Raw genomic sequence first — 217,162 nt, forward strand, 5'->3', positions numbered from 1 at the left:
ATGAAAAAAGTAAAATACATAAAGATTTTTTGAACCACTATGTGAGAAGGAGTTTAATGAGGGTGTGGTTAAAATACAAAAATTGGTTTGAACCTAAAACTCCGTTATGGGTATCTCTGATTGAAGCCTTATCACGTAAAGAAGTAAATATGCAAATGTGCTGGGGTACCTATAGGGATTTGTTACATTTTCAGGAAAAGGATTGTAAGTTAAAAAGCTTAACTGAAATACAAGATTTGGTTAGAGATTGGTTTCAGTATCATCAGTTAAATGAGATGTATAAGAAGGACCTTAATGTCGGATTTGAGGACCAGACTTCAAATTTAAAGAAGGAATTATGTCAAAACGATGAAAAATTAGTATCTAAAATGTATAAACTGTTGCTTTTGGAGGAGACAAGAGAGGAAGTGGTTAAAACGACTATGATAAAATGGGCTCAAGATGCAGGGCGTAATATAGAAATAGCAGCCTGGGAAAAGTTATGGAAAAATGACTTAAAATTTACTGCATGTTATGCTATCAAAGAAAATTATTATAAAATGATGTATAGATGGTATCTGACACCAAAAAAACTGGCATTAATGTATAAAAATATTTCAAACAAATGTTGGAAGTGTGGACATTTTGAAGGCACATTTTTTCATATGTGGTGGACCTGTGGGAAGGCTAAAGCCTATTGGGATATGATATATAATGAATTAAAGAAAATATTTAAAATGACATTTCCTAAGAAGCCAGAATCCTTCCTGCTGGGAATAACACAAGGTGCAATCTCTACAACCAATTTAACATTTTTTATGTATGCCTCCACGGCGGCTAGAATTATATATGCACAGAAATGGAAGTCTAGTGAACTGCCTTCAAAAGAAGACTGGCTGATAAAAATTTTGGAGTATGGCAAAATTTACAGCACTATTGAGAGATCAAAACTTGGAATGTTTTAAAGAAGATTGGAAACCATTTTTGTTGTATCTAAAGAATTACTTTCCTACTATGGACTTGACAGCAGGGTTTGAAATTTAGTATAAATTGCAGGTTGGTTAGATTAATTATGTTTGTAAGGGTTTGAATTTATGTTTTGATTTATTATCATAGCAAGGGTAAATTTTATAGTTGTTGATTCACGAAGAAATGTGAGCGGGAAGTCCTCCCTTTTTGTGTGTATTTTTAATGAATGATAATATTGTTATTCTTAAAATCAATAAAAATTGAATTTGCAAAAAAAAAAAAATGTTGCAAGTCTGTTGCAGAAAAATTTCTGCATTTTCCTATTATAGGAGTTTGAGATTCTAGGGATTGTTTTCAATATGATCCTGCCCAAGCCGAAGCATTTCCCCTGAAGTCTTTGGACAATACTTGTCCATTTAAACATTCAGCAAAATCAACGAGTAACCTTTTCCTGGACTGTATCACTTCAAGCTACAGATGTGTGATTTGTGCATACCTCCCCACAAAGGATCCCTGCACATAGGAAAATAGCTATGAAGGGAAAGGGTTCGACTGAACCAAGAGTACACATCTCCCTTAACCAACCAAGCAGTTTCCCCTGCGTTTTATCACACCCCTTCTCAACCTAATAGCCCATAAAGCTGTGCCACAAGTAGGTGTCGACTCCTGGCAGCCACAGAGCCATGTGGTTGTCTTTGGTAGAATAGGGAAGGGGTTTACCATTGCCATCTCCAGCGCAGAATGAGATCATACCTTTCAGCATCTTCCTATATTGCTGCTGCCTGATATAGGTGTTTCCCATAGTCTGCAAAATATACCAGCGGGAATTCGAACCAGCAACCTTTTGCTCCTTAGGCAAGTTACTTCCCCGCTGTGCCTTTAATAGCCCATACCTGCTCACAAAATAAAATTAAGGAGGTGTTCCTTAAGCTTTCCCTCTGTCTGCACCCCCGAGCTGGACACTTCTCCCCAACATGCTACATATATTTTTGGTTATTATGAGGGAGCATTAAAAAACCCTACCTTCCAATTGCAGCCTGAAGTGATATAGTCTATGCAGCGCTTTGCCACTTGATTGTGTGAGTATGAACCAGCCCCCTCCCCTGCCGCCCCACCCCCATTTTGCGGCGTTGGAGAAGCAGAAGACCTGGCTAGGGCAGAAGGAGCAACTCATGCTTGTTCTTAATTTTGGATTCTGCCTCTTGCCTTTGTGGATCTATAGATCACACTCAATGTTACTTGAGAACATCTTGCAAGAGTTCTGCCATGAAGTCCCTTTGCACCCACACCCCAAAACAAACGACAGCACACAGGAAATGGGTTGAAACTAGGGCCATCACTTTATTGACTGATTTTAACAGCGAACTGCAGTGAAGCTAGGGCACATCGCACCTGCCACCAATGGGGTGTGACACTGCATCCCCTCCTCGGACCTGCCATGGTGACCAAGGGGCTACACTATTTAGCGGCACCACTCCTAACACCTGCCAGATCAAAAATCCCTTCCAGTGCAACAGTGCAGAGTAGGCAAAAAACCAGCCACCTCCAGGCCAATCCGGGTGGATGGAGAAAATTCCTACTCGGCCCCAAATGGCGACCGGCTAATCCCACACTGTCACCTGAGGGGGATGAGTGGATGCCGAGGTGTCCCTGCAGAAGGCCAAGAGAGGGCGGGGATAGCTTTTATTAGCTCACCCTCTGCCCCGCTGCTTGGCCCTACAGACTGAGGAGGCAGCCACAGCATGGTTCACTGTGTGGTCCAGCCATGTTCCTGCCTGGCCCATCTTGATACTAGAACTGCACCCAGCCAGTGCCTAAATGCTGTGAACAGATAACCCCACTCAGGGGCGGAGCCATCATTGGGCCAACGGGTTCAAAGAACCCGGGCCGTGCCCAATCAGGGGCCGCATCTCGCGGTCTCGACACGCCCCCCCCGCCCACGTCTGACGTCAGACACGGGGGTGCTAGTTTAGCTCCCGAGCGGGGGGCCGCGCAGCCCCTTCAGGAGCTAAACTAAGGGTGGTGCTGTGTTTGCAGTGCCAGCCAGGAGCGGCTCTTCCCTGCTAAGGCAGGAAAGAGCCATTCCTGGTTGCGCTGCAAAAGTAGGACCAGCCTTAGTTTAACTCCCAAAGGGGCCGCGCGGCCCTTTCGAGAGTTCAACTCCCACTCCCGAACGGAACCTCAAGACTCCATTCGGGAGCCAGACCACGCCCCCCGCATCTGATGCCAGATGCGGGGGGCGCGTCTAGCTCCACGTCTGATGTCAGACACAGGGGGCGGGGTCAGCGGGGCAGCCACTTCGGCCCCACACAGGCTGCCGGCGGTCCCACTCCGCTCCCGACCCCACTCCCTGCCCAACCCGAACCCCGAAAACACACCCCAGGGTTTCAAGGGGCAGCTATAGTGAACAAGCAGCAGAAACATGAAGTGTACGACGGTCTGTAGAAACAAACAACTTTGGAAATATCTGTTGGGCTTGTCTGAGAGAACTCAAGTGGCAGCAAAAGGATCCAATGTGCTGTACAATCCCGGGGGTGCTGGAACAAACTTTGAATATGAAATCTAGCAATAAAAGAAATATACAAAAATGCCACATGCAAATCTTCTTGGGGACATGCCCCTAATATAGTTCCAGGGCCTCAGATTTTAAAAAGAATCTGGAAACAAGGGAAGCAAGGACAGACACAAGAATTCAAATGCAATACTACAGAACGAAGAAGAAAATAATACTTGGTACAACCTTGATTCATTAGATGTTCCACTCCTGAGTGAACGACTGGAAACACTCCTTGCTAACGCTGCAACCATCCGCCTGGATCCCTGCCTTGCTCATCTTATGATTCTCTGAAAAAAGCTTATTCAAGAGTTTCCCATCCTGCCTGACCATGGTTGTAACACCTACTAAGAGCGGCCGGTCCTCCAGGAACGCGCGGCCGGTCCTCCAGGAACGCGCGGCCGGTCCTCCAGGAACGCGCGGCCGGTCCTCCAGGAACGCGCGGCCGGTCCTCCAGGAACGCGCGGCCGGTCCTCCAGGAACGCGCGGCCGGTCCTCCAGGAACGCGCGGCCGGTCCTCCAGGAACGCGCGGCCGGTCCTCCAGGAACGCGCGGCCGGTCCTCCAGGAACGCGCGGCCGGTCCTCCAGGAACGCGCGGCCGGTCCTCCAGGAACGCGCGGCCGGTCCTCCAGGAACGCGCGGCCGGTCCTCCAGGAACGCGCGGCCGGTCCTCCAGGAACGCGCGGCCGGTCCTCCAGGAACGCGCGGCCGGTCCTCCAGGAACGCGCGGCCGGTCCTCCAGGAACGCGCGGCCGGTCCTCCAGGAACGCGCGGCCGGTCCTCCAGGAACGCGCGGCCGGTCCTCCAGGAACGCGCGGCCGGTCCTCCAGGAACGCGCGGCCGGTCCTCCAGGAACGCGCGGCCGGTCCTCCAGGAACGCGCGGCCGGTCCTCCAGGAACGCGCGGCCGGTCCTCCAGGAACGCGCGGCCGGTCCTCCAGGAACGCGCGGCCGGTCCTCCAGGAACGCGCGGCCGGTCCTCCAGGAACGCGCGGCCGGTCCTCCAGGAACGCGCGGCCGGTCCTCCAGGAACGCGCGGCCGGTCCTCCAGGAACGCGCGGCCGGTCCTCCAGGAACGCGCGGCCGGTCCTCCAGGAACGCGCGGCCGGTCCTCCAGGAACGCGCGGCCGGTCCTCCAGGAACGCGCGGCCGGTCCTCCAGGAACGCGCGGCCGGTCCTCCAGGAACGCGCGGCCGGTCCTCCAGGAACGCGCGGCCGGTCCTCGGCGTATCTAGGGTAGATGGCACCTATGGCAAGCACTGAAATTACACCCCCGTTCAAAGATCTGATACCCATGCTCTGGGTATCAGATATTGATACCAATATCAGCTCTGGGGTTAGGGTTGAAATGTGATATCAACTTTTTATCAAGTTATATTATGATATTTACCATAATATCATATCTGGGGTTTGCTCCACTTTCCCTTTTCTTTGTGGAGGAAGGTTGCATCATGGTCTTCTAATTTATAGAAGGGCATTTGTCTATTATTACATCAACATCCCGCTCTTCCTCCCAGAAACCCAGAGCAGTGTCCATGATTATGTTTATCCTCACCACAACCCTGTAGGGTAGGGTAGGCTAAGAGGGAAGTGACTGGCTCAGAGTCACACAGTGAGTTTCGTGGCTGAATGGGGATTTGAACTTGGCTCTCCCCGGTCCTCGTCCAACACTCAAACTGCTACACTATGCTCAGAAAAGAGGGAAAGGGTGTTACTTGTTTTGCAGGACCTTCAGTGAAGTATGACGTGAACTGATAGTTGCTGTCATTCATTCTTATTTATTTCATTTATTTATTGTTAGATTTGTATACCACCTTTCATTAAAACAATCCCAAGGCGGTTTACACAAAAATTAAAAACAAAACATTGGTAATCTAGGACATTGGTACCTTTGGCACTTAAAAAGGTGTAGAAGCCACACAGGTTTTTGCAGTTAGTAACGTGAAGGCTGATGAGACCAAATCTAAAGGCCAGATTCAGGAGGAAAACCCCATGCTTATTCAACACTTCATCTAAGGAAATCCAGAGAAGATACCACAAATCCTCTTACAAGAATTGCTTGGGTTGAAAACAACTGTATCAAGGATTGAATCGAGGGATCAGATCTTCCCACCCTAACTCTGGTCTGGACTTCCAGATTTTGCAAGACCCTTTACAGGCCTTCCCACAATCACCATCCCTAAGGTACATTCTACGCATGCTTAGAAAGCTAGGACATTCTTTTCCCCCCTTGTTGCACAAAAATGTATTTCCAGTGCACTGGACTTCCTGAGATCCGGCACCTCCACACCTGTTTCTGCATTGCACACCCCTTAATATATCTTTAATATATTTCAATATTTTTTAATGCTCATAAATAATACATTTCTTCCAAGCTCTGAAAGCCAGACCTTGTAGCAGTGATTTCCACAAATTAATGAAGGCTTGCATGGGAGAAGCCCTTTCTTTGGTATTTCTGAATCAGTTTATTCCAAGTTCCAATACGAGCAGGATAGAAATGAAAAAAAACCACCACAAACCAACATGGTTGAACTGTGGGGGCCAGAAAGGCGTGCTTATCAATAGCAACTCCCTTAGAAATCTCCCATTAGATCCCAGTTTGCCTGCCTCTCCTCACTACACTGTATTTATTAATTTACAAAAGACAGTCTTGCAATGGTTTCAGAATCAGAAATTAACTGACCACAACATTTGTTGTTAAGGATGTTTAGTGACATGCTTGCAGGATTAGTGATCTGATGCAATTCTACTTGGGAGAAAATACACAGCCTGGGGGGTGGGGTGGGGGACGTGCCATGCCTTGCCATACCCTAAATACGCCGGAACGCGCGGCCGGTCCTCCTGGAACGCGCGGCCGGTCCTCCTGGAACGCGCGGCCGGTCCTCCTGGAACGCGCGGCCGGTCCTCCTGGAACGCGCGGCCGGTCCTCCTGGAACGCGCGGCCGGTCCTCCTGGAACGCGCGGCCGGTCCTCCTGGAACGCGCGGCCGGTCCTCCTGGAACGCGCGGCCGGTCCTCCTGGAACGCGCGGCCGGTCCTCCTGGAACGCGCGGCCGGTCCTCCTGGAACGCGCGGCCGGTCCTCCTGGAACGCGCGGCCGGTCCTCCTGGAACGCGCGGCCGGTCCTCCTGGAACGCGCGGCCGGTCCTCCTGGAACGCGCGGCCGGTCCTCCTGGAACGCGCGGCCGGTCCTCCTGGAACGCGCGGCCGGTCCTCCTGGAACGCGCGGCCGGTCCTCCTGGAACGCGCGGCCGGTCCTCCTGGAACGCGCGGCCGGTCCTCCTGGAACGCGCGGCCGGTCCTCCTGGAACGCGCGGCCGGTCCTCCTGGAACGCGCGGCCGGTCCTCCTGGAACGCGCGGCCGGTCCTCCTGGAACGCGCGGCCGGTCCTCCTGGAACGCGCGGCCGGTCCTCCTGGAACGCGCGGCCGGTCCTCCTGGAACGCGCGGCCGGTCCTCCTGGAACGCGCGGCCGGTCCTCCTGGAACGCGCGGCCGGTCCTCCTGGAACGCGCGGCCGGTCCTCCTGGAACGCGCGGCCGGTCCTCCTGGAACGCGCGGCCGGTCCTCCTGGAACGCGCGGCCGGTCCTCCTGGAACGCGCGGCCGGTCCTCCTGGAACGCGCGGCCGGTCCTCCTGGAACGCGCGGCCGGTCCTCCTGGAACGCGCGGCCGGTCCTCCTGGAACGCGCGGCCGGTCCTCCTGGAACGCGCGGCCGGTCCTCCTGGAACGCGCGGCCGGTCCTCCTGGAACGCGCGGCCGGTCCTCCTGGAACGCGCGGCCGGTCCTCCTGGAACGCGCGGCCGGTCCTCCTGGAACGCGCGGCCGCCGTTTTTTGATGGTGGTGATGGGAGCCCCACACATCAGCTGGGGATGATGCTCTTCTAGTCCAACAGTAGCTGCTGAGCTTCAGGTGGGCCATCCTTATCTTCTTGGCTAATTGCTGTGAATAGCTATCCCTTCCCAGCCCCATTTTTAAAAGGCAGCTACAGCAAGGAAGCAGTAGCAACATGCAAACGTGAGCTCTGTGGAAACAGATCACTATGGAAAGTACTCTTGAGCTCATTGTGGGAGAAAGCAAGTTAGCAGAGGGATCTGATGGGCTGTACACAACCCTGCAGTTTGTTGGTTTTTAACCAAGAGTGCTTTCAATATAAAATATAGAAATCATTTTTAAATAAATCATAAACATCAACTTTAAAATATTTGTGTTATTCATCAATATAAGCTGAGCACCAATGCACCATGGAATCCAGTAGGATTCCCCACCTCCACTCCTACACTTTCCTCCCAAGTTCCCCATCCATCCAGGCGTGGCCCAGCTCTCCTCCTGCTCCAGCCCTGCACACAACTCCTCAGAGCTGCAATCCCAGCTTCCCAGTCTCTGCTCCCTTTTCTTGGAACTAGGATGTGGCCAATCTCTTCGGCCTTGCCTCTCTGTTCCCCTGACATGCCTACAATGAAGACCTCTGGAGGACATTCCCAAATCCATTGCCAGGGTCTCCTGGAAAACCATCTTCTCCCACACACCATCTTCTCCCACACACCATCTTCTCCCACACACCATCTTCTCCCACACACCATCTTCTTCCTGTACAGCAGATTAGAATTGTTAAAAGAATGAATCTAGCTTGAGGACATTCTCACCCAAAGACTAACTCAATGACTACTAACATTTGAATTGTATCGCTTCAGGGCAAAAAGCAACATCTGGGAGGAAGCTTCATTTGTATATGAAAGGATATATATTAGCATAAACCCATGCAAACCAACACAGTGATTGCCCAGCAATAATCACTGGGAAGTCTCAGCACATCTGACTTTTCTGGGCTCTTACAAGGACGCTTCCAATCCAAACATGCCATGATTCCCCTTTTATCAACAGGACATGCAATACCCCTGCAAGGCTTTGTAGCCGAGGACAATGGGAATTCTAGTCCCAAAACGTCTGGGGACCCAATTTGAAGAAACCTGGGCTTCTGGAATTTATATCTGCCCTTCCTGCCCGGACATCCGAGTATACAATTCCTTTATCCTCACAATAGACCTGTAAAGTAGGTCAGGCTAAAGAGAATGACTGGAAATAGAGGTTGGACGACAACTCCCATCATACCTGACTGTGAAGAACCTAACAGCCCTGCTGGATCAGGCCCAAGGCCTATCTAATCCAGCATGCTGTTCCCCCATAGTGGCTCAATGGATGCCTCTGGGAAGCCAACAGATTCTCAAAGTTGGTCCCAGATGTTGGACTCTCACTCCCATCATTCCCAGCTAACTGAAGGACAAGGGAAGGGAGCCAACCAGAAAAACAATCCATTCCTCACTGGTCCCTCTTTACTAATTATTGGCACAACCAAGTGTTCACAGGTGTGTGCGTGCGCGCATGTGGCTCTATACTACGTATATGGGGTGGTTGTGTGTGCCTAGGGCTGTGTGCCTCTGCAAGACATCTCTCCCGTGGGAAATTATTCTCCATGCTTAGCCTAAATTTGCTTCCTCATAACTGCAGTCAACTTGGGGAGCAAATAGAAGCAGTCTGGGTGTCAGGGGGGCACTTGCAGATCCCTTACAGGCTCAATGTGAGGATCACAGCAGAATCATGGCATTTTAGAGCAGGAAGGTTCCGTGGAGATCATCGTTATCTGGCTTCTGTCTGAAAACCATCAGCAAAGGGGAGCCCAGGACTCCCTGAGGTGATCTTGGCAACCCTTCTCCCATTTGGGAAAGCATTCCTACTGCCTAGCCGAAAACTGCGTCCTCGTATTGGCAGCCCTTCAGTGCTGCCCTCAGCAGCAGCAACAGAGGGGAAATATGCTCCTTTTTCAACACCTTTGATATCTGTGGAATGCTGCCTTTTCCTATGTAGCTCTGAGAGTCCGGCCTCTGGATGTGGCAGGAGTCAGACTTACCTCTCCATCTTCTGCAAAGACACATTCAAGAGGTTCAACACTGAAATAAAGAAAGGTTTTGTATGCTTTGCTAATCTCTTAGGATTTGCTACAATCTCCATATTATACACAGATGAGTGCTAGACAAGGCAGGGGAGTTTTATGAAAGCAAGTAGCTTTAAGGAAATAAAATTAGTTAGCAGTTAGCTCACTTGACTCAATTAGCAGCTACCCCTGCTAACGGAGCAAAGAGACACCCTTTAAAGTTCTGGTTCTCTTATATTTAGCAGGGTGAGAGTGGCTGGCCCTATCCAGACCCAGCACAGCATCCCTCCAGTGGCTGTTGCTGGCATCTTCTGTTTCTTTTTCAGTGGTGAGCCCTTTGGGAACAGGGATCCATCTATGTAAATTGCTCTGGGAACTTCTGTTGAAAAGCAGTATATGAATAGCCATCGTCATATTTTTACATGATCATTTTTATCCTCACAACCACCAGAGAGGTAGGTTAGGCTGAGAGACAAGCATGTGGGCCCACAGTCACACACAGTGGCTTTCATGGCTGAGTGGGGGATTTGAACTCAGGCCTCCCTGAGTCATATACTCCAGCTGTCTTGTGGTAAACAGACACAACACAATCAGCACATCAAATGTGGGGTTTTACATTTCACAATCTTGTGTTTAATTCTGCTTTTCCAAGGCCAGTTTGCAGAAAAGAGGACATAAGTGTGTGTCTCGATGGGCTGCTCCTGTTCCTCAATGCAAACATTCATGCCATGACGATTCTGAACAGGCTGAGATTAATTTTAAAAATCAAACTAACAAAAAAAGGTTTTCAATCTTAATGAATCAGGCACAGCTGATTCAGGAATCAGTTTTACAGTGAATTTTATAAATTAAATATGTGAATCATGGCAATAATGGGCAATAACTCCTGGGTAGTTAACCTTAACTGCATTTCTTAAATGCAGGTTAAAAGTTAATCTATCATTTGCCAATGAGGATGCAGGGAGAATTATTTGGAGAATATTTTCCAAATATTTTAATGCTCAGTAGGAATTACTCAGAATTTCCCATTTCATATTCTCCCCCCCCCCCCAAGAATATACTGAGAAAACAGAATATTTTAGGGAATATTCACCCCAAGCCGACCTTGGCACACAAATTGGGAAGCAGGCAAAGGGAACCAAGGAGACATACAGGAATTCAAGAATGAAAACACAAAGCCAGGCTGTAAGTAATACTGAGTCCTTCTACCTTGGTACAGCAGTTAGGCAAGTCCTTCCTTTTCTGCTCCCAGGACACCGACTGGAGATGCTCCCCTCTGCCCCTGTCCTCCTGGGGTTCTTGGGGGAATAGCCCCCCTGCTCTTACTGACCAGCCCCACTTGCTCACGGGGTCCGTTCACGGTTACTGAACATTGCGATCTGGCCCTTGTCTTCCACACAGCTGCAGTGACCAGGCCTTCCTGCAACCCCCTCCACAGATAGGCGGAACGGGGGGGGGGCAGGTGCCACTGAGGAGGGGGCGCCACACCAGATCCTGCCACCCCCACCCCATTGCCCACCTGCCCAGCCGCAGGGCCCCTCAGCCACTTGCCATCCTGCTTGCCTTGCCTGCGGCTCCGGCCTAGGATCTGAGAGGCCTGCAAACTGCAGAGCTCTTCGCTCCCTGCCTCTCAGCTGATTGGTGGGTGGGCGGGGCTTCCAGAGAGGCCTCCCTGGAGCCTGAACTGGGCAGGCCCCAAGCAAGCCAGGAAGGAGGTAGGCAGAGTTCCCTGCAGCAGACCCTCTGCCCAGAGCATCCAACACAACTTTTGGCAGGTAGACTGTGAATGCCTTTTTGTGGTTACCCCCACCCCAGGTATATAGGGATCTGCTTGCCATAGGGCTTTAATATGGGGGCAGGAGGAAGACTGAGAAGTCTCTGAATATTTAATTTAACACAGATTGAAAATTTTGCTGGCTTTAAAAGAAAAAACTATCTCAAAGGGCCTATAAGTGGCTTGTTTCATGGCAGAAAATTACAAAAACTTCTGGAACAAATATTCATTCATTCATTCATTCATTCATGCACTCATGTTCAAGTTGTTTTGCAACCCAGAAGGTCTGAGTGAGAACTGTGAAGCATGTGTGGTGCTTTTATTTTTCTTGTGTGTAAACTGTTCTCCAATAACTTGCAGGGACTTCAGGGTCAATCTGGCCAACATGTGAATGCAGCACCTCCATTCCAGAGGAGATGTGTGTTAAAGGGCTTTAAAAGCCTCGTGTGAAAAACCTCCTGGAATCAAACTTGACTGAATTTGTTCAGAATTCTGAGAAAACAAACATAGGCTCACCCTGCATGGTTGAAAGTCTCCTTTGCTAATCTGCAGCGAGGGGCCCATTTTAATAATTAGCGTTGCTAGTGTGTTCTAGGCATTAAAAGTAGCACAAATATATAATACTCAATATATATCACTATATACTGTGAAGTGTGCATGTGTGTATTCAATGAAATGTATTTCTAGGCAGCATACTTATTTTGAAATATCAGACTTCAATCCTTGGGGGCCTGGGATGTGTGGAGGCCCTGGACTTTGAGGGGCTGGGGGCCCATTTTAAAATCTCATCTTGGCCCATTCCATCCTTGCTATGCCCCTGGCGGTCACTGCACATGGATTTCTGCACAACACCTGCACAGAAGAAACTTCCATGTAGAAAATGTGTCTCTTGTAAATTGACCCTGAATTTTCCATCCTTGACTGGGATATTTGAGCATTAGAGTCAATAATAAAAGAACAGCACACTGCTTGTGACAGGAAGGGGCAAATTACAATGATTTCTTAGTCTGGCAGGGGCTGGTTTGGGCCCTGGCAGAACTTGGCTGTCTGCTCCTGTTGCAAATGCCTCTGTCTAGTGTGGCAAACTAATGTATTCTCCTCCCTCTTGGTGTCAAAGTAAGCACTAGTGTGGTGAATGCACTTACATCCCATCATGAGCCAACAGTCATCATAAGAGAAAGGCTGGCAGGAATCATTCACTGGTTTATAGACTCCCCCACCCCCGACCACCACCTTCTTCCCCTATTTTGCTAGTGGCTATTTGGGCAGGTGACCCTCTCGGACAAAGTCAAGTTTTTTAAAAAGAATGAGATGAGACCGAGAAAATGACACTTGGAATCCTCACATAACTCCTGAGTTCGAAGTCTTTTACAGAGATGGCTCATGTTTTCAGGTTTTGATCAACAACCATGTCTAGATGGTACAGTGTTCCTTTTAACAGGGATTTCCAGATATTGTTGACTACAAGTCCCATCATTCCTGTTTGGACAGGGGCGCAATTTCAGTGCTTGCCCTAGGTGCTATTCTCCCTAGATACGCTTCTGCACACACTTGACTTCTGTAGCACTTCTCTCAAATCCAGTCCCAGGGCCTCCCACTAGCTGCCACCTCCTTCCAGTTTGCTGCATTTCAGTAAACTCTGTGCAAGATTTTTAAAATGTATTTTACATTGATTGCAGAGAGAGATTAAGAGAGGCTAAAAAAAAAACCCCAATTTCTTCTCACCGACGCCCTCTTCATAACTTGGTGACTGGAGTAGCACAAGGCCAAGAGGCTGCACTAGCAGTCTGACAGCCCCCACTGGATCCTGCCTCTGTCAGGAAAACCCCATCTGCCAGAGGGACTTGCCTACCCTACAGGGGTGATTTGCAGATTGAAACAAGAGACACTCCACATGATTCTCCTTCCCTCCCTGCAACTCCCCATGGGCCTCCAGAGCATCTCTTCCCCACACTGGGCAACTCCTTCCTGCTCATTTTGGTCCCAGACTGGGATTGCACAGCCTGGCTCAGATGAGCCCCACACCACCTACCCCAGTGACAGCTGGCTTAACTTTTGGGCCTACCTCCCCTGAGCCTTAGGGGCCATCTTGGAGCACTTGCTGGGGGAAAGAGCCCCAAATGCTCTCAGCATAGAACAGAGCCATGGGGAGAAGGTAAGCATCCTTTCCCCCAATCTTTGGAGAGATTCCTTGGAAGAGATCAGGAATGCAGTACCAGAGCCCAGCAGTGCTTGCCCCACAACCCAAACACAGCAGAGTTTTCCAGGTTTGCCCCACCGATTTCAGAGAGACAAAGAGCACCTACTTTCTGCAAGAGAGACCCACCTTCTTAACAAAGCCCTCTCTGTAACTAGGAGAGTCACTATGGCATGCTGACCAGGAGTCTGTATGACCCATCTGGAAGACTCTGCTTTGGATCTTGCCTCAGAAGACCTCAGACAAACCCCAATGTCTCAGTCATCCCATCTGTGACACGGAGCAAACAAGACTCACCTACCTTATAGGACTGTAGTATGAATTAGAAGACGCCACTCTCAGGATTCGCCATTGCTTTCCTTGCCTTCATTCTTTTCCGATTGCCACTCTTCCTCCTCAGCACTTTTACTTCTTGTTAACAGTCCCAGTGTCCTGCCTTCACTAGGTTACGCAATGTTCAGTCAGCAACTCACAGCACAGGCCCAGCTCAGGGAAGGCTGCTAGGCCAAGTGGAGATCAGGTCTAAGAAGAGAACAGGAATACAGTTTGGACAAGGAGCAGAGAACTCCTGCAGAAAGGAATAAGAGGAGGGTACAAAGGCCCCAGGAAAGAGACCAGCAAAGCCTAGATACTAAATAGACAGAGATACAGGCATTAGAAAACAGCTAAACATGCCATTGTACCAAGGGCCATATTGTGATTCAGCAGGGCTTAAATAGGGGCCTGCAGGTCTCCACCCTGGAGCTGGTCTCTTCAGCCCTTATTGGGTGCAGCTGGTTCAGGCTCTAATGTTCCTCTGGAGGAGATCCCTTTCTCACAAGTAAGTCTCTCCTGAGCTCTCAGTTGAGTGCTTATTCTCTGTTGTTGCAGATTGGCCTGGGCCCAGCAGAGTTGTCACTCTTGGGGATCTGACAGGGATGGTGGTGCCTCTCTGCTGGCCATATGGGGATCTGTCCTTGCCCCACAAGCTGAACCCTCCGGGGGGGAGGGGCAGGTCTGTCACAAGGTGCAGAGATGTGGGGAGATCCCAGGAGGTTGATGGCTTGGGTTCCTACATGATGTGATTCAAGGGTGTCTTATCCAAAGGCCTTTTGGGGATTGCATCGGGGTTCTCCTCATCAGCGAATCCCTCAGAGTCTATGTCAAGTTCTCCTTTAGGACGTCTAGTTTTGGAATCCTATCTGGCACTCCTCTGAGTTTATTCAAGTCAGCTTGCCTGAAATCCAAGGTGCACGTCTGGTTCCTTGAAGTGTCTCCTCCCCTTGATTTTGTGAATTCTAAGATGGCACAGCCACTTTCCCCCAGGGTTATCTCCACTTCTGATGCATCAACCAATGCCCTTGCCAAGCCCATTTCCCCCAGTCTTCATGAAGTGCACCCCCTCCAGGAGTCCTCCATGCAGGTCGCCTGGGCCATAGTTCAAGAATCCAGACCTTTCTTGATTGACCTTCCTCCGGGTAGACAGAAGACAAGACCACTTATGTCCCCAAATCTTTCACGGTCCTGCTTTGGTATCTCTTTTTCTTTTGACATAAAGAAAAATCAGATACATCCAGATGTTTGAGCACTCAACTTAACCCACAGTTCCCAGGTCTGGATGACGTGCAGAGGTGTGTCTGAACAAAACCAGACTCCTCCCTCTCAGCCTGGCACACAAGCAGGGATGAGGGACCATGTGATCTCGTCACTCGTTCCAGTCACACTCACGATCCACAATTATTACAAATGTTGATATGCCATTTTTAACTAAAAAGAGTTAACATTGCAAAAGGAATGAGAAGAGAGTTCCCTGTCGCAGAGGGGCTCACCATCTAAGCAGCAGCTCAAGAGAGACACCAGCAATCGCCTCAGAAGGATGCAATGCTGAGTTGATTGGGGGCCAGTTGCTCCCTGCCCCTCACCCAGAAATGTAAGCGAGACAACACTTTAAAAAGTCTTTTGCTCAGTTAACAGGGATGGAACCTAAGCTGTGTGACACAAGAAGGCCCAAAGATGTTTCCTTTTCTCAAAAGGACTCACAGGATGACAGAATAGAGGATACACAGACCAAAGGAACAAAACATATACTAGGTAGTATATATACTATTTTCAGGATCTGTCTAATGATGGTAGTATAGTTATAAAATCTGCGGACAAAGGTGGGGCTTTGGTTATTCAGGATCGGGAAAAGTATGATCTAGAAATTAATACTCAGCTGGCTGATGGGACTACATATGTCCCCATTGATCACAATCCCACTTTGAAAGTTCAGAAACTCATTAAAATTGTGGTCAATGAAGCTTTAATGATGGGTGTAATCTCTGACAGGTTAGCTGATTTTTTGGTCAATAAATACCCTAGGGTTCTGATTTTTTATACCCTCTCCAAGATACATAAGAACTTATTTCATCCACCAGGCCGACCCATAGTATCTGGCTCCAATTCTGTTTTTGAACTGATATCATCTTACATAGAACAATGTTTGAAATCTTCAGTTCTTCAAGTGCAAACGTACATTAAGGACACTCAGGACTTTATTATTAAGGCAGAAGGGATGTTAGTTCCTAAGAACTCTGTTTTGGTTACCCTGGATGTGAATTCATTATATACCAATATACCTCTAGAGGAGGCACGTTTGGTCATCCAAGAGGCTTTTGACAATAGACCAGATTGGGATCCTCCCTCTTATTTTCTATAATAGGATAAAAGGTCCACGGCTTCTTTTGAAGTTTAGCATTGCTGTTTCTTCACACGCATGTAAATATAATTGGTCATTTAGACATGAGATTGGATAATGAAGTACATCCCTTGTGATCAAAGGGGAGTGAAAACATCTGGCATACGCTGTAGGATATATGAAGCATTATCTGTTTCATTTGAAGCCAGTACAACTTGGTATCCAGTAGGATTTCTAATTTAGAAACCACTGGTAAGTGCAGAGTCACTTTGGAAGAAATAAATGTGAGTAATAACTAAAAATTTCTAACCCTTTGAGTTAACATAATTTGTTGAAGGTACTTTTTTGTTAAAATGATACATGTGTTATTGTGTATTTTGCTCACTTCTCCTGATGAAGTCCTGCTCAAGCAGGAAGAAACAGGTAAAAATTACCTAGGATACTTGTTGGGTAATATTTGGACAAGGAGCAACAACTAGAAGGAGCAATATTTGTACAAGGAGCTACTACTAGAACAAGAACTTGCAAGAAAAAAGATCTGGAAAAGTAATATTTGGCTAAGGAGCAACAACCTGAACAAAAACTAGTAAGAGAAAAGATCTGGAAGGATTTTATATATCTGCATGTACAAGGACTAAGGGCTTATTTGACCTTCAGCCACACTTTTTGGGCTCTAGAACACAGACATTTTCTTCAATAATTGTGTGTTTCATCATATATGTTTCATGAAAGTTGTGTGTGTGAATAGACTCTTATACACGGTATATATACTACCTAGTATATGTTTTGTTCAAAAGGACTCACAAGCATATGCACATTGGCGATTCCCAAACTGGGGGCCGCAAGAGGGCCTGAAGATGGTTCCCTGTCCTGAAGGGATGTGCTCTCTAAGCAGCAGCAGCAGCACAAGGGAGGCTACAGCCACAGCCACTGGGAGGGGCTCTCTGCTGCTCTGAACAGGGACCAGGGCTCTCTGCCTGCTCAGACTCAAAGAACCATGACTTCTTCCAAAGGTCCCTCTCGGGCCAGGGAGCAGGGCTGTCTCCCAAACTGTGTTGCACAAGAGGAGGAACACCCCCCCACACACACACACACATACCACAATGGTTCCCTGTTCCAAAGGGGAAAAGACACAAGGGAGGCCCTGGAAAGGGCGCTGTGCAGTGCTGAAGAGGGACAACTGCTCTCCCCCTGATCAAAGGAAGAGTCTACTTTTAAAATTGTCTCTTTTGGCCCAGTGAACCAAGGTCTAGCTAACAGACAGATAAAGGAAATTCTATAGAAACCCTCTACATCTCCTCCAAAGGGAACAGAGGGAAGGCAGGGCTGCCCTTGAAACTCCTCACCACTTGATGAAATGGTTCACAGCACAGAAGAGAAGCCCCTTTGCCTTCCATCATGATCTTTATCCTGCAGCTGGCTCGATGCTGACGGCGCCCAGGAGAGAAAGGCCTGCTGGTGTCCTTGAAGCCTTTAACTGCATCATCTGGAGATCAACCTTTCTGCTAACCCCGGCAGAGGAAAACAGAGACGAGAAGGAAGCAGCTCCTCTCCCAGTTCCTCTCTCTCATTCAGGGATAGAAACGGCTCCAGGAATGGCAGAAATCAACCCCTTTTGCTCCCACCAGAAACTTCTGAGCAGTTGAGTCAGTTGAGAGGGCAGTTGGTAATGTCACAGAGAGCGATGTCACAGAGAGCGATGTCACAGAGAGCAAAGAGGGTTTTAAAAAAATCAGTGAGGCACAGTTATAGACCGCTTTTCAAAAGAACTGAAAACCCACAGGTTTAAAATAGAAATAAACATGTATTTTATTGAATTCAAAAGAGAGGCTTGACTTGTATCTAATGAAACACACATGACATTTCCACGTGACACAGATCACGCAAGATGTTTCACGTGTCTGACCACTAATACTTCACCACAGCATTACTGTCTCTAAACCCCAGTTCAGATATTATGCTGTTCACCTGTTTGTGTGAATGATTGTGCCTGTGTTCATTTTAAAAGTGAACCTGGATATAGGCCAGGATATAAGCCAGAGAACAATTTGTTATGGGGCAGCTAACAAATAAAGTTGTTGTTGTTGTTGTTGTTATTATTATTATTCCTTTCAAATCTGTTCCCTATTATGGTACAGATAGGAAGTGTGTTTCTGTACTTGCACTCAGCATAACATGTGAATGACTGTCCTATGTAAGATCTGTACCTGTGTACACTGTACACTCATCGTATGAGTGTTGAACATAACATGTGAATGGGCCTTAAGCATATGTGCTCATTGACTAGATGCTTATTTCTACAGGAGATGGGGAAAGAAAGCAAGGGATGTTTTGGTTAAACGGAGGTGGGGGGGCGTTAAAGTAAGAAGAGCTGGTGAGGACCACTCAGTGGGAAAGGAAGGTGCATAGGAAAGATCACGTCAATAGCTCAACTACTTTCCATGTCTCATATGGATGAAAGTGGGGGGGACGGGGACAAAGGAGATGGGGATTTTCTTCCTTCAGGGGAAGGGAGCAAATATTCACCCAAATTGCTTGTGGAACACCAAGGCGGAATTGGGCTGGATGTCAGTATCTGCCCTAACTTACACCCTGAAGCATCCTTGGATAAGGACACTGACATAACCACTGAGGGGCCCTCAGTTGTGGAGAATCCCTACACAATCCCCAACAGGGCTTCAGATGAAATATCCTTGGGTCATGTCATGCAGGAATCCAAACCATCAGCCTTCTGGGATCTCCCCACATTCTGTGAGTCCCCTGAGAGACCCCACCCCACCCCCGCTCAGGGGGCAAGGGCACATCCTGGCATGGCCAACAGAGAGGTGCCACCATCTCAACTTGAGCCCCAAGAGCAACAATGCCACCAGACCCAGGCCGATCTGCAGCAATGGAAAATAAGCACTCAACTGGCAGCATAGGATCTCCCTCAGGAGAGACCTACTGGTGAGGAAGGGGTCTTCTCAAGAGCAACAGTAGAGCCTGAACCAGCTGCTCCCAATAAGGGCTGAAGAAACCAGCTCCAGGGTGGAGACCTACAGGCCTCTGTTTAAGCCCTGCTGAGGCTCAGAATGGCTGTTGGTACAATAGCATGTTTAACTGTGTTTTCGAATGTCTGAGTCTCTGTCTGTCCATCCACCATCCAGGCTCTGCTGGCTTATCTCCTGGGGCCTTTGTCTTTTCCTGTTATTCCTTTCTGCAGGAGTTCTCTGGTTCTTGTCCAAACTGTATTCCTTCCTGTTCTCTTCTTAGGCCTGATTTCCACTTGGCCTAGTAGCCTTCCCTGAGCTGGGCCTGTGCTGTGAGTTGCTGACTGAACATTGCATAACCTAGTGAAGGTAGGACTCTAGGTCTGTTGGGAGGAAACTAAAAAAGCTTGGGAAATATTTAAGGAGCTGGATGTAAAAGTGCCCAGAAGGAAGAGCGAGAAGAGGAAAAGAATGAAGGTGAAGAGAATACTGGGTCCCTGGGAAATTGTTGAGAGGCAATGGAGAATCCTGAACATTGTGTCTTGTTGCAACTCATACAACAGCCCTGTAGGATAGGTGAGCCTCATTGGGCACCATATCACAGATGGCAAGACTGAGGCATTGGGGTTTGCCTAAGCTCTCCTTGTGAGTTTGTGGCAGGAACACAAAATGTTTGGATAGGCAAGATCCAAAGCACGAGCTTCCAAATGGGAAATGCAGACTCTTGGCCAACATGCCACAGTGACTCTCCCAGTTACAGAGGGAGCTTTGATGATAAAGTGAGTCTTAAGTGCTATTTTTCTTTTTGAATTCTGTGAGGAAAACATGGAAAGCTTTGCTTGTTTTGATTGTGGGGCAAGCACTTCTGGGCTGTGGTGCTGCATTCCTGATCTTTTTCAAGGGATCTCCCCCAAGATGCCCATGATGGCTGGCCACATAGGAGCATTCATAGCATACCTGGAGCTCTGCGGTGGGCCAAACCTGGGTGGGTGGAGGGAGCTCACCTGACTGTTCTGTGCTGAGTGCATTTTGGGCTCTTTTCCCCTGGAGGTGCTCAAAGATGGCTCCTGAGGCCCAGGTGAGGCAGGCCCCCAAAGTTAAACCAGTTGTCATCGGGTTAGATGGTTTGAGGTTCAACTGGGCCAGGCTGTGCAACCCCAGTCTGGGACAAAAATGAACAGGGAGGAGTTTCCCAATGTGGGAGAGAAGATGCTCCCGAGGTAGCTCCTTCCTGAGTATCCTGCTCCAGGCTCAGCCACAGTATTCTCCGAGGTCCATATCAGAAATGCACCAACCTTGGATGGCTCCAGTGAGGACAAGTCAGGACCTCAACTACATCTAATAGGCAATACAGGAGCTGGGTTACAATGACAGAGACAGAATGTTGTTTCAGCAGACTGCTGGATTTTATAGATAGGGTGACTTGGTTCTGCCCCTTCCATAAGGAAGCTTTGGTTCTTAACGGGGCCTTGCCTAGTTTTCCGAGTGCTTGTTCTGATTGTGCTGGGGTGGGGAGGCTCCGTTATGGCCAGTAGGTCCCCAGAAGACTCCTCTGAGTCGATGGATGATGGCAGAGTTGTTCCCTCAGGTCTTGGTGGGGGCACTGGTTCTCTCAATATGGCACTCTTCACACACATTCCTTTGTGAGATGCTGCCATGAACAGCTATAGCTGGGAGGAATGGCCTCTCTTCTTGGCCTCTCTTCTTGGTCTCCAACCCTGAGAGGATGGTTGAGCCTCCATGGTGATTCACACAAAACAAGTAATGAATCCTGGGACCTGCCTCCCCCTCCAATCTAGCTTTCCTCCCCATTATGACCATCCCATTGCACACAAATGAGGAAAAAATAAAATTCTACAACCCATTATTATGAATCTGCACACAGTGCTGATAGGGTTTTTTAAAAAAATCAATGTATTCTATTTTGGTATCACTTTTTCTTAACATTGTAAACACTCCAAAGGAACTTCACATACTGATTGTTCCATCTTTAATCAAAACATAAGCTCTTTGGAGACTGCCCGTGCTAATATAGTCCTTAGCTGAGATGCCTTACGTTGCATCTTTTACACTGCAATATTAGTAAAAGAGAATTCTCCCTTCTGCAATTCTTTTTGTAAGGTTGGATTGAGATTCTGTATGGTTTGTTTTTCATTTCTTCTTTTTTTTTTTTAAGGCATGCTATCATAATCTCTGGAATAATAACAATTGAAATATTACAGAATAAGGACCTATGCAAAGTGTCCAGTGTCCCAGGAATATCGGAAGCTGTCTGATACTGAGTCAGGCCATTGGTCCATCTAGTTCAGTATTGTCTACACAGACTGGCAGTGACTCTCCAAGGTTTGAGGCAGAAGTCTCCCTCAGTCCTACCTGGAGATAGGCGTGTGCAGAACCAGTTCGGTTCCAACCGATTCAAATCGAGCTAGTTTGAACCAGTTCAACTGTTCTAATGTCATGGTGCTGCCATTTTGAGTGATCAGTTTACAGTTTTTCTCCCTTCCTGGTTGGTTTTCTGCAAGTGCCTTCCAATTGGCTAGTGGTCTTTTTCCTGGCTGGCAAGTTTTCATTCAAATCTTAGTTTTGTCAGGGCAGCTCTGTCCCCATTGGCAGTGAGAGTGACAAGGGAGGTGGAGCAAAAAAGAGGGAGTTTAAAATTCCCTCTGTCTCTGCTGCTTGCCCCCAAATACCAGATCCCCTCACACACCACTTCCAGTTGGTGGGTGGTGCCCTCCCTGTACTGGGCATTCTGGGAGATTGTGTTGGGGATGCTGGAGTCAGCAGGGCCCAACACCAGTCTTCACTTCACTACAGATGTGTGGGCCAGCTGTGGTGGGGTGCAGGCTGCTTTCCTGCCCCTCACTGTGCACTGGTGGGGGCAGGAGAGAGAGGGGATGACATCTGCTGCTGGTCGTGTGGCCAGCACATCCCATGCAATGAAGCCCAGCTGGGCTATGCTGCATGTGGAGCTGCTGAACACAGACCACATGGTGGATGAGCTGTTGGCAGTCATTGGGTGCCACGTAGAGGAATGGCTGTCTGGGTGGCCAAACCTTTGCTGAGGCTTCATGATCACCGACAATGGTGCCTGTGTGCTGAGGACAGCCCGCCAGCTGCACTTTGTGTCCATATACTGCATGGCACACACTCTGCACCTGGTTGTGATGGATGCACTTGGCATCAAGTAGGCTAGGGCCAGGGAATGTAGAGGTCTCCCCCATGGAGGGCCTGCTGCTGCCACGGCTGCTCTTGTGGAGAAGTACCACAAGATAGCAGTCTACTTCCATTGCAGCGAGAAGGGTAGGCAGATGCTTAGGGAGAGGCAGGGTGAGCTTGGCCTGTCTGGACAAATCATCCCTAGGGCTGTTGATGGCCCTAGGAACTCCACCTTTCTCTTGCTCCAGTGTGTGCAAGATCAAGAGGCAGCCAGCCACGCCCTGGCGAGGAACTGTAACTTGGGGGAGTGTGACCTGTCCAATGGAGACTGAAAGTTCATTTGGCTGGTCTTGGCAATGGTTCCTGGACGGCTCTTCTCTTGCCTCCCATCCAGCGTCCAGAGTGAGAGGGTGTTCTCCATGGCCAGGGACATGGTGACACCCCATCACTCATGCCTGGATGCTGGCTTGGTGAAGCAGCTGCTCTGCCTCAAGGCCAGCCTCCTCCTGCTGGACTATCCTGAGCTGGATGTGGAGGGTGAGTGACTCATGGTCACCCCACCTGTAGCATCACCTCTGTCAGCTCACCCTGGCCAAAGAAAAACAGAATGTGTCAAAGTCTGCCCATTAGTGCTGCTGACACATGCAGGCATGCATGCACAAAACTTTCAGAACCGGAATGATGGACTGGTGCCCTGGGCCAGCATCAGTCAGAGGCTGTGGTGGAGCATATGTTGATTTTGGTATGTGTTTGTTACCAATAACCTTTCTTCAGAGCTGTACGTATACATACACACACACACACACACGGCCCATGATGAGTGTGGACTCCCAGTTTCTCAACCACCAGTCCCTGGACCACTGCCGGTCCGCGAAGGGTTGAGTGCTGGTCCCTGACTGGGAGTCAACTCCCCACCACCACAACTGCAATCAAGGCAGTCACTTCCTCAATTTTGCACATGGCATGTAAGAGGAAGAGGAGTATCACAGAGGTATGGGACTCTGCTTCCGCCTTGCCTCCATGTGCTGCTGAGATCTTCCTACAGCTATCTTATTCCTTATCTTTACAGCTTCAAACTGTATGCGGTGCGGGGGCATGGAGGAAAAGGTATGGCAGTGGGCGCCACTTGAAGGGCGCTGGTTCTTGCATGCTAATTGTTTGCAGCCAAAGGTTGATTGATTGAAACCCAGCTGCCTAGTGCGGCTGAGGCGCCTTGAGAAGGAATGCTGTTCCCCTCTTGTATCGGTGGGGCATTGTGGTCCCTCGGCCCCCTGTAACCTCTTGGTCTGCACCGCCGGTGGAAGACGGCAGTCCCTTTTGTGACCTCGCCAAGGGGTGGAACCTCAGGCCGGGATCATGCTGTGGTGAGGGCTAAGTGGCGGAGGGAGAGAGGAGGGCTGCCTTGGCTCGGGCTTTGTAGAAAGGGAGTGCAGGTAGACCTTCCTCGGGAGAGGGGGAGCAAGAACACGTACCAAGGAGGGCTAAGTTGCAGAGGGTGGTGGCGTGGTGCAGGGGAGAGGCAAGATACCATTTTGTGCATTCATGCAAAAGGTTCATTGGATGAATGGCACTGGAATGAAGTGATCCTGGGGATTTGATGCCCAGCACGGTTTGTGTCCGATCCCAACCGATTTAAAACCAGCTGCCTGTTGCGGCCAAGGCACCTTGAGAGGAAACGCTGTTTCCCTCTTGCATTGGTGTGGCGTGGTGGTCCATCGGCCTCCTATAACCCCCTGGTCTGCACCGCTGGTGGAAGACAGCGGTCCCCTTTATGACCTCGCCGGGTGGGGTGGGGAGACAGCCTCTGGCCAGGATCATGAAGGCAGTGAAGTCTAAGCAGTGGAGAGAGGGAGGAGGGCTGCCTTGGCTCGCCTCACAGCTACACACGGTCAGCATGTGGGACCATGTGAACTGCGTGGCCCCAAAGGCAGGCTAGTATGATTGGCACACGTGGGGGAGTTGGGAGGGGGCACAGAAGCGTGTGTTGTGAGAGAGGATGGGGGAACACCTGCTACACTCTGCTGTGCAAGCACGGCGGCGGCAGCTCTTGTACCCAGGCGACCTTCCAAGTGCGGTCCGGTGCACCATTGCCTCGCCCACCCTGAACAGTGCCTTGTCTCCCCAGCGAGGAAGTCGAGGCATCCACCACTACAACACCCCGCGCCCCTGCCATCTCAGAATCGCCTCCTTCCCTTTCATGCCAGGTCCCCACCGCTCTTCTTCACATTTTCTTTCACCATTTAAAATAACCCATTCCCAGCACTTGCCACGTAACCGTTTTTAAGGAGTTTTGGAGGAGCTGTGCAGGTTTCATTAGGTCCGCCTCACAAAGTGCACATCTAAGAGCAGGATCCAGATCAAGTCAGGTGATCATGACCAAGCAGCATTGACACAAATGAGAGATGACTAAATTAACTTCAGTGGGTGTGGTCCTAATGTCCTCTTGATCCGGCCCTGCGACTACACAACTCCTGCTAAAACTCCACCTCCATCATGAGAGGGTTAAACTGTAGACTTCAGGCTCTACTGACAACTTGCCCAGCTCTCCTCTCCTCATTTTCCTTTTGCTTTGCTTGACATCCAGCCTGATAAAGAGTTTGGGGAAATTCAAAAGCTTGCTTGTGTGTTGTTTTCATTGGCCCCATGTAGCTTTTGAATTTTTTTAATGGCCCAACATCCCCTCTCCATTGAGTAATCACAAGCACCCCCACCCCGCACATACTGAAGACATACTGGAGACATATTTGTTCACCCAGGCTTTTTGATTCAGGGATTCTCAACCTTGGGTACCCAGATGTTGGTGGACTTCAACTCCCATAATCCCCAGCCATAATGGCCAAATGCCATTGTGGTTGTGGGTTGTGAGAATTTAAGTCCACCAACATCTGGGTACCCAAGGTTGAGAACCCCTAATATTCTGTTTGCAAAAGATTCCCAATTTAATTATTTTAATGCTTATATTATTTTAATTATAAATTGCCCAAAGATGCAAGTTTTGGGCAGTATAGAAGTCTGATAGATAGATAGAAAAACTTAAACTTGAAACCCCTTTACTAACTGCTGGTCTGGGAAACTGCGCATGAAGAATGTAGCGGTCGTTGAAATTCTGCACGAAGAATGTAGTAGTCCTTGACTCCAAAAAGGTTGAGAGACACTAGATAGCCTGGCAGGTTATCAGCCAGCGCCCAGTCAACCTAAGGCCCTGCATAATGAAAGTGAGTCACAGCTGGTAGGTTGCAGTGCACAGTGCTCATTTTATTCTGTAATAATTAACTTACTTGAAATGTGGAAAACTTGCCTTAGCCTGACAAAAAGACTAGTGATTGTAGCAGTTCAAAATGCCCCACCTAGGTTGTTTTCAATCCAAGTTTGTGCCCCCAGGGTGCACTACTTTAAGTATTTGTGCTCTTGCACAAGACTTCCAGCATTTCCTTAGGAACTCAAGCAGCGCAGGCAGCTCAGAGCAGTCTGGGTAATGCTGCAGAGCATATTGGCCACTGGCAATTGTAATGAACCTCTGTGTGTGTGTGTGTGTGTGTGTGTATACACGTACATGAATGCACCTGAGTGTGGCTAGATGATATTAAGAGGGCTGAGCAAAGTGTAAAGCACTTTGTGACATCTAAGGTTTAGGCAGTTACCTGGGTGAGGCTATTGGTCCATGTGCTAGCCACACTGTTGTAGCCCACATGTTATAATCAGTGCACATACAGTCTGTGTATGATTGCTGACAATGACATTAGACTGGTCACAGTGCAAGGCTGTTGTGCTAACTAGTTGCACTAAATCTGGAGTTTGCGTTCCAGACTAGTGCTGCACTAGTTTGCACAGCAAAATGTGCCACCTATGACATGCCTCATATTTTGCAGGGAATTTCTGGGTAATACTGCAAGAGCACAATTCTGAAATTCCCAGTTTAGCTATGCTATCTTCTTGCACTAGTGCAAGTTTGTTCATTGAATATGCAGAGCATTAGTCAGGATGTTGGCCATTGTATTCATGTACAGATCTGTACACAAGCACAATTATTCAAATGTTATGTTCAACACACTACAGCAGTGTACTTCCTATCTTTACCCTGCATTTGAGGGGGCCTGTATCAGTGTTCTCTCTATTTTTTCCCATCTGTGTGTGGAATGAGTTTTGTTCTGGGTGGCAGTATCAAGGTAGTGTGTGCACATGTGCATTCAGAGCAGGATCTTCCTGATTAAACCTGAGCGGGATCTAACATTAACTGAACAGACATTTTAAAAATGTGAGCGCATGCACATGTGCACGGCTTAGAGGGAACACATGTTTCAAAATAACTCATGTACAGTTATTAACGCGTAAGTAAAACCTAGTGTCTGAATAGGGTTTCATGCATGTGGATTCAGGTCATTTTTCTCTAAGAGACAAGCCAGAGATTGAAGCTCGGACCTCATATTTGCTAACCTTATTCTACTCCACATAGGGACTCTTCAGGGTGGACTATGTAGTTGTGGTACATGGGGTAGGGTGGGAAATGAAAGGAGCATGTAATGGGTTTGGCTGCTGAGGGAACTTATAAAAGCCTAGTTATTTAGTTAGCATGATATTCTGTAAAGGAGGAAGATTGGGCTTTTTGCAACTTTCCTTTTTCCATCTAGAATAGTTGTTTATTAGGATCTCCTTCAGATAATCTTCAGTTTGTTTCCTCTTACATTGCTCTTTCCTACTGAGCAAAAGGCAACACACAATGCTGCTGGCTCTTGTACCTTGTTTTATCTTGTAACAATCCTGAGCACCTCTCCTGTACAAACCAGTAATACTCCTCACAGACCACAACAATTCAAACATGTCTTCTACCGTAAGTATTGTGGGACATATCAGTAGACACAATGGGCTGCTTGGATAAAGAAAGCAAGGGGGAAATGGCTGTACTGTACTCCCGTGTATTTTTGGAAATATAAAATCTAGAAGTTACTCAGTCCCACAATTTGAAACTCACAGGTTGCTTCCTTGAGATTCAAGGAAGGAAAGGGATGGAGCAGGAAAAAACAGAGAAACAAGGTAGGCTTTATATTGTCAGAAGATAAGGCATTCCAGTAGATTTTCAATAGAAGTCAAATTTGGTGTTTTAGCTAAAGTTGGAGAGCATTTCACACCCTCAAAAGTTATGTCTAATTGGTTGGGGGTAAAAGATCTAGGTATGTTAGTATTTCCAAAATATGAGAACACTTACAGCCATTTTTCCTTCCTTTAAGCAGCTCTCTGAGGGTACTGAAACTCTCACATTTTTTGAGGCTGATCCTAGTCTGTGTAAAACTCCCTAAGCTCCATCTTTAGAGTCTAGTACAAATTGCAGATTGTGAGGCACCTCCTACAATGCCCCTCTTTCCCTCCCCCCATCTTTTTACTTACTTTCTAGTCTGATGAAGAGTTCTGTAGAACTCAAAAACGTGTTGTTTGATGCTTTGACTGTTTGACCCTAATAAATGTTTTACCTAACTTCAGATTGTGATTCCCCCCCCCCCATCCACTCATGGACTCACACTGCCACCTATGATTTTAGTGCTTTAAACAATGTTTTTAAAATGTGACTCCGGTTTAATTAATATGATTAATAGTAAAATTGTGTTGAAATAAAAATTGGTGTGGGGGGGGGGGGAGTACTGTCCAAAGGAGACATAGCTGCTGTCAAAATCCATGTGCTTTTGTTTACAAACAGAAGAAATGGCTGAGGAATGATGTCATGATGACCACATGGATGTGGAGCTGTCAGAAGGTCCTTATGTCACAGGAATAGGGATGTGCATGGAACCAGATGGGGATGGTTCAACAGTGGGGGCTTCATCTTTAAGGGCGGGGGAGGGTGCACTTACCACTCCCACCACATTTGCTCCTTTTTGTTAAAGCCCCTCAGGGCAGCAGCATACCTCCCTGCTGCCTCATCTCCCAGAAGCAACTGGAAGTAACAGACACGCCTGCACGCACTGGGCATGTGCGCACGCATGCCATGTTCGTGCTGGCTTGCAACGTGCATGTGCTCGTGACCGGCACGTGCAGGCGTGTCTGTTACTTCTGGTTACTTCTGGGAGATGCGACAATGGGGCAGCAGGGAGGTATGCTGCTGCCCCGGGGGCTTTAACAAAAAGGAGCACCGGTGGGGGAAATGCGGCAGGAGGGGTAAGTGCACCCTCCCCCATCCTTAAAGATGCAACCCCCCACCATCGAACCGACGGAACCGCCCATCGATTGAACCAGTTTCATGCACATCCCTACACAGGAACTGGTCAAAGGAGGGGCTTACATCACAGGAAATGGTCAGAGAGGGGGCTTACATGACTGGAAATGGTCAGAACCAGGGTATGCCCTTGCCCCAGATGTTCAACCCCCAACCTCCTACCCCACCCTAGAATATGCCTGGGCATGTCCTGAAGATGGGTGTGAGACCCCTCTATGAACACGCCATGCCATCCCCGACCAATAGGAACAGGTTTCAGAGCCCGGAAATGTCCTACTGTGCATGCATGATAATGGGCCACCAGCCATTTTGTGCAACATTATTGGCCAAAGCTGGGGTCAAGTGACCCCTCTAAGTACAGAACCAGGGGTTGCCATTCTGCTGTTGTACAAAGACCATGGCTGATGCTAGGACTCCACTGCATTCTGTGGACCTATCTTTTCCGCAGACACCCCTGGACATTAGGCCTATGACACCAAAGAGTCTGTTTTACCCTCCTACAGGCCTGAAAACCTGCCAGGTGGCTGGCCTTATTGCTGGTGAGGTTCCAGTTCCAGAAACTACCTTCATAGCAAACCAGGATGATGCTGATAAACTAGAATGTGATTGTGGGCACTGTAGCACCAACCCTGCATCTGCCATGGAAACTGAAGATAGAGAGCCTCCAGCTACAGCCTTCCAAAAAGGGAAGCCTGAATTCATCAGGTTCTGAAACTGTGAAAGCTCCTGTGAAACAAAAGCTGGGGGGGGATGGGTGCAGCAGAGGCCTCAGCTTTATTGGTGTGATTTTGACTGTTGCCAGAATTAGGAACATAGGAAACTGCCATATACTGAGTCAGACCATTGGTCTATCAAGCTCAGTATTGTTTTCACAGACTGGCAGTGGCTTCTCCAAGGTTGCAGGCAGGAATCTCTCTCAGCCCTATCTTGGAGAAGCCAGGGAGGGAACTTGAAACCTTCTACTCTTCCCAGAGTGGCTCCATCCCCTGAGGGGAATATCTTGCAGTGCTCACACATCAAGTCTCCCATTCATATGCAACCAGGACAGACCCTGCTTAGCTATGGGGACAAGTCATGCTTGCTACCACAAGACCAGCTGAGTGTGTGGCTGCAAATCCTTTTTGTCTAGCAGGCCCCGACGCCTACAGTGTTAGAATAAGTGCTGCGTGTCTAGTGAAGATTGATCATCTTGTGATTGCCCGATGCCAATTTCAGGCATCCCAAGATCCTCTTACTGCAGGGCTGTAGGCTTCACTTCATCACCTGAAAGTGGGGAGGAGGAGGAAGGCATGGATGGTATCGTGCTTACAAAACCTGAAGAGCAAACTCCCACTGAGGAGCCTGACAAGCTGGTAAGTTGTATGTGTTTTAATTTGTTTAATGAGTTTGTTTTTACCCTGCAGTATTAAAATATTGTCCTCATTTGTGCAGGTCCATGCCTTTTGAGAACATGCACAGCAGGGATGTCAGCATATCCTGCATCTCATGTGTTTGCACTGATGGTAACCAAGAAAAGAATTTTGTTTTAAATATGTGTGTTCATACCTTTTAAGCAGAACCATAGCAAGGCACAAGGAAATCCTAAAGAAAATATATTATACCCCTGGGAGAGTGGGGAGTTTCGAGGCTGTAAATCCGCTATTTCAAGAGGCCAGACAGCACAGTAAAGTGCTGAGTAAAAGGCAAGTTGAGGCCTGGTTTTCAGAGCAGGATGCTTACTCTACACAAACCTGCAAGCAGGGGTGTATCTAGGGTGGGGCAGGCAGGGCACATGCCCGGGCGCCACTTGAAGGGGGCACCATTTTTAAAATTTAAAAAATGGCCACTGAAAACAAAATGGCCACTGCGCATGCTCAAATGGCCTCTGTGAGGCCCTAGGTCACGCCAGGCCTCACAGAGGCCATTTGAAAATGCACAGTGGCCATTTTGTTTTTAGCGGCCATTTTAAAAAAACTATTTTAAAAATGGCCACTGCACATGCTCAAATGGTCCCTGCGAGGCCAGCAGAGGGAGGGGAACTTTTGCAGACCCCCCCCCGACAGCCTTTAGGAAGCCCCCCGAAGGGGCTACAGGTTAAAATATATATAAGTCACTGTACATATATTCAGATTGGCACTATGTACAGAGAATCAGGGCTTGTGAATACTGAGCTGAAGCTTATGAGTTAGGATTGTATTCATTTGCTCTTACTTTACTTCTTGTGATAAGTGAGTTAAATGTGATGTCTTAATAATATGGCTATTAATGGCGAGTTTGTCTTTGAATCAGTGTGAAATCCTTAGTATTAAGGCCCACTGGGAGTTTCGTTCTCTCTTTCTCTCATTTTAACTGTCTTTCTGAAAGACTAGAGTATATTCCAAGCAGTGACACAGTTTACTCTGCATATCCTTTCATTATTTTCAGAGTATCTGGGAAAAGTCAAATTCTCCATTTATTTTTAAAACTTATGTAATAATGATGCTACAATGCATAGTAGAGAATTAGACAGGCACTTCTGTTCAGTTTTCCATGTACATCTCTACAGAGTATTTGGGTATTTCATGAGCCCCAGCATACTGAAATTTGTAGTTTTCCAGCATTTTTTGGTCTTGCTACATCCACTGCTAAATAGTTTTTGAAAGATTAAAAGATTAACGAGCTTGACTTGTATTTTTGAGCTGATATTATGGTAAAGTTATCTGAAAGATGGGTGTCAGATGTTTGAACAGGGGGCGCAATTTCAGTGCTTGCCCTGGGCGCTATTTTCCCTAGATACGCCTCTGCCTGCAAGGATTCCTTTTAAAAGAAACAAAAGTGTTGTTTCAGGGGTGGATGCACAATGGCAGGCAGATTTAGTGGACATGCAGAAGTATTATAAACACAACAAAGGCTACAAGTACATTTTGACAGTGGTGGATATTCTATCTAAATATGCTTGGGCTGTACCTCTAAAAGACAAAAGAGGCAGGGAAGAGGCTGCTTCTTTTAAAGCTAATTTCAGAGAAGGCTGAGAGCCTGGCAAGCTCCAGATTGATAGAGGGCAGGAGTTTTTAAATAAACCTGTAGGTGCACTGCTAAAGGAGCATGGGATTCACCACTTTGTCACCAACAATGATGTCAAAGCTGGCCTTGTGGAGAGGCTGAACTGGACATTAAAAACCCAGATGTGGAGATATTTTACCACTCACAACACATTCCAGTATATTGATGTCTTGCCTGAATGCCTAAAAAGCTATAACCACAGCTTTCACAGAACCATACAAGCCAGGTCAGTGGATGTTCGCTCCAGCAATGATCTGACTGTTTGGGAAACAGTCTATGGTAGCATTACCCATAAAGAAGTCAAGGCTCCTATGTTAAGAAAAGGAGATCCCAGGGGTGTAACTATAATAGGGCAAGGGGAGACAGTTGTCTGGGGGCCCACTGCCTTGGGGGCGGGCAGAGGCAAGTCACATGACTGACTCCCCTAGCCGCGCACCCACCCAGGCTTCCTTCCATTGTATTCATCCTCTGAAATTGATGTGAGTGTTAAGACCTGGAGCTACCAGAACAGCATGTCTTTCTCTAGTACCATTAAGATTTCTTTACTTCATGAGCTGAGCTTCGGGGGGGGGGGTAAAATCTTGTCTCTGGGCACACTCCAACCTTGCTACGCCCCTGGAGATCATGTAGAATTTCTAAAATTAAAGGAGTTTTTGAGAAAGGATATGAACAGAACTATACCACAGAGCTGTTTATAGCGGACCAAGTCATCAGAAGAGCTGAAAGGCTGGTCTACCTGCTAAAAGATTACACGGGTGAGCCAGTTCTTAGCAGCTTCTATCCTGAAGAATTACAGAAGGTTAAAGCAGAAGAGGACAAGTTGTACAGGGCTGAAAAAAATTCAATCTGCAAAAGGCTGTGGTAAAGTAAAAGAACATTTAGTGAAGTGGCTAGGTTAACCGGATAAGTTAGGTGCCTGCTTCAGACCTCTGCAGTGGGTGACAGAAGATTTTACATGACCCTCCCCAGTAATGCTAGCAAGAAGGCTTTCCCACGTAACACTAGTTCAGCCTTCACCATCCAATTAGTCAGGCTGCTGGATCTTCCCAGGGAGTGGGAAAGGGGACTAGCTGAGTTACAGTACTCGCACACCTGGGACACAGTCACATTGGATAGCCCCTTTCAATACGCCAAGAAATGGACCTTTTACTTATGAAAGGGCTATTACTCTACCATTACAGATTTACTGCATGATATTAATGAAATCACAAGCACCCAGAGTGGTCTACAGCGGACATCCTTGCTTTAAGACCTGGTTACTAGAAATATTCAGTTTATGAGTCTTAACAACACTTTCACCTTTTCCGTGGCAGTTGAACTAGCCTACACATTATTTACTTATCATGTTTTTATACCGCCTGATATGTAAATCTCTAGGTGGTGTACAAATCTCAACATTAAAATCACAGATTAAAATACATAAAACACAATAAAAACAATATAAAACAAATTATTAAAATTCTAATTAAAAGCTTGTGAGGACAGGAAAATCTTGAGGGTCTTCCTGAAAACAGAGAAGGAGAAGCTCTTATTTCAGCAGGGAGCATATTCCAAAGCCCTGGGGCAGCCACAGAGAAAGCCCGGTCCTGAGTCGCTACCAAACGAGCTGGTGTCAACTGTAACCAGACCTCTCCTGTAAAAGGCGGGAGGGTTCATGACAAAGGAGGCACTCTCTTAAATAGCCTGGTCCCAAGCCATTAAGGGCTTTATAGGTAAGAACCAGCACTTTGCATTTCACCCAGAAACATATTGGCAAACAGTGCAGTTCTTTCAAAACAGGTGTACTGTTAATTTTTCTCTTCGTGTTGTCCTAGAGACCAATCTGGCTGCTGCATTCTGTACCAACTGTAGTTTCTGGACTATGTTCCAGACTATGTTAGAAGCCCAGCAGAGAGGGAAGGAAGAGTCCATCCACGTCTCACCTGGTGCTGCCTGGAGTGAGAGACTAGGTGGTTGCTGGGGTTCCTTCTGCAGGCTGCCTGCCTGCCTGCTTTTGCTTCCCCTGTGGGGCTGCAGCCTCAGGGTTGTTGGAAGTTAAGGACTTTGCGCTGTCTCATCTCAGACAGTGGAGGACAGACTAGTGAGTCAGAGGGCTAGAGGGTCAAGACATTGGTCATCCCTTCTCCACTGCTCTGACACTATCCCTTTGAAATGTAGATTGGTACTCTTAGGGATTAACTTCCTTCCTCTCTTTCTTCCCTACCTGCCCTTCTACCTTGCAACATGGCAAGCGCCTCTCCCTGCACCATGTGTGCAGAGAAGATGCAGAATCCATCTGCATCTAGCTAGATAGATAGATTAGAGATCCTAACTCCTCACTTTCCTATCTAGAATGGAGTTCCTTAATAAATGCCTTTTATATTGATTTGAAACTATGAATTGGCTCCAAGTTACTTTACTCTCAGCATATACACATGCCTAAGTAAATTCCACTGTGTTGTGCCTCTGTGCACTCTCCTATAATGAAAAAAGGGATTCTCTTACCACAGAGAATTTCCAACAAGGGTAACATCTGTGGGAAGCGTGGGCAGGATTGGGATCAGCCCCCGAGTGACTCAGTTGTTCCTCGGGTCACCTGCTCAGTTTTGGGCTTTATAGGAAGGCTCCTTGTGACTTCAGGGTGTTAGAAGCCCAGCAGAGAGGGAGAGTCCATCCACTTCCCACCTGGTGCTGCCTGGAGTGAGAGACCAGGTGGTTGCTGGGGTTCCTTCTGTAGGCAGTTGCCTGCCTGCTTCTGCTTCCCCTGTGGGGCTGCAGCCTCAGGGTAATATCTGTGGGAAATGTGGGCAGGATTGGGACCAGTCCCTGAGTGACTCAGCTGTTCCTCGGTCACTTGCTCAGTTTGGGGCTTTATAGGAAGGCTCCTTGTGGCAGTGAGTCCACCACCAGCAGGGGCAGCACCGAAGGGGGTCACCCCTTTGGGGGAGGGCGTGGGCTAGAGGGCTTCTGTTGAATCAGTTTTAAGCTGTTATGGACATGGGTTGAAGTTGTAATGTGTTTGGGTTCGTCTGGAGATGAGGGGACAGGAAGTGCCTTTGTTGATAGCTGCCTTTGCAGCTATCCCGGTGGTGGTGGTGGGGGGGAATAGAAGAAGTAACATTGGCAGGTCAGCAGGCCGTTCCAGGGGAAGCGTAGTCAGAAATTTAATAGCTGTCTCCCCTTCCGGCTGTCCTGCCAGCTCTTTGACCTCGGGGAGCACTACCATCAATGCACATAGCCTTACCCTGCTCCTCTGTAATGCCAGGTCGGTCCAAAATAAACCTGAACTCATCTCTGATTTGATCATGGATGAAGAGGCCAACCTGGTATGTATTACCGAGACTTGGTTGGGGGAGGCTAGTGGTCCAGTTTGGTCCTAGCTTCTCCCTCCAGGATATTCTGTAGAGGAGCAGGTGAGGGGGCGTGGGCGTGGAGTAGCTGTGGTCTATAAGGATGACATTTCCCTTACCAGGGTCCCTGTTAGGGTATCAGAACATATTGAATGTGTGTACTTGAGTTTGGGGACCAGGGATAGATTGGGACTTCTGTTCGTGTACTGATTGCCCCACTGCCCAGCAGAATCTCTTGCGGAACTCGCGTTAGAGTCTCCCAGATTCTTGGTGCTGGGGGACTTCAATGTTCATTTTGAGACCAATCTGTCCGGGGTAGCTCAGGAGTTCATAACGGCCATGACAACTATGGGCCTATCACAAGTGGTATCTGGACCAACACATATTGCAAGTCACACGCTTGATTTGGTCTTTTACTCTGATCAAGGTGGTGTTCCGTGGGTGGGGAATCCTGTGATTTCCCCATTGTCATGTACGGACCACCATCTGATTAAGGTTGAACTTACAACCACTTCCCACCTCTGCAGGGGTGAGGGGCCTATTAGAATGTTTCGCCCGAAGAGAAACATTCTAGAAGAAGCCTTGGAGGGATTCAATGTTGGCTTTGCCAGTGATCCTGTTGATGCCCTGGTTGAGAATTGGAACAATTTGCTCATCAGGGCAGTAGACACGATTGCTCCCAAGTGTCCCCTCCGACCCGCTTCAACATTGGCCCCTTGGTATACAGAAGATCTACGGGGGCTGAAGCGGCAAGGTAGGTGACTGGAGCGCAAGTGGAGAAAGACTCGAATCTGACCGATTGCGACATAGAGCACATCTAAAGATCTATGTTCAGGCAATACATGCGGCAAAGAGGCAGTTCTTTTCTGCCCATATTGCCTCTGTGAGTTCACGTCCCGCGGAGTTGTTCAGGGTTGTGAGGGGGCTAGTATCTGCCCCCCACTCCCTTGAACCAGAATTTGGAGTCATCAGTTACCCTTTTTGCAGATAAAATCTCTTGGATTCGGGCTGATCTAGATGGAGACTCCACAATTAATTCAATGTCTGAACTGGAGGTACCCAAACTCTTATGTGATTCGACTGGATTGGTTTCAGTTTGTGACTCCTGAGGATGTGGACAAGCTGCTTGGACCGATCAGGCCTACCACTTGTTCTCTTGACCCTTGTCCAACATGGCTTGTTCTATCTAGCAGGGAGGCTGTTGTCGACAGCCTGGTGGAAATCATAGAGGGCAGGATGCTTCCTTGTCTTAAGGAGGCAATCATTAGACCTCTTCTAAAGAAGCCTGCATTAGATCCCTCAGAGTTGAGCAATTATAGGCCTGTTTCCAACCTCCCATGGCTGGGCAAGGTAATTGAGAGGGTGGTGGCCTCTCAGTTCCAGGCAGTCTTGGAGGAAACTGATTATCTAGACCCATTTCAAACTGGTTTTTGGGTGGGCTATGAAGACTGCCTTAGTTGCCATGATGGATGATCTCCAATTGGGAATCAACAGAGGAAGTGTGACTCTGTTGGTCCTTTTGTATCTCTTGGCGGCTTTCGATACTATCAACCATAGTATCCTTATGGAACATCTGAGGGTGTTGAGAGTGGGAGGCACTGTTTTACAGTTGTTCCGCTTCTACCTCTTGGACAGATTCCAGATGGTGCCGATTGGAGCTTGTTGGTCTTCGAAATCTGAGCTTAAGTGTGGTGTCCCTCAAGGCTCTATACTTTCTCCAATGCTTTTTAACATCTACACGAAACCACTGGGAGAGATCATCGGGATTTGCAGCTGGGTGTTACCAGTATGCTGATGACACCCAGATCTACTTCTCCATGTCAACAGGAGATGGCATATCCTCCCTAAATGCCTACCTGGAAGCAGTAATGGGCTGGATGAGGGAGAATAAACTGAAGCTGAATCCAGATAAGACGGAAGTACTTATTGTGCAGGGTCAGAACTCTAGAGACAATTTTGTTCTACCTGTTCTAGATGAGGTCACACTTCCTCAAAAGGAACAGGTTCGCAGTCTAGGAGTACTTCTGGATTCACACCTCTCCCTGGTTTCTCAGGTTGAGGCAATGGCCAGGGGTGCCTTCTATCAGCTTCGGCTGATACGCCAGCTGCGCCTGTTTCTTGAAATAGACTACCTCAAAACAGTGGTACACCTGCTGGTAACCTCCAGACTGGATTACTGCAATGTGCTCTATGTGGGGCTTCCCTTGCACGTAGTCTGGAAACTACAGTTGGTCCAGAATGCGGCAGCCAGGTTGGTTTCTGGGTCATCTTGGAGAGACCATGTTACATTGGCTGCCAATAGGTTTCCGGACAAAATAGTGCTAGTTATAACTTATAAAGCCCTAAATGGCTTAGGCCCACCCTGGGTATCCAAGAGAGCGTCTTCTTCGCTATGAGATCATCCGAGGAGGTCCGTCTCCATTTACCGCCAACTCGTTTGGTGGCCTTCTTGGTCGCTGCCCCAAGATTGTGGAATGCACTCCCTGCTGAGATACAATCCTCTCCATCTCTGGCAATTTTTAAAAAACACCTGAAAACCCATCTTTTCGCCCAAGCCTTCTCAGCTTTTTGAAATTTTTTATGTTTTAATCTCTGGTTGATTTTAAATTGTTAAGTTTTTGTATGTGTTTTTAAGTTGTTTTATGCTATTGCTAACTGCCCAGAGAAGAAAGTTTGGGGCAGTCTACAAATTTGATAGATAGATAGATAGGATTGAGTGTGATTCATTCCTGGAAACAGCCATCCCTGCAAGCAGCCAGCTCTGTAGAGAACTGCCTTTGCATCTTCAAGTAGAGGGTATGTGAGTCCAGCATGCTGACTGGGGGAGACCCACAGGCAAAAACAAGCCATGGGGGTATCTGAGCCACTACCTATGGGACACCCTATTTATTACATTTTGATACCTCCCCATACATGAGTCTCTGGGCAGTGTACTTGCAATTAAAACAATAAATGAAATTAAAACAAAACAATTATATAAAGCCAAATGCCTCTGTAAGAAATGTGTTTTTTAAGACCTTCTGAAAGGCTGACAAAAGTCATGGCCTGCATCATGTTGGAAGGAGCCTTTCGGAGTTCAGGAGCAGCTATAGAGAATCCTAACTCTAAGGCATTGCCAGCAAAACTGGTGGCAACTGTGGAAGGAGCTCTCCAGGTGACCTCAGTCATCAATGGAGTTCACATAGAAGAAGGCACTTTTTTAGATATCTAGGGCCTCAGTTGCTTTATAGGTAATTAATAGCACTCTGGCCCACAGTGCATGGCCGGTGAGACTGAGAGGTGCTACTGCCATGGAGCTGCCCCCACTGCCACCAGGGAGCTGCTGCCACTAGAGCTGGTAAGGTACCCTCTCGCCCATCAACCCAAACCCATTTTTAGAGATGCAATTCCCTTTCACAAGCAGGGCAATCAAGCCGGTCGAATCGGGCCAATTGGTTCGATCCTAACAGGTTCTGCACACCCCTACTTCACTTGTGTTTCTTATGCAGGAATGCCCTCTTGTGGCCAAATCTCATTACTACAGGCTTTATCACCACCTATATTTCAGTGCTTCCTGCTTTCTTTTTCTGGCTGCATGAAGGACCAATCAAGTTAGACCAAAACTGCACTTTGTAGTTTCGTCTAACCCAGGCACACACAACTCAAATGCCCCGGTGGTCCAGAAGCAACCACAACTTGATGTGTGGGGACTAAGGCCAATTTCCAGCACATTAATTATTGCATTAAAATTTATTATTTAAAGTATTATTGAAAATGAGGGGGCAGAGAGTTGGAGGGGAGAAAGCAAGAGGAAAGAGGGATAAGAGATGGTGTCAGTGGGTTCTGACCCAGGGCAAGAGGTGTCTGGTCTCCTCCAACTGCATTAAGTCACTTCTGCTCATCAGCAGAACAGCAGTTCCTCATGGCTTTTGCTGTTGCTGCAGGATATTCTTACCTGTGGGCCAGCAAAAAAGTCCCCAAGGGTCCCCAGGCCTTATGTTGGCCTTATGTTTGTGTTTTCTTTCTTTCTTTTATTGAATAGAAGTTGCTGGGGCAGATGATCAGAATTAGGACTGTATCATGTGAGGAGACGAACATAAGAATCTTTCCCCAAACATGATCCCAATTAAAAATCACATCTCCAAAGCTGCTATAAACTTTGGGAGAGAGAATATTAATGATTCCTGTCTGGGACAGAAATGTACTATAGTACAAAATGATCATTTAGTAGGAAAATCTGTAAAACATAAAATATCATAGGCTTAAATAAAAGAAAATTTCTAACTTTTTAATCTGTTATAACTGGGAGTTCTATTTAACAAATAGGTTCATAATCACATAACTTAATGGTTATATTACAAGAAGGTATATACATCCATACTCTAGATCTCAAGAATAGCGATACCAGTTCACCAGATAAATAATGGGTTTGCTGAATTTTGCAACACACCCATGCAAATGCAAGCAGATTATATCTGAAATTCTCCCCACTCCAGCCACTTGGAAAAAGTTTTTCTATTAATTTTTCTATCTACAGATGACACCATAAATCATAAATAAATGAGGATGTCATCATGGATAAATAAGAATGATTTTTAGCCTCTAGCCCAGGGTTTCTCAACGTGTGGGTCCCCAGATGTTATTGGACTTCAACTCCCATCTTCCCCAGCCCCATTGGCCTTTGGTTGGGAATTATGGGAGTTGAAGTCCAATTACATCTGGGGACCCACACGTTGAGAAACCCTGCTCTAGCCCATTCTGGGCTGCTTAATTCCAGGCTAGCCTTAAACAGAGGGCAGGTTCAGACAACCACTGACAAGTCCTGGAGCGTTCTGGGAGGGTTTCACTGCCAAATAAATAATTTGAAGGACATAAACTCTAAACACAGATCTCAAATATTAACAAGGATGGCTTTGGGGATAGCAAAGGTAGCAAGTAGGCACTCTGACCAAATATTTTATTACATTTTCTGCTATGCTTTTTGCTCCCCTGGGTTTCAGTCACAATATCCTATAGCATGGATTAAAATTTTAGAAACTCTGCAGGAGTTCCCCCCACTACACCAGAAACAAGTTTTATTTGGAAAAGATCAGCAGGAGGTTTTTCACATATGGCTTTATGCCTCGGGGTATCTGAGGAGGAATCTACTTCGCAGCTGCTTCAAGGCAGTTTAATTTGGGGAATTAGATTGACAGTTCACATAGCCATCAGCTCCCCCTGCTCTTCACGCCCTGCAATCTTTCTCCTTTGTGCATTCTCACTGATTGCTCTGGGTTTTTTCACCATTTCCCACATGACTGGGTTGGGGGTGAGGGATGTTTGGAGGCGCTCCTGGAATCTCTCTGGCCAGGAAGGTGAGGCAGGGGTGTTGGTGGGGCTTATGGCATGGACGGGGAGGGGGTTACCTGTCAGGGAGGGCACGCCCAGGACTCCCAGCAGCAAGGGAGGACAGCTGCAGAAACTTCTCTGCTTCAACTTGGCAACCCACCCACCTACCCCACCCCCGTTGCGACTGCACCCCTGTGCTTCTTGCTCGGAACGGAGAGTTGATCCCCAGCATCCTCCTGGTTGGTGTGCCCCAGTGGTGATTTCTGTCACTGCTGCCGCCACCACTCCCCAACCCATGATCTGACACAGCAGGCAGCCGGGGGGGGGGGGCAGATGGCACACACTATGGGCGAGAGCAAGGAAGGGAAGGAAGGCAGGTGGGTAGGATGCAGAAAGGTCTTCACAGCCCAGAGGCGCTTTGCTTCAAAGGCATCACTCCCCCTCCCCACAAGGGCGAGCAGGGAAAGGTCGCATGGCAGCGATGGGGGTGGCTCTGCTCCCCACAGCAGATCAGAGATGCGGGCAGGCAACCCGCTGACCCTCCAAGGCTGGGGGAGGCTGTGAGGCATATCAACAGATACACCAATCACTTCAGAGACAGAGGAGGAGGAGAGAGAGCTTGACAGCTGGTTACGGAAGAACAGTTTCACCAATCTGCCACAACCCCTCCCTGCCAGCACTTGCGATTGCAAATCACTCAGAGCAGACCATAATGTGAATTACTGCCAATGGCCAATCTACACATCAAAGGAGAAGTCCCGCGGCATTCAAGAAAACTGGGGTGTTCAAAGAAAAGCTGCTGCAAAGAGAGGATTTTTTTTTTTACCCCGGACATAATTTGGGCCAAGCCAAGCACAGTAGTTTTTAACAGTAATTGGGGGGAAAGCAGAGTCAGTTGTATACTGGTCCCTGATAGCTCGCAGGAACTTCGGGGTTAATCCAACTGATATGTGGGCTTGCAGCCTCCATTCAGGAGGGGATGTGGGCTAAACGCCATGTGTGAAAAACCTCCAGGAGGCTTTACAGACCAGTCTTCTGCCCTGAATCTCCTTCGGGAGAGAGTGTGTGCGTTCACATACCAGCAAAACATACCCCAAAGTCCCTTCAAGATCCTTGGACCCACTCCACACACAAATCAGGCTTTGTCTTGCGAATTCTAGCTTATCTCGAGGTATTTCCGGGTTTTTTAAATGCTTTGTGCATTTGAAAAACGTATTGGTCTTTAAGATGCTACAAAGCTCTTTCTTGTTTTAAATATATCAAAGTGGGATAGTTTTCTTCTGCGTTTGAGGCCTTTTGACATGATCAGATAAATGCACCAATGCAGGCAAGGGAAAAGGCAACACCTCCAAATGATTAAAACAAAAATCTAAATTTAACCAAAGGTTTCTATGGCAACACATGCTGGAGATGCCAGAGTTAGCAAACGGGGAAAAAATTATGATCAGATGACATGAAGAGCCTACAATCTTCAAAACAATATTTTCCAGGTATGGAATGAGAGTTCTGTTGCTCATTACAAAGATAAGGGGTCCAGACATTTTCATAACCTCATTTCACACAGTGAATTTGATTCTCCTATGGGAGTGGTATGGCGAATACTGCATTACTTTTCCCAGCTACAAATAACTTATTTCTGGGGAAATGGAATATTCTTCTTAAAGTGTAAGCTTGAGAGAAGACATTTGGACTGTGTTGAGTAGCATGAACCAGTTCATTCCTTGCATAAAACTGTGCGGAAAGGGCTTCATGATTTCATTCTTATAAATGTGTATGTAGCTACCGTACTGTGTACAAAATGCAAGGTAAAGTAGCTTCTTCCACCAGACGACAACACAGCTTGAATAGGGTGGCACAACTTTCCATAATAATAGTTCACCTGGAAACAACAATGGAAGAAGTCAAAACCTCAAGAAAAATCAATGTTGGCTTTGTTGAATAACATAAAACTGATCAACAAAAACCAAAAGAAAGCAAACCAAAAACCAAATTCAGTTTTGAAAGCAAATGTGGAAAGTACTAAATGGCAGGGGCAGTCCTATCCTTCCAGTTGGACCTGATTATTCTGTTTCACTTTCAGATTTGGCCTTGCTTCTAGGAAAGGTTTGCTTCCCCCCACCCCCCGCCCCAACCTCTACCATTTACAGCGGTGAGGGAAGAGGGCAAATTCATCAAGTCCCTTTCTGTGATGATTTGAACTATTGTTGAGCCAGCCTGCCCCTTCCAGAGATACATCAAGTAAAAGATGGGAATCTATTGACTTGTCCTAGGATGGAAGATCTATATGTGGAAGTCTGCTCCTCCTGAAACTAAAAATATTGTTCATATATGTTTGGAAGGTGCCTTGAAGACCTTAGTAGTGGAAAGGTGGGATAGATATATGTTAGATTAATTATTTAATAATAATAATAATAATAATAATAATAATAATAATAATAATAATAATAAAGTTATTCCATATTCCCACCCCCATCCCTGCCTCCATTTGGAAACAGGGTCATTATTCAATCAATTTAGCTAAACTTTGTATTGAAACAGACTTGAATGAACACCTTTTTGAATGAAAACCTAGGAAACATTTCAGATTTCCTTCCAAACTGAAGAATTCATCTCTCCCTACCCCTTTTTGGATAAATTGTTGGTTTTGAATGGACTTTCAACCAAATTTACACTGTTTGACATCTTTCTCCCCAAAACTACTGATTGAATCAGCAAAAAGATTTTGGATCTTCTCAAAGTGTACAGTACTTCATCTTCATATCCGATAATACAACAAATATTATTTATATACCGGTTCTCAACAGAAGTTCCCAAAGCGGTTTACATAGAAATAAATAAATAAAATGGTTCCTGTCCCCAAAGGGCTCACAGTCTAAAAACAAAAAAAAAAAGATAAGAAACATGTTTCCAGATGAAATACAAAGTGTTCAGGAGCAGAGCCAGCCGTGAGGTGGCCTGGGTCCAGCCCCGCCCGGCGGCCCCTCCAACGACGTCCTGTCTTCATAATGTCACATGCACGGCACATGGCTGAGTCCCAATAGAAACCCTTCCCCGTCCTTTTCAGGCAACGTTTGCTGCCTGAAAGCCTCTATTTCTCTCTCTCTCCCTCCAGAGAGGGAGGGAAAGGAAGAAGAAGTGCTTTCAGGCAGCAAGTGCTGCCTGAAATGACAAAGAAGTGCTACTCTGACTCTTTGGAGGTTGAGGCCATGCGCCCTTTGGGGGCATGGCCTTGGGCTCCAAAGAGACCGAGCGAGCTCTTCTGTGTCATTTCAGACAGTGCTTTCTGGCTGGCAGACCGGCTTTCTTCCCGCCTGCCAACTCCCGGAAGCAGCCACCTCCTCCTTGCGCCAAGACCACTGCCGCCTCCTGTTCCCGGCGGCTAGCCCGACCCACCGCCTCCTGCTCCCGGTGGCCAGCCCAGCCCGCCGCCACCGCCTGCTCCCGGTGGCCGGTCCAGCCCACTACCACTTCCTCCGGCCAGCATCGGTATTTTCTCCCTGTCGCTATCCTATCTGGCAGCTGCTCGCAAACTCTCACGAGAGCTGGCACACATGGGATTTGCGATGGGTATGCCTAGGAGCATTAAATATATAGATGGTCCCCTGTCCCCAAAGGGCTCACAATCTAAAATGAAACATAAGGCAGGAACAGCCATTGGAGGAATGCTGTGCTGGGGTTTGATAGGGCCATTTGCTCTCCCCCTGCTAAATTTAAGAGAATTGCCTCATTAAAAGGTGTCTCTTTGCTCTGTTAGCAGGAGCCAGCTTGGGCCCAGGGTTTTTAAGAGAGTGCCTTCTTTGTCATGAACTCTTCCACCTCTTATGATCTTCTGGAGAGGTCAGGTTATGGTTGCCACCAGCTTGTCTGGTGGGGACCCAAGACTGGGCTTTTTCTCTGGCTGCCCCCAGGCTTTGGAATATGCTCCTTGCTGATATAAGAGCATCTTCTTCTCTGTTTGTTTCCTGGAAGACCATCAAAACTCACCTGTTTTCTCAGGCTTTTAGCTATAATTAATTTTAATAATTTGTTTTAATAACTTTTATGCTGTTTTTATAGTGTTTTGTGGATTTTAATCTGTGGCTTTTATTATATATTTTCTAAATGTTGTACACCACCTAGAGATGTATATATCAGGCAGTATAAAAATATGATAAATAAATAAATAAATAATAAATAAGAGACACCAGCAACAGCCACTGGAGGGATGCTATGCTGGGGTCTCTCCCCCTACTAAATAAAGAGAGTCACAACTTTGAAAAGGTGTCTCTCAGTTAGCGGGGGGGGGGGGTAATTGAGTAAAACAAATTAACTCCATTGTTTTGAGTAAAACAAAATCATTTTAATAACTAATAATAATCTAATAACTACCAAATTGCACATAGGCTTGTTTGACACAAATCTATTCAGCCACACTCTGAATAATCAGTTATGGTGTCCTTCCAAAGGCAAAAAGATGAAGGATGTGAGAAACTGTTGCGGAAATTCTAAGCATTAGCTTACCCTCTACACTTTCCCACAGTCTTCTGTCTTACTTTCCAGCAGGATTTCATAATCTGGTGACACTGAGCTCATTCAAATGATCACCTGACACTTCATACAATAAATCTCAAGAAGAAATAGCAATAGCAATAGCACTTACATTTATATACCACTCTATAGCCGGAGCTCTCTAAGTGGTTTACAATGATTTAGCATATTGCCCCCAACATTCTGGGTACTCATTTTACCGACCTCGGAAGGATGAGTCAACCTTGAGCCCCTGGTCAGGATCGAACTTGTAACCTTCTGGTTACAGGGCAGCAGTTTTACCACTGCGCCACCAGGGGCTCTTCTCATCTCTACAACATGTATTGGACAAAGGTGAAGCCGTTCAGCTCATATTGTGTACAAGTCACACAGATAATATGGTTGGTGTTGCCAGGAAAATACATACAACTTGATTCAATCACTGTCTGTGATGTTTTTTCCTCCCTTTCTAATGTAGACATGTCTGCATTGTTGTAGCAAATACAGAATTTGCTCTTGTGTGCTATGCTATATAGGAGCCCATATTTTGCTCTGCCACAAGCTTGCAGCCAGCGGCAAGAGCACTGAAGGCAATCTGTACTTGCCACTCTGTAAATTTATTTATTGTTAAATTTATTGTATTGTTAAATTTGTATACCGCCTTTCATTAAAACAATCCCAAGGTGGTTACACAATCCCAAGGTGGGATTAGATCTAATTAAATAAGATCTATTTAATTAAACCACCAATATTCCTGATTCTACTCCACTGCCTTGTCCTTGCGTGCTTCAACCCTTTCCTCTGGATTCTACAAGGACAAGACTCCACACTTGACATTTTTACAGGCAAGAAAGCAAGGTGGTCAGGCAAAGCAATCCCTTTTACTGGAGCAGCAGTAGCCAGAGACAAAATGCTTCCCTCTCAGAGAAATTCTGAAGTGCTCTGTGAAGCTGAAGAACTTAGATATCCACCAGACATCCCAACCTAACTTTGTCTCTCTTAAATACCTAAATGACAACATTTAGCTCAGAACACAGGAATGCTTCAGCTTCAGGGGAGGCTCTTCTGCAGGAATATGGCGCAGGTAAACACCCACTACCTGTGCACCACGGGCCCAAACCAGACAGGGCTTACCTACTTGTAAATAAAAATAAGCTCTGAAATAGACATACAGATTACATCTTGTCTAGTTTGCCTCTCATGCACTACAAGAAGCTGGCCATTTCAGCAGGCACCATACACCACTTCAGAATGGGATGGAAAAACAGGTAGAATTTGCTCATCACAAACAAAGAATATGGGCCTGTGTTTTTTAAGGCATCTGCCTATGACAGTGTTCTTCATTGCAATGAAGACAGGGATCTTCATTACCAGTGGCAGCCACCACCAACCTGAAGTGCAGCTGATTGTTTATTGGGCTTGTGTGAAGCTGCAGCCAAAGCTGAATACTCTGCACCATGTGGAGCCCCCCGCTCCCCATGTGGAGGTGACCATTCTTGCCATGCAGTGTTGTTCTGTGTCCTTTAAGGAAACCAGAGCCTTCTCGAGCCCCTGCACCATCTTGGAAAGCATGCACGAGATGCTGGGAAGTGTTGCCCTTCTCCGTGCTTTCCCCCTAGAGCTCTTAAGAGAGAGCTCTGACTCTCTTAAAGGGCCCTCCCAGCACTGAGAAAAGCACAGTGTTGTGCAGAAGTCAGCACAGTGGGAAAAGACGCTCACATAGAAAATCTTTTGCTAACATGGCCCCCACCTGAAAAATAGTGAAGATCACTAGCCCAGGATTTCTTAACCTTGGACCCCCAGATGTTATTGGAACACAACTCCCAGAATCCTCAGCTGCAATGGCTTTTGCTTGGGGATTATGGGAGTTGTAGTCCAACAACATCTGGAGGCCCAAGGTTAAGAAACCCTGCACTAGCCTATGAGCTTTGAGGTTGTGCGAATTAAAACTGACTAACTTGAGTTCAATTGGTCTGAAGAAAAACAAAAGAGAACAGCTAGTTCTACTATTTCATTCTTAACCTCAAAGACACATGTCGGTTCATTGACTCCCTTACCTTCATGCAATATCTGTTTCTAGAACGTCCTCAGTTTTAAAAGGCAGTCTCTTATCAAATGTGCCCATTTCTTCCTCTTCCATTTTCCTATGTCTCTTTCGACAGTAACTGGAAGGAAAACCAAGTTGCAAAATTAGTCTGTCATTAATGCAGTTTTAACACATATGGTCAGACAGAGGTGGATCTGACCAGCATGTCAAAACTGGTCATTTCTAGCAAACCTCTTTCAAAGAGCATCTCTGGTGTTTTCTCCAGCTGAACTCAGTGAAGATCCTACTAAGAGGGGTTGTGTGTTTTTCTATGAACTAGAAAATTTTGAGCTCAGATCAAAGCTCCACTCCACTGAAGTAAAATGAACATTGTGTGTTTTCATGTGCTCACTCTTCAAATCAGATTAACCAAATGGACAATATCCATCCTGTGGGTTCTCATCCACAGCTGAGAACCCAAACAATAGTCTCAGAGTGAACCATTTGTTGCAGTGTGTTCTAACAACGATAGATGCCCTAAGTTCAGGCAGTTTGTAACAATACGAACATAATTCCCCCACCTCGCCAACTTCTCCCCTTCCCAACTTCTAAAGGATCATTCTGTTCATGACACTTGAGAAGAAAGATTTTCAACAAGGCAAGGTACAAATGTTACTGCCAGCTAACTTAAGACCAAAGTCAACATGCCTCCTTTATAAAAGAAATAATGCATAGGACCAGTTCACATGGCATCTCCAATGTCAACTGGACAAAAAAAATGGAGATTCTCACTGCCTGTGCACTTCCACACAGCGTGTAATCTGAACCCCAGGTTTTTGGGGGCAATCTCAGTTAGTTATGCACTAACCCGACATGAAACCAAGATCTGTAATCTGAGATCTGAAGTCAGCTTGTTCATGGAGTCGTCGCGTGAACGAGTTCATAGCTACATTCGGAGCACTAGAATCGGTTTGCTAATCAGCCTCGCAAGTATTCACATGGATGCCAAGAGGGGGGGTTGCATTGAAAAACCCTGTGGTTTTACACAGGCATACTTACTGAGCGCCAGTGCATATACATGCAACCAGGATGATAAGTATCACCATAACAGCTATCAAAGAAATCACCACAACTTGACCTCGGTCTCCTCTTAGATAAACCAGGTCCAACCTCTCACATCTTTCGCCAGTGTAACCTTTCTCACAGCTGTAAAGGAAAGACAGCAAAAGTGAAGGGAGATATTGAAAGTGCATTGAGGGGAAATAGTTCCTTCCTTGCAAGGTTAATGCTTGTGGCTGCCTCTCTCCCAGGCAGACACTTGCCAAGAGGCAGATCAGATAGAGTCTCATTTACAATCCTGTTGCCCACCTCGTTTGGGGAGAGGCATAAGCTAATATCATACTCCCTTCTCTGCTTGAAGTTCTGTCACTGTGGACAGTTAAGCTGCGGTTGTGAGGAGCTAGGACTTTTCCATGGCGAAAGCACAGCTTTGGAACTCATCACGGAAGGAGGCTTGCCAAACAAGTCTTTGAGCCTTTAGACAGCAGGCTGAGCAATATTTATTTCATTAATTCTTTAAGATTGTTCCATGGGATGGACCAAATCTGGCTCTTCTTAGCTTTTAGTGGAGTTACCGGTTGGTTTGTGTTTTCAAATATTTGTGAGTTAAAAATGTTTTTAACTGCAAAACAAACAAACAAAAGTGTAGATTATTTAGAACAGGGATGGGCAAACAAAATAATTTGTGACTGGGTATGGTAATTCAACAGCAGCTGAAAAGCCAAGGATACCTACTGTTGACTTAGAGCAGGGATTCTCAACGTGTGGGTCCCCAGATGTAATTGAACTTCAACTCCCATAATACCCAACCAAAGGCCACTGGGGCTGGGGATTATGGGAGCTGAAGTCAAATAACATCTGGGGACCCACACGTTGAGAAACCCTGACTTAGAGCATATTAGTGGTGGCTTCCTTAAAAAAGCAACACACACACACACACACTTTTTAAATCACTTTCCTGTGACTGAATTTTGAAGGGGAAGGTCAGAAACAGCAGAGAAACTGTTCTTTGAGGAAACCTCGTCTACCATTACTAATCTTCTAACTGAACACCCCGGTTTTTATTAATCTAAACCATTGATATTTTGCCTCTCTGTCCATTAAGATCACTAATAATATAAACAAAAGCAAGGAAACCAAGTATAACAACTAGAAAGCAACAGGCACCAGAACATAAAAATTCAAGACACACAACCATAGGCATGAGAGTGGATTCAATGTTTGTCACTGAATCCGCTCTCATTTCCTACTAGAGAATCTACTCTCAGACGAACACCTCAGAAACAAGAAAACATAGTGCCCTATGGGCTTGTTGTTCTGTGGGTGGTGCACTCTATGTGCACCACACCACACCCTGCTCTGGGCCACCCTGGTGCCCCCCCCCAGTGGAGTTCTGGGGCTGCTGAAATTCCCTATTATTCCCTATGGGGGGGGAAGCTTAAATATACTCAAACTTCAGAAATTCTTTAAAAATCACCCCTTTCACCAATTTCTTTGAAATCTGAGTGGTAGAAGGCACCCATTGGGGCACTACCACCTGACCCACTCTTCTGCCCCTGAAACCCCTTTTCTTCCCCGAATCTGCCCCAAAGACATGTCAACTTCAAAAATCTTTTAAAAACCACCCCTTTGCCCAATTCCTTTGAAATCTGGGTCCATCTGCCTGGGGACTTATAACTAAGACTGCTGAAATCCCCATTATTTTCTATGGAGAAAAACTTAAAGATGCGTACACTTCAAAAATCATTTAAAAATCACCCCTTTGCCCAATTCCTTTGAAATATAGGTAGAGGCTTCCTTGCACCCATTGGGCACTACCATCCACCCACTCTTTTGCCCCTGGTACCCCTTTCTTTGCCCCAAATCAATTCAGAAATTTCAGGTACAAATCTAATCTGGGGTGATTTGGGGGGCAGATTTGGACCCAAAACAAATCGGGGGTGATTCGATTTGGGTACAAATTGAAATGAAAAAATCGATTCGTGCACATCCCTAGTACATTGCAAAAAAGAAGCATCAATTGTACAAGCCTGAGGTCTGCTCCAGATCTCACCTCAGGGACAATCTTGGGAAGCAGACAACATATGATCCTCCCCATCTCTTACAACTTTTAAAAAGGCAGTCAAGACACATTTGTTAACCCAGGCTTTTAATCAAATACTGTTTTAATTGTTTGGTTTTTAATAGTTTTCATCTTTTAAATTTTAAATTGTTGTAATGTTTTAACCTTTTTAATTTTTTTGTTTTTATTGTTTTGTTGTAAACCACCCAGAGACTTGCATTTTGGGCAGCATGCAAATACATTAAACAAATAAACAAACTAACATATGAACAGGCCCAGCGTGCATCAGTTCCAAATCCAATACATCCTCTTTCCCTCTAAAAAAAATTAAAATTGGAAGAAAACTTCCTTTTCCAGATACCCGTGCTTCTCTCTTATTGGAAATAGTAATAATATTCTGATGTAGAAGGTTGTTCTCACTCATTGACATTAAAGTAGAGAACGAAGTGAGGTGGAAAACTTATACTTTTTTTCTTGTGGAAAAATTTCAATTTCAATTTCTAAAATTTCTATTTAGCGGCTTTAAAAAACATTTAGAGATACAGTGAGTGGAAACTACTGTATTTACCTGAATCCAAGACTAGTTTCCCCCCAACAAATTGTTCATATTAAAAATTGGGAGGTCATCTTAAATTTAGAGTCCTGTTCCTTTTGAGTAAATGCAGGTATAATTGAAGGTTGTTTACCTGTAATTGAAGTTCTTCTAGTGGTCATCTGTGCCTTCACACTCCTGAGTTTTGTGCCTGTACAGAAGCCATGTTGGGAACCTTCTAGAGCAGAGTTTCTTAACCTTGGGCCCCCAGATGTTGTTGGACTACAACTCCCATCATTCCCAGACATGGCCTTTGTGGCTGAGGATGATGGGAGTTGTAGTCCAGCAACAACTGGGGACTCGAGGATAAGAAACCCTGTTCTAGAGCTATCTCTCCACTTCATTTTGGTGGGGACCCCTCTCCCTCTACTAGCATACTAGCACACTCATGGGTTCCCTCAGTCCGTCATCAGAAACAGCATCTTAGTGGGGAGGGCCGGGTGCACATATGAAAGCACAGATGGCCACTAGAACCTCAGTTACAGTAAGCTACCTGTTGTTCTTTGACGTGGTCTCTGTGCTTCACACTACTGGGCGCATCACAAGCTGACTTACCTGGTGGTGGGAGACTCAAAAGAATAGTGACTGGAGCACTGCTCTGCTGAAGGATGCATCCTGCATGGCCCTTGTGTCCAAGGCATAGTGTCTCACAAAGGTCGCAGGGGTGGCCTAAGTTGTGGCCTTGCAGATGTCATCTAATGGGACTGCCCTCTTAAAAGCTGCTGATAAAGCTAGTTAGGGATGTGTGAGCCAGCTCAGGGTTGAACCCGCTTACACTCATCCCAGGGTCGAAACAGACTTTCCTGGCTCTTCCAAAGTGGCTGAGGTCTGCGTCTCGCTTCCCTTTGAGGTCTCCAAGAAGACCTTTTTCTTCTTTGGAATGGGAGCAGCAGGCTGATTCATATGAATCTGCATTGAGGGAGACCTAGTCATGTTTGGCAAATATGCATTCGACAACTGCAGAGGCTTTGCCCCAGGGGCATAACTATAGTAGGGCAAGGGGAGATAGTTGTCTGGGGGCCCACTGCCTTGAGGGGGGCCCAGAGGCAAGTCACATGACTGACTCCCCCAGCCACGCACCCGCCGGGCTTCCTTCCATTTAGTAATCCTCTGAAATTGGTGTGTGTTAAGACCTGGATATACCAGAACAGCATGTCTTTCTCTAGTACCATTAAATGACTTGCATTGTCCACAATTTACAAAATCTTTTAAAAAATAATTCAGGATGATGTTCTATTGTGACACATAGGAGATAGATAGATAGATATACCCACACCCACACCCACTGCTTTTTGTTACCACTATTCAGCCTCATTTAAGATTCCTTTACTTCATGAGCTGAGCTTCAGTGAAGAGGGGGCATTTTAAAATCTTTTCTCTGGGCCCACTCCAACCTTACTACACCCCTGCTCTGTCCCAGTCAGGGTCAGATTGGACATGCTAGTGACTTCTGAAGAGAGTCCTATTCATAACGCACTGATCGTAGTGCTTGTTCCCAAAGAGCCAAAAACAATCTCGATGATCTGTTCTTCCGGCTTGTCTAGCAAACTTTCTACAGTAGGGGCAGGCATCCACTACATGACCTGTCTCCAAGCAGAGGAGATGGTGATTATGTCCATCACTTGTGGCCAACTTATCCCCACAGCCAATACACTTCTTGAAGAAAGGTTTGCTTGCCATACGCTGGTGGAGTGAACAACCAACTACTGTTGACGCCAGGACACAGATCACACAGGGGTTGGGGGGGGGGTTTACGATGAAAATAAAAATGCTAACGAGGAGGAAAATACTCATAAATGAACCAGAAGTAGAAGGAAAGGTAAAGAAAAAAATGTAGAAGAGTTGCTTTTTCTTTGTTTTTTTGCAGTGAAGAGTTGACAGAAGGAAACCCAACCTGACTCTCACAGCAGATGATAAAAGACTGAGGGAAGCCACGAGGACACATTGCAATACTAGTAGAGGGAGAGAGGTTCCTACCAAAATGCAGTGGAGAGATAGCTCTAGAACAGGCCTGCTCAACTTAGGCCCCCCAGCTGTTTTTGGACTACAGCTCCCATAATCCCCAGCCACAGTGGCCAATAGCCAGAGATAATGGGAATTGTAGGCCAACATCTGCAGGAGGGCTGAAGTTGAGTAGCCCTGCTCTAGAAGGTTCCTGACATGGCCTCTGCACAGGTGCAAAGGCCAGGAGTGTGAAACACAGAGATCATATCAAAGAACCTATATTTAACCTCTAGCTTTTAAGGAGGCTGTCAAATTCAGTGGTCTTTGAACTGGGTAAATACGGTAATCTAATGGAGGATGTGTGTGTGTGTGTGTGTGTGTGTGTGTGTGTGTGTGTGTGTGTGTGTGTGTACACACACGCACACATATACACACACAGTAGGTCAAATAAGCCAAATCAGATCACAGTCTATTTAGGGCATTAAGAAAATTTGTATTGTATTGGGGGGGGGGGGTTGTTAATGCAAATGAGAGGGAAATTTGCATGGGATTTTTTCCAGAAAATTTTTGAATTCTGAATTTTCCAGAAAACCCATCTCTCTACACTAAAGAGAATTATGCATTTCAAAACAATTTTGATGCTCTGAAATAAGCCTGAGGTGTTGTGTGTGTGTGTGTGTTTTAAGAGTAATTGGGGAAGTGCAGGGTCAATTAGTAAATTTGCCATTAACCAAATATTTCCGGAGAGCCTTCCATGCTAGAATTTAGCCCTGGGCCAAATATATCTTTCCCACCGCTCCAGAACTTCCACGTACACGCATGCTGCTATCCGTTCTACCGTAACGTAACGACATCTTCCCTTGACACAGAAGTGCTTGTACTCCTCAGGGCACTTTGAAAAATGCCCCCTCCTCCTCAATCCTGTGATGCCATCTAGAAATTTGAAAAGAAAAGAAAACACATGCCTAATTTAAAGAGAAAAGAAAAAAACACAATGCCTAATTATGCAAACCATGTGATTTTTGTTGTGTCTATGCTGCTCTGCTGTTTTGAGTAATTCTTCATGTTGTGAAGAACTACTCTTGTGCAATGAGAGAAATCATCCTTAAAGGCCTGCTATCTCACATGAAGGTTTTTCAGCCAGCATTGTCAACAAATCTGTCAAGGTAGGTGGGAGACACTGAGAAACTAGCTCACTATCTAGAGAATTGACCTTCTATGTTCCCTCTGAGGTGCGCGCCTGTGTGCGCTCTCAGTAAAAATCCGCCCTCCGCTCTGTGTGGATTCCAGCAGCTGCGCAGTCTCGTGCTGTGCTCCAATCGATGGCTGCTTAAAGTTATAGTGCCATCTTCCCCCCTGCCCTTTTCCCCACCGCCGCCTCCACCACGATGTTAGCTCTTAATGCGGCTAGACTCGCCACTATGACAGAAAGAGGCACCGCTGCTGCCGGACACACCTCATGTGCTGCAAGCACCAGTTCTGCTGCAGCTGAGGGTGTCTTTAGGATGTGCTACTATGCATATGTACAGCCACAGTTGTATGTCCATGAGTGTTGAAAATAATGTGCCCTGCCTGCTAGATTGAGTCCCGACCCCATTGCTGGTTCTAGCGCCATCCTGCTGCATATTTGACTGTTTGACCCCTGCTAACTGGGCAAAGAGGCACCTTTTTAACATGGTTTATTTTATTTTCTTTATTTATCAGGGGGAGAGTAACTGGCCCTATTCACTCCCAGCACAGGACTTCCAGTGACTGTTGCTGGTGTCTGTCTTATGTTTCTTTTTAGATTGTGAGCCCTTCGGGGACAGGGAACCATCTTATCTTCTATCTATCTATCTAATTCTCTAAGGCATACCCATGGCTAATCTCATGTGTGGCAGCTCTCATGAGAGTTCACGAGCAAAAGCACCTGATTGGGGAGTGGGGATTCCATATGCAGATAGGGAGGAGGAGCCTGTGATGGTTAAGGTCAGTTGGAATGCAACTGTTACTGGTCAGAAAATGTTCTTGATTGTGGAGGAGAGGAATCTATATATAAAAGGATATTGGGCAGGGGTCTGTAAAGAGAGGGGTTGTGAGGAAGGAAAGAGCCCCTTCAGGAGAAGGAGGCTGCCGTTGTGTGAACTAGATGAGGAAACAAGATGAACAAGAACTGTTAACTCAGGGGGAGACAGAGAGAGAGAAAGGGAGAAAGAAAGACAGACAGACAGAGGGGAAGAGTGAGTGGAGAAGAGAGAAAGAGAAAAAGAGAGGGGAAGAGAGAAAGAAGGAAGGAAGAGGAACAGGCCCAAGCCTGTCAGCGGCCTGAGGGGAATGAGCAGTCATGGCAGTGGCAGCAGTGAGGAAGGGCCCGGTCAACTGCTGCTGCTCCTGTGGGGAGGAGCAGGAGCGGGGCTTGGGTGAGGAGGTCTCTGGGGATAGGGGGCAGCAGCTTGGCCAATAGGCACCAGCAATGCTGCAGGCATTACCAAGAGGGGGTGAGGGGATGGATGGAGGGGTGACCGGATGGATGGAGGGGTGACCAAGAAGGGTGAGGGGATGGAAGCAACCAGATGGAGGAGGAGGAGGAGGAGCAGGAGTATGGCTCAGGTGAGGGTGGAGAGATCTCTGAAGTGAGGGAGGCTGTGGCAGGGGGTGAGGGGAGCAATCAAGTACTAGCGCGCAGATGATCTGCGCGGGTTAAGCTAGTTTATTATTTCTCTATGTAAACTGCTTTGGAAACTTTTGTTGAAAAGCAGTATATAATTTGTTGTTGTTGTTTTGGCTAATATTTTTAATTGCTGTATTTGGTTTTAAAGTTGTGCCTTGAAGCGATTTTTATGCAAAGTATAGGTTTTAAATATTTTCATAAAACAATAAAATAAATAAATAATGCTTAATTAAGCTGTGCATATTGTGAAATGACTATCTTGTAGCAGTAACATACTTACTGTCCAATACAAAGTTGGTTGCTCAAATGAGGATGCAGAAATTGCAGGATGAGGAGTTTGACATACAGCTTATTTTTATTTATTTATTCGATTTCTATACCGCCCTTCCAAAAATGGCTCAAGGTGGTTTACACAGAGAAATAATAAATAAATAAGATGGAACCCTGTCCCCAAAGGGCTCACATTCTAAAAAGAAACATAAGACACACACCAGCAACAGTCACTGGAAGTACTGGGCTGGGGGTGGATAGGACCAGTTACTCTCCCCCTGCTAAATAAAGAGAATCACCACAGTAAAAGGTGACTCTTTGCCAAGTTAGCAGGGGTTGCTAATTAATTAGGAGTTGCTGATTTTTTACTGTTAATTAAAAAGGCATTTCAGACTAATCATTTTAAGAACAACAAATGCACGCTGTTTGAGAGAAATTGTGCTTGTAAAGAAAATTGGCACACGCAAAGTGAATGAAAATAAAAGTAAGGTACTGAATTGTCTAACAGTGTAGTTATCAGTGCTTTTGGTGAAAGTAAACAATTTCATATGTTTATTTGAAATTTATTTATGTTTATTCATATATTATGGGGGTTCTCTATAGTTGCACATAATGCACATGTGTGCACACTACCTTGATACTGCCACCCAGAACAAAACTCATTCTGCTCACTGATGAAAAAAATTAGAAGAAACACTGCTGACTTTCTACCCATCTGGAGGTTGAAAGCTCCAATAATTGCCTGACAATATTTTGAGACCTACTAGCTGACAACAAAGCTATAAATAGGTACAGGAGAAACAATGAAACCACAGCTCAGTAACTGTATGCAGTGCCAAGCAGTTGCCGGAAAATCGTATCAGCCATTTCTCAGTTTTCCCAGTTCCCAGCCAATTGTTAAAGTATATTTTCTTGAACATTGTATAAGCTAGACCCCAGTGCTTGTGTTCCTCCTTTGCAAAAACTAGGTTCTGTTCCTATTAGCTATTGCCAGGGGTGTTGCTATAATTGAGCGGGTGGGTTCCAAGAACCCAGGGCCCCCAGCTCCTGAGAACCCCCCAGCTCCAGCCCTCCCTATTTTCTTCATTATCTTCCTCATTCTGAGAGGTCGCCAGAGAGAGGGGTCAACATGGGTCCCTTCCCCCTAGCTACGCCCCTTGCTATGGCATATGTAAATGATGCAGTTAAGAATCTTGAGAGGTCAGAACATGCCCTATTTATTTATTTATACCCCACTCCTTCAGTGCCACCCCTTCAGTGCACTACTGCTCAGGGTGACTCACAAAATTAGTAAAACAGATAACAATATATAATTAGAGAATTTTAAAAGTAGCACTTACATTACATTAGCAGTTAAAAAGTTGTAACCCACTAGATACAAGCTACAGATAAAACATTTAAAAGCCTCTCTAAGAAGATGGGTCTAGCTGAGGAAGGGAGCATGGTGAAGGGCTTCTGAGGGAGTGCTCCAAAGTTGAGGGGCTATAACCAAAAAGGCCCTGCTCTAGTCCCTGCTACCTGGATGATGCATAGAAAATGCTTAACCTACTTTTTATATTAATTTAGTGATTAAGGCAGTGGCCACAACTGGAGTTCGAGCCAAACAGTCAAAAATGATGTTATATGGATTATGAGATGCCTGGATAGAATGACTCACTTACCAGCTTTGAACTTGGCAAGGCTGATAAAAGAAAAATGCACGTTTTGAAATTTGGTTACCCCTCTTGACCTCCATTGAAAATTCTCCAGACAGTAAGAGTTTTCTTCAACATGAAAAGTTAATTCTGTCATTTGAAGTTATTTACTTGTTCATTTTGTATTCAAATTCATTGACTTATCCAAGGGCTATGTGGTTATGCTGCTTATTTGATTCAATGTTTCTGCAATACTTGTTAAAAAATTGGAATATTTTGAAGATTTAGTCCTACTCAAAATCGTGCACAGTATTGTTCATTTTGGTGGTTTTTTTAAACTGCCCTTGCTTCTTTTACTCTTTCAGATCTATTTAGTATAGGAAGTAAGCTAACCCCTATCTTTTTCCTGTCCCCCTCCATAATTTTGCAACTACTCTTTATTTAAAATTTATGATTTCAAAAAAGTTTTTAAAAATATAATTGTTTATGATTTGCAAAAGATGCTTAATATATACTAGGCATTGTACCCACACTGAAATAAATAAAAGACAGACAAGAAAAGAAAGACACAGATCTCTGCCTACAGACTCAGGATTTCAAGGAAAATATGGAGGATTGACATTATATGATGGACTTGATGGTACATTATGTAAATGAAGAGACTAAAAACAGCTTGTGGAATGGAAGCCTATATAAAGGAACTGGGAGAGGAAAACCAAAGAATTTGTTTTTTAAGCTCAGAATGCACATAGGTCAGTTGGGAAGAGAGTGTGTACCTGAGAACGTTTTATGGCACTGCATCCTAAGTAGGGATGTGCACTAATCATTTTTTGCCATTTGATTCACTAGTGAATCGAAATAGCAAAAGACCGAATTGATTCAACGAACCAGCCGGCTGCAGCTGGCCAGTTCAACAAATCAGAAATTTGTGGAAAAAATCGTTAATTGCCACCATAGTGAACAATGAGGAACTTGAATCACCCCTTTGTTCCCCATGGGCAGGCCCTAGGGACACCAAAGTGGGTTGACTCAACCTACCAACCACCCAAGTAGGTTGGATCCCTAGGGCCAACCCATGGGGAACAATAATTTCATTAATTCTTATATTGTAAAAAGTCCTCAGACATATGCTGGTAGAATGGTATACTCTTGTGGTTTCTGTTTGAATTCAAGTCCTTATAATTATTTGTTCAGTTCAGATGCGTTTCAGCCTTCAGTCTTCCTCAGTGTCTTTTTTCATACAAAATTCTCACAAGGACAATGTGCCTCCAACCTCCTTCTAGTACCAGGAAGTTTTCCCCATTTCCCCCAAATCTCCTTCTTAATAATCATCTTGCACATCTTTCTTCTACAGGATATTAAGCCCTTATAGTAAGTTAGCATAGCATAGTCTTTATTTTGGTCTTTGACCAGCATAACAACAAAATAAACAAAAAACAGTTAAGACAATCTACTCCTACCTTAGAGTAAGTTAAGAACTTATAGAGCCACTTGTCCATATATAGTAAACTTATCCATCAGAAGTTTAGAGTGCAAATTCTTGCAAAGGGTCTGTAGCCCTACAGTAAGATTATTAAGACCGAGATTTGGGGGAAATTGTGAAAACTTCCAGGTGCTAGGAGGAGGTTGGAGACACATTGTCCTCGTGAGAATATTGTATGAAAAACTACACCTACAGTCCTGCCACCTAATCCCTTTCTTTCGCGAACAAATAAACCAAGGCGGGTGGGGTGGCTCACCTATTCATATCTTCAGCTGGAGGCTTCCAAACCTTCCAGCACCATCTTTGGCTGGAGTCTGCCAGGTGTCGCTCTCAAAGGCACTCTTGGGCCAAGCAGAAACCGGGGGGAGGGGATGTGGGCAGACAACCACCCACCCAATCAAAAACAAAAAACAAAACAAAAACAGTACAGAGGGAGCCTGGCAGGCTGGGCACCACACACTAGCCCCCCCACCCAAAAACCCCAAAATTAATCCACTAGGCACAGACAGAAAGCACACAGACAGCAGCAGGAAAGGTGGCAGCAGGGCTGCAAAACACATCACCACCACACATTTACACCCTAGTTATTAAGGAAAAACAAATAAACAAGGAATAAAATTCCAAGCAGTTCCTGTTAAAAGCACTGGTGCTGTTTGTAAAAGTTTAAATAAAATTAGAAAAAACATCACAGCATCCCAGTTATTAAAGGGGGCTAGCTATAAGCAATGAAAATCAAAAACCAAACAAGGAAATATAAATGTCAAACAGCACCCAGTTAAGCTACTGTGCTGCTGTTAATAATGGTGTGTGTGTGTGTGTGTGTGTGTGTGTGTGTGTGTGTGTGTGTGTGTGCGTGTGTGTGCTACAGCACCCCAGTTATTAAAGCCATGGTGTGGGGCTGGCAGTGGCTAAAAGCAAGAATAATAAAATAAAAAGCAGCACTCGCTTAAAGGCTGCTGGAAACAAATGGTGGGAGGGGTAAAGCAGTTGGCAGGCACTGCAATTAAAAGGTGAAAAATTTTAAAAGGGAGACAGAGCAGGCACTCGGTCTCTCCACTCACTGCTGGGCCAGGCAAGGCAGGCCCAGCCCAGACCGCAGTCTCTCTGCTTTCCTCAGTGCTGCTGTGCTGTGCTGCTGCAGTCTCTGTCTGTCTTGGAGTTCTTCAGGTCTCTCCTCACGTGAGATACAAAAGCAATGCCTTTCTCTGCCTCCAAGTAGCCTCTTGTATACATTTTGAAACTCCTGCTTTTGCCCTCCCTGCTCCCTCCACCAGCCAATGGGGGCACAGTTGCCCCATCAGCACTTGATTTGAAAGACAACTAGCCAGCCAAAAAGATTTCAAGCCAATCGGAAGCCAGTGCCAGCAGCCCAATCAGCGATTTAAAAAAACAGAGACAAAATGGTGTCCACTAAACCAATCGCTAGCTAATCGATCTGCATAATCAATTCATGATCGAATCAGCCCCTTTATTCAAGTGGCAATTCAATTCACAAATGAATCAGTAAATCACCCCCAATTTGCAACAGATTGATTCGCTAGTGAATCAGTCTGCACACCCCTAGTCCTAAGCAGCATTTTTTGCTTAGGAGTGAAGAGGGAACAGCTTACATTTTGCTTGAAGGGCAGTTTCCCTTCCAGTTATTTAACTTTTCACTAGGGATGTGCCCAAACCGGTTTGGCACCTCTTTAGGGAAATTCCAAACCGGCTTGAGCAGCCACATCCGAACCAGTTCGGTGGGGCAGGAACCAATTCCTTTAGAAACCAAGTAAGCAGGTCTTTACCTGTTCCTCCGCTGCCCTACCACTTTTCTGGGTATGGGACTCACTTCCAAAAAGCCGCACACAGCCACTCCCAGCAGCTGGCACACACATGGCCATGACCACGTGCATACCGATGCCACATGCAGGCTGCGGGGAGTAGCGGTGCAGCCACACGTGGCCTTTTGGAAAGCAAGCACCACCCTCAGAAAAGTGGTGGAGCAGTGGAGGAGCAGGTACGGACTTGCTTACTTGGTTTTTAAAGGAACCGATCCCCACCCTGCCAAACTGGTTCAGATGTGGCCACCCAAGCTAGTTCAGCACTTCCCAAAGGAGGTGCCAAACCGATTCAGGCACATTCCTAGTGAAAAGGGGTGCCTATTGAAGTAGGTAGCTGGTAAGTAACAGAAAAAAGCTCACCTCACAGTTCAGACAAACACTTTGCTGGATACAGCTCCTTGAATCTATTTATGTTGGGGGTAATTACTTATACAGCAGAGTATTTCAGGAGCTAACCCATTACAGCAGAAGTTAACAGGGTCCCAGGGGCAACAGCTTGTAAATGATAAGCATAGAGATTCATGTGAAGTTAAACTAATTTACTTTATTTAGAAGTCCATGATAGCAATAGCACTTACATTTATATACCGCTCTATAGCCGGAGCTCTCTAAGCGGTTTACAATGATTTAGCATATTGCCCCCAACATTCTGGGTACTCATTTTACCGACCTCGGAAGGATGGAAGGCTGAGTCAACCTTGAGCCCCTGGTCAGGATCGAACTTATAACCTTCTGGTTACAGGGCGGCAGTTTTACCACTGCGCCACCAGGGGCTCCATGATGATAGGAAAAGACCTATATCTAACCACTGGCTAGAGAGAGACCTATAGAAACATCATGCTCAGAGAGAGCGCTAGAAGCATTCTGGGAAGAAGAAAAAGGAAGTCACTCTCAGGAAGTTCCTGAGTACATTATTATATCAATAGAGGGGTCATAGAGGCAGAGATAAAAAGGGAAGAGAAGGAGACCCTAACTATCTATCTCTACTCCCAATGCCCCTAGTGGTCATTAGGGTTACTGGTGCAAAAGGTCAATGCCATCTGGAGCTGGATCTCCAACAATTTATTTGTTTCATTTTCTTATATCCTGCTCTTCAATCTGAGAAAATTTCAGAATGGAAATTTCAAAATTGTTTTTAAAACAACAGTTACTAATCCAATAAGAATCATTAAACCTGCAGTACAACAGCACACATAAAATACTAGAAAACTAAAAGGGTTGCACAACTTCAGTCCTCCTGCAGATGTTGGACTACAACCTACGCCTTGGGATTGTTTTTAATGAAAGGTGGTATATAAGTTTAACAATAAATAAATAAATAAATAAAACTTCCATAATTCTTGACTACTGATAACTTTGACTGCAGATGATGGGAGTTGTAGTCCCAAAACATCTGGAGAACCAAAGTTGTGCAGCCTTGGCCTAGAGCAGGCATCCCCAAACTGCGGCCCTCCAGATGTTGCTGAACTACAACTTCCAGCATACCCAGCCACAAAAAATTGTGTCTAGGCATGCTGGGAGTTGTAGTTCAGCAACATCTGGAGGGCTGCAGTTTGAGGATGCCTGGCCTAGAGCCTAGACCTATGAAAATATTTTCACCTAGTGCCAAGAAGACTTCAGGCTCAATACCAGTAAGTTTTTCACACTGAGCTTTTAAAGCCCTTTAACTCACATCTCCTCTGGAATGGAGGGGGTGCATTCACATATTGACCAGATTTACCCCAAAGTCCCTGCACGTTATCGGGGAGCAGTTTTACACACAATTCAGGTTTTTCACAGCACATTATAGTGTACACGATTTATAAACGGGGTAAAAAAAATCCACTATTTGTGTCAGTTTTTGGGGACAACTTCGAGTTCACAGTAAAGCCTCCCAGTAAACATTCAACATGCAGGTTATCACAACAAAAAGGCTCTATCCCTGATCAGCACCTGCCTCACTTCAAAAAGGTGAGGGAAGTCAGAGAAGACCCTCTAAACCTATGCCTTAATACTTAGACTGGTTCATGTGAGAGAAGGTAGTCTTTCAGGTACTCTGTCCTAAGCCATTTTAGGACTTTACAAGGTAAGCACCAGCACTTGGAATTGTGCTCAGAGGCAGCAAAGATGGTGGTTCGACTGTGAGTCAGGGATTTGAACGTCCCTGCACACTTCCTTCACATTCTTGTAAATATCGCAGCTGGATAAAGCTGCTTTCAGTGGGAAGAGCAGATTCTTATCTTGGAGGTTGCCGAGAAGCTGTGGAGGGTCCCATCAAGAGCCTCTGAAGTTTGGCAAATCCAGATAGAATTATTCTTCAGAAACCCGGGTCTGTGAGTGTCCTGCATGTCACCAGCAGTTAAGAACCGACCGCTTAATTAAGATCCACAGACTGCCATTTCGGAATTTCCATTTTGCTAAGTATTATATACCTTTTGTCTTGACCTCTCATTATCACATTCCTCTCCCCCCCTCTTCTTCATTTACTGCTATGACTTGGAGTTTTCAGCTTAGCACGGCTATTTGAAGTACTTTCCTGGTCCTGTATGGAGTTTTACTTTTTTTCATTGCAGCTTTAATAAAAACACAACAAGACTTTAAAGCTGCCTTAGGCTCAGCGGGAAGCATGATTTACAATTCAAGACTTTGGCTGCCTCTTATAATTGGAGGACTTGATCTGAGTTGTAATATCTTTGGATTTCTGTTTGCGCTTGAGGACTTTTTATGGTTGCATTCGGTTTCTTCTATAACTGCTGTTTGTTATTCATTATCTTCCTTTCTTAACATGATATGACTCAATTACATTAATAGCTTTACGGTGATTGTGGTAATTATTTGTAATTTTGGAATTTTGCTGGAGTGTTTATCTATAATTACGGATATTTCTGATTGCCTGTGGAAGGATCTTGCAACTTTCACTTGGAAAAGTTTCATTCTCTAAGAGATAACGGAGTTCTTAGGAGAGATCTGAAGGACAATAACTTAGGAAGACGGTAATCTTTTTTCCCCTTCTGTTGAAAAAAGGTCTTTTATTTTTAAAAATCCAGATGGACTTATTTTTTACTTTGGACTCTTTGTGTGTAGGGATAAATTTTCCCAAGGCTTATTGTTTTGGTAATGAACGTAAATTTAATAAAGTAAAGTAAAGTAACATCACTATCTACTCGGTTCCCTCTTTTTCTTTTTATTGGTATTCTGTAGTTCTAACTGACTGCCACACGAGGGACTCATTTCATTTTGTATCTTTTAATGGTTAATTTTTAATTTAGCGTAATCGTGATATCATTTTAATAAGAAGAAATTTGAGTTTTCTTTTGTGTGTACTCTACTCCTTTGTATCAGATTGATGTATGAGCAGGCTGAAGTTTACTGAATAAGGTTCTGATCTTATTGTTTCTTAAAATATCTATTAATAGCATAATTAAGCTCAGGATAGAGAGTCAAACTTTTAATTCGAGTGAATAATGGCTATTTTATTTACTCTATAAACAGGGAGACTATTTTTAGTTTAATAGCAAGTATAACGTATTCACAGTACAGGGTTTTAACTTTAATTCCCAAAGAAATAAATAGCTTGTTTTCATCACACATTTAAATTAGGGATTCAATTATGGTTTAATTTTTCTTTCTTTCTTTTTATTACCCAAGTAATTAAAAAGCAAGCAAAATAACCAATATGATGCAATTTCATTTTCAAGCAGAAATGCTCTCTTTTTCTGGATTGCAACAATCAATAATTACAGTTGCAAATTTTTTGTACTCAAATTGAGATGAAATTGGACCATTTGTGGGTTTTTTAAAATCCCAAATTCAGGCTTGGCTGAAGAGAAACTGGGATCTGATCTGTCTGGAGAGAAATTGGCCTGTCCGGAAGAACAAGAATCTCCTTCTTTGTCTATTTTTGGACTAGAAGAATCTCCCGAAAAGCAGCTGCGGAACAAAGAGACAGAGCTTTTCTTTCCACAGGCTTTAAAAAAAAAAAAAAAAACTTTATGAGACTTACAACCTTATCTCCAGACAAGACGGAGAGAGAAATCTTTCTGGAAACATCAAGATATTACTTGTGTATGAAATGACTGGAAGAGTAGATCTTTTGGAGAACGAAGAAGAAATCTTTTGGAGAACGACCTGACCAATTTCTTTCCAAAAGGAAGATTCAAATATAGATGGTCAGTGCTTTTTTGGCTTGAGGTCATTCTGGAAGACTGAGGATACAGACTTTCTCTGAAGTAAAATGGTTTACACTATACTGGACAATGACTGAGTTTTTCGTTACAGGAGGGATGAACTAAACACAGAGGATGTTTTCTTTGAGTTGCGGTGCAGGTAGACTGTCATATTTCTTTTGTTGAATAACGCTGTATTGCATTTTGGAGTTCAAGACACTTCGTTATAATCAGACAGACGACCTCTGCATTAGATTTTCATTGAGATTTTAACCATTTTCAGCACTGATATAGTTAGTAAACATAATATTCAGATACCAAAGCTTTCACATATATTTTAATTAGGAATAGTAAAATATATCCTTAATCAGGGTAGAGATAGCTTAGGAAATGTTACTTTTTGATTATTTTGGTTATACATTATAAATTCAATTAATTTGAAATCTGGCTTTAGATATTTTAATATTATCCGTGAATCTTTTATAATATCTATAACATTTTCTTTGGGGCTGTTACTTATATCTAGAGACTGTTTTTTATTATGGAATTGTAATGCTTAGATACAAGGGAAGTACCTATCTTCTCTTTCCTGTTTGTTAATTTAGAAAAATTTTCCTAGCAACCGCTTGTTTTTGAGAGTACATATACTCCTGAATTGTACTAAAACTTTTTACATTTGTGCTACTTGGGAGGATTGGCGATAAGATGGAAGTGGTCTTTTTCCTCCCCGGGCCCTTTTTTCAGATTATTTGTAATACTACATATAATTTCTGCTATTTGGAAATTCTTGATGTAATCATGTTTTTATCTCTTTTTCTCATAAAATAAAAGAAAAATTCTTATTGAAGGAATTGTGCTCAGAAACAGACTGGAAGCCAGTGCAGTTGTTTCTAAGGCTGGTGAGAGGTCTCACATATGCCTGGTCCCCGTCAGTAACTTAGGTGCTGTTCTATGGCTTTCCACAAGCAACTAAAGTTAACAGCATACATTTATTTATTTAATATATTTAATGTATTTATTTATTTATTTGAAATATTTATACTGCCAGTGTACTACTGCTCAGGGCAGCTCACAACATTAAAACACAATATAAAATTAATAAAAAATAAAACAAGATCCAAATTAAAACCGAATTTTAAAAAGGTACAAATTAGAAAATTATGCTAACTTAAAACCAACCAGATCTGAGCTGCTTTTGTATTGCCAATTTTACAGTGACATTAGGAAGAAATATATTTCACCTCAACTTATCCTGTTTCCAGGATTAACTGAAATGGATTATTTAAATTTAATTTTAAAGGATTGTAAAGAGGAGTACTTACTCAATGTTGCTAAATTCTGTTATATTTGTAGTGTTATTCAGAATGAAGTTGTTAATTCTAAATGATTTTATTTTTGTAATTCTGGCCATTGGCTGTATTAATAAAGACTGAGACTGAGCTGCAGATAAATGTTAAAAGCCTCTCTTAAAAGATGAGGGTTTAGCTGTTTTTTTAAAAGCCCTGAGACAGGTTATTTAAGTGAAGTTCTTCCAGGAGAGCATTCCAAAGCTGAGGGGCCACAACCAAAATGGCATTGACTCTAGTTGCTGCCAATCAGATCTCCATTAGCAGTGGGGCTATGAACAGGACCCAAGATGCTGAATGGAGGGCCCTGGCAAATTTGTAAGGGTGAATACAGTCTGACAGATACCCCCATCCCAGGTCATGGAGGGCTTTAAAGGTCAAAATGAGCACTTTGAATCTAATCCAGAAGCAAATACAGTGGTCCCTCGACTTACGAAGTTAATCCGTTCCGAATGCACGTTCGGAGGTCGAAAATTTCGTAAGTCGAAAAGCGCACCCACGGAGGTTTAAAAAAATTCGTAAGTCGAGTAAGCCGCATCTAAAAATTTGTAAATCGAGGAAACCGCATCTAAACCGCCAACGGTTTCCGTTCGTAGCTCGAAAAATTCGTAAGCGTGCGGCCATTTTTGTCGTTCGTAAGTCGAAAACATCGGATGTCGAGTAGTTCGTAAGTCGAGGGTCCACTGTAATACTCAAGAGGCAACTAGTGATCATGAGCATCTTTGCGGCAACATTTTGGACTCGCTGCAGCTTCTGAACTGTCCAATGTGGATGTCCCCAAAGCATGAGTGACTGAAGTCTGGCTTTTCCAACCAGAGTCACAGCTTGCGTACCAGCCCTAGCTTGGAAAAGGCATCTCTGCACACCACTGCTGCTACCTGTGCCTCCAAGGACAGCATTGGGTCCAGAATTACCCCCAAGCAGCGCACTTTGTCTTTCAGGGGGAGTGTGACCCCGTCCAAGACCAGATTTACTTCACCATCCAGATAATCGGTTTTACTGCCCCAGGGCACTTCCATCTTATCAGGATAAATTTTCATCTTGTTTGCCCCCATTCAGTCCAGCACAGTTTCCAAGCACCAATTAAGAATGTCACTGCCTTTCTGGTATCTGTTTACTTGTTTTAAATTATAGATAGAGCAGGGCAGGGGTCAGCAGCCTTTTCAAACCAGAGTCTAACTTAGCCTAGCGACTCCTTTGCATTGCATTTCACTTGCTAATTACAGCTTGCTTCACTTGCTAATTACATTTCAAGTCCCACAGGTGCGGTTTGGCCTTTTAATGGAAGGAGAGCTGGTCTTGTGGTAGCAAGCATGAATGGTTCTCTTTGCTAAGCAGGATCTGCCCTGGTTTGCATTTGAATGGGATATTAAATGTGAGCACTGCAAGATACTCCCCTTAGGGAATGGGGCCACTCTGGGAAGAACATCTGCATGCAGAATGTCCTGGGTTCCCTCCCTGGCATCTCCAGATAGGGGTAGGTGCTGGAGGAGTAGCATACACCTCCACCATATATAATATGCAGCATATGAAGTAGATTTGTCCCTTCCCAATTGTTCTATTTTGTTTTTAACTGTAAAAATAAAAGATTACTAACATTTTTTAAAAACGCCAAATAAAGGTGCAGAGTCACCCCTGCTAACTGAGCAAAGAGCAACATTTTAAAGTGGTGATTCTCTTATATTTAACAGAGGGAGAACAACTGGCCTTATCCAGCCCCAGCACAACATCCCTCCAGTGGTTGTTGCTGGTATCTACTTTACGTTTCTTTTTAGACTGTAAGCCTTTGGGGACAGGGGACCATCTTATTTATGTATTGTTTATTTTTCTATGCAAGCAACTTTGAGAACTTTGGTTGAAGAGTGGTATATAAATATTCATACTAGTAGTAGTAGTAGCAAAGTGCTCCTATCTACACATGTCCAAGGCAACCCATTTGTGCTAAACGCACATAAAATGCCAGCTACATCTATTATTCATGAAAGCTACAATGTCTGAAAACTGAACTAGTAAGTGTTGAATGCTCTTCACCATACCCTTTGGAAATCCAGCAACACCACACAACAGAAAGCTAAGCTCTCTCCTATTCCAGGAACTATCATCTCAGGGGTTAAAAGTTAATGCTGTTACAAAAGAATAATTAGCTGTGCAGATAGGGTTACTAGACTAGTACTAAATGACACCTTGTTAAGAATGCATGACCAGAACCATGGCCGATTCCATTCTCAACAGAGGGAATCTCTTAAACTGAAGATTTCCAAAGAGGTGTAACAAGGACATACTATACTTTCACAAGGGAAATAGGCCCTCAGCTATTCACATCTCAGGACCTCAACTGACCATCCAGGAAAGCTTCGGACAGTAATTTAAGCTGGTAGTGTGTAGTACGAAAAATAGTTTGCTCTCTTACTAGCAGCCACTGTTTGAAGCTGTTAGAGGAATAACACTAAGCCCTGTTCTGAGGAATTTCACACACACACACACACACACACACACACACACACACGTATAATCACTGCCTCCGCCCTCAACATCAATGTACTTCTCACACCTCTGCCCTCCTGACATCCATACATTAAGTGCAATAGCGGAAGGAATGCCCACTACGCATGCACAGTTAGAAGGACATAGAACTCCCCATGCAATATTGCAGGGTTCCCAAAACCATGAGGAACCCTGCAGCCCTCCTCTTACAATGCTCTTCTGAATGTGTGGACGTCAGGGGATGGGGGCGTGTACATAGAGGATGGGGATGACCAAATGTCAACGGGAACAGCTCTACTTCATGGGCTGAAGACACACAAGAGAGTTACTATGAACACCCCAATCAACACTAAAATGGACTTTTCCTCTAGATCTTCTGGAAGGAAAAGGGCGACGGCAGAAGTCTGGGTGTATTATTCATGTATGGCTATCCTACCTTGAAACCCCAGATTTGCCTAGCTTCAGCAAGGTTACTGCTCAGCCTTTGGACCATGCCTTGTGACTTTTATCCAAGGGCAGAACTAAGTGTTATGAGAAACATGGAGCTGTCACCGGAAATAGCAGTCCCCTACCGCTTCCAGAAAACCACAGGGCTCTGTGGGCGCCGGGAGTCGAAATCGACTTGACAGCACACTTTACCTTTTTACTGCTTCCCATTTCTCCTTACAATGCGCTGTCAAACTTACCCGTATCCTGACATCATGCTGTGCTTTTTCCTGCCCCCGTGGCAAAGGTGGAGAAACACACAGTATAATGAACAGCAGGACACAGTTAAGTTTTACTAGAGGTAAAGAGGCCAAGTTTAACAGGGGACTACAGTTTCCAATTTGTTTTTATGCCAATTTATCTCTTTTAAAGGAACATGAGGCTGTGAAGAACTCAATATTTTGCTATTGGCTAAAACAGATCTGCTAAGAGATTTGGGAGCTGCAGAGTGCATCTGCACTATTTTCCCTGGACGCATTCCAAGAGCACCAGAAACAGGTAGTGGGGCCTGTGCACCTTGTGCCAGATGGGATCACTGATCAGGGTTAAACACAAGTTGAAAGGAAACACAGGTTTAAATACTTTAATCAATCTGAGAATCCCCAATATAGAACATTCTTTATTATAGGCCTAAATGGCTTCAAAATTACTGATAGGTCCTGACCTTGTTATTGTGAAAGATTCAAATTTTCAAAAAGTGCATTGATTTTGAAATTTTGAGGACTCTTCAGTTAACCAGGATTCTTGTTTTTAGAGGGGGGAAATCATAGCGACATTTCAGATCTCACATCAATGCATTTCCATCTGCAGTATTAGAGGACAGGTACAAAAAAGTCCTTTATTCAGAATTACTTATATTTTATTATATTGTGAATTTTATGATGACTTTCAGGTTGTTCTTATTTATACATATCTAAGAAATTGTTATGGCCGCTCAGATCAATCCTGTACTAGCTATTTGCTTTCGGATCCAGATGCTGAGGTCACATATAATGTGGCCAAATTTCTTCTGTAGGGATGTGCAAATTGATTTGGGCACAAATAAATTTGTACCCAAATCTAGGTGATTCGGGTGATTCGGAGACAAAACAAATCACCCCTGTGGTCCATTGGCTAGATTCGAGTACAAATCGAATCACACCTGATTCTATTCAAATCGATTTGAGATTCAGATCCCTCCTAATAATTCCCCAAGATTCCCAGCTTTCAATTTTTTAAAAAAGCTAAGCTCTAGCCCTTGTAGAAATGAACTTATGGAGATTCTCTGGTAGCATGAGAGTGGATTCATGGTTTGTGTTGAAAATCTCATTTGCTATCAGAGACTCTACACTCAGAACACCTCAGAAACAACAGAACCCTGTACCCCATGGGTTAGCAACCCATGGGGGTGGCTGGCACCCTATGTGCACTACACAACCACTCACTCTGGGCCACCCCAGCGCCCCCCAAGTACAGTTATGGGGCTCTGAAACCTCCATTACACCTTATGAGGAAAAACCTTAAAGACGTGTAAACTTCAACAAATCACCAAAAATCAGCCCTCTGCTCAAATCCTTTGAAAAAATTCTGGTAGCTTCCTTGCCCCCCTTGGGCACTACCACCAACCCCACACTGCTCTAGGCCACCCCTTCCCCCCCGATGTGAAGCGATACATCTCCATTATACCTTATGGGGGGAAACCTTAAAGATGCATAAACTTCAATAATTCACCAAAAACCAGCCCTTTGCCCAATTCCTCTGCAATTTGGGTGGTAGCCTCCACCCATTAGGCACTACCACCCCACCCTTTTGGCCCTGGGACCCGGTTTTTTGATCCGAATATATTCTAATTTGGATTAATTCGGATTCGAATCAAATCTGGGGTGATTCAGATGGGTCAGATTCAGACCCAAAAACAAATTGGGGGTATTTTGATTTGGGTCAGAATCAAAACACCGAAAACCCGAATTGCACACTCCTATTCTTCTGATTGCTAACAGGATTAGACAAGTTATGACAACTTCTACAGCCCTTTAACCTCTCTGTATTATTGTTATGCTTTGATGTTTCATTTTTTCTTTGATATTTTGATGCATTTTTTCTTTTTCCTTTTCTAGTCACTGACGGAATAAAAAAAATTGAGCTAATTATTGACATTTCAGCCAAAAATGCAAAATACCTACTAGTTTTGAATACATTATGGAAGAAAAGCAGTCTAATCTCCTCAAACTTGAGAGAGGAAGGGCAGCATGAGCGCACAGACTCCATAAAAGTGTGTTCAATATTAGCCCCACCAAATCTTTGGAGTCATATTTTAATCCATTATTATCATTTAGTTGCATAATTTCAAGTAAATCATTTTGGCATACACCTTTGTAGAAAGCAGTATATAAATGTAGAGAAGGTGGAGGCGGAGGAGGAAGAGGAGGAGGAGGAGGAGGAGGAGGAGAAGAAATAAATGTCATGATGTGCAGTGCTACTCTTGAACTTTGATGACCGTCTCAGACAGCCTCAGTCAGCACCTGCAGTGATTGCGAGCATCCTGCTCCCCACTACCCATGAGCACTGCCTCACCTGCCTGCCACTGCACATTTCTTCCAATTTCTGCCCCCTCCCACCTACCAGCCTGGCCTAGCCCCCTGACTGCGATGCCAGCATCAAAAGTCAGGGCAAGCCTGCCTCCCTAACATGTGCCGCCCTTCCCCATCTATCAGCAACCATACTTGCCACTGCTTTGCTAGTTGCCTGGATGGCTGTTTCTTTCTGTCACCTGCTCCATGTACAAGCAAGGTATGTAGGAAAGCGAGGAACTTTGAAGGATGGAGCAACTTTAAAGGATGGAGCAACTGAAAGCACCTATACAATATTTAAGCTCAACTCAGCAAGCTGCTAATTATTAGCTGGAAATAGTTCATACAAGGATCTGATTTATTTATGAATGTAAGTGGATTGAACTCCAAGCAAGCTGCTGCATAGGTGGCAATATTTCTAAATATTGCTGGCAATTAATCAGTCTCATTATTTAAGAACTTTATGGCACAATCCTATGCTACTTGCTAACTGAACAAAAGAGGCACCTTTTTGAAGTAAGGATTCTCTTTATTTAGCAGGGGGAGAGCAACTGGCCCTATCCATCCCCAACACAGCATCTCTCCAGTTGCTGGCTGTTGCTGGTGTCTATCTTATGTTGCTTTTTTAGATTGTGAGCCCTTTGGGGACAAGGAGACACTTTAATTTCTATGTACATCACTCTGGGAACTTTTGTTGAAAAATGGTATATAAATATTTGTAATATTTGTATGCTAAAAATGATAGATGGAAAGTCAAGGATCCAGTAGAACTTCCTTATACCAGTGAATAGTTAGATATAACAGTGTAGGGGTCCCACTAATAGCAAAATATTGCAGGCATGCCAGATATACACGCAACAGTGTAACTATTACACCAGCATATCTGCTTGGCTGGAGGAGCTACTCTGCCAGCAAGGTCCCAGCATGGGTGGCATGCTGGGGAGTGGATTTATGACAAATCCTATATGCCCTCAGATTCTGCTCCTGGCCCTTCAAGTGCCAACATAACATTAAACCAACTACAGAGGCAGTGCAAGTCAAAACCAAACTCCACCAAACTACAGAGAACCAAAATATACTGCCCTCCCATGGCATACTGTTTAATTTGCATGCTTACAGGGTGGCTCAAATGAACCTTACCCCATGTGGTTAGAAAGGTGTGGGATGGCACACTAAGTAAGGGGTGGGGGAGACATACATGCCCATGTTCCTCCCTCGTGCATTTAGAATGGGCCTGTATGCATATTATCCAAAATGGTCTTCCAATAGCCTTCTGCCGCATGATGAAGACATGTTGGTTTTGCCAAGCCTTTAATCCATCGGTAGTTTAAGACTGCATCTGTTGCATCAGTGTTGGAGATGTGGGAGCACAAGAGCAGATTTTAGTCACATGTTTTGGAACTGCATAACCACATTATGAATTCAGATAATTAACAGCATTAATGATATTGCCAGATATCTATTTCCCCTGGACCCCTGACTATTATTGTCAGCAATACCACCAAAAGATTGAGAACTAATTATATATTTACTGAGATCTGCAATAGTAACAGTAAAACCCAACCCACCATCTTGGCATGATTGGGTATATGAAGTTTGGCATAGAGTTGGTTTAATCAAACTAACAATAGGATGCAAGAAAGACTACAATTGGATTACAAATTTGTTTCTGAATGAAGTCTTTTTATTTCTCATTGGATCAACAAAATACATGACAATACACAGCCATTTGTATTATGTCAGTACAAATTAATCTTAACTTGGATTAAGAAGCCTTTAATGGAAGAGGGTATGATCTGCACTTGCTTTAATTAATGGCGTGATCTGTATAGTATGAGCTGTAATTCCTTTTATTATATTTACCATAAAAAAGAGATAACAATGTAGTATTTTAAAAAACATTTATATGATCTATACTTTGAACTACTCATAACTAGAAAATAGTGGGAGGGGGAGGGAGATTGTGACTGTTGTGATTTCTCTTTGGAGCTACTCTGTTTGTATATGCTGCTATTTATTCTTTTTAGTTTTTTACCGATTGTTGATCAGGTCAAAAATTATTTTTATATTTTTATGGTTATTTTTGTGGATTTTTATGTTGTGAGCCATCTTGAGTAGAAAAAGAAAGATGGGCTATAAATACTTAAATAAGCAAATAAAGTGATGCAATTATAAGACAATGCACTGAGAAGATCAACTACAGAACACATTCTTAAAGAAAATGCAAAATGCTAAAAACCCTGATTGGTTATTATAAAACAGAAAGCTTTTTGATTTGTTTTTAAAATGATTTAAATATGTATCTTACACAACTATAATAGGGCAAGGGGAGACAGTTGTCTGGGGGCCCACTGCCTTGCCCCCCCCGAGGCAAGTCACATGACTGACTCCCCCAGCCACGCACCCACCCAGGCTTCCTTCCATTGTCTTCATCCTCCAGAATTGATGTGAGTGTTAAGACCTGGAGCTACCAGAACAGCATGTCTTTCTCTAGTACCATTAAATGACTTGCATCGTCCACAATTTACAAAACCTTTAAAAAATAATTTGATGATGTTCTATTGTGGCACATAGGTGTTTTATATCTATCTGACTATAGGTTATATATAGGGATGTGCAAAAAATTTCGGGCACAGAACGATCTGTGCCCGAAACGAACAATTTCGGGTGATTCGGGGCCGAACCGAATCACCCCGATGTCCCCCGATATTTTTCGGGCACGAGCCAAATCACCCGAATTTCGGGCATGAAAAATTCGGGTGATTCGGTTCACGGTTGATTTTTGGTGAATTTTTAAAGTTTTAGTGACTTCGGGGCAGTTCGGGGGCATAGCATGGGATCTAGGCAAAAGTAGTGGGGTGGGGTGGTAGTGCCTAATGGGTGCAGGCTACCACCCCAATTTCAGGGGGATTGGGCAAAGGGCTGATTTTTGGTAAATTTCTGAAAATTTCATGTCTTTGGGGCAGATTGGGGCATATTGGGGCAGAAAGTGGGGCCTGGGGCAGAATAGTGGGGTGGGGTGGTAGTGCCTAATGGGTGGAGGCTACCACCCCAATTTCAGGGGGTTTGGACAAAGGGCTGATTTTTTGAGAATTTTTGAAGTTTTAGTGACTTTGGGGCAGTTTGGGGGCAGAAAGTGGATCTGCCCCAAAATAGTGGGGTGGGGTGGTAGTGCCTAATGGGTGGAGGCTACCACCCCAATTTCAGGGGGATTGGGCAGAGGGCTGATTTTTTGAGAATTTTTGAAGTTTGGGTGTCTTTGGGGCAGATTGGGGGCAGAAAGTGGATCTGCCCCAAAGGAGTGGGGTGGGCTGGTAGATAGTGCCTAATGGGTGGAGGCTACCACCCATCCCCAATTTAAGAGTGATTGGGCAGAGGGGTGAATTATGGTGAATGTATTTGTATGAGGTTTGTCTTCATAAGGTGAAGTGTGCTAAATTGATTACTTCCTCATATTATTCATAGTAAAGGAAAGTGTGAAAAAGTGAAAGTGGGGTCATGAGAGTTGTTTAATTGAAAAATATCTCATTTGCTATGATAGAATGAGAATTCACACCTGTGTGAAATCTCATTCTATCATAGCAAATGAGATATTTTTCAATTAAACAACTCTCATGACCCCACTTTCACTTTTTCACACTTTCCTTTACTATGAATAATATGAGGAAGTAATCAATTTAGCACACTTCACCTTATGAAGACAAACCTCATACAAATAAATTCACCATAATTCACCCCTCTGCCCAATCACTCTTAAATTGGGGATGGGTGGTAGCCTCCACCCATTAGGCACTATCTACCAGCCCACCCCACTCCTTTGGGGCAGATCCACTTTCTGCCCCCAATCTGCCCCAAAGACACCCAAACTTCAAAAATTCTCAAAAAATCAGCCCTCTGCCCAATCCCCCTGAAATTGGGGTGGTAGCCTCCACCCATTAGGCACTACCACCCCACCCCACTATTCTGCCCCAGGCCCCACTTTCTGCCCCAATATGCCCCAATCTGCCCCAAAGACATGAAATTTTCAGAAATTTACCAAAAATCAGCCCTTTGCCCAATCCCCCTGAAATTGGGGTGGTAGCCTGCACCCATTAGGCACTACCACCCACCCCACTACTTTTGCCCAGATCCCATGCTATGCCCCCGAACTGCCCCAAAGTCACTAAAACTTTAAAAATTCACCAAAAATCAGGATTTTGCCCAATCCCCCTGAAATTGGGGTGGTAGACTCTACCCATTGGGAACTACCACCCCACCCCAAAATTTTGCCCCTGGGCCCCTTTTTACCCCCCCCGAATTGATTCAGATTCGGATTAAATCCGAATCCGAACCAAATCAAGGGTGATTCGGGTGACCCAGATTCGGGCACAAAACAGAACAGGGGTGATTCGGTTTGGGTCCGAGCCGAATCACCCAAAATCCCGAATTGCACACCCCTAGTTATATATAAATTTTACTATGCTTTTTGTTACCACCATTCGGCCTCATTTAAGATCTCATTACTTCATGAGCTGAGCTTCAGTGAGGGGGAGGGCATTTTAAAATCTTGTCTCTGGGCCCACTCCAACCTTGTTACGCCCCTGATATTACAGTTATAGAAAATATAAAGAGAAAGACGTAAAGACCTTTAAATTTCGGAATTAACTGAGAGTTCTGCATACGATGTGTTAGTCACTTGGGAGTTGACAGAGTGACCAGGAGATATGGAAAGAACAACCATGATAGAGTGTGGTTTATTATCTTTCAATAAAACCTTCATTTTTCAGGATGCTGTCCATAAAAAGCTTTTCATGGACAGTAACACATCATAACTTTTATCCATTTTTTCTTCAAGGACTGATTAAAGTAGGACATATTTAATAAAAGTAAAAAAAGTTTTAAAGGTCTGCAAAATAGTCTGCATTTGCACCTATCAGTTCCATAAGCTACCCATGTTTTTAGTAATTATCATAAATTACCTGTACAATTTCCATTTGGGTAGCTGCACAACTGCCTCTTAGATTCAGATTCAGTTGTTGAATTTTCATTACCAGCCACACAGTGGAAAACTGCAAGACCTTCAGTTGCAGCCAGAGTAGCAGAGCAAGGAGGAAAAAGAAAAGCACAAATGTTAGACAAATATATCTGTAAGGACTTCTTTCTCAATACCACAGAAATGTTTGTTCTGCCAAGCATTGCAGTCTGAACATAAAGGGAGTCTTATTTATTTAATAGAGTCTTCTCTACGAGACAGTGCTGGTGCCAGTTTGCTGGGGCAAAGCCTCAGCAGCCCCACAGTACGTTGGACCCCAACCAACCTCCAGTTGTGTACTGGGCCCCTTTACCACCCCAATCTTATCAGTGGTGACAGGCAATGGACGGCAACTCCTCCCATTCTCCCCACCAGCAAAGGGTGAGGTTGGGGAATCTTCGGCAATGGCAGCAGTTCCTTACCTGCCCACCTTGAAGGATAGGAGGAGGAAGAGCCACCACACTGTGTCCCTCACTTATTTAGAAATGTATATCCCTTTTTTCAGTTAAATTCAAAATAGCCAATGACATAAAGATACAATCAAAACACACACAGCAGCAGACAACAGCTAGAAAAATATCATTATTATTATTATTTATTTTTTTTAAAGAGGTAAAACCCAGCAAAACTACCAAACAGCAGAAGCAGCTCAGAAATCACTGGGGAAGTCCTGCTGCAATAGAAACATATTTGGGCCTCATCTGAAAGTTGCCGGGGAAGGTGCCACCTAAAGATCAGGAAGTAGGAAGCAGTGTTCTCTCTAATTTTTTTCATCTGTGTGCAGAATGAGTTTTGTCCTGGACGACAGTATCAAGGCAGTGTGTGTACACAAGTATTCAGAGTGGGACCTTTTTGATTAAACCCGAGCAGGATTGAAAATTAACGGAACAGACATCAAACATGTGAGCACGTGAATACGCGCATGCCTTAGAGGGAACACTGGCAGGGAGTTTCAGAGAGTGGAAGCTATCACCGAGAGGGCTCACTAACAAAAAATATTAATCTAATTTATATCCTATCCTATCCAATGGGTTCAGTGTGGCTTATAACTGGCTTATACCAGTTTCATCACTATCCGAAATCAAATAAATAAATAAATAAATAAATAAATAAATAAATAAATAAATATCCACCTCCATCCCCAAAGGGGTTATAGTATTATGGGCCAGTTTGGATGATACACTCCCTGCCCACAGGGCGTGGATGTGAGAAGAGAACTTGTAACTTGTTCAAACAAGTATTTGGAATGCTTGTAGAGGTGGCATTCAGATCAACAGCCCCTCCCATGCAACACAGGAACATGCCAGGAGGACATCACAATGGGCTCTTGGCACATCCCCATCTAACTGTGTGGGCAGAGACAGTATGTCTGTGTGGTACAGAGACGTATTGACCCATAATTGGGATGGCTTGAAGCAACAAAGACAGGCAAATTAAAACATAATAAAGGCTTTTAATTCACTTACATTTTCATGTTGCTGTTACTTCTTGTATATATCCCAAACTAAAGCTCTCCCACAAACCAAACTTTATCTTTTCCACCTCCCTCTCCCAATTCTGAAGATACAAAACACAACTAAAAATAAACAAAGTCAGAACAATGATGGTACATGACTCCCCTGACAATTAATAAGATGGATAATTCATTCTCAAAAAGCTGTTGGAAATGTAATTGCCAACCAGGGTCATTTTTCCATATGTGGTGGACCTGTAATAAGGCTCAACTGTATTGGAAACAAATTCATGAGAAAATGGAAAAAATTCTAGAAATTAAATTTCCTTTTTTACCAGAAATCTTTCTTTTAAGTATGACAAAAATTTATATTCCTTCGAAATGTAATGAGCTGTCTTTATATACGATTACTGCAGCCAGGATTTTATATGCTCATAATTGGCGTGTTTCTGAAGCCCCCTCTTTAAATGACTAGTTTTTGAAATTATGGGATTATGCCTCAATTTCTAAAGTTTTAGCTTATATGAATGAAGTCTCAACTGAGTCATTTATGTCAATTTGGGATCCCTTTATAAACTTTAATATCCGACAAGGACATCATTTGTTCCCATTGTCTGGATTTGATTTGTGAAGCTTTATGTACCCAGCTTTATGCAACCAAGTGTTGATCAGATGTAATCAAATGTTGATCATTGCTGCCAAATTTTCTTAGAACTGTCAGAATACTCAGAATGTTTTCTTACCAGTACTTGCTTAAAGAAATATCATGACACTGTTTTTCTTTTATTTTGTTTATGTTTCAAAAACAAACAAACAGAACAATGCTGCCATAATGTTGATACCATCTGCTCAGAACAGCACCAGGAACACCTGATGTACTGGGGAGAGGGCTGTGAAGAAAATCTAAACCCCACTTTATCACCACTACCATCACCCCATAGCGAAGCTGTGCAGGAGCCACATAAACTGAGTATCAGCCTAGGTGAGGAAACCCACCCCACAGAGACTGAAAACCTCTGGCTGCTGAGCATAAGCAGCCCATGGTGGGGGGAGCACTAGTTGGTGGTGCCCATGGTGGGGGGAGCACTAGTTCCTTGTGGCCACCTCTGCAAACCTGGTGAGGTAGGTGGTCTGAGGTGAGAACCCTATACATCACTGCCCCACCTGCAGTATCTCCAACAGTTACAGTCTGAGCATTTTAAGGGCTGGAAGCCAGAGATCCCATCTGCCCAGAGAAACACAGCAGTAGTGGCAGCAGAAACATCTGGCAGACTGGGTAGCGACTGGGGGGTAGCGATAATCATTCCTATTTACAAGAAGGGGGACAGCAAGCTCCCGGAGAACTATCACCCTATTAGCTTGCTTAGTGTCATAGGCAAGCTGTATGCTAGGCATCTGCATGGTAAACTGTTGGAATGGTGAGGAGATAACTTCTTGTCAGAGGAAAAGTTTGGATTTCGTGCAGATTGTTCTGTATTGGACCCAGCTCTGATTCTGCAACATGTGGTGGACAAATATTCTTTAAGTTCGGGCTCCTCCCTGTTTGCAGCATTTGTGGACTTCAGGGCAGCTTGATACCTAAAGAGCAACTATGGAATAGGCTTTCCAGTTCTACAATTGATCACCGGCTACTGTTTATAAAACTTCCTAAGAAGAGCCTTGCATTCGTTAGATACTTACTGCAAGGAAAACTCCCTAGAAATTAACTGCAGTAAAACTAAGATTATGGTATTTTCGAAATGTCCTAAATGTTACAACTGGTCATTAAATGGTTTTAAGCTAGAACAAGTCAGGCAATTTAAATACCTTGGGATAATTTTCCAGGCCTCTGGTTCTAGATCTGCCCATAGAGATTATATCATTCAGAATGGGAAGAAAAGTGCATACATGATCCAGTCTTACTACTGCACCAGAGGTGCTTATTTTATCCCTGTGGTTATCAAACTGTTTGAGGCTAAAGTTCGAGAAAACAGTCTGGAAGCTCTCTCTCGCTCTCTCTCTGACTTTTTTTTTTTTTTAAAGAGAAGGAGAAAACTATTGCAGATGGAGAAGAAAATGTGAAAACAGAGCACCAGAGAAGGAAGGAATGAGATAACCCTCATTCCTTTCATGTGTAAAGCAAAAAATTAAAGGTGCTTGAGGTTGGGGTTAGAAGACAGATCTTGGGGTTAGAATACAGATTCCTAAGCTAAGAAACAGATGTCACCATCAACTAACTAAAACCCCTCCCCTCATCTATTCCAGAGGTTCCCTGCAGAGCTAAAACTTGGATGTACACCAGCATTTTAGTGGGTTTATTTGCCAACTAACCTGTAATGTGCATAAGAGGGTAATTGTTACTGAACAAGAGAGGGAAGGAGGCAGTGGTTCTTTGTGCTCTTGGGTCTCCAAGGAAACATCATCTCCAAGCATTCCTCTCATGAATGAATGCAGCTAAGATCTGGAATTGGTTCAAGCTCAAAGACAGAGGGGCAGCATGACAGACACAGAAATATGAGCCCTGACAACAAGGCAAGTAACCATTACGTGGACAAAAGGCATCATATTTGCAGCTGCAGCCAGAACATAGAGAACGCCTGCTCGTAAACATATGCCACACTTTTTAATCTGCCTGCCCCTTTATAACAACTTTTTACTCTAATACAGATGCCTCCAGATGTATGTCATAGATAATGACAAACACACCCCTCAACAATTATAAAAATTTTGAAGTTTATAATACCATCTGCCCTTTGCCTTTAGGGCTGCTAAGGCACTGTTCTTCTGCAATTAGCTAGAAGTGGAATGAAAGGTTCTACCTGGCATTTTATAGTGTTTATTAGCTAGCAATGCTCTTCCCTAAGGCTAAGATACTTCTATAATGTCTACTCAGATTTTAGAGTTTTTATTTGTAGTTTAAATTGTTTTAATTGTGTTGAAGTTTTAATGGTTGTTTTTAGATTGTGAACTACCCAGGTAATTTTGTATGGGGTGGTATAGAAATATACTAAATAATAAAATAATAATAAATACTCACTAGTAAGTTCCATTCAGTAAAGGTCCTTTTTGATGCTCATGGAAAGCTTCCCATTCTATTACTTCCTGAGTCAAGACAGATGGGGGATTCATTCTGAATTGCCCCTTATTTAGTCAGCTTTTGTCTGTACACATGTACCTGTTTTTATGCACATGCATTCACTTTACAAGTGGACCCGAGTACAAATGCCTGAAAGGCATGGTACAAATAGGATGCATACTACTGTATGCATGGGTTGAACATAATATGTGAAATAACTATAGGGCAGAATTCATATGTATGAATAAATATATTGCCTAGATGGCAGCTGGGGTTTGTTTGTTTTAAAGTGAGCCAGTAAAAAGATAATAAAGCTGCAAACAAGGAATCAATCACTGCTGCCTATTTCTAGTACAGCATCTGAGTCTGAACAGGAAACAATAGATGACTAGATATTCTACAGCAATTCAGATGACTGGGGGCTTACTGCCTTTGTAGAACAAAATGTTCCAGAAAAACCATGTGTGCAGGAAGCAAACATGGATGTGACACAGAAAAGTAAAGTAACCCTACTGCTAACATCTTCCCACAGTCTGGAGGGCTTGGCATGCGGTGGACCAGGGCATCATTTCAGATGAAGTGTCACCCATTTTAGTTTAAGAAACTGAGATCAAAACAAAACCCTTGGTGGGCCTCGAATATGACTGGCCTGGTAATTTAGCTGATAGACCCATACATATTGCGCATAAAGCCATACATGGTTTATGTTTGGGCCAAGGGGCTAGACTGGAGCACCTTTCTTATGCAGAAAGGCTACACTGTTTGGGACTTTCTAGAAAAAGGTGACCAAGTGGGGAGAGTATAACATGGAGAAAGTGGATAGAGGCATTTTTCTCCCAAAGAAACAGATCAGCAGGAGATTTAGGGCAAAAGAAAACATTTAATTAATCTGTGGAATTTGCTGTGACAAGTTGTGGTGATGGCCACTAGACTAGATGGCTTTAAAGAGAGGTGAGGACAGATCATTTGTGGAGGACAAGCTACTCATCATGGTGGCTACATGCTTCTGTCAGGTTCAGTGGCAGTATGCCCCTGAATATCAGTTGCAGAGGAGCAATGGCAGGTGAGGGATATGCCTTAATCTCCTCTTTGTGGGCTTCCTCAAAGCATCGGGTTGGCCATAGTAAGAAACAGGTTTCTGGGCAAGATGGGCCTTTGGTCTGAGCCAGCATAGCTCTTATATTCTTATTAAATATTCATCAGGTTGCATCCAAAGGTTATTTTCCTTAAGTTGTATGTCTGTGGCTGTATGTTGTTATTCTGAGACAGCTGAAGGAGAAAGAAGTAAAACTGTTAAGTTGTTTTAATAGTCTAAATATTAATAAGGTGTTATTAGCATGTGATTTGGCTTACTGATTAATGACCTTTAGCCCCACTCAGATGGTTAATATGATGCCACTGTAAATGTGTACAGTGGCAAAAATGGGTCAGAAGTCCCACCCCTGACCTGTCAATCACTGCTGCTCCCCACCACTCACACTTAGAGCCGGGTTTATATGAACAGGGAAGTGTCCTATCTGTGATGGTGGATGCTTCTGTAATTGTGAGGCTCGCAATCACACTTCCCTTTTCACACAAACCTCATTCTAAGTATGAGCAGCGGTAAGCAGCATTGACAGACAGTACAGGATGAGAATTCAGATCTGTACACAATTTTAGCAGCACAATTTTAACCGTCTGAATGGGGTTAAAGTCTCTTCTCCATTCATTTTGACTTGTAATTATTCACAAGTTTGTCCATTTATTCATTTATTAATAAGAACTGAGACTGCCTCTTTTATACTTCTTGGGATTTAATTACTACATGAAGCTCCTTTGGGTCTTGTAGCTGAAGCTGAGAGACAATTAAGACCCCTGGCAGCTGACTCCCACCAGAAAGGAACAGCTGGTAAGGGTTCCTAGGAAAGTATTTCCCTTTCAGATGTGTTATTAGAGTACTTATGGAGCTAGATGATGGGTGGTGTTCACTCAGTATTCATAAAATCTCCTCATTTCAGTCCCAGAATGAGATAAACAGGAGGAAATATACATATTTAACTAGTTTTAGGGAAATCATTTAGCTTCAGTATTTTTGATTTGGTGATTTATAATAAGACTACTTTTACACACTTTAAATGTATGAATAATAAATTTAAGTGTGTTGCAACAGAACTATAAACTCCATCCCATTCATGAGATAGTAAACACATGGGTAGAAAGAAACAAACCACCTATCAATCTTTTGCACTTAAAAAAATGTTTTATGAACAGAACCTTAACAAAATATTTTGGCTGCAGCCTGCATACAAAATCATCACACTGAAGTATATGGGAATTATAGTCGGCTCCTCGGTATGTTTACTTGCCTCACTGAGTTTAATGCGGCTTACTCACAAGTGAATGGGACAGTACAGTCTTAAGCAGTCTGTGCACAGGATTTCAGCAATGGCCAATTTTCACCCAATTGCTCAGTAACCTGATGATCTGTGAAAATTTATTGTACTAATTTTGAATCATGGTATATAGTCTGATGGTATATTCCATGGGTTCTAGATCATAAATGATCTAGAAGTAGGGGTAAGAAGCGAGGTGGCCAAATTTGCAGATTATACCAAACTCTTTCGGGTAGTGAAATCCAAAACAGATTGTGAGGAGCTCCAAAAGGATCTCTCCAAACTGGGTGAGTGGGCATCAAAGTGGCAAATGTGGTTCAGTGTTGGCAAGTATAAAGTGATGCACATTGGGACAAAAAACTCCAACTTCAAGTATACGCTGATGGGATCTGAGCTGTCAGTGACTGACCAGGAGAGGGATCTTGGGGTCATGGTGGACAGTTCGTTGAAAGTGTCGACCAAATGTGCGGCAGCTGTGAAAAAGGCCAATTCCATGCTAGGGATCATTAAGAAGGGGATTGAAAATAAAACAGCTAATATTATAATGCCCTTATACAAAACTATGGTGTGGCCACACCTGGAGTACTGCCCACAATTCTGGTCACCATATCTAAAAAAGGACATTGTAGAACTGGGAAAGGTGCAGAAGAGGGCAACCAAGTTGACCAGGGGCCTAGAGCACCTGTCTTATGAGGTAAGGCTACAACACCTGGGGCTTTTTAGTTTAGAAAAAAGACAACTGCGGGGAGACATGATAGAGGTCTATAAAATCATGCATGGTGTAGAGAAAGTAGATAGAGAGAAATTCTTCTCGCTCTAACATAACACTAGAACCAGGGGTCATCCCATGAAATTGATTGCCAGGAAATTTAGGACCAACAAACGGAAGTCCTTTTTCACATAACACATAATCAACTTGTGGAATTCTCTGCCACAATATGTGGTGACAGCCAATAACCTGGATGGTTTTAAGAGAGGTCTATCATGGAGGAGATAGACCTGGAGGAGAGGTCTTAATGAAGGAGAGGTCTATCAATGGCTACTAGTCAGAGGGCTATAGGCCACCTCCAGCCTCAAAGGCAGGATGCCTCTGAGTACCATTTGCAGGGGAGTAGCAGCAGGAGAGAGAGCATGCCCTCAACTCCTGCCTGTAGGCTTCCAGCGGCATCTGGTGGGCCACTGTGTGAAACAAGATGCTGGACAAGATGGACCTTGGGCCTGATCTAGCAGGGCTGTTCTTCTGTTCTTATGGGCTCCCAAGCTGTGGTACTCCAGATGTTGCTGAACTACAACTCCCATAACCCCCAGCTACAATTTATTGTGGCTGCAGGTGATGGGAATTGTGAATCAGCAACATCTGCAGTACCACAGGTTTGGAACCCCTGGTATACTGAATTAAATAATACCCAGTGGGCGCACGTGCACGCACACACACACACATACAGAGCAAACAATCAGACAGATTTTTAAATACGACATATAGGCAACAAGCTAGATAGTTGCGAAATGATGCCCAAAGTCTAGAATGTAGTTTGCTGACTTGATAGTAGCATTATTTCAGAAGTGAACATTATAAACATGGGACTGATTAATCATTTGTCTTTTAATAGAGTAATCCATTCAAATAATTTTCCACAAACATAAGAATACCTAAACAAAAACAGTGAAGGAGTAAGGAGTACCTAGAGTCCTACTTTTAATATGTGTTCTTGAAGCATCAAAACCTTTTAGTTAGGGACTACAGTTTTTTCTCTGTTTGGTATGTACACACCAAAACAGACATATCTTGTACAATATCAGGCCTGATTAGTAGGTTAATAAAGAGAGCATCAACTGCATCACCAATTTATGCAGCTCATAATCCTTTTCTTTACAATATTACAACTACAAATATTTATAAATCACTTCTCAACAAAGTTCTCAAAGCGCTTTACATAGAAAAATATTAAGTACAATTAAATCAATACCTATGATTAACACTTCAAAGATAGATATGACAAAGGTCTCGGGACCGACGCACATTGCACGTCGCACGCTTGATCTGGTCTTTCACTCTGATCAGGGTGGTGTTCCGTGGGTGGAGACTCCTGTAATTTCCCCATTGTCATGGACAGACCACCGTCTGGTTAAGGTTGGACTCATAGTCATACACCACCTTCGCAGGGGCGAGGGCCCCATCAGAATGGTCCACTCAAGAAGGTTATTGGATCCAACAGGATTCCAAGAAGCCTTGGAGGGATTTGGTGTTGACTCTGCTGGTGGAGAACTGGAACAGCAAGCTCACCAGGGCAGTAGACATGATAGCTCCTAAGCGTCCTCTCCAACCCACTTCAAAATTGGCCCCTTGGTATACGGAAGGACTATGGGGGCTGAAGTGGTGAGGTAGATGACTGGAGCGCAAGTAGAGGAAGACTCAACTAAATTCCAACAACATAGAGCACATATTAAGATCTATGCTCTGGCAATACAGGCGGCAAAGAAGCTATTCTTTTCAGCCTGTATTGCATCTGCAAGTTCACGTCCAGTAGAGTTGTTCAGGGTTGTGAGAGGGCTAGTGAGTGCCCCTCCTCCCTCAAATCAGAATTTGGAACCATCTATTGCCCACTGTGATGTGTTTAATGAGCCAGCGTGGTGTAGTGGTTAGAGTGCTGGACTAGGACCGGGGAGACCCGAGTTCAAATCCCCATTCAGCCATTATTATTATTACTACATTTATATCCCACTCTTCCTCCAAGGAGCCCAGAGCAGTTTACTACACATACTTGAGTTTCTCTTTCACAACAACCCTGTGAAGTAGGTTAGGCTGAGAGAGAAGTGACTGGCCCAGAGTCACCCAGCTAGTTTTTTTAATGGCTGAATGGGGATTTGAACCCGGTCCTAGTCCAGCACTCTAACCACTACACCACGCTGGCTACTAGCTGGGTGACTCTGGGTCAGTCACTTGTCTCTCAGCCTAACCTACTTCACAGGGTTGTTGTGAGGAGGAGAATCCCAAGTATGTACTATACTGCTCTGGGCTCCTTGGAGGAAGAGCGGGATATAAATGTAATAATAATAATGATGATTTTTTTTGGTAGATAAAATCTCTCATATTCAGGCTGACTTGGACTCAAACTCCACAATTACTGCAGTGTCTGAACTGGAGGTGTCCAGCCCTCTTATGTGGTTAGGCTGGATCAGTTTCAGTTTGTGACTCGTGAGGATATGGACAAGCTGCTTAGAGCGATGTGGCCTACCACCTGTTCTCTTGACCCTTGCCCAACATGGCTAATACTATCTGGCAGGGAGGTTGTTGTAGAAGGCCTAGTAGAGATCATAAATGCTTCTCTGAGGGAGGGCAGGATGCCTCCTTGTCTTAAGGAGGCAATTATTAGACCACTTCTGAAGAAGCCTGTCTTGGATTCCTCAGACCTGAGCAACTATAGGCCTGTCTCCAACTTTCTGTGGTTGGGCAAGGTAATTTAGACGGTTGTGGCCTCCAAACTCCAGGCAGTCTTGGATCAAACTGATTATCTAGACCCATTTCAGACCAACTTTCGGGTGGGCTATGGGGTGGAGACTGCCTTAGTCAGCTTGATGGATGATTTCCAATTGGGAATTGACAGAGGAAGTGTAACTCTGTTGGTCCTTTTGGATCCCTCGATGGCTTCGATACTATTGACCATAGTATCTTTCTGGAGCATCTGGTAGATTGGGGGTGGGAGGCACTGCTTTGCGGTGGTTCCACCCTTACCTCTCGGGCAGATTCCAGATGGAATGGAATTGGTATGGTGTTCCTCAGGACTCTGTATTGTCTCCGATGTTGTTTAACATCTACATGAAACCGCTGGGAGAGATCATCAGGAGATATGGTGCAGGGTGCTATCAGTATGCTAATGACACCCAAATCTTTTTCTCCATGTCAACATAATCAGGAGAAGGCATAACTTCCCTAAATGCCTGCCTGGAGGCAGTGATGGGCTGGATGAGAGGTAAGAAGCTAAGGCTGAATCCAGATAAGATGGAGGTACTTAATGTGCAGGGTCAGAACTCGGGAGATGATTTTGATTTGCCAGTTCTGGATGGGGTCACACTTCCCCAGAAGGAACAGGTACGCAGTCTGGGGGTGCTTCTGGATACAAAATTCTCCCTGGTGTCCCAGGCTGAGGCAGTGGCCAGAGGTGCCTTTTATCAGCTTCGACTGATATGCCAGCTGTGTCCACTTCTTGAGATAAATGACTTCAGAACAGTAGCACATCTGCTGGTCACCTCCAGACTTGACTACTGCAATGCGCTCTATGTGGGGCTACCTTTGTACGTAGTCTGGAAACTGCAGTTAGTTCAGAATGCAACAGCCAGGTTGGTCTCTGGGTCATCTCAAAGAGACCATATCACTCCTATCTTAAAAGATCTACACTGGTTGCCGATACGTTTCCGGGCAAAATACAAGGTTTGGGTTCAAACCTATAAAGCCCTGAACAGCTTGGGCCTTGAGTATTTAAGAGAACATCTTCTTTGCTATGAACCATACCACCCACTGAGATCTTCTGGAGAGGTTTGTCTGTAGTTGCCACCAGCTCGTCCGGTGGCTACTCAGAAACAGGCCTTCTCCATTGCTGCCCCGAGGCTTCGGAACACGCTTCCTGCTGAAATAAGAACCTCCCCATCTCTTACAACTTTTTTTAAAGGCAGTCATGGCACATTTGTTCACCCAGGCTTTTAATTAGATATTGTTTTAATTGTGTTTTTAATAGTTTTAGCGTTTAAAATTTTAATCGTTATGTTTTAATCTTTTCATCTGTTGTTTTTATTGTTTTGTTGTAAACCGCCCAGAGACTTGCATTTTGGGCAGTATACAAATGTGATAAATAAACCAACCAACCAACCAACCAACCAGAGACTAAATGATGTTTTATTATTGGACTCTGATGTGGTTAAAAAAAAAAATGTCAATGTGAATTAAAAGCTTTTTTTCCCTAAGAAAAAATACTCGAGGCACTTCATTGGCACTGATTTTGGAACACAAGTATTAATCAGAGGACAACTGACTGAAATAGCTACCTATCATAAAACAAAAAAATAAAATAAAGATCCGCTATTAGAAAAAGAGCACAAAATAACATCTTTCCCAGTTATTTGACAATAGAAAGCAGTTAGATCCACTTGAGACGTATATAACTTAAACTAACTTCACAAATAGTTTGAAATGAATAACAATCAGACAGGTTGTCAGGTTATGTCAACTGAAGAAAGGGCGGGGTGCAGATCCACCAGCTGCAAAGTACTGATATAACAAACTCTTCAGAATTCCACAAGCATCCCAAAACTAAATTATGTTAATGGATTAATATGGTCATTTTTCATTCTTACTAAAGGCACTACAGCTGACAATCTTATTGACACATGGATTAGAGCCTTTAGGAATAAAAGTAAGGGGCAAATGATAAAATTAAAGTTAAAGTGTATAGGTATATAAATAAGATAAATTTATATGCTAATGATATGCTAGGATCACCTGGTCCTAGGGAGGCAGTGATGTCCTGAGTAGAGGGCTGGAGGCAGTGATGGGTTGGATGTGGGCTAATAAACTGAGACGGAATCCGGGCAAGGCAGAGGTGCTGTTGGTCAGTAGGAGGGCCAATCGGGATGAAAGGATCCAACCGGCTCTGGATGGCATTGCACTCCCCTTGAAAGAGCAGGTGCACAGCTTGGGGTTATTGCTGGATCCGGCTCCACTTTTGGAAGCTCAGATGAAGGCGGTAGCCAGGGGTGCCTTTGCACAGCTTCAGCTAGTGCACCAGCTGCACCCCTTTCTTGAGAAGGCAGGTCTGGCCACAATTACCCACATCTTAGTCATTACTGTAATGCACTCTACGTGGCGCTGACTTTGAAGAATATTTGGAAACTGACAGCTAGTGCAAAATGTGGCAGCTATGATTTTGTCCAGAGCTGCCAGCTGAGATCCATTTTGAAGGATTGACATTGGCTGTCAATTTGTTTCCAGGTCCAATTGAAGGTGCTGGTTTTGACCTTTAAACCCTTAATGGTTTGGGCCCTGGATAACCGAGGGACTTCCTGCTCCCAAAAGTTTCTGCCCATTTGACAAGGTCATCAGAGCAGGCTCTGCTCCTCATGCCAACCATGAGGGAAGCTCGGCTGTCAACAGGGCCTTCTCATTTATTGCCCTCAGACTTTGGAATGCTCCCCTGGTGGGCCTCCGCTCCTCAGTCTCCATCACAGTTTTTAGAAAGCAAGTGAAATCTTGGCTTGTTACCCAGGCTTTTATATTGATTGATTGATTTGATTTTACATGTTTTTATATGAATGTTGTTGTTGTTTGTTGCTGCCGCCCTGTATTTTATGGTCTTATTCAGTGTTACCTCTAACAGGAATTTCCAGATGTTGTTGATTAGAACTCCCATAATGCCCAGCCAAAGGCCAATGCAGCTGGGGATCCTGGGAGTGGCAGGTGCTTTCTATCAGCTTCAGCTGATACACCAGCTACATCCGTTTCTTGAGATGAATGACCTTGGAACATATGCTGGTAACCTCTAGGCTGGATTACTGCAATGTAGGCTGCATTACTGCAAAAAAGCTCTATGTGGGGCTGCCTTTGTATGTAGCCCGGAAACTACAGTTGGTATAGTATGCGGCAGCCAGGTTGGTCTCTGGGATATCTAGGAGAGACCATATTACTCCTGTGTTGAAATAACTACACTGGCTGCCGATAAGTTTCCGGGCAAAATACAAGGTGCTGGTTATTACCTATGAAGCCTTAAACAGTTTAGGCCCTGGGTATTTAAGAGAACGTCTTCTTCACCTTAAGCCCCATTGCCTATTAAAATAGTGAAGAGAGGTTTGTCTGCAGTTGCCTTCAGCTTGTCTGGCGGCTACTTGGGGATGGGCTTTGTCCATTGCTGCCCCTGGGCTTTGGAATGTGCTCCCTTTTGAAATAAGAGCCTCTGCATTTCTGGCAACTTATAAAAAGGCACTGATCACATATTTATTCACCAAGGCAGAAATCTGTAATTTGCTCTGTATGGACTGAACTTCAGCAGTACACAAGTGACCTACTGCTGGCCAACCCTGAATCGCTGGTGGTGATGGGAGGTGACTTCAATGCTAGGATGGAACCAGATGCCCACACCCTATTTACTCGACATCAGCTACCCACGCCTCACCCAGGATCTGAGCTCCTACCCCGTCCTGCTTGTCAAAAGATCAGAGAGCAAATTTTGCAGGAATATGCTTAGCACAAATGACTGCCAGACTTAACCTTCAAATCCTAAATGTCTCACTGGAAAGTGATCACCCAGGAGAATTTACATATCTATTTGGAACAAAAACAAGCACCATCGACTATATTGCTGTTTCTGGGAACCTGCTCCCTTCTGTTGCGAACTTTAAAGTCATGCCTCACGTAGATAGTGACCACTTCCCACTCCTCCTCCTCCAGCTGGCCCTTGGCCCAACAGCTATGCCTGGAGACCCGCGACACTCCCAATATTTTACCAGAGGGCCAGGGAGATGCTGTGCCAAATGGACACCTCAGCTTGATCAAACAATAAAAGAGTTGCTTACAGCAAAACCCTTCCTGACTTACCAGCAAGACCTCACATCAAAGGATTCATCTTTTGCCTCTTTGGAGAGAGATGACGTTTTAGTACCTGAACTCCAAAAACATTTAATTAGGGAAGTGGACTACGTTCCAAAGCCACCCAGGTGTCCATCCAAACCCTGGTTTGATAATAGAATATCAATAGAATAGATAATAGATAGAAGCAAAGAAAGCCCTTACATCCTCCTACCTTGCCTACAGAGCTAGCACTGGGGCAGACGCCTTAGAGGGCCTCTCACATCTTTTACAACTCAAGAAACAATATAAACATCTACTGACAACCAAGAAGAGAGGACATGAAGGCCACCTGGTCACGACTTATCAAGGCAGCCAAAGATAAGGACTCCTCCACATTTTGGCGCATCACGGCCAACTCTTCCTACAATGGCATAACCCCAATAGATTCCCACATCCCTCCAGCAACCTGGGAATTTCACTTCCAGAGCCTATACGAGGATGTCAAAGCAAACTTTGGTCCCCCACCAAAGGATATAAAAGACTTGCCTAGCTGGCCACCAGTCACTGCAGTGGAGGTTGAGTCTTTTGTCTCACAATCTAAAGCAGGAAAGGCCCCAGGAGAAGACCTCATCCCTACAGATCTTATAAAAAGTAACCTGGAGTGGTGGGCCCAGCCCTGGCTTCATTATTTACCCGTATTGACTGCCAGGGCCGCATCCCCAGGGACAGGGGGCGGGTAGGGATGTGCATGGAACTGGCTGGCCCGGTTTAGTTTGAGGCCAGACTGGCCTCAAACCCAACCAGGCCAGTTCGGTCTGGCACCCCCTCGAACCCCTCCCCCCTGTTTGGTTTGGGGGGTTCACGATCCTTATTTTTTTTTAAACCTGTTACTCCCCTCGGGGAAATTCCTGGAGGCGGCGGGGGGGTCCACGGAGGTTCCCCTCCCCCCACTGGCCTTCAAAAGCACCCCCTCACCTGGTTCAGGTGCTCTTCAGCTGCCTTTCGGCCTTCGCCCAGTGGCCATGTTGGGGGCTGGGCTCCTGTGCACATGGCCTAGGGATGTGCACAAACCAATTCGAACCCTGGTCGGCTTGAGGCTTTGATGGTGGGAGATGGCTTTAAGGGTGGGGGAGGTTGCACTCCCCCCCCCCGCGTTTCCCGGGTTTTGCTGCGTTTCTGCGCACATTGGGTGCATGAGCGTGCGCGACGCATGCAGTCGCAGCTACTACTTCTGGTTACTTCCGGACAACATTGGAACAGGGCAGCAGGGAGGTACACTGCCGCCCCGGTGGGCTTTTAGGGAATTATGCACTGGTGGGGGAAACGCGGGGGGGAGTGCATCCTCCCTCACCCTTAAAGTCACCCACCACCCGCCGTTGAACCAGCCCCTGCTGGTTCCGTACACATCCCTACTGCCTACACATTCCTGACTCGGTTGAGGTGGTTTGTCTTTGCAGCCCCAGACCTTCTGAAGACAAGCCTGCTTGCAGGTTGATTGCTCTCCTGTTCCACTTGTGCCTTCTCCCTGAGTGCTTGATTGTTTCCACCTCTCCCTGAGGACCAAAGATCTCTCATGAGGGGGAGATTTATGGAGCCCTTGGGAGCATAAGTTGGAAGAAGTCACACTGAAGGCGTAGCTGGCGGACCATCTGCAGGCAGCCGCCAAAGCCAGCTGCCAAAGGGATTGGGGATTCTGTTGGTGTGCCGTCCACATTGCTGCCCAACTGAACTCCAAAAACTGAGCTGATGGAGCTGGTCTCCAGGTTGTTTTGGAGTCACCCAGACTTTTAGTGCTGAGGGACTTCAATATCCATTGTGAGGCTGACTTGTCTGGTGCGGCTCAGGAGTTCATAGCGTCCATAACAACTATGGGCCTATCCCAACTAGTTTCAGGACCAACTTATGTTGCCAGTCACAAACTTGATTTGGTCTTTTGTTTGGATCAGCAGGGTGTTCCGTGGGTGAGGGATCCGGTAGTTTCCCCATTGTCATGGACAGACCACTACCTGCTTAAGGTTGGTTTCACAGCCACAACCCAGCCCTGCAGGGGTGGAGGACCTTTTAAGATGGTCCACCTGAGATCACTGCTGGACCCAGTAGGATACCAAAATGCTTTGGAGGGGTTTAATGTTGGTCCTGCCAGTGATTTTGTCGATACCCTGGTGGGAACCTGGAATAGGGAACTCACCAGGGCAGTAGACATGATTGCTCCTAAGTGTCCCTTCCAGTCTACTTTAAGAGTGGTCCCTTGCTATACAGAGGAGTTGCGGGGTCTGAAGCAGCAAGGAAGGCGACTGTAGTGCAAGTGGAGGAGAACTCAACTTGAAATTGACAGGATGCAGCATAGAGCCCATTTGAAGGTTTATGCAGAAGCAATGCGTGTGGCAAAAAACCAATTCTGGTTTACATGCATTGCGTCTGCAAGTTCGCATTCAGCAGAGCTGTCCCGGGTTGCGAGGAGTTTGATTCAGGCTCCTTCCATTTCAAATCAGTCCCCAGAGACTTTGTTCTGCTGCAATGCTTTTAATGAGTTCTTTGCAGACAAAGTCTCCTGTATTTGGGCCAACTTGGACTCCACTATTTCTGCAGAGCCTATTAAGGTGGTGTCCAGCAATCTCTCTTGCAGTATTAGGTTGGATCAGTTTCAATCTGTGATGCCTGATGATGCGGACAAGCTGCTTGGGGTGGTACAGCCTACCACTTGTTCTCTGGATCCTTGTCCAACTTGGCTACTTCTATCTAGCAGGGAAATTGTTGGAGATGGCCTAGTTAATATCATAGCTGAGGAAGGGTAGCATGCCACATTGTTTGAAGGAGGCAATTATTAGGCTGCTTCTTAAGAAGTCTTCCCTAGATCCCTCAGTGATGGACAGTTATCCAATCTCCCATGGTTGGGCAAGGTGATTGAGAGAGTGGTAGCTAACCAGTTCCAGGCAGTTTTGGAGGAAACTGATTATCTAGACCCATTTCAAACTGGCTTTAGAGCGGGCTATGGGGTTGAGCCTGCCTTGGTCGGCCTGACAGATGACCTTTACCAGGGAATCAACAAAGGGAATATGACTCTGTTGGTTCTTTTGGATCTCTCGGCGGTGTTCGATACCATCAACCATGGTATCCTTCTGGATTGCCTGAGAGAACTGGGGATAGGAGGTACTGCTTTGCAGTGGTTCCACTCCTCTCTAAGGCAGATTCCAGATGGTGGATCTTGGTGATGGTTCCTCTTCAAAACAGGAGCTATTATATGGAGCCCCTCAGGGCTCCATTCTGTCACCAGTGCTTTTTAACATTTACATGAAACTACTGGCCGAGGTCATCAGGAGATTTGGTGCAGGGTGTTATCAGCATACTGATTACACCCAAATCTATTTCTCCTTATCATCATCATCATCAGGAAATGGCATTGACTCCCTAAATGCCTGCCTATGGGCAGTAATGGGCTGGATGAGGGATAACAAATTGAAACTGAATCCAAGCAAGACAGAGGTGCTCATTGTGGAGGATCGGAATTTTAGGAATGAGTTACATCTTCCTATGCTGGATGGGGTTATACTCCCCCAGAAGGAACAGGTAAGCAGCTTGGGAGTGCTTTTGGATCCAGGCCTCACCCTGGTATCTCAGGTGGAGGCTATGGCCAGGAGTGCTTTCTATCAACTTCGGCTGATTCAACAGCTGCGTCCATTCCTTGAAGAGAATAATCTCAACAGAGGTGCATCAGCTGGTAACCTCCAGGCTCGACTATTGCAATGCGCTCTACGTGGGGCTGCCTTTTTATGTAGTTCGGAAACTTCAGTTAGTTCAAAATGCAGCAGCCAGACTGGTCTCCTCTTTGCCTCCATCCTCCCAAATCCTCTATTCATTCATTGGCCTTATTTGTCTTTGCACTTTTGTGGGGAGGCAAGGACTTGACTGTGGGTGTGCTGCTTGTACACCACCTGCAGGTCTGTTGATAATATCTCCCAAGTGTTGCTGCCCACTTGACGATGTCATCTGAGGGGGCTCTGCTCCGGGTGCCGACAATGAGGGAGGCTCAGTTGAGGACAGGGCCTTCTCTGTTGCTGGGACAGGGCCTTCTCTGTTGCTGCCCCCAGACTCTGGAATGCTCTCCCAGTGGCTAGTCGCTCCTCGGTCTCCATCACAGCTTTTAGAAAGCAAGTTAAATCATGGCTTTTTACCCAGGCTTTTATTTGATTGTCTCTGCTGCTGCTCTTTGTACTCTGTATTGCTTTTATGCTTTTGTTTTAAATTTTGAATCAGATTTGTTTTATATTTTTAGCTTAATATTTTAATTGTGTCTTTTTTACAATCTTGTTTTTAAATTTTGCTATAAACCGCCTTGGGATTGTTTTAATGAAAGGCAGTATATTAAATAAATAAATAAATAAATAAATAAATAAATAAATAAATAAATAAATAAATAAATATTGATCGGGTCTGTTATCTCCCATCCCCATATACAGTACTACCGTTAACATGTTCATAGAATATAATTAGAAGTTATGATTGATATTCATGATTGTATCTTTGACCTAGGTTTTCTTTTTATGATTTTTTTAAATTACAAAATCTGATCTAAATTTTTAAAACCCTATTTTTTAAAAATCATCTTTTTAAATCAACCCTAGATCCCATTATCTCATGTTACAGCCCTTTAGCAGGTTAAAAACTAATAAAGGGATGAACAAAAGTGAGAAAGATTATCCTCCCTGAACGTAAGTAGTTGGTTAAAAAACACAAAACAGAACTAATTTTTCCTATAAGTCTATTTGAAGAAACTCTTCTACAAGCTCCATTTCATAGCACTCTGCGGATAACACTGCACGGAGGACACCATACTCAAAACAAAGTTCTATTATAACAAACCTATTTAAGTGCATGTGATAAGTATAAATTTTGTTTAAGTCCATTGACACCATCACGTATAGCTGTTCAGACAATATAAATTTAGGCTTAAAACTCCAGATACAGAGGCAGAAGAATTTATATTGTTATACGGACATTTTAGCAAAGGTGCACCGAGGTAATTTTGGAGCCTGGACCTAAAGGCCTTTGGAGATCTCCCCACTACAAGTTAAGCATCATTTTTTAACACGTAGGTTCTTGAGGGCACAACCACACCACCCAGGACAGACTAAGGACGATTTGGGGGCCCCCAGGGGTGTGGTGTCTCTGGACTTCAGCCCCGAAGTCCAGGGATAAGAGCGCCTCTGCATTTTAGTAAACTGAATATTACTTAGTCTCTTTCTTTACAGAAGGGAAAAAATAGACTATTTGAATGTAAACCACTCACTTTAGACCACCACCACATCACTCTGAATATTATCAAATCAGGTCCTTTTTAATCATTTAAGAACCAATGTCCAGTTAAGGGGGAAAGCAACTTTTGAAATTACTAAAATATCTATAAATTGCTGTTAGAATATGAATCAGAGATGAAACAAATAAAAGGTTATACTGTATGGTAAAATAGATTGAAGACATAGGAAATGCTATACCTATGCACGACATTTTCTCCTACTGTATATATTTTAAAGTACCGTGAACATGATATACAACACCAAATGTTATAAACAACACACACACACCCCTACACCTTGTTGGGAGTGCCAGAAAAGTCTCAGAGGTATTTGGGTCGCCCCCCCACCAGATAGATGTTTCCAATGACAAAAAGAAATTGGAAGAAAATTAAACTATTGTTAGAGGAGAAGTATTCTAGTCTGCTAGATCCACTACTCTTTTTGATGAAGTAAGACACCAGAATTAGAGAGACTTCACTTCATAAATGGTCGCAATGAACAGAATTCTTTAAGAAAATGTTGGAGACCTGACATTTCTGTCTGTGAGAAAGAATGGCTAGAAAAGATGTAGGGCTTTGCCCTGGGGACTAAAGTGACCATTTATGTTAGCATAAAGTGGGGCAGGGAGGAGACAAAAGTGAAATGAATGTGATGGATTCAATGCCTTTTATTGTGGGCAAGGTGAATAATTTACTCTCAAATATTCAGTCATGTTTTCTGATGCTGTGATTGTTATTTGGTGTGCTGCTGAAGAAACTCTCAGTTGTCTTGTATCTTTTTATCTATATGTATATCACCTTTCCTCCCTGTTTTTGTTTCTCTTGGCCTCACATGCTTTGAGCCAATTTCTCTCCACATACTTCTTGTCAACATTTCCCAACTTTTTACATTGCAAAGATTAAAGGAATTTCTACTTATAACTAAATGCCCACATCATCTAAAAATTCAAAATATGTGCCTTAAGGACATTTTGAAGGAAGCATGAGACACCATGCAATTTAATAAAAATTACCACTCAAGGTAAGATGCAGAAAGACCACTCTTCATATTTTCTTTTTCATTTCCTTTTAACTAATTCAGTAGTGCCAAAACAGCCACCCATCCCCACAATGAACACATGCACTGAACTCTCAGTCCAGCTGATTAAAATCAGAATGCACCAATTAACTAGCTGCAGTTTTAGCCAATTAATCTGCTAATTAAATTCATTAAAGCTTTCATTCCTATCATGTTTTCATGCTGGATTACTATAAGCAATGATAAGCTAGACTTAGTTTACCAAAACAGGAAGAAATAATCAACCAAAAAAGAACAGTGCTTTGTTTCTAGCAAAAAGTTAGCTGCATCTAGCAAGGGAATTGAACAGAAAGAGAAAATATGGGATTGTAGCAGCACAACATTTCATCACTGAGCTCAGAGTATGGCATTATCACATTCCAGTACTTCCAGAAAAACATGTAATCCAGTCTCATCACTGGCAACATCCCAAAGTAAATGTAATAGAACTAGAACAGGCTTCAGATTTATTTTTTATATGCCAGTGTAATAATGCCATATGTAGGTAAAGTAGTTTGTGGTATTTCTAGATTGGTAACTGTCATATTACCATATTACACCAGCGTGGTGTAGTGGTTAGAGTGCTGGACTAGGACCAGCGAGACCCGAGTTCAAATCCCCATTCAGCCATGAGACTAGCTGGGTGACTCTGGGCCAGTCACTTCTCTCTCAGCCTAACCTACTTCACAGGGTTGTTGTGAAAGAGAAACTTAAGTATGTAGTACACTGCTCTGGGCTCCTTGGAGGAAGAGCAGGATATAAATGTAAAATAATAATAATAATAATAATAATTAATAATAATAATAATACAAACTACCTGTAGCCAAAAATTGGTGGAACCATAAAATTGAAAAAGTTGAAGAAAATGAAGATGTAAAAATATTATGGGACTTCCGACTACAAACAGACAAACATCTGCCACACAATACACCAGATATAACAGTAGTCGAGAAGAAAGAAAAACAAGTTAAAATAATCGACATAGCAATACCAGGGGATAGCAGAATAGAAGAAAAAGAAATAGAAAAAAATCACAAAATACAAAGATCTACAAATTGAAATTGAAAGGCTGTGGCAGAAAAAGACCAAAATAATCCCAGTGGTAATTGGTGCCCTGGGTGCAGTTCCAAAAGACCTTGAAGAGCACCTCAACACCATAGAGGCCACAGAAATCACCACCAGCCAATTACAAAAAGCAGCTTTACTGGGAACAGCCTATATTTTGCGACGATATCTATAATAACCAACAGTATTGATGATAAAATTCAGCCATCCCAGGTCCTTGGGAAGGACTCGATGTCTGGATAAAACAAACCAGTCAATAACACCTGTCTGACTGTGTAAACAAGAAATAATAATATAAGTGAGGATTCTAGCCAAGGCAAAATGAGCAGGTGCACACAGATGTTTGCTAATTTTTAATCACTATTGATCTTAAACCCCTAAACAGAGTGCTAAAGCGCAACCATTACCTACTATCACTGATATTGTCATATGGGGTCTACCCTGAGTGGAAGTGTTCTCAGTATTTGATGTAAAACACAGATTCTGGCATATAGAACTGGACACAGATTCCATTCCTTTTGGCCGATATTGTTGGCTCCGTATGCCAATGGGCATAAGCCCTGCTCCAGAAGTGTTCCAGCATAGGCTGAATCAAGAGCTAGAGAATATCCTGGGCCTAAAAATAAATTGCAGACAGCATCCTAATTGCGAGAGGAGATACTGAAATAGGTGCAGCAAGAGATCATGACAAAAAAATGAGTCTTCTTTTTCAGAGTGATGCAGGGAAACAAATATAAAACTGAACCTAAACACGGTCAGTTTAAAACTAAAGGAAGTGCCTTACATTAGGCATCTGTTGACCACAGAGGGTCTAAAATACTGACCCAGGAAAAGTTGAAGCAATTTAGAAGATTGTGAGACCTGTGGATGTGAAAGGAGTCCAAAGATTCTTAGGAATGGCAAGCTACCTAGCTAAGTTTTGCAATGGCTAGCTGATCACTGTGAACCACTCTGGCAGCTGACACATGAAGAAGTGGAATGGGAACAGTCAGCAGCAAGCTGAGGTGATTAAAGATACAATAACCAGTACAAAACCCCTGTATTGAAGTACTACAGTCCAAATGAACAGCTAGTGTTGCAATGTAATGCATCAAAGTCAGGGCTAGGAGCTGCCCTATTACAGAATCAACAACACTGTTCCCTCTATCAAATTCCCAGATGTTGTTCACTACAACTACCAGCATCCCAGCTGCAATGGCCTTTGGCTGGGGATTGTGGAAGCTACAGTATAGTCAACAACATCTGGGAATCCCTGTTAGAGCCAACACTGATCAGCAAATAGTTGCATTTGCCAGTAGCACACTGTCAGAAATGGAAAGAGGTTGTGCACTGATTGAAAAAGAACTTTTGGCTGTACTATTTGGAATGTAATGATTCCATCAGCTCACACTTGGGCAGACTGTGCATGTGCAATCAGAGCATAAACCACTGGGAACCATTATGCGGAAGCCATTACTGAGTGCCCCAAAAGAGTCTTCAGATAATGCTAATGCAACTTCAGGACTATGATGTGCATATCCAGTACCACCCAGGCAAAGATCTTGTACTGGTGGTAGGCACATAAGCAGAGCTTACCTCACAAAGCCCAGCGCAGGCAGTTCAGCAGAGAAGGACACAGAATCAATAAATATGTTCCAGTACCTATCAATTTATTGTCCCCATTTGTAGGCAATACAGGAAGGCACTGCTCAGGACAAGAGCCTACAGATAATCAAGCGTGTGTTATCCTTGAGGGTTGACTGGAGTCAAAGAATGAGCTACCATGAGAGGCAACACCCTACTTTGCAGTGAGGGAGGAGCTCAGTGTTCAAGATGGGATTCTTTTTCAGGCTAACAAAGCTGTCATCCCTGCTGTCCCTATTCAGCTCAGCATAGTTGCCCCTTTCAGTGGCTTTTGCTGGAGTCTCCTTTGAGTTTCTTTTAAAATGTGAACTCTTTGGGGACAGGAAACCATTTTCTTATTCCTTTTACTAGGCAAACTGCTTTGAGAACTTCTTTGTTCGAAAGCAGCATATACATATTTTAAAACAGCAACAGCATCTGATAATGCTCTCATGCTAGAAATTTTGTAAACCATTTTGTAAAACATGTCGTACTACATAAAGTACTATGGGACCCAGTCTGTCCATAAGTTCTAATTTGCAATGGACTATTTTAAGATGCTTGAGAACCCAGTATAAACACACAGAGCTAAATATAGACAACTTGCCCTGTTCAGTGCCATAGCACAAGCAGAAAACTCTGATGAATTAGCATAGTTTGACAGCAGTAATTCCTGCTGATGCTTATATCCACCCCCCACCTCACCATCCAAAAGAATTATTTTCCAGCCATAAGAAAGACTTACTCTATTTTGAGTACCAGAACTGAGCGTCAGAATGACATAATTAAAATGCATTTAATATGATCAATGTCCCTTTTCCCTTTACCATAAGTAGACATGACTTGATTTCATGCACATAGGATTAAGCCATTATGCTTGCTAGCAGACAGAATGGGTTCTAACTCAGATTTTTTTTAGGAATAAAGCACTAAGCAGGCACTGAGGGACAGGGAAAATGAACTCTGGCCAACAGTACTTTTCCATTCTGTCCAGCTTTAGCAGTCCCTCTATACTGAGGGTGAGCAGAAGGGATCAACTAGTAACCTCTGCTAACTTGGCAAAGAAGCACCTTTTAAAGTGGTGATTCTCTTTATTTAGCAGGGGGCGAATAACTGGTCCTATCCACCCCCAGCATAGTACCTCCAGTGACTGTTGCTGGTGTCTTATGTTTATTTTTAGATTGTGAGCCCTTTGGGGACAGGGATCCATCTTGTTTATTTATTTATTTATTATTTCTCTGTGTAAATCACCCTGAGCCATTTTTGGAGGGGCAGTATAGAAATCGAATGAATGAATGAAGGTCAGGGAGCTTTGCAGTAGATAAAGGGTTTTGAAACCAAAACTGCTTAATAAAAATCACAACCAAAAAGAGCCCAGTCAGGTACACTTATTTGTCTGATAGATGAGCAAGCTGTATATCTCTTGAGCCTCAGTGTTCCCCAGCTGTAAAATGGGACTTTATGCTTAAGTGGTCTTACACAACTTGCTGTTCCTTTAAATTGCAAAATCCGCCATACCAGACCAAGTCATTCCAGTATATGGCTCATGGGGTGCAGTGCAGTAGTTAACTGGCTCAACCGCAGAGTCATTATTTTGCACTTACCTTCAGCCCCCCCCACCCCATTTTCCACCTATTTTGGGGTGGTGGGCCTTGAGGTTCTAGTAAAAAAAGTAAATTCTACAAGCCTAGTGTCTACCCATCCCTATTCTACAAAACTCTACAACTGCTGTGTGCTTGCCAGCGATGTAGTTGCAAATTCAGAAGCACAGGCACTCTCCATGACAGCCCGGGGCCCCCATGGCCATGCCCACCCCAACAGCCAGCCGAGAAGTACCAGAGCTCTGTCCCTGAACGTCCCCTCTCCACTGGTGCCTGCCTAACCTTGCTCCTGCTGTAGAAGATGCTGTAGAATCAACCAGCTCTTCGGGTTTTTTAATCAGCAAGTGAGGCTTTTTAACATACTACACAGGCATAATAAGAGGAAGTATTTTTCCCAGCAGCTCTTAAAGGCTCAGCTCCTACCAGGGGGAAAAAAGCTGGCAAATTTATGATTTTTTTTAAAAAGGGACAATCACAACGAAGTCCAGGAATTACTGGGTTGCCGTTGCCACTTTATTTTCTGGCCAAGTCCCCTGTGCCTTTAAAAGTTTCAAGTCACGCAGAAACTCCACAAGAACAGCTTATTCCCTCCCCACATCTCTGTACGGTCATACCTGTTTCACCTCTGCCTGTAATGAAATCATTAATGCCACAGAGGGGTGTGCGGCTCGGGGGGGAGGGGGCAGTTGTTCCCACCCGCCGCGACCAGCCAACATTGCCACGCTAGTGCACGTGTTTTGATTTCTATTTATTTACCTACTTTGCAGGAGCATATTTTGCCCCTTCCCTGCGAAGTAGTCCTGCAGAGGAAAAAGAAGTAGCAAGTAGTCTAGAAGAAAATATTTCTTTGCGCCTTTGCTTCCCGCTGACACCCGGGTAGGTGGCTTTTGCGCGAAGGACAGGAGCAGCAGAAGGCAGCCGAAATAACTAGCCAGTAGCCACCAGCCCACCACAATCCTCGAGGAGTAGCCCCCACTCTCAGGCTCCTCTCGCCCCCACCTCAGTCCTCACCCAAGAGCAACAGCAGAGGTCCGCTGCCCAGGCGCGCCACCGGGTCCATCCAAGCTCAGCCAGCGAGCGGCCGCGCCGCGCGCACAACCTCCAAGAGAGCAGCAGGCTGCAAAAATGGGGAGGAGCCAGCAGGACAAGCCGCCTCGCTCGCCGCCCGAAGGAAAGCGCCTCCTCCTCGCTGTGGTAGGTGCGAGGCTGCTCATCATGATCAGCGCGGAAAAAGGCAGGTACCGCAGCCTCCTGTTCATATCCCCAGCGGCAGCCGGCCCCGAAGGTGCCTGGGCAGCTCCTGCTCCTCTGGCAGAGGGTGGTGGGTGGAGAGATCCTCCTCTTACCTCAGAGATGGAGGGAACGGATATTCCTCCTTCAGCCGAGGCGGAAAAGGGGGGATTTCCTCTACTAAAAGGGAGTTTAGCACGCTTATAAACGGTTGGTTGCTACTGGAGATAGTTGGGACACCACTTCCTCAGATGCATGAAGTGCTATCTTCGGTTAGCAGATGTACACACATGCTTGGGTGCTCTTTGCATGTTATGGCGTTTTGGCCCCACTGCGTGAAGAACAAGGAAACCCATGCAAGGGATGTCTGCAGAGCCACCGTGGTGTAGTGGTTAGAGTGCTGGACTAGGACTGGGGAGACGCGAGTTCAAATCCCCATTCAGCCATGATACTTGCTGGGTGACTCTGGGCCAGTCACTTCTCTCTAGTCTCAGCCTAACCAGGGGCAGAGCCACCATTGGACCAACCTGGGGGGTGCAGGTTTAGCTCCCGAGGAGGGACCACACGGCCCCTTCAGGAGCTAAACTAAGGCTGGAACTGCATTCACAGCACAGCCAGGAGCGGTTCTTTCCATGCGGCGCGAACACAGCGCCAGCCTTAGTTTAGCTCCCGAAGGGGCCGCTTGGCCCCTTTGGGAGTTAAACTCCAACTCCAAATGGAGCCCAGACCACGCCTCCCATGTCTGATGTCAGATGCGGGGGGCAGGGTCAGTGAGGCCGCTGCCGTGGCTGCACACAAGCCACTGGCGGTCAGGCTCCTCCGTTGAGCCTAACCTACTTCACGGGGATGTTGTGAGGAGAAACCTAAGTGTGTAGGCTCTGGGCTCCTTGGAGGAAGAGTGGGATATAAAATGTGAAATTGGCTTCCACACAGGCTAGATGTAGATGCCTTCCCTCTGCTGTTCTTGAAGGTCACTACAGTGGGACTCCTTATGCAGAGCGTCTATGCCCTTGTGGTGATGGGGAAGTTGAATCAATCGAACATGTTCTGCTTCATTGCTCCTTTTATAGGGACTTACGTCTAGAATTAATATTTCCTTCCATTGCTGGCTCGTTCCCCAGGAAATTCACCTAGCCAACAAGTGGCCTTCCTGCTTGAGGATAGTATTCCTGCCATTACTTGGAAAGTGGTGGGCTTCTGTGTGGCAGCTTGAAGACTGCGTCGGCTTCTAATTAATAAATCCAGTGCTGCCCTATAGCTTTTTAGTTATAGTATAGTTGGTGGGTTTTGAGACTGTTATTTTGGTTTTGTTGACCTAACAATCTTTTAAACTGTTATTTATGCTTTTATTTCAATTTATTTCAATAATAATAATAATAATAATAATAATATGGCCACGAGCTTGGATGGTTTTAAAAGTTGGGGTAGGGTGGGGGGGCTTAGACAAATTCACGGAGGACAGGTCGTCTATCTGGTGGCTCCAGACTCAGAGGCAAGATGCCTCTGAATGCCAGTTGCAGGAAAGAGGGCATGCCCTCACCGGTGGGCCAATGTATGAAACAGGATGCTGGACTGGATGGGCCTTGGGCACAGAGCCGGACCAGGGCACTGAGAGGGCAGTGGAATGTATGTGGGGAGGACTCCATCCCCTGAGGGGAATATCTTACAGTGCTCACATGTGGTCCTATTCAAATGAAACCAGGGTGGGCCCTGCTTAGCTAGGGGGACAAGCCATGCTTCCTACCACAAGACCAGCTCTCCTCTCCAAGGAGAGACTTTTGATGTCAGCTCAGTTAATTTTAGATCTCACTCAGGTTGAATCAGGGAGGCCCCGTTCTGAATGCATGTGTGCACACACTGCCTTGATACTTCAGCTCAGGACAAAACTCATTCTGCACACAGATGAAAAAAATTAGAGAGAACACTGCTTGGGCCTGACCCAGCAGGACTTTTCTTATGTTCTTAAGTTAAGAACAGAATTCAGTTCAAATTATAAAGGGGGAAAGATAGGAGGTCCCTTAATAAAATCCACAGGCGTTATCCCTTGACTTTCCTCAGTTTTGCCAAATCATTCTCCCCTGTAGCCACAATAGCTAGAGGGCCATCCCAAAAAGTTAGAGAATGCGGACTGACTCCCACCACCCATAATTCAAGATCGGGAAGAATATGAACATATGCAACTGACTTGTTTAGTCAAGTACTGTCTACTCTAACTGGCAACAGCCCTAACGCTGTTTAAGGTCCTTTTATTGGAAATGCCACCAGGGAACAAACTTGTGGCATTCGGTACACAAAAGGTACAGAATCTATGTTGCAGCAAGGCAGAATGTGGGACGTGATCCTTCCTCTCCGTGACCTATTGCAGGCAAAAGCACTAAATCCATGGAATCCCAGCAAGTATGTTGGGAGGAGTGGTGGTTTTTGTTTTAAATGCATGAGTTTTCAAACTGCCTTCTGGAGGACCCTGGGTTTCTTATCTTATTAGGGGTTCCTTATGAACTGTGTGCATTGGCTGGGGCATATCCTAAAATCCTTTGCAGTGTACAGAGATTCTGCAGCAGATTTTAAGGGGTTCTTCAACAGAACAGTTGATGTACCAGGGCTCCTTTGAAAGTAGAAAATTAGAAAAATTGTTTTAATGGATAAAGATAAGCTGTTTTGTGGAAATATGCATTCATGCAGTGTTTTTTATGATGCCAAAAACTCCACTCTGAAACCTGAAATTGCTCTGTGGGATAACAAAGGGACTTTAAGGGTCATTTGGTATTCATGATTTCTTTTCTGAAATTGTATTTAATCATCAAAACGGTAGTGTTACTAGATACCATGGTTATATTTTATAACAAAACAGCTCTTTATATGATGATTCTGACCAACTTAGCATTATGTTATTTAGTGCCTTGTACTAGCCTCTAGCCTCTGCATTGAAATTGACTTTCTGTGTTACTAGATACCATCGTTATATTTTATAACAAAACAGCTCTTTATATGATGATTCTGACCAACTTAGCATTATGTTATTTAGTGCCTTGTACTCTAGCCTCTGCATTGAAATTGACTTTCTTTTCCTTCTCTGAAAATGCTAACAACTTATTAGGCCTTTCAGTTTATCACGCTATGAATGCTTGCACATACAGTAATCCCTCGACCTACGAACTACTCAACTTACGTTTTTTTCGAGTTACGAGCAACAAAAAAGACCGGAAGTAGTTGCCGGTTTAGAATCAGCTTACTCGACCTACGAATGTTTAGATGCGGCTTCCTTGAATTACGAGTGTTTTGAGACTTCCGTGGTGCGCTCCTCGACTTACGAAAATTTCGACCTCCGAACGTGCGTTCGGAATGGATTATTTACGTAAGTCGAGGGACCACTGTAAGTAGAATCTCTGTCTTTGCTTTGGTTAGGCTTCAATGGAAGTAGGAAATCTTTCCTTTGGAAGTACATTCCACTATCAAGAATTGCAGCCTGGAAGGCTTGGCCTTGAATTGTCTTTTATCACATCCCCTGGGCCCTGCCGTCCTCCCTCATTCAGTCCTGTTCAGTCTTGCAATTGCCCTAGCTATTATATACTTGATTCTGTGCTTGTACCAGTGAAGTGCAACAGGTTCTGCTTTATTATTACAGAGATACAACAAGGGGGAAGACAGCACTTATATTTTTGCCTGTCTAGCTGCTACTGAAGACACCAAATCCTTCTCAGGAAAAAGGTATCAGCCTCACAGCCAAGGCCAAAGCCAATTTTAGAATGCAATTTCTTTTCTCCAGTAGGAACTACTTGCCTTTGGAACATAGCAGGCATAGAGGCTAATAGTGAAGCAGTTATAATGAAGGAGTTTCTAATGAAAGAATGCCCAAAGAGGACAGGCATTCCATGAGTGGTCACTAGTGGTGTGCATGGATCCGGGGCCTGCTGGTTCGATGGTGCGGGGGATCTCTTTAAGGATGGGGGAGGGTGCTCTTACCCCTCCCACCACATTCCCCCCGCTGCCACTGCCTTTTAAAATGATCCAGCGGGGCAGCAGTGTACCTCCTTGCCACCCCGGTGCCTCCTTGGCCTGGAAGTTACCGCTGCACATGTTGTGACATGCAAGCGGGCGCAACATGCACATGTGCAGTGGCAACTTCTGGTCACTTCCAGTCTGAGGAGGCACCAGGGCAGCAAGAAGGTATGCTGCCACCCTGCCAGACCATTTTAAAAGGCGGTGCCAGTGGGGGAAATGCGGCGGGAGGGGTAAGAGCACCCTCCCCCATCCTTAAAGAGATCCCCTTAGCTTAGAACCAGGCAAACCGCCAGTCTTTCGAACTGGTTTAGAGGCCCATAAAGGAACTCCGAACTGGTTTTGTGCACATCCCTAGTGGTCACACAGTATCAAATATCCCAAGCCCTTTTGAGGTGTTATGTAACTGTGTATCCTGAACGCAGTTCCAGTGTCAACAGAGCATGACGAGGAGCCCCATCCTTTGCACTAACACACTCCATAGCCCTGCCCCCTGCTCTCCACAGATACAGTGTTTGTCTGTAGAGACAAACACTACAGTTGAAGAGAGAGCCTCCCCATGATTGATTTCTCTCCGGGTACAGTGTTTGTCTCCTCAAACAAATGCTGGGAGACATAGCGCAGGGGCAGGAGTTGCCCACACATTTCTATTGGCATATGCAGTGCACATGGTTATAATATATATTATACGAATACAACAAATATTTATATACCGCTTTTCAACCAAAGTACCCAAAGTGGTTTATATAGATATTTATAAATAAATAAAGTGACTCCCTGTCCCCAAAGGGCTCACAATCTAAGAAACAAACATGAGATATACACCAGCAACAGCCACTGGAGGGATGCTGTGCTGAGGGATGTATAGGGCCAGTTCTTCTCCCCCTGCTCAATAAAGAGCTACTGGGTAAGTTTGGGTAAAGCTACTGGGTAAGTTTGTGGCTGATCATTTCCTAGATCACAATCTTAGCCACTACACTACACCAGGAAGTCTCTCATGTCACTTGCCAGAATGACTCAGTGTCTTTAAAAATGAAACCAATGTGGAAATAAAGGAGATTACAAAGAAATTGCATAGATATGACTCTGACATAATAGCTGTGAAACCTGTTCTTAGCAATTAACATTTCCTAAGAACAGGAACATTTCCTAAGAAGAGGAGCAACTGGAATGCCACAATAACACAGTTGTCTTCCTTGAAGAAGTAGGGTAGGTTTTTCAGCATTAGCCTCCTCCCACTAAAATCAGCAAATTTTATACCAGATTGCTACAATGGGAGTAAGGTAAAGTATGCCGTCAAGTCAATTTTGATTCCTGGCGCCCACAGAGCCCTGTGGTTTTCTTTGGTAGAATACAGGAGGGGTTTACCACTGCCATCCCCTGCGCAGTATTTTATTTATTTATTTATTATTATTATTTTATTTACATGTATATCCCGCTCTTCCTCCAAGGAGCCCAGAGCGGTGTACATACTTGAGTTTCTCTTTCACAACAACCCTGTGAAGTAGGTTAGGCTGAGAGAGAAGTGACTGGCCCAGAGTCACCCAGCTAGTCTGTATGAGATGATGCCTTCCAGCATCTTCCTATATTGCTGCTGCACGATGTAGTACCAGCAGCGGGGATTCGAACCGGCAACTTTCTGCTTGTTAGTCAAGCATTTCCCCACTGCGCCACTTAAGGTGACACAATGAGAGTAGACTGAGCAAAAAATATTTTAATCCCCTATACCTAGAATTGCTAAGGACTCTGAAGAAACCTTCTGGGCAAACAACTTCCAGTGCCTAATTTGTTTTCCTCACTCTAAGACTTTTTCACATATTACACAGTGGCAATACCTTGGTTTCCTACTGAAGGTATATGCATGCAACAGGAACTATTCTGACTTCCTAATTAGTATATGCGTGTGGGCCCTCCCTGTAGTTGCTCCTGGGCTGTGGAAAGCGCTTTGTATAGACATTTGTGATTTAACATCTTTACCAGCCTTTAAAAGAGCCCTTCCGACATTTTTTTTTAGCCTGGCTTTTAGTAATGTTTGAATCTTTTAAGTTGTTTTAAATTGTTGTTTTAATGGCTGTTTTGTTTTGTTTTTGTTGTATTTATTTTTGTGAACTGCACAGAGCTTTTAGTCAGGTGGTATATAAATTAAATAAATAATATACATGTTGAAAAATTCAAGTTTATACTGACTCCATAATTTGAAATGCACACCTGAGACTTACTGGGCATACAGCTAAAAAAATGGTAGTGTGTGGATTGCTACCAATCTTGCAAATTCCTCAGCATCAGTAGAATTGGTTTTATATGAACCCCGACTACTGCTGACATAATATATAATATTAGGTTATAAGATGTGTACTTCATCTGCCTCTAAACAGCACAGCAGTCCATACAGAAACAATATGACAGTTGTAGTGATGGAAAGAGTTATTCTGTGGGACTAAATCTTCATGGAAGAAAAAGAGGGATAAATGAGCAAAAATGCTGTTTCATATTGTTATTATTAACTGAAATATTCATATACTGCTTTTCAACAGCAGCAAATTCTCAAAGCTGCTCACACAGCAAAAGGAATGAGATGGCTCCAAGTCCCCAAAAGGCTCACAATGAAAATTATTATTATCTTATTATTATCTTATTATCTACCTGCTCTTCCTCCAAGGAACCCAGAGTGGTGTACTACATACTTAAGTTTCTCCTCACAACAAAGGATACACCAGCCATTGAGGAAGGATGCTATACTGGGATAAAAAGGGACAGTCACTCTCTCCCTGCTAAATATAAGAGAGCCAACTCTTTGCCCAATTAGCAGGGATTAGGCAGTGTCTTCTCCAACCAATGATTCCTTTCCATAAATAGTGGGGAAAGCTCTTTACTTGTCACTTGTGTTTTTCACACCTCTTGGATGGCCAAAAGAACCCTGTTTTTCCAGGCTTCAGCTTTGATGTGAATGCAGGGGTGTGCATAAGATGTTTGAAACAACACCATTAGAACTTGAAGTGTGAGAAAGTTCCATCCCAGACACTCGCTGCCATTTTTCCACTGCACTTGCAATCATGTAATGAGGTGTGGCACTCTAAAGTAAATGCAGCTGACTCTGTGAAAATACGCAGCCCTCAAAATGTGCCAGAGCTGTCAAAAGTATTGCACTCAGTGTATGCAGAATGAAACCTATACTAATAATTAGAGGGGCAGGGCCTCAGCTGGCATGAAAAAGACAGTGCAAACTAGTTGTTAATAGCAATAACAGAGTCCTTGAGAAAGCAGCATTCGGCAGCTATGCACATGCTCTGTTCTTCATATATAATATTTCAAAGTGATGTCCAATTGTTGACATTATCACTACCTATTCTGCAAAAGTATAATGAAGATTTAGTCTACTGAACACTTGATTACTCCTCTCAACTGATCTTCATAAAGCAACCCTCGGATTAGAGCAATACGGTTCCCCTCACCAGACACTTCAGAGCAGTTTTACAGGGTCAATTTTCTTATGAGAAGAATATGCCGGGGATTCATGATGTTTTTGTAATATCTTTTTATTTATAAATATGTAGGTAGTGCAGGTGGGAAACAGTTAGAGCAGCCTTAGTCTCCTCGAAGCAAAAGCACAACCTACCCAAGGTTATTTCATACCAACTTGTTCATACCAGCTTGCTCTGGAATTCAAACTTTCTCTGTCCATGTAACTACCATGTGCACATGCATACAGAACACTAGTCACAGATCCTATCTTAGCAGGTAGATATGATCCAAATTTTTTGGAAGAGCTGGTGCTTATCTTAGTGAGCCATAAATGGCACACAAAAGCTATTCTGTACAAACCACCTAATGGTGCAGTGGGGAAATAACTTGCCTAGGGAGCAAGAGGTTGCTGGTTCGAATCCCTGCTGGTATGTTTCTCAGACTATGGGGAACACCTATTTCAGGCAGCAGCGATATAGGAAGATGCTGAGCATCATCTCATACTGCGTGGAAGATGGCATTGGTAAACACCTCCTATATTCTACCAAAGAAAATCACAGGGCTCTGTGGTCACCAGGAGTCAACACCAACTCGAAGGTACAACTTTACTTTACGTTAAAAGACAGCAGGTCTGTTACAGTATCCAGCTTGCAGATAGTGTATTAACAATCATTTTTATTAACAGCATCTACTGTAAATTCAAGGCCTTAACAGTGTGAAAGCAAGAGTGAGAGCGGGGAAAATCAAAGTCAGTAGATCTCTTCCATCACCTCTCCCCACTAGCTTGGATTATTTATGTATATAGATTATTGCAGTAGACCCAGGGCTTTTCAGACAATGTTTGCTTTAAACACATCTATAATATAAAGCTGCCTGGGTCTCACTAACCAACCGACTAGGATTGCCATATTCTGGCTTTCCAAATCTGGGTGCCTCATTTGCATATTATGTAAATTGGCTTGAAAATAATTTTTTAGCAGAATAGTGACTGCACATTTTGCTCCATAACTCCACTTCTACAAATGCTAGACCTTAGTTTTGTTGTTGTTGTTTTAAGTGAAAGTTTAAATCTGGGTGGGCTACGCAATCTGGGTGAGATGTTTAAAATCCAGGTGAAACCCGGAATTTGACATTAAACTCCCAGACCAAACCACAAAAGGTAGAAACCATAAAAAGTAGAAACATTTTCGCAGGTAGGTTCCACATTTTGCACAGACTGCCTAAAAAGTCCAGAACCCTGGAAAAAATAATTACTTCCCCAGAAAATCCAGAAAAATCCTTCCATTGGAAAGCATGGGGAATGAGACCTCATAGAGCTAGGAAAATACCAGAGTCATAGTGAGATAAGACATTAATATGCTTGCAAACTGTAAGCCATTTTACTAGTACAAAATATATAAACATACACAAACTGACTATTAAGTAAGTAGAAGTAAACACCAACAGAAGCATCTAGGGCAAAAAAAATCCATTTACACTCAGACTTCCTAAGACCCTCTGAAGAAACACTGTGTTCACCCAGTATCTAAAAACTATCAAAGAGAGTTTTATCCAATTATTATATATTTTATTACATTTGTATGCTGTCATTCATTGACTCTCAAGATGAATTGGGTTGGAGCTTCCCTTCCCAAAAAATGCATTTTAATGTTCTTGGTGCCATATGTCATAAACTCCATGCCACATATTGTCTTCACAGTCTTTTAAAATATCTGGTTTGGGATTATTTTTCTGACTCTAAATGCAAATTTAGCACCAATCTGTCCAGTGCAGACTGGAAAAACACTAGTGAGGCTTCTCCCAAGTTATCAGACATTTAATTGGTTATTTCCTGTTCACTCTGGACATAGCACTACAGAACTGTCCTTTTAATTAGCAGTTCCCCACTGGTACGTCTTTTAATTATCTTCAACCTTTTTGCAGTCAGAGCACCTGTCATAATTACTACAACAAAACATAAATAACAAAATTAACAAGCAATTGCTCTGGCTGCAAAGAGGAAACAAGTCATTATAAAGGTTGCTGAGAAGCAGCTAATGGCTAATTAGAGCCAGTAGGCAGAAGAATCAGGATCTTTGCTGAACAGGACTTACTTCTGAGTAAACCTATTTTCACATACCCAATCTTCTCTTGCTCCCCAAATTTCACTAAAATAATATAACCTGCCTTTCTGTGTGCATAGCCCTGCACTTTTGGGATAGGGTAGACTATTAACAGCCATGACTAAGGTATGGAGAAATAGCTGAGACATTAATAGCCACCTCCAACATACAAACAACATGTGGCTAAATTCACACCCATAAATTATATCAGTGACACCTGCACATATTAATAAACCTACTGAAGACTTAAAAGGCAGCTGTAGCTGGCATGTTCACGCTTGCCCCCTTGCTGTACTTGACAATGATGTTCCACCACTTCTACTGCCATCAAATTGACAGCAAAGAGCATTTTTGCTAGGGTTACTTCCAGTCAGTAAATCACTCCATTTATTTGGTTAGCTCAGATACTGCTGCCAACTATTCAGTGGGCCTTAGCTGTGCCTTTAACAATGGCTTGAACTGCAGACATTAGCTGGTGACAATTTTTACCTCCATGCAATGAAAAACTTCTATTGCTGGTTTCTACAGATAAAGCTGTTATTAAAGGAATAAGAGTGCAAGGGAGAGGGAGCATTCTGATCAGTTTACAAACTCAGCTGAAACTACAGTAGCAGCTGCTCTACTATTCAAGCTTAATCTGTACCTAGAAACTAGGCCCTCCTTATCCTTGTGCAGTTTCTTCTCTCTCCACCTCCCATTCTTTCTATTAAAAATCCAGCTGCTATTAGTTTACATTCAGCTTTGTAATATATGCAGTTATTTATGTAATACCTCAAGCCAAGTCACCCACTTTGCTGGCAAGTTGCCAACGCAGATTAGCAAGAGCAAATTCAAATCACGATTCCCATCTCACCCTCTTTGCTTAAGAAATTATCCCTTTTAATTTTAAATTGCCTTGAGAGTGTATGAAACTCTCATGTAATTTCCCTGTTTAAAGAACAGTAGTGAAAGTTTTCCACTGATGGCAACAATGGTGGTTGAAATAATAGAAGCAGTTTTGGAGTTGGAATGGACCTTGGAGGACTACTCTGTTCCCCTACTTAGTGCAGAAATCTACTATACCAGGGGTTCCCAACAGGGTACTAGTATCCCCAGGGGTAATTAAAGGACTCCCAGGAGGCACCCGGAGCCTTCCTGCCTCCCCACACTGCAGCCACACTATTTGTACCCCATTGGAGGATTGCTGACTTGAAGCTGCATCTTCAGCAATGTGTCCACTGCAGAAGGGGGAGGGAGGAGGGTGAAGACCCTCCTCCTCCTTTGCTCCAATTGGCTGGCTGTGTGTTGAAGCTCAGTGTACTCTCCCCCTCAGCCTGACTGACATTAATTTCAATGGAAGTACTTAGTTCTGATGTGAGCAGTGACTGGAGTAACCTGTCCCATAACTGTAATGTTTAAATTTGTGTGTGTATCTGCTCACTCTCCCCAAGTTCCTATGGGGTACCTAAGATGAAGGCTTATGACAGAAGGGGTACGCTTGCTATAATTTAAAAAAAAAAGGCTGAGAACCCCTGTACTACAACATTCTTGGGAGACAGCCATCTAGCCTGTTCAAAAACCTCCAGCGAAGGAGAGCCCACCATTGTGTAAGGCAGGCTGTTCCACACCCAGCTAGGAAATTCTTCCTAATGTCTTGCCTCAATCTTTTTCCTTGTAATTTTAACCCATTGATTTTAGTCTTGCCCTCAGGAGCAACAGAGCACAAGTTCACTTTATCTTCTATGCAACAGCCATCCCAATATTTGAGGCTTATGAAGCTTCACATCATAAAAGGGTCTCACTGTGGAGTAGGGATGAGAGGATTTCCCCTGTTCTGTTACTTTCTTGTTCCAGGGTTTGCTCTGTGCTGCTTCATACTCCTAATGGAATTTGGTTTAACTAGAACTTCTAAAATTAACTGTGAAATTGAAGCATACACACCCTGTCACACTCACACAGCTTTCAGTTTCTTCAAGTCATTTGCACCCCACCCCCTGCTCTGTGTCACTGATTGCAATGTGCAGATCGATAATATGCTGCAAACAAGTAATCTTGATGGAATTATATATATTGTTCTATCAGTCTTTTTATGTGAACTGAAAGAACGAAAAGTTATAGCAAACAGAACACACAGTTTTGTACAAAATTGGTGTGGGGGGGGGAATTAAACAATGGAGAATTCCTAGATGAGATTAATTTTTGAATATCCCTACTGTGGGAGGCTTTGCCAAACCATGGGCATTGCCCAGACCAAACCTGAGTTATCTCAAAGCAAATACAGCAGCTCCCCCATTGTTTCAGGTCTGAGCACTCAGTGGACACAGTTAAGAAGTGTTAGCACATTAAAAGCTGATATCTCCCTCCCTCTTACTAATAGCATGCCTGCCAACTTGTCCCTGTTTTCCCATTCAGTGGAATGGGAAAATAGAGACATGTTGGCAGGTATGTAATAACTGTGTGCTTAACTCCAGGAGTGAAAGAGGATGAATCTTGCAGGCCCAGTGTCAGGGGTCAGCCAAATTAGGCACCTGACAGGAACCCAAAGCCATCAGAAGGCTCACAGTCCTGGTCAGCTCCTGAAGCCCTGCCCAATGAGGTGCACCTACCATCATGAAGTGACAACGCAATTCTTTGGGTTGGAAGAGTTGCTTCATCGCTGCCTTCTCTGGACATCGTAAATGAGAGCACTCCCTGGGAGTTATTTGCTCATGGCTTCAGGCTTTGGGGTAAATGTTGAGCAAAGCCACTTCGAACTACACTCATGGCATTGAGCGAAGCAGCCCCTCCCCTCTTGGGTTTTGTTTTGAAACAAGTTCACATGGCATGCGTCCATGTTTTCCTTCTAGCCAATGTGGGTGGGAAGCTTCCTAAAGAGCAATATCTGCATTTCTAAAGAGAATATCCCTCTTATCATGCTAATGATTCTACATCAGTGCCTCTCCCTATTTTCTCAGGCGTTTTCAGAAAAAGTAGCTTAAAACCAGCATTTTTAAAATCCGGAAATACTTCGAGATAAGCTAGAATTTGCATCACAAAACGCGGTTTGTGTGTTGAGTGGGTCCAAGAATCTTGAAGGGACTTCGGGATATATTTGGCTGGTGTGTGAACGCACACACACACACTCACTTTCTCTTCTGAAGGAAATTCACGGTAGAAGCCCTGAGTGTAAAGCCTCCTGAAGGTCCCTCCCTGTGTCATCACAGTGGTTTCTGAGGAGCATTCCTATTTGCAGGCAGAAGTGAACCTAGGTAATTTTGGAGCCTGGAGCTCCCCACTCCTGCTGCGAGTCAAGCATCATCCCCCTACATACACACATACTGTGACACACAAAGTATTTTTAACATGTGGGTTCTTGAGGACACAAACAGCAACTGAACTCACAAGAATGTAAGAATATAAAACAGGCATATTGATGCAAATATGCATTCACAGAAACATTTCAACACACAACTTAACATATTCTCATCCCACACATTTCTTTCCCCACTCTCCTCTCTGTCTCTAAAGCAGAGGTCATGCTCAGCCACCCAGTGCAGTGCAGGCCAGCAGCACAGTACCCACACCACCCGGGACAGATTAAATAGGATTTGGGGGGCCCCAGGGGGTGTGGAAGCCCTGAAGTCCAGCACTAAGAGCACCTCTGATTACAGATGGGGGCTGCTGGGAATAAACAGCCATAGAATGACTCTCAGCTTGAGACGCCCTCCATTGCTGCCTTCTCCCACCCTCCCCATCTGCAAATGTGCTTCCTCCAGAGTCCTCTTCTATGATGATGCAGGAGCCTCTGAGGGAAGACCATTTGCAGCTAGGGAGCTCAGGAGAATGAACTGCTGCTGCCGTGAAGGTTCCCACACACCCCGCCACAAGGCCCATTTGCTGAGGTCCCCCTGAGATCAGGAGCCGGTCCTGGATCATTGTATGGAAGAATACAGGGAAAGCAACTGACAATGCAACAAGATGGTGCCGTCTCTTAATTCAGCTGCTGATGGAGCCTTAAGCTTGCAATTTGGCTTCTGGCCAAAAACCTGCGGACTCCACCACCCTAAATGATTCACATTAAAGAAAATATTGCCAGCTCTGAGCAGGAAATTGAGTGGCCAGTCAGAGCATAGTGCCAAGAAAAGCAGTGTGATCACATTATAAAACTATGTGTCTGCTACACTAATGGAGCATCAGATCAAGGCATTGGAACTAGTGCACGGCTTGATGAAAGATGGCATTTAACTGCCAGTCTCAAACGTCAAAACACATGTGCCAAAGTGCACAAACATACACACACACGTGCAAAGCCAGTGTCAACAAGAATCATCCATAGAATTATATATAGTTCTGACAACTGCTTCATAGGTTTTCAGTATCCAAAACACTGAAAGCAGGTGTATGTGTATATTCTTTCAATGAGATGGGAAACCCTGTGCAATCAGGCTTCCTGATCTCATGAAGAGTCTATGCGTGTACACATAGATTGCCCTTGGAAACCTTCTCCCAAAGGCAAGGCGATAATGAAGCAGAAGTAACAGATGCAATCTTTTTCCCCTACCACATGATCATGGGGAAGGTGTGAACAGGACTCATGTGTTGACAGGACTCGTATGTTACCTATGGTCCCAATAAAAATTACATGTAACACAGAGTGCGCGCACACACAACACACACAAGTAATTGTTTGCAAAATCATGTGGATGAAAATCTGTAGCCTAAAACATGAACACAATTTTTAAAAAGTTATCTAGTCTATTTCACCGTATATTTTCCAGATGGCAGGCTGCACACTGTATGGTTCCTTAACACTCCAAATATAAGATGTTTCCACTGGCCCACTTGGACTGTCAAGAGCTGTAGAGCAACTTGCACTAAATGTTTTTTTTAACAAAATGTCGCCAAAGGACAAAAATAGAAACAGCATTTTAACTGGGGAAAGTATCAGAAAAATGCTAATCCAGCAATAGGACTTAATGTTGGAAAGGGGTTTTCACAAGCTGCAAAATGCAGAGCATCTTCAAGTATTTGGTCCAAACTAGGAGACTGCTAATTATATTACTACTGCAGCATGATGGCAATGCACACAGCTTCTGACTCCGCCTTCTCCCACTTGGCTCACATTCCTGAAATAAACTGATGAATGTTTGAAAACACACACACCATCAAAGAACAAATGAAGAAGTGGAGGGGCAGAGAAAGTTCAGTTCATGAAAACCTTCCATGTTATAATACTCTCCAGTGGTAAACTGCAGTACTCCAATGGTAAACACTGTTAACCCAAGGTGTGTACACTATATACCTGTGTTATAGGACAAAGCAGAAACTAAACATGCATAGCTCAAACAAGTAAGACCAGCAACAGAACAGCTAGTATCAAAATCCATGCAAAGCAAATCACTCAAGGAAGTGAGCCAAGCCCCAGAACAAGTGCACAAAATTCAAAGCAGATCACACAAAAGAATTCCCTTTCTCTCGTGTATACAGAGACTCACCCTTTTTCTTTCTCTTTCACACACACACACACACACACACACACACACACACTTTTGTCTTGCTCATTCATTCATACACAAAATCCCACCCCACTCTCTGTAGATGAGATATTAGAAATCGATGAGATCCCCCATCTCTTTGTTTCTTCAAAAAGATAGTGAGGGAGGAACCTGGTTAGGATTGGGGCCTCCAATTTTGATTGGGACCAGGGTGCTAGGAAAGAGGTTTAACCCTGCTCTATTTCACTATTTTCCTGGTGTAAATTGCACCCCCAGCTGCTGTTTGATTTATATCAGGAAGATGGCAAAGGGAAAGGGTTAAACCTTCCCCTCCCCCAGCATAAGAGTCTCCCTCCAAAATCATGGGTACTTTTTACAGAAATGTAAAGAAACAGATTTACTCTCCAGCATACACACCCACACTCACACAGACACATTCCAACCTACACTCTTCGCTCTCCAACTAAGCTGCTGCTAGTCTCAGCCTGCTTCCTCACAACCCAGATCGCAATGTTTGGCTTGGGAGGTATGGTGGTGCGTATGCTACCATTGCACCTCCATGTTTGATCTTCTTGCACATGCATTTTCTGAGGCTACCTTCTCAGGCTAGGGAATGTATTGATCTGGGCCAAAAATCCCTGTTTGGCTCTTGTCCAATTTGCTTCATTTAGAAGTTTGTCCCAGTGTGGATCCTGTAGAGAATGTGGTGTAGTGGAGTCAAGACAAGAAAAGGAAAGGAGGAAGAAAGGAGAGGAATGAACTTGTTTCTTAATGAACAGTTACACCTACATATGATGCCTGGTAAGGGAAGCAGAAACAAAACAGGCCTGTGTGACTATTATTGCTACAGATGCTAAAAGGCAATGTTGATTTAATATACTTATGTATGATTTTTGCCATAGAATGATAGTGTAATAAAGACCTACGTATATCTGAAGTTCATGAGATACAGCCTCTTCTCCAGCATTCTTGCTGAACAGCATTTATCTTTTGGCATAGGGACCATCAGGTGGCTTAGTACTCTTTTTTAGCCTACTTTCCAGGAGGCTTATGAGATCTCCCAGCATTTTGTGTGTGTGTCCGTGAGTCCCACCCCCCGCCATCAACTTCACAACGCCTGGACCAATATGAACTAAACCAGGTACTGTTGTAGGAACACCTCAACAGAATAGTTTGTGATAATGTCATCCACCCCGATCCAAGATGGCAGATGCATAAACTTTTGAGGCGCAAGTGGGCTGTGAACCACCTGATTTGAACCAAATTTGCTACCGCTGTAGGGACACATAGGGATACCCATATGTGATGATGTCATCCACTCCAATTCAAGATAGCGGCCACGTGAACATCTGAGGCGCAAGCGGGCTAATTTGTGGACTGTCTAATCTGTTTAAACCAAATTAGGTACAGTTGCAGTGAATGACACACAGGGACACCTCACCTGTAGGGACACATAGAGATGCCCATGTGTGATGATGTCATCCACCCCAATTCAAGATGGCGGACACATAAACCTTTGAGGTGCAAGTGGTTAACTTGTGAACTGCTTAACCAATTTAAACCAAATTTGCTGCAACTGCAGGGACACATAGGGACACTTCAATAGCATAGTTTGTGATGATGTCATCTACCCCAATCCAAGATGACGGATGTGTGAGCATTTGAGGCACAAGTGGGCTAACCTGTCGACTGTCTAACTGATTTGAACCAAATTAGGTACAGTTGTAGTGAGTAACACACAGGGACACCTCAGAGGTATAGTTTGTGATGATGTTATCACCCTGATTCAAGATGGCGGAACCATAAACCTTTGAGACACAAGTGGGCTAAGTTGTGAAACACTTAACCGATTTGAACAAAATTTGCTGCAGCTGTAGGGACACATAGGGACACCTCAATGGCAAAGATTGTGATGATGTCATCCACCCCAATTCAAGATGGCACACATGTGCACTAACTTGTAGACAGTCTAACTGATTTGAACCAAATTGTTATATTGTTTTTATCCCTGTTTTATATGTTTTTAGTTTGATGTTTTTCTTGCTTGATGTTTTTATTGCTTGATGTTTTTATTGCTTTTTATTGTATGTTTTAATTTTTGTAAACCACCTTGGGATTTTCTTTTAACGAAAGGCAGTATAGAAATGTAAAAATAAATAAATAAATAAATTTGCTGCAGCTGAATGCACACATAGGGATGCCCTAATGGTGTACTTTGTGATGACATCACCCACCCCGATCCAAGATGGCGGATGCATAAACCTTTGAGGCACAAGTGCACTAACAATGACAGTCTAACCAATTTGAACCAAATTTGGAGCGGTGTACTACATATTTGAGGTTCTCCTCACAACAACCCTGTGAAGTAGGTTAGGCTGAGAAAGAAGTGACTGGCCCAGAGTCACTCAGCTAGTATAATGGCTGAATGGGGATTTGAACTTGGGTCTTCCCGGTCCTAGTCCAGCACTCTAACCACTACACCACGCTGGCTGTAACTTGTGGACCTCATAAGATGTAAGATGTAACTTGTGGACCTCGATTTGCACCAAATTTCGTCCAGATGTAGAGATAGTGAAAGGAAAGTAGGCTGATCTGTTCTTACTAGAACAACTGGAAATCTTTTTGCTTCGTGGGCATCTTCAGTTTGGGGAGAAAGATATAAAATGCTGGGACATTAGATACCAGGTAGGGCAGATTCCAGAGCACATCTCCTCTTGTGACTTTGTTTCCTATGTATTAAATTTCCAACTACTTATAATAATTATTATTATTTTTTCTTTCTCTTTCAAGCAGTAATTCCTAAATGAATTAGGTTTGTGGATGGTGTTCAGCATATGTTTGTTTTAAATAGTTGAATGAGTAGAAGTGAACAGTAGATGGCAGTCTCAACTTATTATGAGGCTTTAGATGCCAATTAGACAATTTGATTTGCATATTCCACAATCCCCAAAGTTGCTCGGCACAAGGTCAATTTGAACAGAAACCATTAATTGGTATATAATGATTTTGAAATCTGAAAAAAATATTGATGTTAATTACAGATCTTAAAATTTCATTTACAACAAACATATAAGACATTACAATTAAAAAGAAGAAGAAAATTCCAGCTGACTAAAAACAAACAAACCATAAATACCATATATCTAGGGCAGGCTATGCACCAAGTCTTTATTTCTCCCTTTTCTGTCTGACCCCTTAGAGCATGTATTCAGCACAGATATGGGCATTGTTTTGATTCTAGATACTTGTATAGATAGTGAGCCTTCGGGATAGAGACCTTGCTTCTCATTCTATGTGAAGTTATGATACTATATAAATAATAAATAAAATTAATGATTACAAGAGTACAAAATTGTGTTTTAGTTTAAAAATATGTATACAATAACCTCCACAGGGGCAGCCCCTAGCAACAAAAATAGTCTTCTTATGGCACTTTAAAGGCTAACAAATTTATTTTAGGATAAGCTTCCATGGACTACATTTATTGTATAACCTACAGAAGTTCAAAACAAACCATTTTAGGAAACCAAAAGTCTCAGTGGATGTTCTATGTTGGCAAAAGAAGATTTTTTGACCCTCAAATGTTTAGGCAACAAAAACCCCTTCCTGTTACTTCTGCATGAGAAAATGTATTAAAATTACTATTTGGTAGTGATCCTCTTGCATCTTTAACGAAGCAAATCCTCAAATCTGGGGAAGGTCATAATGTATTTTCCACCTTTCTACGTCATCAGAAATGTATAGACCAGCAAAATAGAAATACAAACAGGCATATAAAAACATAATTCAGAATGTACATGATTCAAGTATCTTTTGATGGGTACAAATTGCAACTGAGATCAATTTTACTACTTTTTCAATAATTAACTGATTTGATAAGAGCAAGGAAATTAAAAAACCTCATCAGATCTACCTGGAACTTTTGCAATAGAAACAATAAAATTATTGCACATATCACAATATGAACGATATAAAAGTACATGAGATACTGATTATGAGTCCCAGAGTCACAAGGACATCTTTCATTATAAGGAAAATTACAAATCTTCCCTTTAGGAAAGCCAAAGGCAAAACATTGTGCTTGTGTTATGCCAGCAAAAATGCTCTTCTATATTTCAAAACTGTAATGTTCTGATAGTATGTAGTTGGGCAAATATCTTACTCTTAAGGATAGTCTATGTAGTTTTATATTACTATATAGTTTTATATTCCTAATATAGTTATATTCCTATCATAGTCCTATATGAACTCAAATCTCTTTGCAACTTAGTGTCACAAATAAAAAACCATAAAAGACAAAACTTATAATAGTACCAGCAGAAAAGAAAGAGCAGTGCTCCTTCTCCTCTGGTTCAGACATCAGCATGGTTCGGTGGTCCACCCACCGCCCAAAAGCAGAGGTAATTTAAAAAGTAACTTGAAATTGAATCTTGGCGCCCATTTAAGACCGGCAACCTCGGACAGGCAGGACGAAAATGATTGGCGTAAGTTACAGAGTGGGCGGGAATAAAAGGACATTGTCCAATGTGGCCTTCGGAGTTTTATCACGTGATGGGGAATTGCGGGTCCCCCCCCTTCTTTACCTGAGATGGCCCCACCCTTTCCGTCTAAGTTCTTGCCTGGCTTGGTCAGCAACGTTGAGAAGTCTGCGCTCACCGTCCAGCAGAGGCCGCCCTGAGGCAGAGCCAGGAGGGAGCGACGAGGGTAGGCTGCGGCGGCAGGCGAGAGCCAGTGGACGGAGCCCCATGGGAAGGACGGCGGGAGGCGTTTCACTGCAGCAGTCCCGAGCGCGCGAGAGAGACGCACTTCAGGAACAGGAGGAAGACGCAGGAGCTGCTGGTGTTCTTGGCTGCAGACGCTGCCTGCCGGCCCTCCGCAAGAAAAAGGCGCTTGACCGAGCGCAGCTGCCCTGCCCGGGCCAGCATCTCCTTCCAGCCGCTCTCGTCGCGGTGGTCTTTGCGGACAGGCGCCGGTGGGCACAATGGCTCATCGGGGTGGCCAGACTCTTTCTGCCCTCTTCCTCGTCATCCTAGCAGCAGGTAAGGAAGCGGGAAGTGCGACGACTGTAAATTCTAGGTCGGCTATAAACTAGCCTTCCCCATCTACTTGCTCGAAATAAGTGCTACGATTTCGATGCAGTTTCCTCCCAAGTAGATGGATGCGTAGACTGCCGCCCCTTATCTGTCCAGGATGGCATGACTGGGTGCTTCTTTGAAATTGCCAGTCAGCATAAGTTGCCCAAAGATCCTCCGTGACTTCTTAAAAGACGACGCGGCCCCATTTTTTGATCTTCAAAGAGCGTGGCTGCAGATTTCCAGGTGGGGGTGTTGTCCTCGATTACAAATCTGGGGCTGCATTTTTTTCTTGGAAGTACTTTGCATTAAAATCAATGACACTTACTTTCAAGTAAGAAGGGATTCGATCGAATTAGATCTAGAAGCCAATGATCTTTCCTTTTCCTCATGGCGAGAATAGGGTCATGTTCAAACGCTAATATGTGAAGGAATAGTTTAAAGTGAATCTTCCCAGGCTCATCCTCTTAACTTTGTTTCCTGAAGTAGGGTACCTGATTCCTGCCTGTGAGTGGGTAGTCTAGTATTTGCAGTATCAAGGTAGTCTAGCATTTGCAGGAGGAGGAAGAGAGAAGGCTGGGGAAATTGAAACTTAAGCATTTGCAAATATGGTTTCTGTTTACTTAATTCACACACTTACAGTACATGTCACCTTTAAAAGTGGCTAACAAACTAAACATAATACGATTCAATCAAAGCAAAACCAGTAAGAACTAACTGATCAGCTTAAAATTAAAGAGCTTGCACTAATAAAATTTAAGAGCCTGGACTTAAAATCATAAACTGCCTTATGGAATAAAATAAAAAGGCTTTCAAGGCTCATCTAAAAGCAAGGGAAGAAAGGGGCTTGATAGCTTCCCTGGGGAGGAATTATACAATGATAGTGCCACTGCTGAGCAGGCCCCGGCTCTGGAATCCTGCCAATCAGACCTGAGTTGATGTCAGACCAACAAGCTGAGCTTAGGAAGCAACTCTTAGGGCTTGGGTAGGTTATATGGATGCAGGCAGTCCTTAATATAACCTGGTCCTAGACCATTTATTTATGACTTAAAGGTTAGCACCAGCACTTAAATCAAGACCAAAAACTTAGTGGCAACTATTGTAAGATTGGTGTAATATCTGTTGTCTTGTTCTTACTAGCAAACTGGCCAGCTGCATTTTGAACTAATTGTGGCTTACAAACTGTCATTAAGGACTGAGATTATTTCAGTGCATGGACAACAACGTGCATGCGTAACTGAGCCCAGGTCTGTTTTCCCCAGGTAGGATTGGCAAAGTAATCAAATCTGGTAGAAGGCACTCCTGGCTACTGACATTGCACCAACCTCCAAGGATGATTCCTAATTCAGGATGAGCCCCAAGCAACATACTTGATGTTACAAAAGGAGTTCAATGGCGTTCAAAACAGGTTGCATGCCTCTACCCAGGCAACAGAACTCATACCAACAGCATCTCTGTGTTCTGTCAGGAGTAGGTTTCAGTTTGTTTGCTTTGATCCAGAACAGAACTGCCTCCAGACCCTGGTTTGGAGTTTTCATCATCTCTCTGACTCACAAGGGTAGAAGAGCTGAGTGTTGTCAACATTTTGGTAACACTTCAGCCCAAACCTCCAGATAAGTTCTCCCAGCAGTTTTATGTAGCTGTTGAAAAAGCAGGAGGGGCAAGATAACACCTGATAACCATAGGCCATGGCATGCAACAGTAATTTCCAGTGCCACCTTCTGATAATGACCTTACAGGAAGAACTCGAGCGATCATTCCATATTTACCCAAATAAAAGATGACTCTGAATCTAAGACAACCCTCTTAAAAATAGACTCTGAATTAGAGATGACCCCCTTATTTCCAACATCAAAGAATTTAGAAAAAAACCATGTCTTGGATTCAGGTAAATACAGTAACACCATATCTCCAAGCTCTTCTCTCTGGCAAGGCAACTCAGAAGGACACCATAGTCAACAGTATTGAAAGCCAATGAGAATAATTGGGGGGGGGGGGGAGAAACAACATTCAATTTAGAATACAAAAGGCAAGATAGCTGACAGATGTTACAGCAAATTGGCATCAGTTATGTTGGTTACCAGTTTGTTTTCTGGTTTACTTTAAAGGGTTGGTGCTAATATTTAAAGCCCTAAACAGTTTGGGACTGGGTTGTCTGTATGAATCTATCTGAACCCTAAGATTTGCTTTACGGGTTATATTTGCTTGCCTGCCATTAACTCTGATTTGATTGTCAGATACCAGGGAACAGGGCCTCTTCAATAATGGCATTGTAATTGTAGAAATCTTCTCCCCCTAGAAATCCACCAATCACAGTTTTTGGATGAGCTTTGAAAACGAATCAAAAGTCACTCTACCTATTATATCAGTCTTGTCATTAACCATTCACCAGGCATTTATGTCTGGGTGATTGGCAGTGCTGGGGCTTCTCTTCCCCCCCCTTTTTAAAACATCGTCTTATCGCTCCAGGTCATGGTGAATTAAACAGCATTTGAAATGGGAATAGCATCCTTGGCAATCAACAGCATCCCTGACAGCTGTTGGTTGCCATCTTTTTCTTTTTCTACCGTACAGTGAGGCAGGAAATTGCCCTGGGTCATCAAGAACACTGTTTGTGCTTCAAATGCTGCTGAATCCACTGCTGCCCACAGAGGTGTAACAAACAGACTAACAAAAGAGTCCTGCCACTAAGACCCACTCACAGCACAACTAAAAAGTTAAATTTTGTGTGGCTGAATTACTTTTGTTTAAAGGCTTAAAAGCAGAGCTGTATTATGGGGCAGTTGCACTGGTTCACCATGGGATGTGGTGATGGCCACCAGCTTGGATGGCTTTAAAAGGGGCTTAGACAGATTCATGGTGGACAGGTCTATCAATGGCTACTAGTCTGGTGGCTGTGGGCCATCTCCAGCCTCAGAGGCAGGATGCCTCTCAGAACCAGTTGCAGGGGAGCAACCACAGGAGATAGGGCATGCACATAGCTCTTGCCTGTGGGCTCCCCAGAGGCATCTGGTGGGCCACTGTGTGAAACAGGACGCTGGGCTAGATGGGCCTTGGGCCTGATGCAGCAGGGCTGTTCTTATGTGCACCTCTCTCCGTGTGTAGTGGGCATATACTAGGAGCTGTGCCCATCTGAGTATTGGAGGGCGGTGAAAAGCTAAAAACCCACCATCCTATATACAGTTGTTAGAGGCAGAGGAATTCTAGCCTATGTTGTATCAAGCAAGCATGACCAGCATAGTCAGGTGTGGCTGAGGAAATCATTGTCCCTTGTTAATATAGAGAAATAATTGTCTAGCCTCTGCTAGGAAGAGCCCTTCGTTGCCTATCCTCTCTGCTACTGCTGACATACCAAAGAAGTCTATCAAATAACTATTTGCCTCTGAAAGTTCTGATTAATGAAAGTAGTAGGTGTGAGCACTTTGGGGGGAAATGGCATGAGGAAGGGTTATACACACGCACACATAAACATGTGCACCCCTGTTATAGTCTTGCTTGGGGCCCCCTATGATTGCACTTGGTTGTAAACAAATCCTGGAGAAACCCAAGCACGGAACTCAAGGACATGCTAATTTGATCCTGAGAGCAAGGGGAATGGCTCCTGAGATGGTGCCATCCTGCTATGACACATGTCGCCTAAAAATGGTGTTCTCTTTAGAACTACTTTACTCAAATGCAAATTTAAGCAGACTTAATTAAATCGGCTAAAACTCTTGCAGTACAGTTAGTAAGATTTCCTTAATTTGGTGACAGCTCTGCTAGTAATTATATCGAGTAGTGATTTTGCTGCTCTTCTCTTTTGTTTGCAATATGTTTTAATGATGCTGTTGTAAGCTGCTTTGAGTTCCATGGGGGGCAGGGAGAAGTTGGGGTATCAGCTTCTACATAAATATCCTATGGATATAGTGGCCAAAGAGTTCAGCACTTGATCAGTGCCCCGGTAGCATAAACAAAACTCTGTCTCCTCCACTCCATGTGTTAACAACTGACAGTTCTGCACCCAAGCAATCCTGCCGTGTGGTTTTTGTTTTTACAGCATACGGTTGTTGGTTTACTGTTCTTGTGGCTTTCCTGTTCCTCCTTCCACCATCACCACCACCAAGCTGAATTCTGTGACCTTTAAAAATTATGCCTGTTAAACAAATTCGGGTTTTTGTTTTGGGATTTTTAGTAGAAACTTCTTTTTAAAAAGTAGGTAGTTCTGGTTTTGCTCTTCCTGGGGAATGCAAGAAGAACCTGCTGCATCAGGCTAAAGCCCATCTAGCTGAGCATGCTACTTTGACAGTGGCCAATGATATGCCTCTGGGACATCCCCAGGCAGGACATGAAGACACAAGCCCCGCTCCTGCCATTTCTTCCCTGCAGCTGGTATTCAGAGGCTTCTGAACCTGAAGGTAGCATGTAGCAACTGAGGCTAGTAACCACTGATAGACATGTCCTCCATGGGAAGGGCAAGGCACTATTATAGATAGTGCCTTGCCCCCCTCCCACTTAACTCAGACTTATTTAGCAAGTGCTCTGGCTTTTAAGATTTCAGCAGATTGTAAACTACATACAAGCAAGCGCACTTTCTTCACCGTTAAGAGCTAGAAACTTAGCTCTCATTCATAAAGCTAAGACTGCAATCCATTGAATTTTTTCCTGAGAGCAATCCCCATTGATCACAATGGGATACTTCTAAGTAAAGATGTATAGGATTGGGCTGTCTCTCAAAGGTGGCTTGTGCTCTCATTTCTTTGTATTTTCAGTGAATCACAATAAATCCCTGTCTATAGGTGCCTGGGACCCAGGATTTTCTTTCAAAACGTGGTGGGATGTTAAGAGCAACTGGCTGGCACAAGTGGAAGCAGGTGTGTAGGACTGGGGTTCCTCAAGTCACAGGGCAAGGCAGTGAGGAGAGGGACTGCAAGGCCTGGAAGCTCAAGGATCCAAGTAGGAGCAAACTGTATTTGGTCTAGGGTGCCAGAATTGTTCAGACCAGCCTTGGCAGTGTATCTTCATTCAAATGTGCTAGGGCTATGCTAGAAACACTTTGTACTTGATACTAAAAGTACCATACAACTAAATCGGTAGTCACCACCCAAGTTAAGTGTTTTGTGTCCCAAAATAGCTCACTCAAGATGACTGTCACAGTGTAAGCTATGTAGCTGCAAGTATTTTTTTCCTTAAGCGGCTAATGGACATATTGACCCAAAGGGAGGAGAGCTGGTCTTGTGGTAGCAAGAATGAATTGTCCCCTTTGCTATGCAGGGTGCACCCTGGTTTGCATTTAAATGGGAGACTACATGTGAGCACTGTAAGAGATTCCCTTCAGGGGATGGGGCTGCCTGCTTGCATGTAGCAAGTTCCAAGTTCCCTCCCTGGTATCTCCAAGATAGGGCTGAGAGAGACTCCTGCCTGCAACCTTGGAGAAGCCGCCGCCAGTCTGTGTGGACAATACTGAGCTAGATGGACCAACGGTCTGAATTGGTATTTGGGAGCTTCCTATCTTCCTATGTATCTAAAACATTCAGTAAATAATTGAGAACAGCCAGCATTACAGTAGAGGTAATGTCACCCATTCAACCTTAGTATTGGGAGAATTAGTATTACAGAGTTTTGGTGGGCATAGATGGAAAGCAAGGGAAGAAAATGGTTTTGGCTGCCTCCCTCTTGACTCATGACACACGTTCATATTTATTTAGAATATTTGTATACCGCCCAAAATGCATACAAGGTAGGTATCGGCAATTCCTTAAATCGATTATTTTTTGGCTCCTCCAATGTTTCAGGGAGCTCAGAGTGACCTACTTAGAAGTGTTCATTTTATCTTCTCAGCCCCAGCTGAGAAATAATGACTTTAGAACTGAACTAAGACACATTTAGTGGTAGTCTAGAGGAGAGCCTCAGGATGGCCATCCCTGAACAAGTGAAATCATGGTAGAGAGAACTCTTATCCATAACTCAGGCTTGATTAGCATGCTAATCTAACCTGGCACAGGTCTGTAGTAAACTACTAGTACAGTTGAGCCATAAAGCACGTTAAGAGCAACCAGTTTAATAAAACTGCATTCGTTCTAAAACAGGAATAAAAGTTTCATGGGGAAATAGTTGCTTCTCACCTATTTCTGCTCAGTTGAAATTGAGCAGAAATGAGCCTTCGATTTGATTGCCCTTCAGTTGCTTATTTGTAATATTCCCCTCTCCCTCTTTAATACTGAAATAAAAGGAAGAAATTTTAAACTTTTTAGCCATTATCCCCTGCTAACTGAGCAAAGAGGCACCTTTTAAAAGTGGTTATTCTCTTTAATGGGGGGAGAGCAACTGGCCCTGTCCATTCATAGGAATACCAGAAGCTGCCTTATACCAAATCAGACTATTGGTACATCTAGCTCAGTATTGTCTACACAGGCTGGCAGCGGCTTCTCCAAGGTTGCAGGCAGAAGACTCTCTCAGCCCTATCTTGATGATGTCAGGGAGGGAACTTGGAACCTTCTGCATGCAAACATGCAGGTGCTCTTCCCAGATAGGCCCTATCCCTAAGGGGAATATCATACAGTGCTCAAATGTTGTCTCCCATTCACATGTAAACCAGGGTGGGCCCTGCTTAGCAAAGGAGACAATTCATGCTTGCTACCACAAGACCAGATCTCCTCCCCAGCACAGGATCCCTCGAGTGGCTGTTGCTGGTGTTTATGATTCCTTTTTATATTGTGAGCCCTTTGGGGACAGAGAGCTGTTTTATTTTCTTATATATGTATATCTGTTAAACTGCTTTGGGAACTTAAGCAGTATATAAATATCTGTGGTATTGGTAGAAATTCTGATATACCTGTTCAGAATACAATTCTGTACCAACACAGCTTCCATATCCATTTTTAAGGGGTAAGGGTCTCTTAAGTATATACTGATCTCTTAAGTATTGAGGTATCTCAATAAACAGGCATCCACCTCAAGAGCAAGTGCTCCTGGTCCTCTGGTGAAGAGGGCTCTCAGCAGCCTCCCAACAGATTCTAAGTTGTAATTTGAAGAAGGGAGGTATCAGCAAGAGACTCTGCTGCTGTTTCACGTCTCCCTCAAGCTTCCTGGCAAGTACAGAAGGCTTGAGGGAGATGTGGGGATTTTTCTCACTTGCATGGAGGTTTGAATAAGATATGGATTAGCAGAAATCTCTCCTGCTGTTCACTATCTTATCCAAATCTCTATGCAAGTGAGGCAAAACAGCATATCTCTTCTGAGCCTCACTGTGTACTGTATCACTGTGGGGTGTTCTTCTCACTTGCATGAAGATTTGGGGAAGGAATTAAGCAGGACTGTCTCTTGCTGTTTATTTCCTTATCCATATTGCAGTAATAAGAAAAATCCCTATTCTTCCTCAAACACATGCTGTAGGATTTGGAGACCAGAATGTTAGCTAGAGCCAATGGAAGCTTGGTTAATGAGCCAATATTTATAAACTCCTCAATGAAATGTGGTATGTATGTATTTGACACAGGTTCCTTGCCTGAAGTAGAAAAATTAGCTTGACCTCCTGCATCTATTCTGGACCATAAGTGACCTAGAGAGCAGTGTTCCCTCTAAGGCATGCATGTGTGCGCGCACTCACATGTTTTTTAATGTCCGCTCAGTTAGTTTTAGACCCCGCTCAGGCTGAATCAGGGAGGTCCCACTCTGAATGCACGTGCGCATATACTGCCTTCATACTGCCACCCAGAACAAAACTTATTTGGCACATAGATGAGAAAAATTAGAGAGAACACTGCTAGAGAGCTGGTACAATAGGAAGCTGGAGGTACTACTCCTCAAAACCAGTACAGCCCCTTGTTATCCACAGTTTCGCATGTCCATTGATGAGTCTTGGTGACCCAGTTTCTTTATCTACAGTCTTAAAAATTCACTTATTTGTGGTTTTGAGTGGCCGCAAACAACTTCCAATGTCATTTCCAGCCACTATTTACGGTGCAGAGCTATTTTGTGGCTCTCAAAAAAAGAAGAAAATTCCCATTACTTTTCATGAAAAATAAGAAGAATTGGGACGGGGGGGGGGGGGATTGCTGGAGAGCAAGGTACAGTACTTTATTTCTCTTATTTCTGCCACCTCCCAGCTATTTTAGCCGTGTTTGTGTGGGAACCTAACCCCTGGATTCCCATAGGGCTAAGGTTTTGCTGTTTGTGGTTTCCATATTCATGCCTGTAAGTGAGAATAGAACCCCCGCGAATGACAAGGGCCACCTGTATTTGAGCAATCCAACAAGTAAACAGGCAGTAGAGTAAGCTCATACACATACATCTACAATCCTGAAGGACTACCTCCTCCCATATGAAACTATCTGTCCAATAAGATTCTCCAAGGAGGCCCTCTTGCGCATCTCACCCTTGTCTGAAATTCAGGTGGTGATGTGTGAGCGGGTCTTCTTTGTGGTGACTCCCATCCTTTAAAACTTGTTACCTCCAGTGCTGCAACTGGTTCCCCTCCTTTTAGGTTTTTTTATGGCCTGTAAAAGCTTGGCTGTGTCAGAAGGTGGTGCCACTGTTCCTGAGGCTTTTGCTGATCATACCTTCCGTGGCTGGGCAAGGTAATTGAGAGGGTGGTGGCCTCCCAGCTCCAGACAGTCTTGAGGGAAACTGATTATCTTTACCCATTTCAAACTGGCTTTCGGGTGGGCTATGGGGTGGAGTCTGCTTTGGTTGGCCTGATGGATGATCTTCAATGGGGAATTGACAGAGGGAGTGTGACTTAGATAGTCATTTTGGCTCTCCCAGTGGTGTTTGATGCTATAGACCATAGTATCCTTCTAGACCATCTGAGAGGCTTGAGAGTAGGACACACCACTGCTTTGCTGTGGCTCTGCTACTACCTCTCGGACAGATTCTCGATGGTGTCACTTGGAGACTGTTCTTCAAAATGTGAACTTTGATATGGCTTCACCCAGGGCACCATACTCTCTCCAATGCTTTTAAACATCTGCATGAAACCGCTGGGAGAAATCATCAGAAGATTTGGTGCAAGGTGTTATCAATATGCTGATGACACCCAAATCGCTTTCTACATGTCAACATCATCAGGAGAAGGCATAACCTCCCTAAATGCCATCCTGGAGGCAGTGATCGGCTGCATGAAGGATAGTTTAAGTCCAGGGTATTTATGAGAACATTGTCTTCACTATGAGCCCTGTTGCCCATTGAGATCATCCAGAGATGTTCATCTGGTGGCTACACATGGACAGGCCTTCTCTGTTGCTGCCCCAAGATTTAAAAGTCTTTAAAGGCACATTTATTCACCCAAGCTTTTTAACTAGACTTGTGGTTTTAAATTGTGTTAAGGTTTAAATTTCTGTTTTAATTTGTTTTGTTGTAAACTGCCCAGAGATTAAACTTTGGGGCAGTATACAAATAAAATAAATGATCACCACAGCTTGTGTGCTTCCTGCATTTCATCCTGATAGTGCTACTGTCATGAGGTATGTGGCTTTTTCTCTCATCAGCTAAGCTGTGAGTATAGATAGCTGCTTGTTTTCTCTTTCATGGTTTGCACAAGATCTCTGCTTGTAAGTAGTATAGCACATTAATTTAGCACTCATGGAACTAGCAGGAGTTGCTGTGGCTGAACTGTTTGTTCCCACCTGATGCTGAGCACGTGAATACACTGCACATGGAAGGGGGACATCCATCCATCTACTTAATGTGGAATACATGACTCTGCCTAGGGATGTGCCCAAACTAGCTCAGGCTGTGGGCAGGGCAGGGATCAGCTCCTTTAGAAACCAAATACGCAGGTCTTCATCTGCGCCACACACACCCCAACTGTTTTTCTGTCGTGGCACTCACTTTCCAAAAGGTGGTGCATGTGGTGGCCATGTGCATGCTGACACCATGCACAGGCTGCTGGGAGCAGTGCTGCAGCCATGCAGAGCCTTCTGGAAAGCGAGTACTGCACCCAGAAAAGTGGTCGGGCGGTGGAGGAGCAGGTAAGGACCTACTTACCTGGTTTTTAAAGGAACTGATCCCTGCCAAACTGGTTTGGATGCAGGCGGCCAAGCACTTCTCTAAGGAGGCACTGAACTTTTTCTGGCACATCCCTGATTCTGCCTTTGTTTATATAAGAATGGATTATATAATTGAATATGGAGACTGCCGTATCCCAGCTGGTCTCTATATACTCTATATGCCATATCCCAGCTGGTCACTATTAAGATTAATAATATCTTATTAATATTATTATTAATATTAATAATTAATATTATTAATAATAATATTAATAATTATTAATTATTGGGGTTAAGAGACATTTGACACATTGCAGAGAGTAGCAAACCCGGGATTATCATTCAACAATGAGCTTTAGTCAATCATTGCCCCCAGTGAACAAACCTGTGTAATGGGTCTTTGCAAAACTATGTTTGTCACTCTTAACTGTAATATTTTTAGATGTACACTCAAAACACCTTAAAGTGTAATGGGTGAGTTGACATTAGAAGTTACATCGTTATTTCAAGTGTCACATCTGCTCTGTTTTTGTTTTTCAGTTCTGTAGAATTTTCTCTGTGCTTTCTCTGCAACAATTGCTGGGCAAATCCAGCAGCATAGCAAAACTTCTACAGCTGGCCACCTGCTAGGAACTTCAGGCATCTCCAAATAGGAGTACAAGCAGTCATTGATGGCAGTGGTCACAATCTAGGACCACACATGGCTCCATCGTGCTCACTACAAGAAGCAGGGGTTACCCCTTTCATGTAATCTGACTTTCTGCTCTGCAATGCTCTTGTACGTTAATAGGACTCAGGCCTAGAAAAAATATTTACTTAAATATTTATATCCCACCCCTCCAATACAATACTGCTTGGAACAGCTCACAAAGATGATAAAGCTTAACAATAAAAACCCTAACTTAAAATGACCCAATTAAAATCAAATGTACAAAAGTTTAAGAACCCACTGGATACAAATAACAAAATCTAAACAGCCTCTCTGAAATGATAAATCTTGGAGCTTTTTCTTAAACCTTGAGAGAGAGAGCATAGTGGAACTCTTCCAGGAGGGCATTCCAGAATCAAGGGCCACAACTGAAAAGGCCCTGTCTCTAGTCCCTGCCAACCAAATCTCGGTCAATGATGGGTCACAAGCAAGGTCTGAAAGGAAGAGTCCTGGCAGATGCATACCGCCAGATGTGGTTCTACGGATAATCTGGCCCCAAGCTGTGTAAGGCTTTGAAAATCATAACCGGCATTTTGAATCTAGCCCGGAAGCCAACTGGAAACCGGTGCGGATGCCGTAGGTTAGGTGTAATACTTAAATGGCTAGCACCCACAGACACCCATGTGGTGGCATTCTGGACCAGCTGAAGCTCTGGACTACCTTCAGTGGTATACTAACTGCAGCTGGTAAAAGGCACTCTTGGACATGGCTGTCACCTGGCCTCCAGTGGGACAGCATTGAGTCCAGGAGGGCCACCAGTCTGCAAATTTGGTCTTTCAGGGGGAGTGAGATGCCATGGAAGAACAGGCTTACCTCACTACTCAGATTACTGGTCCTCCTGACCCAGAGCGACTCTGTCTTACCTGGATTAAGTTTCAGTTTGCTCCCATCCAGCAGATTGACCTTGTCACCTGTTCTCGTAATCTGGCTGTCTGTTCTGCTGTGCTGCTGTAGATCAGCTACCTGCCTGGTATCAACAGCTCTAAATGATAGGTTGGTCTGAGTGTCATCGGTAGTACTCTTTGAAGTAGAAAAATAATCTGCATTTAAAGTGAGGCATTTAATTATGGAAAACCAAAATCATTTATGAAAGACTCTTTTTAACCCTTTGTGTAATTAAATAAATGTCATGCTTTTAAAAAATACTTGAGATACTTGAGCATTATTTTTTAACCATTCAGTTGGCCAGATCTCTTTTGACTGGTCAGTTGTTCAACCCTTTTCTGGCATTTCAGAACAGTTATAGCATCCTGCTAGTTCAGATAGTTGCTGTTGCATCCAGATTTTGTGGTTGCTTGGGAACAGAAAGACTTTCCTGCTTGTTGCCATAATTTGAGGTATTTGTCCTTTCTTTTGTTATGGCAGCAGCTACTGTTCTTGTATATAGTAGCCTTGGCACCTAGGACCGACTTTCATCTAGACTTGAGAGAAGGCCTATTTGAGTCAAATTATCCAGCAGCTACCTCAGTTGTCACAAAATACTCCACAAGCTCATTTTAACTTTGTACTTTGCTACATAGTGCTGTGGATGGCAACAGGCTAGCATCTATGGCAATTTATCAGCTCTTTCCCTCAGAAAATATGTTGTGAATGTGCTGTTCTGATCTTGTCTTGCATTTGGTCTTTACACAGAAATGTTACAGATCCATAGCTATTTCATGTCAGTCTCTCAGCCTCTAGGAACATAGGAAACTGCCATATACTGAGTCAGACCATTGGTCTATCTAGCTCAGTATTGTCTTCACAGATTGGCAGCAGCTTCTCCAAGGCTGCAGGCAGGAATCTCTCTCAGCCCTATCTTGGAGAAGCCAGGGAGGGAACTTGAAACCTTCTGCTCTTCCTAGAGCGGCTTCATCCCCTGAGGGGAATATCTTGCAGTGCTCACACATCAAGTCTCGCATTCAGGTGCAACCAGGGCAGACCCTGCTTAGCTATGGGGACAAGTCATGCTTGCTTCCACAAGACTAGCTGTCCTCCTTCTACTTAGTATTTATTTATACCTGTGTGTGTATGTACAACTGAGGGGAGTACTACTTGTATCCTAAAGTGAGTTCCAGACAAGTTTAAATCGCAATAAAAATTGTGAGTGTTTAAGGTGCCACAAAACCTCTTTTGTGTTTCCCCCCCCCCTAGATAATCTAGTTATTTTGCAGAGTCCTATCTCTTTGCAATCCAAATGGGAGAAGAAGTCCCCTAAAATTTACAGTCACTACAGCAAGTGAAGTAACTGCAAATGCAACTCTAAACAAAGAGCATCTCCAAAAGTAAAATAGTACCAGTACAAGAACACAAGTTCTAGGGTGTCTTTCTTGCACTCTAATGCGTCAGGAAAACAAGGATGGAGCTATGCAGATAGGAGGTGACTTTTATTTTTAATGGACCCAGTTAAGGTCTACATAGGAAGTTGCTATATACTGAGTCAGACCATTGGTCTATCTAGCTCAGTATTGTCTTCACAGATTGGCAGCGGCTTCTCCAAGGCTGCAGGCAGGAATCTTTCTCAGCCCTATCTTGGAGAAGCCAGGCAGGGAACTTGAAACCTTCTGTTCTTCCCAAAGCAGCTCCATACCCTGAGGAGAAAATCTTGCAGTACTTCTAGTCTCCCATTGATATGCAACCAGTACAGACCCTGCTTAGCTAAGGGGAAAAGTCATGCTTGCTACCACAAGACCAGGTCTCCTCTCCTGTAGCAGATAGGCTACAGTTGGTAAGGTGGTTAGATGAACAACATAATCTCAATTTCCTCCAGGGGAAAAAAAACCTAGGATCATCCAGTTGCTGGTAGAGTGTGCGTACATGCATGCATGCACACACACACGATACAACCTCTCTTTTACTTCAAAATTTTGTGAGCTGCCCTGAGCAGTACCATATTGAAAGGGTGGGATACAAATATTTTAATTAAATAAAATCCACTTTTTTAATGATGGCATTCACTTATTCTCATAGGTCTTATTTCAGCAGGGCATGTAAACTAAGTTTGTGAAACTGAACTTGCATTCTTCCCTTGTCACCCTCTCCTCTCTCTCTTGCCTCCTGTCTCAAACATTAAATTATAAGCCTTCTGGGTAAAAGAGTCTTTTTACTCATGTTTTACTCTGTAATGGGCCATGCACACTGGTTTTGCCATCTAATGAGTAAAAAAAAAAACCCCTTGAACTGCTGAAATGAAAGCTTTGGTTTATTAATGCAACAGCAAAGAACAGAGAATGAGAATTACAAAAACTACCATCTTTAAAAACACTCTAAAGCACCATTTGAGATCATGTGGGAGGGATGCTGAATTTGTGCCCTATGTAGGGTTACCATCCTCTTTTTACAAGAATTGTGCCATGTAGGGCTGCATGCTGCTGAGCATTTTGAAAGAGGGATCTCAGAGCAAAGTACCCCTGGATGGGTGCGGAGTGACTTTGCTTATGAGGGTAATGCTTCTTTGCTTGGATGGACTGTTCAGTCTGGTGTTCCTATGACTCACTCTCATTCCTGCTCACTTAGAATGGCAATTTAGCTCCAAATAAGTGCCCTACAGAGAGACAGTAGGCAATCATTCAACTGAAGGGTTGAAGTTCAGACTTGGTCATGTTGGGCATCTGACTGATGAGCATGCACACACTCTCACCAGGTCAACACTATACAATGGTACCAGCCATCTGGTTATTAAGAGGTGGAGCTGACGGAACAACATAGGGTGTGTGTGTTTTCCATTCACAAGACAAAGCCCTCACAGCACATGTACGAGCACTACATAGCAAGTGCAGCCAGCTTCCCCATAAAACATTCTGGCTAGCTTCCACCTAGATTTGTGCCATGGGGCTAATGGTTTTTGTGTCCTTCATGCTTCTTCCTAAGCCTCGGTGTCCTTGTAAGATGCAAGTAATTACACTACATGGCCAGTAGGAGAAGTTTAATTGGAAAGGGAGTAGGCACTTGCTTTCTGGCAAGAGTTGCAGAGCAAGCGATAAAGTAAAGTGTGCCATCAAGTCGATGTCGATTCCTGGCGCCCACAGAGCCGAATGGTTTTCTTTGGTAGAATACAGGAGGGATTTACCATTGCCTCCTCCCATGCAGTATGAGGTGATGCCTTTCAGCATCTTCTTATATCGCTACTGCCCGATCTAGTACCAGAGGGGATTCAAACCAGCAACCTTCTGCTTGTTAGTCAAGCATTTCCCCGCTGTGCCATGGGGGTGTTCATGTGTGATTCTGACTACTTTAGACTTGGGAGCAAGGGGCCCTTGCTCTCAGTTGTTGCTGGGATCCCTAGAGGACATTAAAAAGAGAGAGAGAGATGGGTTGGAATATTTTACAGTATTTGACCACTGTCCCAATCCTTCCCTAAATTCATCTCGGATAAGACACTTTTTACACAGATAAGTGAATTCTACTATTTGTTCCTCTAGATCAGAGCAAACAGTGACAGTGTTATATTAGGACCAAAACCTGCCCCTGACATAAAATGAACCAGTCATCCTTGCAGGGTGGACAAAAACTTATTTTTTCTCCTCCCTTAAGTTCACTGCGGTATATTTGCTCCCGCTACCCGTCCACCACAATGGCAAGACAATAGCTGCTCAGATGTATGGACACACACATGCCCCATACATAAATGAGGTGCTGGTATTGTATACTATAAACACACAGCATTTAATTATTCTGAACTAATTCCTGTAAGAAATCCATTATTTTCAAAGCTTCGATTGCTACAGTTTACACCCTCCCCCCTTTTCTGGATAATGAAGTTGCTCAAATTACTGTGGGCTGCAATCGATGTTTAACTATTGAGACTTGTTTTGTTTATTTATTGCTTTTTCACTCAAGGGAATCTTGTTAAACTTCCAGGGTCTTGAGAGTGGAACATTTCTTTCAGAAAAGGGCAGGGGAATTCATCTGAGAAGAATCCAGTGCTGTAAACAATCTGTCTTAATGAGATCAGAGTTCATGCTGACATAAAAAGTTACAAAACAAGCCAGCAGCCTCATTATTTTCTTTTTTAAACCTAACTAGTGCCTTGTTGCTGTAGTGCACAGACATGTGACAGCAAGTCACAGGAACCAGAACCCTGATTGCTGGAAACATTTTTTTTAATTATTATTACAGTTCAACATCTAATAGAATTGCTTTTGAACCCAATTGTTGACCAGAAATGTCTGGCAGTGAAGGAAGTAGGAAGGCATTCAGCCAAATCTTTAATTTTTGAAGTCATCTTAAGTTCTTGCAGCCTTTCATGTGACAATACTCATTTCTTGAGTTGAGTTTAGATCAGCAGAGGCACAATTCCATCTCGAGTCCTTTATTTGGAATTCAGTTGCACTGGGAAGTTCTCCAGGCAAAGCCACAGTGAAAGGTGTGAGAGCTGTGCAAGAGTACTACTGTCGTCTGGCTCAATACTGTCCGGGGGGGGGGGAGGGATTTGGTTGAGAATGCCAAGATGGTAAAAAGTGTTCAGAAGCTTAATAAAATTAAACTCGATACAAATAGTCCAAGCACCTAGAGGATACTGCCACATGAGAGGATCTTGTGACACATTAAAGGTAAAGTGTGCTGTCGAGTCGGTGTCGACTCCTGGCGACCACAGAGCCATGTTGTTGTCTTTGGTAGAATACAGGAGGGGTTCACAATTGCCATCTCCCGCGCAGTATCCAATGATGCCTTTCAGCATCTTCCTCTATCGCTGCTGCCTGTTATCGGTGTTTCCCATAGTCTGGGAAACATACCAGCGGGGATTTGAACTGGCAACTTCTGGCTTGCTAGTCAAGTCATTTCCCTGCTGCACCATTAGGAGGCTGCTTGTCACACATTACACTGCAGTAAATCTGGGTTTGCTGCCACATAGAGGCTATTCTCATGACCCACAGAAACTGGGCTAAGAGAGCCCAGCCCCGTTTCTGTGGCTGCAGTGGGAGCCACACGGATCCTGGCAGCAAGCCCATGTGATTTCCCCCCTTCCCAAACGAGGTCCGTGGAGTGTGCACTCTCCTAACCACATTTACCTGATCATGTGTCACTGTGACAACTCACAAGGAGATCCACAGCAGAGAGGCAACAAGCAGCCTCCCGGCATTGGGGGGCTCCTCAGAATGCCCCGTGCACTTGCACAGGCATTCTGGGACTTCCAGGAGGCCCTCGAATCCCCACCACCCCAACCGGGTCCATGACAGAGCTGGTAATCATGTGGGCAGCTGATCTGGCTGCCCAGGACTAGCTGCCTGATCGTCTGTGGGGAGAGTGGGTCAAGCCCACTCTCCCCACGAAACCCCTTACAGCTCTCCGCACTGCTTGTGTGGAGAGCCTCATTGTGTATTTGACCATAAGCTCTATCAGTCCTGTGTCTCTGACACATTGTATATGTTTCCAGACACATGGACACCTAAAAATGTAACGTGTAAATTGGCTCTTAGTGATGCCATCAGTACTAAGGAAGGTCTCCAATACTTGAAACTACAGTTCAGTACATCCCCTGCTACCTGAGCAAGGGGGCACCTTTTTAAAGTGGTGATTCTCTTTATTTAGCAGGGGGAGAGCAACTGGCCCTATCCTTCCCCAGCACAGAATTCCTCCAGCAGCTGTTCCTGGTGTCTATGTCATGTTTCTTTTTTCCCCTTATCTTTTCAGATAGTGAGCCCTTTGGGGACAGGGAGCCATATCTATCTATTTATCTATCTATCGTGTGTGTGTGTGTGTGTGTGTGTGTGTGTGTGTGAACTGCTTTGGAAACTTTAGTTGAAAACTGGTATATAAATATTTGTTGTATTGTACATTCCGCATGACAGTCTTAATAGCAATAAATGTCCTTTCTTGAGGAAGAAAATCTATTTTCCCAGTGATAAAATATTGCTCTCTGAATAGTGGGAAATTGTGATCTCCTACAAGAAAACACTATCTTGAAGGGAAATGTCTAAATTCTGTGTAGCAAATACTTTAAAACAAAACAAAACACAGCTCTGTAGAAGCATCCTATATTAGAACTACCAACCCTCATGTTTACCTGAACTTCCAGTTTACATTATGTTACTGGAAGTAATGTAAGAATTTTATTTGGAAATACCCATCTATTCCTAGCTCAAGCTGTTTGCTTGGTTTTTTCCTCAGCTCATACTTGCCTCTTAAATCATCTGCTTTTGAGCTGGTTTCACTGCTCACCCTTTCTTGATTTTTTTTTTTTTAACCAAGACGTTTCTGACAAAGAGTTACTAAACTGTTGCCAAGCTCCTGTCTGAATCTTGCCACCATGCCGGAGAAAATCTGCTTTCAAAATTTCAGCAATTTTAAAAGGAATACAATGATTTCAGCCAGAGTGTGTGATGGCGCATTATATATATATATATATATATATATATATATATATATATATATATATATATATATATACATACACACACACACCCGTAACTCACCTTTTTAAAAAGGCAGACCTCTGTTAAAAAAAACACACAGAAGAAAACAGCTTTGCACAGTACCACATAGAAAAGCAGCATAAGTGAGTCATGCATCCTTTTTTGTGCTTAACTTTAGTATCTTGCCACATCAAACTAAAAGCTGAATTCTCCAACCTGTATAAATTATGCAAAATGAGCAATTTTGTGTTGCTTCTCTTGCTTTGCATAATTTATTCTGCAGTGTTTGCTGTTTTGCACAATTCATTCTTTTCCTACTGGAGGGTAGGAAGTAAAGAGCTCACTTCCTGACTGTTGGAGGTTCTATACAGCAATTCTTCTGATGTCTGAAATGTATCAGGTGTTGTCCATACATTTTTCAAGCACATGTCTGTGGCCACATAAGGGCTAGAAACTTGCTTTTGTTAAATAAAAGTGCAAGGAAGATGAATTGTCTGGCCAATACCAGATTCTGCAACTCTTCTGAACTCCCACACAAATGTGGCATTCATGCAACTGTGACGGGGAGGTCATGGTCCTAGTCATACAGTTAAACTGTGGTTATGCCAGAAAACAGTCTGCCATTTAAATTTAATAATTGTGATGGAAACATGGTACTAAACAGGTCATATCCTATTGCACCCAAAGCCAGGCTTGCATGTGGATTTATCAGTTGCCCTGTCACAGTTCTTAGTGACAGAAAGCAGAGACGACTAAACTCAATAAAGCAGGCCTGGCAATGAAGCTTATTAATATGACGATGGGATGTCGTCTCTCAAACAGCTGCCCAGACCTGTGGAACTGAAGGCAGTGATTTACGCCAGACTGACAGAAACGCGTGACTCCAAGTACAGGCAATCCAATTACTTCAGGAGAATACAAGCTCCTCTGTCACAAACAAATACTTCTTGAACCCCTCCTTTCTTTCTTTCCCTCCCTGTAGAATAGTGTGTGCTCTGAAGACTTTATAATTCAGTATAACAGCTCTTGGGCAAAGTCCTCAAGCTGCAGTCTAGAATGTTCCAGCATCCTTTGCCTTACAGCCCGGGGCACAAGAGAGTTTGGATTTTAGCCTCTTCCTTACTGAAGTGATAAACCTGTGTCTGGGCTGTACCATTTCAGACTGTAGGTGTGGGTTTATGTAAGGGAATGTTCCTCAATACCAAAGAAGAATTCCTTGCAAATAGAAATCAAGCATGTCAAGGAGAAGGCTAGCCTAGAATACTTCTATGTGATTGCTGGTTTCCCATGTATAAAGAATATTGTTGTTTTGCATGAAGTAGAATGGGTCGAATTAGGCATGGGAGAGCCTGATCTGAACTCTACTTATACTCTTTTCTCATGTAAATCAACCCCTCAAGCTGCCACTCCACAGGAAAAAAGATACAACAGCAGACACAAAGATAATAGTGGGGGGAGGGGGAATCTGACTTTTATCAGGTTTAGAGCCTCTATTGCAAACACTATCTGGTTGTAGTGTATGAAGAATAGCATGCCTGCTCAAACTGGATCATCATCTCAAACAAGAAACCAAATGCAATAAACAAGGTTTTGCTACAAGCTTGAATAACTAAAACCACTGGGGCTGTCACCATATTTCTGTGAAATGCTGATAAGCAGAGCTCAGATTAATTAGGCCTTAGCGAAATAAACTACTTTTATCTGTACATTTTCACTCTGGGGGAGAGTCTCTTTTTAGGAAATGCCAGCTTTTATCTAACCGTAACCATTTAACTAAAGCAGCTTTAACACCCTTTTCCTGATCAAGTGAAGGACTACACCCAGATGGGCTTCTCGGTCAAATGAATTTGCATATGGGAAGAGAATGGCAAACTCACCAGTTTGCCTTTTTCTTTCCCTCCGCCTTTACAATAGGGATTGGCAGATGGAGGCTCCTGGGACACATGTGACACCCTGAAGAGGCCCAGCTCTCCCCCTGCCCCTACCTACAGACCCACCTGTTGCCAACCCAGATGCAAGAGAGATGCAGCAACAGGACTTGCTGCCGGTCTTTAGAGGATGGGTAGAACCGAACCATTCTCACCTGCAGAACTAGTTGCTGACCTTGGTCTTTATAAGGAACAGGTTATTACAGCTATTTGTAATATAGTTAAATTCTGCTTCCTGGCATGCTGTTGCACAGTGCTGTGTGATGCAAGTTGTATCGTGTAAGCCCAGTTTTTTATTAACTCTGTGCATCACTTTGACCTGTGTTGAAAAGAGCATGTTAAGCATAGTCTTAAGTAAATGTCCCCACAAAGAGGGGAGAAACTGTCATAATAAACTCCCTTACAGCAAGAACCCTGAAAGTCAGAGGAAAACCAGAGGCCCTTAAAACAGCTAGTAAAACTGGAACCCTAGAATTCTAAAATATGCAATTGTAAAGCATGTATTGTGTTTGTCATCTTACTTTTCAGCCCACCAGAGTTTTAGCACAGCTCACTATAGAACTATAACAACATACATGATATGTTGCCCTAAAACTCCTGTCAGTAAAACTGACAACAGAGATCCAAATGAGCACTACCTTTTCTCCCTTAACAGAGCTTCAGAATACTGCATGCAGGTTTGATTTAGGAATAACTTGACGTGGAGATTACCGTAGATGTTCAAGCCACAAGGCAAAACATTAAACTTTGTGGTTCTCGAGGCAGATGCATGTTGCTGCAGAGTTTGTGTCAAGCCATTTATCTGCTGGAAACAAGTTTGAAGCACATGCTATTTCTACCTGCTATCCTGCATGCTTTAAAAAAAATTAAAATGTAAAGGTAGTTTTTTTTCCAAGCTGCTGTCCATTTAATTGTTAGTCTGCTCTAGGTCTATCAGTAACCAAACAATATGCAGAATTGGGGCTGGGTGATTAATTATTAATGATTTTAATGCAAAAATAATAAGTCAGGGTCAAGAAATCACTCCAACTATATACAACAAACAAACATTTTCTCTATCAAAAAATTAGATCATCTTCAAATCAATCAATCAGAATGGAGGTGGGGGACTCCAACTAATTCCCCATCTCTATTCATTCATTCATTCATTCATTCATTCATTCATTCGATTCATATACCGCCCTTCCAATGTGGCTCAGGGCGGTTTACCACAAGGTAAATCACAAGCAAAGTAGACCTCCCTTGTTTATACAATTAAGATGACACATGAACATCACTATCTGGATTTGTCTATCTCTTCACTATCTTGAGCTGTTCCCAAAAATACTTTCTTTTCTTCATGAGTACAGAATCCATTGTGTTTCCCTTTACAGAAAATATTCAGTTAGGGATGAAGACAGGCGTAACGTTTTAAGATCACTGGAGCCTGCCTGAATGTACCCTCACTGTATTGAATGAAAACATACATTCCTCTGTTGTAGGGTGAGTTCTGAGAAACTAGTTCTACAAGAAACTCTCTCAAGAATTCTGAGAAATTAGTTCTGCAGTGGCAGGTGTTTCTGTGATCTGAAGCCTGGATCACCCCAGGTTGCCAGTCATGGAAGAGCCTGCTATCACAGTTATGGAACTTCCTTCTTCACACAAACCCTGCCATTGCTGTGTGCAGTGCTAGGAGGGAGGTATGTGATGTGCTGTGGCAGGAGGTTCCGTACCAGCAAGTCAGATGCTAGTTCAGCTGACCTCCCCACATCGTGCTTCAGATAGGCTGACCTCTTCTAAAAATATTTTATTTATGGCATATTCTACACAATGTTTAGCTGTAGATACAGTCATACTTAAAATCCACAGAAACAGTTGTAAAACTACTCCAGCAATTGGAGAAGGGATATATGTTGGTGATGTCAAGGATGTGCCAATATGTTGGCAGTGTACCAGAAAGCGGGGGGGGGGGTGTGGACTCAGGTTTGTGGCTGGGTCCGAATGCAGACCAAACCGCAGCTGCATGGACTGGTCCGACTCAGACCAACCGTGAACTGGTCCAGTGATTTGAGGGGGGCGGCGAGCGGTACCTTTAGAAGTAAAGGTGCTGTTACCATAGCTCCAGGCAGCTTCCTGCTGCAGCGGTGCTCCCCCCAGCAGCCCACAGCAGGTTCGCAATTCAATCCGCGTTCAGACCCAACCACGAACTTTGGTCCGCGCACACCCCTAATTCTGACTACTTTGGGCACTTGTAAGCATGATGAGTGGCGTTCTTCTGAACACCTGAAGAGGACTAAGTTTTCCGTGTGGTTCCATTTGACCTGGAAAAAGCCAACTGTGGTGGATGCCTATTGGCACATCCTTTACATCACCAACATATAACCCTTCTCCAATTGCTGGTATAGTTTTGCAGCTGTCTCTGTGGATGTTAAGTGTGAATGTATGTACAGCTAAATATACTACAGAATATGCCACAAATGTTTTTAAAAGTGGTCAACCTATTTGAAGCATGATGTGGGGAGGTCAACTGAACTAGCATTTGACTTGCTGGTACAGAAGTTTAGATGTTGCCATAGGTGACATGCTATGACTACTATTAAAATATTATATCCATCTTCACTTTTAAATGTAACACCTCACCTGTTGCTAATATACTTGATGCTTAGATATAATTAACTTTAAACATTTGATTTCTCAAAGTATTTCTGATTATACCTGCATTGGATAATAGTTCTTAATTTATCAATTTCCCCATACAATCCACTAGCATGAATTTCTTCAATTCATCTTCAGCTAGAGATATTTACAGTAGGAGAGTATCTTACAGAAAGTTGCCACTGTGAAGTCACCTGGTCCATTTATTCTGAGCCTTATTTGGTTATGTTAAAATGTTAATGCAGTTTAACATAATGCAACAATGGAGCAAATTGTCGTGATAAATATATCCTACCAAGTCCCTCAGTACTTGCTATTCGGAAGCATTCGCCGTTGTCATTAAGGAGAACAACAAAAGGTTAGAACTTCTTCATCTGGTGTTCATGAGCATGTAGTCCTAGCACAAAATCAACAATAACCTTAAAGGTGTGTAACAATAACTTTATAGGTGTGCTTTCACAGGGACAAAAGAAGTTGTCCTTACCTGTGTATATTATTAACTCCACTCGCCAGCCCTGCAAACTCAGACTACAGTTCATACTGGAATTCACTGTCATTTCTATCAATTATCAGGCTTCGAAACAAAGTACTTAATGTCAGAATCTGTTGTTCTGTACAAAAGCAGCAGCTGTCTGTGCATATGTGATACACTTGATGCCATCCAGGTCCAATGAGAATTTTATTAAAATATTTGTATGAGTAGCTTGCCTAATATAGTTTGCTATATTTGATTTCTATGTCCATGGCTGAAAATTGGTGTAAAAATGGATGAGGAGAAATGCTTACTAGGGAAGTAAATATTTGGATCAGACAGACACAACATTTATAGAGCAGTGCAGAGAGGTGGTTGGAAGTACTCACAAAATTCTATCCAAACATCCTTTTGTTCTCTCCCAGGGCAAACTCTGAACAAAAAAAGGCTCTTCAGCTTTTGGGGGTATTTCAGTTTGAGGAAAAGCCAGCTATGGGTGACACCAACTGACTAGCACAACTTCCCTTCCAATCCCCCGGGGTAGTTTTGCTCCTGTTTTTACATTGTTTGCTGATTTTATTAATAGGGTGAAGGATGAACATATCAACAGATAAGCACATGTGCTGCTTTTACTAATATTATTTGTTAAGGCAGATAGTCTGCCTAAAGCGTGAGGGCAAGACTGACAGTGAAGCTAGCATTCAACTCACTGGTATGTAGTTGCATGGGACAAGTTGCAAAGTTAGGCTGAAGTCAGGCTCACATCCTGGGTGAAAAGCCTGCGGTGCCCATTACATCTGCCTTCACCCTTTGAAAAGAAAAGCTTATTGGGCTTGGTTGCACTGCATGTACAGCTACTCGGACTGCTGACACCAAATGACAGAACTGTGAAACAGCTTTATGTAATTTTGATAGGTAGATTTTAAGTAGGATTCTGGGTACTTTGCTGAAAAGAAGAAAAAGGAAATTCTTCAAGAAAAGTTGAATTCTGCAATCTGCAGAAATTATTAATATTTGCAGTTTTTTTCATGGTGTACTCTGTTTCTGCTAGAAGTTGAATTCTGTGGGCTTTTGGCAAAATGCACACAGCCTTGATATTAAGTAATCCCTTATTGATGTCCCCTCTAGGGTTTCATGGGGCAAGTTTTCATCACATTTAAGAAGGTGGTTCTCTGATTGTTGGGTTGTCACTTTGCCTCTGAAGAAACAGATACTTGAAGGGGGCAGGAAGTTCTGGATGGGAAGAGGATTTTCTTTTAATACTAGTACAGGAGAACCTTGCCATTCCTGGATCCAATATCCATGGTATCATGTTTCCGTGGCTGGGTAATTGATACCTGACCTCGCCATTCATGAAAAATGGTCCAAAAAAGGATTAATTCCCCAGGTTCAGGATGGCCAGAAATGACCTCCAAGGTCATTCCCAGCTGCCATTTTGAGCATAGGAGCCATTTTGTGGCTCATTTGTCTCACATATACACCATGGTTTTTCCATGGGGAAAAGCCAGATTGGGGACTTTTGAAGGGCATTGCTAGACACCTGGAGACCCACAGAGCACAGTAGAGCACTGGAGTTTTCACTATTTAAGGCCCGTTTTCACCATTTTCCACAGTTTCCAGAGCCTCCAGGAACCCAACACCCCCCCCAAGTCGCATTGATTCAATGCCTCAGTATGCACGGTTCTGTTATCTGTAGTTGTAGCAGAGAATGGAACCCCCATGGATACTGGGGTCCACCTGTATCCTTGTATACACAGCAGCAGCCTGTATACAGGATTCTGTACTCGCCTGACAAAGAGATTGCTACCCATGAGTTGGGGGATTGTAAGGTAGAATAAGTCTTAAAAGCCATTTTTGGAAGGGTGGTATATAAATCAAATAAATAAATAAGAGAGCGCCTGAATTCCAGAAGTTTGAGAAACATTGTGGTCAAGGTGGAAATTGAACGTGCTAAACCTTTTACGGTAAAAAGGTAGAAGCACACCATAATATGAAGGAAGTCAATGTGATAAACTGAAAACCATTGAGACTGTTGTTTTCACTGACTCTGTTGCATTATTTGCAGATCTTTGCTGATCGAGAATCAGAAATGAACCACACACACACACACAAAAACCCATCACCAGTTCAGAATAAGGATCCAGCTGATTTCCACTTGACTACACTTATGTTGATCACCAGTATAAATATGAATATTTGCCCAGTATTCAGCTATTTGTGCATTCCAGCTAATCACAATACCTGTTCTTCAGTATAGTACCTTCTTTTGGGGGAGATCTAGATGTATTTTGAAAGCATTTGTTAGTGGGCACAAAGACAGATTATTCAAAGTAGTGAGATGACGCAAACATTGCAGAATCCATGGTAGATACATTGCATTTCTCTAAGATCCCTTTTATGGAGGATCAGTGTCAGGAGTGGAAAGTCAGCTGCACTTTCACCACAGCAGTGCCCCCAAATGCAGCACTTTAATTTTCCATGGGAGTGAAAGGCAACTGTGCTTCTGTTTGTTTGTTTGTTTGTTTGTTTGTTTGTTTGTTTAAAAGCTTTTTATTCTGTTTTCCCTCTAGAATAGCCTTCAAGATAACTTACAACTTTAGTTATAATATTGTAAAGTAATAATAACTAGTTAAGAGACTAAAAACTGCAAATAAACAGCAGTATAAGATACTAATAAAAACAATCTCAAGCAATTTATATTAATTGGTGTTAAAAACTCGGGCAAAGAACAGACTTGGCCTGTTATCCAGAAGACAGTAGTGATGGTGCAAAATTAATTTGCTTGGAGACGCAATTCCACAACCAAGGCTCTATCACAGAAAAGCTCCTCTATTTGGTAGCCACCTGCCTAACCTCCAAGGGCAGGGCCACCCAGGGAAAGGCCTCAGTTCTTCACTTATATAGGAAAAAGGGGAGCACTCGAGTATACCACTGGGACAGGAAACTAAACCTGCTTCCTTCCTGTTTCAGTCATGGGTTTGAAGAACCCATGCACAGCTGCTAGCGGGGCCATCCAAATTCTTTCTGGGGCAACCATGTGGCACCCTTTCTCCCCTGCTACCGCTACAGACACCCGGCAGCACCTCTCCTTCCCTGATGGAGCAGCCACCACACATGTGCGAAAGCCTGCTGAGTGGTCCATATGACTGTACAGAACCACTCAAATGGCCACCACACATAATGGCAGCCAGCTGAGTGGCGGGGGCAGGGCAGCGTGGCCCAGGCTGTCAGGGAGGCCACTGGGGGAACACGGGCCACCTATGCGCGCCATGCCACACCGTGGATAGCTAAAGTGGTCTTGGTCATGCTAAAGTGTGGCAGAATTTTGGCAACAGGCTTCGATGGACAGTAACCTAATAATATATGTATATTTGCCTGTGCAGGATTGAATTTCTACTCTGCCTCTTCAACTAGTACATTTGCTCCATCAAAGATAGTTACCTCAGGAAGAACAGGACCTGATAATCAAACTACTGCACCAAATGACAGCACTTCGGTGAGCTCTATACCAATATCTACAGCAACAGTCACTTTTTCCACACCTACAGAACAGAGTTATAATACCACAAATTCTACAGCAACCACCCCCATGGTGGAGACTTTGATTCCAACCACCCTATCAAGAACATTACACATAAGTATTTCAACAGTCAACCCATCACCACAGTCAAGCACTGGATTACAAAGCACAGAGCACACCACATCTGTGACATCAGTCACCAGTCTGACAGCAAGTACCATTCACCATTCAGAAACCCCAACAATCACCTCTACACCTAATACAATAGCATCATCCACCATTAGTCCTAATATTACTTCACCTAATACTACTAACCTTAGCCCTGCTAGCACCACCCAGTTACTAAGTGCAGAAACATCAACGGTCATTTTAACCACAACCAAAGAAGTCCCTACTGAAAAGACAACTGGAGAAACTATTCCAGCATCTACCGTCCCGGACCAGACATCTTCACAAGTGATTTCAGCAAATAAAGCCACCACCGACAGCACCGCATCCTCTTCAGGGGTGACCATGCAAGAGGTTCGGCGTGCTTTGAGTTCAGGTGAGCAAGCTGGCTTAATGTTTTGAAAAGCAATTACTCTGTTGGCATGGGACAGCATTACAAATTATATTTTGCTTTTAAAATAATCACAGTGAGACAAGCCAGACTCTCTCTCTCTCTCTCTCTCTCTCTCTCTCTCTCTCACACACACACACACACACACACACACACACACACACACACACACACACACACGGCACACCTAAGAACAATTTGAGCTATTTCCCTATGTTAGGAGCATGGGAAGCTGCCTTATACCAAATCAGAACAGTGATCCCACTAGCTCAGTATTGTCTACACTGACTGGCAGCAGCTCTCCAAGGTTTCAGGGAGGAGTCTTTCCAAGCCCTGCCTGGAGAAGCGACACCTTCTGCATGCAAAGGAGGTGCTCTACTACTGAGCTACAGCCCCATCCCCTAAGGCAGGGGTTTCCAACCTTGGGTCCCTGGATGTTGAACTACAACTCCCATCATTCCCAGCCACAATGGCCACTACAAGGAATTCCAAGATGGCTGTACCTGTCGAGAGGCTTTCATTATGCCTTTACATCACAGTATTGGTTCCATTACAGACCAATGGAATAAGAATATGAGCTAAATAGCTACTTCACTTCTGATATTTTCACACATGCCACTGAAAGTTCTCTTTGCATTTTCAGCATGGACTACATATTATTATTTAATATGGTTATGTAATAAAATACTTAGTATGCCCACAGCTTGTTTCAGGTGTACAAAGCTCTTCATGTAACCGGTTCCCATGATTCACACTGACCCTCCACTCTGAGGCCAGGTTGGGGGGCCCTTTAGGAGATAGTTTTGGGACACTCTGGCAGCTGCAGAAGGAGAGGTTGATCACTGAATATTGGCCTTTCTCCCCATCTTGTGCAGTGGAAGATCCTAGTAATCGCCACCCCTCCTCCCACCACTCAATGGAAAATCCTGGTGTGGCAGTGGAGAGTTAATTTGGATGTCAGCCTTTGAGGTGATTCAAACGACCAAAAACGTTGGGGCTGGGGGAAAGGCACGATCATTCCTACCTTCCCCTACACGACCACAGTGGTCCTCCAGCCTTGTCACTCGCCCGCCCACACGATTGCCACTGTGGTGAGCGGCGTAGTGATCTGAAGGCTGGGGAAATGTAGCCCAGCCTCCAGGAATCCCACAATCCTGCAAGAATCCTGCTCGCACATTGCATTGGGGGAATGCTGGCAGCCAGGACGCTCCGTTGTCCCAGTTCTGTGGTTGAGCTGGCTGCTGGCAGCCCACTCACCCACACGGCTGGGTTGTGGGGTAGAAGCACTTGCATGTCCACGTACCTCACTTTTGGCCCGGGTTAAGAACCCGGGCTACCTAGCAAGGCAGTGCCAGGATCAGTTCTGATCCCAGCACTCCACATGACCAGCTCTACCTAGGTAGGGCTGGTCATGTGAATGGCCCCATTGTCTAGCAATAAGTTATTAAGAGCATTTGCTCTGCAAGTATATAAAGTGAAGTGGGTGTGTTATAATTTATTCTTTATACAGAAAGGAGTGTGCAGGAGAGAACAAAGCCACCTTACTTTGCATACATTCCATAACTTTAATCAATTTTCTCCTTGCCTGACTCACTTCCAGTTTGTATTTATTTATTTATTTTTATTTAACATATTTTTATACCGCCCAAAATGGTATAATGGGAAAAGATGCTAAGAAACCGTGGAATGCAGTGAGCAGAGGTAGGAGAGAGGCAGCTATTGCTGTCCTTTCTGTATAAAGAGTGTAGTCCTCACCACTGTTTCCTCTAAGGTGTGTGCACTCATGTTTTCTGATGTCCGCTCAGTTCATTTTAGATCCCGCTCAAGTTGAATCAGGAAGGCCCCACTCTGAATGCAGGTGCACACACAGTGCCTTGATACTGCCACCCAGAACAAAACTCATTCCACACAGAGATGGAAAAAATTAGAGGGACCACTGGTCCTCACCCCTATTTTATGTGCGCATGGTGTAAACATGTGTTTAACATATGCATTTGCCCCACACACCAACCTTGACCCTCAGTGAGATACTGTCAGCTCCCACTTACAAGCTGATATCTGGATTTTCAGAAAATATTTATTTATTCATTCAATTTGTACACTGTCCTTCCTAAAATGGCTCAGGAAACAAGGAACCATCTTGCTTCTTCTAATCTACTTTTGGTGCCTTCTTGAAAGCAGCTCTCTTGCAAATAGTCTTGGTTATATTCAATTCCTACACCTTTACTGCTGGAATGAATGTTATTTGATGCAGGTTTAGCAGTACAAGAATCATAGTGGCTGACATTCTGCTCAGAGTGATGTGGTAGGAGCTTGCACAACGCTGCACAAGAGCACTCTTGTGCTAATACATAAAATTGCACTTGTGTGATGATGCTTCCATTTTTTTCCAATTGTAAGTATTAGTGCAAGATTGCTCTGCCTAACAGTGCAGAAACACTCGCAGCAATGTGGACAGTTCAGAACTGCCTTCAGTACTCTGCACAGAATGTCAGTATTATTATTTTTTCAACTCTCTATGCACAGTATTTGGGAAATAGTATTTCTCTCTTTGCTGGTTTTAGCATCTCACAATTTTTAATGGGGTCTTATGTGTATTTCATATAGCAAGAACCCCTGTGTGTCCCTGCAAAATGGGTCAGTTTGGATTCTCAAGAATCAATGGTCCACAAGTTACGTGGGTTTAGAAGGGCAGATCAAGAGCCAAGCCCTTACAAAGAGCCAGTAAACAAGTTGTGCTCGTGGCTTGCCTCTTGGTGCATTGTGCAGGGAGGGGGATAAAGATGTGATTTTTGCTTCTCTCCCCTCCCTGCAAGAGCCCCCTGAGGGCTATGTAGTAGTATTTTGTGGCAATGTTTGTTTCAACTTTGTTTTCTTAATCTGGTATTTCTGAAGAATTGTGACCAAAATAAAGTATTAAAGGGAACATTTATGTAGATTTTCCTATATAAGAATTGTAGGACTTGTGTTTCCTGGTTGCATTATTTGGAGGGATTAATTCATAACTCTGGTTTGCATAAATTTAGCACTTGATTTAAGACCTTTAATTGCTCTTTGGGGGAAGTGCTGGCTACTTCCCAGTGTTCCGTTATCACTGGGCTTCGACAGGGCTCCCTTTCCCTTAAAGGAGCTCCAACAGTGCTGGGGAAAACACAGCATTGACAGGGGGATGTGCAGAGTATTAAGCTTTGGCCAAAGTGTCGCAAAGGCCTAGTAAAACACAACTGGAAAGTTGAAGATGAAGTTGCTACTATCTAAGTGTTCAATCTGTGTTTGTATCCTCTTTCCTTTGCAGGAAGCATTGCAGCTATTACTATCACAGTGATTGCTGTGGTTCTGTTGGTGTTTGGCATAGCCGCATTCCTGAAGATTAGGTAAGAACTGGTGCTCTTTCATTTAAAGGCGACCCTGTCGTTCCTTGGGATGAGGTGAACTTCTCAGCTCCTACAGTTACAATTACTTGGTCACCTCATTCCCTGGGTAGCCTATACACTTTATTTTACTCAGTCCAGCCACAATCTCATGCCAGGAGACTTGCACTCTCCCATCAATTCAAACCTGTGAAAGTTTCTCAGATGCAAATGGGCCATGCAACAGCAGTGCTGGCTGGCTGCAAGAGGCTGGAAAAATGGGTAACACCGCATGCCTCTGAATCCAGGAAAACGGAGGGCAGTGTAGACATAAGGACTTTTCAGGGGTCACCCCTCCTACATTTGGTGTATAAAAGTAAAGTGTGCCATTGAGTCAGTGTCGACTCCTGGCAACCACAGAGCCATGTGGTTGTCTTTGGTAGAATAGGGAAGGGGTTTACCATCGCCATCACCTGTGCAGTATGAGATGATGCCTTTCAGCATCTTCCTCTATCACTACTGTTCAATATAGTGTTTCCCATAGTCTGAGAAACATACCAGCGGGGATTTGAACTGGCAACCTCTGGCTTGCTAGACAAGCATTTCCCTGCTGCGCCACTTACATGAGGAGTAATTGGGGCTGTACCCACTGGCCATGAACCATAGTGGCTGCACATTTGGCAGCTGAAGAACCTTTTATTTCTTTGGTACATTTATAAACCGCCCCATACAGCGGGAAAGTAACTTGCCTAGGGAGCAAGAGGTTTCTGGTTCGAATCCCCACTGGTATGTTTCCCAGACTATGGGAAACACTTATTTTTACTAAAATTTAAGCATTTTATTTTAAATCCTTCTCTCTTTGTCTCCTTTTTCCCTCTGGACCCTATGCACTCTTCTTTTTCAGCACCATTCCAGGTCTCTCTGAACTGCTCGTTAATTCTCCTTCCTCCATGATATAGTGTTCTCTCCCTCTCCCTACACCACCACTGGGCTGCATTCCTGTCTTTTATCACTCCCTTTTCTGTTTTTCCACCCCTGGGTCTCTACATAGCATCTCTGTTACATCTTCTCTTTCTTCCTGTGCCCATAGTGCGTTGTTCTATTTCTGCACCCCCATAATCCTCGCTCTCCTCTATCTGCACTCCCTTCTCTCCATTTCCCCTCTTTTTCCTTTAGTTAGGAAGATGCTGAAAGGCATCATCTCATTCTGCATGGGAGATGGCAATGGTAAACCCCTCCTGTATTCTACCAAAGACAACCACGGGGCTCTGTGGTCACCAGGAGTCGACACTGACTCGATGGCACAACTTTATCTTTACCATACAAAAAAGTCCCTGGGCACTTCACAATATAAATACCATTAAAACATTAACATAATTAAAACAATTTAAAATACAATAAAAACCTGTAAAACCAAAGCTTTAAAACTATAAACTGAAAGCCTGAACAAACAGATATGTTTTTAGATCCTTCTCTAAAACATTCAGGGAAGGGGAAACTCTAATTTTGTTAGGAAGCATGTTCCAGAGTCCTAGGGCAACTTTTGTGATGCAGGCATTCTCTCCCCCACTCCCACTCCCAACTTCTGATGAGCTTGGGAAAGCCTTAGATCTTCCCACAAAGAGATAGGTCCCATAAACAGTGGAGTGTTTGGAATTTCCCCAGGGCCACAAATAGCTATCAGGGGGCTGCAGTTGGCCTGAGGGCCTTAAGTTGTGTAGGCCTGCTTTTGACTCCATATTTCATTTCATATCATTTCATTTATTTATTTAAATACTCATCTCTATCTGCTCTTTCAACATCTGTAGGACTCAGTGGGACTTGTGCAGGGGAACTTTGCAGTAGATTTTGCCTTGTGACAGTTCTTGCCACTAAAAACTGAAATGTCTTAAATGTCACCTGGATTGATTTGGTGAAAGAAAGTACTTGCAAAGTGCTTAATCCACTTTAGTTTTTTAATTTTGATATGTTAATTGTGTGTCACTTTGGATGCTTAATCTTTTTTTATCTACCACTTTAATTATTTTTTCTAGAGTGCCTACAGTAACTAGGCAATGTGCATAAAGCTAAATAAAAACACAGGCCCTGCCCTTGGGCTTATAATCCAAAGTACACAGATAATTTAGACACACAAGGAAAGGGGAGTGGTGGGGGGAAGGTAGAGAAGGAAAATGAACTTTGACAGTACTAAAATGAAGAGATGCATTTTTAATGGGAATTTAAATCCAGCTGGGGCCAGACTAATGCTCTTGCTGGGGAGAGTGCAACTCTCGGTCCTCTGGCCATTGGCCGAAGCCAGATCACTTCACCTCTGTAGCCAGAGGGCAATTTACGAGTTCTTTTGTGCAGGGAAGGGGAAGTGAGCTCCCTCCACCTTTTGGTGTAATGGCTGGGCTGGGCTGGGCTGGCCCTCTTCCTGTAAATCAGGGATTATCAAACTTGGGTCCTCAGGTGTTATTGGACTTCAACTCCCATAATCCCCAGCCTCAGTGGCCTTTGGTTGGGGATTATGGGAGTTGAAGTCCAATAACACCTGAGGACCCAAGTTTGAGAATCCCTGCTGTAAATCATTCCCAAAACTAAGATGAACATAGTGCAAGAACTGTGGTTAAGGAGTTACTTGTTGGTTATGTGTTGATTTCACAAGGTAACATGTCATTTTCCAAGCACTGTTGGATGTTAGATCAGCCTGGAAATGTGTTTAATAGAAGTGCAGGCCTGCAGGGACAGAGAGAGGCAACAGGTACCAAAGGCATTTCCTCCAGCATTATGCTACTTCAGTGGTGTGGTGGCCATGTTCTAGGGCTCTCGCACCATTCTGTGCACAGTAAATAGCAGGGCCTAATGAACCTGGCCAGCCCATCTGACAACATGCCCCAGAATCCTCTGGGATGTGCTGAAGCTTCTCAGCACTCAAGTCACTCTGGAAGGGATTCCCTGAAAGCCCATTTTGAAAACTACTAGAATAAGTGCAAAAGGCTGGGTAATAAGCCATCCAAAATAAGCTTCCATTTGTTTTTTGTCCTCAGACATTCTTCATACGGAAGACTCTTAGATGATCACGACTATGGATCCTGGGGAAACTACAACAACCCTCTATACGATGACTCTTAATGGAAAAACCTTATTTGAGCCAAAAACTATTGTATTTATGAAGCACTTCTTTCAGTAAAAGTGCCATTGTCTAATATCCATCTACGTACAACTCCCGTGTTGTTGCTGCTCCTGCCATTTATTTTGATCAACAATTCTGGTTTCAATACAGGCCAAAACCCACCAAGTGAAACAGACCAAAGTGAAGCTTACAGCAACAAGAGCAGGCAAGAGTTGGTATTTGTAGCCACAGGCATATTAACTTCGAATCTTACTTTATATACACTCAGATTTCTGCAGGAGGAGGAAAATCCGTGGAAAGATTTATATCAGTACTGCTAGCCATTCAGTTCCCAGCATGTCTGTTTATAGGGGAAGCTAAATGCCTCTAAATACCAGTGGCAGGAGATAGATAGATACTTTATTTACGACCAGTGGCAGGGGAGCAACAGCAGGAGAGCAGGCATGCTCTCAGCTCTTGCATGGTGGGCTCCCCAAAAGCATCTGGTGGGCCACTGTGGGAAACAGGATGCTGGACTAGATAGGCCTTGAGCCTGATCCAGCTGGGCTGTTCTTATGTTCATATACTATAACTGGAGATCTGTCATGAATAATGTGACTTCCTCTCATCAGTTAACAAACATTGCTGGTAGAAATTGCTCAGGAGGGCTCAGCAGATTAATGCCCGATCTTGGCTCATGCTCAGTTTGCCTTTCCCAGGTTGTCTCCTTGGGAGAGTGTTCTAATTAAAGTTCAACAGAAAGTTGGAACAACCTGCTTCCTGCACTGCAGTTCTTGTTACGTGTATTTTATTAAGCATCTTCTTTTAACTTATTAGAGTGGAATTACACTTGTCACAGATGCCACAAGGACAATCCTGTACCAGTCCCCCCCCCCGCCCTTCTGCAGCATCTAATCTCTGTCTTGCTGCCATTATTCTTGGGAGATTTCTCCCTCCCAGTAACAGCCAAAGATCTGAAGCCAGGACAGGAAAGTGTGCACTATAATAGTGGAAGGACATGTGGTAAAGAAGCTGACTGAATGTGGAAGAGGAGCGCAGCTCAGCCCAGTGCTGCTATTTGTGGCTGCAGCATAGCCCTATCTTTTATGTAACATATATTTCTCTCCTAAGATGCAAGAAGAGATTGACAAAGCCTTGTTATATTGGAGTCCCTGCACCAAAAAGGGGAGGAGAGCTGGTCTTGGGGTAGCAAGCATGAATTGTCTCCTTTGCTAAGCAGGGTCTTCCCTGGTTTGCATTTGTATGGAGGACTTACATGTGTGAGCACTGCAAGATTTCTCCTAAGAGAATGGGCCCACTTCTGCTTGCACACAGAAGGTTCCAAGTTCCCTCGCTGGCATCTCCAAGAAAGGGCTGACAGAGACTCCTGCCTGCAACCTTGGAGAAGCCGCTGCCAGTCCGTAGACAATACTGAGCTTGATGGACCTATGGTATGACTCAGAATATGGCAGTTTCTTAGCTCATTTTTAGAAGCTATGGAAGTACATAATTAACCATGTGCCTTTGCATTCAGAATACTCACTCTGATGCATCTTTGGCAGGGTAAAGTTACTGCCTCCCCAAATACAGAGGAACCAGTACTGCAGCCTTTAATATGGTTTGTTTTGTTGGGACCACTTGGAAAAGTGAACTCTTAAAGACATATTTACACTTGAGGTTTATATAGCACTCAGCATGGTTTAGGCATTTTTAGAAGTTAGACAAGCACTTAGCACCATTTGAGTCTTGCACATATAAATGTATGGTCATGTGATCAGAAGGCAGGCAAGGAGACATTTGTAACCCAAATGTGCATTCTGACCAGTGGATGATGATGTTTGCATTACAAACTAATTTAAGCACCCTGAGTCTGCGTGACTGAAGTTGAATTATTTGTAGCATTTCATTAAAGGCTGCCAACATTAAGCCTGCTTTTAGAAACACTGATTTTTATTATTATTATTATTTTTAAATCCATCTTCCATTAGAGAAAATAGGGGAAAGAATATTTTAGAGAAAAAAATTGTTCTGAAATTTCAGCACTACAGTTTTGCTTACTGCCTTCTCAGCTGCAAAGCCTAATAATGCTTTTCTGGCTCCTTCTCTTTCATTTCTAAGTGCACAGTCACATTTGATGTGTTCTGTTGATTTTGCAGGCAAGTTTGCCATCACATTGGGGCTCAAACTATATAATATTCAGAGTTCTGTAATTTTTCTCCCTTTTTAAAAAAACTTACCCAAAGCAGCCAGGACCAGTTATAGGTGAGCAAAAGAAACATCATTGGGGAGGAGCTGTTTAACAGATTCCTGCTGCTCTTTTTTAGCGCAGAAAATCAACCTTTCCCGCTACCTATTCCGCTACAGAGGGAAAGCTATAAGGACCCTATATCCTTTCCCTCAATAGGTGAAAAAATAGCTTGGAGACATCAGTTTTGAACTAAATTAGAACATCCAGGGAACGCATTAAGCAGCTTCTCTTCACTTGTCATTCTCACACTCATCCAACCAAAACTGCTTTGGGTTTAAATTAACAATCAAAATGGGGAGCGGGGGTGTCCATAAAACTCCTAACATGTTGTTTGAGCCTTCTGCTCATTTTTGTTTGGTGTCTGCAAGCATTTGCAGGTGCCCTGCAGCTGGAAAGCTATAATTGACCAATAAAAGATACTGGCCAACATGATGCACAGCCTACCATCGCAGGATGTTCCGCCCGGCTGTTGCAGACTAATATGATGATGATGATGTTGATAACCAGCAGTTGCAATGGAAGAAAGCAGCAGTAGCTTTGCTTGTGCAACCACCGAGTCTCAACAGTGCTGGGGCTGCTTAGAAGTCTGCAGCAGCCCCAGGACAGAGCATTCTGGCAGTGGTAGGCTGTGAACCCATGGGTGGCTAGCCTGCAGCATTAGTGCTGCATGTGGGACCAGCAGAGGCATGTGACATTGGTGCTGCATTGCCAGGAGCCAGAGGGCTTCTGGACTTGCCTGTGGCACAGATTTAGGCCTACACCCCTCAGAGCTGCTGCTTAGTCGACTAAAGGCGAATCCACCTCTAAGCACTAGGGGCCATTATACATACTGCAGCATACCCTACAGTGGCTCTGTCTTATACTTTGGACTTGGTTTCTGGCACGTATGCCACAAAAGTTGACCACCATTAATTAAATTAATTTCCATGGGACTATTTTAAGTAATTTCCTCATAATGTAGGCCCCGCCAATCAAAGGAGGGTTTGATTTTTGTTTGTGGCCTTGATCTTTGTGTTTGTGACAAATTCAGGAGAAGGCGCCATGTTAGTCTGTTGCAGCAAAAAGCGAGCCTTGGAGTAGTATCCAGATGTGAGCCTTTGCAGACAGAAATTCTGCTCATGCGGGGGGGGGCAATTTCCACCAGTTCCCCTTCTCTCTCCTGCCCCTGCTCCTGAGGGTCACGTGACATATTTTCAGGGGAAACAGAGGCTGTAGTAGGTAAGGTGAGTTGGTGGAAATTCTCCCCCTTGCCTTGTGCGGATAGAAATTCGTCCATCCACAGAAGTACTAGTATGGTACTAGCACTAATCTTGGCAACCTTGAAGACTTCTGTTGACAAAAGCATACTTCATCAGATATAGCTTGTTTCACAAGATTCCGTATCTTTATGGTTCAAATCTGTGCCTGTTCTTTTCCTGTATTTCCATGGTGCACAGAATCTCATCAACTTCTCTCATAACTGTCTAAGAAAGAAAGCAATTGAAGTTGGGCTTTCCCTGGGAGTAAACTGTGCCATCAAGCCCACAGAGCCCTGTGGTTTTCTTTGGTAAAATACATGAGGGGTTTACCATTGCCTCCTCCCACACAGTATGAGATTATTGCCTTTTAGCATCTTCCTATATCGTTGCTGCCCAATATAGTACCAGCGGGGATTCGAACAGGTCACCTGCTTGTTAATCAAGCATTTTCCCCGCTGCACCATTTAAGGTGACTTTCCCTGGGAGTAGAGAGTGCAAAAGGCCACCTATGACATACACTGGCAGACATCCCCCACAGGCTTAAGAGGGCAGTGCAAGAAATCCAACCTTGCAAGAATCTTAACTGCATGTGAGACTTTCCATCTGCCACAATGGGAAGGCATGAGGTTTCTCTTGCAGCTGCAGTGTGTGGAGAGGGAGGAACGATTTTAGTTTCCCTCCAGCAGAAGTCCTTTTAGCATCCAGAAATATGTCCACAAGGGCTGCGCAAATGACTTTTGTGGGGAGGGGAGAGATTCTAAAATCACCTTTCCGCGCATTGCCTGAGACTCTTTCTCCACCCACATAAGCCTATGGGGCATGTCAGCCAGTGTTACCATCAGATCAACCACACATTGAATGTGGCTTTTCTAGGTGAATCCCAGCACCTTACAAACTATGCTAGTTATTTGCTACACACATTGGATTAAATAGCAGAAATTACAGGGTGAAATAGCAGAAATCTATACATCTACCCAAATCTTTTCCATCACTGGGACATTATAGCTTTAAGAACTGCGGCAAGAGAAAAACTTTAAATTTGGGAAGTGGGGTCTCACAGCTTTGAGAAGTTAGATGCAATTTTCAAAGTGACTCAACAGTTTAGAAACCACTATTCTGGATTATACAGTAGCAAACAAACCTAAGCCCTTGCAGGGATAAAATAAAAATCCACATGATGCAGCCAGCCATATGGACCATTTCCTTTGATGTGAAGCTGTTTATGTAGAAATTATTTTATGGGATCCCAGGAGGAGTAGCATGCGAGCATAGCCCAAGGCTATTAGACAAATCGAAATGGGAACTGCCTGGGTATTAAAAAGTTTCATGCAAACAAAAATCTGCTCTTATCTACTAAAGTCCTACATGAATCTCCCATAAAGATTTCAAAATACCAGTGCAGCAAAACCCACAGTCATACACTAAGAAAAAGTATTGATATTGAGGTGTTGCTCATTTATATTACAAAAAAAGCTTATAGGACACCCTGATGAAGGTCAGAACCCAGGTCTTGCATGATAAATCCAAATCCAAGTATATTTCACAGCCAAGTCACACTTTGTCTAAGTTTAAAAGCTGAAATATAGATGGGAGGCCATCAGTTGTGAACAGCACTCATTTGTTAAGGCCAGGTATTCATGCAATAAACACAAGCAGAGGCTCAATCCTTTTCTGACTGCTGCATTGCTTGTTGAAGAGGAATCCAAATACTCAAGTATTTGCTATTCAGAATGTATCACTATGAGAACATAGTTGTTGCCATTTCATCTTGTATAACTGCAAACAAGCTGGCAATCCAATGTTTTTTAAAAAACCACAACAGGCCTACTAGGTCAATCAGGGGCATAGCAATGTTGGAGTGGACCCAGAGACAAGATTTTAAAATGCTCCCTCACCCACTGAAGCTCAGCTCATGAAGTAATGAAATATTAAATGAGGCTGAATAGTGGTAACAAAAAGCATAGTAAAATTTATATATAACCTATGTGCCACAATAGATTATCCTAACTTTTTAAAAAGGTTTTGTAAATTGTGGACGATACAAGTCATTTAATGGTACTAGAGAAAGACATGCTGTTCTGGTAGCTCCAGGTCTTAACATTCACATCAATTCTGGAGGATGAATACAATGGAAGGAAGCCCGGGCAGGTGCGCAGTTGGGGAAGTCAGTCATGTGACTTGTCTCTGGGGAGGCAAAGCAGTGGGCCCCCAGACAACTGTCTCCTTTTGCCATGTTATAGTTACGCCCCTGAGGTCAATGAAGACCGTTGGAACTATAACAGGATTAACTGAATTCTGGTTAGTTTTGCATCCATAAAAACAGCCCTGATGGATCAGGTCCACGGCCCATCTAGAACAGCATCCTGTTTCACACAGTGGCCCACAAGATGACTGGGAAGGCTACAGGCAAGAGATGAATACCAGTCAGTGTTGCCCTGCGACTGGTATTCAGAGCCATCCATTCTGATGCAGACCTGCCATGGGTGAGATACCAAAGCGGTATTGACTTCCTTGCAATGTTTCTGGATAACATCAAAAGGAAAATTGTTTGCCACTTGAAACTGCAGAGGCAGTGGTGTAGAGCTGTCAGATATGGTTACATCTTAGCTAAGGAGAATGCACCAGCAGGAGTGTTGTTATCAACTACACCTAGCTCACGCAACTCAGGCTCCATTATATCCATGAAGTGTCAGTGTCTAAATGTAACATAAGTAATTGATCACTTGTGTGCTGATGAATTCTGATAGGCAAGGAGCAGCTCTGTTTCATGAGGGCTGCAAGAAAGTAGGACAGGCTCAGGTCTTCACTGTGAGCATCTCATGACAGGAGCGTAGGGAGGCCGGCAGAAGCCCAGATTCAGCTCGCCAGCTGTGGGGGCCCCAGCCACGCCCCCTGTGACTGATGTCAGACATAGGGGGTGTGGCATGTTCACAAATGGAGCCGTGCACCCCGTTTTCAAGCATATTCCACCCTCAAACTCAGGGTAGTGACCGGATACTGATCAAGAAACTAGTCACAGAAATAGACAGTCCATGAAGTGGAGGGGAGTATGCAGTGGAGTCTGCAGTGATACTTTATAATTCAGAGACATTCTGTTATTAATCAACCATTAACAGTGAAATGGACTGGCAGGAAATCCAAGACTGACAAAAGAAAGTCCTCCTTCACACAGCGCATAAACCAGCTATGGAATTCATTGTTAACAAGATGTAGTGATGGTCATTATCTTAGATGGCTTATAAAGGTTATTCAGTAATCCTAAAGCCTTCAGTTTAAGTTGAGAGTTAAGAGGCTTTCCATTTTCACTCATGTTCTAAAAGGCATGGAAATTGCATATTGAGGTGCCCATCTCAACTTCCACATGGCAGAAGCTGTAAAGACTGTGTGCAGTCTCATATATTACGCTGCTTTAGAAATGAAGTTTAATGCACTTCACTTGAACACTTCAGTCTTGTTTTTCAGAATGAGATTGGGCTGGGGAGGACTGCATTCAGGCAGAAATTAAACAGGTGCAGCTTCCCCAGTCACTTGCTACCAGGTCTATCAAGGGCTATTGTCTATTATAGCTTTATGGAACTTCCATATTTATAAAAAGTATACCACTGAATACTAGTTTCTGGGTGGCAACCATGGAAAGGTCTGCTGCCTTTGTGCTCAACTTGTGGGTTTCTTAGAAGTATCACTGGCCAATATGGGAAACAGAATGATGACCTAACTTTCCATGATTGCATGAACTTAATATGTCAGATTCTGAAATGGGGTTAGCAGAGTTGTCTGTGCTTCCAGTCTTCTCTCCCCATGCTTGATTTTCTTACATGCCAGAGTAAAATACCTCATCCTTGACACCTGGCCTTTCTTCTGGGGCAAAGGGAAAGAATTGCCTCCCAAGGCATCCAGTTCATGTTGCCTATATTGCCAGATAAGGGCACTTCCCAAAACTGATATAGACCTGGCCTTTGTACTAAGACCACCAATCGTAGTACATGGATCACAGCTACTTTGGACAAGTGGGTTTAGTTTAGTTTTTCCATAGCAAATAATTACCTGGTTTCTGGTTTGCTACACACACCCCTTCAGATAGTCAATCATTTCTCTTTCCAGTCATGTCATTTCCCACTCAGTACCCCTTGTTATTCACCCTCCTTCTCTGTTTTTTATTTTTATTTTATTTATTACATTTATATCCCGCTCTTCCTCCAAGGAGCCCCTAACCAGTACATGGTGATGTTTATCCTCACAACAACCCTGTGAGGTAGGTTAAGCCAAGAGATGTGTGACTGGCCCAGAGTCACCCAGTGAATTTCTTGGCTGAGTGGAGATTTTCACTCCAGTCTCCCTGATCCTAGTCCAACACCCTAACCACTATACCACACTGCTCAAGGGCCTTACCACAGTAAAGGCCCTTGAGCAGGTCATGTTTTAGGCAAGATTTAAGTTCGTGGTGTTTGGTTATTCTTGGTCCCAGTCAAGGAGAGGAAACTGTAACCATGGGGATAGAGAGAGGCAATGCATTTAGATGCTTAGCTGGGTCACGTCATTCCCGCTCATACCCTGCAGCTTGTATCTGAAAGATAATTCAGCATCTAAAAATATCACACTAAAATAGCACCATTTAAGGGCAAGCCCAACTAGTCCTCCTGGTATTGAAAACAAGAATAGGAAGCTGAGAGACAGCTGTATGTCTCACAGCCAAGAAATGTGGTGCCAATGATCAGAAACCAGTCACATGGCACATGGGCGCAGAATAGCCTTCAGTATTTAGTTGACTTCTTCACACACTAACCTATACATGTTTCCTATACAAATGCTATCCTATACAGTGCCCCCCCCCCTGTTTTCAATGGGGTTCACTCCTTAGGTAAGTTTTCATAGGGTTGCATGGTTGCGTTTCTAATTGTTGGCTTTACTATACCACAGAATCCTTCAATAAATTGAGTTATCGGCATTGGAAGAGGGATGTAGCATATCCATTTCTCTTTCTTGAATAAATTGGTAAAGATTAGGATTTAAAACCAGAATGGAAGGGAAAAGGAAAGACCAAGCCACACGTCCTCCTGAATAGCAGGGCCCACACAGCACTTGATGTTTTTTCCTAATGAGGATCAGAAGGCACACATGACCACCTCTACTACTGCTACAGCAAATATTTATATACCGCTCTTCAACCAAAGTTTGCAAAGCGGTTTACATAGAAAAATGAATAATGCATAAATAAAATGGCTCCCTATCCCCAAAGGCCTCAGAATCTAAAAAGAAACACAAGGCAGACCCTAGCAATGCCGTGCTGGGGACAGATAAGGCCAGTTGCTCTCCCCTTGCTAAATATAAGAGAATCACCACTTGAAAAGGTGGTGAGTCGCCACTTTAAAAACTGGAGGCTATTCTGCTCGACTCTGCATGTGGGAGTGGCGCTAGCATATGCGGCGTGCTGCATCCCCGGACATGAAATTTATAATTCCCATAATGCTCATCAGGCCCTTTTAAAAATTAGTTTTTGTTGACCCTTCTGATATTTTTGCTAAAATAAAATATCAACAAAGTCATTCTAAAAACAAAGCAAAAAACAAAGCAGTGAATTGTATGCAATGCAGGGGAATCGTTCTAAAAAAAAAATTGTTCAACCATGTGCTTGTTTGTCTATGTTATGAGTCACTGAGGCTGTCCACATGAGGATCCTACCCAAGCTTGTCCAGCCCTACCAGGGTAGCACTGCTTGTGTGAAGCCCTGGGAATGAGGCCAATCCCAGCCAGGTAACCCAGGAATTTCAGCTCACCCTTCTACCCCGGTCCGTGGTTGTGTGTGTGCTTGGGCCGCAGGTAGCCCCAGCACACAGGAAGCCAGGCGGCAAGAGCACCTGGCTCTGGGGGATCCCTCAATGCACTGCATTCCTGGCATGTTGCATTGAGGGATACTGGAAGACTTGCTCCTCCGGCTTCCTGCTCTGCTGCTTGCTGCAGCACAGCTCATATGCTGTGCAAGTGGCGGAACCTTCCAGCCAACATGGGTTGTGTGCGGGGAAGCAGGTAGGAACCTGTGAGGAACCTTCCAGCCAACATGGGTCATGTGCAAGGAGCTTGCCTCCCCACCAGCCCTCCCACCCCCATTCCATCATTTTTTGTGTTATGAACGACCTTACTACCAGCATTCCATATTGCATCCTGCGTTGGGTGTCCTACAAGAGACTCTGGACTGTTGTGTCAGTTTGTCTGTTAAGGCAAAAGTTCCACAGGCATATATAGCCACTGTTTGAGGTTGGCAATGACGAGCCCTTCCAGTGCATTAGACCCTTTTAAATACTTCTAAGACCTTGGGTCAATGTATTTTCACACAATGGGCCATCAGATGTCTCTGGGGAGCCCACAGGCAAGAGGTGAGGGCATGCCCACCCTCCTGCTGTTGCTTCCCTGCAACTGGTATTTAGACGCATCATGCCTATGAGGCTGGAGGTGGCCTATAGCCCTGTCAGTAACCAATGATGACTAGTAGCCATGACCTGTCCTACATGAATTTGTCTAAGTTCCTTTTAAAGTCATCCAAGCTAGTGGCCATCACCACATCCTGTGGCAGAGAATTCCATATATTAATTATGCACTGTGCAAAAAAGTACTTCCTTTTGTTGATCCTAAATTTCCTTGCTATCAGTTTCACATGATGATCCCTGGTTCTAGTGTTGTAAGAGGTGGAGAAAAATTTCTCTCTGTACACCTGCCTCTCGTCACTTTTCCCACATGGTTCTGCAGGGGCAGCCTGGCAGCCAATCCCCAATCTGCACAGTCTTTGACAAGGCTCATAGACCCAAGAAAGGTCTAATGGCAGCATCAGACGTCTTGGAATCCATAAAATGTTTACAGGTTCTGGCAAGTCCCTGGAAACAATTGTTCTGGTTCAGACAGTCCACCAAACATCCAGTTCGAATTCTAGCAAGGGCCAGAATTTGGCACAACCTAAATAGCAAAGGCTATTCAGAGGTTTTTGAGTGGTATCATCACCATCATCCTGCATATAGCTTTAACCATGTGGCCAGTAATAGATATAACCTGGTTGATATAACCTAGTTATATCAAGCTGAAACATTCAGGAAGCATATTACAGTAGTCAGTGTGACTTGATATGATCAAAGATGGGCAATAGTAGGAAAATCTGACTTCAGGAAAGGGTGTTGCTGCTGGGGAAAGATGCTCCCAGCCATAACCACCCCCTGAGCATCTAGAGCGAGTCCAGGATTACTTCCAGACTAAGAACCTGATCCTTCAGAAGAAGTGCTACTCCACCCTGAACAGGTGCTTTATAGCTGCTTCTCTCATATACACAAGGAAATCTTATGTAGATTTAAAGATTTCTTGAGCAACAACTCCGTTTTCTCTTTCTCCTTTCTGACTCCTCCCCCACACTTCCTACAGGATCCCCCTTAGGACTAACATTCAAACAAACTGCAAAAGATAACCGGATAGGATACAACACATCCCTCCCCTTTATAACAACCAGGAAATGAACTGATTTAAAATCTAGTGACAAAATCTTGAAGTCTTTTTAGGTAGTCTCAAGTACACTTCTCCTAAGTCTGGCACAGGAGGATTGTCTCCTGTAATCCTTCTGGTACCAAGGATTGTTCATCACTTTCATCCGCCTCCTCTGCGGGGTCAAAACTGCAAACAAGATCAAATTTATCTTCATTTCTTCTCTGGAGATCAGACTCCGTTCCCTCTTGTCTCATAGTATGTATGCTGGAAATTCTCAAACTGTTCCATGTCTTTCCATCATCCAATAGGACAGAATCTTCTCAAGTATTTGTTATGGTCCACAATATTGGGAATATCCCTTTCTCCAGTGGTGGAGCCAGCCGAACAGCAGCCTGTGTCCCACCCCACTGGCGGCCCCACCAGTGACACCCCATGTGTGTTATGTCATGCACATGGATAGCCCCAAGAGAGCTTTCCCCATCTCATTTCCAGGCAGCATTTGGAAACGCTGGAGGGAGAGGAAGGGAAGTAAACACTGCCAGGCAGCAATCACTGCCTGGAAATGAGGTGGGGAAAGCTCTCGTGGGCTATCCCAAGCTAGAGCTACGCCCATGTGTGCATGATGTCACATGCAAAAGGGGCATGCCTGGGCTCCGAAAAGCCTCAAACGAGCTCTCCCGATCTCATTTCCAGGCAGCGCTTGCTGCCTGCATAAATTTATTTCCCTTCCTCTCCCTCGCTGGACACACAAGCAGCGAGGAATAGGAAGGGAAATAAATGCATCCAGGCAGCAAGCGTTGCCTGGAAATGGGATCAGGAGGACTGGAGTGGGCGCTCTGGCGATTGGGTCACACCCTCTTTGTGCGTGATATCACATACAACGTGGGCTCCAGTGGCCCTTTTCATTGGTGGCCCGGGTTCTTTGAACCCTGTCACTCACTGGTGGCTCCACCTCTGCCTTTCTCTCTTTATAAGGCAGCTGTACACCAAGTGTGAAATGTTTGCCCTTTTCTAGATTGGCTTTCCTACTGACCAGAAGCACCTCTGTATTGTCCAGATTTAATTTCAGCTTGTTTGCCCACATGCAGTCCGTCCCTAGCCCAGACACCCCTCTGCTGCTTCCCTGGGATCAGATGGAAATTCAAGGCAGAGCCGAGCAAATCTACTGTATACACATAGCATTACATATAGCTTTGCATTTTATTTTTATGGTAATAGCAACATGTAACAATTGATCACATGAAGTCTGAGGCAAAGAAAGAAATTGGCATAAAAAGTATTCTTTTAAATGTCAATGTAAATTATATTTTCCTCAAATGCAAGTCAGATGCTTTTACTATCAGAAAGCTCTCTTTGCTTCTCCCAGAGCTGCAGCGGGACAAGACAGAGGCAGGAGTCTTTCAATCTGTCTGTCTCACACACATACTTCTAGTTTCTTCTTTCGCCCTCCTCTTTTTCAAGTTGCCAATCCATCAAACAATCCAAAAACAAAACAAAAATTCTCCAAACAAGAAACAGAGTGATTTATTTTTAACAAACCATCTAGTGAAAATTATACAATATCAGTATAGTGGAAAAGACATTTTAATGTCTTAGAGTATATGTGCGCACGTGTGGAGGAAAAGAATTGTGAGCTCAGCCTTTATATAGAAAATCCTGCCTAAGCATGGGATGAACTCAGAACCTCCTCCTGAATGGTAAATGTGTGGGGAGGCAGGAGATTGCAGTTATTCCGTGGTGAGCCAGGTCCTCTGCACCTGATCAGAGGCTCTTTTCTTCCCATGTTACAGGACTCAGTCCTGGTACTGAAAAAGACTCCTGCTAGCTGGGCAAAGAGGCACCTTTTTAGCGTGGTGATCCTCTTTAATGAGCAGGGGGAGAGCAACTGGCCCTATCCACCCCCAGCGGAGTACCTCCCGTGACTGTTGCTGGTGTCTAACATGTTTCTTTTTAGATTGTGAGCCCTTTGGGGATAGGGAGCCATCCTCTCTCTCTCTCTCTCTCTCTCTCTCTCTCTGTAAACCACTTTGGAAACTTTAGATGAAAAGCAGTATATAAAAATTTGTTGTTTTTGTTTTGCATTGCTTTGGTTAAGACAAGCCACAAATTAAGTCAGTCCATCTAGCTCAGTATTGTCTACCCAGACTGGCAGCGGCTTCTCCAAGGTTGCAGGCAGGAATCTCTCTCAGCCCTAGGGTGGGCTGCTGTACTAGGGCAGTGACCAGCCGGACATATAAGATAGGGGTCAAAAATTATCAGAAAGTGATCACCTAACATCTGAGGATTGTCGATAAGATGAACAGGGGAGAAGCCTTCAACGTGGAATCATGTCACCGCTACAAAGAGAAAATCAGGACATTTCAAAATGAGCTGCGGCACAGGCGATTAGAAAATAAGCGGTATCGCTTCAAAGGGTCGGTAGTTGAAAAAGGGGAGTGGGCAAAGGACAAGATGCATGCATCTAGTTTGACATTCCAAGGTCTGCGATCAGATGGAAGTAGCCCACTAATGGCCGACTCCCACGATATGTTAAAGATCATGGCTCAGTTTTATATAAACTTGTATGCATTGAAGGATATTTCTGTAAAGGACATTCAATCTTATCTAGATAGGTTCTGCAGTCTGAATGAATATGGTCTCAGCTATTCCCTCACTGAGGGGGGAAAAAGCTCTTTGACCCATCCTGTAACAATAGAAGAGGTTGGAGCAGTTATCTCAGCGGGAAAGACCACATCGGCCCCAGGGTCTGATGGTCTGACATGGCCTTTCTATAAGTTTTAAGCAGACCAGCTATTACCAGTTTTAGTAAAATTATTTAATTTTGTCCTAGATAATGGGCGTTTAAATAGGTCTTTTGGGGACGGCCTCTTAATTTTTTTCCCCAAGAAAGGTGACACCACTTTACCACAAAACTGGAGACCGATAATCCTCACAAATATCGATTACAGAATCTTTGCCAAAATCCTAAATAATATTGGCGAAAGTGGCCCCTAAATTGGTCCACAGCTTGCAGACAAGCGCTATCTCGGGAAGAAAGATGACAGACTCATTGTGTCTGCTGAGAGAACTTTTTTACTCTATACAGAATGAAAGTTGGAAAAGTCACCTCCTCTTATTGGATCAAGTTAAGGCCTTTGACAAAGTGAACCACAATTATCTGTGGACATTGTTGAAAGCTAAAGGTATACCACCCCTCTTCGTTACTTGGATACAGCTGCACTATATGAATGCAAAGGTGACACCACAGATTAATGGATGGCAGGGCGACCCGATCATTTTGCATTCGGGTGTCCGCCAAGGATGCCCACTGAGCCCATTACCTTATGTTTTTGCCCTGGATCCGATCCTGATCAGGATTCAGAGATAACCCCATCTTCAAGGACTCTCGGTCTCTATCCCTCCGCCCTGTGAGATCTTCCCAGGAGGGAGGAGGAGGGAGAGTGATGGGATAGCTGAACCACCTGTCCACTCAGAACCTCATTCTGAGTTTAGGGTAAAATTTGTAGCTCATGCCGATGATGTAACATGTCAAAAAAGTCTGGGGGGAACTGGACAGATTGGGAAGAAAAAGTAATGCTTAAAATCACCATGTGGAAAAAATGTAGCCTTGCCATATACCAGAAAGCTGTTTACATCCGGACTTACTTGATACCCGCGGTGCATAACCTGGTGGTAGTCTATTCTCCCACAATCGATCTCCTTCGGAGAGTTGAAAGCCAGATCTTCCATCTAGTATGGCACACAGCGTCCTTCCCTTTGGCCCGTGCGGTAGCATATAAGGAGGTTGAGCAGGGAGGCCTAGCCCTACCTGCCCTGCAACCCTATTTTGTAACTGAATTTATGTCCTACAATTTTGGAAACTGGAATTTCGTGAATGTCCATAATATGTCCAACCTCCTGCAAAAAACCTGGGTCTCGCTTTTCCCTCTGCGTTGGTGCAAGTCAGCATGGGGCATAGCATGGTGGGGAAAGGATCTTTCAATGGTAATATCACACAAGTATTAAAAAGAGAACACCCGGGCTACTTGAGAGATTTGTTATTCACACTTAAAAAATGGAAGGTTGAACCGGATCTATTTAAAGGATCCTCCTCAGTTAAGCAGCTAAGGAAAACAATTTATGGAGAGATTCTAGAAGTGGGTTTTTTAAAACCTGATTTAGAACGTAAATGCTACAAACACCGCACTGCACAGTACTTGTTGCAACCCGATCACCTTATCGCTCTCTTTAAGCAGAAAAAAGTCCCTTTCCATTTATGGGGGGGAAAGGTGGTGCTTATACCACCAAGTACTACCACTTAATGAGGCTAAGCCATGGCTCCCAGAGGACCAGCAAGAGTGTCCTAAAATCACCTGCAAACAGAAAGCTAGTGGGCTAGGTAAAACATTCAGGGAAACCCACTCACATTTCTTAAAAGAGTGTGTGGTAGCCAAAAGAGTGTGGCAGGGAGTAAGCAAGCTGTTAGAGTGGCCTGATTTGGAAAAACAGACTTGGGAAGAACTAACCTCGGGTTTGAGCGATAGTACCTCTTATCGAGATCCCAGAAAGAAACCTTCAAGGAAACGGGACGGAATGGATGCCCTCATACTAGGGAATTGGAGCGTTCCCCTTCTCGTAATCAGGTTAGTATACCTGTATGTCATTTATGCAATGCTCCTGCATAGGAATAGGGAGGGAAGACGCGACCAAGAGGTTCACGCAGATGAGACAGTAAATCTCTTCTGGAAAAGTTTGTATGGTTATGTGCAAAAAGACAAGAGTATCTCTTCTAAACAGCAATGGGACAAATTATGGAAATGGACGTTGGACGTAAACCCCCCCCCCGCCCCGATTACCTGATGAGCCTTGTAATCCCCCATCCCCGAGTTACAGTACTACCTGCATATACTTCATAACCTTGTGGGTTTCCAAATCCTTGTGTGTAAATCTTTGTAGATATATGATGTACAAACAACCACTTTGTATATAATTGTGCTTTGGCAACATACTGTATGCTTTGGTAGTTTGTTGGTTCAATAAAAAAATCTTGTCCTATTTTTTTTTTTTTTTTTAATCTTGTCCTATCTTGGAGAAGCCAGGGAGGGAACTTGAAACCTCCTGCTCTTCCCAGAGCGGCTTCATCCCCTGAGGGGAATATCTTGCAGTGCTCACACTTCTAGTAGGGGAGGGAAAACAATTTTGTAGAGCCTCTGGAAGAAGAAGAGGAAAGAGTTGAGAGATTTGCTTGCATTGAAACGAGTCAATGTTTAATTTACAAGGTGAAGAATGGTGTGCATGTGTCTGAACCTGGGTCAGGGAAGGCAATAAGGCAGGCTGGAAGTAGGATGCCTGATGACAACCGTTGAACCAAGAGAGAGCTCTTTGCAACTGAAGATTCTTATGTCTTGCAGGGGCCCCACCCCTTCCTGAACTCCCAGGATAGCCCTTCTCCCAAGGAGGCAATGGAGGAGCCTTCTGAGGAAACCCATCCAGAAGGAGGCCCTGAGAAGCCAGCTGTGCACTCCACCTTCAGAGCTGGAGCTCCACTTTGGCCCAGCAGCACAACCAGGGGCATAGCTATAATTGAGCAAAAGGGTTCAAAGAACACGGGCCCCCAGCTCCTGAGGGCCCTCCAGCTCCACCCCTCCCTATTATCTTCATTATGTCCCTCACTCGGGGGGGGCGCCAGAGAGAGGGATGAACACAGGCCCCCTTTCTCCTAGCTACGCCCCTGAGCTCAACCTCTGTTCCTGGGGACCCAGAGGCAATGGAGGAGCTGGAGGCTCCAGGAGTAGCCTTGCCATGTCCCCCAGAATTTAGGGCAGCCCCAGGATTTTGGTTCCTCCACCCGGCTGCTAAATTCCAGCCGGCTTTACAAGGATTTCAAATGCGCTGCCCAGATGGCCTAGATTTACTCTGGATCCACTCACATGGGAGGGCAGAGAAGGAGGGGGAAGTTAACAAATCTGTTAAATAAATAAATAAATAAATAAATGCAAATTAGTTGCCATGTAATTTTCATAATATGCAAATTAGGACACCCAGATTTGGGCAGCTTGAATATGGCACACCTGTCCAGGAGTCTCCAAAGGGTTGCGGCTGGCTCTGGCTGCTCCAGTTCAGATTATTCTAGGGGGCTGTCATCAGGGTTGGGGACCCTGGCCAGGGCACATTTCCCCTTTTCCTCTGAATCAGTGGGAAAGGTTAGTGGCCCAGTGAATGCCAACATGAACTTAATCTATGTGAGAGCTATGCCATCGCTCTGTAAGCCCTGCTTCTTAATTTGAAGGGGGGGGATTGCAGGTGAAGGGGGTCACTCTGCATATGCACAGAGGCTCAAAGAATAATACAAATATAATAAAAATAATGTGCTTAAAAGTTCTTTGTTGGATTCATCGATTGATCTTGGGCTAGTCACTTACTGTTGTGCCTGAGTATTCCACCCTGTAAAATGGGATCAGTGTCTTCTAACTGGTTTACATCTAGAACAGTACATATATGTGCTTGTTATATATCTGACTTGCTATGTACTGTGGGACTTCTTTTGCTGCTTTTGTCACCTCAAAACATCTGCCTGCATACAGAGAGCCAGTGTGGTGTAGTGGTCTGAGTGCCGGACTAGGACCATGGAGACCTGAGTTCAAATCCCCATTCAGCCATGATACTAGCTGGGTGACTCTGGGCCAGTCACTTTTCTCTCGGCCTAACCTACTTCACAGGGTTGATGTGAGGAGAAACTTAAGTATGTAGTACACTGCTCTGGGCTCCTTGGAGGAAGAGCAGGATATAAATGTAAAAAATTAAAAAATAAATAAATACATTTTTAGTTTGCACTTTATTATTTAAATTTGGTTGTGTTAGCCCTGTCACCACCGTGCTGTCACACTCTTACCCTCATCCACCCAACTCCCTGGCAGCAAAGAACATGAGCATTCCTATGCCACCAGGAGCCCCTGGTGGCGCAGTGGTAAAACTGCCGCCCTGTAACCAGAAGGTTACAAGTTCTATCCTGACCAGGGGCTCAAGGTTGACTCAGCCTTCCATCCTTCCGAGGTCAGTAAAATGAGTACCCAGAATGTTGGGGGCAATATGCTAAATCATTGTAAACCACTTAGAGAGCTCCGGCTATAGAGCGGTATATAAATGTAAGTGCTATTGCTATTGCTATTGCTATCTCTTACATGTTGGAAGGCATGTCTATGAATAATAGGAATGGTTCAAGTTCGGGTGGGGGTGGGGGTGAGACAAACCAAATATCACAAGATTCCAAATCTTAAGATTTGGGTCTAATTCACAATTTAAAAGTTGGATGCTATCCAACTCCATGTCAATCAGAGTGTGTTTGTCATTGGCTCCAGTAAGAACTGGAATGAGCCCTTGGCTGTAATGCAGAGAGTCTGTGGGTATAAGTATACCCCAGCTTGAACGGAAAGACAGATGCCACATTTTTAGAGCAGTGGGTATAGCTTGAAAGCATTCTCACAACATTCAATCCAAGTTTCCTTTTTTCAACTGCTAAATGGGCAAAGGGGCACCTTTTTAATGTGGTGATTCTCTTTAGCAGGGAGAGAGTAACTGGCCCAATCCATCCCCAGCACAACATCCCTCCAGTGGTGGTTGCTGGTGTCTATCTAATGTTTCTTTTTAGATTGTGAGCCCTTTGGGGACAGGGATCCATCTTATTTATTATTTATCTGTGTAAACCACTTTGGAAATCTTTGTTGAAAAGCAGTATATAAATGTTGTTGTTGTTAAGACTAAAATTCAGGGTTGAGCTTTGGGGAAAATCAATTCTGTAAGATTGCAGCAAAAGCCAGCTGCTGATGGTGGGAGCTGCTAATGCCTGCAACATCACAGAGACAGCCACCTCCCCAAAATCTGCCACTTCACACCATTTTTCACGTATTTCTCTTTTTTTCTATCCCTAGTTAGAAGTGTGCTATAGCTTTTGGAAGAAAGGTTCTTACACTCGGTACTACAGATTTGAAAAGCATCACAGTTCATATCTGTTCTCCTCTTTCTGACAAAATTCAGATTTCCCAAATACATTACTTGAAAGCAAACCTCATTGCATTAAGAATCTATTTAGCTGCACAGCGGCCAATATTTTCTGATTATCTCAGGCATTGTTAGGCTGCTCTATTATTGATTTTCAACAAGCTCTGAAAACAGCAACAGTGACTCAGGCCAGTCTATTTGACTCTTTTTAAATAAAAGTTTATTTTAACTATCAATTTCCATTGAAGTTTATTCAACACAGCATTGTGATTTGCCTGCTTTTGACACTACATTTGCAAATGAAAAGGGAACTGGTGTTTCTCAATAATGCCCCACATTCTTGCAATAGTCTACATTTGACAATCATATTCTTCCCAATATAAATTTATTTTCCTTTATGTTGAGATATTCTGGTCACCACTGTTTAGGTGAAATGTAGTAATCCCATGAAGACGTTCAGGAAAACCACTCATTCCATTGGAACCTGGAGGCTGATTGGGTGACAATCAGTCAACTGGGTAACAAACAAACAAAAGGAGATTAGTAGAATAAGAACATCCCCTAAAGATTCTTCATTAATTTTCAGCTTTGGCTGGTATGCCAGCTGTGACCCTGCTTGGGGAAATCAGAGCTGACCACTGTCACTCACAAATTGATCACATCCAGACTGGACTACTGCAATGTGCTATACATGAGGCTACCTTTGAAGACTGTTTGGAAGCTTCAGCTGGTCCAGAATACTGCTGCAAGGATTCTTGTGGATGCTGGGCACTACACAAGTATTACAGCTATCCTGTGATGGCTTCATTGGTTGCAGGTTGCTTCTGAGCCAGATACAAAGTGTGGGTTTTGACCTTTAAAGCACTACACAGCTTGGGAACAGGGTTTTTGGACCACATCCACCCATATGAATCTGCCAGGACCCTCAGATCATCCAATCAAGCCCTTCTCTCAGCCCTGCCATCAACACAAATCCAGTTGGTGTGGACCAGAGATAGGGCCTTCTCAGTAGTGACTCCTCATCTTTGGAATGCCCTCCCAGAAGGGCTTTGTCAGTCTCCCTCTTTGCTCAGCTTTAAAAAGCTAAGCAAAGAGAGCGTCTTCTTCACTACGAGCCCCACCGCCCATTGAGGTCATCTGAGGAGGTCCATCTCCAGTTACCGCCAACTCGTTTGGTGGCTACATGGGCCTTCTCGGTCACTGCCCCGAGATTGTGGAATGCGCTCCCTGCTGAGATACGATCCTCCCCATCTCTGGCAATTTTAAAAAAACACCTGAAACCCCATCTTTTCACCCAAGCTTTCTCAGCTTTTTGAAATTTTTTAGGTTTTAATCTCTGGTTTATTCTAAATTGTTAAATTGTTTTAAGTTTCTGTAAGAGTTTTTAACGTTTTATGCTATTGTTAACCGTCCAGTGATGGAAGTTTGGCGTACAAATCTGAGGTACAAATCTGGGTACAAATCTGATAGATAGATAGATAGATAGATAAAACTTTAACAGCTTTCTTTTTAAAGAAGCTTTTAAAGACTGGCTGTGATTGTCATCTAGTTTTAATCCTGACTGCTGTTCTACTTGTCTTATATTATCTCTTCTGTCTTTTATAGTGTTTTAGGATGATTCATTGTATTTTATTGACTTTCATTATTTTATTATGGGTGTTATGTTATACTTTTATCATAAGTCTCCCCAAGCTGCAGTATATGGTGGGGCAGGATATAAATATTTTAAATAAATATAAACCATGGTTTGCAAATCTGTTTCAAATCATGGTTTCAACATCCTCATTTACAGTTAATTGTGAATTAATAATTTTGATAGTTGAATATAAACGTTGATTCAACTTATTCAGCAAAATTAACAATGGTTTAAGTATTATGTACCACATGTCTTAAGGGACATGCCTTAATAAGTATGAATGATCTTGAAATGGCATGACTGGGTGTAGTTCATGTCTAGATAATTGGGATCAACACTTCAAGTAGAAAGTTTCACAAAAAGGTGGGCAGAGGACATTTGAGCCGCTGAATAGCAGCTCTTCCTGGAAGCAAAATAAAAAGAAGTACATGGTCATACAGTGTTTGTTTACTGTGTAACCAAGACTGCTAATACAATAAGACAAAATTGTTCTCTTAGTACTGTTTCAACTCTAAATATTCCTTATTGCTAGCTTATATCCATAAATCAGCTGTCTAAACTTCATTCTACTAATCAATTTTTAATTTTACATTCTCTCTATTGGGTTTATTTATAGAAGAGATCACTCACAAAGCTTTACACAGCTCAACTGCAGACGATCTAAAATATACAATATAAAAATAGTCTAAGAGAGCATAGTTTATTCTACCAGTGTTTATATGTATCTTGCTATACATGTACCTATTTTTATATGCACTGTACTTCAGCACAGAAGCAACTAAGAATTGTTTACATATATGATGGAGTACCCCACTGCCAATACCAGCAGCTGAATTAGAGCTAATATGATCCACCAGAGATTGCAGTATAATTGGAATAGAGTTACAGGGACAGACCAGAACAAATCAGCAACTGCCATTAGGAAAGAGCACATGGCGCACCAGCTGTTTCCATTAGGCTGCAGGCCTCCCGTTGAACTTTATAGAGCAAACCATTAAGATACTGTGAACATCCTGAAAGGCAATCACATATCAGTTTGGGATAACAAACCTCACTGCGACAGGTGGAGTCTCTTCAATCCCTGAATGACTGCAAAGAGGTTGCTCTTGCCTTCAAAACCTGCATTTCTGAAGGCAGCGAGTCCCTCAGACAAAGCCAGTTGGTAGAAGAACACAGGGTTTACCATTTGCTTCCACAGTATATGGACAGGAGAGCTGGTCTTCTGTAGCAAGCATGACTTGTCCCTTTAGCTAAGAAGGGTCTGCCCTGGTTGCATATGAATAGGAGACGATGTGTGAGCACTGTAAGGTATTCTCCGAAGGGAAGAGCAGGAGGTTCCAAGTTCCCTCCTTGGCATCTCCAAGATAGGGCTGAGAGAGATTCCTGCCTGCAACCTTGGAGAAGCTGCATTCAGTCTGTGTAGACAAAATTGAGCTAGATGGGCCTATGGTTTGACTCAGTATATGGCAGCTTCCTATGTTCCATGGAGTCCTCCTAATGGCCCTCCACTAGTGAGATCTACATTATCCCATCCCATAGGCATTAGCAGTTGCTTTAAAAGGATGAAACCCACAAGAGGCGGTTTCTACTACCAGAATTGGCACAACTCCTTCACAGAATGACCGGGATAGTGGGCATCAGCAATTGAATAAATGCATTAAATTGTGGAAACTGACATTGGCTTCTCAGGGATGTAGTATTTTTACAGGTGTAACCAGAGGTGCACCTAGGTAATTTTGGAGCCTGGACCTAAAGGACTTTGGAGGCCTCCCCACTACAAGTTAAGCATCATTTTATTAACACTTAGGTTCTTGAAGGCACAACCACACCACCCAGGACAGAATAAGAATGATTTGGGGGGGCCCAGGGGATGTGGAGGCCCTGGACTTCAGCCCCAAAGTCCAGGGATAAGAGCACCTCTGGGTGTAACATACACACTGATTTTGCAAGAACATCCCTCTGAAGCTTGGCCTACTACCTTATCCATAAAGTACTAAGGCTTAGATTGTATACCCAAAAGGAGGAAAGGTACCACTAAGTCCAGGAGGATGCCAGCATGGCTAACGGGTACCATCAAGGAAGCCATAAAAGGGAAGAAGATTTCCTTACGAAATTGGAAGGCCTGTCCAAACGAAGAGAACAGAAAGGAACACAAACTCTGGCAAAAGAAATGCAAGGTGACAATAAGGGAGGCAAAAAGAGAGTTTGAGGAACATTTGGCCAAAAGCATCAAGGGGAATAACAAAAACTTCTTTAAGTACATCAGAAGCAGGAAAGCTGCCAGGGAGGCAGTTGGACCATTAGACAATGAGGGAGTGAAAGAGATTATTAAGGAGGATATGGAGGTTGCAGAGAAGCTGAATGAGTTCTTTGCATCTGTCTTCATGGCAGAGAATACTGAGCATATACCTGTTCCTGAACCAGGCTTTTTAGGGATGGGGGCTAGAGAGCAGAGTCAGATAGAAGTGACAAGGGATGATGTTCTAAACTGTCTGGAAAAACTGAAAGCTAACAAATCATCAGGGCCGGATGGCATCCATCCAAGAGTCCTCAAAGAACTCAAATGTGAAATTGCCGACCTCTTTGCTAAAATATTTAACTTATCCTTGAAATCGGGCTCTGTACCAGAGGACTGGAGAGTAGCAAATGTAACACCGATTTTCAAAAAGGGATACATGGGCAATCCGGGAAATTACAGGCCGGTTAGCCTAACGTCCATTCCAGGCAAATTGATGGAAAGCATCCTCAAGGATAAAATTGTAAAGCACCTAGAAGAACAGGCCCTGCTAGGAGTGAGCCAGCACGGCTTCCGCAAAGGTAAATCTTGCCTCACCAACCTTTTGGACTTCTTTGAGAGTGTCAACAAGTGTGTGGATTAAGGTGATCCAGTTGACATAGTCTACCTGGACTTCCAAAAAGCTTTTGACAAAGTTCCTCATCAAAGTCTCCTGAGGAAACTTAGCGGTCATGGGATAAGGGGACAAGTACATGTGTGGATTGCTAACTGGTTGAAAGACAGGAAACAGAGGGTAGGTATAAATGGAGAGTTTTCACAATGGAGGAAGTAAGAAGTGGGGTCCCCCAGGGATCTGTACTGGGACCGGTGCTTTTTAATTTATTTATAAATGATCTAGAAGCAGGGGTAAGCAGCGATGTGGCCCAATTTGCAGATGATATCAAACTCTTCCGGGTAGTGAAATCCAAAATGGATTATGAGCAGCTCCAAAAGGATCTCTCCAAGGAGGAGGAAAGTAGGGATCCAAGGCTTGTGAAGGCAGCATATTACCCAGATCAGAGGCTGGAGAACGGTGGATCTTTCAGCTGAAGGAGAGAAGCTTTTGGCTGGAGACAGGAGCTCTGGGATCAGGCATGCAGTTTGCTTAGAGCACGGCTGAGAGTCAGAGCACCATGGCTGGGGAAGTCTTGACTTCTCACTTCACAGCAGAAGTCATAAACAGTCCCTTCTCCCATGGAAAGAGTTCCTGCCTCTAGCCCCGCGACCTGGGCAGCAAACCCTTGGATTACTCATGAGCAAGTCTTGCTTGTAGGCAGAAGATTGCGTGTAGGCACAAGACTGCTTGTAGGCAAGAGACTGCCTGTAGGCAAGAGACTGCTAGCTCTCTGTCCAGTAGCCTCATTCTTCATAGTTGTATCTTCCTCTGATCTCCCATCATCTTTCCTGGGTCCCAAAAGGTGACAACTTCCTGCTACCTTCTGGATAATGTCTTTTAATTATTCAGGATATTAGCCCAGTCCAGGGAGATCTTATTCCCATCTTCTGTTAGCTGCTATCTTGAGGAGGGGACATTGCCCAAAGCAAATCTGCATCTCTGAGTTGCAAATGGGCCCCTTCTCTTGTCCCAGATTTGGACCTGGTCCCAGAAGGTGTTAGTAAAAGGACTAAATCTACAGGTGTTCTCCTAGAGTGGAATTTCTATAGACAGCAACTGAGTAATCCCCTTTGGGGCATAGCAGAGCCATCACTGACAAAGATTAACATAGATTTCTTGCAACAGGAAAGAAATCAGCCCCTGGCCTCTTCCACAGACATTATCTGATAGTGAGTTACATTTTAGCATATTGATTAGCTCAGGCCTAGCCCTTGTGTTTCTGTGAGTGCCCATTTCACAATACAATGCTGGATTGCCTCTTCCCTCACAGACCAGTTGAGATCTGGGGTGTCAATATACCCTGAGCCCAGGCATTAATTGAACTCTTAATATAAAATGAAATCAGACACAGGCCTGAATTCCATATACTTCTGGGTTGGTACCTCTGAGTCTAATATGTTGTGGTGTTCAACACCACACTTGGAGTACTGCATACAATTCTGGTCACCACATCTTAAAAAGGACTTTGTTGAACTGGAGAAGGTACAGAAGAGGGCAACCAAGATGATCAGGGGCCTAGAGCACCTTTCTTATGAGGCAAGACTATAACACCTGGGGCTTTTTAGTTTAGAAAAAAGACGACTACGGGGAGACACGATAGAGGTCTATAAAATCATGCATGATGTGGAGAAAGTGGAGAGAAAGAAATTCTTTTCCCTCTCACACAACACTAGAACCAGGGGTCACTCAATGAAATTGATTGCCAGGAGGTCTAGGATGAACAAACAGAAGTACTTTTTCACACAATGCGTGATCCACTTGTGGAACTCTCTGCCACAGGATGTGGTGGCAGCCAACAACCTGGATGGCTTTAAGAGGGGTTTGGATGACTTCATGGAGGAGAGGTCTATCGATGGCTACTAGTCGGAGGGCTGTGGGCCACCTCCAGCCTCAAAGGCAGGATGCCTCTGAGTACCAGTTGCAGGGGAGTAACAGCAGGAGAGAGGGCACGCCCTCAACTCCTGCCTGTGGGTTCCAGCGGCATCTGGTGGGCTACTGTGCGAAACAGGATGCTAGACTAGATGGGCCTTGGGCCTGATCCAGCAGGGCTGTTCTTATGTTCTTAGGCCCCATGCACCTGAGATAATGCCTTCTTCTGTATGTCCCTCTCCAGTCTCTGAGATCCTGCTGGGGAGATCTTGCTCTGTGAGCCATCTTCAGACAGAGAAAATCTGTCAAAGTGAAAGCAGGGTCTTTTCTGCTGTGGCACCCACTCTCTAGAACAGGGCTGCTCAACTTTGGCCCTCCTGCAGATTTTGGCCTCAAGTTCCCATAATCCTTGGCTATTGACCACTATGGCTGGGGTTTGTGCAAGTTGTAGTCCAAAAACAGCTGTGGGGGGTGGGTTAGTTGAGCAGGCCTGCTCTAGAACAATTATTCCAAACCATTTCCCTTATGTGGACCATTATACAGTCATTGAAAGCTTTTACAGACCACCACATAAGCAATCTGTCTTCAACATTTTTAACATAGCCTGTGCCTAATGGTTCAGCAGGAAATTACTTGACTAGCAAGCCAGAGGTTGCTAGTTCGAATCCATATGTGTGTGTGTGTGTGTGTGTGTGTGTGTAGTAGTAGTAGTAGTAGTAGTAGTAGTAGTAGTAGTAGTGGTTATAGGGCTGGACTAGAACCGGGGGAAACCGAGTTCAAATCCCCATTCAGCCATGAGACTTGCTGGGTGACTCTGGGCCAGTCACTTCTCTCTCAGCCTAACCTACTTCACAGGGTTGTTGTGAAAGAGAAACTTAAGTATGTAGTACACCACTCTGGGTTCCTTGGAGGAAGAGCAGGATATAAATGATGTAATAATAATAATAATAATAATAATAATAATAATAATAATAATAAAAGAATTACCACCAACTGAAGAAGTTGCTCAGGCGCAGATGGAGGAGGTGTTGGAAATAGAGAATGCCACTGTTGCTGAACTGTTTCAAAATCAAAACCAGGCAACCACCCCTTTGCCTTCACCTCAAAAACCTGAATGCCGTTTAACAGAAAAGCAACAGGAACTAAAGCCAAAAATAACTGAGCACATGAACCAAACAACCACCAGGGTTCGACTTCCAGCTCTAAAAACAGTTGCCAAAAAACAACTGGCTCAGGCATTAAAAGATGTCAATGCTGCACTTGCAGAAATAACCACCAATAATCTGCAAGAAATAAACCAACTAATGTACAGTGCAGCAACAATAACAACACAAGAGCTCGGATATAAGATCAATGGACCTGTAAAAAAAGAAAGCAGTACATCACCTAAATGGAAGATTGGATTAGAAAATAAAATCTCCAGGCTCAGATCAGATGCTAGTACATTGAAAGATATGAAAGACAAGAAGCTGAAGAATGAAAACACCAAACACTATCTGATCCAAAAATACCACCTAGATTCAAGGAAAATTAGAGAAGTCCTGGAAATAATAAAGCAGCAAATAACAGCAGTTTCAAAGAAGATAGCAGATATGAAGCCAGAATTACACAACACAGGCAGAATCTCCAATTCCAGTCAAATCAGAGACGTTTCTACCAAAGCATAGAAGGAGAAACTGCAAGAAACATAGAAACACCAAATAAAGAAGAAACAGCGCAATTCTGGGGGAAATTATGGGACAATCCAATAGATTAAAATAAAAAAGCAGGATGGATGAAAGAGGTTGAAAAAATGTAACCAACAAATGCAAGATCTAATAATAACACCAGAATTAATAGCATTAATTAATTAAAAGAGCAAAGAAAATTAAAAGTTGGACTGTGCCAGGCGACAATGAACTGCATGGCTTTTGGCTTAAACACCTAACAAGCCTTCATAAACAGCTATCAAAACAGTTCAATCACATTTTGCAAGGAGGTGATATTGAACAATGGCTAACAACTGGGAAAACTCATCTCATAATGAAAGACCCAGCAAAAGGTGCACTTCCAAGTAATTATAGACCGATAACCTGCCTGCCAACCATGTTCAAATTATCCACTGGAATAATAGCAGATGAAGTGATGCAACACTTAATAACTAACAAACAGCTTCCAGTTGAACAGAAAGGAAATTGCCCTAACACCAGAGGCACAAAAGACCAGCTGCTGATTGACAAAATGATTTCAGAAAATTGCAAGAGAAGAAAAACAAATCTAAGTGTTGCATGGATTGACTACAAGAAAGCCTTCGATTCATTGCCTCACACATGGATACTAAACTGTTTAGAAACAACTAGTGTCAGCAAAAACATTCAGATATTTATTTTTAAAAAGCAATGAGCATGTGGAGTACACAGTTAATTATCAATGGCGAGATATTTGGACATTAGAAGAGGAATTTTCCAAGGGGACTCCCTATCCCCTCTGTTGTTTGTAATCGCCATGACCCCACTTTCACAAATACTAAACAAAACAGGCCTCTGATACCAAACATCTAAAACATCAAGTAAAATCAACCATCTGCTGTACATGGAAGATCTGAAGTTGTATGGAAAGTCCCAGTCAGAAATCGAATCACTGCTAAACACTGTCCGTATATTCAGTAGCGATATAGCAATGGAGTTTGGACTAGACAAGTGTGCTGCATTAATAATGAACAGAGGAAAAATAAGAAAAACAGAAGGAATAGAACTGCCCAATGGCAGCAACATCAAGAACCTGGAAGAGAAAGAACATTACAAATACTTGGGCATTCTCCAGGCTGATAACATTGCACACACTGAAGTTAAAAGAAAAATTGGAAGTGAATACATCAGGAGAGTGAGAAAAATCCTCAAGTCCAAACTCGATGGTGGGAACACCATACAAGCCATAAACACCTGGGCTATACCTGTGATAAGATACACTGCAGGAATAATAGACTGGACCCAGGCAGAGCTAGAGACGCTAGATCGTAAGACCAGGAAAATCATGACCATCAGTCATACTCTGCACCCCAGCAGTGATGTAGATAGGCTATACCTCCCTCGCAGCTCAGGTGGAAGAGGAATGCTGCAAGTCCATCAAAAAGTAGAGGAGGAGAAAAGAGTCCTTGAAGAATATATCAAGGACAATGAAGAAGATGCACTTCAAATGGTCAATAACGAGAAACTATTCAACACCAATGAAACAAAGCAGGCCTACAAGAAAGAACAAGTCAAGAACCAAGCAGAAAAATGGAGAAATAAGCCACTGCATGGTCAATATTTGCACAATATAAGTGGAAAATCAGACATCACCAAGTCCTGGCAGTGGCTTAAGAATGGCAACTTGAAGAAAGAAACAGAGGGTTTAATACTGGCTGCACAAGAACAGGCACTAAGAACAAATGCACTAAGAGCAAAAGTCGAAAAAACAACAAACAGCAAGTGCCGTCTTTGTAAAGAAACAGATGCAACCGTGGACCACCTAATCGCACAGACTGACTACAAATAAAGGCATGACAGGGTAGCAGGGATGATACACTGGAATATCTGCAAGAAATACAAGCTACCTGTAGCCAAAAATTGGTGGGAACATAAAATTGAAAAAGTTGTAGAAAATGATGATGCAACAATATTATGGGACTTCCAACTACAAACAGACAAACATCTGCCACACAATACACCAGATATAACTGTAGTCGATAAGAAAGAAAAACAAGTTAAAATAATCGACATAGCAATACCAGGGGATAGCAAAATAGAAGAGAAAGAAATAGAAAAAATCACAAAATCCAAAGATCTACAAATTGAAATTGAAAGGCTGTGGCAGAAGAAGACCAAAATAATACTAGTGGTAATTGGTGCCCTAGGTGCAATTCCAAAAGCAATTGAAGAGCACCTCAACACCATAGGGGCCACAGAAATCGCCATCAGCCAATTACAAAAAGCAACCTTACTGGGAACAGCCTATATTCTGTGACGATATCTATAATGATAACAGCTACAACATTGATGGTCAGGTTCAGCCATCCCAGGTCCATCCCAGGGAAGGACTCAATGTCTGGATGGGGCAAGCCAGTCAATGGCATCTGTCTGACTGTGTAAACAACAACAACAACAATAATAATCTCATACTGTGTGGGAGATGGCAATGGTAAACCCCTTCTGTGTTCTACCAAAGAAAACCACATGGCTCTGTGGGCACCAGGAGTTGATACCAACTCGAGGGCACAATTAGACACTTTAACTTTATGCCTAATGGAAATTAAACATATATTTAAAATACAGCTTCTTCTAATAACTTATGTTCACTCAAATTTACTGCACTCAACACAGTAGATTTACCTGCAGTAGGCCTACCGGTGTGGGGAAAAGATAAGACCTAATGATATTACATATCCCACCCACCCAGCCACCCCCGCACAAGGACCACCTGCAGTACCACAGGTTGGGAACCACTGCTCTAGAAAATAAAGGAAAGATTGTGCCATCGAGTCAGTGTCTACTCCTTGCAACCACAGAGCCATGTGGTTTTCTTGGTAGAGTACAGGAGTGGTTTACCATTGCCTTCCTCCGGTACAGTCTGAGATGATGCCTTTGCTGTTGTCACTGAAGGAAGCATCTGCCTCCAGCACCTTCCTATATTGCTGCTGCCCAATATAGGTGACTACAAATATATATTTACTCGGCACAGTCTGGGAAGCACCCGGTGGGGATTCGAACTAACAGCCTCTTGCTCCCTAGGCAAGCTGCTTCCCCGAGTTGCCTGAGCAAAGGGTACTTCCTTACCAGCTTTTGTCTGTGGGTTAAGACCTTCCATTATCAGAAGGCCTTTCCTATGCCCTTATTTGGTTGCCTGGTGGTGGCAGCCAATATTGGGCATGTTGCTGCTTTTCTATTTGAATGCATTTTTAGGTTGTGTTTACATGGCAATTTTAAATCATTTTATGAGATTTTATTACGATTACTGTCTAATCTTGTTTCTTCTTGTTTGTGTTTTATGCTTATAAGCACTTTGACATAGAACAGCAGAAAATATAACAATAGTAACAGCTAATTAGACCGATCCTTAAATCTCTTTCTCTCTCTCTAGCTACAGTCATAGTGCACTAATGCTTTTTGGTGGTAAATTAAGCATTCAGTCTCTCTGAATGCTTAATGCCTTGGATCTCTCAAAGAGTGGTTGGATATAATCAACCTGAGGCAATGACTGAATCAGTGATCTTCCCAGTTTATGAAAAGAACTTTGAGACACCACGCAGGTGACCACAGGAGTTTCATTGATTTGGGACCAAGTCTTAAAGCTACAGTCATAGTGCACTAATGCTTTTTGGTGGTAAAATGTTTAAGCTAGTGAAGTAGAGTTATGAGCGCTCTAGAAATAGCCAGCTCAGAAAAACCACTAGCGGATCAATAGCCCAAAGCAGAGAGAGCCAACTTCTTTGTTCTTGCAGGCAGAGTTGGGGAGCTGTATTTCATTGCACAAACGGATTCTTTCAGGAACGACCAGGCTCCATTTATGCAGCACATATGCTGCAGCATAGCATTCTAAATATGTACACTTACATGTTGCATACAAGATCAATAAGACAGATAATGCTTAGTGATTTTTGAATGTGGAGAAAAGCTTCACCTGTCTTGTCTTAATGTAATCCTTTTGACAACCCTGTGAAGTAGGTAAGTATTATAATCCCCATTTTACAGCTGGGGAGCCAAAGCTGAGAGGGGAGTGGCTTGCCCAAGACCACTCAGTGAGTTCAGCTCAGAGAGTATGATTCAAACTGGAGAAGTCCCAATTCCCAGCTAGGTCTCCAAGCCTCTGCCCCACATTTTGGAATACTTTTTCTCTCTCTTCCAAATGAAACCAAACAAACCTTCTACCACACCTTAAGGCTACTACTACTACCATATTGATATACCACTTGTCAACCAAAGTTCTCAAAGCGGTTTACATAGAAAAATAAATAATACATCAAGAAGATGGTCCCCTGTCCCCAAAGGGCTCACAAAAAGAAACATAAGGCAGATACAGCAACAGCTACTGGAGGGATGCTGTGCTGGGGTTGGATAGGACCAGTTGCTCTCCCCCTGCTAAATATAAAGCGGATCACCACTTTGAAAGATGCCTCTTTGCTTAGTTAGGAGTGGTTAACCAAGCAGTGTAGAGAGAGCAGGCTTGACCCGCTCTCTCTGCAGACAAGCAAGCAGCTCGCCCTGGGCGACCGGATCGCCCGCCCACATGGTTACCAGCCCCATCATGGAGCTGGTTAGGGCAGTGGGGATCGGGGGCCTTCTGGCCCCTGAAAGTTCGAGCAAGCCCCACACAAGTGCGCAGGGCATTCTGGGGAGCCCCCCGACGCCAGAAGGCTTGTTGTAGCCTCCTGGTCAGGGGGCTACTTGTGAGTCGCCACACTATGGCGACACACAATCAAACGGGGTTAGCAGAGCACATGTTCCACTAACCTCTTTTAGGCAGGGGCAAATAAGCGGGCTTGCTGCCGGGAGCCACACAATTCCCAGAGGTTCGCGCACACAGCTTCCATGTGATTCATACATTCAGGGGCGTAGCTAGCCCGCCGGCAGCCCGTGTGCGGCCACGGCGGGTGCCGCAATAGCCACACCCCCTGCATCTGACGTCAGACGCAGGGGATGGCCACACCCCCACGTCTGACGTCAGATGCGGGGGGCGTGGTCTGGCTCCCAAACGGAGTCTTGAGGAGAAGCAGCTCAACTGCTGAAGGGGCCGCGCGGCCCCTTCGGCAGTTAGACAAAGGCTGGTGCTGCGTTCGCAGCGCAGCCCAGGAGCGGCTCTTCCCTGCACGGAAGAGCTGCTTATGGGCTGCGTTGCGAATGCAGCACCAGTCTTAGCTCCTGAAGGGGCCACGCGGCCCCTTCAGGAGCTAGTTAGGCTGGCGCTGCGAATGCAGCACCAGCCTTTGTTTAGCTCCCGGAGGGGCCGCACAGCCCCTGCTCAGGAGCTAAACTACCACCCCCACGTTTGATGTCAGATGCGGGGGGCGTGTCAGGGCTGCGAATGGCGGCTCCTGATTGGGCACGGCCTGGGTTCCTTGAACCCGTTCGCCCAATTATAGCTCCGCCCCTGCATACATTCATACTGGTGGAAACCATTCTGGGCTTCCTTAGCCTGGTTTCCACCATTTTGTCTCTGGGGCCACAAGCAGAGCATCCTGCAGTCCTAAGTCACTTAGATATTGGGAAGTGCCAATGCAAGAGACAAATATGAACTAGTTTTATGAACCATCTTGAGGCTGTTCCTCACAGTGTTTTTAGATGCAATATTAGTAGCACATGAACTGACTCTGACAAACTAGCAGCAAAGGAGTATTAATATCTTTATCAGAAAGAATGCAACTACTACAGCTGTAGTGATGATGCAGGAATATTTGTAAAGCAGGTACAATGCATGACTAGAGAATGTTCATTCACATGTCAAGACACATTGACTTAATTTGTGGAATTGTAAAGTTTGTGAACAGGAAGATGCATTTCAATGAATCCTTACTCCAGACAAGAATTATCCACTGTGAAGAACACAATAAGACTATTTATGGCATCTTCTAATGAATTTCACCACTTCTGTGCATGTCTGGTGTAGAATTTCATACAGAATCCAATGTGTAACAAGTGAGTAGGTTCCTCACCTAAGGAAAAGAACCTACTCACCATGAAGCAAGAAGATGTTTTCCTAATGTCTTTTTCACTTTTAACTACTTGAAAAGAGTATTATGAAACGTTTAACTTCACTTTAACCATTATAAGCTATTAACTGTAGTAGTTGATTTTTTCATGAACTTTCCCAATGACTAATTCAAAGGAGCCATCTATTCTAAGGATTACGCAGCTTTCCCTAAGGCTGCAGGGCTTAAGACTGTCAGGCTGTTAATGTTTATTAAGACCAACCTCAGAGTTATGCACCTCATCCAACCTGCTTACCTTAAGTAGCTCGTTACTGGAGCAGAAGCATATGGTTGACCCATTGGTTTGCCAGTTTTTTCTGAAACGATGGGTATTAGGAAACCTTTTTTTTTTTTTTTTTTAAAGCAATGCTTTCAGAAAAGCACACTAGTGGTTCAAGGGAGACGTTGGAGTCCTGGCTGCTGTGCCATGGTTGATACTTTCAGTCAGTGGCTGCTAGGGGTGGGGGGAGAATGGAGGGCAGGGGAGGGCAGGCAGGTGCAGAACAGGCTGAAGCTGTGTTTCTCTTCCCACCCAGCACTGGCTTTAACTTGAGCCATGTGAGCTGGCTTTGATAGCTGCTTTCCTCTTAAACACAAAGCGATCTTATGTTTGTTTAACTAAGCTTTATTCAACAACTCCATCCTCCTCCTTCTCCTGCCTTTCCTTTCTGACTTCACCCCCACACACTCTCTACTACAGGATACCCACTGCACTGGTGCAAACTTCCAAAAGACAAAACATAAAATATGGTTAGCTAGAACACAAACCCAGGAATCTAACCAGCTTAATATTACAGCCTTAATGAGTGGTCAAACTGAATCCCTCGGCAAAGCTTTCTTTTCTTATACATTTTATTTCTCTTGTCTCCTCCATTGGGATGGAGTTTGGTGGTTTGGATAGCTTCTGTGGAGGAACAACTGCCTATCCCTCCTAATTCTTTGCTGCTGCCACCAAGTAGACTTTTTGTACGGCTGGATCCACTACAACAAACCTTTGTTCACAATTAACAAACCCCACAAATACTCAGTAGAGTGGAAAGACGTATAGGCACGGAGAGGAGACAAATCAACAAGCTTCAACTCTTTATAGAATAAGAAAGTTTACTTAAAAAGAAATCAGTTCCATTAAGACACGACTTTACCCTAACCCTAAAAACAGTTAACAAAAGAACATCCCAGGGAAAATAAAAGGATGGGAAATGCTCACCCACTACTTGATCCCTGCACAGAGTTCTCTATCTTTTCTCTCTTCTCCGCCTCCGGCTTGCTGGGCAGTCTCTGGTCCTGGTCTAGGCCTGTTTGCCCTTCTAGGATTTCTGCTCCTGTCTTCAGAGGGGCTTTCCTGCCAAGTTCTCCACTGCAGACAGATTCTCCTGGCACCACGTCGCCTTCCCAACCTCATGTCCTAGACTGGGAGCCTTTGTATACACTGAAAGATTTCTTCCCTTTTCCCTAACGCATGCGTGGTGTGCTTTACATCAGTTTGTTGGTAACCTGAAGCAAGCTGACGAATATTGTTTTTTTTAAAAGTCAGCTTGAGCATACACAGAGATTTTATAACTAGAACTTTCCAAGAGTTTGGTTCCTGAAGGCTGGTTTTTCTCCTCTTCACATCCAGGCAAGGCAGTTCTATTTGCAGTCCTAAAGCATGCTTTCCTCTTGTCATCTTAATGATTATGCAAATGTTCTAGTCAGTGGCTTTTCCTGGCATTTGCTACAGTGTTTTAAGAAAAAAAATCGCTTAAACCCAAGATTTTGGTGCACCAGCTCTTCAGCCATGACACCAGTGACATCCCTTCCCTCTGGCCTGCTACTGCAGCCCTTGGCCAGATCCCCGTTGACCAGACCACTAACGGACTTGCCCTCCTGGAGATCCTGGTTCTGCTCAGCCCGTTCAAAGGGGGTGAGAACCACGTGGGACTACTCTCCTGGGGTGAAGACAACTGAACCCTCAGGGGTGACCTCAGCTGGCTGTTGCTGTTGAGGAGGAAGCATCTCTGGCTCCTGTTCATGCTGCTTGGGGTGAAGGCACTCCTATTCCTCTGGTGGGAGCTCTGCCTCTCACTGCTCTCTCTCCCCCCCTCTTGAGTGGCTCCTCTTCTTTGCCATGTTCTGCAACCAGCTTGCAGAGCTGTGCCCGCTGCATACAAAAGTGTGGGCGTTATAGATAGATAGATAGATAGATAGATAGATAGATAGATAGATAGATAGATAGATGATCTCCTGCTAGATAGCGGTGTGCCTCCAGCTGGGCAAGATGCTCCCCATCTTGTTGGCACTGATGGAGCTCTTCTTCTGTGGTTTTTTGTTTTGGCCAGGGTTGCTCTGAGCCTCGCGGTGATGGGGGCTATTTCTGGACACCGTCGTTCCTGGAGTCCTCTTGTTCTTGCTCAAAGAAGTCCGCTGGTTGGGAAAGAAGAAGAAGAGAGAGTGAATGAGAGCACAGCTTGGTTTGGGAAAGGGGCAGAGGGCCCTGCCTGCCCACAAGGAAAGAAAGAGGCTTCAGGGCTGGAATTCCCAAAGGGTTAGAGAAACGGCATCCCCACTTGAGTTGGGACAGAAGGTTGCCAGGAGTTCTCAGATGTCTCCAAATTCGAGAGATCCCCAGAAGAGGTTGTCTGGTTGGGAATGAAGAAAAGAGTATTAATTACAGCACATCTTGACTTTGGAAAGGGGCAGAGGGCCCTGCCTGCCCCCGAGGAAAGGAGGCGGCTTCTGGACAGAGATTCCCAAGGGGAAGTGGCAGAGACAGCTTCCCCAGCTGCAGTTTGTCCGCAAGCCCTTCCCAGGGAGCGCCATGTTTCCCTGGGGGGTGGTATAGGGATGTCAGGGCCCTGGCTTTGGGGAGGGCTCTGGGGAGGGCCAGGAAGTGGGAGGGAGTGGGCTCCTAGGAGACCCATGGCGGGCCAAGAGGGGGAGCCGCCAAGGCCCAGAAGAGGTTGGGGGCTCTGCCAGCCCCCTTTCCTTCAGGATGGACATTACCTTCACTGGACGAATGGCTGCCGTTGCCCTTGGCCCTGCCTGTCGTCCTCCCCACCTGGCAAATGGCCAACGGGAGCAGAGGTTTGATTTGCTCCGCCTGTAGAGAAAGGGAAAAAGGAAGGCCCCTGGGAGCTTTTCTGGGCACCCTGGAAACTGGAGAAGGGGAGCTGGGGGGGTGCTAGAGCAGATCCAGGTCGGCATGGGGAAGACTTTCCTCTAAGTGGAAGGGGGGCCCAATGGCCAGGTTGAGGAGGAACAGGCCAGACCTCTCTGCCACTGCTGCCTCCTGCTCATTGTCACTGTAGATCTCCACGTCGATGGCCTGTAGGAGGAAGAAGTCCCTTCAAACGAGAAGCTGCAGAGGACCTGGATGGGTTCCAACCAGTCTGCGAATGGACCCCAGAAGAACCCACCGCCAGATAATCACCTAAAACGTTTTGCTTCAAAAGGACTCTGGAAAGTGATCAAGTCTGTGGGGGGTGGAAATATGTAAATACCCTGGAATAAAAAGATAATCAAAAGAAAACCCAGCAGCCCTAACCCTGGGCAGGGCAGGGCAGGACAAGGGAGCCCTTCTGCTGGGCCTGGGGGCCATCTCTCTCTCAGTATTTGGAGGACACCACCCTCCTCTCTCCCACTTACATCGGCCATCTGGATCAGGTGGGTTAGGGTGGGCTTTGCTTCCAAGAGGCCTCATAGCATGATTTGCGGGGCCTTCTTGGGGGGCCGAAACGGGCTCTGGAAAGAAGAGAGCCAGAGTATGGCTGCTGCTGGCCTGAGGGGTTTCCCGACCTCTCCTGGGGGACTCCCAGGAGCCTTGCCTGTTCTCTTCCCTCATGGGGGCTCAAGGTGACTGTCTCCAGGGTGGGGCACCAACGAAGTAGCACCAGTCCAGGCAGAGTCTTTGCCTAGGGCGGAGGGGGGGACGGAGAGGGACCTCCATCAACTTCCTTGTCTACTTCCTTGTCTTCCTCCGGCCCTTCTCCAGCCATGTGGCCTAATCCAGAAGAGGGAAACCAATATCACTAGTCTTTCAGTCTTCCCTCCAAAGCAGGGCTTCATCTTGCGTATTGTGTCCTAAATGCCTATCAGTTTGTATTCGAAAACCCCAAAGGACTTTTGCCTCTTCATTTTCGGTGACCTTCTCAATCAGATGATTCCACCAATTCTTGCTTGCTGGCAATTTGTAATTCTTGCAAAAGTTCCAGTAGATCATCACAGCAACTTTATTGTGTCTTTCCTTATAATCAGTCTGCACGATTTTCTTACAACATACAAGGTGCTCAACCATCTCATCCACTTCCTTGCATAACCGACACTCACTGTCTTTCTGGGTCTTATCAATCTTTGCTTTTATAACATTTGTTCATAGTGATTGTTCCTGGGCTGCAAAAATGAGACCTTACATTTCTTTCTTCAGGGTCCCCTTCTTTAACCACTGCCATGTTCTACTATTGTTGACTTCCAATTGTATGTCATTAAATTAACTGACCATGCAATGGTTTGTTGTGCCATTTTTCTCGTTGATTCCTCATCTGCTGCTTTTTGTATTCATCCTTTGATCCCTTTATTTTCAACAGTCCTGTCTTACTCACTTCCTGGAGCATTTCTTCTTGGCTTTCATTGATGTATTCCACCAATGCTCGCTTTTCTTCTTCAACAGACTGTCTGACTTGCAACATTCCATGTCCACCTTCATTTCTTGGCAGGTACAGCCTATCAACATCACTTCTTGGGTGCAGGGCATGATTAACGGTGATTATTTTCCTGGTTTTCCTATCCAGCGCATCCAATTCTGCTTGTGTCCCATCAACAATAAACAACAGTAATCTGTATATCAGATTACAAGAATTGCCCATGTGTTGATTGCTTTGATAGTGTTACCACAATTAAGTTTGGTCTTCAGTGCCTTTCTTACTCACCTGATATATTCCTTACTAACCTTGGTCTTCACTTCAGCATGCTTGATCTTGTCACTTTGGAGATGCCCAAATACTTATTACTTTCCTCAGGTGACAGATTCTTTACGTTGTTTCCATTTGGCATCTCAATTCCTCCACTAGTTGTCATTTTTCCTCGATTTATTGCCAGTATAGCAGATTTGTCCAGTCCAAACTCCATTGCAATATCACGGCTATAAATTCTAACCGTATTGAGTAATAATTCAATATCTTTATAATTAGTTCTTGAAAATGTGCCCGTGGGGATGCGTCCCAGCACCTGGTGGATGGGCTGGACAGTGGAGGCCCCAGATTGGCTGGGCGGCGGGAGCTCACATGCGAAAGGAGGCCGTGGAGCTGCTGCCGGGGGAAATGGTGGCAGCCACACACCCAGCTGTGGTGAGGTGGTGGCGACGTGCTCGCCAGGGTCAGGAGGCAGCTGGGCCACCAAGAAGAGGAGCCAGCAGCCGGAGAAGACGGAGAAAACGTGGGCGGGGGAGCTAGAAGGGATGCCCACCAGAAGACAGAGTCAGGGAGAAGGGGCTGAAGGGGGGGGGAAGAGTCAAACTAAGAGCACAGACACCATGAGCCCGGTCAGCTAGTTATTATTATTTCTTGTTTACACAGTCAGACAGGGGTTATTGACTGGTTTGTTTTATCCAGACATCGAGTCCTTCCCAAGGACCTGGGATGGCTGAATTTTATTGTCAACGTTGTTGCTGTTATTACAGATATCATCACAAAATATAGGCTGTTCCCAGTAAAGTTGCGTTTTGTAATTGGCTGATGGTGATTTCTGTGGCCCCTATGGTGTTGAAGTGCTCTTCAAGGTGTTTTGGAATTGCACCTAGGGCGACAATTACTACTGGGATTATTTTGGTCTTCTGCCACAGCCGCATTCTTCTGCCACATTTCAATTGGTAGATCTTTGTATTTAGTTATTTTTTCTATTTCTTTTTCTTCTATTCTGCTATCCCCTGGTATTGCTATGTCAATTATTTTGACTTATTTAACTTTCTTCTCGACTACAGTTATATCCAGTGTATTGTGTGGCAGATGTTTGTCTGTTTGTAGTTGGAAGTCCCATAATATTGTTGCATCATCATTTTCTACAACTCTTTCAATTTTATGGTCCCACCAATTTTTGGCTACAGGTAGCTTGTATTTTTTGCAGATATTCCAGTGTATCATCCCTGCTACCTTGTCATGCCTTTGTTTGTAGTCAGTCTGTGCGATTAGGTGGTCCACGGTTGCATCTGTTTCTTTACAAAGGCAGCACTTGCTGTTCGTTGTGGATTTTTCTACTTTTGCTCTTATTGCATGACTGGGACTTTCCATACAACTTCAGATCGTCCATGTACAGCAGATGGTTTATTTTCCTTGATGTTTGAGATGTTTGGTATCCTAGGTCTGTTTTGTTTAGTATTTGTGAATGTGGAGTCATGGCGATTACAAACAACAGAGGAGATAGTGAGTCCCCTTGGAAAATGCCTCTTCTAATGCTAACCTGTCCAAGTGTCTCACCATTGATTGTTAACTGTATACTCCACATGCTCATTGTTGTTGGTTTTTTTAATAAATATCTGAATGTTTTTGCTGACACCAGTTGTTTCTAAACATTTTAGTATCCGTGTATGAGGCAATGAGTCAAAGGCCTTCTTGTAGTCAATCCATGCAACACTTAGATTTTAATTTCTTCTCTTGCAATTTTCTGAAATCATTTTGTCAATCAGCAGCTGGTCTTTTGTGCCTCTGGTGTTCGGGCAATTTCCTTTCTGTTCAACTGGAAGCTGCTTATTAGTTAATAAGTGTTGCATTACTTCATCTGTTATTATTCCAGTTAATAATTTGAACATGATTGGCAGGCAGGTTATTGGTCTATAATTACTTGGAACTGCACCTTTTGCTGGTTCTTTCATTATGAGATGAGTTTTCCCAGTTGTTAGCCATTGTTCAATATCACCTCCATGCAAAATGTGATTGAACTGTTTTGATAGTTGTTTATGAAGCCTTGTTAGGCTTGTTGGTGGTGGTGGTTGCTGTTATATTTGTATTATTTATAGATATATATTACAATCTAGGATTATGTAAGCCCCCCCACCCACTCCAGGTCTTTTGTATTATTCTGTATTGATCTTTTGGATCAGGGATAAACTAAAAAGGCCTTTGATTTGAAAATAAAAATAAAAAAGCCATATTGGGGCAAGGGAGGTGCAGATGTGGACGGAGGCATTGTTAAGACTGTTTTGTGGTTTTAGACTGGACAGGGGAAACCCAAGAGTTTTCCAACTGACCCAATACACTTTTTAGAAATCATTGAATCTCCCATGGTGTGAACCTGTCGCTTCTCTGTCCCCCATCACTCAGAAATGAAATGAGGCAGGAGGAAAGAGAGCCTGTGGGACCCAGTCTGAAGGAGGAGCTGCTCCTCTTCCTGTGGTGATGACGACTCCACCCAGCAGCAATTAAGAGCACCACACACAAAGGGTTAGCTGAAAATGAATGCATTTGCACTCATGATCCCAAGCAGCAGCTTGGAAAAATTGAGAGAGGGGGCAGGAGAAATAATGTTGAAAACATAATGATACAGGTTCCCTGTGTCGTGCAGGAGCATAGCAGGCAGCAACGGAGGGACGCATCAGCACAAAACCTCGGTTCTGGTGGCATCTAGGATTGGATGTAATGGTACGGCGGTCAAACCTCAGGTCTCAGCGGCGAACCTCTATGCAAACCCAAGGCTCAAAGTGGAGTTAGGTGAGGCAAATCTGTGCTCACTTTTGGCTGGAAACCATGGGTTCACAGATTCGTATGGGAGTACCAACCTCTGCCCTGTTTAACTCCAGTTTTGCATTACATCTGAATTCGACCAAAGAAAGCTAGATGTGAGCAAGGAAGAAGACTAGATGGTATGTTTAGGAGAACGAGGAGGCTGGAAAGAAGTGGGGGCAATGCCCCTCTTGCCCTTAAAGACCAGCCTCACATAGTCTATTGTGCGGCCACATTTGGAGTTCTCCATACAGTTCTGGTCACCAGATCTCCAAAGGGACATTGTAGAACTGCTGAAGGTGCCAGAGAGGGTAACACAGATGATTAGGGGCCTGGGGCACCTTCCCAAGGAGGCAAGGCTACCGCATCTGGGGCTCTTTAGTTTGTAAAAGATGCAAGTACAGGGAGACATGAGAAAATTAAGCATGGTGTGTAGAACATGGATATGTAGAAGGTCTTCTCCCTCACTCACAACACTAGAACCAGGGGTTCATCCCCTGAAAATGAAGGTTGGGAAATGTAGGACCACCAGACAGGAAGGACTTTTTAACACAGTGCATCATTAATCTATAGAATTCTCTGCCACAGGATGTGGTGATGGCCACCAGCTTGGATGGCTTGAAGTGGGGCTTAGGCAAATTGACAGAGAACAAGTCCTTCAGTGACTACTGATCCTGACGGCTATAGGCCTCCTCCTCCAATAGCCTCCTCCTCCAGATCCCGGTTGCAGAGGAGCAACTGAATCCTGGCTGCAGAGGATGAAGGGGCTAGCCTCCATCTCCTGGTTGTGTGGCTCCCCTGGATAGCTGGTGGGCCACTGTGTGAAAGGGGTGCTGGACTGGATGGGCCTTGGGTCTGATCCAGCAGGACTGTTCTTCTCGTCTTAGCAAAAAGAAAAAGAAAAAAGTCTCCAAAGGTTTCTGTAGAAAAGCCAACGAAATGGTTGCCTGTCCACAAGGGCCTCCCCAAAGGATTTCCATGGGAGAGACCAGCAGCCGTCTCCAGAATGATGCTGTGCTTGGGCTGGAGAGAGACTGGAAGAATCACTCATCAGAAGGTGCCTCTTCTTTGCTCAGTTTCCAGGGGGTTTGGTCCCAGGTGCCCTGCCTGTTCCTCATTGGACAGAATGACATGAGCATCCTGAACAGAGGATGGACCTTTCTATGTCCTTCCACCCACAAATGCAAATATTTTATGTCCTTGTGAAACGCCCAGAGATGGAGGTTTGGGGCGGTGTACTAACGTTAAATGAAAATTCTTGCCCTCTGGAGTTTGTTTTATGGGAAAGACAGCTGATGAGTAATATGCTAACTCAACAAAGAGGCACATTTCAAAGTGGTGATTCTCTTATATTTATATGGGAGTTATTCACACGTGGCTTCATGCTATACAGTAAATGTTGAGTGAAGTCACTTTTTACACTCACGGCATTTTACACTCACACCCCCTCCCCTCTGCTCTTGGTTTTCTTTTGGTGCAAGTTCACATGTCATGCGTCCGCGTTTTCCTTCTAGCCAATGGAGGGGGTTGTGGAAGGGAGATTTCTAAAGCCTATATCTGCATTCCTAAAGAGGGTTCCCCTCTTATCATACTAATGATTCTACATCAGTGCCTCTTCCTATTTGCTCTGGCGTTTTCAGAAAAATTCATTTAAAACCAGCATTTTAAAAACCCGGAAATACATCGAGATAAGCTAGAATTCGGAAGACAGAGCCCGATTTGTGTGTGGAGTGGGTCCAAGGATCTTGAAGGGACTTTGAGGTAAGTTTGGCTGGTGTGTGAACACACACTTTCTCTCTCCCAGAGGAGATTCAGGGTAATAGCCCTGTCTGTAAAGCCTCCAGAGGGAGAGCAACTGGCCCTAGCCAACCCCAGCATAGCACCCCTCCAGTGGCTGTTATTGGTGTTTACTTTATATTTCTTATTTAGATTGTGAGCCCTTTGGGGACAGGGAACCGTCTTATTTATTTATTCTTTATTTTTCTATGTAAACCACTTTGGAAACTTTGTTGAAAAGCGGTATATAAATATTAGTAGTAGTCGTCGTCGTAGTAGTAAGTGTATTAGGCAACCTGGGACCCTCTAGATATTGCTGAACTACAACTCCCATCAGCCCCTTTCACAATCAACTGCGCATCTAGAGCAGGGCTGCTGAACTTTGGCCCTCCAGCTGTGTTTTGGACTACAACTCCCATAATCCCCAGACACAGTGGGCAATAGCCAGGGATTAAGGGAGTTGGAAGTCAACATCTGGGGGGTGGGGAGAAGCTGAGCAGTCCTAATCTCAAGGAAGCAGAAGCAGCAACCAGTTAATCCAGTTCTAATCAGTCCTCTGTTCCAGGTTCTGGGCACTAGAAATTAGCAGAGGTGGGAGCAAACCTATCCTCTTTCAATTATGTCTTTCTGGGGTCTGTACACACTGCACTGCCATCCTCTGAGTGGAGAAGAGGTTAACGGAGAAAGCATCTGCCCTGAGGTGAGGCATATAAGCTTGGAGTTGTCTTGGAACACGATCTTGAAACTAGCCTACCTTGCAGGGCTGTTGTGAGGATGACATGGGGAGAGGATCCAGGCAGGCTGCTCCAGGTGCATCATAGACCGGATATAAAATAGAAGTGCAATGTCTTTGGTGTTGGATGGTGCTCTTCCATCCACTCTGTTGAAGTAGAGAGAGGCCGGCGAAGGATCAAATCACCATTCCTTCCTTCCTTCCCTTACTTACTTGATTCAGCTCTGGCCTTGAAAATGATTTTCAATGTACAGTGGGAAGGCAGAATATAAATACACAACACTGGTCGTTCGTCATGATGTAGAGATACCCAGAGAATGACCAGCCTGCATAGCTCAAGTTACATCCAGGGCAGGAAGAGCGCTGCAACTGTGACCCATTCTGCACCCTGCCCTCTGACCCCCCCCACCCCACCCTAGCCCCAGCGGCTCCAGCTGTCACTGCCTTCAGGGGATGTGCTGCTGCCTCAGCTTCAGTTAAAGAAAGGAGTCCTTTCACTGTCACCTGATTCCTCCTCCCTCTTTGGACTTTGCTTTGGCTGGTACAACTGCTGAACCTCAGAAGAGTTGGTCCAAGCCTTTCAGCCTTTAAATACCCACCAGCAGGCTTCCCAACCATCCTTCCCTTCCTTTGTCTCCTCTCATGAAACATCTTGCTCTTGCTGGGTTGGAAGCTATGATCTCTGTATCATTTGGACAACAGGTGTCCCCCCAAACACCTGCGTAAAGCTTCCTCTTACCTTGAATTCTGCCTCAAGACCCACCTTTTCTGTAAAGCCATTGATACAGCCCTCTAGTCTTCCTATTCTAATGTAATTAAGTAGGTTTAACTTAAATAATCATATTCTTCCCCTGTGTACTCTGTCTTCATTTCCTTCCCCTCTGTTTTCTCCCTTTATCAGATTTGAGATTGTGAGAGCAAGGCAGGGACTTATCCTTTTATTCTTGGTGCGAATTGAACCACACTTAGGATATCCTGGGATTGAAGTACTGAAGACAGAGCAGGGGAATTTCCTTAGGGGAATATCTTTCAGTGCTCACATTGAGTCTCCCATTCAAATGCAACCAGGGCAGACTGACCTTGCTTAGAAAAGGGGACAAGTAATAGTTGCTACCACAAGACAATGTTATGGAAAATTATGCTTATATCATTCATTGGTTTAAGCTTTTAATCACTGGATGGCTCTTGACTCATAGCTGACCAGCACAGACATATCCAGTTTTTCAGCCAAAGCAACTGGATAATTAGAAAATAACATGATACTGAGCCATCATTACTGCTAAGATACAGCTTAGTAGCAGAAGAAAGGATTAAAAGCCTCTATTCTCGCAACAATCTAACTCTGGGAGGAATGAGGCCTAGACCTCTTGGTTTTCTGTAAATAAACCCCTTTATTGTAAGCTGCATTAATATTCCCAAACCTCTTCTTTTTGTAAATAGCCCTTGTATTATAAATGAATTACAAATTGCATTAATATTCCTAAAACCTCTGCATTACTGTAAATAGGATTTCTGGGTTTACAAGTCCCTATGCATGAACAAACTGACAGGGTCAAAAGTTCATGCCTGCTGTTTTCTTTTTCAAGTTGCACATTTAGAAAATTTATATATTATATTATATTATATTATATTATATTATATTATATTATATTATATTATATTATATTATATTATACAAATATTTATATACCGATCTTCAAAAAAAGTTCCCAAAGTGGTTTACAAAGAAAAACAAACAAGACATAAGTAAGATTGTCCCCTGTCCTAAAGCAAGCCACCTAATGGTGCAGCAGGGAAATGGCACAGCAGGGAAATGGCTTGAATAGCAAGTCAGAAGTTGCCGGTTTGAATCCCCACTGGTATATTTCCCAGACTATGGGAAACACCTATATCGGGCAGCAGCGATGCTGAAAGGCATAATCTCATACTGCGCAGGAGGAGGCAATGGTAACCCCCTCCTGTATTCTACCAAAGACTCTGTGGTTGCCAGGAGTCGACACTGACTCAACAGCACACTTTACCTGTCCCCAAAGGGCTCACAAACTAAAAAGAAACATAAGGCAGAAACATAAGGCTCCAGTGGCAACAGCCACTGGAGGGATACAGTGCTGGGGTTGGATAGGGCCAGTTGCTCTCCTCCTGCTAAATATAAGAGAATAACCACTTGAAAAGGTGTCTCTTTGCTCAGTTAGAAGGGGTAAACTAACATTTAGAATATCAGTTGACAGTTTGGTTTTGAAGGGAAAATATATTTTGAAAAATGGAGAGAACTTTGATTTGTACTGATTAGATGGCTTGAAAAACTGTTGGGGCAAAAATGTGCATATATAGAGAGAGTTTGAGTTCAGTCTGCAAAGGAGTCAGTCTGTAGAAGAGAAGTCTGCTGGAGAGTCCTTGAAATAAATCAGCAGAAAAGCATCTCTGAAGAAACAATTGGAGAACTGAAATCACAGAAGATCCAGGCTGGATTGAACCCCTGGCCTGTGCTGTGACCATGATACAAGACTGCACAACAAGCCAGTTGCTGAGAAGAAGGTAGATGCAGAGGATTCTGTGTAGGGACCAATTTAGGTAGCTTAGCATATGTGTTTTTCCAACCATTTCTTTTCTCCTGTATGCTCTTTTGGTACTTGTTTTGTGTTCTAAGTTTTGCTGTGTAAAGAAACAAAAAAGTTAATGTTTTAATTGAGCTTTTAATTGAACTAATTGAACTGAGTTTTGTTTTGGGTAATCTTTGCAAAGGTGTAAGAGCTGTTGTAGTGGACCCAGCCATAGAAAATGTCTACTTGATGGCAGCGGTGAAAGAATTGATATTATAGGGCTGGTGGGATCTGTAATTCCTCCACATGTGATATCACAAAGGTGGGATAGGCAGCTGTTCCTCCACAAACTCAAAGGCAGACGCTGATGAAGAACATACATCTCAATTATCCTTCTCACAAACAATCACATATCATATGTAGGCATCACCTGTAATGGATTGTAGGAAAGAAAACGTGCTAGAAGCAAGTACTACAGAACATCAGCAGAGAACTGAAATCTAGGACAGTAGCAATGCTGAAACTGGTGTAGGCCTGAACCAGACCGAAACCATGTTACCTTTCATATATTCTGTCTGTGTAAGGGGGGCCTAGGGGATTCCTTATAAGGAGTTGCTTTTCTGTGCCAAGGAGGGCCAGGAGAGACTAGATAAGAAGGTGATGAGGTATTCACCTAAAAGAATACATGCACAGAAGTTAGCTGGAAATTTACAGAAAGTCCAGACAAAGGAAAGGGGCAGTACCTATGCACCATCTCCTAGGCTATAAATATGTCATGCTTGTAAATGATCGGGGTCTTGGATTTGAGCGATAGCTGCCATGACCATTTGCTACTATAGAGCAAATAAAGCCTTTTAAATCCTTCTCGGCTGGTGATGTGTTTGGCTGCTGACCCAGAAAAGAACCTCCCTTTTTGGGGGTACAACAAAATCAGTTGTAGTTAAGAGTTATAGAATGATGTTCATTTACTCCACACACTTCATTTTTTTGGTAACTGTATAGTCTGCAGAAGCAAATATTACACTACTTATGCTTGCACCATTTCCTGTGGTCCAAGCAGCCCAGTACATTCTTAGGATTGCCATATGGCATTGTTTTGTGTGGTTTGCCACGGTTCTGAGCATGCCACTTGATATCTGTCTGAGCCATTAGTTAGCCCAGATTTTCAACTTCTAATCTGTACTCTAAAAGTAAATCTCTAGCCCTTGCAGAACTAGAGATACAAATCAAAATGGGCAGGCAGTATTCTGCCCAGTTGTTCAGTAAGAAACAAGCCTGCCTTCCTTAGTTCTAGCTGATGCAAGAAGTCATAGCTAGTGACATGTAAGGGAAGTAGTGACATTGGGAATCAATGTGTTGATTTTAAACTTGCAGAATATTTAGGTAATATATTAATTTCAAAATTTAGACAGGCCTTAACTCTTGCACGTGTTAATGCAACTGCTGTTCTGGAGGGGAGGTTTAAGGGTGTACCACATTCTGCTCAATTATGCCCTTGTGGCTCTGATGCCGTTGAAAATACTGCACATGTAATTCTATACTGTGATTATTACAGGGATGCTAGACTTAAGTTAATTTCTCCAGTTTTGTAAAATTTTCCTGGCTATACAGATGACTTTTACCTGAATCTTTTGCTGTCCAGTTTTAACAAGATGATTTCTGGTATTATGGCCAGGTATTGCTATATTATTTGTACAACTCGTTGTAATTTTATGTGATGTTTCTATTTTATATGCTGGTCTATGACCAAAATAAAGCTGTATCTAAGGGAGGTAATAGTAACCTGCCTAAGTCCCTCTTGCTGGTATGATAAATAATAAAACATCTTAAGTTTCTGAATCCACCTCCTTGAGTCAGTCTGCTTTGGATCTCCTGAGGACCTTAGCCAAGGGGAAGCAGCAACAGGATTGTATGTGCCTATTCCTGCCTAGAAGTTCTGCTTCCTAGACTTTAAATGGCTTCTTAAAATAAGCAATGCCAAGGAAAAATATCTTGTGCCCTCTTCAGCCCCAGATCTTTCCCTCCCCAAAAGTGCAGCCCACTTCTCCTTGGCTCCACATTCCTAACCAACAACCCCAAGTACGTTGTACAAGGAAGTGGCTAGGGAAATGTTTGTATCAAGTCTAGTAACTTTTCTTCTTTTACAAAAGTGTCAGACTCAGATAAAAATGTCACCAAAAAAAAAAAAAAATCCAAAAACTCTGATGCAAGAGAGAGCACTAAACTCCACACAGCAGGAAATACAGTACTATAAAAGGATTTACACAAAGGAGGAGGAGCAGCAATGATGTGGACCCATTTATCAGGCTCAGACTTCTTACAACATAGAACGGGAGTGTAACTATAACAGGGCAAGGGCAGACAGTTGTCTGGGGGCTCACTGCCTTGGGGGGCCCGCCCAGAGGCAAGTCACATGACTGACTCCCCCAGCCACACACCCGCCCGGGCTTCCTTCAGTTGTATTCATCCTTTGAAATTGATGTGAGTGTTAAGACCTGGAGCTACCAGAACAGGATGTCTTTCTCTAGTACCATTAAATCACAATCACACACACACAAACACACACATATATTATATTAAAATTTTACTATGCTTTTTGTTACCACAGCCTCATTTAAGATTTCTTTACTTCATGAGCTAAGCTTCAGTGTGCGGGCGGGGGGGGGCATTTTAAAATCTTGTCTCTGGGCCCACTCCAACCTTGCTATGCCCCTGATAAAGAATAACTTCTTACTTCAGCCTTTGAGGCTTCAGCTACATCCTATATGCAAAAATGTGTACAAAAAACCCCAAGCTTATTTTAATGTTCGGCCTGACAGAAAACATGCCATTCTAAAAACAAAAACAAAAAAACCCACAGTTCTAAAAACATGTATGCAGTTCAAAAGTTCAAGTCATGCAAATGTATTTTGTTAGAAGATGTAAAAAAATGACTGTTAACCATGAGAAAAGCAAAGTGAGTAAGTAGTCCAGCCTCCTCTTGAACCCAAACCCAGATCAAGTGTGTACCTATTTCTCCTTTCCCCACCAGAAACACTTACCACAAACTCAGGTGTGTAGACTTCTAAACATCATGGAATGTGACTCTAACCAACAAAGGATGTGTGCACAGACAAGGAAAATGCACAGGTGTGTGTTCAGAGGCGTATCTAGGGAAAATAGAGCCTAGGGCAAGCACTAAAATTGCGCCCCCTGTCCAAACATCTGACACCCATCTTTCAGATAACTTCACCATAATATCAGCTGAAAAATACAAGTCAAGCTCATTAATCTTTTAATCTTTCAAAAACTATTTAGCAGTGGATGTAGCCAGACCAAAAAATGCTGGAAAACTACAAATTTCACTATGCTGGGGCTCATGAAATATCCAAATACTATGTGGAGGTGTACTTGGAAAACTAAACAGAAGTGCCTGTCTAATTCTCTACTATGCATTGTAGCATCACTATTACATACGTTTTAAAAATAAATGGAGAATTTGACTTTTCCCAGATACTCTGAAAATAATGAAAGGATATGCAGAGTAAACTGTGTCACTGCTTGGAATATATTCTAGTATTTCAGAAAGACAGTTAAAATGAGAGAAAGAGAGCAAGAAACTCCCAGTGGGACTTAATACTAAGGATTTCATACTGATTCAAAGACAAACTCACCATTAATAGCCATATTATGAAGACATCACATTTAACTCATTTATCACAAGAAGCAAAATAAGAGCAAATGAATACAATCCTAGCTCATAAGCTTCAGCTCAGTATTCACAAGCCCTGATTCTCTGTACATAGTGCCAATCTGAATATGTGTACAATGACTTATATTATATTAATTTTTTTAAAAAAAATTTAACCTGTAGCCCCTTTGGGGGGCTTCCTAAGGGCCATGAGGGGGTCTGCAAAGGTTCCCCCCCCCACTGGCTTCTAGGGCCTCACAGGGACCATTTGAGCATGTGTGGTGGCCATTTTTTTTTAAAAAAAAAATTTAAAAAATGGCCGCTGAAAACAAGATGGCCGCCACACATGCTCAAATGGCCTCTGCGAGTCCTGGCATGGCCTAGGGCCTCACAGAGGCCATTTGAGCATGCACGGTGGCCATTTTGCTTTTGGTGGCCGTTTAATTTTTAAATTTTTTTTTAAATTTCCTAAATGGCGCCCCCTTCAAGTGCCGCCCAGGGCACCTGCCCTGCCTGCCCTACCCTAGATACGCCCCTGTGTGTGTTATAGCAAAGTATGCTAAGTGCGCATGCAAATTACACACAGAGAACATTGTGCGGCTTTGCATTTTCCTTTTTTTAAAGCCCTGGAACCCACTATTCGATTTGTAGAACTATCAAAACACAATATACAGATTAAGTTGTCCAGATTGGGGGGTGGGACTCTCCCCATTTCTCTCTCTGCTATGTAAACAGCTAGCCTCCCCCTCCACCCTAGTAAGAGCTTTCTCAGGTAGACCGATAGCTACTGTAATCATTGGCTCAGGAGAAACATTTTCCTTGCTGCTCCATAACAATGACCAAGCAGCCCTAAGAGAGTTCACCCCAGGATAATCTGTATTGACTTTATGGCAAAACAGAATAAGCTTGTTCTTAATAAAGTTCTGTCAGTTTTTTGCTGAAAGAATCGCCTCATATGCTGCTCAACCATAATTTGAATTACAACCTCACCCATTTAAAAAAAAAATCTTTATAGTCCAACTACATTCTTTTAATCTTAACCTATCCCAACTGCATTAACAACAGGTGAGAAATACAAGCTCCACATTTATATTTTGTATGACCTTGTGGGCTTGATAATGAAACCTGAGTGGCTGGAAGATATTTTCCTGTACTTCAAAGTATTGTTTTTCCCCCTTTTCTGGCTACAGTTTTCCACAGCATCATGAGTACTGCAGTGAAAGATTTCAAAACACTAGATGAAGTTTAGCCTCCCTCACCTTCTGATCACATGCCACTGTCCTTTCAGGCCTCTGTCAACTAGTTTTTCTCCTCCTCTCAGACTCCTCCTTTGGGACATTTTGTTAATCTTGCCATTCCTCAGAATCAACCCCAGACCTCATTTCCTAGCTGCTGCCACTACCCCTTGCTTTCCTTGGCCTATCTTCTGTGGCTCTCTGTTTCCAAGAGCCTTTACAGACAGGGTTGTTACCCTGAATCACCTCTGGAAGAGTGTGCATTCACACACCAGCCAGACTTACCACCAAGTCCATTCGAGATCTTTGGAAGCACCCCACACACAAATCAGGCTTTCTCTTCTGATTTCTAGCTTGTCCTGATGTATTTCCAGGTTTTAAAAATGCTGGTTTTAAGCGAGTTTTTCTGAAAACTCGCAAATGGGGGAGGCACTGACATAGAATAAGTAACATGATAAGAGGGGAACACTCTTTAGGAATGAAGATATAGCTCTTTAGAAATGCAAATCAAGCTGGCTCGCCTAGCTACAGGAAGCAAACTCTTTAAGTTCTAGTTATGAAAGTAAAACCTCTGTTTGCTCATGCTGACTTTTCTGAACAATATTAGTCTGTTTGCTTAATGTTTTCGCTGGTTAAAACACCATGCATGTGTTGGAAAAAAGGAAGAAGTCTGTTAGTGTATGCAAATACTCCCAGTCTAGGTCTCAAGGTTTTGAAGGCAACATTGTGTTCCTACCCAAGGAGCTCTCCCGTCCCTCCCGCCCGCCCACCTTTGGCTAGAAGGAAAGCACGGAGGCATGCAATGTGAACCTGCACCAAAAGGAAACCCAAGAGCGGAGGGGAGGGGCTGCTTCCCTCATGCTGAAAGTGTAATTCGAAGTAGCTTCACTCAACATTTACTCCAAGAGTTGGAAGCTATGTGTGGGAAAGCTCCAAGTTTTCTCTTTGTACCTTTTTCTACTATCCAAACAGTCCAGCCAATGGCAGCCAGAGACACTTCAGTTCTCTCTATGACATTAGGGCTGTTCAGCCAACAATTGGATCCACAAAATCCCTTTCTGAAGGAAAAGAAATCATCATGAATGGCCAGAATCCATTTACTTTGGCTCCATCTAGAGATACACAGGTTTGCGCATTGTCAGCATTGTTGTTTGCCATAAAGCAGAGAAAGCCAAAACATAGGAGTGAAAATAAAGCCAAATATAAATAAAATTAATGTGTATACTGACAATGTCTAGACCAATAGCTGTTATAAAATAAATAAGGAAAAGATGGAGATAATATACATGTAAAAAGCAGTAACTTGGTAAATATTTTAAATACATTAGATATTTGGACATAATATTAGAATGTCCTCTGTAAAGATACCAAAATTAGATTTTTTTATTCCAGTTTCTGCTGATTAGATTGACAGATCAACAGAAGCAAAAAAATGGCAGGGCCTCTCAATGAGGTTTATTTGGAATGATAAGGAACCTAGAATAAAAGCAATAATATCAAAATGAAAGCAAGAGAGGTAGGGTTAAAAGCTGTATTGCATTAATTATACATTGGTTAACAAACTGAATAAAATATTCAAGCTTAGATTTATTTTTCCTTTGAAAAGGCTTTAACTGGTGTTCCATTACATGCTGTATTGTGAGGTAAGAAAGAGATAAGAGAAATGTAATATTTATTAGCTTACTTCAAAGAAAAGGGATAGATATAAAATCTGCTTCAATAGTTGTACATCTTCTTTAGAATCTATCATAGCTGACCCAGACTTTGACCAAAGAGCATTAAAATGTAAGGTGCAGAATTAATGCTACAAAGATCTATTGGTTTCTTTTGCTTGCAGTTCAAGCAAATGGACTATGTTAACTGACCTTAGTTTTAAGTCTTCCAAGTTGGTTTTGTTTTTTTAAAAAATCTTTTCAGCCATCTACATAACTGTGAAGGAGTAGAGATTACATTTGAGATAAGTTAGTCAAGGAGAACAGCCAGCTGTTATCTAAAGCATGTAAAATATGTTTGGAAGATGAATATGCATTTGAGCAGGGGAAATATCCCCATGTGTGTAGACAGCTCCAGAGGGGGGATGGAGGGGGTTAATGCCCCCCCCCCGCCAAGTGGCTTCCCTCTACCTCCATTTCTGTTTCAGAAATCTCATATGTGGGACACAGCTTGCCAACCCATAAATGCACTTTGCCCCTTCTGTGTCCCCCCTCAGTTTCTTTTCCTGGTGCCTTCTGGTGATCTGTGGATCAAAGACAGGCAATACCTCCTGTCTCAATGTGAATATTAGAGAATACTCTTAAGATATTAACATATACCTTGTTTTAAATAAGATTACTCCTACACTGCCAGGTGTCTGAACTGTCTACATAGGTTTCTTTCACATTTGGTGCCACCAAATTGGTTCCAAATTGGTGGAACTGTTCTTTGATATCAGAAATTTTCTTTTATGCCCCTTTTTTTTCTCCATGACCCTTTTGTTTTGCTTAACGTCCAGTAAGGAGAGCTTAAAAGCTTGTTTTCGACTTTGTGATATCTTAGTTGGTTCTAATGAAGGCAAACTCTACTTTCGGAGAAAGGTAAGAATTATAGTGGGGGGGAGGGGAACCCCAGGATACGCCATTCAGTTTTATCTGCTATTGTATTTGTTGAGATCCATTAATGAGGCAGGAGAGAGAGACTGCAAAGGTAGAGAATTTGTTTCTCACGCGGTCACTGTCTCTAGAATTCTTTCTGCAAAATATTGCATATTTAATTCCAAATATGGAAGACTCAGAAATGGTGGGAGTTTGCATATATGCATAAATAATTTTTTTTTAAATGTGATGGGTTTGTTAACAATTGGATACCTCTTCTAAATCGTTGTTTAAAAAAACACTGCAGTCAATTTAGGCCCCAGTGATCATCTTTGTTGTATGATGCTGTAAACCTCAGATGGATTTAATTGTACTTACCTATTTAGTTTTATTTATTTAGCTGTATTTGTGCTTGCTTCAATGTCCGGATATTTTAAGAACATAAGAACAGCCCGGTTGGATCAGGCCCAAGTCCTATCTAGTCCAGCATCCTGTCTCACACAGTGGCCCTCCAGATGCCCCCAGTCAAGAGGTAGGGCATGTACTCTCTCCTGCTGTTGCTCCCCTGCAACTGGTATTCAGAGGCATCTTGCCTCTGAGGCTGGAGGTGGCCTTTAGCCACCTGTCCTCCATGAATTTGTATATGCCCCATTTAAAGCCATCCAAGCTAGTAGCTATCACATCCCATGGCAGAGAATTCCATAGATTAATTATGAGCTGTGTGAAAAAACATTTCCTTTTGATGGTCCTAAATTTCCCGACCTTCAGTTTCATGAGATGACCCCTGGTTCTAGTGTTGTGAGAGATGGGGGGAAATTTCTTTCTCCACTCTCACTACTCCAGGCATAATTTTATACACGTCTACCATGTCTCCCCATAGTCACCTGTTTTCTAAACTAAAGAACCCCAGATGCTGTAGCCTTGCCTCATAAGGAAGGTGCCCATATCATCTTTGTTGCTCTCTCTGTCTTCTGCACCTTTTCCAGTTCTACAATATCCTTAAGATACAGTGACCAGAACTGTATGCTGCACTCCAAATGTGGCTGCATTATAGATTTGTATAAGGGCACAAATGACAGGTTCAAACTATCATATTTCAGACACATTGTGTGAAAATCCAGCTCTCTTGAGATGTCCATAATGCTGGGAAAAGTTGAAGGAAAGAGAAGAAGAGGACGACCAGCAGCAAGGTGGATGGACTCAATTACGACAGCAATGAATGCACCACTGAGAGATCTTAAAGGCCAAGCTGAAGACAGATCACCCTGGAGAGAATCTATCTATGTGGTTGCGAAGAGTCAACACCAACTTGATGGCACTTAATCAATCAATCAAAATTATAATACTAGCATTCTTATTGTCAATCCCCTTCCTAATGATCCCTAGCAGGGAATTTGCCTTTTTCACAGATGCTGTGCACTGAGTCGACACTCTCAATGAGGTGTCCACCACAACCCCAAGATCACTCTACTGGCCAGTCACTTACAGCTCAGATCCCATCAGTGTATATGTGAAATTGGGTGTTTTTGCCCCAATATGCATCACTTTACACTTGCCAACATTGAATCACATTTGCCATTTTGTCACCTACTCACTCAGTTTGGAGAGACTGGATTTCACTACCCTAAATAGTTTAGTGTCATCTGAAAATTTGGCCACTGCACTGGCTACCCCAAGTTGTAGATCATTTATGAACAAGTTTAAGAGCACTGGTCCCAGTACAGCTCCCTGGGGGACCCCACTTCTTACTTTCCTCCATTGTGAAAACTGTTCATTTATTTTTATCCTGTTTCCAGTTACCAATCCACACATGAACCTGTCCCCTTATTCCATGACTGCTAAGTTTACTCAAGAGTCTTTGGTGAGGAACTATGTCAAAAGCTTTTTGGAAGTCCAAGTCAACTGGATCACATTTATCTACATGCCTGTTGACACTCTCAAACAACTCCAAAAGATTAGTGAGGCAAGACTTACTGTTGCAGAAGCCATGATGGCTCTCCTTCAGCAAAGCCCATTTTTCTATGTGTTTAACAACTTTGTCCTTAAGTATGCTTTCCATCAATTTACCTGGCACCAAAGTTAAGCTAACTGACCTATAATTTCCCATATCTCCCCTGGATCCCTTTTTGAAAACTGGAGTTACATTAGCTGCTTTCCAGTCCTCTGGTACAGAACCTGACTGTAGGGACAAGTTACATATTTTTGCTAGGAGCTCAACAATTTCCAAGCTCCTCCAGGACTCTTTTGTGAATGACATCTGGTGATTTTTAGTTTCTCAAGACAGTTTAGAACATTCTCTCTCATCACCTCAAATTGGCCCAGTTTTCAGCCAAGCCTGAGAAGCTCAGTTCTGGAGACGGCATATGGTCAGTGTCCTCCGCCATGAAGACAGATGCAAAGAACTCATTCAGGTTCTCTGCAATCTCCTTATCCTACTTAATAATCCGTTTCACAGCCTCATCATCTAAGGGTCCAACCACCTCCCCGGCAGGTTTTCTGCTGCTGATATATTTAAAGAGGTTTTTGTTATTCCCCTTGACACTTCTAGCTATATGTTCCTCATACTCTTTTTGCATCTCTTATTGTCCCACCTTAAGTGGCGCAGTGGGGAAATGCTTGACTAACAAGCAGAAGGTTGCCGGCTTGAATCCCCACTGGTATGTTTCCCAGACTACGGGAAACACATATATTAGGCAGCAGTGATATAGGAAGATGCTGAAAGGCATCATCTCATACAATGCAGGAGGAGGCAATAGTAAACCCCTCCTGTATTCTACCAAAGACAACCACAAGGCTCTGTGGGCACCAGGAGTTGAAATCAACTTGATAAGCACACAGTACTTTAATATTGTCTCCTTGCATTTCACCAGAATTTGCGTTCCTTTATGTTCTCTTCACTTGGGCGAGACTTCCATTTCCTGAATGATGTTGTCTTATCTTTTATAGCTTCCCCGACTCTACTTGTTAACCACGCTGGCATCCTCCTGAACTTGGTGGTACCTTTCTTCCTTCTTGGAGGAGATAGCAGGAGGATTTTCTTCTGAATGATTTAAAAACTCTTTTTAAAAAGCTTACTGCATTACAGTCTAGATGGTAGTGCTCCGTGATTGCTGCTGGCAGAGCTGAATCTCTTAAAATTGCTCTTTTGGCCAACTTCCCTTACATGCCTCTAGCCAACATTTTAGATGGTTAAATCCTCAGAATTTATGCACATGCATTATCTACTTTCATGGTGACACCTCACACCTCAGCCATGGCTAGTCAAAAGGGGAAAACTGTATTCTTTGCTCATCAGCTGCTTGAATTAAATGACGTCATCTTCCGGCATTTAATATTTTGCTTTCCCCTGCTGATAGCGACAGGAATGCCTCACAACAGATGTGGGCTAATTTTTGCTGTGGAGGGAGCTAAAATTAAAATAAATACTTAATCTCAGCAGCAAGACCTACAATTAAGCTTGGGGATCCAAACTGAGTTTTCTTGAACCGTTTCAGTGTGTGTGTTGGACTTGGATCAAGGAAACCAGGATTCAAGATCCCACTCAGCCATGAAGGCTCTGGGTGACCTTGGCACAGTCACTTTCTCTCAACCTAATCTACCTCACAGGGTTGTTTTGAGGTTTGGGAAAAAGGTTTGATGTATCAGTCCAAAGAAAATAAGTTTTGGTATTTAGGAAAGTAAGCCATCTAATAGCACAGTGGGGAAATGACTTGACTAGCAAGCCAGAGGTTGCCGGCTCAAATCCCTGCTGGTATGTTTCCCAGATTACGGGAAACTCCTATATCGAGCAGCAGCGATAGAGGAAGATGCTGAAAGGCATCATCTCATACTGCATAGGATATTGCAATGGTCAACCCCTCCTGTATTTTACCAAAGACAACCACAGGGCTCTGTGGTCGCCAGGAGTCGACACTGACTCGAGGGCACACTTTACCTTTTACTTAGAAAGGTGGTGTCTATATTGCACTTCTGTACTAAAAATGAGTCTGTTTAAAGCGGTTATACATTTCACACATCTTTTCCATACTCTGTAAAGCTTTTTTTTTTTTTTTTTTAGAGTGAACAAGAATATTTAACTGTCCCAGCCCAGAGAGAACAGAAGCGGGCACAGTGACATCATTAGAACACACTGCAGCCCAGGCAAGGGAGACAAGGTTGCAGCACATGGGTGGCCAGGCAGCCTCATGCCCATCAGAAGGGGATGGAAGTGGCAGGTAGCACCAGGCATCAGCAACCCATGCACAGCCGTACCACCTGCCCTAATTATAGCTATGATCCTGGAAAGCCCTCTTTTCAAGCCCTGTTCAGGTGTTATGAAAGTGGGGAAGTTGTACTCATGTACAGGATCCCAAAGAGTGCACTTGGGAGTCCTGCTCATTACTATCCACAGTTACAGTGTTTGCCTGCGGAAACAAACACTGTATTCATGGAGAGAGCCTTCCTGTGATCAAAGCATTGGGACAGCCACGAATTCCAATCACAGGAAGAATCTGACCACAAGTGCAGCACTTGCCTGTAGACCAGGCCTGCTCAGCTTTGGCCTCCCATCTGTTTTTGGACCACAGCTCCCATAATCCCCAGCCACAGTGGCCAATAGCCAGGGATTATGGGAGTTATAGACCAACACCTGCGGGAGGGGCAACGATGAGCAGGCCTGCTGTAGACCAACACTACAACTGTGGAGCATGTTTCAAAACATGCCAGTGTGGGGGCAGGGCTTTCAAGTGTGTTCTTGGGGAATGTTAAGAGTACAGCATTCCCAGTTTATGCAATACTTCAGCTGAACAGATATGCATGTTGAGGAGTATACAGCAGTGTTCTATCCTTGCCAGATCTAACTGCCAATTGCATGAGATTTTGGTTTGCACTGCATGAAGAAACCTGCATGAAGAAACAGCAATATAGACAGCAAGGATGTCACCGGGAAAGCTGCATTTGAAATTATGGGGCTTCAAAATGTGAGCTGTGAGAAGCCCTGATTTTCAGTGTTAGCCATGAACTCACCTGAGAAAGAACCACACCAGTCAGGTACAAAATAGGCTTCTATACCTTCATCACAGTTGCACTTAAGCAGACTTGGCAGCATTTCTGGTTGCATTCTTTCGGTGTATGTTTGATTCCATCACCAGGGTTTCACCAAGTAATAAAAAACAGATGCCTGCCCCTTGCTCCCAAGATAAACCTTTGATCCATACACCACTTGCGAAACCACACTCCTCATGCCAAAACCATCTTTTGGGATGATGTCTTGATCTTATAACTAATCCTCCTCCCTGCAAGTCCGTGTTATTGTTGAAATTTGCCTCTGGATGTGGAGGCTGTTTTGAAAGAGAACCGGAAGTGTATTCTCCACTGGTGACTCTAAAATAAAGTCAAAGTCCCTTTATAAGCAGGAATATCACAGATACAGAACATGCACATGGGGAAGTTAGGACAATATTTACAAAACTGAAGAAAGAACATTTCCCTGTGGAATCTCCATTTTACACCACTCCAAAATCATTTTCTTTCCATTAAGTGAACCATGGGCAAATTGCCCCCCATACCTTGATGAAATTTTTGGAAGAATCATAGGAAGTACATCACTTGCTTTATCATCCAGATCCAGTCCAGGGATATCAGGTGGCTACATCTGGCCTACGTCACTGAGTATCAGAGCCTCAAAGGTTGTGAAAAAGTAGAAGAAAAATGTTGTTGGAACACTGACAAGAATGCAGGAGGTGCTTCACACACCACACCTGTAAAGCAACCTCAACTATTTTCTGCTCATTTATTTTCCGCCATGGTAAGCACAAATGCAACTGACCTGCTATTTACTCTTTGCAGTTGAATGACAAGGATGCATAGGTCAGCAGCAGTCCACATCCGTGAGCTTTCCCTCTCTTCCTGCAGTACTAGACACCTTATTGTGAAAACAGATACAAGTATTTGTACCTGGTAAGATTTTGTCGTTTAATTATACCTGTACCCTACTCTTCCTTAAAAAAGAAAGAGAAAGGCGGGGGGAAGGAGCTCAAAGCCACTTACTTATGGCTGCCAAATGGTCGCCCATCTAGAAATCTTATAGAGCCAGTCCTGCATAGTTTGAGCAGCAGAACTGGGTCATTCTGTTGGATTTCACACACACATACACACCCCTCCATGTGAGCTGATGTAGCACAGTAGCTAGGGGACTCCCAATTCAAATCTCACCTCTGCCGTGAACTCACTGAGTGGCCTCCAGCAAGCCAATCCCACTCCTCAGCCACAATATAGGGCTAACATTGCTTACATACCTTAAAGAGTTGTTGTAAAGCTTATGACATGATTAATGTGAAGCACTTTGAAAGCACTATACAAATGCTGGATATTATTGCTTTTATGTGCACAGGGAAGCTCAGCTCCCAGAACTAACAGCAAACCATTTAATTTACAGGAGGCCCTCCTTATTTGCAGGGGTTCCGTTCCTGCCTATTTCAGCGGATAACAAAACCATGAATAAAGAGACCGTAACCCTATGGGGATTGGGGGGTTAGGTTCCTAAGCACCTTGAAGTTTGCTGAAAAATATCACAAGTAAAAGCGGGGGGGGGGGGGGAGAGAGAAATAAGCACAGTACTCAGCTCTCCAGGAGTGCCCCCCAACTTCCAAATCCTCTGATTTCTGTTCTTTGAGGGTTTTTGATTATTTGCAGAAAAAATAATCAAAATGGCTCAGCTCTACCAAGTGGCAGCAGGAAATGACTTCAGAAGTCACTTCTGGCCACTCAAGAACCGCGGATAGGCAAAAATAACCTTATTTCCATCCCGCAAATAAAGAAGCTGGGTCCCTATGATCCAACTGCAGATATGAAAAACTGCAAGTGACGGGACTGCGGATAATGAGGGTCACCTGTACTCACATGATGGTAAGTTGTTACAAACTATGAAATGCTTTTTATGTTGGAAAAATGCAACATGTGAAACAGCCATGATACTTGCCTGTATCTATACATCTAATTCTCTAGGGCATACCCGTGGCTAATCCCATGTGTGGCAGCTCTCGTGAGAGTTCGGAGAGCTGCCGGACAGGCTAGCCATGGGACGAGTGAGAGAGGAAAGATGGCAGTGGCCAAAGGAAACTGCAACAGCCAGCAGCAGGACGGGTGGGTGGGCAAAACAGCGGGGGACAGACAGGCAAAACAGCGATGATGGCGGCCGGCCAGCAGGAAGGGGAAGGCAGAAGCCAAGCGGGTGGGTGGGAGAGAAAACAGTGGCGGGGGAAACAGGGGTGGCAGGTCAGGCAGCTAGCGGCACAGATGCTCTGTGCCCGGCCAGCTATTTTTATTTTTTTATTGCTAAATTTGTATACCGCCTTTCATTAAAACAATCTCAAGGCCCTTGCTTCCTTCTCAGACCTGAAATAGATGCAGAGTGCACAACTAGATATAGAGAACTGCCACAAGGAGAGCAGCTACGTATCTAGTCCCTTCCTTAAAAACAGCCCTGCTAGGTCAGGCCCATGGCCTATCTAGTCCAGCATTCTCTTGTTTCACACAGTGACCAACCAGTTGCCTCTGAGAAGCTCACCAGCAAGAGCTGAGGGCATTTCTTCTCTCTTGCTGTTGCTCTCCTGCAACTGGTATTGAGAGGAATCGTGCCTCTGAGGCTGGAGGTGGCCCACCAGACTAGTAGCCATTGAGAGACCTGTCCTCCATGAATTTGTCTAAGGCCTTTTTAAAGCCATCCAAGCTAGTGGCCATCGACACATCCCATGGCAGAGAATTCCATAAGTTAATTATGTGCTGTGTGAAAAAGTACATTTTGTTCCTCCTAAAATTCCTGGCCTTCAGCTTCATGGGATGATCCCTGATTCTAATGTTGTGAGAGAGGGAGAAACATTTCTCTGTCCATTCTCCCCAC

General features: G+C 44.0%; 2 protein-coding genes and 2 long non-coding RNA genes across 7 annotated transcripts; 1 reads left to right on the forward strand and 3 right to left on the reverse strand.

Moving 5' to 3' along the window:
• Nucleotides 1-8,856: 8,856 nt before the first annotated feature.
• On the reverse strand, nt 8,857-17,763 carry LOC128331458 (uncharacterized). Its single transcript, XR_008310306.1, has 3 exons — nt 17,406-17,763; nt 13,705-13,925; nt 8,857-9,448 (listed from the first exon to the last, which is right to left on the reverse strand). It is a non-coding gene; the product is annotated as an uncharacterized LOC128331458 (long non-coding RNA).
• A 21,222-nt stretch (nt 17,764-38,985) lies between these two features.
• BTC (betacellulin) lies at nt 38,986-102,478 on the reverse strand. Of its 4 annotated transcripts, XM_053266457.1 has the most exons (7): nt 102,178-102,478; nt 101,923-101,966; nt 76,061-76,159; nt 53,051-53,168; nt 47,638-47,784; nt 46,610-46,717; nt 38,986-41,925 (listed from the first exon to the last, which is right to left on the reverse strand). In XM_053266457.1, exons 1-6 carry the CDS (start codon nt 102,423-102,425, stop codon nt 46,612-46,614), a joined length of 762 nt encoding a protein of 253 aa, XP_053122432.1. In that variant the 5' UTR covers nt 102,426-102,478; the 3' UTR covers nt 38,986-41,925; nt 46,610-46,611. The 4 variants fall into 4 exon arrangements, with proteins under 4 accessions (XP_053122432.1, XP_053122435.1, XP_053122436.1 ...); XM_053266460.1 differs by lacking the exon at nt 101,923-101,966 and having other exon boundaries at nt 102,178-102,358; XM_053266461.1 differs by having other exon boundaries at nt 101,927-102,312.
• An 18,076-nt stretch (nt 102,479-120,554) lies between these two features.
• Nucleotides 120,555-121,875, reverse strand: LOC128331487 (uncharacterized). Its single transcript, XR_008310322.1, has 2 exons — nt 121,727-121,875; nt 120,555-121,134 (listed from the first exon to the last, which is right to left on the reverse strand). It is a non-coding gene; the product is annotated as an uncharacterized LOC128331487 (long non-coding RNA).
• Nucleotides 121,876-121,996: 121 nt separating this feature from the next.
• Nucleotides 121,997-156,147, forward strand: PARM1 (prostate androgen-regulated mucin-like protein 1). Its single transcript, XM_053264963.1, has 4 exons — nt 121,997-122,451; nt 148,910-149,590; nt 152,901-152,979; nt 155,985-156,147. The coding sequence occupies exons 1-4, from the start codon at nt 122,394-122,396 to the stop codon at nt 156,067-156,069; spliced, it is 903 nt and encodes a 300-aa protein (XP_053120938.1). The 5' UTR covers nt 121,997-122,393; the 3' UTR covers nt 156,070-156,147.
• Nucleotides 156,148-217,162: the final 61,015 nt, after the last annotated feature.

This window comes from Hemicordylus capensis, chromosome 6 (assembly GCF_027244095.1).
Source record: "Hemicordylus capensis ecotype Gifberg chromosome 6, rHemCap1.1.pri, whole genome shotgun sequence".
Taxonomy (NCBI): Eukaryota; Metazoa; Chordata; class Lepidosauria; order Squamata; family Cordylidae; genus Hemicordylus; species Hemicordylus capensis.

Coding starts and splice junctions, on each gene's coding strand:
- BTC (XM_053266457.1), bottom strand. CDS start 102,425: ATGAACAGGAGGCTGCGGTACCTGCCTTTTTCCGCGCTGATCATGATG. Junction 101,967..102,177: donor ACCTCTGCTGTTGCTCTTGG/GTGAGGACTGAG, acceptor TTTCCTCTGCAG/GACTACTTCGCAGGGAAGGG. Junction 46,718..47,637: donor TGTATATGCACTGGCGCTCA/GTAAGTATGCCT, acceptor TTTTCCTTCCAG/TTACTGTCGAAAGAGACATA.
- PARM1 (XM_053264963.1), top strand. CDS start 122,394: ATGGCTCATCGGGGTGGCCAGACTCTTTCTGCCCTCTTCCTCGTCATC. Junction 149,591..152,900: donor TCGGCGTGCTTTGAGTTCAG/GTGAGCAAGCTG, acceptor TTTCCTTTGCAG/GAAGCATTGCAGCTATTACT. Junction 152,980..155,984: donor GCCGCATTCCTGAAGATTAG/GTAAGAACTGGT, acceptor TTTTGTCCTCAG/ACATTCTTCATACGGAAGAC.